Below are 288,358 nucleotides of genomic sequence, written 5' to 3' on the forward strand. Positions count from 1 at the left end.
CTGTGCTGCCGCACCGCGCCGGCTGCGTCCCGACGCGCATGTCCAGCCACATCTGTGGCATTGTGCTGTGTGATAAAACTGCACCTTTCAGAGTGGCCTTTTATTGTGGACAGTCTAAGGCACACCTGTGCACTAATCATGGTGTCTAATCAGCATCTTGGTATGGCCACCTGTGAGGTGGGGATGGATTATCTCAGCAAAGGAGAAGTGCTCACTATCACAGATTTCGACTGGTTTGTGAACAATATTTGAGGGAAATAGTGATTGTGTATGTGGAAAAAGTTTTAGATCTTTGAGTTCATCTCATACATAAAGGGAGCGAAACCAAAAGTTGTTGCGTTTATATTTTTGTTGAGTGTATATATATATATATATATATATATATATATATATATATACACTCTACTGGTGGTTGGCTCTCACTGCGGTATTGTATCACTTCCTGTTCCGGAGCACAGCGGTGTTTTTCTGCATCTGTTAGCTGTTTAATCTGCGCAGTTAGATTGATCTAGTTATCTAGATTACGATTTGTTTCCCAGTGTAATCTTTACGTGCCTTAACTAAAGCACTCCTTCTGCTGAATCACCTCTAAATAATTTACACATTATTCACTTTGCGTGTTTTTAGGAATCCGCTAGCTTAGCTACTAGCTCTTAGCCGATTTAGCATGGCGGCTTCTCCTGTCTCTCCCGCATTTTCTGCTCTGGGTGTGAAATGTTTAGTTATTCCTCGGCCTCCTTTAGCAGTAATGGTACTTGTAATAATTGTAGCTTATTCGTAGCTTTGGAGGCCAGGCTGGGAGAATTGGAGACTCGGCTCCGCACCGTGGAAAATTCTACAGCTAGCCAGGCCCCTGTAGTCGGTGCGGACCAAGGTAGCTTAGCCGCCATTAGTTACCCCCTGGCAGATCCCGAGCAGCCGGGAAAGCAGGCCGACTGGGTGACTGTGAGGAGGAAGCATAGCCCTAAACAGAAGCCCCGTGTACACCGCCAACCCGTTCACATCTCTAACCGTTTTTCCCCACTCGACGACACACCCGCCGAGGATCAAACTCTGGTTATTGCGACTCTGTTTTGAGAAATGTGAAGTTAGCGACACCAGCAACCATAGTCAATTGTCTTCCGGGGGCCAGAGCAGGCGGCATTGAAGGAAATTTGAAACTGCTGGCTAGGGCTAAGCGTAAATTTGGTAAGATTGTAATTCACGTCGGCAGTAATGACACCCGGTTACGCCAATCGGAGGTCACTAAAATTAACATTAAATCGGTGTGTAACTTTGCAAAAACAATGTTGGACTCTGTAGTTTTCTCTGGGCCCCTCCCCAATCAGACCGGGAGTGACATGTTTAGCCGCATGTTCTCCTTGAATTGCTGGCTGTCTGAGTGGTGTCCAAAAAATGAGGTGGGCTTCATAGATAATTGGCAAAGCTTCTGGGGAAAACCTGGTCTTGTTAGGAGAGACGGCATCCATCCCACTTTGGATGGAGCAGCTCTCATTTCTAGAAATCTGGCCAATTTTCTTAAATCCTCAAACCGTGACTATCCAGGGTTGGGACCAGGAAGCAGAGTTGTAGTCTTACACACCTCTCTGCAGCTTCTCTCCCCCTGCCATCCCCTCATTACCCCATCCCCGTAGAGACGGTGCCTGCTCCCAGACTACCAATAACCAGCAAAAATCTATTTAAGCATAAAAATTCAAAAAGAAAAAATAATATAGCACCTTCAACTGCACCACAGACTAAAACAGTTAAATGTGGTCTATTAAACATTAGGTCTCTCTCTTCTAAGTCCCTGTTGGTAAATGATATAATAATTGATCAACATATTGATTTATTCTGCCTAACAGAAACCTGGTTACAGCAGGATGAATATGTTAGTTTAAATGAGTCAACACGCCCGAGTCACACTAACTGTCAGAATGCTCGTAGCACGGGCCGGGGCGGAGGATTAGCAGCAATCTTCCATTCCAGCTTATAATTAATCAAAACCCAGGACAGAGCTTTAATTCATTTGAAAGCTTGTCTCTTAGTCTTGTCCATCCAAATTGGAAGTCCCAAAAACCAGTTTTATTTGTTATTATCTATCGGGCGATTTTAACATCCACACAGATGCTGAGAATGACAGCCTCAACACTGCATTTAATCTATTATTAGACTCTATTGGCTTTGCTCAAAAAGTAAATGAGTCCACCCACCACTTTAATCATATCTTAGATCTTGTTCTGACTTATGGTATGGAAATAGAAGACTTAACAGTATTCCCTGAAAACTCCCTTCTGTCTGATCATTTCTTAATAACATTTACATTTACTCTGATGGACTACCCAGCAGTGGGGAATAAGTTTCATTACACTAGAAGTCTTTCAGAAAGCGCTGTAACTAGGTTTAAGGATATGATTCCGTGGTATAACTCACAAACTCGTAGCTTAAAGCAGATAACCCGTAAGTTGGAGAGGAAATGGCATCTCACTCATTTAGAAGATCTTCACTTAGCCTGGAAAAAGAGTCTGTTGCTCTATAAAAAAGCCCTCCGTAAAGCTAGGACATCTTTCTACTCATCACTAATTGAAGAAAATAAGAACAACCCCAGGTTTCTTTTCAGCACTGTAGCCAGGCTGACAAAGAGTCAGAGCTCTAATGAGCTGAGTATTCCATTAACTTTAACTAGTAATGACTTCATGACTTTCTTTGCTAACAAAATTTTAACTATTAGAGAAAAAATTACTCATAACCCATCCCAAAGACGTATCGTTATCTTTGGCTGCTTTCAGTGATGCCGGTATTTGGTTAGACTCTTTCTCTCCGATTGTTCTGTCTGAGTCATTTTCATTAGTTACTTCATCCAAACCATCAACATGTTTATTAGACCCCATTCCTACCAGGCTGCTCAAGGAAGCCCTACCATTATTTAATGCTTCGATCTTAAATATGATCAATCTATCTTTGTTAGTTGGCTATGTACCACAGGCTTTTAAGGTGGCAGTAATTAAACCATTACTTAAAAAGCCATCACTTGACCCAGCTATCTTAGCTAATTATAGGCCAATCTCCAACCTTCCTTTTCTCTCAAAAATTCTTGAAAGGGTAGTTGTAAAACAGCTAACTGATCATCTGCAGAGGAATGGTCTATTGGAAGAGTTTCAGTCAGGTTTTAGAATTCATCATAGTACAGAAACAGCATTAGTGAAGGTTACAATGATCTTCTTATGGCCTCGGACAGTGGACTCATCTCTGTGTTTGTTCTGTTAGACCTCAGTGCTGCTTTTGATACTGTTGACCATAAAATTTTTATTACAGAGATTAGAGCATGCCATAGGTATTAAAGGCACTGCGCTGCGGTGGTTTGAATCATATTTGTCTAATAGATTACAATTTGTTCATGTAAATGGGGAATCTTCTTCACAGACTAAAGTTAATTATGGAGTTCACAGGTTTGTGCTAGGACCAATTTATTCACTTTATACATGCTTCCCTTAGGCAGTATTATTAGACGGTATTGCTTAAATTTTCATTGTTACGCAGATGATACCCAGCTTATCTATCCATGAAGCCAGAGGACACACACCAATTAGCTAAACTGCAGGATTGTCTTACAGACATAAAGACATGGATGACCTCTAATTTCCTGCTTTTAAACTCAGATAAAACTGAAGTTATTGTACTTGGCCCCACAAATCTTAGAAAACATGGTGTCTAACCAGATCCTTACTCTGGATGGCATTACCCTGACCTCTAGTAATACTGTGAGAAATCTTGGAGTCATTTTTGATCAGGATATGTCATTCAAAGCGCATATTAAACAAATATGTAGGACTGCTTTTTTGCATTTACGCAATATCTCTAAAATCAGAAAGGTCTTGTCTCAGAGTGATGCTGAAAAACTAATTCATGCATTTATTTCCTCTAGGCTGGACTATTGTAATTCATTATTATCAGGTTGTCCTAAAAGTTCCCTAAAAAGCCTTCAGTTAATTCAAAATGCTGCAGCTAGAGTACTGACGGGGACTAGAAGGAGAGAGCATATCTCACCCATATTGGCCTCTCTTCATTGGCTTCCTGTTAATTCTAGAATAGAATTTAAAATTCTTCTTCTTACTTATAAGGTTTTGAATAATCAGGTCCCATCTTATCTTAGGGACCTCCTAATACCATATCACCCCAATAGAGCGCTTCGCTCTCAGACTGCAGGCTTACTTGTAGTTCCTAGGGTTTGTAAGAGTAGAATGGGAGGCAGAGCCTTCAGCTTCAGGCTCCTCTCCTGTGGAACCAGCTCCCAATTCAGATCAGGGAGACAGACACCCTCTCTACTTTTAAGATTAGGCTTAAAACTTTCCTTTTTGCTAAAGCTTATAGTTAGGGCTGGATCAGGTGACCCTGAACCATCCCTTAGTTATGCTGCTATAGACGTAGACTGCTGGGGGGTTCCCATGATGCACTGTTTCTTTCTCTTTTTGCTCTGTATGCACCACTCTGCATTTAATCATTAGTGATCGATCTCTGCTCCCCTCCACAGCATGTCTTTTTCCTGGTTCTCTCCCTCAGCCCCAACCAGTCCCAGCAGAAGACTGCCCCTCCCTGAGCCTGGTTCTGCTGGAGGTTTCTTCCTGTTAAAAGGGAGTTTTTCCTTCCCACTGTAGCCAAGTTGGGGTTTTACATAATTATTGTATGGCCTTGCCTTACAATATAAGCGCCTTGGGGCAACTGTTTGTTGTGATTTGGCGCTATATAAAAAAATTGATTGATATATATATATATATATATATATACGAGGTCTGTTAGAAAAGTATCCTACCTTTTTATTTTTTGCAAAAACCATATGGATTTGAATCATGTGTGATTGCATCAGCCAAGCTTGAACCTTCGTGCGCATGCGTGAGTTTTTTCACGCCTGTCGGTTGCGTCATTCACCTGTGAGCAGGCTTTGTGTGAGCAGTGGTCCACCCCTCTCGTTGGATTTTTATTGCGAATAAATGTCTGAACGATTTGGAGCTTTGCTGCATCAAATTTTTCCAGAAACTGTGAGAGACCTCCAGGTGGACACCATTCGGAAAATTCAGATGGCTTTCAGGGATGATTTTATGGGGATTACACAGATTAAGGAGTGCTCCAGCCGGTTTAAAGACCGCCCAAAGCGTCTGAGAGCGCGACGCGCTCCGAGCGCCGATCGACAGGCTGACACCCCACTGAAACAACCAGATCATTTCCAACGTGAAGGCTTTGTTGATCCGGGATGTCGTCTGACTTCCACAAAAATGGCAGAAGACGTGGACATCAAGACTTTTTCGGCACATTCCACTGTTACAGGAGTTTTTTTCATGGAAAGAGAAGTGGAGGGATGCGCTACCGTGCCACTCATGGCGCAGGACAAAAGCACCTCCATGTTGGTCTCACAGGACGGCTTTCAGATGGCTTTCAGACGGCTTTCGGTGGCTTTTCAGTCATGTGACTATCCGAGAAATTGTGCATGAGCTGAACATGCCAGAACATGTCCTGTGAGGCTTCATCACGGCGTTGCTTTGTGCCATGCGGCTCCACCGCAACGCGCAGATGTCTCAATGTGCCGAAAACGTGCCGATGTCCACGTCTTCCACAATTCCTGTGGAAGTCAGACGACGTCCCGGATCAACACAGTGTCCAGTGTGGAAATGAACGGCACATTTCACTGTTACAGGAGTTTTTGTCATGGAAAGAGGAGCGGAGGAATTCCGCGCATCGCAGTGGAGCCGCATGGCGCAAAGCAACGCCGTGATGAAGCCTCACAGGACATGTTCTGGCATGTCCAGCTCATGCACAATTTCTCAGATAGTCACACGACTGAAAAGCCACCGAAAGCCGTCTGAAAGCCATCTGAAAGCCATCCTGTGAGACCAACACGGAGGTGCTTTTGTCCTGCGCCATGAGCGGCACGTTGGCGCATCCCTCCGCTTCTCTTTCCATGACAAAAACTCCTGTAACAGTAGAATATGCCGAAAAAGTCTTGATGTCCACGTCTTCTGCCATTTTTGTGGAAGTCAGACGACGTCCCCGGATCAACAAAGCCTTCACATGGGAAATGATCTGGTTGTTTCAATGGGGTGTCAGCTTGTCGATTGGCGCTCGGAGTGCGCCGCGCTCTCAGACGCTGTGGGCGGTCTTTAAACCGGCTGGAGCACTCCTTAATCTGTGTAATCCCCATAAAATCGTCCCTGAAAGCCATCTGAATTTTCCGAATGGTGTCCACCTGGAGGTCTTTCACAGTTTCTGGAAAAATTTGATGCAGCAAAGCTCCAAATCGTTCAGACATTTATTCGCAATAAAAATCCGATGAGAGGGGTGGACCACTGCTCACACAAAGCCTGCTCACAGGCGAATGAAGCAACCGACAGGCGTGAAAAAACTCACGCATGCGCACGAAGGTTCAAGCTTGGCTGATGCAATCACACGTGATTCAAATCCATATGGTTTTGCAAAAATTAAAAAGGGTCGGATACTTTTCTAACAGACCTCATATATATATATAAAGCAAGGCCAGAAGAGACCAAGACACAACAGGAGTACAATACACAGAGATATGATATATATATATATATATGTATATATATATATATATATATATATATATAATATATATATATATATATATATATATATATATATAAAATTTGGAAAAAAAAAAAACTCCTCACTACATCATTATTGTATGTAGAATTTTCAGGGGGAAAAATGAATTTCATCCATTTTGGAATAAGGCTGCAACATAACAAAATGTTGAAAAAGTGAATAGAGGGTATGTGTGTGATGTAGTCAAACTGACCAACCCCCCCCCGTCAAAAGGTCCATTCTGCCTTTACTGTGCATTCGTCATTTCTGTGCTTCTGCCGTAGTTCACAGATTATCACCTCGTTTCTGCTTAAAACTGCACTCCAGTCATCTTCTGTCTCAGTGACAGATATCTAAAGCTTTTGTACAACAATTATTTCCACATAAATTCAGCATTATTTCACAATAAAAGATGGAGGAAGCGATTGGAGTGCAGCAGCAGCTCCTGCTGTGTTCACCTCCGTCATTTCAAAGTGTCAGTAGTGACTCATCAATTATTGCCTCGTTTCTGCTTAAAACTGACTTTAGAATGATTTAAAAGGTTTTATTTTGTTATCTGATGGTTAATAATCACATTATTCCTTTTGATCGCTTTGGATGTAGCGAGTCCATCTCAGAGGAGCTGTTGTGATCCCAAACGACAAATGCGCAGTGAAAGCAGGGCAGACCAATTTTTAAGGAGGAACCGTTCGCTCTGCGACACCGGAAGCCAGAAGTATACCAGCATGCTGGATGATAAAAACAGCAACAGCAACTGTGTTCACTCATCCACAAACTATGTTGTCAGCTGTCACAAAGTGGACAATGGGGCAGTTCACTTTGTGAGAACAGAAATAAAACCACTTGACACTCAAACAGAAAAAAATGCCATGAAACAAACAACTTTAATATTGTTTTAAGGCTGTTGGAGCTCTGGTTTTATTGTTAATGCTGAACCAGCAGCGTCAGATCTCACAATGTGGACAACGGGACAGTCCACATGTGAGAACAGGAATCAAACACTTTGAGACTCATACCCCTGTCACACATACGCTGATTGAGGCTGAATGGCATCAGAATGACACATCCGGCCACAGTCGGGAAGTGTTGAGGTGTGGTCTGAAGACGGACGGATGACAGCCTCTGAGCAGTCTACATATTTGGTCCCATTCGCTCGGCAATCCCAAGTGTGCTGCACAGTTCAAAACACTCTTGGCACTGTCGAGATGGGATGCACATCTGATGGCGGTCTATGTGCAGGTTGTGCACCATCTGATCGCAATCTACATATTCTGATGGCGTCATAACAGCATTTGAAACAATCTTATCGTGGTTGACTGAGATTTTGAGATGGATCGATCACTGCAAAGTCTGCCGATATGCTATGCCACATATGTCCCCCTCCACTGGACCCAGGCCAGGGAGGGCAAAGGAAATGTTGATATATAATAACATGAATGTATGTGGTACGCATTCATCATGTGCAGTGAATGTGGATAGTGTGCAATCAAACCAAAAGCACCATGTGCCACTGCTTTTGAATGTGTCACACGCTGCTGCAGATCTGAACATGCTGTTATATCCATAATAGACCTTACAGTACAGATATATTTCCAGTCCTTCCCATGAGTGACATAAATAATGTGAAATATTGTGCCCATTATATCTGTGACACCACAGGCAGGTGTGCCTCTCCATGGTCTCGTGCATTAATGCATCACTGCACACGTCAGAGGCTCGGAGCTGAACGGATCTCACCGCTCTAATATTATACAGATTATTATTACTTGATCACAATCTAACTCTGTAGGAGGTATGATGTGGAACTGTTTCGCCAAGCCATGACAACATTATTAAACATGAATCTCACTTCCGGCACAGAACCAGGAGTGTTTCACAGCGCAGGGCAGACAGGAGCCAGGGACCACAGATTGTGATGCAAAGCCTCTCACCCGGCTGTGCTGTGTGCTGCAAACAATTATGGCATGAATAAATCCTATGTGATAATCCAACTGACATCACAGTGTACAGAGTTGCGTTGTGCTGAAGTGAGAAAAAAAAAAAGAAGTTGAAGTTCACTGGAAAGGCGAATGGTGGGAAAGCTTGGCCCACTGCCAGCAAACATTCAGCAAATGTGTCCAGTGACTGAAATGCATGTGTGCGCACACGCAGCAATGTTTAGCAGCAAACACTGCCCCGCGCACATGTGCTCCGTACACTTGCACGCCCATGTGCCTCGCTCGCAAGCTTAGTGGCTCATTCAGCCGTTATGAACACACACAAACACAGACCGATCATTTCAGCACCTGTTCTAAACATGCACACACATGTGAGGTCAGTGAGCGCTGGGGAGGACGAGCATAAATGTGAATGCATGAGTGAGTGAGTGAATGACCACACCGATGCTGGCTTGGACACATGGCGTGAGTCCGGTCCATACATTGGTTGTACTCCAATATCCAGTACTGTCAGGTCCAGTGCAAAGGGAGGACAGAGCGCTGCCTCCCACTCTGGTCCCGTGTTTGCCATCCAGACGTTTGGTCATTGGGGCAGTCTTCAGCACCTTTTATGGCTGTCTGACAGCAGTCTGTGTTATCCAACTGTTGTCTAAATATGCTTTGGATGCGATCGTGCAAGTGTGGACGAGGTAGTCTGGATGGGATCTGCCCATAGTCTACGCGCCTATTTTCCCTCCCAACTGCGTCCGGATTATTAGCATTTTTGCTGTGTCTGCCTGGTTCCTGCACATTTAAAAATAAAAAAACACCATGAATCAAACGGCTTTAATACTGTTTTCAGCCTGTTGGAGCTCTGTGAGGCTTTTTAATTAAGCCGAACCAGGGTTTTGTGAAAACGCAGAAACTCACGCATTTGTGATAAAACATTGACAATCATTAAAGTAAATTACTTTGGTATGACAAGTGTTTAACATTTATTTTACCTGCATGTCTCACTAAGCAGGAGGAACAACATAATCTAACCCCTGCACTGGGGATGTGCTTGATTTTCATTTCTGCCATTTAAAAACAAAACTGTGCACAAAGTAACTCACCTTTGCTGTGATGATCTGAGACGTGTCTTATGATGATCTTGTTCACGGACCCTGCAAGGCAGTATTTGTATCCCTGACAAAACAGTTGTAGAAGTCTGTGTACTGAATATCAGGGACATATTCACATGCCAGCAGCTGTGAAAACATCCACAAAAAATATGAGTCCTGTAGGCCACTACACACAGTATTTGTCATATACTGATCCTTCGCTGATGTCGTCACAAAAAAGGATTTTGCTGTTAGGTTGGGGAATTCTGGAACATTTAGCAGCTGTAAACAATTCATTTCTTTCAGCTATTTTCCATTCAACATAGAGGTATACCTTCTCAGGACGTGGTTTGATGGTCAGTGCATACCCTGTAGTGTCATAACTATGCAGCTGTCTGTCAAAGCATAGTATGACTCTTTCATCTGACTGCTATAACCTCACTAAAACCCTGATCTTCATTTGGATTCTCAGATCAGCTGTATCTTTATTATATTTTTCCCCCAAAAGCGTTCCATGTTTTGTTGTAACATTGTGGCCTACTTCTTTTATCAACTCTAGACATGGACATGATAGATGATGGGATGAAAAGGTTGTTCGATGAATGATGGTATTATCTTTTCTGGTGTAGAAGAACTTTGACTGGAACGATAACAACCATGCACTGCCTTTGTGATTGGTTTTGAGGATCAAGGGTAGGCTTCCAGCTAAGTGTGCTTAGTTTGCAAATCTGATAAGAGCAACCTAGTTATGATGGAAATCCTTTTGGATTCACAGTGAATTTTAATGAAATGCAGGAGTAGCCAAATAAGGTATTTACTATCCTGCAAGTTCAACACTTTTAACATTCTCTGCAGTAACTAGCTATTTAAATGAATTTGTTTCACTGCAGGTTTCATCCCGTGTACCCTCTCTTTCTTAATTCCCCCCTTTCCTTGAGGGCTTTTTAAGTTGTGTCTCTTAAAGTCAGGCCTTACAACACTGATAATTTCTAAAGCACTTTAGATGCAAAGCACTGCCTACACCTTTCAGGAAGAAATGAGAAAGAGAATCCAACAGAGTCTCTCTTTCCCCAAGGACAACGAATCCATGTGGAGCCTACTTGTCTGAATCTCCAATTGAACATAATTTAAGCAGCTTAAAGTGATACCATCAACAGTCCTTTGCCTAAATTAGCAATTGTTGATGTTTTCATATGTTAATTCTTCAAGATATATAAAGGAAAATAGTTTATTCTTGAAATGATAAGCTCTTAAGGTCTGATTTCTCAAACATTTATGTGTGTAAAAACATGCGCAAACACTGTGTCCACCACAGAAAATGTCCATGCTGATTTACTAGCAGTCCACAATGGGAATGGAGTCTTTTAAATGCGCAAAATAGTGTGTATTGTCCATTTAACACGTTTCATGAAATTTGGGGTGGGTCTACCCGAGTGCACTAAATTGTGGGATATAAACATGTGGGCTTGCCCTGTTAGTTCCGGTTTGAATTTTGTCTGTACATTATGTCATCGTCATGCGTGTTGACCTTGTCTGTCCTTGGTGTGGCATTCTGTCCTTGCATGTGAGTGTGTTGTCCTGGTTCCTGTCTGCTTGTGGTCTGAGTTTTTGGCATGCCCCCTCAGGCTGTCAGTGATGTGTGTGTGTGTGTGTGTGCATGTGTGTGCGTGCATGTTGCCTCCACCCATCCTCCGTGTCTGGTGTGTCTGATGTCTGCTTCGTGTCAGAGTCCTGTGTCAGCTGTCATGTATGTTGATCATGTCTGTCCCGCCATGTTCCACTCCTGCATCCTCACTTGTCAGTCTTGTTATGTCCTGTTGCACTTGATTACTCCTGAGTTCGATGTTGGTTTGTGGTTTTATGATTTCTCCCCTTCAACCGTCATGGTCCTGAGTAGGGATGAGTATTGATAAAATTTGATCGATATCGATGCCATTATCGATTTTGCTTATCGATCCGATTCCTTATCGATTCCCTTATCGATACCTCGTGAATTTTGTACTAAAAGTAGGCTTTACAGGTTTTCTATGTATTTCATTGAGTCTTAAAGTAAATAAATATGAAATTGGTCACTGTATCCTTGATCTCTGGACATAAATAAAAATAAACAAAACAGTGTTTCGCTTTGAAGTTATTAATTCAGACTGAAGTCTACTGTTCTAACTTGACTCGGCAGAGAGCCACGCAGCCTTTGGAGCTGTATGAACAGAACGGAGGAAGATTCTCTTTTCTTTCTCGCAACAATACAGGAGTCCCAGCTAGTAACTTTAATCCGCACAAAAGTGACTCACGATTTCACATATTCAGGGATGAAAGTGGTGAAAAACAAAAAAAGCTGAAACCCAAAATTACCCCCCCAACACCACCTGCACGAAAATGAATTCTAGAAGCTGTGAAATGCAATCTGGGACTATTCCAGACAATAAACTGCAGTGAGTGCAGCATCCATTTAATGAGAAAAAAAAAACAACTTTCCTTATTCAAATTCATTCCAGTAGTATTCTGCTCTTACTAGGATGTAGCAGTTTTCTAGCTTGGCAGATAGTTCTGGAGGAAATCACTGAAGAAATTAACAAACTGAAAATATGGTTTGACCGAAACAAATTGTCATTAAACTTAAATAAGACAGGGATGAAATGGAGGTGTAAGAGTCACTAGGTGTTCACAGGAAACACTTATTTCTGTATGTATGTATGTATGTATGTATGTATTTATTTATTTATTTATTTATGTTCATTGTTGGTTTTATATTTTCTGTTGTGTTTTTATTCAGGTCTTTTTGTCTCTTTCTCTAAAATTGTATATAATCATTAGATTAGTTATTATTACTGTTATTGTTGTGCTCGCTGCTATTATTGTTAATATATAAACAAAAATAAATTGAAAAAATATTACAATTTGTAATACATTTGACTCTTTTACGACAACAAACGCTTGACAGCTGCAACTGCTTAATGCTAACATTAACATTGAAAATGCCATAGACATGCTAACATGTTGGCATCGGTCCCGTTTTTAAGTTATAAAATACATCTATTAACTGTTTCAGAAGACCATAACAGGTCGGTTTAACATAAAAAAGGTAAATAATACTCACAGCCATATGCTCTTTAGGGTTTTAGCGGGGGAAAGCGAAAGAAAAATAAATTAATCAAGCAACGAAATTAATCAAGCAACGAAATTAATCAAGCAACGAAGCAATGATCGAAGCACTGCTTCGATCATTGCTTTGTTGCTTCGATTGGTTCAAGGTTCAAAGCAAAGCCACGCTGCAGAAAAGTTGATTACAGACCCGCTGCAGGGTCTGTAATCAATGTAGAGAAATTATAATTTTCCTGACAAACACCCCCAAAAACAACGGCCACTCTGAAGGACTGATAAGGGAATCGATAAGTAAAAAGGTTATTGATGTCGGTGGATCGAATCATTTCTTAACGATACCCAAAAGGAACCGGTTATCGATACCCATCCCGAGTCCTGACGTTCCCCGTGTCATAGTTGTCGCCTCTTGTGTTTCCATTCATGTGATTTCACAATGTGATTTCTTGTGTGCACTTCGTCTCCCTTTTTGAGTCTTTGGGTTATTTCATGTGGTTGTCATTGTTTTGATCACCTTTTGTCCGTGTCTTCTGTTTCTGGTGTTGTGCTTCATGTATTCCCTTGTCCAATTTTCAATTTCAATTTATTTCAATTTATTTTCATTTATATAGCACGAAATCACAACAGAGTTGTCTGAAGGTGCTTCACACGAGTAAGGTCTAACCTTACTAACCCCCAGAGCAACAGTGGTAAGGAAAAACTCCCTCTGAGTAAGAAACCTCAAGCAGACCAGACTCAAAGGGGTGACCCTCTGCTTGGGCCATGCTACAGACATAAATTACAGAACAATTCACAAAAGGAATATATAGGAAATACTGTTGGTGCACAGGTCAGGAGGGTCAAATACCACAACCATCTCTGGATGGAGCTGCACCTTAAACAGAGAGAAAAAACAGAATCAGGCATCAGAAAGACAAGAAATACAGTATAATTTGTCAGCATTAAACAACAAGAAAAACAGGAAATACGAAGGTGATCGCCGGCCATGAGCCCTAAGCTTCACTAAAAGACCCAGAATTTAGGTAAAGTTGAGGCCGCGGGATGCTCTGTTTCCTAATAAAATTAATTAAAAGAGTAAAAATGCTAGCCATACGAAAGGGAAAATAAGTGCGTCTTAAGTCTGGACTTGAAAGTCTCCACAGAATCTGACTGTTTTATTGATGCAGAGAGATCATACCACAGAACAGGGCCACGATAAGAGAAAGCTCTGTGACCTGCAGACTTTTTATTCACCCTAGGGACACAAAGCCCGGGCCATGTAAGGTTTAATTAGGTCAGCTACGTAGGGAGGTGCCAGTCCGTAAACAATTTTATAGACTAGTAGCAAAACCTTAAAATCTGATCTCACTGGGACAGGAGGCCAGTGAAGTGATGCCAAAATGGGTGTAATGTGGTCGAACTTTCTGCTTTGTGTCAAAAGTCTGGCTGCAGACTTTTAAACCAATTGGAGAGCCCTAATGCTGGGCTGCGGTAAACCAGAAAATAGAACATTTCAGTAGTCCAATCGTGAAGAGATGAACGCATGGATCAGGGTCTCAGCATCAGCCATAGACAGGATGGGACGAATCTCACTGTACATAAGGTTGTTGTTCCACTAAACATGGCAGCGAAACTGTAAACTTATTGAGTGAGTTAGTAGTTAGTAAACTAAGTGAGTGATCAGAGACCAATGATGTAAGAGGCATGATGTCAATATTTGTGACAGCAATACCGCGTGCAAGAACCAAATCCAGGGTATTTCCACTAATGTGCGTCGAGTCCTGAATGCATTGCCGAAATCCTAATGCAGCCACAATTTCCATAAATGATTTGCAGAGGGGATCAGAAGGCTTATTTATATGAGCGGTAAAGTCACCAATGCTCAGAATGTTATCTGCACTAGTTGACAAGTTAGAGATCAATGCACCAAATTCATCTAAGAATTCAGAATATGGGCCAGGAGGCCTATATACAGTGACAAAGTAATACGGCTGATTTTTATTCTTCTGACCTTGGCAATAAGTAATATCCTGAGCAAAGCAGAGAATCACATGCTCAAATGAGTTATATTTGTGACCCTCACTTGAGACCTAGACTAAAGACCTCAGTGGGGTTGACAGTTGAACTGTTTGGGTTTAGTGATGGTTCCAGAGTAGCATATATAAGATGCCTAGAAGTAGGTTTAGGTTTGTCCCTTCGGGTTTATGTAAGTATCCTGGTTTTTGGTAAGCACTCCTTTTTGTTATCCACATTTTTTGGAGTTATCTCCTCACAGTCTTCCTCCACCCTATGTCAGGGATGGACACTGAATTTTTGTTTGTGAATTCTCTGCACCTGTTAGTGTTGTTTTTGCTCACCCCTTTGTGTTATTAAAAGTTCTTGGATTTTTTTGGAAACTCGTCTTTTTTGTTCTGGCTGACCTGCTTCTTGGGGTTCTACTTGAACTGATTATAGCAGTAATCCAAACAAAACATGCAACTTAAACATAAAGATAAAGATACACTTTATTGATCTCACAGAGGAGAAATTCACACTTGGTCACATTTTCAGAGACAACGTGATTTATCAAGGTCAAAGGGTTCTGATTGTGTCTATATATTGCATGTTTGAATCCTGGGTGTTACTGCATCACGTCATGTCACACAGAATAAAAAAAATCATTCATTATAAAAGTCAGCATGTTTAAAGAGTTAATGGTTTATGTAGTGTTTGTTTCAGTAAGAACACATCTCCATGAATAACAAGGTCAAGGTCAAGGTTACTTTATTTGTACCAAAAGGTAAATTTGGTTTTGCAGTGAGTCACTCCATTCATAACAATCAAATAACACATAAATACCTATAAAAAAATACCATAAATATAATAAAAATAAAACATAAAAATATAAAAATACAATGAGCAGTGCAAGTACAGGCCAATAGCATGGCACCCAGAAGAAAGTCACAAAGCATGTGCCATCTCAATGCAAAATAGCAGATAAATTAATTAAATATACATTCAAAGTCATCTGTTAAGAGCACTAATAGCAGCAGGAATAAAAGTGCTCTTGTAGCGCTTAGTTCTGCAGAAAGGAGCTTTATACCTCCGTCCTGAAGGGAGCAGTTCAAACTGATCAAAAAGAGGATGTGAGGCGTCCTTTAGAACTGCCTCAACCAATCTCTGGACCTGCCTCATGTACAGAGAGGTTGGATACAGCTGAGACTCTCCTCCAATGATTTTGCTTGCCCATTTTACAATCTGATTCAGACTGTTTTTGTTTTTAACTGACAAATTTCCAAACCATGACACCAAACAAAAAGATAAAACAGATTCGATATAACAACGATAAAACATTGTTAACAGTGATTTGTCAATGTGAAAGGATGCCAGTTTTCTAAGACAGAACAAGCGCTGGTGACCTTTTTTACACACCACTTCACAATTTGACTCAAAAGTGAGTTTGTCATCAATAACAGTACCCAGATATTTATTTGTGTTCACAGTTTCTACAGCCTGACCTTTTAGGAGAGTTGCTCCATGTTTGTGGGAGCCCTTCCTAAAGTCAATGACCATATCTTTAGTCTTCAATACATTCATCTGTAGAAAAGACTTCTCACACCAATCCAAGAAATCATCAACAGGACCGTGGCCAACCTCATTGTCCTGTAGCAGGCTGACAATAACAGTGTCATCTGCATACTTAAGAATAGTCCTCCTATCCCTCCAACTTCTGCAGAGATCAGTGTATAAAATATACAAAAGTGGAGAGATAGCACTAACTTGTGGCGTCCCGGTGGAGGACTGGGTCTGATCAGACAAGACCCCATTTACTCTAACTTTTTGTGTCCTGTTAGTGAGGAAGCTCAGAATCCAGCCCACAAGATTGCAACTTAGATTAAAATGTTCTAAAAGTCTTGAGGCTAAAATGTAGGGCTGAATTGTGTTAAAAGCAGAAGAAAAGTCAATGAATAAAAGTCTGGCATGTGCACCTTTCCCTTCAAAGTGTCTGAAAAGTAAGTTCATTAAAGTGACTGTGGCATCCTCGACCCCTCTATTTGGCCTATAGGCAAATTGCATAGGGTCCAAGTTGGCACCTACTTGATTAATAATTTCAGTTCTCACCAATTTCTCAAAGGTTTTCATGACAATGGATGTCAAAGCTATAGGCCTAAAGTCATTTAGAACCTATGGAGTACAATTTTTGGTGGCAGGGACAACAACAGCATCTTTCCACACATTTGGCACAGTTTGAATTTCCAGAGACATATTAAAAATAAATTGGAAAATAAGACTCAGCTCTTTAGCACAGTTTTTTAAGAGGCGACTGCAAACATTATCAGGGCCCTGACTTTTTGGTTTGAGGGCACAAAAAGATTTTTCTACCTCTTTTTGAGAAATAAAAAAGTGCTGACTGTCTTTCACTTTATGCTTTATTTCCTTAATCTCTGAACTGTGATCTGAGATATCAAACCTTGTGTTATGTGTCAGACGCGGTCGGAGCACCGACCCAGCGTTTGACAGGACCCAGCATAAAATAAGCAGAGCACGGTTCAAAGGATAACACATTTTAATGAAAGTGAGTGAAGTGCTAAACAACTAAAAAGTCCGCAGTCTGATGAGGTGAAAACACGGCACGCTCTCAGCAGCGCAAACGGTCCGGAGCCACAGCAGTTCGGACCCAGGTTCCCCGCCGACACCCCCCAGGTGGCCGCGACAAACCGAGTCTGTGAAGCAAGAAAATATGAGGTGAGTCCAACACTCTCCACGCAGAGAGACACAGCTCAAAGGTGCACACAGTCAGCAAACACTTCCTGGCTTTAATATATATATCAGCTTCTCACCCTGCAGGCACGGAACAACTCAGTTCAAATCTCCACTGCAGCAGAAGCTGATTAGACAATTAGCATAATGTGACAGCTCAATACAACAAGGTGTGAGGGACACCAAATCCACTGTCATTACTTCATAAAAGTCACCAAAACCAAATTACCTCAGGAAGTGTGCTGAAGAGCGTGAGACCTCACCCAATCCTCCTTCACAGACTGTGGCGTCAAACCTGGAGCGGTCTCTGCGTCCGTAATGGTGAGATTGTTCTCCCGATGCCGATCTCACACGTCTGCTCACAAGGTTGAGTCTCTGGCAATCACACACTGTGCATTCAAGGTTTAAGTGCAGCAATCTCTGATCAAGACAGAATAAACCACATCTGTGAGTCCTGATGACCTGCACGTGAAAACAAGCCTCAGGTGTTCAGGGTGAGGTCCTAATACTCAGCCACTCAGTCCTGAATGCATACCACCTGGTGGGAGAAACAGAAAACAAAAACCAAGCCAGCCAAACACCCCAGCACACAACACCTTGTGTAAAAAGTATTCAGAGCATTTGCAAATTCAACATCTGTCTGAAAGTCCTTCAACAAGGTGATGGATCTGGACTTGGGCTCCTGAAGCCCAGCTATCGTTTTCATACACGACCAAGCAGATCCAAGATTTTTATTTGCCATCTTTTCCTCTATTTTCCCTGCATAATTTCTCTTGGCCTTTTCCAGCACCATTTTCATTTCTTTAGTAGCATTGCGTAATTCCATGACTGACCCAGATCTATGAGCCTCTCTCTTAGATTGTAAACTGATTCTCACAGACTTTGTGACCCAGGGTTTGTTGTTAGGATATATTTTCACTTTTTTAGAAGGAATCAACATATCCCTACAATACACCACATAAGAACAGATCACATCAGCCAGTTCATCCAGGTTATCACCACATGCTTCTTTAAATATGTCCCAATCAGTACATTCATAGCACTCCTGAAGACAAAGCACTGCATCACTGTTCCAGTCCTTAATTTCTCTAGTGGAGACCTTCTCCCTCTTAAGCAGAGACTTATAGTAGGGCAGCAGGAGCACAAAATAGTGATCCCCAGATCCAAGAGGAGGCAAGGACACAGACTTATAAGCCTCCTTAACAGACCCGTAACAAAGATTGATAGTTTTATCCTGCCTGGTAGGGCAGGTAACGTACTGATACATATTGGGGAGAGTCTTATCCAAGGACACATGACTGAAGTCACCAAGCAAGAAGATTGGAGTGTCAGGTGAGTGAGACATTAGTTTCTGCACCACATCAAAGATGGCAGAGTTGGCATTAGCTCTCGGATGTATGTAAACCACAGTGATGAAGAGCTGTGGAAATTCACGGGGCAGATAATAGGGGCGAAGTGACACTGAAAAAAGTTCTATGTCTAGCGTGCAGACGCGCTCTCTAACAGTTACAGACTTAGGGTTACAGTATCGCTCATTGACGTACAGACACACGCCACCCCCCTGAGATTTCCCCGTCACCTCTGCATCTCGGTCCAACCGGAAAGGAGCTCCAAAGCCGTCAATCCTCAGGTCAGCATTCCTGTCCCGATCCGTAAGCCACATCTCAGTCAGTGCTATGATGCCACAGTTGCTGTAATCCTTTATATAATGAGTACTGCTCTGTAATTTGTTCACTTTGTTCCGTATAGACTGCGAATTACCCAAAATCATAGGAGGCAGCGGAACTCAGCCAAGCCCTCATTTCTTCAGACGCAGACGCACGCCTCCTCTTTTTCCTCGCTTTCGTTTCCCACCTTTGCTTCCCACCGCACCAGGTTTTACAGAGCCAGGTCGTAGTACCATCCTGGAAGTGTGCTCCGCAATCTCAGGTACTCCAAAACGCACTCCAAAGTTAAGCTGGAGCAATTCATTCCGGCTGTACTGCAGTCGGTAGCAACCGACTTTTCCTTGCAGTACGGCAAAAGCCAGACAAAACAAGAGAGTCCAAATACTTAATTGTATAGGGTCCATTTTAGCTGTACTTTGCACTGCGCACTGTATAAGCCCTTAAGCAATAAAATAAGACTTTAAAAACACTAGACTTTAAAAGCGCTGCAAACTTTCACCCACTGCCGAGTCGTAGCGTACGCGTGTGCCACCGGAAGATTTCCTCAACTATTTGTCAACAGGTGGACAAATAGTTCTAGACTTTTCTGCACTGAGCCCAAAGTACATTTTATCATGACTCCTGTATTTTTAAGTCCCCTTCATGTGAAGACAGCAATAAATTTCATGAAAAGTGGGATAAAAATGTGTTTTCTATAATGTGAACCACATAATTTTGTCAATGTTATTCATGAGTTTGAATGTCTGTATCATATCAACCCGTCTCCACCTCACAGCCTGCACAAGACTTGCATTTTTTTTCTTTTATATACAGTGCATCCACAAAGTATTCAAAGCACTTCACTTTTTCCACATTTAGTTATGATACAGCCTTATTCCAAAATGGGTGAAAGTAATTTTATTCCCTTGAAGTTCTGCACACAGTACTTCATAATGACATTCTAACAAAAGATTTTTGAAATTTCTGCAAATTTATTAAAAATAAAAAAGAAATCACATGTACGCAAGTATTCACATCTTTTGCCATGAAGCTCAAAATTGAGCTTAGGTGCATCAGGTTTCCACTGATCATCCTTGAGTAATTGGAGTCCACCTGGGGTAAATTCAGTTGATTAGACATGATTTGGAAAGGCACACACCTGTCTACATATAAGGTCCCTCAGCCAGAGGCGATTTTAGACTTCCATTTTAAGGGGTGCTTAGAACATTTTTAAAATCTAGATGTCCAGAAATACAATTTCCCAGGATTGTCTCGAGGCTCAATTATGGGGAAGGCTACAGAAACATTTCTGCTGCTTTGAAGATCCCAATGAACACAACCGTAAAACGAAGTTTGGTTCCACCAGGACTCTTCCTAAAACTGGTCACTCATCTAAACTGAGCGATCGGAGCAGACGGGCCTTAGTCAGGGAGGTGACCAAGAACAAAATGGTCACTCTGTCATAGCTCCAGCATTCTTTGGGGAGAGAGGAGAACCTTCCAGAAGGACAACCATTTCTGGAGCAATCCACCATTCAGGCCTGTATGGCCAGACAGAAGCCACTCCTTAGTTAAAGGCACATGGCAGCCCACCTGGAGTTTGCCAAAAAAGGCACCTGAAGGACTCTCAGAACATGAGAAACAAAATTCTCTAGTCTGATGAGACAAAGCTTGAAGTCCTTGGCATTAATGCCAGGTGTCATGTTTGGAGGAAACCAGGCACCATCCCTACAGTGAAGCATGGTGGTGGCAGCATCATGCTGTGGAGATGTTTTTCAGCAGCAGGAATGGGAGACTAGTCAGGATTGAGTGAAAGATGAATGCAGAAATGTACAGAGACATCCTGGATGAAAACCTACTGCAGAGTGCTCTGACCTCAGACTGGGGCGACGGTTCATCTTTCAGCAGGACAATGATCCTAAGCACACAGTCAAGGTATCAAAGGAGTGGCTTCAGGACAACTCTGTGAATGTCCTTGAGTGGTCCAACCAGAGCCCAGACCTGACTGAACATCTCTGGAGAGACCTGAAAATGACTGTGCACTGATGCTCCCCAGCCAACCTGATGGAGCTTGAGAGGTGCTGCAAAGAGGAATGGGTAAAACTGCCCAAAGATAGGTGCACCAAGCTGATGGCATCATATTCAAGAAGACGCAAGGCTGTAAATGCTGTCAAAGGTGCATCAACAAAGTATTGAGCAAAGGGTGTGCATCACAATACATGTGTACATCTGATATCTTAGTTTTTTATTTTATTTTTAATAAATTTGAAAAAAAAAATAAAAACAACCTTTTTTATGTTGTCATTATGGAGTGTTGTGAATAGAATTTTGAGGAGAAAAAAAAGAAATTAGAATGAGGCTGCAACATAATAAAATGTGGAAAAAGTGAAGCGTTGTGAAAACTTTCCGGATGCACTCTACTGGAGTGCCGAGTAGGTAGCTCAGTGAGATAGGAACTGGGCTACCAATATGTAGACCTGGGTTCAATTGTCATTTCAAGATAGCAGGGTACCAGTCTTGGCTGGTTGAGTAGTCAACAGTGGGCTGGTATCCCATCCAGGGGGAGTCATAGACTCTCATCTGCTTCACATTGCAGTTTCCAGGGGAAAAACACCAGCATCAATGGACCTCAGGGCCTGTAAAGGGCTTGCATTTCACATTTGTGTGCTTGCAGAGAACAAAACAAATTTATTTCAAGGGTTCTCAAGATTTGAAACTATAACAACAAATCAATTTTCTCACCATTCTTGTAAACTTTCCAGTGGAATAATTAACTACAAAAAAAGAACAAACTCTCTCCATTGTCTAATTATCTAATCAGTTACATTTCTAAAAGCAATTGAGGACTCAATTAGGAAAGTGTCAATATGTGTAGGTTCTTCTGGCCCAGTGCTGTCGATGATGCAGTCAAGTGGACTTTTGGGTTCGCTCCCTGAAGTTTGGACCACCATCTCATCTCTATCACCAAAGAAATGCTTCACTAAATCCAGTGTTGTCTCCTCTGTGGTTTAAGTAAGCCTCATTACGTCACTGGCAATACTGGTGATGCACTGACGGTCCTTTCAATTTCACCTTAGATTTTGTTGTTCAATTTCAGAGGTCCAAAAACTCTTTCTTATTCTACATTGCATTGGGTGTTATATAATGGCTGAGTAGATCCTTGTCATTTGATTGGTGCTTTGTATGTCACATGCAGTGGTGGGCACAGATAACCAAAAAATTAACTTCAATAACAGATAATCAGATAACTGAAAAGTTATCTTTGATAAAGATAAACCGATAAACCACCCAAAAATGTATCGGAAGTTACAGATAACCAATAAATTCCAGTGTTGTCTCTGGTACATTTGCAACTACTAATAAGCTGAATTTGAGTTTTAACACCACAATTGCTTTTGGAAGCGATATAAGACTCAAACAATGAGTCAGCATTTCTATGTTTGAACAGGCTGCTCCCTGCTGGAAGCTACACGGCTACAGCACTGAAGCACCATGAGAGCAGTCACAAAACCAGATGTCTACCAATCACAATGCTCCGGTCAGGCGGAGGTCTTGAAAAATAAAGGCATCCTGACTTATGGTTTTGTGTGAATACTGATAGAATAACTCCATTAATGTCAATTCTGTCATTAGTACAAATTTAAAATATAACATATATCTTTTAATGTTGAATAATGCACTAATGCTGAGGTTTTGTAACACACACAGACAGATTGCAAAAGATTCTGGGTAAAATGTGCCTCTGCTAAACACTGATTGGTTCAATCATTCATGATGTAAACTAATACGTTAATGTGACGTGTGTCATGTGTTGGTGTTTACAGATAATTGAGATAAATGTGCTTTTGCAAAATATTCCATTTTTTATTTGTAAAAACAGGCATTTTTATGGAGCCCTGGAAGTGTCATCGCAAAATGTTTTACATGTGGAGAGAAAGTGCGCACGTTTTATGATGTTGTAAAACGTGCACTCAATATTGACACATAAATGTTGGCTATACACTGTGCGAGAGAAATTTTTGGACCGAGTTTCAGGTTAATCGTGTGTCCTGCATCGTGTAGTGTACATGGAGTAACAAGCTGCGTTTAACATCTGACAACCACCTCCTGATCGCCGATCGTATGGTCGAAGGAAAATAAAACCTGTTTGATATTATTCTGGTCGGCTGTCGTAAGGGTATCCTGCTGCTGCAGAGCTACAAGTGTCCAACCGCTCGCACTATGCCTGTACAAACACCGCAGAGCTGTCTTGTAATGTTTTTTGTTGTTGTTGTTGTTGTTTTGTTTTTAAACTTAATTTGTAAAAAAAAAATTAAATTAAATAAAATACTGCCATGAACACCACTGGCCAGTAGATGGCAGTAGAGGCCTTGAAATCTTTCCCAAACAAAATCCCAGATAATCTGTCTGCTACATTTAAGATGCGTGGAATTTAACAAATGCAAATATAATGTCTATAAACCCAGAGAATATATTCATGAGAGTTTTAGGCACTAGAGTTTAATGCTGCTGTCCGAGGAGCCTGAACAGAGTGTCTGAAATGCATTTGTCCTGTCGTGAACACCCTGTCCTACCCATAATGCACTGCTGGGCTCAGCATGTGCTCACAAAACCTTAAAAATTAAAAACTGAAGGAAATTTGAAACTGCTGGCTAAGGCTAAGCGTAAATTCGGTAAGATTGTAATTCATGTCAGCAGTAATGACACCCGGTTACGCCAATCGGAGGTCACTAAAATTAACATTGAATCAGTGTGTAACTTTGCAAAAACAATGTCGGACTCTGTAGTTTTCTCTGGGCCCCTCCCCAATCGGACCGGGAGTGACATGTTTAGCCGCATGTTCTCCTTGAATTGCTGGCTGTCTGAGTGGTGTCCAAAAAATGAGGTGGGCTTCATAGATAATTGGCAAAGCTTCTGGGGAAAACCTGGTCTTGTTAGGAGAGACGGCATCCATCCCACTTTGGATGGAGCAGCTCTCATTTCTAGAAATCTGGCCAATTTTATTAAACCCTCCAAACCGTGACTACCCAGGGTTGGGACCAGGAAGCAGAGTTGTAGTCTTACACACCTCTCTGCAGCTTCTCTCCCCCTGCCATCCCCCCAATACCCCATCCCCGTAGAGACGGTGCCTGCTCCCAGACCACCAACAACCAGTAAAAATCTATTTAAGCATAAAAATTCAAAAAGAAAAAATAATATAGCAGCTTCAACTGCACCACAGACTAAAACAGTTAAATGTGGTCTATTAAACATTAGGTCTCTCTCTTCAAAGTCCCTGTTAGTAAATGATATAATAATTGATCAACATATTGATTTAGTCTGCCTTACAGAAACCTGGTTACAGCAGGATGAATATGTTAGTTTAAATGAGTCAACACGCCCGAGTCACACTAACTGTCAGAATGCTCGTAGCACAGGCCGAGGGGGAGGATTAGCAGCAATCTTCCACTCCAGCTTACTAATTAATCAGAAACCCAGACAGAGCTTTAATTCATTTGAAAGCTTGACTCTTAGTCTTGTCCATCCAAATTGGAAGTCCCAAAAACCAGTTTTATTTGTTGTTATTTATCGTCCTCCTGGTCGTTACTGTGAGTTTCTCTGTGAATTTTCAGACCTTTTGTCTGACTTAGTGCTTAGTTCAGATAAGATAATTATAGTGAGCGATTTTAACATCCACATAGATGCTGAGAGTGACAGCCTCAACACTGCATTTAATCTATTATTAGACTCAACTGGCTTTGCTCAAAATGTAAATGAGTCCACCCACCACTTTAATCATACTTTAGATCTTGTTTTGACTTATGGTATGGAAATTGAAGACTCAACAGTATTCCCTGAAAACCCCCTACTGTCTGATCATTTCTTAATAACATTTACATTTACTTTAATGGACTATCCAGCAGTGGGGAATAAGTTTCATTACAGTAGAAGTCTTTCGGAAAGTTCTGTAACTAGGTTTAAGGATATGATTCCTTCTTTATGTTCTCCAATGCCATATACCAACACAGTGCAGAGTAGCTACCTAAACTCTGTGAGAGAGATAAATTATCTCGTCAATAGTTTTACATCCTCATTGAGCACGATCTTGCTGTAGCTCCTCTGAAAAAGAGAGCCTTATATCAGAAGTGCCTGACTCCGTGGCATAACTCACAAACTCGTAGCTTAAAGCAGATAACCTATAAGTTGGAGAGAAAATGGCGTCTCACTAATTTAGAAGATCTTCACTTAGCCTGGAAAAAGAGTCTGTTGCTCTATAAAAAAGCCCTCCGTAAAGCTAGGACATCTTACTACTCATCACTAATTGAAGAAAATAAGAACAACCCCAGGTTTCTTTTCAGCACTGTAGCCAGGCTGACAAAGAGTCAGAGCTCTATTGAGCCGAGTATTCCTTTAACTTTATCTAGTAATGACTTCAGGACTTTCTTTGTTAATAATATTTTAACTATTAGAGAAAAAATTACTCATAACCATCCCAAGACATATCGTTATCTTTGGCTGCTTTCAGTAATGCTGGTATTTGGTTAAACTCTTTCTCTCCGATTGTTCTGTCTGAGTTATTTTCATTAGTCACTTCCTCCAAGCCATCAACATGTCTATTAGACCCCATTCCTACCAGGCTGCTCAAGGAAGCCCTACCATTAATTAATGCTTCGATCTTAAATATGATCAATCTATCTTTATTAGTTGGCTATGTACCACAGGCTTTTAAGGTGGCAGTAATTAAACCATTACTTAAAAAGCCATCACTTGACCCAGCTATCTTAGCTAATTATAGGCCAATCTCCAACCTTCCTTTTCTCTCAAAAATTCTTGAAAGGGTAGTTGACCATAAAATTTTATTACAGAGATTAGAGCATGCCATAGGTATTAAAGGCACTGCGCTGCGGTGGTTTGAATCACATTTATCTAATAGATTACAATTTGTTCATGTAAATGGGGAGTCTTCTTCACAGACTAAGGTTAATTATGGAGTTCCACAAGGTTCTGTGCTAGGACCAATTTTATTCACTTTATACATGCTTCCCTTAGGCAGTATTATTAGAAAGCATTGCTTAAATTTTCATTGTTATGCAGATGATACCCATCTTTATCTATCCATGAAGCCAGAGGACACACACCAATTAGTTAAACTGCAGGAATGTCTTACAGACATAAAGACATGGATGACCTCTAATTTCCTGCTTTTAAATTCAGATAAAACTGAAGTTATTGTACTTGGCCCCACAAATCTTAGAAACATGGTGTCTAACCAGATCCTTATTCTGGATGGCATTACCCTGACCTCTAGTAATACTGTGAGAAATCTTGGAGTCATTTTTGAGCAGGATATTTCCTTTAATGCGCATATTAAGCAAATATTGTAGGACTACTTTTTTACATTTGCGCAATATCTCTAAAATTAGAAAGGTCTTGTCTCAGAGTGATACTGAAAAACTAATTCATGCATTTATTTCCTCTAGGCTGGACTACTGTAATTCATTATTATCAGGTTGTCCTAAAAGTTCCATGAAAAGCCTTCAGTTAATTCAAAATGCTGCAGCTAGAGTACTGACGGGGACTAGAAGGAGAGAGCATATTTCACCCATATTGGCCTCTCTTCATTGGCTTCCTGTTAATTCTAGAATAGAATTTACAATTCTTCTTCTTACTTATAAGGTTTTGAATAATGAGGTCCCATCTTATCTTAAGGATCTCTTAGTACCATATCAGCCCAATAGAGCGCTTCGCTCTCAGACTGCAGGCTTACTTGTAGTTCCTAGGGTTTTTAAGCGTAGAATGGGAGGCAGAGCCTTCAGCTTTCAGGCTCCTCTTCTGTGGAACCAGCTCCCAATTTGGATCAGGGAGACAGACACCCTCTCTACTTTTAAGATTAGGCTTAAAACTTTCCTTTTTGATAAAGCTTATAGTTAGGGCTGGTTCAGGTGACCCTGAACCATCCCTTAGTTATGCTGCTATAAATTTAGACTGCTGTGGGGTTCCCATGATGCACTGAGTGTTTCTTTCTCTTTTTGCTCTGTATGAACCACTCTGCATTTAATCATTAATGATTGATCTCTGCTGTCTTCCACAGCATGTCTTTTTCCTGATTCTCTCCCCTCAGCCCCAACCAGTCCCAGCAGAAGACTGCCCTCCCTGAGCCTGGTTCTGCTGGAGGTTTCTTCCTGTTAAAAGGGAGTTTTTCCTTCCCACAGTCACCAAGTGCTTGCTCATAGGGGGTCATTTTGACCGTTGGGGTTTTTCTGTGATTATTGTATGGCTTTTGCCTTGCAATATAAAGCGCCTTGGGGCAACTGTTGTTGTGATTTGGCACTATATAAATAAAATTGATTTGATTTGATTTGATTTAGGTTTCAGCTGATTTTAAATTTTAAAAATGTTTGCTGTTGTTCAGCTGGGTTTGCTGCGTTATCGGTCTAAAAGTTATCAGAGGACAATTCATCGGAAGATAATTAGTCCGATAATGGTTTTTAAAGTTATCTAAAAAGATAATCCGATAACGAAAACATTATCTTCGATAATTATCTGTTATCGGATTATTGGAAGTGTGCCCACCACTGGTCACATGACATGGATTAATTCATCCCATTTGTGTTGCATTGCATTTAGAGTGCAGCTTGGTTCCATTTAGAGTGCAAGTTTGGTTCTATACATTTGGTACCATTGCACTCTGCACGTGCACGCACACACACACACACACACACACACAGACATGCACACACATGCACGTGCGCACATGTGCTTGCGCAGGGACACGTGCACACGTGTTCATGCACACGCATGTATGCGTGTCCACAAATGCTCGTGCACACATATGCACATGCGCGCACACACACACAACGTGTGCACACACGCAAACACAAAACAAATCCACTGTGCTATCTGGAGGCTGTTTGCAGGAAGTTAGAATGAAAAAATGGACTAATTTCTGATGTCATTTTTTTTCACTGCACTGAGGATGTACACAGTCTTTTTTTGGTAGTACAACCCCTGGCAAAAATTATGGAATCACCGGCCTCAGAGGATGTTCATTCAGTTGTTTAATTTTGTAGAAAAAAAGCAGATCACAGACATGACACAAAACTAAAGTCATTTCAAATGGCAACTTTCTGGCTTTAAGAAACACTATAAGAAATCAAGAAAAAAAGATTGTGGCAGTCAGTAACGGTTACTTTTTTAGACCAAGCAGAGGAAAAAAAATATGGAATCACTCAATTCTGAGGAAAAAATTATGGAATCACCCTGTAAATTTTCATCCCCCAAATTAACACCTGCATCAAATCAGATCTGCTCATTGACATTGACCCTATGCCATGACACTGACCCTATGTGTCTTTTTGCAAGGAATGTTTTTGCAGTTTTTGCTCTATGGCAAGATGCATTATCTTGAAAAATGATTTCATCATCCCCAAACATCCTTTCAATTGTCCAAAATATCAACATAAACTTGTGCATTTATTGATGATGTAATGACAGCCATCTCCCCAGTGCCTTTACCTGACATGCAGCCCCATATCATCAATGACTGTGGAAATTTACATGTTCTCTTCTGGCAGTCATCTTTATAAATCTCATTGGAAAGGCACCAAACAAAAGTTCCAGCATCATCACCTTGCCCAATGCAGATTCGAGATTCATCACTGAATATGACTTTCATCCAGTCATCCACAGTCCACAATTGCTTTTCCTTAGCCCATTGTAACCTTGTTTTTTTCTGTTTAGGTGTTAATGATGCCTTTCATTTAGCTTTTCTGTATGTAAATCCCATTTCCTTTAGGCGGTTTCTTACAGTTCGGTCACAGACGTTGACTCCAGTTTCCTCCCATTCGTTCCTCATTTGTTTTGTTGTGCATTTTCGATTTTTGAGACATATTGCTTTAAGTTTTCTGTCTTGACGCTTTGATGTCTTCCTTGGTCTACCAGTATGTTTGCCTTTAACAACCTTCCCATGTTGTTTGTATTTGGTCCAGAGTTTAGACACAGCTGACTGTGAACAACCAACATCTTTTGCAACATTGTGTGATGATTTACTCTCTTTTAAGAGTTTGATATTCCTCTCCTTTGTTTCAACTGACATCTCTCGTGTTGGAGCCATGATTCATGTCAGTCCACTTGGTGCAACAGCTCTCCAAGGTGTGTTCACTCCTTTTTAGATGCAGACTAACGAGCAGATATGGTATGATGCAGGTGTTAGTTTTGGGGATGAAAATTTACAGGGTGATTCCATAATTTTTTCCTCAGAATTGAGTGATTCCATATTTTTTTCCTCTGCTTGGTCTAAAAAAGTAACCGTTACTGACTGCCACAATCTTTTTTTCTTGATTTCTTATAGTGTTTCTTAAAGCCAGAAAGTTGCCATTTGAAATGACTTTAGTTTTGTGTCATGTCTGTGATTTGCTTTTTTTCTACAAAATTAAACAACTGAATGAACATCCTCCGAAGCCGGTGATTCCATAATTTTTGCCAGGGGTTGTACACACACAAGTGCCGACCAGGTTCTGTGTGTGTGCACGTGGGCGAGGGGGACAACGACTCTACCGAGACATGATTTGATTGAGCTAACTGATGCTGCTAATTCTTGTAACACACACATACACACACATACACACACACACACACACACAAAATCCACTCCGCTGTACACCATCTGGATGCATGAAGAGCTGTTGAGATGAAAGGCTGACGTGATTTTTGGCTGGACTGAGGAACTACACAAAGTCTTTTTCTTTTCTTTCTTGGTTTTATGGAAGTCTGAAGTCAGTGCACAGCATCACTGGACTACACGTCACGATTTGGACTTTAGCAGCAGTGGAACACCAAAATGTAAATCCCTTATCTGTTGTTTATAAATTAATAAAATGTAAAATGACAAGGATCTAATTGAGCCTTTATATATATTCATTTTTTTTTTCAATTCAAACTTTATTCCAGACTCATAGTCCATTTTAAAAGACAGACAAAACAGAGAAGAAACAATAATTATTCACAGTTTCAAAAGACAGCCATACCAGTATTTCCACATGCTTGACTGGAATCGTATGGAGCTGAACTGCATATTTGTGAGTGCCACTATGATTTCATTGTCCAACTTGTTGAGTCTATAAATAAAACTGTACATCAAAGTCCTTAGTACAGCCTGTAAGGTGTTCACTCATGTAGAGACAAACATCTCTGTAGCACTAGTCCATCGTGGCCTCCTCAAAAGCACACGCAAGGCATCATTGTAGGCCACCTGCAACCTTTGCAGACTGGCTTTTCTATAGTTAGTCCAGAGGTGAGCCGTATACAGGGGTGTACAGTATGATTTAAACAATGTCAGCTTTACCTCATCAGTACAGGAGCCAAACTTACGCATGAGTGTATTTGCCTGAGCATACAACATTCTGCATTGTCTATAGATATCATCATCGTCTGTCATGTCTGCAGTGACGATGTGCCCAAGATACTTGATTTTACATGTCATACTCAATACAATATTTGACAGATAAAAATCAGGATATTTCATATGTCTGTCCTCTTTGGTCCTACAGATCATAATCAAGCTCTTAGCTGCATTGTATTTGATGTCATGCTCCACCCCATAAGCTGAGCAAATGTTTATTAACTCCTGTAAACCAGCAGTGCTTGGACTAAAGACTACTAAATCATCTGCATACATTAGATGATTCAGAACCATGTTTCCAGCAACACAACCAGTTTTACATGCTTTGAGCCTAGTTGACAGTTCATCAAGATACAGATTAAATAGAATATAAAACAAATAATGAATGTTTTTACATTCTTTCAATGGAACAAATATTTAAATCAGTGAAAGCTGGAACATACCATTCAATGAGGCGAAGCCGAGTTGAATGGTGTGTTCCAGCTTTCACCTCATGCTTTCCAGCTTTCACCTCATGAAATATTTGTACCATTGAACTCATAAACATTCATTATTTGTACAACCCCAGTTCCAATGAAGTTGGAATGTTGTGTAAAATGTAAATAAAATACAATACAAATACAGAATACAATGATTTGCAAATCCTCTTCAACCTGTATTCAACTGAATACACCACAAAGACAAGATATTTAATGTTCAAACTTTATTGATTTTGTGCAAATATTTGCTCATTTTGAAATGGATGCCTGCAACACATTTCAAAAAAGCTGGGACAGTGGTCTGTTTACCACTGTGTTACAGTAGTGTTCAGAATAATAGTAGTGCTATGTGACTAAAAAGATTAATCCAGGTTTTGAGTATATTTCTTATTGTTACATGGGAAACAAGGTACCAGTAGATTCAGTAGACTCTCACAAATCCAACAAGACCAAGCATTCATGATATGCACACTCTTAAGGCTATGAAATTGGGCTGTTAGTAAAAAACGTAGAAAGGGGGTGTTCACAATAATAGTAACATCTGCTGTTGATGCTACAAGCTCAAAACTATTATGTTCAAACTGCATTTTTAGCAATCCTATGAAACACTAAACTAGTATTTAGTTGTATAACCACAGTTTTTCATGATTTCTTCACATCTGCGAGGCATTAATTTTGTTGGTTTGGAACCAAGATTTTGCTTGCTTACTAGTGTGCTTGGGGTCACTGTCTTGTTGAAACACACCTTTCAAGGGCATGTCCTCTTCAGCATAAGGCAACATGACCTCTTCAAGTATTTTGACATATCCAAACTGATCCATGAAAGCTGGTATGTGATATATAGGCCCAACACCATAGTAGGAGAAACATGCCCATATCATGATGCTTGCACCACCATGCTTCACTGTCTTCACTGTGAACTGTGGCTTGAATTCATAGTTTGGGGATCGTCTCACAAACTGTCTGCAGCCCTTGGACACAAAAAGAACAATTTTACTGTCATCAGTCCACAAAATATTCCTCCATTTCTCTTTAGGCCAGTTGATGTGTTCTTTGGCAAATTGTAACCTCTTCTGCACGTCTTTTATTTAACAGAGGGATTTTGCGGGGGATTCTTGCAAATAAATTAGCTTCACACAGGTGTCTTCTAACTGTCACAGCACTTACAGGTAACTCCAGACTGTCTTTGATCATCCTGGAGCTGATCAATGGGTGAGCCTTTGTCATTCTGGTTATTCTTCTATCCATTTTGATGGTTGTTTTCAGTTTTCTTCCACGCATCTCTGTTTTTTTTTTTTTTGTCCATTTTAAAGCATTGGAGATCATTGTAGATGAACAGCCTATAATTCTTTGCACCTGCGTATAAGTTTTCCCCTCTCCAATCCACTTTTTAATCAAACTACACTGTTCTTCTGAACAATGTCTTGAACGTCCCATTTTCCTCAGGCTTTCAAAGAGAAAAGCATGTTCAACAGGTGCTGGCTTCATACTTAAATAGGGGACACCTGATTCACATCTGTTTGTTCCACAAAATTGACAAACTCACTGACTGAATGCCACACTACTATTGTTGTGAACACCCCTTTTCTACTTTTTTTTTTTTACTAATAGCCCATTTTCATAGCCTTAAGAGTGTGCATATCACGAATGCTTGGTCTTGTTGGATTTGTGAGAATCTACTGAATCTACTGGTGCCTTGTTTCCCATGTAACAATAAGAAATATACTCAAAACCTGGATTAATCTTTTTAGTCACATAGCACTACTATTATTCTGAACATTACTGTACATCACCTTTCCTTCTAACATTCAATAAGCATTTGGGAACTGAGTACACTAATTGTTGAAGCTTTGTAGGTGGAATTCTTTCCCATTCTTGCTTGATGTATGACTTCAGTTGTTCAACAGTCCGGGGTCTCCGTTATTGTTACGAAGCCACGCTGTTGTAACACGTGCAGAATGTGGCTTGGCATTGTATTGCTGAAATAAGCAGAGACGTCCCTGAAAAAGACGTTGCTTGGATGGCAGCATGTGTTGCTCCAAAACCTGGATGTACCTTTCAGCATTGATGGTGCCATCACAGATGTGTAAGTTGGCCATGCCATGGGCACTAACACACCTGCATACCATCAGAGATGCTGGCTTTTGAACTTTGCGCTGGTAACAATCTGGATGGTCTTTTTCCTCTTTTGTCCAGAGGACACAACATCAATGATTTCCAAAAACAATTTGAAATGTGGACTCATCAGACCACAGCACACTTTTACACTTTGCGTCTGTCCATTTCAAATGAGCGTGGGCCCAGAGAAGGCAGTGGCGTTTCTGGATGTTGTTGATGTATGGCTTTCACTTTGCATGGTAGAGTTTTAACTTGCACTTGTCGATGTAGCGACAAACTGTGTTAATTGACAATGGTTTTCTGAAGTGTTCCTGAGCCCACACGGTAGGATCCTTTACACAATGATGTCGGTTTTTAATGCAGTGCTGCCTGAGGGATCGAAGGTCACGGGCATTCAATGATGGTTTTTGGCCTTGCCACTTACGTGTAGAAAGTTCTCCAGATTCTCTGAATCTTCTGATTATACTATGGACTGTAGATGATGGAATCCCTAAATTCCTTGCAATTGAATGTTGAGAAACATTGTTCTTAAAATGTTGGACTATTTTTTCATGCAGTTGTTCACAAAGTGGTGAGCCTCACCCTATCTTTGCTTGTGAATGGCTGAGCCTTTTTGGGATGCTCCTTTTATACCCAATCATGACACTCACCTGGTGTTCTTTGAGCATTCATCAACTTTCCCAGTCTTTTGTTGACCCATCCCAGCTTTTTTGAAACGTGTTGCAGGGATCCATTTCAAAACAATAAAGTTTAACAGTTTGAACATAAAATATCTTGGTGTATTCAACTGAATATAGGTTGAAGAGGATTTGCAAATCATTGTATTCTGTTTTTATTTACATTTCACTCAATGTCCCAACTTCATTGGAATTGGGGTTGTATACTATCATATGGAGAGATCAATCAAATGTAATTAGCTCACAGAGTGAAGAAAACCTCCTCAGATAAAAATACAATAATTTAAATATTGCATTTTTATGTGCTATACAGCTGAGCAGGTGCACACAAAATATGCTTCCATTTGGGATTCTGAGAACATGCCCATACCACAAATACAAAGTCTTATTTTTAGTTAGTTATTTGCACTTATTTCCACTTACTTGTATGACTAAGATGAGTGGTATAAATTACCCTGTGAGGCAGTGTCAGCTTCAACATTTTGGCCATGTGGCTGGACTCCACCTGGCTACAGCATATACAAGGTCTGTCCGAAAAGTAACAGACCTTTTTATTTTTTTCAAAGACTATATGGATTTGAATCACGTGTGATTGCATCAGCCAAGCTTGAACCTTCGTGCGCATGTGTGAGTTTTTTCACGCCTGTCGGTTGCGTTATTCGCCTGTGGGCAGGCTTTGACTGAGCACTGGTCCACCCCTCTCGTGGGATTTTTATTGTCAGGGAAATGGCAGAGTGACTGCCGCTTTGCTCCATGAAATTTTTTTTCAGAAACTGTTAGAGACAGCCAGTTGGAAACCATTCGAAAGATTCAGATGGCTTTCGATGAAGATTCTGTCGGCGTCACACGGATTAAGGAGTGTTGACAACACAAACTACCCAAATTACCCTGATCAAAAGTTTACATACCCCTTTCTTAATACTGTGTATTGTCCCCTTTAACACCAGTGACAGCTTGGAGTCTTTTGTGATAGTTGTGGACGAGGCTCTCTGGTGGTAAAGTTGCCACAGAATATGTTTCGGACTTTATTTACATTAACTACAAAGAAATACAAACAATATGGCACTCTATGGTAAATCTGAATGTAGACAGTTCTCAAAAACTGAGTGACTGTGCAAGAAGTAGAAGAGTGAGGAAAGCCACCAAGACATCCAGACAACCCAGAAGAAGATATAGGCTTACGTGCCTGTGATTGGAGAAATTATGCACAGTGCAAGCTTTGCATTTTGTATCACCGGTTATCCATCTTCATGATGAAGTGGGATAGAGGAGGATTTTCTTAAAAAGACCTGAAAGTTTAGCTACAAATTGCCAGAAGGTACATCTGAGATGCAATCCTGGATGTGATCTGTTTTGGTGAAAGAAAATCCTTCTCTGGTCTACTCTACTATGAAGCTAAAGCTGCGTTCACACCAGGCGCGACACGAGTGACTGCAGCCACAGGTTGCCATGTAATCCCTATGTAAGGACGCGTTTTGGCGCCAAACCGTGCAGCGCGACGCGATGGACGCGAGTGAAGCAATTTTGAGCATTTTGCACGTTTGTGGCGCGATATTGCGTCGCGTCACGTCGTGTTGCCCTCCTCCCCAAGTTCAAAAATCTGAACTTTTTCGTCTCGTCGCGCCGCGATGACCAATCAGGGACTGAATATGTAGTGACGTGGAGATGTCTGGAGTTTGACTGAAGATGTGAACATGTCCTGCCTGTGAGCAGGACTTATGTCTCTTTTGTCCTTTATTTCACAATCATGACAGAGTTTTTGGAGCGAGCAGCCGACCCACAGCAGCGGGGAGCGGAGTTTCTTTTTATTTTTATTTTACGTGCGCGCGCGAATTGTCCTGGAGATTATTTTACTTATTAACTACACAGCTGTATAATAAAGCAAATGGTGACTGGATTCTAAACACAATTATGACAGAGTTTTTGGAGCGAGCAGCAGCCCTACTTGCAGCAGCGGGAGCGGAGCTTATTCCTTTTCTTTTTTCTTTTTACGTGCGCGCGCGAGCGAATCATCTGTAGAGAATATTTTATTAATTAACTAAACAGATGTATAATAAAACAAATGGTGACTGGTTTCTAAACACAATTTTTTGGGGGGATGTTTTGAAACACAAGGTTCGGTCAGATCGGCACACAGAAATGATCACACAGACTGCATTTTGCTAGAATAAAAGGGGGAAGAGCCAGCTGCAGCAAGCAGCGGAGTTTCTTTTTTTTTTTTTTAATTGTTTACATGTGCGCACGCAAACGGGACAGTTGATCCTCAAACTGGGTCCCGCAGAGGCGGAAGGACCACTGAAAGCGGCCGTCACCCAGACACAGCTCCTGCAGCAAATACTGATACTCTCTGTATTGGGAGCTTTCCACAACAACTCTCTCCGTGTGATCAAGGTCCGTCATGTTAGCTTGACTGACAACCGGAGCCGGCGAGCGGAATGGAAGCTCCTCCTATTTGATGACACACCGGGTTGAATTTTCGCAGCGAAAGTCCACCCAAGCAGAGCGACACACTGGGCGAAGGAGGCGCGTCCGTCGCCTGGTGACCTACGCGAATTTGTAGCGTCTGATCGCGCACGGTGTGAACGCGGCTTACGAGTAGTAATGCAAAAAGAGGTATGTAAACTTTTGTTCACGGTCATTTGGGTAGTTTACAGAGCCCTGGAAGTGTCATCACAAAATGTTTTGCATGTGGAGAGAATGTGTGCACATTTTATTATATTGTGCGCACGTTTTAAGCATCGTTTGAGTAAAACAAGGGCACGATCTACTTAAACGTGGCCACAATTTGTAAAACGTGCGTTCAATATGTCGTGACACATGCATGTTGGCTATTAGTCAACAAACCAGGAGACATTTCCCCATTAGAAATGGATCTGGTCACAGTGTATCATCATGGTTTGGGCGCACAAGGACATACAGAGAACAAGATGCCCAGCATGGCATCATCTGGAGTTTAAGCACATTAAAAAGGATGCTGAGGGCGAAGCGTCTCCCCGTCGTGAGGATGACAATTTTGGTCTAATTATGGAGTTCATTTTGAACGAAAGGAAAACGTGCACTTGTTTTATTAATTCGAGGGCTCAATTAAAAGAAAACGTGAGCATGTTTTATTAATTTTAGGGCTAGATTAAAGGAAAATGTGCACACAAATTATCACGGCCAGGAAAACGTGCGCACGTTTTATTAATTTGAGAGCACGTTTTATTAATTCGTGGGATCAATTAAAGGAAAACATGCGCACAAATTATCAGGGCCAGAAAAAAAAAATCACTTTAAGTGACCTCTCCCAGGTTCCATAGTAGTTTGTGTTGTCATTATGATTTAAAAAGAGTAAACCTGGTTGTTTGACAATAAATGGCTTCACCCAACCACTAACCGTCAGTGAAAAAAAAAAAAAAGTTTTTGTGTTATTCATATTCTCTGAAAAATGGCCAAAAAAATAAATAAATAAAAATTCCACCAGGGTATATATCGTACACTTCTGAGCACAAATGTATATGTGAAACAGATGAGATGCACAGGTGCTTGAAAGTTAATCTGAGATATCAATAAGGGTTTGCCTATCTGGTGTTATACTGAGATGTGCCATAGCTGCACCGGGCATTCATGAGCCAAATGTGGCAAGGCAGAGAGTTAGTGCGAGCTCTGACTGCAAAATCTTGCTGAATGATGTGCCTCAGGTGCAGTCAAGCAAAAGCTGCTTGGAAAACATAAGTTGAGATGCCATTATTCTTCCTGTTGGTTAAATTAATAAAATACTAGTATCTATGTAGCTAACAAAATAAGTAAGTAGTAATTAATTTATTATTTATGAGTAGGCATTTTAAAAAGTATAAGACAGAGGACATACAAAGTGCAATCACACTCCAGTTTCATCACCCATTGTGATATTTTGCTGTAGACATCATGACATGCCAATTAAGACTCAATACATCAAGGCTACTTGCAACACATTCTTTGGGAATTCTGGGTGGACTGGTATGCAACAATCCTACGTACCACATAGGAACAATTCTTGCAAAGAAAATATTGCTCATGGACCGGAGCCATTGAAAACTCAAAGTTAATATTCCTTTTTCAGAGTACATCAGTAAACAAACTAGACTGTCAGTAAACCTGTGCATACTCAAAATGTGACATATTTTCATTTATAAAACCAGGGAATCAAACAGCCCACCCTCCAAACGCAGAGCCAGTTACACAATGTCTTCTGCTGCCCCCACTTCTCTATCCGTGCCTGCGCTTTCATCCCATGTTCTTGGAAAGAGACAGCAGTATCTCTTTCTTCTGCTTGTCGGTGTCTCTGTTTGATCTCTGTAATTCAGCTAATGAGGCTGGGCCTCTGGCAGGCAGCTGGCACACATACTACTGGCAGCAGCTCTGAGATGTGGCCTGAGATCGCGGCGAGCTGCACCGTGCCACCCAGTCTGACTCAGCGGCCAGCTCTGAACCATCCAGGACATAGTTGACAAGGGGGAAGAATCACTCATAATTAGCTGCCTTTGGAAAATCAGCAAGATTTGGAAATAGGGGATTCAAGGTCATTTCAATCACAGCCACCAAACTGCAGAAAGATGTGTTTTGAGCCTATCAGGGCAATGCTGGCAAATTTATTTCCCTTTGAATTCTTTTTGCATGGTTAGAGTGATTAATCTTGTTTTGCAGCAGAAAGATGACTGTGCAATTTCTTACTAATGATGAAGCAGTGGAAAATATTCTGTTGCCGTGGTTTTTATTACATTTGAATTTTCAATGCAGTCAGTTGGTCTGTGTTGTGTGGGCCGCTGAAGAGGAGGTACTGCTGGCCCACCACCACCAGAGGGCGCCCTGTCTGGAGTGCGGGCTCCAGGCACCAGAGGGCGCTGCCGCCTCACAGGAGCAGCCAGGGTGACAGCTGTCACCCATCACCTGAGACGAGACAGCTGATATCAATCAACAGGGAGGTATATCAGCAGGACGGCATCTCCACCTCATTGCCGAGATATCGCTCTACCAAGGAGGTAACGTGTCCAGCCTAACGGATTATCTTTTGACCATTAAATACATTTTGCCTTTACACAGAAAGAGAAAAGACAGCAGGAGACTGTATTTTGGATAAGTACTCACATTCCTGCACTCACCTGTATTTTCCTGACAAGAGGTGGAGGTGGTGTTTCCACCCTGTGTGTTGCTGGGTGCAGCCGCACCCACACCTGACTGTTTCTGTTCCTTGCCAGCAGTACCGGATCCGACGAGCGGAGGCAGTGGCCACCTGGGGTTCGGGACTTGGCGGCTCCAGTATCCCCGGGGTTCGGTGGCAGAGGAAATCGGGTGGTTCTGGTTCGACTCGGACAGACGTCTCCTATCGTCGAGCCTGCCCACACGACACCTTTGGAATTCGGTTACTGCTGTATTTGTAATCTGTTGTGTTTGTTGTGTGAGTTCACAACAGTAAAACTTTGTGATTTGACTTTCTCCATTGTCCGTTCATTTGCGCCCCCTGTTGTGGGTCCGTGTTCCTACACTTTCCCAACAGTCTGTTGGTCATAACCCTGTCAAATATGCTATGCCTCTGTCCATTCAACTTTGACATGTCAACATCAAGCCTACAATCACTAAACAAACAAAAAAAAAAAGTTACTTATTCATATTATGCAACATGGAACGTGCCAGGCACACATAGCCCTGGGGAGAGACGATAAATATCTGAGTCAGCAGGCGTTAGAATTCAAATGTAAACCACTGAAAAAATTCTAATCTGTGATTTCATCCAGGTTTTTAAGACTCAAGATGAAAATGTAGGGGAAGCCGGGGCACAGTGGATCAGAAATGTTGCTTTGTGGCAGCATAAACATATTATGCATAGGTTTAGGTCATTCTGTTGTGGATTTAATACACCAGGTTATTGTTTATAAAGTTGTGTTATTTATTTCTCCCCAAGTATAATCTACAGGTGTTTAAAATCGATTTTAAAATTTTTGATTCACTGTGCCCTGGACACTAATTCACGGGGCACAGTGAATCAACCTAGAATATAATGAAAAAACATGATTATAAAGATTTCTTTGAAATCATTAAATATATGCTGATGCATATACAAACTATATATAATCCAGCGAACCAGCTATGTAATGTGTGAGTGTCTTATATAGTGATATAAGTCCTTTAGAAACTATTATAAATACAGTTGTCATAATTTCTGTTCAGCTGTGAAAACAGTTGTTTGTATGCACAAATTATAGAAATAATTCATAGAAAAATAAATGTGTTAGCTTCAACAAATAATATTTGTGATCTACTTGATACTGGGACGTAGTAAATCACTTTCTAGACTGATTCACTGTGCCCCGAGTGCATGTGACACACAAGTCATGTTATCAAATAGCTGATAGTCTGGAGAAGACATAACACATGCTCATCAGTTGGACGGGATAGTCTTCTAATTAATAACAATTTTTTGGGCCACGTTTCCTCTCTTGTGAGAAATAAATACAACCCCAATTCCAATAAAGTTGGGACGTTGTGTAAATTGTAAATAAAAACAGAATACAATGATTTGCAAATCCTCTTCAACCTAGATTCAATTGAATGCACCACAAAGACAAGATATTTAATGTTAAAACTGATAAACTTGTTTTTATGCAAATATTTGCTCAATTTGAAATGGACGCCTGCAACATGTTTCAAAAAAACTGGGACAGTTGTATGTTTACCACTGTGTTACATCACCTTTCCTTCTAACAACACTCAATAATATGCATTTGGGAACTGAGGACACTAACTGTTGAAGCTTTGTAGGTGTAATTCTTAACCATTCTTGCTTGATGTACGACTTCAGTTGTTCAACAGTCCGGGGTCTCTGTTGTCGTATTTTGTGCTTCATAATGCGCCACACATTTTCAGTAGGTGACAGGGCAGTCTAGTACCCGCACTCTTTTACTACAAAGCCACGCTGTTGTAACACGTGCTGAATGTGGCTTGGCACTGTCTGAAAAAGACATTGCTTGGATGGCAGCATGTGTTGCTCCAAACCCTGAATGTACCTTTCAGCATTGCTGGTGCCATCACAGATGTGTAAGTTGCCCATGCCATGGGCACTAACACACCCCCATACCATCACAGATGCTGGCTTTTGAAATTTGTGCTGGTAACAATCTGGATGGTCTTTTTCCTATTTTGTCTGGAGGACACAGCATCAGTGATTTCCAAAAGCAATTTGAAATGTGGTCTCCTCAGACCACAGCACACTTTCCACTTTGCGTCTGTCCATTTCAAATGAGCTCGGGCCCAGAGAAGGTGGCGGCATTTCTGGACGTTGTTGATGTATGGCTTTCACTTTGCATGGTAGAGTTTTAACTTGCACTTTTCTGAAGTGTTCCTGAGCATGGTAAGATCCTTTACACAATGATGTTGGTTTTTAATGCAGTGCCGCCTGAGGGATTGAAGGTCACAGGTATTCAATGTTGGTTTTTGGCCTTGCCGCTTGCGTGTAGAAAGTTCTCCAGATTCTCTGAATCTTCTGATTATATTATGGACTGTAGATGATGGAATCCCTGAATTCCTTGCAATTGAACATTGAGAAACATTGTTCTTAAACTGTTGGATTGTTTTTTCACACACTTGTTCACAAAGTGGTGATCCTCACCCCATCTTTGTTTGTGAACAGCTGAGCCTTCTGAGGATGCTCCTTTTATACCCAATCATGACACTCACCTGTTTCCAATTAACCTGGTCACCTGTGGAATGCTCCAAACAGGTGTTCTTTGAGCATTGTTGCCCCTGTCCCAGCTTTCTTGAAACATGTTGCAGGCAACTATTTCAAAATGAGCAAATATTTGCACAAAAACAAAAAAGTCTATCAATTGGAACATTAAATATTTGTCTTTGTGGTACATTCAATTGAATATAGGTTGAAGAGGATTTGCAAATCATTGTATTCTGTTTTTATTTATATTTCACACAATGTTCCAACTTCATTGGAATTAGGGTTGTACAAAGACACTGACATCCACAAAATTTACTTCTGATAGGAAAAAAACTGAATTCACCTGCCACTTAGTTTTACCCTTTCCAAAAACAAAACACTAATTTATAAGGAGGATGTCTTTACGCATAAAAATATGGCATAACTGCTGCAAATATATATGTAGTTTTGCAGATAAAGCAACTGATTCACTGTGCCCCTTGATTCACCGTGCCCCAGTTTCCCCTATATATAGCAGCACAAGACCATTGTGCTTCTTTCTCCCAAGCATATGATTGAATAAAAATGTAATTTTTTTTCTAATCTAATCTCTGTTGGTTTAGACAAAAGGTTATTTTTTAATGATGTTTCCAACCATAGATGTTTTTCAGCGTGTTCTACAGCAACATCTACAACCGCTGATGCTTGAATCACTCCAATGACTTAGTGTCAAATGAGAAGTGATGTAAGGAGACTCAGTTGAGAGTATCAATGCACTGTGAAGGAACATCAGCAATGACATTTTGGACATGGAATGTGTTTCTCTTGGTATGATTAAATATGCAGGTGTGTCAGTGTTGAGGACCACAGTACCTGTAACTGGGAAAGGGAATTTTAATGCCCTTGATCTGTGGAACATTGAGACATCCATGTGCTGAATTATGCGCAGAGAAATCTGCCACAAGTCCTAAATATATAACTGACATTCCCTCAGAATGCAAGTCGTACACCTCATGTGACTTACCCAAAGTAACTGTTCATTTGACCACAGTCATTCCAGTTGTACCCAAGAATCCTCAAAAGAGACACAAAGACTTCTTGTTATCAAACTTAGTTCACGCACAAGTCTCACAGTCACACACTATGAAGGATGTTTCTGTGAAGGCTGTCAGTTGTCCAGGTGGTTTCCATAGTAGAGAAGCTTGAATCTTTGACTGGACTGGGTTGCTTATGCGAGGATGTTTCGCTTTAAATCGCAGAAGCTTCCTCAGCTAAAATTCTTGCTCTGGTAGTCTGACTTCTGTCTTGACTCTTGTAGAAGGATGATTAAACATTTTGAGCCAGACCTAGAAGAACCCACAATTAAATTAATGTAATGCTTTATTTTTCATCATAATCCCCATGTGCTAAGTCCACACACTTTTCCCAGTGTCGCTGCAGTGCCTTAATGCCGTTCTCATAGAAAGTCTTATCCTGGAGTTCAAAGAAGTTATCCACTGTAGATATGACATCATTATCAGTATTATAATGAGTTCCAGCAAGATGCCTTTTCATGTTTGGCAACAGGTGGAAGTCCAAAGGAGCCAAATCAGGGGAATAAGTTGGGTGCGGAACACGTCTGAAGCCACATTCATGAATGACAACCATTACGATGACCAATGTGTTAACCAGAGCATTGTCCTGGTGAAACAGACAGCCCAGGCTCATGTTTTGTTTTGTTTTTTTTGTGCGTCCATCACAAAATGAGTCAAATTTTCGTGATTTTTTTTTTAAACTCACTATTAGAATCAGAATCACCTTTAATGTCATTGCACAGGAATCAGCACAACGAAATTTTCTTGTGCATCCTCAAAAACAATGCCCACCCTCACACATAACTTACCTACACACTTACTTCAATAAATATTAAAACATCAGGAGACTTGGGGGGGGGGGGGGGGGGTGTCAAGCTCAGAGACAAACATAACTCATATTGCACTGATCCCACATTGTCATTGTTCCATATTGCACGTCTCCCTCTAAAACATCAATTGAAAATACTAAACTTTAATAAAAACCCTTAAATAGCTAAAAACATTAATAAATATACCTAAAAGTTAAAACTAATTAAAACAAATACTGTACATCCCCCCCTTCTAATTACAACAATGCAATTGTTCTGACTAGAGCTTGGGCATGCCTGTTCAGTTCTGTAACAGCTCTAGGAAAGAAGCTGTTTTTTAGCCTTGTGGTCCGATAACACCTGCTATCTTTGTTAGTTGGCTATGTACCACAGGCTTTTAAGGTGGCAGTAATTAAACCATTACTTAAAAAGCCATCACTTGACCCAGCTATCTTAGCTGATTATAGGCCAATCTCCAACCTTCCTTTTCTCTCAAAAATTCTTGAAAGGGTAGTTGTAAAACAGCTAACTGATCATCTGCAGAGGAATGGTCTATTTGAAGAGTTTCAGTCAGGTTTTAGAATTCATCATAGTACAGAAACAGCATTAGTGAAGGTTACAAATGATCTTCCTTATGGCCTCGGACAGTGGACTCATCTCTGTGCTTGTTCTGTTAGACCTCAGTGCTGCTTTTGATACTGTTGACCATAAAATTTTATTACAGAGATTAGAGCATGCCATAGGTATTAAAGGCACTGCGCCGCGGTGGTTTGAATCATATTTGTCTAATAGATTACAATTTGTTCATGTAAATGGGGAAACGTCTTCACAGACTAAAGTTAATTATGGAGTTCCACAAGGTTCTGTGCTAGGACCAATTTTATTCACTTTATACATGCTTCCCTTAGGCAGTATTATTAGATGGTATTGCTTAAATTCTCATTGTTACGCAGATGATACCCAGCTTTATCTATCCATGAAGCCAGAGGACACACACCAATTAGCTAAACTGCAGGATTGTCTTACAGACATAAAGACATGGATGACCTCTAATTTCCTGCTTTTAAACTCAGATAAAACTGAAGTTATTGTACTTGGCCCCACAAATCTTAGAAACATGGTGTCTAACCAGATCCTTACTCTGGATGGCATTACCCTGACCTCTAGTAATACTGTGAGAAATCTTGGAGTCATTTTTGATCAGGATATGTCATTCAAAGCGCATATTAAACAAATATATAGGACTGCTTTTTTGCATTTACGCAATATCTCTAAAATTAGAAAGGTATTGTCTCAGAGTGATGCTGAAAAACTAATTCATGCATTTATTTCCTCTAGGCTGGACTATTGTAATTCATTATTATCAGGTTGTCCTAAAAGTTCCCTAAAAAGCCTTCAGTTAATTCAAAATGCTGCAGCTAGAGTACTAACGGGGACTAGAAGGAGAGAGCATATCTCACCCATATTGGCCTCTCTTCATTGGCTTCCTGTTAATTCTAGAATAGAATTTAAAATTCTCCTTCTTACTTATAAGGTTTTGAATAATCAGGTCCCATCTTATCTTAGGGACCTCGTAGTACCATATCACCCCAATAGAGCGCTTCGCTCTCAGACTGCAGGCTTACTTGTAGTTCCTAGGGTTTGTAAGAGTAGAATGGGAGGCAGAGCCTTCAGCTTTCAGGCTCCTCTCCTGTGGAACCAGCTCCCAATTCAGATCAGGGAGACAGACACCCTCTCTACTTTTAAGATTAGGCTTAAAACTTTCCTTTTTGCTAAAGCTTATAGTTAGGGCTGGATCAGGTGACCCTGAACCATCCCTTAGTTATGCTGCTATAGACGTAGACTGCTGGGGGGTTCCCATGATGCACTGTTTCTTTCTCTTTTTGCTCTGTATGCACCACTCTGCATTTAATCATTAGTGATCGATCTCTGCTCCCCTCCACAGCATGTCTTTTTCCTGGTTCTCTCCCTCAGCCCCAACCAGTCCCAGCAGAAGACTGCCCCTCCTGAGCCTGGTTCTGCTGGAGGTTTCTTCCTGTTAAAAGGGAGTTTTCCTTCCCACTGTAGCCAAGTGCTTGCTCACAGGGGGTCGTTTTGACCGTTGGGGTTTTACATAATTATTGTATGGCCTTGCCTTACAATATAAAGCGCCTTGGGGCAACTGTTTGTTGTGATTTGGTGCTATATAAAAAAAAAAATTGAATTGAATTGAATTGGATGGAAGCAAGGCAAAAAGGTGGTGTGAGGGGTGTGTTCCATCCTGCAGAATACTGCTTGCTCAGCGGAGGCAGTGAGTCCTAAAAATATCATCCAATGAGGGCAGAGGGAGACCAATGATCTTTTCTGTGGTTCTTATGACTCATCTGATGGATTTCTTGTTTTCAGAGCAGTTTGCAAACCATGCTGTAATGCAATAGGTTAAACACTCTCGATGGAGCAGTGATAAAAGGCCTACTTACTAACCCTACTCCTTCCCCCCACCCCCACCATAACCCCCCCCCCCCCCCGCTTCACTTTTAATTTCATGCAGCCATCACGGAATGTATTATAATGAATTTGTGCTGCCGTGATGAAAATGAGGCACTTTTCATCACTATATCACAAACCAGTAGATTAATGTATATTTTTTGCTGCTTAATCACGACTTGCCATGAGACCAGGTTGGAAACAGAACACCTCCTCGGAGCATTCCATGCCACATCTATTTTCTCCCGCAGTTGTCACAAAAGGGAAGCTATTAGGCCCCACTGATGGTTTGTCCCACTCCAGAGATAGTAAAAAAAAAAATGTTCTCAGCATGCCAGAAGACAGAGGCTATGACCACTCCAGCAGATGAGACAGCTTTGGTTTTCTTCAGTGGGGGAGAACCCATGTTCCCATTCCTTCAACTGTTGTTTGCACTCCGGTGTGAAGTGATGGATGCAGGACTCACCCATGGTCACAAATTGTCACATGAAGATATCTGAATCTGCCTCAAAAAGACGAAAAAACGAGGTCCGTTTCACTAATGTTCTCCAGGCTCATTGGTTTTCAATATAACGTTAAAATGGAGAAGAGAGGGTGAAAAACATACAGTGCTACTGTGGTCTCTAGCTTGTAACAAACTGTACATTCCTCTGTGGAGAGAGGAGAACTTTCCAGAACGACAACCATCGTTTTCGTTTGATTTACGAGCTCTGCAGCCTGAGGACTTCCTCCGTCTGCCCGGCTCTCGCGGCCCGGGGCCTTCTTCGTCTGTCCGGCTTTGCAGCCTGGGGCCTGTTTTCGTCCAGCCCTGGCTCTGCGGACTGGGGCCTGGCTTGGGCGGCGGGCTCTCTCTCGTGGCAGTCGCGCCCGTGATCCGCTGTGCGGCTCTCGTCCTGCTCTCTGCATCTGGTTGTTGTGCGCCCGGTCCTCGTGGCATCTCCGCGTCCGGGTGCTGCTGGGGGCGGTATGTGAACTTTTGTGCCTTGTGCAGTGTTGGATTGCCGCTTCCTGTTGCATCGGCGGGTCACCACATCGCCGCTCAGCTGGCTTCTCATAGTGGAAAAAAACACGGACTGGATTTCATCATGGGGCGGATCCGGAGCCAACGCCCAGCGGGACCAGCGGATCCTTCTCGGACTATGGGGCTGTTTTTTACTGTGCGCCTCGCCCTGCTGTGCTTACTGGCAGTCTGCTTTGAACGTTCCCCCTACTGCAGCGCGTCTGGTGTTGTGCCTATGTTGCCTGGCAGGGGGACGTGTCCAGCTGTCCGGGATCCGGCATCATTGTCACCTACACCACTTCCAATTAGCTATGACCCCCCCAACTCTGCTCCCACATATAAGTATCCTGATTTTGAAGGAGTACATTTTATCACCACTCCACCTCTCTGTTGGACATCAGACCAAGGTGGATGTCACTTACAAACTGTTTAAGCAGAGGTGTCTCATTGCCCTTCTGCTGCTTTTTTCAGGAAATATTCAACCTAATCCAGGTCCTGTTCACAGTTTGCCTACTAATGTCCCTACACTCAGACCCCCCAGTGAACATCAATTAACTTTTGACTCCTTCTGCACTAGAAAGCACCTAGGTGTTTTACATCTAAACATCCGCAGCCTGATCCCAAAAATGGCTGAGTTGACTGCTTATGTCCACACTTCAAACCCTGATGTCCTGGTCATCTCTGAGACCTGGCTCAAGAAATCCACCCCTGATTCTGTAGTCACCATCCCTGGATATAATATATTTCACCAGGACAGAAGTTCCAAGGGGGTGGAGTAGTCATTTATTCCAAGGCAAATTTACAGTGTTCAGTGTTAACATCTAAATCTGTTGCAAAGCAATTTGAGTTGGTCATCATGAAGGTTAACCTGTCTACAAACTTCTCTATCATTGTTGCTGGTTGCTACAGACCACCCTCAGCACCTGCTTGTGCTCTCTTTGCTATTAGTGAGCTTATTGTTCCTCATGTTACTTCAGAATTCATCTTGTTCGGGGACCTGAACTGGGACATGCTTAACCCTTTACCATCAGTGCATTTACAACTAGGTGCACTTGGCTTGTCCCAGATTGTGTCAGGCCCCACCAGGTATAACTTCAGGCCTATGAACACTGGGGCACTGATTGATGTTATACTTACTAACAGACCTGATAAATATGTCTCAAGTGTATTCTGTCAAAGTCTAAGTGATCATTGTATCATAGCCTGTGTCCGCAAGAGCATTACCCCACAAACCCCACCTCTGATTATATTCAAGCGGCTAACAAAAACATTTTGATGAGCAGGCCTTTCTACACGATCTATCCCAAGTTAATTGGCGCAGTATTGATCTTATCACTGATGCTGAAGTTGCCTGGTCACATTTCAAAAGTTTGTTCACCTCAATTTTGAACAAACACGCTCCCCTAAGAAAAATAAGAGTTAAAAATCGATATAGTCCTTGGTTTAGACCAGATCTAGCTGAGCTCATTCTTCAGAAACACCATCTTTGGCAAAAAGCTAAATTCTCTAATAAACAGTCAGATTGGCAGACCTATAGAGCTGTCCGAAACAAATGCACTCAGACAATTAGAAGGGCAAAAGTTACTCATTTTAAAGAGCAATTACTCGCTAGCAGTGCTGACCCTAAAAAATTCTGGAGTTCAATTAAGTCTATGGAAAATAAGAAAACAAGTCCCTGTCTGCCAATCATGATCAAAGTTGATGGCGTGGTTATCACTGATAAGGCAAAACCCATGGACAATTTTAACAAACACTTTGCTCAGGCTGGCCACACAGACCTTTTATCTCAGGCCACAACCCCTGTGAAACTACTCCAATCAGCCCCTGATAGACCTGTCTTCTCTATCCATCCCATCCTGGAATCTGAAGTGCTCAATGAACTGCTGAGACTGGACACTTCTAAATCCGCCGGACTCGATTCACTAGATCCATTCTTTTTGAAAGCAGCAGCCCACATCTTAGCAGCCCCCATCTGTAGACTATTCAATCTCTCCTTACAGACTGGGGTTTTTCCAAAAGATTGGAAATCTGCTGTGGTCACTCCTCTATTTAAAGGAGACAACAGTGACATGAACTGCTTCAGGCCAATTTCCATCTTGCCCTGTCTTTCGAAATTGTTTGAAAAAAATTGTCAACATACAACTGATAGATTTCCTGGAGTCTTATCACATCTATAATCCATTGCAGTCTGGGTTTAGAGCCATGCATCGCTGTCTGACTGCCTCACTGAAGGTCCTCAATGACATCATCAATGCTGTTGACAATGAGTACTGTGTGGCTATGTTTGTTGACTTAGCCAAAGCTTTTGATTCTGTGGACTTAAACATCTTGATGGATCAGCTACGGGAGACAGGTTTTTCAGATAACTCCATTACATTGTTTAAAAGCTACTGCTCTGGGCGTATGCAGTCGATGAGAGTTGAAGGGCTCCTCTCAGAACCCTTACCTCTTCACAAAGGTCTGCCTCAAGGATCCATCCTGGGCCCCACCCTGTTCAATATTTATATAAACAATATCACACATGCTGCAGGTCAGTGTCAAATGCATTTGTACGCAGATGACACTATCCTGTATGCACACAGCCCTTATCTTAACACTAGTCTGTCTCTGCTCCAAGACAGCTTTATCTCGCTTCAACATGCCTTTTCTGAGCTTCGCCTTAATTTAAATACAACAAAAACCAAATGTATGTTCTTTAACAGAAACGTCCCACTGCCTGACAGTCCAGGTAAAATTGTATCCCTGGACGGATCAGAAATTTAGATTGTCTCGCACTATAAGTATCTAGGTGTATGGCTTGATAACTCTCTAGTTTTTGAAACCCACATCATTAACCTGCTCACCAAAGCAAAGGCGAGAATTGGCTTTTTATACCGCCACAAAAATACTTTCACTCGCCCAGTAAGAGAGCTTTTAGTAAAAACTACAGTTCTCCCCATCCTTGATTATGGAGACTTAGTTTACAGAATGGCACCAAAGACTCTGTTCCACAAACTTGATGTTGCATATCATGCTGCCATACACTTTGCACCTTTCACCACCCACCATTGTGATTTGTATTCAGTGGTGAAGTGGCCCTCTCTCCACACACGTAGACAAATCCATTGGCTATTGTGTATTTATAAATGTTTGATCAGTTTGGCTCCGTCCTATTTGAGCTCCTTACTAAACATCCACACTTCCAGTCACGCTCTCCGCTCCAGCACTTACATCAGTCTGGTGGTCCCAAAAGTTCGCACAGTCTTTGGTCGCTTCTCTTTCCAGTTTTCTGCAGAAAGTGACTGGAATAATTTACAACAGTCTCTAAAGCTTAGTTTGTTTTTACCCCTATCTATTTTTAAAAACTCAATTTCTAATATTTTTACAGGACCATTGCATATATTTTTAATAATGTATATCTTAATTCTTAACATTTTCTGTTTTGTTGTTGTTTTTGCTGTTGTTTTACTGTATGTTTTTCACTGTTGTATGTGGGGACTGTGAATCTCTGTTTTTCTCTTCTGTCGTTGTGCTGCCTCTTGACCAGGTCGTCATTGTAAATGAGAAAGTGTTCTCAATTGACTTACCTGGTAAAACATTGAATAAAGAAAAGAAAGAAAAAAGACGATGTAACCTTGTGTGTTTCTGATCGCCGTGAGTAGCCTTGGGACCCATCGTGACCCAAAGTTTCGTCATTCCCAATTCTACCACCAGAACTGAATGAACTCTTTCCAGGGAAATGCCTACAGTACTGACTGTGTGACAATCACTTACTCTTTTACCATCAAGGACTATATCATGGATCTTATGGATCATATTTCTAGGGTCGTGGCAACACTGTCACTATAAGGTGCCAGAACTCATTTCACAAAGCTTGCAAAAGAAGATTGTATGTTGTTGGACTAACTCTGAAGCTACCTTCAATCAGGGTGACGCCTATTAGGAAGGGGATGAGGAAAAGTTGTATGGAGGCACATCTACAAATAAGATGAAACCACTGGAGTGCACCCATGGTCTTGTCTCTAGACCAGAGGTCTCAAATGCTGCATGATATCACTGGATTTGACTACTTATGGGGACAGCCGCTCTGGTGTACTGTTTTATTTTCGGCAACATTCACTGAAGCAGTCAAGAAAAGTGGGGTTTTTTGGTTTCCAGGGGAGAAGGGAAGATGAGGTGAATGTGAGACATTGTGTCGGTAAGTGTTGGCCTACACAGCTAACCAAAATAGCTACATTCTCTCGCCTACACAACCACCTCGACACATTTGACTCTGGGTCATAAAGAAACCACAGCGCATGTCCACTTTACACCGCATCGCCACTTTTCTTTGTATTTTCGCTTTGTTTGTGTGTAATTTGCCCAAAATTCCAGAGAAATTGCTGTGTTTCCCCGGAAGTAGAGAAATTACATCATATGCGTCACATTTTAACCCTTTAGTGCCCGCCCTCAAATGAAACTGTGCTGCCCGAATGTTGAAGCACTGAGAGGTTGTCCACTGCACTCAGGTCATGGAAGAATGAAAATTGTGTCTTTTATGTATCGCTACATTTTTCGTTGTGAGATATCTTTTCCTTTGAGGTTTTCTCCAGCATTCTTCCTTTTGACATCTGAAAGATCTGTAGCCTGGCAAATTATATACACTGCCCCGAACACAAGAACTCTTTTTGGGCTCTTCATTCATTAAATATAAATCAGTGAAAGAATTACAATTTATTATACTAAGTGAAAATATAGAAAATTACTTTATTATTAAAATGCATGAAACCAGGAAAACCAAAAATACTAGCAAAGAGGAAAGAAAATAACTAGCGGTTTCCTTAAGAAAGAGCAAACAACACACAAATAACATTCTAGAACAGGGGTGGGCAATCATGTGCCATGAAAGGTCGAGACACTGCAGGTTTTCCTTGCTACCAATCACCTCAGCAGGTGATTTCATTAATGATCAGTTGTTTATGTTTAAGAGAGAAGCTCATTGGCAAACCACTTGCTGAGGTGATTGGTTGCAAAGAAAACCTGCAGTGTCTCAGCCCTCATTGCCCACCCCTGTTCTACAACATTCATGAGTTCTGCAACAAAACCTTACAAAAGCAAAAGTCAGTACAAACAGAGTAAATGTTCTACCAATAACACAGCTCTCAAATGTGGCCTACATGACAGGCATGAGCGCGCACCCCGTCACTTTCAACGACTTCAGTGTTTCCTCACACCTCCACCACCTATGGTCATCTGAACATGCTGGGAACATCCACACCGACAACCGCTGTGCATCGTAACCTCTCATATAGCCCCAAAATCTCACGTGATCCCAGGGATATCCCCAAATACAGAACGGACCCTCTGGGGGTGTTAATTATAATCAGTATGACATTTTCCACCCGGCTACAGATCTATAGCTACACATATACATCTTATATGGCGCTCACATAAATCTGATCCACGGAATTGTCATGCGCCACATGATGTCTGAATCCAATCTAAAGATTCTTTTATTTGGTTTTTGCAGTAAATCTAAATTGAAACCTCCTCCTATATCAGCTGACATTTATACTAATGTCACTGTGAGTGCATTCCACTGGCAATGAATAACAATGGCCAGAGTAGCTCTTTTAGTTTTCAAATCCAGCCTCAAAGTATCACTACTTTAGCAAGGATATACCAATCGGTAATGTATAAACCATGCATTTTCCTGCATTTGTTTGTGGGTGTGGGTCCAACATTAACAGACTAATTTCTGACTAATGACTAATATCTTGGATGAGTGCAAAAATGGAAGCTAGGTCAATACTGAATCATTGCAACTCCAAAACCAGTGCAGGTGGTTGAGATTCCATCTCCAGATGGCCTCTAGCATTGTGAGCATGGAGTCAAAGGCACAAATCTTGTTGGCACTTAATCTGTGTAGATGGTTTTGGCAATCTGCTCACACAAAAGCCCTCACAAATGGCTCTAGCAGCATTGCTCACACCCGATTAAATAAACAGCATGCTTATGACGTTGTAGAGGATGATGTGCTTTTTGTTTGTGCTATTAATGTGATGCCTATTTACCATGGTAGCCGTCTGAGCCGAAGTTTGTTTGCTAAATGGGACGGCGTTCAGACTCTTTGGAGAAATGGCTTGTCGAAGCCATGCCTGTTCTGTGCCCTGCTTGAATGCCATGTCCTGCAGCCAGGCACAGATGGCATGGAAAAAAAAAGCAAACCCTGAACTGCAAAGAGAATCTCAAGGCATCCACCCAGGGGCTCTGAGAGCAGCATTGCGGTGGAACAAACTCAATGTCCACACCACCATGATCCAGTACTCCAGGGTTTATGTTTTCTAGTACACTCTGGTTTCTGCACGTTGCTGCACCACAGGGAATAACACATGATGGACATGAGTCAGCATGTGACAGACACATTCATTTGATTGCCTATTGCAATTCATTGTTTTATAGAGCTCACACACTCACCGGAATTCATAATTCCACCCAGTGGAACTGGAACACTGTACCATCATTGCAGCTACACACATTCAACCATAATTTTCCACCAACATGAACTTATGATTGGTAATGCAAAAAAAATCTTTGTCTTGGAGCACTTTTGTGTCCCCACCAATATCAAAATCAAAGTTACTCCCTTGGACCCAAACAATCCAGAAGAAGTTTTAGGCTTCTGTGGCTGTGATTGGAGAAATTGTGCATTGTGAAATGTTTGCATTTTGTATCCGCAGTTATACACCTTCATGATGAAGTGGCATAGAGGAGGATTTTCTTAAAAAGAAGACCTGGAACTTCAGCTACAATTTGCCAGAAGGTACATCTGAGATGCAAGCCTAGATATTTGATATTTTGGTGAGAGAAAATCCATTATGTATGCAAGCCATCCTGTTGGCTTTTATATTTTTAATTAATTTATATCAAGTTGTAGAGATTTGCTTTGAGTTTGAGTTTAAGGAAGATCATTTTAGAAAATTTGATATTGAGAAGCTTGCTTTACTTTTTGCATGTGAAATGACATAAACAAATTAAAATGTGTGAAATACCAACAGGATGAATACTTTTATAATAAATGTTCAAATCAACAACAGACAAAAATACACATCAGGAAACTAACCACATTTCAATGCAGTGTCATATTCTGACATTGTTGTAACATCAGGAGATCAATGGGGGACTAACATTGATATGTTGTTTGATGTCAGAACAACCAAAAACAATGTGGATACAGCCTTGCCACGCCCACTGGGGGTCACACCTAAAAGCAGTGGTCAGCACAGTGAAGCTAAAAGTTTGCTTTTGAGAATTGTTAGCCTGCAAACTGGAAAGTTAACTATGATAATGTGAAATTGATAAATCACTAAAACATTTATTTGAAGCAACTGATAACTGCTAACTTTTATTATATTAATTTGGCTTTGACCTGAAAAGCAGACCTAAAGAGATGACATTTTAATATGTTCTGGCGTAAACATGGTGGTTCTTAAAAAGGCACAGCATGCCAAGATCAGAGGATAATCAAGATGCATATAACAAATTAAATTATAAGCATGATTCCGGCTATGTGTGATGGGGGTATAACAAAATCAAAGTGAAAGGAGTTAAGGCACTATAGACTATGTTGGGGACATTTCCAGCTCACCCCTCCTGCTCCTGGCTGACGTGGCTGCATTATATGGCCTGATGGCACAAGGGACAAAAGGGTTCTTCAGTCTCTCAGTGGAGCACCTCACTGAGAGGAATCTGTTGCTCACGGTTCTTCTCTGGTGGGAGAAGACCGAGTTCAGGGGGTGGCTCTGATTGGTCAGAATCACCCTGATTTAAAAGAGCGTCCTCTGTTCCACCACCTTCTCCGCACACTGATAAAACATGTACAGAAGCTTTGAATGGACAGTGTAGGAGAAAGGGAACAGCATCTTCATCACCCACCTTCTCCTGGTAGGTGAACTGAAGTGGGGGTCCTGGAGTATACGTTCTGTGACTTATACTCCATATACCGAAAAACCACGCACTTATTAATTATTAATAATAATTACTATCATAATGGCTATGGCATTTCCTGGAGTCAAAGCACTAAACAAAATAATAGTTTATATAATATATAATGTAATAATAAAAGAGTAAATGTCAGTAATAAAAGGTACACCACAACAATGCACAAACATCTCAAATTAAACAGCTGATAAGCAAAACAGCAAAAACTTTGACTTATACTCCAGTGCGACTTGTATTCCGGAAAATAAAGTCAGTCCCTTTGGCACAGGTTTTACACCAGATGCCCTTCTGGTACTACACATTACACATAAGACAATAGGATATACCGAATTAATGTAAATAGCAAATAAATGTTTACTTATATATATATATATAAAGCTTGCTGATGGTTCCACAACACTTGTATTAACTTTGATTAAAGAATGATCATTTTTAGAATTGAGTATTTGTCCCAGTGAGATATGAGTAAGTGAGAATAGAAAAGAAGAAAATGTCAAAATAATAAACAAAAGAAATAAATTAAATCAAATTGCTAATCATGACAGGCATGGATTAGGAGGGATCAATCTTACATTATCCGAAGAACAAAAATAAGTAAATGAGAGAATCAGCTCAGTTATTACTTGAAATTGTCATTCTAATAATTATATTATCTAATTATCTACTAAATATATCTAACCTGATATATATATTTAAAACCTGCAAAATTGACAGTAGATCAAATATTTATTCCCCCCACTGTGTGTGTATGTGTGTGTGTTATATATATATATATATATATATATATATATATATATATATATATATACGAGGTCTGTGAAAACTAACGTACCTTTTTATTTTTTTCAAAAACTATATGCATTTTGAATCTCTTTGTCTGAGAGACTGACGCTTTGCTTGATCAAAATTTTTTCCAAAACTGTGAGGCACATCGAAGTGGACATCATTCGAGAAATTCAGCTGGTTTTCTGTGAAAATTTTAATGGCTGATGAGAGATTATTGACTGTTGCTGTCACTGCGTCCCGACGCGCGGTGCCTCCGTGTTGATAACGGTGGTTTGAATCATATTTATCTAATAGATTACAATTTGTTCATGTAAATGGGGAATCTTCTTCACAGACTAAGGTTAATTATGGAGTTCCACAAGGTTCTGTGCTAGGACCAATTTTATTCACTTTATACATGCTTCCCTTAGGCAGTATTATTAGATGGTATTGTTTAAATTTTCATTGTTACGCAGATGATACCAAGCTTTATCTATCCATGAAGCCAGAGGACACACACCAATTAGCTAAACTGCAGGATTGCCTTACAGACAAAGACATGGATGACCTCTAATTTCCTGCTTGTAAACTCAGATAAAACTGAGGTTATTGTACTTGGCCCCACAAATCTTAGAAACATGGTGTCTAACCAGATCCTTACTCTGGATGGCATTACCCTGACCTCTAGTAATACTGTGAGAAATCTTGGAGTCATTTTTGATCAGGATATGTCATTCAATGCGCATATTAAACAAATATGTAGGACTGCTTTTTTGCATTTACGCAATATCTCTAAAATTAGAAAGGTCTTGTCTCAGAGTGATGCTGAAAAACTAATTCATGCATTTATTTCCTCTAGGCTGGACTATTGTAATTCATTATTATCAGGTTGTCCTAAAAGTTCCCTGAAAAGCCTTCAGTTAATTCAAAATGCTGCAGCTAGAGTACTAACGGGGACTAGAAGGAGAGAGCATATCTCACCCATATTGGCCTCTCTTCATTGGCTTCCTGTTAATTCTAGAATAGAATTTAAAATTCTTCTTCTTACTTATAAGGTTTTGAATAATCAGATCCCATCTTATCTTAGGGACCTCATAGTACCATATCACCCCAATAGAGTGCTTTACTCTCAGAATTAGGCTTACTTGTAGTTCCTAGGGTTTGTAAGAGTAGAATGGGAGGCAGAGCCTTCAGCTTTCAGGCTCCTCTCCTGTGGAACCAGCTCCCAATTCAGATCAGGGAGACAGACACCCTCTCTACTTTTAAGATTAGGCTTAAAACTTTCCTTTTTGCTAAAGCTTATAGTTAGGGCTGGATCAGGTGACCCTGAACCATCCCTTAGTTATGCTGCTATAGACTTAGACTGCTGGGGATTTCCCATGATGCACTGAGTGTTTCTTTCTCTTTTTGCTCTGTATGCACCACTCTGCATTTAATCATTAGTGATTGATCTCTGCTCCGCTCCACAGCATGTCTTTTTCCTGGTTCTCTCCCTCAGCCCCAACCAGTCCCAGCAGAAGACTGCCCCTCCCTGAGCCTGGTTCTGCTGGAGGTTTCTTCCTGTTAAAAGGGAGTTTTTCCTTCCCACTGTCGCCAAGTGCTTGCTCACAGGGGGTCGTTTTGACCGTTGGGGTTTTTACGTAATTATTGTATGGCCTTGCCTTACAATATAAAGCGCCTTGGGGCAACTGTTTGTTGTGATTTGGCGCTATATAAATAAAATTGATTGATTGATTGATAACCATTTGTAAAAACCAGGCGGCTTTTGATGGCTTTCAGTTGAGTGAGTGTCTGAGAAATTGTTTAACAGCTGGACATGTTCCAACTTGTCCTTAAGGCTTCCAACGGAGGTGTTTTTCCTGTGCCACCGCACCACGCCGGCTGCGTCCCGACGCGCGGACCCGTCCCCACGTCTTTCATTAATAAAATCTCCTTTAACAGTGGAATGTCCGGATAAACTGCTGATCCCGACCTTTTCTGAAAGTTCTCTGTTCTGTCACGACAACCTGGGTCAACAAAGGCTTAAATTTGGAAGCTTTCAGCTCGAAACAGGCACACAGCAGCGGCTCAGGGCGCGTCGCGACGTCCCGCTCCGTGGGCAGTCCTTAAATCGACAGCAACAGTCCATAATCTCTCATCAGCCGTTAAAATTTTCACAGAAAACCAGATGAATTTCTCGAATGGTGTCCACTTTGATGTGCCTCACAGTTTTTGAAAAAGTTTGATCAAGCAAAGCGTCAGTCTCTCAGGAAGTTGTCAGACAAAGAGATTTCGACGGGAGGGGTGGACCACTCCTCACTCAAAGCCAGCCCACAGGCGAATGACGTAACTGACAGGCGTGAAAAAACTCTCGCATGCCCACGAGGGTTCAAGCTTGTCTGATGTAATCGCACGTGATTCAAATCCATATAGTTTTGAAAAAATAAAAAGGTCCGATACTTTTCTAACAGACCTCATATATACATACACAGTGGGGGGAATAAATATTTGATCCACTGTCAATTTTGCAGTTTTACCACCTACAAAGAATGGAGAGGTCCTTAATTTTCATCCTAGGCACACTTCAACTGTGAGAGACAGAATCTAAAAAAAAAAAAAATCCAGAAAATCACATTGTATGGTTTTTAAATAATTAATTGCCATTGTATTGCATGAAATAAGTATTTGATCCCCTAGAAAAACAGACCTTAACAATTGGTACAGAAACATTTATCTGCCATTACAGAGGTCAGACGTTTCCTGTAGTTCTTGACCAAGTTTTCATACACTGCAACAGGGATTTTGGTCCACTCCTCCATACAGATCTTCTCCAGATCTTTCAGGTTTGGAGTTTCAGCTCCCTCAAAAGATTTTCAATTGAGTTCAGGTATGGAGACTGGCCAGGCCACTTCAGGACCTTGAAATGCTTCTTATGGAGCCCCTCCTTAGTTGCCCTGGCTGTGTGTTTGGGGTCATTGTCATGCTGGAAGACCCAGCCATGACCCATCTTCAATACACGCTGGAAAATTCCTGATTGACACCACTGCAGATGTCACACTCATGTCAGCCAGACGGTTTAACACTGTGTCTGAGTATTTTACCATTTAAATGCCATAAATATTCTACCACGACAAATGATTGAGTTTCTGATGGGCTGTAATCACTTGCTTTTACACAATACCAGGACACCAGCACTACAGCTGTCCACACCTGTTGTTAAAAGTAGGTTCACAGATGAGCACTTTCCTACTTGCAATTTGCACAACGTGTTCTGGGCACAAAAACCACTACAGTGTTGGGTGGAAACCAGAGGTGGGGCGAAGTCACCATCAAGTCACTCTCAAGTCATGAATTAGCAAGTCCCAAGTCAAGTCTCAAGTCATAATGACCACCAATTGTTTGCAAGCTGACTTGAGATTTGACTTGGAACTTGCAGATTGATGACTTGAGAATGACTTGACAGTGACTTCGTCCCACCTCTGGTGGAAACTACAAATGAGACTTATATTGCACTGTGCACGCCTTTGCACAAATTAATTTCTTTTAAATCAAATCTATTAAAATATAGCATCATTTTTCATTCAAATTTGTTTTTGCTGTTGCTGTTTGCCTGTCATTGTTTTCCCCCTGCTTAATATTCCCCTGACCCATTCTCTCTTCACATTCACATTCTCTCTCTTCACAGCAAAATCCAGTATTTCCAGATACACTCTCTGAATCAGCCTCTGCAAATATTTTTCCCCCCAAAAAATCCATTGAGGTATTTTTTTCCCTCTCTCCAAATAGAAGGCTTGTAATGAGATTGATTGTTTTAATACATTTACACAGAATTAAACCCTTTTGCAGAAGAAATTTAGAAGTCATGGGTGACAGTAAAAGGGTTCCTATTGCTCTGCCATAGTTGCAGACTTCAGAGGCAATAATTCGATCAAAGATAGACTAAACATTATGCATGCAGCATTGTTGAATGAATAATATGCGTGCCTTTGGTCTCTGTTCCTCTTCTGATCTCAGATGTTAGTGACATAAATCCATCTGTCGCTTGATGGAAGAAAATGTAAATCTTCGACCCCTTTGCATATCATGTGTAATTGGCTTCAGTCTTCAAACAGCTTTGCCTTTCAGATTAACCTTTATCAGATGGATAGCCTGGCTCTCTCCTTTAATAACCCTCTGACGGATCCCAAACGGACACCATGATCTCATCACATCCCTGAAAATTAGCATCTAACTAATAAAATCCTCTACACTGGGCTCACATACACAACCCATATCCACTCACATAAATATTTCATTGAAGTTGGGGGTGTTAAGACTTTTTCAGCACAGAGTTGAGGTCGGGCAGAGTCAGCTTGTCTGCAAAAGTTGCTACGTGTGTGAATAGCTGTGTTTGTGTTTGTGTGTGTTTGTGTGTGTTAGTCCCAACCAGCTTGATTATGATTTGTACAAACGCTTGAATTTATCAAGATGAATCTTTCTGGAGTTGATACAGTGTGTGTGTGTGTGTGTTTGTGGGTGAAAGGCATGCACAGGTTTGTGAGTTTAACAGCTAATGCTAAAGTAAGAAGAATCAGTAAGTAAAAGTCAGCATGTAGCTACAGGCTTTTTGAAGGATGTATGGTTTCACTTCCAAACTGACATCCTTCACAGCTTCTGGATCCTGTCATTTCTGTCTTTGTTTTTCCTTCATTCTATGAAAATTGCTGTTTCAACAATGAACTGAAGTGGCGCTCAGAGAATGCATGATGTTTTCCCTCTTCCCGGGGAAGTATGACTCATGATAATATAATCATTTAATTGATTAACATGCTGTAACCGATCACTGGGCTGTAAGGTTGAAGTTAGTATTCAGTATTCATTGCTGTATCCACAAATGAAATAATGGTTGACATCAGCAAGGTTTATCAGTAATTTGCTTTGCTGACCTGTGACCTTGAAAGGTCAGTCAAGGTCAACCATATACAAACTCATGTGAAGTCATAAAATGACCATTGATATATCAAAGTAGCACGTTGCCTGTGGAGATCCACGCATTGTAGTTTGGGTAGTATTTTTACAATATGTAGCTGACATTTTTCAAGGATGGTAATAAATTGTACAAAGTTTCTAAAATGATTTTAACTGAAAGTGCAAGATATTAAAATGAGAAACGTGAATAATTGTATTTATTATTTGGCACATTTAGTTGATGTCATATTTTACAACTGCCAAGGTTGATAAGTCCTTTTTTTCAGAGCTTCTCTGCTACCAGGGACTGATTAACAATGATGTCACTGTCCATTGTTCACTGTTGTTTTGCAATATCCCTAATTTCTCCAAAAATATTAGTCCTATCAACTTTCCACTTTTGCGGCATTCATCCTTGACCCAAAGTACATAAGCATACCAAACAGCAAATCAATCAATCAATCAATCAATCAATTTTTTTATATAGCGCCAAATCACAACAAACAGTTGCCCCAAGGCACTTTATATTGTAAGGCAAGGCCATACAATAATTATGTAAAACCCCAACGGTCAAAACGACCCCCTGTGAGCAAGCACTTGGCTACAGTGGGAAGGAAAAACTCCCTTTTAACAGGAAGAAACCTCCAGCAGAACCAGGCTCAGGGAGGGGCAGTCTTCTGCTGGGACTGGTTGGGGCTGAGGGAGAGAACCAGGAAAAAGACATGCTGTGGAGGGGAGCAGAGATCGATCACTAATGATTAAATGCAGAGTGGTGCATACAGAGCAAAAAGAGAAAGAAACAGTGCATCATGGGAACCCCCCAGCAGTCTACGTCTATAGCAGCATAACTAAGGGATGGTTCAGGGTCACCTGATCCAGCCCTAACTATAAGCTTTAGCAAAAAGGAAAGTTTTAAGCCTAATCTTAAAAGTAGAGAGGGTGTCTGTGTCCCTGATCTGAATTGGGAGCTGGTTCCACAGGAGAGGAGCCTGAAAGCTGAAGGCTCTGCCTCCCATTCTACTCTTACAAACCCTAGGAACTACAAGTAAGCCTGCAGTCTGAGAGCGAAGCGCTCTATTGGGGTGATATGGTACTACAAGGTCCCTAAGATAAGATGGGACCTGATTATTCAAAACCTTATAAGTAAGAAGAAGAATTTTAAATTCTATTCTAGAATTAACAGGAAGCCAATGAAGAGAGGCCAATATGGGTGAGATATGCTCTCTCCTTCTAGTCCCCGTCAGTACTCTAGCTGCAGCATTTTGAATTAACTGAAGGCTTTTTAGGGAACTTTTAGGACAACCTGATAATAATGAATTACAATAGTCCAGCCTAGAGGAAATAAATGCATGAATTAGTTTTTCAGCATCACTCTGAGACAAGACCTTTCTGATTTTAGAGATATTGCATAATGCAAAAAAGCAGTCCTACATATTTGTTTAATATGCGCTTTGAATGACATATCCTGATCAAAAATGACTCCAAGATTTCTCACAGTATTACTAGAGGTCAGGGTAATGCCATCCAGAGTAAGGATCTGGTTAGACACCATGTTTCTAAGATTTGTGGGGCCAAGTACAATAACTTCAGTTTTATCTGAGTTTAAAAGCAGGAAATTAGAGGTCATCCATGTCTTTATGTCTGTAAGACAATCCAGCAGTTTAGCTAATTGGTGTGTGTCCTCTGGCTTCATGGATAGATAAAGCTGGGTATCATCTGCGTAACAATGAAAATTTAAGCAATACCGTCTAATAATACTGCCTAAGGGAAGCATGTATAAAGTGAATAAAATTGGTCCTAGCACAGAACCTTGTGGAACTCCATAATTAACTTTAGTCTGTGAAGAAGATTCCCCATTTACATGAACAAATTGTAATCTATTAGACAAATATGATTCAAACCACCGCAGCGCAGTGCCTTTAATACCTATGGCATGCTCTAATCTCTGTAATAAAATTTTATGGTCAACAGTATCAAAAGCAGCACTGAGGTCTAACAGAACAAGCACAGAGATGAGTCCACTGTCCGAGGCCATAAGAAGATCATTTGTAACCTTCACTAATGCTGTTTCTGTACTATGATGAATTCTAAACCTGACTGAAACTCTTCAAATAGACCATTCCTCTGCAGATGATCAGTTAGCTGTTTTACAACTACCCTTTCAAGAATTTTTGAGAGAAAAGGAAGGTTGGAGATTGGCCTATAATTAGCTAAGATAGCTGGGTCAAGTGATGGCTTTTTAAGTAATGGTTTAATTACTGCCACCTTAAAAGCCTGTGGTACATAGCCAACTAACAAAGATAGATTGATCATATTTAAGATCGAAGCATTAAATAATGGTAGGGCTTCCTTGAGCAGCCTGGTTTTCTCTCAAAAATTCTTGAAAGGGTAGTTGTAAAACAGCTAACTGATCATCTGCAGAGGAATGGTCTATTTGAAGAGTTTCAGTCAGGTTTTAGAATTCATCATAGTACAGAAACAGCATTAGTGAAGGTTACAAATGATCTTCTTATGGCCTCGGACAGTGGACTCATCTCTGTGCTTGTTCTGTTAGACCTCAGTGCTGCTTTTGATACTGTTGACCATAAAATTTTATTACAGAGATTAGAGCATGCCATAGGTATTAAAGGCACTGCGCTGCGGTGGTTTGAATCATATTTGTCTAATAGATTACAATTTGTTCATGTAAATGGGGAATCTTCTTCACAGACTAAAGTTAATTATGGAGTTCCACAAGGTTCTGTGCTAGGACCAATTTTATTCACTTTATATATGCTTCCCTTAGGCAGTATTATTAGACGGTATTGCTTAAATTTTCATTGTTACGCAGATGATACCCAGCTTTATCTATCCATGAAGCCAGACGACACACACCAATTAGCTAAACTGCAGGATTGTCTTACAGACATAAAGACATGGATGACCTCTAATTTCCTGCTTTTAAACTCAGATAAAACTGAAGTTATTGTACTTGGCCCCACAAATCTTAGAAACATGGTGTCTAACCAGATCCTTACTCTGGATGGCATTACCCTGACCTCTAGTAATACTGTGAGAAATCTTGGAGTCATTTTTGATCAGGATATGTCATTCAAAGCGCATATTAAACAAATATGTAGGACTGCTTTTTTGCATTTACGCAATATCTCTAAAATCAGAAAGGTCTTGTCTCAGAGTGATGCTGAAAAACTAATTCATGCATTTATTTCCTCTAGGCTGGACTATTGTAATTCATTATTATCAGGTTGTCCTAAAAGTTCCCTGAAAAGCCTTCAGTTAATTCAAAATGCTGCAGCTAGAGTACTAACGGGGACTAGAAGGAGAGAGCATATCTCACCCATATTGGCCTCTCTTCATTGGCTTCCTGTTAATTCTAGAATAGAATTTAAAATTCTTCTTCTTACTTATAAGGTTTTGAATAATCAGATCCCATCTTATCTTAGGGACCTCATAGTACCATATCACCCCAATAGAGTGCTTTACTCTCAGAATTAGGCTTACTTGTAGTTCCTAGGGTTTGTAAGAGTAGAATGGGAGGCAGAGCCTTCAGCTTTCAGGCTCCTCTCCTGTGGAACCAGCTCCCAATTCAGATCAGGGAGACAGACACCCTCTCTACTTTTAAGATTAGGCTTAAAACTTTCCTTTTTGCTAAAGCTTATAGTTAGGGCTGGATCAGGTGACCCTGAACCATCCCTTAGTTATGCTGCTATAGACGTAGACTGCTGGGGGGTTCCCATGATGCACTGTTTCTTTCTCTTTTTGCTCTGTATGCACCACTCTGCATTTAATCATTAGTGATCGATCTCTGCTCCCCTCCACAGCATGTCTTTTTCCTGGTTCTCTCCCTCAGCCCCAACCAGTCCCAGCAGAAGACTGCCCCTCCCTGAGCCTGGTTCTGCTGGAGGTTTCTTCCTGTTAAAAGGGAGTTTTTCCTTCCCACTGTAGCCAAGTGCTTGCTCACAGGGGGTCGTTTTGACCGTTGGGGTTTTACATCATTATTGTATGGCCTTGCCTTACAATATAAAGCGCCTTGGGGCAACTGTTTGTTGTGATTTGGCGCTATATAAAAAAAAAATTGATTGATTGATTGGTAGGAATGGGGTCTAATAAACATGTTGATGGTTTGGATGAAGTAACTAATGAAAATAACTCAGACAGAACAATCGGAGAGAAAGAGTCTAACCAAATACCGGCATCACTGAAAGCAGCCAAAGATAACGATACGTCTTTGGGATGGTTATGAGTAATTTTTTCTCTAATAGTTAAAATTTTGTTAGCAAAGAAAGTCATGAAGTCATTACTAGTTAAAGTTAATGGAATACTCAGCTCAATAGAGCTCTGACTCTTTGTCAGCCTGGCTACAGTGCTGAAAAGAAACCTGGGGTTGTTCTCATTTTCTTCAATTAGTGATGAGTAGAAAGATGTCCTAGCTTTACGGAGGGCTTTTTTATAGAGCAACAGACTCTTTTTCCAGGCTAAGTGAAGATCTTCTAAATTAGTGAGACGCCATTTCCTCTCCAACTTACGGGTTATCTGCTTTAAGCTACGAGTTTGTGAGTTATACCACGGAGTCAGGCACTTCTGATTTAAAGCTCTCTTTTTTAGAGGAGCTACAGCATCCAAAGTTGTCTTCAATGAGGATGTAAAACTATTGACGAGATACTCTATCTCACTTACAGAGTTTGGGTAGCTACTCTGCACTGTGTTGGTATATGGCATTAGAGAACATAAAGAAGGAATCATATCCTTAAACCTAGTTACAGCGCTTTCTGAAAGACTTCTAGTGTAATGAAACTTATTCCCCACTGCTGGGTAGTCCATCAGAGTAAATGTAAATGTTATTAAGAAATGATCAGACAGAAGGGAGTTTTCAGGGAATACTGTTAAGCTATTCCCAGTTTCTCCATGATAGAAGGTACACACACGCACGCACGCATACATGTACACAGAAGCCACTTCACTTTTATTATACAGATATGGTCAACCTGCTATTATTTGTTCTCCAGTTAAAAAAAACAGTGACAACAGTGCTTCATCCTAAAAGACAGGGATCAGTGCAAGTAAGGGAAATACGAAGAAAAAAAAACACCCCAGCAGATAAAAACAGGATAAGAATGAATAAATAAATAAAAGCTATACAAAGAGCTGTACTCAAAGAGCAAATTCAATAAAACACTTGCTAGGTTCCGTTGATCACTCTGATGGCTGCAGGAACAAATATATTGGTTTTACAGACGGCCAATTTATATGTGCAGTCTGATGCAAGAAAGTGAAATTCACCATGTTGTGGCTGGGAGACATCTTTCAAAACAAGACCTTTCAAAATCACGGTCAGGGCATCCCATATGTGAACTCATCCGAGGTCCTCAAAAGAGGCACCTGCACACCAGGTTTATTGGGCCTGCTTTCATTTGTTCTCAAGTTATCACCCTCACAAGCCCTGTGACGGCTGGACTGACACAAGGACAAAGAGATGGATGGAAAACTAATTATGCCCTCCCCCATCCCTAGAGAAGGGCATAATTAGCAGGCTTTCCTTAAAAACTCTTTAATGATAATCAGCACCTAGTGTTTGGGGTGGTGTTATAATTGGTACAAGGTCTTTTTACCAAAACCAACCATATCACGACTCAAAACCAGCCCAAAACAATTTCAATAGCATAAACAATCAACAACAAAAAAGGTGGCTAAAACCAGCCCTGTATCAGAATACAAAATATATCCATACAAAACCATATACGCTGCTTTTAAAGTGTAACACCATTGCTATCACTGCAAAATGGTTTATAAAACGTACAAAATAACACATAAATCAGCCACTGCCAAACTTTATACACAGATAAAGCATGGATCTTAGTTTTAATCCAAGACCATCACAAACCCAGACACTTGGAGACCAGAGGATCCTCGGTTCAGACCCCCATCTGGCTGGAAACACAAAGGGCACTTGACAAGTTCCTTAATCCCCACATTGCTCTCCTGGTCTGTAGTGTGCGCCTTGCATAGCAGCACCCTGACATCGGTGCGTGGATGGGTGAATGCAATGCATTATTGTAAAGCGCTTAGAGCTTCTGATATAGATGGAAAAGCGCTCTATAAATGCAGTCAATTTACTCCGATTCCCCTCTCAGCTTCCCAAGTGCTGCCATCAGTGTATCTATTGATTCTGCAAAGATCTCAGCATCGTGTGCAAAGTGAACATCAGTCAACCTTTGCTCAGCAACAACGGCAGTAGTTTGTCAGTAGTTAAATCCACAAAAATGGCAAATAAAAGGAAGAAATTGACAGTAAGAAAAGCTTGAAAGCACCAGTATGGAGTTTGATTTGGCACATACATACTATATTATTTCAGCACATTTCATTAACTAATTGACAAACAGCATACAGCTATGTTAAAAAAAAGATTATGCAATGAAAAGGTGAATTAAATGTACACAAGTGCATGCTGAAATAGTGTGGCCCTGAAAAGGCTACAGGCATGGATGTCAATTTATGCATGAAACCTAATAACATCTCTGAACTTATTTACAAACTATTTCACAGATGTTAGCGTGGTGATATCACAGGCTGGTAGCTAGCTGCAATTGTTTGTGTGTAAATATTATAACCTCTGTGTCATATATTATGTAAAAGCTAGTGAGAAATAAACACTTCTAAAACTGAAAATACTGTTTATGTAACCTGATAACACCTCTGGAGTCATTTACAAAACATTTTGCGGTGTCAGCATGCATGCTAACTCCAGGTTAAGTTGCTATGGAGTTAAATTTGTCTCATTAGTACCTGCAAATGCCCAGAGGGTGAGCTACAAATATTCCTTGATTTGCAAAACATCCGCTCTTAAAATGTAAATATTGTTTTTGATTGACTGATTAATTGATGGACTGATTTTTTGAAAATGTACAAATTGTATGTAAGACAATAGGAGCTTAATAATTCATTATCAACTGCAAATTATAAAGAACACAATGCTCATACGGCCAAGGGTATTTTAGCATTGCGCTATATTTAAATGTTGCATTAAGTGTCTCTCGGCTAAATAAAGAGACCAACATTCAATTCCAGATGCATGCTTCTGGCTACCTCTTTGTGTCCTTGGACAAGACAGTTAATCTGCCTTGTCTCAGTCCAACTAGCTGTAAAAGGGTACTGGCCTTGGCTAGGGAAATAACCTGTGATGGACTCGCATCCCATCCACTGGGACTCATTGACTCTCTTCAACTTCACGCTACCGTATCCAGGACTGGATTATAATTAATCCTGCACAGATACATGTCCAACATGCTGCCGGTACTATGACTGTTAATTAATTTATGAGGCTAAATATTGCTGATATGCTTTTGGTTAGAAGAAGATATTGGTTGTTCTGAGCAGCTTCCAGGTATAGTTTGGTTGAAGGTATAAATGTGAGGGAAGGCCATGCTTAAAAATAGAAAGCATATTCAGCAAGACCTGACTGAACAATTTATCTTAAATCATTGTGTTCAAAGTTATTCACTGTGCACTGGTTCTATTGTTTGAGCATGAATGAATGTGTAGGTCAGATTTTTCAATAGAACAATGTCAACGTGTGACTGAAGATGGTTGTTTCATGTGTATTGATCAAGTGTGACAAGGTACAACATTGTAACACCTGCAGTGTGTCGCTACTGATTCAAACAGCTACTGCAAACCTACTATATACACAGCAAAATCACCAGTGTAAAATTAACACTGACAGTATTAAATTAACACTGCCAGTGTCTATATATTCCTCACTGATCCATATAGACACCGTCAATGTTAATATAACACTGGTGATTTTGCTGTGTAGGGAAATAAAAAAAAGGCAATGCCCCCTAAATAAAAACCTAATTTTGCCCACAAGCAGTTACAAAAATTTATGGTTTAATCTTGATAAGAAAGCATAGCTACCTTTGTTGACAATGACAGGTTAAATGACCATGACTTTGTGGACAGTGCTGTAATCTTTGCAGAATCAATTAATAAAATGATTGCAGTAGTTCGGAAGCTGAGTAAGGAATTGGAATGTTTGGGTTTGTGATTGTCCTGCATTAATTGAGATTCATGTCTGTTGGTCCCCTGGTTTGAGACTGGGAGATGCCTGTGAAAAGCTTATGGATCCAAGAGGTCCCTGAACAGAGGTTTACAGGAGAATGAAGGTACAAGTCTGTTGGGCCCTGGTGCTTCCTCTCTTACAGTATGATTGTGAGACATGGCCACTAGCTAGTGACTCAAGGGTCCAACTTTATGTCTATTTAGAATACCGTTTGATACCACTGAAGTGACTCACTGAAGCATGTAAAAAGAACAGTTATTTACAAGACTAAGAAGAATATCACTTACATTGTGAGGGACACCAACTCTGACATTTCGGCCTTGTGGCGTGTTTCTCTGGGGATGATCCAGCACATAGGTGCCTCAGTGTACATGATCACAGCAGATGGAGAAAGCCAATGGGACACCCAGTTTTCACCTGACTGTGGAAAACACATGATAACGTTCAAGAGGTGGGGATGGACCAGTTGTCTGCATGGATGGTGGCCATCCAAGAGCCAAAATGGTTTAGTGGTGTGATGGATGCAGTGATGCGTAACACCATCTCATGCTGCTTGATCTAACCTTACCTTTCAGAAGAATCAAAGCACTGTGTTCATCCAAACCTATACCTCATCAGTGTTTGTCACAATGCAGTAAGTCTAGAGCAAGTAGCTCAACTGGATATGAGTTGAGCTACTAATATGAAGACCTGGGTTTGATTCCCGATCATGTACTTGTCTGTGTCTTTTGACAAGGCACTTCATTTGCATTGTCTCAGTCCACCCAGCTTGGTACCAGCCTTGGCTGGGGAAGTAATCTGTAATGGATCTGTGCATCCTCCAGGGCAGGGGTAGGCAACCTGTTCCAGAAAGAGCCATGAGGGTGCAGGTTTTCTTTGCAGCCACTGACTCCACCAGGTGATTTTACTGATTAATATCACTTTGAGCAGATGGAATCAGTTAATCAGTGAAATCACCTGGTGGAGTCAGTGGCTGCAAAGAAAACCTGCACCCTCATGGCTCTTTCTGGAACAGGTTGCCTACCCCTGCTCCAGGGCAAGTCATATATACTAATCTGCTTCACACTATGGAATCCCAAGATAATCACCAGTACCAATGGGCATCAGGGTCTATGTATTACTGTATTTCTGTTTATTACTGTATTTCTTCAACTGTAAGTGCAGGTAAGCATGCATGCACCCCTTACTGTATGTCTCACAGAAGACTCAAAATGAGGATATGTCTGATATTATGCAGGCCAGAGAAGTTAATGTTTCACTGTATCACATGGCCTACATTCACTAGTAAAGGCAAATGAGGAGATGGAAAGAGCTTTTCACTGCAGCTCGCGGGATGCTTCTGTAAGTGAAGGAATCGGGTCCTACTTGGGTCTTTAAGCAGTTTGGAAACTCTGTGTGTTTCGATGGACTCCTTACCAGCACTGTACAATCCTATTACGAAAACACTGCGTGCTGTTAGTGTGACGCAAATTGGCTACAAGCAGTCTGGCTGCTCTCCAGGCATGACTCAAGGTGACGGCAGCGGCACAAAGGCACAATGTTACTGTCCAGATCAATACGGGCGTATTGAAGGCACAGGTCGCACAGTCATTTGTTTAATGTGCTACCCTGTAATGAAACAAATGAAATAAATACAAAAAAGGAAGGAAAGGTGATGCTAGACCAAAAGTGCATTGGTGCTGTTTGGATGCTGAACTATGCTCGATGGAGGTCGCACTATCCTTTAGCTACAAAATCCTCCACTGCACATCATCATGTCCCAAGTAATTCACCAAACACGAAGCTCAGTGTGTGACAGTGTTTTTTGAAGCACAGCAGAATAAACACATGCATGTGTTGTGTTAAAAGGTCAGAATTATTAAAAAGAATTACGGTACTTTGAATTAAATTGAGGGTTTTTATTTATTTGTTTATGTATTTGTTTTTTGAAAGAATCTGCCATGCTGCGTGACAATCTGGGAGCCTGCTGAGAACAAAAAATAAAACACACCATAATAAATGGTGTGCTGGGCGATGAATGGTATCATAGGTCAGCGTTTGCGTCATGAAAAGAATTATAGTTTATAATAGTATCTCTGGAGCTATGCTTGTGATTCTCTTTGTATTCAGTTCATGTTCGTGTTCTTTTATCTTTTAATGCAACCATTCATCTCATTGTCGACCACTGTGGGAGAAAAATATAAGGTAGCGTCCTATTTCCTCACAAGGCTGCATAAATCATAGGTTTGTTTCAGAAACCTTCGCAATGCCTTCATCTAATCCATTCAAAAGCCACGAGCATGAAATCAGTGGTTCAACTGTGTCTTTGCTGGAGATCAGCAAAAAAATACATCATTTTTCATTTTTCTAATTAAGCTTGTTATTTTGTTTGTTTCTTATTTGTTTTGTTGTTGTTGTTGTTGTGCCACTGTGTTTGAAACTTAAGTAGGAGTATGATTTTTGGACATTTATGTGTAAAGAAAATAACTTTAAGAGGCTGTATCAGATTTGTGCCAAATTTGATTTAATAACTCAAGATCAGCGAAGGAAAGAGTCATTTTATTTTGAGAAACATCAGTTAAAAGTTAAGGTCACATGCCAAGGTCGTTTCTGACACAATGCTAATAGAAAATATTCAGAATGGCTATTTCAAGTAATTGGTTAAAAATACGTCGATGGTTATTATTAAACACTAATAAGAAGTGACATATCACCTTCGTATTGGTCACATGACCTTAGATTTTACATCACTCTGAAACATTACGCTCAAGGTCAGAAGTCACTCAGAGCAGTTACTGGCTAAACATGGTAGCGGGATTGTAGCTTAGCCAAGGATAAAATGGTTCAGTTTTAGACAGAATCAATTTATCAAAATTATTTCAGACATTTAATTATTGTTACGTCCACATTATTTAAGCAAACTGGTGAATACTTGTGCTGTATTCTTCAGTTACTGGTTTGACACAGACAAGTGTACACACAGTTGTCTGTTTGCACGCTTGTGCAGATTATAAGTTACACTGGAGTATAAATCAAACATGTCAAAACATGCATCTTGAAAAGGAATAATATCCATCCATTTTCTATACCCACTTATTCCAATTAAGAGACACTGGGGGGCAGCAGTCATAGGGCATGAGGCGTGGTACACTCTGGACAGGATGCCAGACTGTCGCAGGGCCACATATAGACATACAGACACAGTCAAATCTGCACACACACACATAAGTAAAACAATCATGCAAATGGTGATAAAATCATCAAATTCGGCAGAAATACTCCTTAGACACTCCTCTTTTGACTTTTGACCCCTGTACAAAATCAATCTGACCTTTGTCACCATTCTTGGTGTTTTTATCCCATAACTTCATAGAATTCAGTCATACATAGTCCAAACTGTACCTTTTTGCAATCTTTGTGATCAGGCAAATAATGTGGAATATTTTTCAATATGATTGGAGCCTCTTTTAATTTTGACCTCTGTGTAATTCTTCAATTGACCCCTACCTGAACACCGATTGAAAATTCAAGTGGCCAATTGTTTTTTTTCAAAAGAGGATTGTCTGAGGAGTATTTCTGCCGAATTTGATGCTTTTATCACCATTTGCAGGATTCCGCTCTAAATATTCTCTTATCCGCTGCACTATCCACCTAACCTGCATGAAAATTCAGTAAGGTATATCTTATATATTATATTCCAATTCTAAGGTGGAACTATGCCAGTATACAAAGGTATATCTAAATATCTAAAAAGGAAGAGTAGAAAAGAGTAGAGTTGAGCCACTTAGGTGCCTGGTCTTGAGAACCAGGGATGGTAGGTTAAAAAGCGTTTTTATCCCATGGGAACTCTCCCTACACACCCAAGCAGCTCAAGAAAAAGGTATATATAATATAATAAGTAATAAGACATAAGAAGGATAAGACATCACAGGAGAAGATTGTTATCAAACACAAAGGAACCAACTATTTTGTAAGCTACGATGAACGTTGCTAAGGCCGGCTAAATAAGCTAACGTTAGCTGTTCGGTCTAACTAATTGTACCCCACTCCTCCAATATTTACTTAAATATAATAATATTAAAAAGGGGGGAACAAGAAAAAGTAAAGCGTGTTGAAATGTATATGGAGACATAAGTACATATTTGCAGAAAAGAAAAAATGGCGGCCGTTTTAATCACCAAACCTGCAGCTGCCACCGTTACACATCTTGCCGTTTCTTTCTTCTTCTGCTTATATTTGTAACACAGTATTCAGCAAGGGCACAATTTAGAACTAGAAATTGGGGGGCCAAAGTGCGAGGCCTGCAGGGCCAAAGCCCATAGGCCGGGGGTCTGGGGGCCGCTGCAGGCCCCCAGAAACCAACGGTTTCTAGATAAGCTCAGATGCATTCTGAGCATCCAGAACATATCAGGCTAGATTGTGTTCTGCACACTATAAAATTTGTCCTTTTTTAAGATTACTAAATTGGTGTTACAGTTGCCTTAAAATTTTGAACTTGAAAAGTGGTGGTGGGCATCCATCCACCTTAACAGATGATGATACAGTGCACTCTTGAATGGCTACCATTTTTTGGAGTGGCTCAGAAGGCCAATTTGTGATTGAATGAATGAATTAGATTAGTTACAAACTAATGGTTTGTTGCTGTAGGATATTTCTGTATGCTTCAGCTACATTGCTTTTACGATACAATAAGCAACCACGACAGTTAAAATATTAAATATATATTTTTTAGAATTCTACTATAAAAGTGATTCGTCACTTTATTTCTGCTGTTCTATAATAAGTTGTACTTTTATATAATTTAGAATGTTTAAATGTATACATTCCAGTGGAGTTTGGAAGCAAAAGATGTGTACATGTGTTTCAGAGTGGGTGGGGCTAAGAAATATTCTTATGTACAAAAGGGGGTCCTGTAGAAAAAGTTTGAATAAGCTGCTAAAAAAAACTGAGCTGAAGACCTGGTCTGAGTAGACTCAGCTGTTAATCAGCCATGTTAGCTGACATTAATCAAGGCAAAAGATTGTTTTTAGCAATTCGTTAATCAGGAATTCTATAGTTATGTTAATGTTATGTTATTTTTTAGTTTGATACGATTCAACTATCACAACACAGTGTCACTGTAATGAGATGTGTCCTGTTTCTCTGTCTGTTTCTCCAAATAACTGTTGATTGTACAAAGTGTGCATGCACAAAAATGTGGCGTACGTCCATCTGTACGCCAATGTTCAAATGCACCAAAAGTTAAATGACTGTGGAACTGTGCGGCGCGTCACACAAACATCCTGACTGGCGTACGCACATTTCTAAAGCTATTGTTTCACTGCCGACACGTAAAGGTGATGCTGGGAACCGTTAATAGTGTGAAAACAAGAAGTCATCAGAGTGACGTGCTCATCAGACACAAATTTTGATGTAAACACTTTGATGCAGGTAAGTCTCAAGTTAGACTATCTGTGTTTCCAAAAATAAAATATTTCTAAAAAACATGTTGCATTAGGAAAAGCCCTGTATAAATTTTGTATAAACTAATTAAAGGTCTTTGTAATCTCGTAATATTTTTTTGAGTTAGATGACTAGATGGCATCATCTTGTACTTTATCATTATGCAGTTTCTGAACCAGTTTATTCAAATTAAGGGTTACAGAGAGGGTGGAGCCTATACCAGTAGCTACTGGGTGAGACTAAACCCCAGACAGAGTATGGGAGTTCCAGGCAAAACCATTTGAAGTGTGGGGGTTTAGGTGACACGGAAAATCAGGTTCCCCAACCCTAACCCTAACCCTAATTCTGCTGAAACCCCCACACTCCGAATGGTTTCGCCTGAAACTCCCATAGTCTGCATGGGAAATATACTTGTGTGTAGCTGTTGGGCGAGGGGCGGGGTACACCTTCAAATGTTTTTGATGTGGAATATATGCAATTGGGAGATCTGTTTAAATAAGGGATACCGGATGGATCAAAGTTATTTGTAGTCCTTGAACATTCTCATCTCAATTTACATGTGAATTTAGTTTTATAAAGCTTGAGCTTTATAAAGTCACTAAAGGTGAACTGACACGTGCATGACTTTGAACAATGCACTTGCACACACGTCGTCATGATGATCCCACCTGCTGTGTTCCCAGATGGATACCGTGCTTTGTACCACTGGCTGCAACGTGCTCTACGCTGGATGCTGCGCATATAAAATAATTATTTTGTAGCACATTAATCATTTTCTCTGCAAGTTGTCTGTTGAAAGTGGCTCTAATCACTTCCTGAATCATAGAGGACCAGTCCAGCAGCGCCGTTAGTGATTGGGGTGTGCTGAATGAGCTGGAGAAAGCATTTGGAGCCATCTAAAAACGTAATTATTTGTCATGTTTACATTGTCATGGCTAGTAAAACAGTTTTGGATTTTTTTTCCTTCTTGTCTGCAGCTGTTAAAGTATGTTTATGATAGAATTAACATCTCGTTATAATCGTTCCGACAAGTTGCGCCCTAAACAATCTGCTGATGCAAACACTCGCACTGTTCACTTCTTCTTTACTCCACTTGACAAGCTACACATCGTGTTGGCGAGCAGATCGTGCCATGTAGTACGACATTTATGCATGAAGGATTTTTTGAACATTTCAAAATTCTCTTTGCGCAATTGCACGTGCTGGCGCCACTCTCACGTTCAGTCTGCAGTCTACAAAGATGAGTTTACTCTCCTGCACGACACAGGTAATGCAAGTGCGTGAATCAACATCATGCACGTGTCAGTGCACCTTCAGCTTCAATGAAATTTATAACATAAACAGTTGTTTCTGTATTTGGAATGAAGCTGCAGCTTCTTTTAAACCTGCTCTGATGAGTGGGACATCGTCATTTGAGATATCACTTTAGTTGCCACTTTCATTATTGACCCGGACAATGGAAAACGGGGGCATGTTTGCATAATCTGGAATGAATAGGCTGGATGTACTGTCATCACTCGTAATCATCTGTCATACTTCCAAACACAAACATGAACAGAAATGAATCCATTCAAGTTGTGGAGAAACAAATGAGGCACTTGTTCAGCCAAGAGCAGCGGAGGAACTGAGGTTAAAGGCTAACTCAGTGAAATGTGCAGTCGTCAGAGGTTTACATACATATTTAAAAGAAAGCAAAACCCTAAGAATTTTGTGCACAAGATTATTTTTGGTTTTTCTGCAGTCAACACAGGGTCAACATTTAAGATTAAGATGCCTTTTATTGTCACTGATTAAAATTCAACAAAATTTAAGTTGCAGCTTCACCTTGTCTAGCATAAAACCTCATACAATAATTTAAGACAAAGGACCAAAATACACATTCAACTATATACACAGAGAATACAGTAGGCAGAGAAATGCAGCAGGGGATATCAAAAAGTGCTGTATGCATAGCATTTATAGACACACACACACACACACACATTATATATATATATATATATATATATATATATATATATATATATATATATATATATATATATATATATATATACAGTGAAGAAAATAAGTATTTGAACACCCTGCGATTTTGCAAGTTCTCCCACTTAGAAATCATGGAGGGGTTTGAAATTTTCATCTTAGGTGCATGTCCACTGTGAGAGACATAATCGAAAAAAAAAAATCCGGAAATCACAATGTATGATTTTTTAATAATTTATTTGTATGTTACTGCTGCAAATAAGTATTTCAACACCTGTGTAAATCAATGTTAATATTTGGTACAGTAGCCTTTCTTTGCAATTACAGAGGTCAAACATTTCCTCTAAACATGGTAAGTGGAGTTGATTCCAAAAAGCTCTATTCTGGTCTCATCTGACCACATGACCTTCTCCCATGCCTCCTCTGGATTATCCAGATGGTCACTGGTGAACTTCAAATGGGCCTGGACATGTGCTGGCTTGAGCAGGGGGACCTTGCTGCCCTGCAGGATTTTAAACCATGACAGCATCATGTGTTACTAATGTAATCTTTGTGACTGTGGTCCCAGCTCTCTCCAGGTCCTCCTGTGTAGTTCTGAGCTTTCTCAGAATTATCCTTACCCCACAAAGTGAGATCTTGCATGGAATCCCAGAGCGAGGGAGATTGACAGTCATCTTGTGTTTCTTCCACTTTCTAATAAATAATCATAACAGTTGTTGTAAATTAACAGGTCTGTGTGAGCCAGAATTCTTGCTGGTTGGTAGGGGTTCAAATACTTATTTGCAGCAGTAACATACAAATAAATTATTAAAAAATCATACATTGTGATTTCTGGATTTTTTTTTTTTTTTAGATTATGTCTCTCACAGTGGACATACACCTTAGATGAAAATTTCAGACCCCTCCATGATTTCTAAGTGAGAGAACTTGCAAAATCGCAGGGTGTTCAAATACTTATTTTCCTCACTGTATATATATATACAAGGTCTGTCCAAAAAGTATCAGACCTTTTTATTTTTTTTTCAAAAACCTTATGGATTTGAATCACGTGTGCTTGCATGAGCCCAACCTTGAACCTTCGTGTGCATGCGTGAGTTTTTCACGCCTGTCAGTTGGCGTCATTCGCCTGTGAGTAGCTTTGAGTGAGCACTGGTCCACCCCCCTCGTTGGATTTTCATTGCGAGGAAAATGTCTGAATGATTGGAGCAGCGCTGAATCAAATTTTTCCAGAAACTGTAAGAGACAGCCAGGTGTAAACCATTCGGAAGATTCAAACGGCTTTCGGTGGCTTTTCAGTCGAGTGAGTATCCAAGGAATTGTGTAAGAGCTGAACATGTCACAACATGTCCTGTGAGACTTCCAACGTCCACACGTCTTTCATTACAAAATCTCCTGTAACAGTGGAATGTGCCGAAAAAGTGCTGATGTCCACCTCTTCTGCAATTTCTCTGGTAGTCAGACAACGTCCCGGATCAACACAGCGTTCACTTTGGAAATGATCTGGTTGTTTCAGCCTGTTGATGGCCGCTCGGAGCGCGGCGCACCCTCCGCCATTGTGCGCCGTCTTTAAACCGGTTGTAACACTCCTTAATCTGTGTGATGCCCATAGGATCATCACCGAAAGCCGTCTGAATCTTCCGAATGGTTTCCACCTGGCTGTCTCTCACAGTTTCTGGAAAAATTTGATGCAGCAAAGCTCCAAATCGTTCCACCTCGCAATGAAAATCCAACGAGAGGGGAGGACCAGTGCTCACTCAAAGCCTGCTCACAGGCGAATGACGAAACTGACAGGCGTGAAAAAACTCACGCATGCACACAAAGGTTCAAGGTTGGCTCATGCAAGCACACATGATTCAAATCCATATGGTTTTTGAAAAAATAAAAAGGTCTGATACTTTTTGGACAGACCGTATATATATATATATTCACAGATTGCTAGCTGGTTTGTCTCAGCTGCTTCACTGGCATTTTATACATCAGCTGCTTTAATTGCTTCAGTTTATGCTCTGTTCACTCATAAATTAGTGACACGTTAACATTTTGACTGCAATCGCAGATGATTTTTTTTTTCAATTGTGTCATTCATCGAGCCATTCAAAGTTACTATCCACTTCAAGTGTCACTGCAGCACTGGTACAAACTCCCTATATCAGTGATCCTTCCTTTCCCAGGTGAAATATATCCACGAGCTGGCCTATCTCCAGCTAGTGGGGTGTTGTCACTGCGGCACTTGCATGCTGGATCAAGCCCAGTAAAACAAACCACTTGGCCAAAATGGTGTCAAACAAAAGGTTACTTTGGGACTTAGATGAGGAGTATCACTTGCACTAAGTCACTGCAGTGGTATTAAGGATTCTCCAAAGGTCCCCAGTACCAAAGACATCCAGTCATTACCTTAGATCACTAGTTCCCATCCAATTCTCACAATACAGTAAGACAGGTCGCACCAAGTACTTAAAACTTGAACCTTTTACTCTGCTGCAAAGATATCAGCATTTCCAAACACTTTAGTCCAGCAACCACAAAACTCCATTTGCTAGTCCGAGGCTTGTCTCAGTCTAAAAGGTTGAGGGCCCAGAGACACGAATGTCACTGCCAAGATGAGTGAATGTCTCTACGAGTTTACTTTCACCGAGGGTTGCACAACATGACCTAAAATTCATATCGCGGTATAAATGGAATCCCTTAACGATAATGGTATATAACGCAATATAAACCTAAGTGTAAAAATTATAATGTGTTTCTGAATGGGTCCCTTAGCTAAATAAAAATGACAAAAATAAATAAAAACAGATATAATGTAATTTTGAAAACATTTATTGTGCAGATCTCTAAACTACTGGTACAATTTGCCAGATGGTACATCTAAGATGCACCCTAGATTTGATGCTTTGGTGAAAGAATTAAATAAATTTATGGTCAGCAGCTGAAGGTTTCATCTCTTGAACACTAGATGACACACCCGCTCTGAATACATGAAGTGCTTTCAGGACAGTCACTTCCTCATTTACAAAAGTCAACATGAAACCACCAAAACATTAAAAAAAAAAATACTTAATTTACTCATATTTGAAATACGTCTGGGTAAACTGATGTTACCTGGTTGATTTTGTCTTTCTACTCTGGTTAAAAAATCATTGCGTTATTAAATGTGTTACTTCTCAAATGTTGATTCAGAATGTGACAGAGCTTCCGCCTTCCCCCAGTGCGCCAGCTGAAATAAGTCAACAAATATCAGCGACAGAACTTACAGAACTCATGAGCAGCAGTAAAAGTCAGTCACCTCAACTCAGAACACCCTTCTCTGCCGCAGCAAACTGGTTCACACACACACAGCCGCTTCACAGAGGAGTTTTCCTGGATCAAAAAACTCCGCGACCATTATCGCGATTCGTCAGTGGAGTCCAGATCTCTACCGTCGGCCAAAAATTATACTGTGTACCGGATAAACTGGCTAAAACACGCAGGCCTACTTTCACAGATACACTTCTGATGGCCAAGTCCAGGAAGTTATTCAAAACCCAGACTCTTGGTCCTGATCTGGGATGACTATAAACTCAGGCCCCATCCACATGGAGAAGGGTTCAGGCATGTCTGCAAAAGTTTTGTATTGTATTGGCCTTTCGTCCATGTGTTCCAAATTTTGTCTAATTTAAAAGGACTGAGAAATTCATGGAACTGAGACCAATCCTACGTATATGGAACACAAATTCATCCAAACATCATAATTACAATCATTCTGGTGTGGTAACTGGGCTCATAACCATGACTGGTTGTCGGAGAGTGACTGTTTTAGCTGCCACTTAAAGGACATGTTATTTAACATCCTGGTTAGCAACAGAACGTCAAAGTATTCATGATTGTACAACCCCAATTTCAATGAAGTTGGGATGTTGTGTAAAATGTAAATAAAAACAGAATACAATGATTTGCAAATCCTCTTCAACCTATATTCAATTGAATACACCACAAAGACAAGATATTTAATGTATCAAACTGATAAACTTTATTGTTTTGTGCAAATATTTGCTCATTTTGAAATGGATGCCTGCAACACGTTTCAAAAAAGCTGGGACAGTGGTATGTTTACCACTGTGTTACATCACCTTTCCTTCTAACAACACTCAATAAGCATTTGGGAACTGAGGACACTAATTGTTGAAGCTTTGTAGGTGGAATTCTTTCCCATTCTTGCTTGATGTATGACTTCAGTTGTTCAACAGTGTGGGGTCTCCGTTGTCGCATTTTGTGCTTCATAATGTGCCACACATTTTCAATGGGCGACAGGTCTGGACTGCAGGCAGGCCAGTCTAGTACCTGCACTCTTTTACTATGAAGCCACGCTGTTGTAATACGTGCAGAATGTGGCGTGGCATTGTCTTACTGAAATAAGTAGGGACGTCCCTGAAAAAAACGTTGCTTGGATGGCAGCATGTGTTGCTCCAAAACCTGGATGTACCTTTCAGCATTGATGGTGCCATCACAGATGTGTAAGTTGCCCATGCCATAGGCACTAACACACTCCCATACCATCACAGATGCTGGCTTTTGAACTTTGCGCTGGTAACAATATGGATGGTCTTTTACCTCTTTTGTCCAGAGGACACGGCATCCATGATTTCCAATAACAATTTGAAATGTGGACTCATCAGACCACAGCACACTTTTACACTTTGCATCTGTCCATTTCAAATGAACTTGGGCCCAGAGAAGGCGGCAGTGTTTCTGGATGTTGTTGATGTGTGGCTTTCACTTTGCATGGTAGAGTTTTAACTTGTACTTGTAGATGTAGTGACAAACTGTGTTAACTGACAATGGTTTTCTGAAGTGTTCCTGAGCCCACGCAGTAAGATCCTTTACACAATGATGTCAGATTTTAATGCAGTGCCGCCTGATGAATCAAAGGTCACGGGCATTCAGTGTTGGTTTTCAGCCTTGCTGCTTACGTGTAAAAAGTCCTCCAGATTCTCTGAATCTTCTTTTTTATTATGGACTGTAGATGATGGAAACCCTAAATCCCTTGCAACTGAACATTGAGAAACATTGTTCTTAAACTGTTGGACTATTTTTTCACGGTTGTTCACAAAGTGACGATCCTCGCCCCATCTTTGCTTGTGAACAGCTGAGCCTTTTGGGGATGCTTCTTTTATACCCAATTATGACATTCACCTGGTTCCAATCAACCTTTTCACCTGTGGAATGTTCCAAACAGGTATTCTTTGAGCATTTATCAGCTTTCCCAGTCTTTTGTTGCTCTGTCCCAGCTTTTTTGAAGTGTGCTGCAGGCATCCATTTCAAAATGAGCAAATATTTGCACAAAAACAATAAAGTTTATCAGTTTGAACATTGAAAATCTTGCCTTTGTGGTATATTCAATTGAATATCGTTGAAGAGGATTTGCAAAACATTGTATTCTGTTTTTATTTACATTTTACACAATGTCCCAAGTTCTTTGGAATTGGGGTTGTACATTATTTTCAGGAGATAATGGACTTTCAATCTAACGTGCCAGAATCATGAGAGAACTTTGTAAGGAGCTGACGGCAGAGTTGTCATGGAACATTATTCTCTGACAGCTTTTGTGGCCATTTAAATTTAACATTGACAACCCCATTTAATGTATGTTTTACATTATATCTTAATCAAACATGCCCCAGTCACTCTCATATTTGAAAGTGAGGTGCAGGCTGACACTCACTATCACATGATAAAGTCTGATCTGATTAGGATTGTGAATTTTGTGGACATTTGAATTTAATATTGAAAAGCCATTTGGTGTACATTTGCATTATATCTCAGTCAAAAGTGCCTCATTCACCCTCATTTTTCTGTTGTGGATTTACCTACACCAACAAAATTGGATGGAGGTTCCAATTTTATGGCCCCTTCACGCATAGTACGAATTTGGTTGAACTGCGCATGAAGTTGGAATCATGTGCAAACCGTGTAATGTCGTTCCTGCCTCAAACACATCGGACACCTGTTGTTACAACTATCTGCGCACACCAGAGGCTGAAAGACAGAGTGTGTCCTGTGAGAGCCCATTCGATCCCTCTCGCGGCAAGTGTCGGCCAAATTCCAGGTGACACACAAAACATCTAACACCACTCGCTTGGCACTTAGAAAATGTGTGGCCATTCGCGCTGTTAGCATGAAAACAGTCAGCAGACGATCACTTTCAAGCTGGATATGAAATTTGTCTAAGTGCCCCCATGAGTGTCAAGTTGGCAAGTACAGATGTGGCGTGCCAGAGTGTTGGATCCCCCCACAACATGTGTGCATGTGTTTCATGCGCACCCCCCACCCCCCAGTGTGTGCAGTTTGTGCACCCCCCGCAGGCAAGGCCCCTATCATCTGGTCACAGAGTGACAAGTTGGTCTGTTCACTGAACAAACAGGAGCAGCTGCTGACATCTCTGGTCCTGGACGTCACAGCTGCAGAACATGTACTGTGTTCTGAAGGACATGCGTGTGTGTGCTTGTTGTCCTCATGTGAAAATATATAAAAACATATATTGCTTTTGCAATGGGCTGGAGAGCGCGCACATTGACAGACTGCCCCAGATGATACGGACCTTCAGCTCATAACATGCAGCGGGTGATCTGAAGGTCACATCACCATGTGAGCTCTGCTCCACATGACGCGGTGTCTGTCCTGCGACGTGCCATCCACAAGAGACGCGTTTCGGGCCGGACATGTGCGCAGGGCTAGCTGGACATGCCAGGTTCAGCAGATGTGGGTATGATAAGAGCTCCCTGCTTCTCATTCATGTCATTTCATGACTGTACATCTGTGACCATGGGTCATCTACAGAGGAACAGACGGCTCATACTTGTATTGTTCGCTTGATAAGAAGGATTCAACAAAAAGCAGTGTTTTTTTATGGTTTGTGGTTTTAGTTTTTTTTACAGGCCAGTGATGGTTGCTCACTGGTAAAGTTTCTGGCTGGCAATCAGAGTTTTTGGAAATTGCAGGTTCGAATCCCGTGGGTGGCATGTATTTTTTTTTTTCACAGCAGCTGTGCGATGTGGTTACACATGCTCCAGCAACTGTGTTCCTGTTGCAATGGTTTTGTGCATGCTCATGCACGACACTGTTGTGTGCACAACACCGTTGCATCGTTCACATCTGCCCGTTGGCTCGATTTTTTTGTGGTTCACTCATACGAGCTGTTCCGCCATGATTTCCCTGATTTGTACATATTTTTACTACAGTATGTGTGAAGGGGCCCTTATAAGCGTGCACAAACCTGATCCTCTAGCAGAGACTGTTTTTAACAGGCTGTGTTTATGATGAATGTGCACGTGCACTAAATCTTCTCACAGTGGAGAGTGGTTGGTGATTTTACCGTGACTGCATCAAAATTCACTTAAAAACAAGTCAGCATAACACAACATCTCACTAGCTGTTTGATGCGAATGCTGTATACTTTGAGACTGGTCACGGAAGTGCACAAAGTAATCCCAGTGTATCATCAGATGGTCACTAATAGCCTAAATCTAAGTTGTTATAATTTCGGTGCGACATATCCTTTAATCAAGCACATTCTGTCTTGTCAGACCTCAAATTTGTTGGTGTCATGGGCACATCAATTTATCTTTGACTGAAATATCTTCTGACGAGAACATTTTCATTAAGGCATGCAATAATGAGCCTGTTTGTCAAGTCCAAATGTCATGGCGTGCGGCCGGTCACTCATAAATACAAGATGTTCTCTTCATTCAATAAATTTACTTTGGAATATTACCTCAACAAAAGGTTGTCTATCTGTCTCACAGCGTCTGTCTGTCTGTCTCACAGCATTATTTTTGCAGTTGCATTTTATGTTGAAAAGAACAAAACTCTTGCCTGCTTTTTACATAAACAGTGTGCAATATGTTTTTTGTTGGGGGGGGGTTGTAAGAATTTCACAGCTTTTATTATTTATTGTGTGTGCGTGCGCGTGCATGTGTGTCTGCATGCTAGTTACACACTAAACATTTTTAATGATCCCACGGGTCTCCTAATATGTAAACAGTCAATTCACACGGAGACCGGATTTCCTCTGATCAATACAACAGTCCCAGCAGGGTCTCTGACAGCTTCTGTCTTTCTGGAGCAGTGATAATCTATCTCTCTCTCTCTCTCTCTCTCTCTCTCTCTCTCTAACTAACCATTTTCAGACAGCAGGTAGGATTAAGTTGCATTGCAGTCAAGCACCAACCTCCAGCCATCTGAACTAATGCAAACCCAGAAGTGGAAAACCGTACTGAATGGCCGCTTCAGGCTGGGTTCAAAAAGGAGATGCTTCCAGTGGAAGCTCATGTTATTCTGTCAATCTTTACTGAAGAATTTAACATGTTCACAGTGTGGTACAAAAAGGTTTTGGTCTCAGTTGCTCATTTCCACCTGATAACTGCGCAGGAGGGATTCATTTTGTTTTTATTTATTTATTTATTTTTAATAACTCATCAGTTTAACTTATTTATACCATAAAATCATGAATAATTAGGTGCAGGGTCACTGTGAATCATAGTGTGTGTGTGTGTGTGTGTGTGTGTGTGTGTGTGTGTGTGTGTGTGTGTGTGTGTGTGTGTGTGTGTGTGTGTGTGTGTCATGAGCAGAGCCCAGAGCCCTGCAACGAGAAATCATTAGCAGTGGTTGCTAGCTGTTGTGGACTGACCATGTCTGTCCTATCTGCGCATTTTATTACAAATACGAGGGCTGTCCGTAAAGTATAGGTCCTTTTTATTTTTTTCAAAAACTATATGGATTTCATTCATATGTTTTTACGTCAGACATGCTTGAACCCTTGTGCGCATGCGTGAGTTTTTCCACGCCTGTCGGTGACGTCATTCGCCTGTGAGCACTCCTTGTGGGAGGAGTCGTCCAGCCCCTCGTCGGAATTCCTTTGTCTGAGAAGTTGCTGAGAGACTGGCGCTTTGTTTGATCAAAATTTTTTCTAAACCTGTGAGACACATCGAAGTGGACATGGTTCGAAAAATTAAGCTGGTTTTCAGTGAAATTTTAACAGCTGATGAGAGATTTTGAGGTGATTCTGTCGCTTTAAGGACTTTTCACGGTGCGAGACGTCGCTCAGCGCTCTCAGGCAGCGTCGTCAGCCTGTTTCAAGCTTAAAACCTCCACATTTCAGGCTCTATTGATCCAGGACGTCGTGAGAGAACAGAGACATTTCAGAAGAAGTCGGTTTCAGCATTTTATCCGGATATTCCACTGTTAAAGGAGATTTTTTTAATGAAAGACATGCGGACGGGTCCGCGCGTCGGGACGCAGCCGACGCGGCGCGGCGGCACAGGAAAAACACCTCCGTGTTGATAACCATTTGTTAAAATCCAGTTGGCTTTTGATGGCTTTCAGTGGAGTGAGTATATGAGAAATTGTTTATCAGCTGGAGATGTTCCAACTTGTCCTCAAGGCTTCCAACAGAGGTGTTTTTCCTGTGGCGGAGCGTCGCGGCGGCTGCGAGCCGACGCTGCAATCCGCCCGCACGTCTTTCATTAAAAAAATCTCCTTTAACAGTGGAATATCCGGATATCCGGATGTCTTTCCTTCACCCAACCACTAACCATGAGTTAGAAAAAAGTTTTGTCTTATCATTCATATTCTAAGAAAAATGGTCAAAAAAAGAAAAAATCTACCATTGTATGTAAACTTTTGAGCATAACTGTCAACCCAGTCTCATGGCAAGTCGTGATTCAGCAGCACGAAATATACATCAGTCTATTAGTTCTTGATATTGTGACAAAAAGCGGCTCATTTTCATCATAGCAGCACAAATTCATTCTAATATATTCGGTGATGGCTGCACAAAATTAAAAGTGAAGTGGGGGGGGGGGTCGGGTGGTTATGGTTAGGGTTGGGGAAAGGTGTAGGGTTAGGTTATGGTTAAGGTTACGGTTGGGGGAAGGAGTAGGGTTAGGAATATTGAGTTGAAAAAAAAAAAAACCGTCACGAAAATTTGACTCATTTCGTGATGGGAGCGCGAATAAAAAAAAAAAAAAAACGTGAGACTGGGCTGTAACTGTATGTGCATTGACTGCATCATGGACCAACAGCAGAGAAATGGCAAGCACAGATTTGATGTGAATGCAGCACCAGTCTTGCAACAGGGAATGTGCTGAATTATTAAATACCAAACACGGCCTGGGCACGGGGTGAGGATAACAGTTCATTTAGGTAATGCATGCTGAAAGCACTGTCAAACTTTCCCCTGAATAAATTCTTAACACCAGCCAAAATAATAGAAATATCAAATCACACTGTCTGTTCTTGCAAAACGTTGTTGAAATTGTTAATTGTGAAGAGTCGCTATGGGCCTGGAAACCTATAACAATAGTCCACTTTAATAAAAAATAAGGTTTTCAAAATCATCTTTATCTCTACCAACTGTCAAGAGAGACCATAATTTTTGTGTGTGTGTGTGTGTTGTTTTTCTGTGGATAACATACACTCACTCACTCATCTTCAACCACTTACTCCAATTAAGGGTCATGGGGCGGGGGGGCTGGAGCCTATCACAGCAGTTACAGGGTGTGACGACAGGATGCCAGTCATCCTGGTCTCATGGCAATTCGTGATTCAGCAGCATGAAATATACATTAATCTCTTGGTTTGTGATATTGTGATGGAAAGCGCCTCATTTTCGTCACGGCAGCACAAATTCATTCTAATTCATTCCGTGGTGGGTGCACGAAATTAAAAGTGAAGCAGGGGGGTCGGGGTGGTTATGGTTAGGATGGGGGGAAGAGTAAGATTAGGCTATGGTTAAGGTTAGGGTCGGGAGTAGGAGTAGGGATAGGAATAGTGACTTAAAATAAACCCCATCACGAAAATTTGACTCATTTTGTCACGGGAGCATGAAAAAAAAAAAAAAAAACGTGAGACTGGGCTGTGCCAGTCTATCACAGAGCCACATATAGACAGACAAACACATTCACACACGGTCAATCTAAAGTTTCCTTTATCAATATTTGACACAACTGTACATCTTTGGCGGGATTTTATATATGTATATATCATGGAGGGGGGCAGTGTGAGTGGCCCGCTGCGGCGCTTACTGAGCCCCCAGACACGGTAAGCGCATCGGAGACAAAATATCTTGAGACTGGTATAAAACAGTCCCAAATACTCACACATTTTTATCAAGTTCTGTTAAATAAATATTTGTGTGTTAGCTCACTGTGTGGGACCTGGTATAAGTGGATTAAACAATGAGAAGCTGTGCATTATACGGTTTGAATGCATTTCGCGGAGTAACACCACTCTGCTTCGTGTCATGGTGTTTTAGACTCCGCGTCGGGCAGTCAAACCATATAATGCACGGCTTCTCGTTGTTTAATCCTTACATATAAAATATGATATGAAGGAAAGTGGGTGAGCAATGAGGAGAGTTTTAAAACTTTTTTGTTTTTAACCGGGAAAGTATTCACAGCACTGCACTTTTGCCCAATTTTTTTTTTTTTTTATGTTACGGCCTTATTCCAACGTGGATTCAATTAAGTCAAAGTTAAAGTCGGCTTTATTGTCAATTCTTCACATGTACTAGACATACAAGGAATCGAAATTTCGTTTCTCACCTTCCCTCGGTGATGACAGGACAAGACGTTTCGACAATAAGGACAGGTATTTAGTATTTACAGTGTAGTGTCTGAGGTAATAGTAAAAGTGGAAAGTGCAGCAGTGCAAACCATTGAGTATTTGTAGCAGCAGCAGATATTTGTTAAGACACTGCAAATGGTGTGGTGGTGATAAAGTGAATCAGTGCAGGACGATGGTCATGGGCAACAGATATTATATATATATATATATATATACACACACACAGTGGTGGACACACTTCCGATAATCCGATAACAGATAATTATCGAAGATAATGTTTTCATTATCAGATTATCTTTTTAGATAAATTTAAAAACCATCATCGGCCTAATTATCTTCCAATGAATTACCGTCCGATAACTTTTAGACCGATAGTGTACTAAACTAAGCTGAACAGTGAAAAACATTTTTAAAACTGTTAAAGCTGTTGAAATCTACCTGTTAAAAGTTTCCTAATGGACATGTTGTTCTGCCCTCTGCAAACAGAAACCACTCTATCATCTGTAAGCAAAGGAGAACTGGTGACCAAAAAAAAGTCATTTCCTTTAACACCATACTAATATAATCGCAATGTCACCAAGTCATCCAGAGGCATACATGTTTAACTTATGGTTCAAATTTTAACCACTCATTTTAGACAAGTTATTTAAAATTATTGTCATGTCTGAAGTTTATAAAGTGAAAATATCAGATATATGTTTTCATTTTAAAGTAATGTGCTAATTGTTAAGGTTTTGTGAGCACATGCTGTGCCAGGCAGCAATGCATTATGGGTAGCATAAGGTAATCTCAGACGTTCACGACAGGACAAATGCATTTCAGACACTCTTTTCAGGGTCCACAGTTAACAGCATTAAACTCTAGTGCCTAAAACTCTCGTGAATATATTCTCTGGGTTTATAGACGTTAGTGTATTTGCGTTTGTTAAATTCCACGCATCTTAAATGTAGCAGACACGGATTATCTGGAATTTTGTTTGACATTTTTTCAAGGCCGATACTGCCATCTACTGGCCAGGAGTGTTCATGGCAGTATTAAATATCTGGGTACCTGGCTGCTCTCAAAGTGTTGGTATTGTCCATTTTCCAAGACCTCCGCCTGACCGGAGTGTTGTGATTGGTAGAGACCTGGGCCTTATGGCTGCTCTCAGCTTGCGTCTGTGTGGGAAGCCATGTAGCAAACAAGCGCTTCCAGCAGGAGGCAAGATGTTCAAAGACAGAAGTGTGGGCTCATTGTTTGGGTTTGCTGTTGCTTTTGATGCTACCAGAAGCGATTGTGGTGTTAAAACTCAAATTCAGTTTATTAGTAGTTGCAAGTGTACAATACTGGAATTTATCAGTTACCTGTAATTTCTGATACATTTTTGGATGGTTTATCATTTTATCTTTATCAAAGATAACTTTTCAGTTATCTGATTATCTGTTATCGAAATTAATTTTTTGGTTATCTGTGCCCACCACTGGGGGAGAGAGTTCAATAATCTCACAGCCTGGTGGATGAAGGTCTTTGTGAGTCTGGTGTTTTGGGGGATTTCTTTAGATTTTTGCAAATTATAAAAAAAAAAAAAAGAAAAGAAATCACATGTGCATAAGTATTCACAGCCTTTCCCTGAAGGCTGAGCTCAGGTGCATCCTGTTTCCACGGATCATCCTTGAGATGTTTCTACAGCTTAATTGGAGTCCACCTGAGATAAATTCAGTTGATTGGACATGATTTGGAAAAGCGCACACCTGTCTGGCAGTGTATATCAGAGCACAAACCAAGCATGAAGTCTTAGGAATTGTCTGCAGACCCCAGACACAGGATTGTCTCGAGGCACAAATCTGGGGAAGGGTACAGAAACATTTCTGCTGCTTTGAAGGTCCCAATGAGCACAGTGGCCTCCATCAGCCCTAAATGGAAGAAGTTCAGATCCACCATGACTCTTCCTAGAGCTGGCTGTCGATCTAAACTCAGTGATCGGGGCATAAGGGCCTCAGTCAAGGAGATGACCAAGGACCCAATGGTCACTCTGTCAGAGCTCCAGCATTCCTCTGTGGAGAGAGGAGAACCTTCCAAAAGGACAACCATCTCTGCACCAATCCACCAATCAGACCTGTATGGTATAGTGGCCAGACGGAAGCTACTCCTTAGTAAAATGCACATGGCAGCCCACCTGGAGTTTGCAAATGGCACCTGAAGGACTCTCAGACCATGAGAAACAAAATTCTTTGGTCTGATGTGACAAAGATTGAACTCTTTGGCATGAATGCCAGGCATCATGTTTGGATAAAACGAGGCACCATCCCTACAGTGAAGCATGGTGGTGACAGCATCATGCTGTGGGGATGTTTTTTCAGCAGCAGGAACTGGGAGACTAGTCAGGATTGAGGGAAAGATGAATGCCGCAATGTACAGAGACATCCTCCTCCTCCTCCTCCTCCTCCTTCAGAGCGCTCTTGACCTCAGACTGGGGTAACGGTTCATCTTTCAGCAGGACAATGACTCCAAGCACACAGCCAAGATATCAAAGGAGTGGCTTCAGGCAACTCTGTGAATGTCCTTGAGTGACCCAGTCAGAGCCCAGACCTGAATCTGATTGAACATCTCTGGAGAGATCAGAAAATGACTGTGCACTGACGCTCCCCATCCAACCTGATGGAGCTTGAGAGGTGCTGTAAAGAGGAATGGACAAAACTGTCCAAAAATAGGTGCATCAAGCTTGTGGCATCATATTCAAGAAGACTTGAGGCTGTAATTGCTGCCAAAGGTGCATCAACAAAGTATTGAGCAAAGATTGTGAATACTTATGTACATGTGATTTCTTAGTTTTTTAGTTTTTAATAAATTTACAAAAAAATTCAAAAACATTTTTAATGTTGTCATAATTGTGTTTTGAGTAAAATTTTGAGGGGAAAAAAAGAATTTTCTCCATTTTGGAATAAGGTTGTAACATAAAAACGTGGACAAACTGAAGCGCGGTGAATACTTTCTGGATGCACGCTACTTTCAAGCAGAAATTATTCATTTCAAGACAAACTAATACTCAGATTACTTGTTATTTTGATGCAAGGCTACAATTTTTGCTAAAATTAAAATACAATGGAGATTGTGTTCTGTTTTGGAGCAGACAGTGAGTGATTTGATTGGAGTGGGGTGGAAATTGACTGGGGTGAGGAGCGATCATGAGTGCAGTGGCTGTGCGCAGGGGGAGAGGATGGAGGTATACAGCTCCATGAATGATTTGTGGCCCTCAGCTCAACACTCTTGCAAAACCATAGATGTCATACAACCATATGTCAAAAGTTTTTGACAGTGGATATTCCAGTGCAGTGACAGGGAAATGCTATTCTCTGAGAGGAAGACTCATGATTCTCATCTTCAACATGAGTCCATGCTCTTCAGCATGAGTCCATGTACTTCAACAGAAGTACCAAGTGAAGGCGTTCAAGTACCTCGGAGTTTTGTTCACGAGTGAGGGGACGATGGGGTGGAGAATGGCTGGAGAATCGGTGCAGCAGGGGTGGTATTGTATTTGCTTTACCGTACCATTGTGATGAAAAGGGAGCTGAGCCAAAATGTTAAGCTGTTGATCTACTGGTCAATCTTTGTTCCTACTCTCACCTGTGGTCATGAGGGTTGGGTCTCCCTTAGAGATAGGGTGAGAAGTTCGGTCATCTGTGGGGAGCTTGGAGTAGAGTCGCTGCTCCTTTGCATTGAAAGGAGCCAGCTGAGGTGGTTTGGGCATCTGGTAAGGATGCCTGCTGGGTGCCTCCCAAGGGAGGTGTTCCAGGCACCTCCATCTGGGAGAAGACCCCGGGGGAGACACAGGACTAGGTGTAGAGATTATATCTCCACACTGACCTGGGAACACCTTGGGATTCCCCAGTCAGAGGTGGTCAATGTGCCACGGGAAAGGGAAGTCTGGGGTCCCCTGCTGGAGCTGTTGCCCTGCGACCTGAACCCGGAAAAGCGGTTAAAGATGAGATGAGAAATCTTCATCAAACATTCCCCAATCACGCTCATATTTGAAAGTGAGGTGCAGAATGGCACTCACTATCAGCTGACAAAGTTTGATCTGGATCTGATGCAGATTGTGGATTTTGTGGACATTTTAATTTAATATAGAAAAGCCCATTTGTTGTACATTTTGCATTATATCTCAATCAAAAGTGCCTAAATCACTCTCATTTTGCTGTTATGGATTTATGTACACAACCAAAATTTTATGGAGGTTCCAATTTTATGCCTCTTTCTCTATCTTCCAGTTATGACAAATTGTGCATAGCAGAGTTAACCAATGATCTGTGAAAATTATCAGGAAAAAAAAAATTCAAGTGCACGAACTAAATACATACTCCTGACATTTAATCACATCTAATTTATCTTATGAAAAGCCACTTCTAACAGGACTCTCACCTTGAAAATTTTTTCCAAGGTAAAATTTTGTGGAATTGGAAACTGGTATTGGCGGAGGTTTGCGCTCTATGCTTGTGGTGTTCTAATTCTTCATCTTTTGATTTGGAACAGAATGTGCAGTGTTTCTAATGCATTCCAGCCCCCACAGTGGAGTGTTTTAAGTCTCATCTGAAGACCCACTTTTATTCTCTGGTTTTTAACACTGAGTGAGTTGTGTGGTCCTCTGTTTTATTGGTTTTGTTTTTATTTTGGTAGATTTTATTGGTTTTATCTTTTGTATGTTGTATGTATTTATTTATTTATCTTGCATGTTTTAGTTAATTTTATTGTTAATTTTCTCATTTTTAATTTTTGACTACTGGGGTTTTATCTATTGTGATTCTATTGTATGTGCAGCACTGTTGGGAAAGTGTCGTGACATGGACCCACAACAGGGGGCGGTAATGAACAGACAATGGATAAGCCAAAAAGTAACAATTTAATGTTGTGAATCGCACAACGAAGTACAGACAATAACAATACGGTGGAATGTCAATTATACACAAGGTGACGTGTGGGCAGGCTCGAAGATAGAAGACGTCTGGCGAGAGAAGAGCCGGATCCCACACAGCTTCCACCACCAACGGATCTGAAGAACACCGGAGCTGCCAAGCCCTGTGCCCCAGGTGGCCACTGTCTTCAGCAGTCAGACCCGGTACTGCTGGCAGAGAACAGAAACAGTATTGATGAGTGCGAGTTCGCACACTCAGTAATCCCACAGTCTGTGTTCTTTAAGGAGGGAGCACCTCCACCTCCAATCACACACTCGTGCAGCTTCTGTTTAACCACTTATCTGGTTTGGGGTGTGAGACGAAGCCGTCGCAGTCCACACCAAACGCCAATACCGCAGATAAGAACACCGTCACAGGAAAAACGGCTGCAAAGAAGTTCAGACTATTACTCAATGTTTTACTTCAGCAGAGAAAATTACCTGAATGGTAGCTGATTTCTCTGCGAGGAGGTGGAGTTGCAGTCCGGCCTTTATGGAGATGGTAATGAGTTGACTGAGTGACAGCTGGTGCTGATGAAGAGTGACAGCTGTCACTCCCAGTGGCTCCGGCGCCCTCTCGTGCTTGAAGCCCGCACTCCAAGCAGGGTGCCATCTGGTGGTGGTGGGCCAGCAGTACCTCCTCTTCAGCGGCCCACACAACAGGACCCCCCCCCCCCCCCTCAACAGGCGCCTCCTGGCGCCCGACAAGGCTTGTCCGGGTGCCGCTGGTAGAAGTCGGCCAGGAGGGCCGGGTCCAGGATGAAGCTCCTCTTCACCGAGGAGCGTTCTTCGGGTCCATACCCCTCCCAGTCCACCAAATACTGGAACCCCCGGCCCTTTCGACGGACATCCAGGAGCCTGCGCACGGTCCAGGCAGGCTCTCCATCTATGATCCGGGCAGGAGGTCCGGGGGTGCAGAGAGTTGACGTGTGGTAGGGTTTGATCCGTGAAATATGGAACACTGGATGAATCCGCAGTGAAGCTGGCAGCTTCAGCTTCACTGCGGCCGGACTGAGGACTTTAAGTATGGCAAAAGGTCCTATGTACCTGTCCTTGAGCTTCTGGGATTCCACCTGCAGGGGGATGTCCTTTGTGGATAGCCAAACCTCCTGCCTGGGCTGGTATGCAGGGGCCGGGGAACGCAGGCGGTCTGCATGGGCCTTAGCCCTCGTCCGGGCTCTGAGCAGGGCAGAGCGGGCGGTACGCCACACCCGATGGCACTTCCTCAGATGGGCCTGGACCGAGGGCACCCCGACCTCTCCCTCCACTAGCGGAAACAATGGGGGCTGGTACCCCAAACACACCTCAAACGGGGAGAGGCCGGTGGCAGATGAAACTTGGCTATTATGAGCGTACTTGATCCAGGCCAGATGGTCACTCCAGGCCGTCGGGTGCGCGGAGGTCACGCAGCGGAGGGCCTGCTCCAGTTCCTGGTTCGTCCACTCTGCCTACCGGTTCGTCTGGGGGTGGTACCCAGACGAGAGACTGACGGTGGCCCCCAGTTCCCTGCAGAAACTCCTCCAGACCTGGGAGGAGAACTGAGGACCATGATCCGAGACGCACGACATGGTGGACCAGGAGGTCTGCAGTCTCCTGGGCCGTCGGGAGCTTCGGGAGGGCCACGAAGTGGGCCGCCTTGGAGAACCGGTCCACTACCACGAGGATGGTAGTCATGCCCTGGGACGGCGGGAGGCCCGTGACAAAGTCCAGGCCGATGTGAGACCAGGGGCGATGAGGCACGGGCAGAGGCTGGAGGAGGTCTTGGGCCTTGTGGTGGTCGGCTTTGCCCCTGGCACAGGTGGTGCAGGCCTGGATGTACTCCCGGACGTCGGCTTCCATAGACGCCCACCAGAAGCGCTGCTGGACCACTGCCACGGTCCTTCGCACCCCTGGATGACAGGAGAGCTTGGAACTGTGACAAAAGACAAGGACCGCAGCCCTGGCCTCTGGTGGGACGTACAATTTGTCCTTCGGACCTGTCCCCGGGTCCGGGCTCCGTGTCAGGGCCTCCGTGTCAGGGCCTCCCGGACGGTCTTCTCCACGTCCCAGGTGAGGGTGGCCACGACAGTGGACTCGGGTCTGACAGCTCGGTCTTGACCTCCTCTTCATGCACCCAGGACAGGGCGTCAGATCGTTGGTTTTTCGTCCCTGGGCGGTAGGTGATCCGGAAGTCAAAACGCCCAAAGAACAGCGACCAGCGGGCTTGCCTGGGGTTCAGACGCCTGGCGGTCCGAATGTACTCCAGGTTCCCATGGTCTGTGAAAACCGTAAATGGTACCGATGCTCCCTCCAACAGGTGTCTCCACTCCTCAAGAGCCTCCTTCACCGCAAGAAGTTCCCTATTGCCGACGTCATAGTTCCTTTCAGCCGGGGTCAACCTGCGGGAAAAGTAGGCACATGGATGGAGAACCTTGTCGGACTCCCCGCTCTGGGATAGCACGGCTCCTATCCCTGAGTCAGAGGCGTCCACTTCAACTACAAATTGGCGATTGGGATCGGGCTGCACCAGAACCGGTGCAGTCGAGAACCGGCGTTTCAACTCCCTAAACACGGCTTTGCACCGATCCGACCAGGTGAAGGGGACTTTTGTGGAGGTCAGGGCTGTCAGGGGGCTAACTACCTGACTGTAGCCCTTGATGAACCTCCGGTAGAAATTTGCAAAACCGAGGAACTGTTGCAGTTTCCTACGGTATGTTGGTTGGTGCCAATCTCTCACCGCCGCAACCTTGGCCGGATCAGGGGCGACGGAGTTGGAGGAGATTATGAACCCCAGGAAGGACAAAGAAGTGCGGTGGAACTCGCACTTCTCGCCCTTCACAAACAGCCGGTTCTCCAACAACCGCTGTAGGACCTGACGTACATGCTTGACATGGGTCTCAGGATCCAGAGAAAAGATGAGTATATCATCTAGATATACGAAGACAAACCAATGCAGGATGTCCCGCAAGACGTCATTAACCAACGTCGCGGGCGCATTGGTGAGGCCGAACGGCATGACCAGGTACTCAAAGTGACCTAATGGGGTGTTAAATGCCGTCTTCCACTCGTCTCCCTCCCAGATCCGAACCAGGTGATAAGCATTCCTAAGATCCAATTTTGTGAAAATTTGGGCTGTGAACACTGAATCCAACAGAGGTAGCGGGTATCGGTTGCGAACCGTGATCTCGTTCAGCCCTCTGTAATCAATGCATGGACGGAGTCCGCCGTCCTTCTTGCCCACAAAAAAGAAACCAGCACCCATCGGGGAGGTGGAGTTCTGGATCAACCCAGCAGCTAACGAGTCCCGGATGTATACTCAACAAAAATATAAACGCAACACTTTTGGTTTTGCTCCCATTTTGTATGAGATGAACTCAAAGATCTAAAACCTTTTCCACATACACAATATCACCATTTCCCTCAAATATTGTTCACAAACCAGTCGAAATCTGTGATAGTGAGCACTTCTCCTTTGCTGAGATAATCCATCCCACCTCACAGGTGTGCCATATCAAGATGCTGATTAGACACCATGATTAGTGCACAGGTGTGCCTTAGACTGCCCACAATAAAAGGCCACTCTGAAAGGTGCAGTTTTGTTTTATTGGGGGGGGATACCAGTCAGTATCTGGTGTGACCACCATTTGCCTCATGCAGTGCAACACATCTCCTTCGCATCATCCGTGAAGAGAACACCTCTCCAACGTGCCAAACGCCAGCGAATGTGAGCATTTGCCCACTCAAGTCGGTTACGACGACGAACTGGAGTCAGGTCGAGACCCCGATGAGGACAACGAGCATGCAGATGAGCTTCCCTGAGACGGTTTCTGACAATTTGTGCAGAAATTCTTTGGTTATGCAAACCGATTGTTTCAGCAGCTGTCCGAGTGGCTGGTCTCAGACGATCTTGGAGGTGAACATGCTGGATGTGGAGGTCCTGGGCTGGTGTGGTTACACATGGTCTGCGGTTGTGAGGCTGGTTGGATGTACTGCCAAATTCTCTGAAACGCCTTTGGAGACGGCTTATGGTAGAGAAATGAACATTCAATACACGAGCAACAGCTCTGGTTGACATTCCTGCTGTCAGCATGTCAATTGCACGCTCCCTCAAATCTTGCGACATCTGTGGCATTGTGCTGTGTGATAAAACTGCACCTTTCAGAGTGGCCTTTTATTGTGGGCAGTCTAAGGCACACCTGTGCACTAATCATGGTGTCTAATCAGCATCTTGATATGGCACACCTGTGAGGTGGGATGGATTATCTCAGCAAAGGAGAAGTGCTCACTATCGACAGCAGCACGCTTGAAGCGGTCTTGCCTCTATGAGGGTGGTCGAACACCTGTCGGAACTCCCTCACAAACTCAGTGTAAATTGTTAGGAGCCGTGAATTCTGCTCCCAGAGCGCCGTAGCCCAGGCGCGTGCCTTTCCTCGAAGCAGATTTATAACGTAAGCCACCCGGCTATCGTCTGACGCGTACATGATGGGACGCTGTGAAAAGATGAGCAAGCACTGCATCAAGAAGTCCGCGCACGTCTCCACACAGCCTCCGTACGGCTCCGGAGGGCTTACGTATGCTTCAGGGGAAGGTGGGGGGGTTTGCTGAACGACCAGTGGAATGTCTGTCTCTGGCATTCGGTCAGCAGGAGGAGGTGCTGCAGCAGCGCCCTGAGCATGCGCTTCCACCTGGGCGGTGAGAGCCTCCATCCTCCGATTGAGAATCACACTCTGCTCGGTGACTAAGTCCAACCGAGCAGTAAAAGCGGTTAAGATGTGCTGCAGCTCACCTAACACGCCTCCTGCTGTATGCTTTCTTGCCTCTACTGGTGGTTGGCTCTCACTGCGGTATTGTATCACTTCCTGTTCCGGAGCACAGCGGTGTTTTGCTGTATCTGTTAGCTGTTTAATCTGCGCAGTTAGATTGATCTAGATAACTAGACAACGATTTGTTTCACAGTGTAATCTTCACGTGCCTTAACTAAAGCACTCCCTCTGCTGAATCACCTCTAAATTATTTACACGTTATTCACTTTGCGTGTTTTTAGGAATCCGCTAGCTTAGCGCAGCTACTAGCTCTTAGCCGGTTTAGCATGGCGGCTTCTCCTGTCTCTCCTGCACTTTTCTGCTCTGGGTGTGAAATGTTTAGTTATTCCTCGGCCTCCTTTAGCAGTAATGGTACTTGTAATAAGTGTAGCTTATTCATAGCTTTGGAGGCCAGGCTGGGCGAATTGGAGACTCGGCTCCGCACCGTGGAAAATTCTACAGCTAGCCAGGCCCCTGTAGTCGGTGCGGACCAAGGTAGCTTAGCCGCCGTTAGTTTCCCTCTGGCAGATCCCGAGCAGCCGGGAAAGCAGGCTGACTGGGTGACTGTGAGGAGGAAGCGTAGCCCTAAACAGAAGCCCCGTGTACACCGCCAACCCGTTCACATTTCTAACCATTTTTCCCCACTCAGCAACACACCCGCCGAGGATCAAACTCTGGTTATTGGCGACTCTGTTTTGAGAAATGTGAAGTTAGCGACACCAGCAACCATAGTCAATTGTCTTCCGGGGGCCAGAGCAGGCGACATTGAAGGAAATTTGAAACTGCTGGCTAAGGCTAAGCATAAATTTGGTAAGATCGTAATTCACGTCGGCAGTAATGACACCCGGTTACGCCAATCGGAGGTCACTAAAATTAACATTGAATCGGTGTGTAACTTTGCAAAAACAATGTCGGACTCTGTAGTTTTCTCTGGGCCCCTCCCCAATCGGGAGTGACATGTTTAGCCGCATGTTCTCCTTGAATTGCTGGCTGTCTGAGTGGTGTCCAAAAAATGAGGTGGGCTTCATAGATAATTGGCAAAGCTTCTGGGGAAAACCTGGTCTTGTTAGAAGAGACGGCATCCATCCCACTTTGGATGGAGCAGCTCTCATTTCTAGAAATCTGGCCAATTTTCTTAAATCCTCCAAACCGTGACTATCCAGGGTTGGGACCAGGAAGCAGAGTTGTAGTCTTACACACCTCTCTGCAGCTTCTCTCCCCCTGCCATCCCCTCATTACCCCATCCCCGTGGAGACGGTGCCTGCTCCCAGACTATCAATAACCAGCAAAAATCTATTTAAGCATAAAAATTCAAAAAGAAAAAATAATATAGCACCTTCAACTGCACCACAGACTAAAACAGTTAAATGTGGTCTATTAAACATTAGGTTTCTCTCTTCTAAGTCCCTGTTAGTAAATGATATAATAATTGATCAACATATTGATTTATTCTGCCTTACAGAAACGTGGTTACAGCAGGATGATTATATTAGTTTAAATGAGTCAACACCCCCGAGTCACACTAACTGCCAGAACGCTCGTAGCACGGGCCGAGGCGGAGGATTAGCAGCAATCTTCCATTCCAGCTTATTAATTAATCAAAAACCCAGACAGAGCTTTAATTCATTTGAAAGCTTGACTCTTAGTCTTGTCCATCCAAATTGGAAGTCCCAAAAACCAGTTTTATTTGTTGTTATCTATCGTCCTCCTGGTCGTTACTGTGAGTTTCTCTGTGAATTTTCAGAACTTTTGTCTGACTTAGTGCTTAGCTCAGATAAGATAATTATAGTGGGCGATTTTAACATCCACACAGATGCTGAGAATGACAGCCTCAACACTGCATTTAATCTATTATTAGACTCAATTGGCTTTGCTCAAAATGTAAATGAGTCCACCCACCACTTTAATCATATCTTAGATCTTGTTCTGACTTGTGGTATGGAAATAGAAGACTTAACAGTATTCCCTGAAAACTCCCTTCTGTCTGATCATTTCTTAATAACATTTACATTTACTCTGATGGACTACCCAGCAGTGGGGAATAAGTTTCATTACACTAGAAGTCTTTCAGAAAGCGCTGTAACTAGGTTTAAGGATATGTTTCCTTCTTTATGTTCCCTAATGCCATATACCAACACAGTGCAGAGTAGCTACCTAAACTCTGTAAGTGAGATAGAGTATCTCGTCAATAGTTTTACATCCTCATTGAAGACAACTTTGGATGCTGTAGCTCCTCTGAAAAAGAGAGCTTTAAATCAGAAGTGCCTGACTCCGTGGTATAACTCACAAACTCGCAGCTTAAAGCAGATAACCCGTAAGTTGGAGAGGAAATGGCATCTCACTAATTTAGAAGATCTTCACTTAGCCTGGAAAAAGTCTGTTGCTCTATAAAAAAAAGCCCTCCGTAAAGCTAGGACATCTTACTACTCATCACTAATTGAAGAAAATAAGAACAACCCCAGGTTTCTTTTCAGCACTGTAGCCAGGCTGACAAAGAGTCAGAGCTCTATTGAGCCGAGTATTCCTTTAACTTTAACTAGTAATGACATTATGACTTTCTTTGCTAATAAAATTTTAACTATTAGAGAAAAAATTACTCATAACCATCCCAAAGACATATCGTTATCTTTGGCTGCTATCAGTAATGCTGGTATTTGGTTAGACTTTTTCTCTCTGATTGTTCTGTCTGAGTTATTTTCATTAGTTACTTTATCCAAACCATCAACATGTTTATTAGACCCCATTCCTACCAGGCTGCTCAAGGAAGCCCTACCATCTCCAACCTTCCTTTTCTCTCAAAAATTCTTGAAAGGGTAGTTGTTAAACAGCTAACTGATCATCTGCAGAGGAATGGTCTATTTGAAGAGTTTCAGTCAGGTTTTAGAATTCATCATAGTACAGAAACAGCATTAGTGAAGGTTACAAATGATCTTCTTATGGCCTCAGACAGTGGACTCATCTCTGTGCTTGTTCTGTTAGACCTCAGTGCTGCTTTTGATACTGTTGACCATAAAATTTTATTACAGAGATTAGAGCATGCCATAGGTATTAAAGGCACTGCGCTGCGGTGGTTTGAATCATATTTATCTAATAGATTACAATTTGTTCATGTAAATGGGGAATCTTCTTCACAGACTAAGGTTAATTATGGAGTTCCACAAGGTTCTGTGCTAGGACCAATTTTATTCACTTTATACATGCTTCCCTTAGGCAGTATTATTAGACGGCATTGCTTAAATTTTCATTGTTACGCAGATGATACCCAGCTTTATCTATCCATGAAGCCAGAGGACACACACCAATTAGCTAAACTGCAGGATTGTCTTACAGACATAAGGACATGGATGACTTCTAATTTCCTGCTTTTAAACTCAGATAAAACTGAAGTTATTGTACTTGGCCCCACAAATCTTAGAAACATGGTGTCTAACCAGATCCTTACTCTGGATGGCATTACCCTGACCTCTAGTAATACTGTGAGAAATCTTGGAGTCATTTTTGATCAGGATATGTCATTCAAAGCGCATATTAAACAAATATGTAAGACTGCTTTTTTGCATTTACGCAATATCTCTAAAATTAGAAAGGTCTTGTCTCAGAGTGATGCTGAAAAACTAATTCATGCATTTATTTCCTCTAGGCTGGACTATTGTAATTCATTATTATCAGGTTGTCCAAAAAGTTCCCTGAAAAGCCTTCAGTTAATTCAAAATGCTGCAGCTAGAGTACTGACGGGGACTAGAAGGGGAGAGCATATCTCACCCATATTGGCCTCTCTTCATTGGCTTCCTGTTAATTCTAGAATAGAATTTAAAATTCTTCTTCTTACTTATAAGGTTTTGAATAGTCAGGTCCCTTCTTATCTTAGGGACCTCATAGTACCATATCACCCCAATAGAGCGCTTCGCTCTCAGACTGCAGGCTTACTTGTAGTTCCTAGGGTTTGTAAGAGTAGAATGGGAGGCAGAGCCTTCAGCTTTCAGGCTCCTCTCCTGTGGAACCAGCTCCCAATTTGGATCAGGGAGACAGACACCCTCTCTACTTTTAAGATTAGGCTTAAAACTTTCCTTTTTGCTAAAGCTTATAGTTAGGGCTGGATCGGGTGATCCTGAACCATCCCTTAGTTATGCTGCTATAGACTTAGACTGCTGGGGGGTTCCCATAATGCATTGAGTGTTTCTTTCTCTTTTTGCTCTGTATGCACCACTCTGCATTTAATCATTAGTGATTGATCTCTGCTCCCCTCCACAGCATGTCCTTTTCCCGGTTCTCTCCCTCAGCCCCAACCAGTCCCAGCACAAGACTGCCCCTCCCTGAGCCTGGTTCTGCTGGAGGTTTCTTCCTGTTAAAAGGGAGTTTTTCCTTCCCACTGTTGCCAAGTGCTTGCTCACAGGGGGTCGTTTTGACCGTTGGGGTTTTTCCGTAATTATTGTATGGCTTTGCCTTACAATATAAAGCGCCTTGGGGCAACTGTTTGTTGTGATTTGGCGCTATATAAATAAAATTGATTTGATTTGATCCTGCTGGCGCCTGTGCACCTCGCTCTTCAATTGGCTGTTCAAGCAATGGTTGACGCCCCTCGGGATCCATGACGATTGCCCGAGAAATCCTGTTGGGAAAGTGTCGTGACACGGACCCACAACAGGGGGCGGTAATGAACGGACAATGGATAAGCCAAAAAGTAACAATTTAATGTTGTGAATCGCACAACGAAGTACAGACAATAACAATATGGTGGAATGTCAATTATACACAAGGTGACGTGTGGGCAGGCTCGAAGATAGAAGACGTCTGGCGAGAGACGAGCCGGATCCCACACAGCTTCCACCACCAACGGATCTGAAGAACACCGGAGCCGCCAAGCCCTGCGCCCTAGGTGGCCACTGACTTCAGCAGTCAGACCTGGTACTGCTGGCAGAGAACAGAAACAGTATTGATGAGTGCGAGTTCGCACACTCAGTAATCCCACAGTCTGTGTTCTTTAAGGAGGGAGCACCTCCACCTCCAATCACACACTCGTGCAGCTCCTGTTTAACCACTTATCTGGTTTGGGGTGTGAGGCGAAGCCGTCGCAGTCCACATCAAATGCCAATACCGCAGATAAGAACACCGTCACAGGAAAAACGGCTGCAAAGAAGTTCAGACTATTACTCAATGTTTTACTTCAGCAGAGAAAATTACCTGAATGGTAGCTGATTTCTCGGCGAGGAGGTGGAGTTGCAGTCCGGCCTTTATGGAGATGGTGATGAGTTGACTGAGTGACAGCTGGTGCTGATGAAGAGTGACAGCTGTCACTCCCAGTGGCTCCGGCGCCCTCTCGTGCTTGAAGCCCGCACTCCAAGCAGGGCGCCATCTGGTGGTGGTGGGCCAGCAGTACCTCCTCTTCAGCGGCCCACACAACAAGCACTTTGGAACATTTTTGTTCTTACATGTGCTATATAAATAAAGTGGATTGGATTTGATTTGCCTGTATGGAAATAAAAGCTATTTTAAGGATTTTGAGCTTTAATTCACTTTTTTAAACACACTGCTGTTATTTTGAGCACATCTGTCTGTCCAGTTGGACATAGGTAACCATAATAATGATGTTTTACATCTGCGGTCGCACTTGCTCAGCTTGTTGTGGTTTGCACCATGCACAGTCCATGAGGTGCCATAAATCCTAGGTTAAGATCCGAACACACAATCGCATGTGGTTCATCACAGTGTAGCCTGTGGGGGCAGTAAAGCAGAAAAAAATGTAGGTTTTTGAGTGACAGTTAGCTTTAAGTTTGTTTGTTTTTTGTACATCAGACTTTCATGTGGAAGTTCAGAGCTTGCCGGTATTTACACAGTGTGACTCTGCTTAACGTTTGCTCCCTGTGTAACCGCATCGTTGGGATTCTCAGTCATTTTGCGTCACTTTTGGTGAAAATTTGCAGGCGTGTGTACATAGTCTTACTTCCCAAGATGCCAGTCAACCTGCATTTTCAGAGTGTCAGTACAATATTTCAGCTCATTAGGCTTGCGAGTCTTATCTGTTGTTTATGGGATCGGAAAAACAGAACTTTATTGCTGGGTGATTCCCTCGGGTTTGCCGTGTGTTTTATCAGTGTTTGTATCTCTATATCTTGTCTTAAGCTTACTGTCATCGCAGCCTTTTCTCATCTCCATCCTCAGTAGGTATCACTGTCTCTATTAACACAGTGCACCAGCTGAGGGAAAAACAGCCACCGCAGCTTTCACTTGATCTTGATCTTGTCACCCCTGGATCGTGCTGAAGAAAATAAAACGGAGATAACACATCTTCCATAACTTAATTAGCTTTTTTAATCACACAATGCAATTACAAAATTGTCAAGTTTTTGGCATAGGAGGCCCAAAATGCTTTGAAGGAGAAAAAAGCAGCACCAAGACATAGCACCTTTCCCTTCTTGGGGTAAGAGCTATAACTCAGTCCTGAGGGGAAATCAGAAGGAGCAGTGCAGTTTAATTAGCACTCGTTTAGTGATGGTTGTCCGATGCACAGCCCACTATTCTGGTGGCGAGAGCACCCGCTGAGAAGCTGATAAGAGAGATTAATGGTGTTGTCTGAGTGGCTGGCGTATGATCAGTGTGCGAGCAACCCAAATGTGTCTGCTATCGAAAGCATCTGTATCCCGGCAAAGCAGCGAGCTGGATGAGGCAAAAGAACAAGATGTCACATGAATAAATAAAGTGATGAGAACTGGAGGGCGAAGGAGACCTGTGCCCAAACAGGCCAGTGTGTCCACCACGTGAGATCAAGAATGAGAAATGCAGCCAAAGAGAAGGAAATTGGTATATGCTTATAAATAAATCAAAAGGTCAAGCAGTGAAAACAGAGTTTGGGTCATGATCACGCTGGATGTGAGAATCTTTTCTTCACTGTGCTCAGAATTTGCATGGAAATTGTATTTTGCTCTTGTTTTCTGGTGCGTGGTGGGTCCATGGGTTTATTATCGTCAGGGAAATCACAGCAGAGAGTCTCTTTGCTCTACACTAGGTGATCTGCTTTAAGCCTGCCATGAACCACTCAAGTCTGACAAAACATGCAACTTTGTTTTTGAAAACTGTGACACACACGATGACTAACTGAAGCAACCAAGATCATAATAGCAGTATGCATGTTACTAAAAATGTTAACTCTGAATCTGCATTGTATTCATCTTAAAGGCTCCATAAATGATTTTTCTGCCACTAAATGCTGCACCAGCTCCCATTTTGAGGAGAAGAACAGTGCTGCCCTCCTCGGCCACTCCTCCCCAACCCTCCATCCTCTCCCCTCTGCATGAAACAGCTCTCGTGATAGAAACCAGACAGATGTTGGTTCTACTCCAAACACATTCTTGGTCAGAGGCATTTTTCGCTTCTGAATCTGAATTTTGGAGAGTTGCTATGGTCCAGAAAGAGCCAGCGGTGGCCAGTGTTGTAAATTTGTCTATGGGAATGAATATTTTCAATGAATGACAAAGATTTGCTCATGACCATCTTGCACTACAGTCCTTTTTATTTTTTATTTTTTTTATTTTTTTTTTATGAGACAGGTTTGTGTTTCATGTATGCTTATTTTCACCTTCAGCGTCACCTTTTATCAGAGCCTGATATCTGGTTTCAGTGAAGGAATGGTCAGGCTACACACAGCGCAAAAACCTTCCACATTCACCTGTTCATGGTTTTACAGAGCGGGACTCTCGTGCATTAAATGTGCACATGCAGGAATCTCATGCACTAAATATGCACACATTGATGCCCTGGTTATGTAAGCAAGTGACATAAAAGCTAACAACACATGCAGAGAGAGTGTTGTTTCATTCTGTGTACAGCACATCATTATGACACAAAATCTTGACAAAGTAAATACTTGTTGGCTGCTATATCAATGTATTAAATGACATTTAGATCACCTTCATTTTTCATAAATGGGTCATTTCATGAAAAGGGGTTACCATTACACGTCAGCTTTATTGGTCATAAAAACAGAACACCCCTCTGTGCAGGGGAAAAATATAAAATATTGTCTCTATATATTGGTTAAATAACTCTGATAACATAGAAGACATAATTATCTTGGAATTTTTCTTTTTTGAGTTTTTATCTGAAAAGGAGGACACCAAACCCCACCAAATTTGTGACACAGAGCACCTAAGTATTATTTTGGTAAAAAAAAAATAAAAATAAACAGAAATCACTTCAGCTAATTTATCTGAATTTACTTCGGATTTGATGGGTACATGGCAAAATTAATTTCTCATCTATGGTGCGAATTTCCCACCATAGTTTCCCATCTTATTTTCCCATCTTAATCACAGAGAGCATGCAAAAAATGTGCTGTTGAATGTAGTGTCCGGGCTGTTGCATTTAAAACTCATGTTCCTAAACTGCTAATTTATTCAATAAATAATAAACCACTCTTGAGAGCCTTAAACCCACAGGGAGATCGAATTTAGTTGAACAATAAAGTAACAGTCATCAGTTATTTGCTTTATGTTTGTTTCGCGCTCGAGTCCTAATATAGCTGCCAAACATAGCACTCTGGGGCTTTCCCGCGAACCCATCCAAAAAAAGTATAACATGATTTATCACAAAAGTAGATTTTACAACCCCTGGCAAAAATTATGGAATCACCGGCCTCGAAGGATGTTCATTCAGTTGTTTAATTTTGTAGAAAAAAAGCAGATCACAGACATGACACAAAACTAAAGTCATTTCAAATGGCAACTTTCTGGCTTTAAGAAACACTATAAGAAATCAAGAAAAAAAGATTGTGGCAGTCAGTAACGGTTACTTTTTTAGACCAAGCAGAGGAAAAAAATATGGAATCACTCAATTCTGAGGAAAAAATTATGGAATCACCCTGTAAATTTTCATCCCCAAAACTAACACCTGCATCATATCAGATCTGCTCGTTAATCTGCATCTAAAAAGGAGTGAACACACCTTGGAGAGCTGTTGCACCAAGTGGACTAACATGAATCATGGCTCCAACACGAGAGATGTCAATTGAAACAAAGGAGAGGATTATCAAACTCTTAAAAGAGAGTAAATCATCACGCAATGTTGCAAAAGATGTTGGTTGTTCACAGTCAGCTGTGTCTAAACTCTGGACCAAATACAAACAACATGGGAAGGTTGTTAAAGGCAAACATACTGGTAGACCAAGGAAGACATCAAAGCGTCAAGACAGAAAACTTAAAGCAATATGTCTCAAAAATCGAAAAATGTACAACAAAACAAATGAGGAACGAATGGGAGGAAACTGGAGTCAACGTCTGTGACCGAACTGTAAGAAACCGTCTAAAGGAAATGGGATTTACATACAGAAAAGCTAAACGAAAGGCATCATTAACACCTAAACAGAAAAAAACAAGGTTACAATGGGCTAAGGAAAAGCAATTGTGGACTGTGGATGACTGGATGAAAGTCATATTCAGTGATGAATCTCGAATCTGCATTGGGCAAGGTGATGATGCAGGAACTTTTGTTTGGTGCCTTTCCAATGAGATGTATAAAGATGACTGCCTGAAGAGAACATGTAAATTTCCACAGTCATTGATGATATGGGGCTGCATGTCAGGTAAAGGCACTGGGGAGATGGCTGTCATTACATCATCAATAAATGCACAAGTTTATGTTGATATTTTGGACAATTGAAAGAATGTTTGGGGATGATGAAATCATTTTTCAAGATGATAATGCATCTTGCCATAGAGCAAAAACTGCAAAAACATTCCTTGCAAAAAGACACATAGGGTCAATGTCATGGCATAGGGTCAATGTCAATGAGCAGATCTGATTTGATGCAGGTGTTAATTTGGGGGATGAAAATTTACAGGGTGATTCCATAATTTTTTCCTCAGAATTGAGTGATTCCATATTTTTTTCCTCTGCTTGGTCTAAAAAAGTAACTGTTACTGACTGCCACAATCTTTTTTTCTTGATTTCTTATAGTGTTTCTTAAAGCCAGAAAGTTGCCATTTGAAATGACTTTAGTTTTGTGTCATGTCTGTGATCTGCTTTTTTTCTACAAAATTAAACAACTGAATGAACATCCTCTGAGGCCGGTGATTCCATAATGTTTGCCAGGGGTTGTATATATTCCCCATGGTCCATATATTCATATCTTACAGTCGGTAGCACCTTGCTAGGAAATTTAAAAATTAGCTCTCATGTCACATATTGGTGACCCCCTTTTCATGAAATAACCCAAAAAGAAGTTTTTAATAAAACTTGATGCTATACTAGCTTTGTAACAGTTGTCTGAGAAGAAATAAAGTTTTCTAGGCATCTTACGGTAAAGCTAGAAGGGGCGTTCTGAGAGCGCAACACCTGCGCCTTTCATGTTTGACACCAAGTAATGCAAACTGTGTCTTTGTGATTCAAGGTGACAAAGCTCCTCCCAGTTTTCTCCCAGAGCCACTGCTGGTGTCTTGTGACCTGAATGCAGTCGCTGGGACACCTAATGTGATAGATTGGTGAGAGACCTGGGGTGGGTCACATGTATAAGCTTCTGGAGAGTACATCAAAATAGCGGAGATGATTGGAAAGGAACAGCCACTTTTGGAAGAGCTACTGCCAGCCTGGCTGCAGTTGCAGTGGATGTAATGTATATAAAAGGGCCTTTACTCCACCACACCGGTGTGTGGTGCTGTATGCATATCTCTGGCTGTCCAGGTGTGTCAACCATTAAACCAGTTGCAATGTATCTCTGCTCATCCGTCTGGGTTCTTCAACTGTTTGCAAGAATAATGAGTCACAACAGTGGACATCAGGACTCCCATTTATGCTTTCTGGACTTATGCATTTAATACTCTTTTTTCTTTTTTATTATAGAGAACCACAAGTCTGCAGGAGTGCTGTGTTGTTTTTAATCTTTTTTTTTTCTCGAGCATTTTCTCTCTCTCTCTCTCTGAGGGCATGCACCAGACTTGTTTGATGCACTTGCTGTCAGTGAGGAAATATGATGACATGCTTTCATTCTATGGTAAACTCTGCTCAAATCCAGCTATCCCACACCATGTATACGTGTCTTACACCAGGAAAATCTTTCTGCTAAATGCTGTCCTTTGGAAATGTGACGTTATCTGTCCATCAAAGCCAAAACACAAGACAACAGAAGAGGTTGACATCATGCGTGATCCATGCTAAATCAACATGCAGATCCACCTAGCATCTGCTGTGGAGACCCCGAGGTCACTTCAGTGAAATACCTACTTTGAAATTGTTGCTTCTTCAGTTGCTAATTTGCATCTTCAACTGCTCTGGAACAGTTGTATCCCAGTGAGATACAACTCTAACTGTGCAAGAGGGAGACAATTGGGGGAAAGCCACCAAGACACCCATGACAACTCTGAAGGAGTAATAGACTTCTGTAGCTGTGACTGGAGAAATTGTGCATTGTGCAAGTTTCGCAATGCAGAGAAGAATTGTCATACAAAATACTAGATCAGATCCAGAATTGAGTTCCCATCTGTCTTTGGTCAAACTGTAGCTGAAATTTCCTGTCTTTTTTTTAATGAAACTCCTTCTCTGTGCCATTCTGCCATGAAGCTGTAAGCTCACATAAGTTGTTGTGGTAGCGTTTGTTCGATATGGCTAGAGTGCATGCACTGCTACTCACAACGTCACAACATCCACCACCCCACAGAGCCTGGTTTTACAAGCAACTAGGGAGACAACCCATCCATCTCCACCTCATGAATGTAACTACATGCTATATATGCCACAGACACTTTGGTCTTCCCTTGGCCTTTCCATTTAGTGGATGAGCCAAAAGCCAATTTTGATGTCATCTGTACCACTTCAGGGGATTAAACAACACTTACAATCCATCTTCAGTGTACCATGACCTACACAAAAACATATGCTAGCCAACGTAAAGTGGCTGCTACAGCCAGGTAGGGAACAATGATGATGGATTACAAAGGGGTCAATATTTAAAAATGCTCCAATGATATTAAAGAGTACACCACGTTATTTGCCTGAACATACAGATTCCAAAAAAGGTATAATTTGGACTATCTATGACTGAATGTTATGGGGTAAAACAGCAAAAAATGGTGACAAAGGTCAATTTCAATTTGGAAGGGGATTAGAAGTGGTCGTAATTTTGGTGGTGTGGTCATGCGGATAGACAGTACCGTCATGCTCTGAGAAGTCAATGTGACATGGATAGTGTCTTTGATAAGTTGAACTGTATCTGTTGAAAAAACCCAATAGCAACATGGTGCAGCGATCTTAAAGCATTTTCTCCTTTAATTTCACAGAATGCAAACGTCTGACGTGGCTGCTTCTTATTGCACCATAACTAGAAGATGTTTCTTGCACATTGAAAAAGCTCATACTGTAGGGTAGCTAATTGGGCTGTCAGTCCCATTGAAGTTCTCATCTCCAGTGGAGATCTGGGCTGCATTTCAGATGCTCTTATCATCATGTTTCCCTGACTTGAAACATTCTTGTTGCACCTTGCTAGATGTATAAATGCTAATGGGGTTTATTATTTCTCTGTACCATATTTGTCTATGTTCTGAGCTTCAGTTGAAAGGCTCTGATCACCCAGATGCATTATTCATAGTCAGTGGTTGCAGGTTCACTGTGTGCGCAAACAGGGGTATAATTTAAAGGGCGGGGAGTGGAGGCTTGGCCTGTCTTGGAGTGCAGCCTAAGGAGGCTGGTGAAATGAAACCACCCTTTTTGTAATCTGCTTGGCATTTATCAGAGCTATTACTCTAATGGGGATGTCACTGGAGGAGGAGGAGAAGAACTGTCTCACTGGGCTTCAGAAGAAGTACGATGATGGAGATGGAGAGCCATGTAAAGTTGAGCCATTGTGCCAAATGAGATTTTCAGTCATATTACAAAAGAAAAATTGTCCTCTTTAAATGTGTTCTGTTTACCACATTGACTAATGTTGGGTGGTGCAGCTGAATCAGAATCAGTCAGAGTCAGTCAGTGAGTCACTGTAGGCTCACAGTCGTGCAGCTGGTAGGTTGAAGGGTGATTATGACAAATGTGTGTTCCATGTTTTCTGCCTGCTGGAGGGTTATCACTGCATTAACCCCCCCCCCCCCCCCCCCAAAGTAGATCCCTGTTTCAAATCATCATGCACACATTGTGTATTGTGTAGATGATTTTGAGTTACCATTTCAGTGGCGGATATAGAGGGGGGTTGCAGGTGTGATAAAATATGGGAAAGGTTTTGCATAAGCAAAGGCTGCCTAATGCTGCTGCATGCAGAATTAGAAGCTTTCCAGTGATGAAAATTAAAATTGTGTTAAGAATGACGAGAGCATCATATTGAGCTTCCCATATTGTCTTAAAATGATGGGGAAAGGGTACATGGTTCTTGAGGGAACCATAATGCAATATGCACCTGAAATACAACCCCTGTCAAAAATTATGGAATCACCGGCCTCAGAGGATGTTCATTCAGTTGTTTAATTTTGTAGAAAAAAAGCAGATCACAGACATGACACAAAACTAAAGTCATTTCAAATGGCAACTTTCTGGCTTTAAGAAACACTATAAGAAATCAGGAAAAAAAAATTGTGGCAGTCAGTAACGGTTACTTTTTTAGACCAAGCAGAGGGAAAAAATATGGACTCACTCAATTCTGAGGAAAAAATTATGGAATCATAAAAAACAAAAGAACGCTCCAACACATCATTAGTATTTTGTTGCACCACCTCTGGCTTTTATAACAGCTTGCAGTCTCTGAGGCATGGACTTAATGAGTGACAAACAGTACTTTCTATCAATCTGGCTCCAACTTTCTCTGATTGCTGTTGTCAGATCAGCTTTGCAGGTTGGAGCCTTGTCATGGACCATTTTCTTCAACTTCCACCAAAGAATTTCAATTGGATTAAGATCCGGACTATTTGCAGGCCATGACATTGACCCTATGTGTCTTTTTGCAAGGAATGTTTTCACAGTTTTTGCTCTATGGCAAGATACATTATCATCTTGAAAAATGATTTCATCATCCCCAAACATCCTTTCAATTGATGGGATAAGAAAAGTGTCCAAAATATCAACGTAAACTTGTGCATTTATTGATGATGTAATGACAGCCATCTCCCCAGTGCCTTTACCTGACATGCAGCCCCATATGATCAATGACTGTGGAAATTTACATGTTCTCTTCAGGCAGTTATCTTTATAAATCTCATTGGAACGGCACCAAACAAAAGTTCCAGCATCATCACCTTGCCAAATGCAGATTCGAGATTCATCACTGAATATGACTTTCATCCAGTCATCCACAGTCCACGATTGCTTTTCCTTAGCCCATTGTAACCTTGTTTTTTCTGTTTAGGTGTTAATGATGGCTTTCGTTTAGCTTTTCTGTTTGTAAATACCATTTCCTTTAGACGGTTTCTTACAGTTCGATCACAGACGTTGACTCCAGTTTCCTCCCATTCGTTCCTCATTTGTTTTCTTGTGCATTTTCGATTTTTGAGACATATTGCTTTAAGTTTTCTGTCTTGACGCTTTGATGTCTTCCTTGGTCTACCAGTATGTTTGCCTTTAACAACCTTCCCATGTTGTTTGTATTTGGTCCAGAGTTTAGACACTGCTGACTGTGAACAACCAACATCTTTTGCAACATTGCGTGATGATTTACCCTCTTTTAAGAGTTTGATAATCTTCTCCTTTGTTTCAATTGACATCTCTCATGTTGGAGCCATGATTCATGTCAGTCCACTTGGTGCAACAGCTCTCCAAGGTGTGATCACTCCTTTTTAGATGCAGACTAACGAGCAGATCTGATTTGATGCAGGTGTTAGTTTTGGGGATGAAAATTTACAGGGTGATTCCATAATTTATTCCTCAGAATTGAGTGAGTCCATATTTTTCCCTCTGCTTAGTCTAAAAAAGTAACCGTTACTGACTGCCACAATTATTTTTCCTGATTTCTTATAGTGTTTCTTAAAGCCAGAAAGTTGCCATTTGAAATGACTTTAGTTTTGTGTCATGTCTGTGATCTGCTTTTTTTCTACAAAATTAAACAACTGAATGAACATCCTCCGAGGCCGGTGATTCCATAATTATTGCCAGGGGTTGTAGTTGAATTCATTGTGGTCTTGTTGACGGCTGTGTTAATTGGAGTTAATATTAAAATTGTTTTAATATAAAATTTAACTGTTGAAAGACCATTACTTGAATTTTTGGACGTCAACGAACTTTATGAATGAACAGTATGAATTTGAGTCCAGTGTAACTCCTGGCGCACTTACTGTGCATAGTAAAGATTTCAAACACAAACAAAGCTTTAAGAGACCAATTTCCACTAGGGATGTGGAGATTAATCAATACAAATCGGTATCTACATACAAATGTGCGCGATGGGAGTGTATCGATTCATTCAGTATGCATCGATTCAACTGACGGATGAAATGGCGATGGATCAGTCCCTGCGTGCTTGCATCAATTTTTTTCCGACACACACTGAATGCACCACAGATGGAAGCCTGAAAGCAAAGCACATTTCTACCACAACAAATCTATTTCAACATGGAGGCCCAGGACAACGGCAGAAGCAGTTGTAGGAGATTTTTGACGCACCTAAAACATTTAAATTGGGTGTTTGGAATTATTTTGGCTTTTTTTTAAAAAGATGGGAAACTTGACAAGACGCAGGTTGTTTGGAAAGAATACTGTGGGCGCCACTGTGCCCCCTAACTTGGCAAAACTGGTGGGAAAAGGCGGAACTATGTCAAGAGTGACTCACTTTAAGTCACTCATTGAGAGTGACGTTGTCTTACTGTTTACTGTACTCTTTAAGTTCTGACAGTGCGATCAAACATGAGGGAACCAATTCCTGTTCCTTAATGTTGAATCTGGTAAATTTGCTGCTTATAAGGAGTAAAACAAATTATGTGCCTCTAGTAGAATCAAAAGAATACCATAGTACCATACTAAATTGCAGCTTCTTATTTTCTGTTTAAATTTTTGGTATAATTTCTTTTCATCACATCGTATCACATTGTGAGGAATTGAACTGCCATCAAGTACATATCAAATCGCATAGAATCGGGAAGACGGGTGAATCGTATCACATCGTATCATCAGTATCATCATGTATCGCTATATATATATATATATATATATATATATATATATATATATATATCGTATCTCTGGTAGTGTATCGAATGCGTATTGAATCATAAGTGATGAGATTCACATGCCTAATTTCCACACATCTGTTCACAGCTAAGGGCCGTGTCCCAGTGGGGAGAGGATTAATTGTGCATGAACTGAGTATACAAAGTACGGGCGTTCATTGTCATCTGCAACAAAAATGGCCAAAATTGACAAGTGTCCCAGTATGAATTATGGATATATTAATAATATATAGCGAATATATGATGAACAATCACGGTTGTATAACACATGTAGTGAGGAAACAGATCTGACACATTGCGATTATCACGGCAGTATTACGGGTGTATTATGATGCATCGCGCACGTGTTGCGGCATCTGCATTGTGGTCATAAATGAAGCACACTCGGGCCATCGGCATCACTATTCACACCAACAATACAGTCTCTGGAGCATTTGCTGGACTTGGACAAGTTAATTGGAGTAAAGAAGCAGTGAACAGGGCGAGTGGTGACATCAGCGGATCGCATCATAGCGCAGCTCATCTGAACAATTATAACAAGAAGGTAAATCTGTTATAAACATAGGAATAAATACTGTAACAGCTGCAGACAAGAAGGAAAAAAACACACAACTGTTTTATCAAGCCTTGACGATGTAAACAAGTCAAATAGTTACCTTTTTAGACGGCTCAAAATGCTTTCTGCAGCTGGAGCCGTTTGCGCGCATGCGGCCCAGCTGCAGCTTCCTCTGTGATTCAGGAGGTGATTAGAGCCGTTTTCAACAGGCAATTAGCAGATTAAAATGATTAATCCGCCACGAAATAATTATTTTATATACACAGCGTCCAGCGCAGAGCGCGTGGCAGCCAGTAGAATAAAGAACGGCATCCAGCTGTGAACACAGCGCATCTGATTTGCATCCGCCGCAAATCAGATGCAAAGCAGACGTAATAAAAATGCTTTATTCATGGCCAATCTGTATGCAGTCGCTACAACTTATTTTAGTTCATGATGTGGACATGATGGGCACGCAAAATATCCATTTTACACACAGTCCCAGTCCGCTGCCAAGCCACAAATCCCTGTGAGCTGCGGATATCAGCAGATGACGGCGAATATACAGCACATAGACTGAGTATGTTTGTGTATGTATTGAGTATGTATGGAGTATGTAAGGCAGATGTCATCCACAGCCAAAATTTTGTGCAGCTCAAAAATCCTGGAAATGGAAAAACGTGCCTCTGCGGATAATTGCGGATGTGTGCGGGTGTCGGCCGACTCATACAAGCATGTTTCACGGATATTGCAGATGTTAAGCTAATATGAGCCAATTTTGTGCGCAATCCATACGCAAATCATCCTAAATACCAGTGGGACCAGGCTCTAAGTGAATGCAGGCTAAGACAGGAACTATTCCCTGTGCTCAAGGAATTGTGGTTCCCTGCAAGAGTCAATAGATACAGTATTTAAATTTTTCCAGGAGTGCATGCCCCTCAAACCAAATCAAATCAAATCAATTTTATTTATATAGCGCCAAATCACAACAAACAGTTGCCCCAAGGCGCTTTATATTGTAAGGCAAGGCCATACAATAATTATGTAAAACCCCAACGGTCAAAACGACCCCCTGTGAGCAAGCACTTGGCTACAGTGGGAAGGAAAAACTCCCTTTTAACAGGAAGAAACCTCCAGCAGAACCAGGCTCAGGGAGGGGCAGTCTTCTGCTGGGACTGGTTGGGGCTGAGGGGAGAGAATCAGGAAAAAGACATGCTGTGGAAGAGAGCAGAGAACAATCACTAATGATTAAATGCAGAGTGGTGCATACAGAGCAAAAAGAGAAAGAAACACTCAGTGCATCATGGGAAATCCCCAGCAGTCTACGTCTATAGCAGCATAACTAAGGGATGGTTCAGGGTCACCTGATCCAGCCCTAACTATAAGCTTTAGCAAAAAGGAAAGTTTTAAGTCTAATCTTAAAAGTAGAGAGGGTGTCTGTCTCCCTGATCCGAATTGGGAGCTGGTTCCACAGGAGAGGAGCCTGAAAGCTGAAGGCTCTGCCTCCCATTCTACTCTTACAAACCCTAGGAACTACAAGTAAGCCTGCAGTCTGAGAGCGAAGCGCTCTATTGGGGTGATATGGTACTATGAGGTCCCTAAGATAAGATGGGATCTGATTATTCAAAACCTTATAAGTAAGAAGAAGAATTTTAAATTCTATTCTAGAATTAACAGGAAGCCAATGAAGAGAGGCCAATACGGGTGAAATATGCTCTCTCCTTCTAGTCCCCGTCAGTACTCTAGCTGCAGCATTTTGAATTAACTGAAGGCTTTTCAGGGAACTTTTAGGACAACCTGATAATAATGAATTACAATAGTCCAGCCTAGAGGAAATAAATGCATGAATTAGTTTTTCAGCATCACTCTGAGACAAGACCTTTCTAATTTTAGAGATATTGCGTAAATGCAAAAAAGCCGACCTACATATTTGCTTAATATGCGCATTGAAGGACATATCCTGATCAAAAATGACTCCAAGATTTCTCACAGTATTACTGGAGGTCATCCAGAGTAAGGATCTGGTTAGACACCATGTTTATAAGATTTGTGGGTCCAAGTACAATAACTTCAGTTTTATCTGAATTTAAAAGCAGGAAATTAGAGGTCATCCATGTCTTTATGTCTGTGAGACATTCCTGCAGTTTAATTAATTGGTGTGTGTCCTCTGGTTTCATGGATAGATAAAGCTGGGTATCATCTGCGTAACAATGAAAATTTAAGCAATGCTTTCTAATAATACTGCCTAAAGGAAGCATGTATAAAGTGATTAAAATTGGTCCTAGCACAGAACCTTGTGGAACTCCATAATTAACCTTAGTCTGTGAAGAAGACTCCCCATTTACATGAACAAACTGTAATCTATTAGTTAAATATGATTCAAACCACTGCAGTGCAGTGCCTTTAATACCTATGGCATGCTCTAATCGCTGTAATAAAATTTTATGGTCAACAGTATCAAAAGCATCACTGAGGTCTAACAGGACAAGCACAGAGATGAGTCCACTGTCCGAGGCCATAAGAAGATCATTTGTAACCTTCACTAATGCTGTTTCTGTACTATGATGAATTCTAAAACCTGACTGAAACTCTTCAAATAGACCATTCTTCTGCAGATGATCAGTTAGCTGTTTTACAACTACCCTTTCAAGAATTTTTGAGAGAAAAGGAAGGTTGGAGATTGGCCTATAATTAGCTAAGATAGCTGGGTCAAGTGATGGCTTTTTAAGTAATGGTTTAATTACTGCCACCTTAAAAGCCTGTGGCACATAGCCAACTAATAAAGATAGATTGATCATATTTAAGATCGAAGCATTAATTAATGGTAGGGCTTCCTTGAGCAGCCTAGTAGGAATGGGGTCTAATAGACATGTTGATGGTTTGGAGGAAGTAACTAATGAAAATAACTCAGACAGAACAATCAGAGAGAAAAAGTCTAACCAAATACCAGCATTACTGATAGCAGCCAAAGATAACGATATGTCTTTGGGATGGTTATGAGTAATTTTTTCTCTAATAGTTAAAATTTTATTAGCAAAGAAAGTCATAATGTCATTACTAGTTAAAGTTAAAGGAATACTCGGCTCAATAGAGCTCTGACTCTTTGTCAGCCTGGCTACAGTGCTGAAAAGAAACCTGGGGTTGTTCTTATTTTCTTCAATTAGTGATGAGTAGTAAGATGTCCTAGCTTTACGGAGGGCTTTTTTTTATAGAGCAACAGACTTTTTCCAGGCTAAGTGAAGATCTTCTAAATTAGTGAGATGCCATTTCCTCTCCAACTTACGGGTTATCTGCTTTAAGCTGCGAGTTTGTGAGTTATACCACGGAGTCAGGCACTTCTGATTTAAGGCTCTCTTTTTCAGAGGAGCTACAGCAGCCAAAGTTGTGCTCAATGAGGATGTAAAACTATTGACGAGATAATCTATCTCACTCACAGAGTTTAGGTAGCCACTCTGCACTGTGTTGGTATATGGCATTGGAGAACATAACAAAGAAGAAATCATATCCTTAAACCTAGTTACAGCACTTTCCGAAAGACTTCTACTGTAATGAAACTTATTCCCCACTGCTGGGTACTCCATTAAAGTAAATGTAAATGTTATTAAGAAATGATCAGACAGAAGGGGGTTTTCAGGGAATACTGTTAAGTCTTCAATTTCCATACCATAAGTCAGAACAAGATCTAAAGTATGGTTAAAGTGGTGAGTGGACTCATTTACATTTTGAGCAAAGCCAACTGAGTCTAATAATAGATTAAATGCAGTGTTGAGGCTGTCATTCTCAGCATCTATGTGGATGTTAAAATCACCCACTATAATTATCTTATCTGAGCTAAGCACTAAGTCAGACAAAAGGTCTGAAAATTCACAAAGAAACTCACAGTAATGACCAGGTGGACGATAGATAACAACAAATAAAACTGGTTTTTGGGACTTCCAATTTGGATGGACAAGACTAAGAGTCAAGCTTTCAAATGAATTAAAGCTCTGTCTGGGTTTTTGATTAATTAATAAGCTGGAGTGGAAGATTGCTGCTCATCCTCCCCCTCGGCCAATGCTACGAGCATTCTGACAGTTAGTGTGACTCGGGGGTGTTGACTCATTTAAACTAACATATTCATCCTGCTGTAACCAGGTTTCTTTAAGGCAGAATAAATCAATATGTTGATCAATTATTATATCATTTACTAACAGGGACTTAGAAGAGAGAGACCTAATGTTTAATAAACCACATTTAACTGTTTTAGTCTGTGGTGCAGTTGAAGGTGCTATATTATTTTTTCTTTTTTAATTTTTATGCTTAAATAGATTTTTACTGGTTGAGCAGGCACCGTCTCTACGGGGATGGGGTATTGGGGGGATGGCAGGGGGAGAGAAGCTGCAGAGAGGTGTGTGAGACTACAACTCTGCTTCCTGGTCCCAACCCTGGATAGTCACGGTTTGGAGGGTTTAATAAAATTGGCCAGATTTGTAGAAATGAGAGCTGCTCCATCCAAAGTGGGATGGATGCTGTCTCTCCTAACAAGACCAGGTTTTCCCCAGAAGCTTTGCCAATTATCTATGAAGCCCACCTCATTTTTTGGACACCACTCAGACAGCCAGCAATTCAGGGAGAACACGCAGCTAAACATGTCACTTCCGGTCCGACTGGGGAGGGGCCCAGAGAAAACTACAGAGTCCGACATTGTTTTTGCAAAGTTACACACCGATTCAATGTTAATTTTAGTGACCTTCGATTGGTGTAACCGGGTGTCATTACTGCCAACGTGAATTACAATCTTACCAAATTTACGCTTAGCCTTAGCCAGCAGTTTCAAATTTCCTTCAATGTCGCCTGCTCTGGCCCCCGGAAGACATTTAACTATGGTTGCTGGTGTCGCTAACTTCACATTTCTCAAAACAGAGTCGCCAATAACCAGAGTTTGTTCCTCGGCGGGTGTGTTGCCGAGTGGGGAAAAATGGTTAGAAATATGAACGGGTTGGTGGTGTACAGGGGGCTTCTGTTTAGGACTACGCTTCCTCCTCACAGTCACCCAGCCGGCCTGCTTTCCCAGCTGCTCGGGATCTGCTGCGGGACAGCTAACGGCGGCTAAGCTACCTTGGTCCGCACCAACTACAGGGGCCTGGCTACCTGTAGGATTTTCCAAGGTGTGGAGCCGAGTCTCCAATTCGCCCAGCCTGGCCTCCAAAGCTACGAATAAGCTACACTTATTACAAGTACCATTACTGCTAAAGGAGGCCGAGGAATAACTAAACATTTCACACCCAGAGCAGAAAAGTGCGGGAGAGACAGTAAAGCCGCCATGCTAAACCGGCTAAGAGCTAGTAGCTGCGCTAAGCTAGCAGATTCCTAAAAACACACAAACTGAATAATGTGTAAATAATTTAGAGCTGATTCAGCAGAGGGAGTGCTTTAGTTAAGGCACGTGAAGATTACACTGTGAAACAAATCGTTATCTAGTTACCTAGATCAATCTAACTACACAGATTAAACAGCTAACAGATACAGCAAAACACCGCTGTGCTCCGGAAAAGGAAGTGATACAATACCGCAGTGAGAGCCAACCACCAGTAGAGGCAAGCAAGAGCAATTGCCACCACCAAAAACCACCTAGCACAGGAGTGCCTTCGGCACACGCAACTAAATCACATCTCCAACCCTGAAGCGAGATCCGCCCCTGAATTTTACACAAGATGCTGGACTTACTTTTCATTGTTGAGTGCAGCAGACTTTAAATTAAATGTGTCATCCTTTTCAGTGAGATGATGACCAAAAGCTTCACCATTGCTGGCTGTAGCAGAGAAATTCTGTACACACCCTGACACTGTGTTTGTGCTATTGAAATTTAAGTGTTAAAAGTTTTCCACCTAGATGCAACAGCTGCAAAGACAAAAACAATGTTGATTTATCCTCAGCAATGTTCAAAGACAGACAACAAGAGTGATTATGTTAGTGCAGGAACCACTGGAATGGCTTTTTGTCAAATGAGTGGTTACTTCAGGACACCCAGACGAGGCACACTGCATGCATTATGAGAGAGTATGAAGTGCAGCACTTTGGCTATGTAATGTATTTTCCTGAGCACACTATTGCATCATTGTTGAGGATCCCATCTACCGGACAAGGCCAAGAGAACGTCCACATAAGTGATGTGGGCGTCCATTCATGAATGACCTGAACTCACCTAATGCTTTAATTCAATCTAACTGTGACGTGAATATTAATAAAGACAAAATGATGCCGCAGTGCAGCTTGGGCAGCAGGTCAGCAGAGGTGTCAAGTAACGAAGTACAAATACTTCGTTACTGTACTTAAGTACACTTTTTAGGTATTTATACTTTACTCCATTACTTATTTTTCTGCCTACTTCTGACTTCTACTGATTACATTTTCACACAAGTATCTGTACTTTCTATTCCTTACATTTTTAAAACAAACAGCCTCGTTACTTTTGGCTTCAGTTTAATATTTATATATATATATATATATATATATATATATATATATATATATATATATATATATATATATATATATATATATATATATATATATTTCACGTCATGTGCGCCTGTAATCAACTTTTCTGCAGCGCGACTTTGCTTTGAACCGTGAACCAATCGAAGCAGTGGTTCGCAGATTGAAGCAATGCTTCGACCATTGCTTCGTTTATTCTTTCTTTCTTTCGCTTAATTTTCCCCCGCTAAAACCCTAAAGAGCATACTTCTGTGAGTATTATTTACCTTTTCTATGTTAAACTGACCTGTTATGGTCTTCTGAAACCGTTGATGGATGTATTTTATAACTTAAAAACGGGAGCGATGCTAATGCGTTAGCATGTCTATGGCATTTTCAATGTTAAAACTTAGCATTAAGCAGGTGCAGCCGTCATCACGTTTGAGTACATTTGTTTTCAAATTGTAATATTTTGTAATTGGCCTCTACTGGTGGTTGGCTCTCACTGCGGTATTGTATCACTTCCTGTTCCGGAGCACAGCGGTGTTTTGCTGTATCTGTTAGCTGTTTAATCTGCGCAGTTAGATTGATCTAGTTATCTAGATTACGATTTGTTTCCCAGTGTAATCTTCACGTGCCTTAACTAAAGCACTCCTTCTGCTGAATCACCTCTAAATTATTTACACATTATTCACATTGCGTGTTTTTAGGAATCCGCTAGCTTAGCGCAGCTACTAGCTCTTAGCCGATTTAGCATGGCGGCTTCTCCTGTCTCTTCCGCACTTTTCTGCACTGGGTGTGAAATGTTTAGTTATTCCTCGGCCTCCTTTAGCAGTAACGGTACTTGTAATAAGTGTAGCTTATTCGTAGCTTTGGAGGCCAGGCTGGGCGAATTGGAGACTCGGCTCCGCACCGTGGAAAATTCTACAGCTAGCCAGGCCCCTGTAGTCGGTGTGGACCAAGGTAGCTTAGCCGCCGTTAGTTACCCCCTGGCAGATCCCGAGCAGCCGGGAAAGCAGGCCGACTGGGTGACTGTGAGGAGGAAGCGTAGTCCTAAACAGAAGCCCCGTGTACACCACCAACCCGTTCACATCTCTAACTGTTTTTCCCCACTCGACGACACACCCGCCGAGGAACAAACTCTGGTTATTGGCGACTCTGTTTTGCGAAATGTGAAGTTAGCGACACCAGCAACCATAGTCAATTGTCTTCCGGGGGCCAGAGCAGGCGACATTGAAGGAAATTTGAAACTGCTGGCTAAGGCTAAGCGTAAATTTGGTAAGATTGTAATTCACGTCGGCAGTAATGACACCCGGTTACGCCAATCGGAGGTCACTAAAATTAACATTAAATCGGTGTGTAACTTTGCAAAAACAATGTCGGACTCTGTAGTTTTCTCTGGGCCCCTCCCCAATCTGACCGGGAGTGACATGTTTAGCCGCATGTTCTCCTTGAATTGATGGCTGTCTGAGTGGTGTCCAAAAAATGAGGTGGGCTTCATAGATAATTGGCAAAGCTTCTGGGGAAAACCTGGTCTTGTTAGGAGAGACGGCATCCATCCCACTTTGGATGGAGCAGCTCTCATTTCTAGAAATCTGGCCAATTTTCTTAAATCCTCCAAACCGTGACTATCCAGGGTTGGGACCAGGAAGCAGAGTTGTAGTCTTACACACCTCTCTGCAGCTTCTCTCCCCCTGCCATCCCCTCATTACCCCATCCCCATAGAGACGGTGCCTGCTCCCAGACTACCAATAACCAGCAAAAATCTATTTAAGCATAAAAATTCAAAAAGAAAAATAATATAGCACCTTCAACTGCACCACAGACTAAAACAGTTAAATGTGGTCTATTAAACATTAGGTCTCTCTCTTCTAAGTCCCTGTTGGTAAATGATATAATAATTGATCAACATATTGATTTATTCTGCCTTACAGAAACCTGGTTACAGCAGGATGAATATGTTAGTTTAAATGAGTCAACACCCCCAAGTCACACTAACTGTCAGAATGCTCGTAGCACGGGCCGGGGTGGAGGATTAGCAGCAATCTTCCATTCCAGCTTATTAATTAATCAAAAACCCAGACAGAGCTTTAATTCATTTGAAAGCTTGACTCTTAGTCTTGTCCATCCAAATTGGAAGTCCCAAAAACCAGTTTTATTTGTTATTATCTATCGTCCACCTAGTCATTACTGTGAGTTTCTCTGTGAATTTTCAGACCTTTTGTCTCACTTAGTGCTTAGCTCAGATAAGATAATTATAGTGGGCGATTTTAACATCCACACAGATGCTGAGAATGACAGCCTCAACACTGCATTTAATCTATTATTAGACTCTATTGGCTTTGCTCAAAAAGTAAATGAGTCCACCCACCACTTTAATCATATCTTAGATCTTGTTCTGACTTGTGGTATGGAAATAGAAGACTTAACAGTATTCCCTGAAAACTCCCTTCTGTCTGATCATTTCTTAATAACATTTACATTTACTCTGATGGACTACCCAGCAGTGGGGAATAAGTTTCATTACACTAGAAGTCTTTCAGAAAGCGCTGTAACTAGGTTTAAGGATATGATTCCTTCTTTATGTTCTCTAATGCCATATACCAACACAGTGCAGAGTAGCTACCTAAACTCTGTAAGTGAGATAGAGTATCTCGTCAATAGTTTTACATCCTCACTGAAGACAACTTTGGATGCTGTAGCTCCTCTAAAAAAGAGAGCTTTAAATCAGAAGTGCCTGACTCCGTGGTATAACTCACAAACTCGTAGCTTAAAGCAGATAACCCGTAAGTTGGAGAGGAAATGGCGTCTCACTAATTTAGAAGATCTTCACTTAGCCTGGAAAAAGAGTCTGTTGCTCTATAAAAAAGCCCTCCGTAAAGCTAGGACATCTTTCTACTCATCACTAATTGAAGAAAATAAGAACAACCCCAGGTTTCTTTTCAGCACTGTAGCCAGGCTGACAAAGAGTCAGAGCTCTATTGAGCTGAGTATTCCATTAACTTTAACTAGTAATGACTTCATGACTTTCTTTGCTAACAAAATTTTAACTATTAGAGAAAAAATTACTCATAACCATCCCAAAGACGTATCGTTATCTTTGGCTGCTTTCAGTGATGCCGGTATTTGGTTAGACTCTTTCTCTCCGATTGTTCTGTCTGAGTTATTTTCATTAGTTACTTCATCCAAACCATCAACATGTTTATTAGACCCCATTCCTACCAGGCTGCTCAAGGAAGCCCTACCATTATTTAATGCTTCGATCTTAAATATGATCAATCTATCTTTGTTAGTTGGCTATGTACCACAGGCTTTTAAGGTGGCAGTAATTAAACCATTACTTAAAAAGCCATCACTTGACCCAGCTATCTTAGCTAATTATAGGCCAATCTCCAACCTTCCTTTTCTCTCAAAAATTCTTGAAAGGGTAGTTGTAAAACAGCTAACTGATCATCTGCATGGTCTATTTGAAGAGTTTCAGTCAGGTTTTAGAATTCATCATAGTACAGAAACAGCATTAGTGAAGGTTATAAATGATCTTCTTATGGCCTTGGACAGTGGACTCATCTCTGTGCTTGTTCTGTTAGACCTCAGTGCTGCTTTTGATACTGTTGACCATAAAATTTTATTACAGAGATTAGAGCTGGCCATAGGTATTAAAGGCACTGCGCTGCGGTGGTTTGAATCATATTTGTCTAATAGATTACAATTTGTTCATGTAAATGGGGAATCTTCTTCACAGACTAAAGTTAATTATGGAGTTCCACAAGGTTCTGTGCTAGGACCAATTTTATTCACTTTATACATGCTTCCCTTAGGCAGTATTATTAGACGGTATTGCTTAAATTTTCATTGTTACGCAGATGATACCCAGCTTTATCTATCCATGAAGCCAGAGGACACACACCAATTAGCTAAACTGCAGGATTGTCTTACAGACATAAAGACATGGATGACCTCTAATTTCCTGCTTTTAAACTCAGATAAAACTGAAGTTATTGTACTTGGCCCCACAAATCTTAGAAACATGGTGTCTAACCAGATCCTTACACTGGATGGCATTACCCTGACCTCTAGTAATACTGTGAGAAATCTTGGAGTCATTTTTGATCAGGATATGTCATTCAAAGCGCATATTAAACAAATATGTAGGACTGCTTTTTTGCATTTACGCAATATCTCTAAAATCAGAAAGGTCTTGTCTCAGAGTGATGCTGAAAAACTAATTCATGCATTTATTTCCTCTAGGCTGGACTATTGTAATTCATTATTATCAGGTTGTCCTAAAAGTTCCCTAAAAAGCCTTCAGTTAATTCAAAATGCTGCAGCTAGAGTACTGACGGGGACTAGAAGGAGAGAGCATATCTCACCCATATTGGCCTCTCTTCATTGGCTTCCTGTTAATTCTAGAATAGAATTTAAAATTCTTCTTCTTACTTATAAGGTTTTGAATAATCAGGTCCCATCTTGTCTTAGGAACCTCGTAGTACCATATCACCCCAATAGAGCGCTTCACTCTCAGACTGCAGGCTTACTTGTAGTTCCTAGGGTTTGTAAGAGTAGAATGGGAGGCAGAGCCTTCAGCTTTCAGGCTCCTCTCCTGTGGAACCAGCTCCCAATTCAGATCAGGGAGACAGACACCCTCTCTACTTTTAAGATTAGGCTTAAAACTTTCCTTTTTGCTAAAGCTTATAGTTAGGGCTGGATCAGGTGACCCTGAACCATCCCTTAGTTATGCTGCTATAGACGTAGACTGCTGGGGGGTTCCCATGATGCACTGTTTCTTTCTCTTTTTGCTCTGTATGCACCACTCTGCATTTAATCATTAGTGATTGATCTCTGCTCCCCTCCACAGCATGTCTTTTTCTTGGTTCTCTCCCTCAGCCCCAACCAGTCCCAGCAGAAGACTGCCCCTCCCTGAGCCTGGTTCTGCTGGAGGTTTCTTCCTGTTAAAAGGGAGTTTTTTCCTTCCCACTGTAGCCAAGTGCTTGCTCACAGGGGGTCGTTTTGACCGTTGGGGTTTACATAATTATTGTATGGCCTTGCCTTACAATATAAAGCGCCTTGGGGCAACTGTTTGTTGTGATTTGGCGCTATATAAAAAAATTGATTGATTAATTGATTGATATTTCTTAAATTTATTTTTGTTTATATATTAATAATCTAATGATTATTATATACAATTCTAGAGAAACAGGCAAAAAGAACCTGAATAGAAACACAACAGAAAATATAAAAGCAACTAACAATGAACATACGTAAATAAATACATACATAAATAAATAAGTGTTTCCTGTGAACACCTAGTGACTCTTACACCTCCACTTCCTCCCTGTCTTATTTAATGAGTTTGTTTCGGTCAAACCATATTTTCATTGTGTTAATTTATTCAGTGATTTTCTCCAGAACTATCTGCCAAACTAGAAAACTGCTACATCCTAGTAAGAGCAGAATACTACTGGAATGAATCTGAATAAGGAAAGTTGTGTTTTTTGGGGGGGTTTTTCCCCTTCACTAAATGGATGCTGCACTCACTGCAGTTTATTGTCTGGAATAGTCCCAGATTGCATTTCAGAGCTTCTAGAATTGAAACATTTTCGTGCAGGTGGTGTTGGGGGGTAATTTTGGGTTTTGGGTCTTGGGCCACATGTAGAATGAATCAGTTTTTAAATTAAGCTTTCAATTCATATAGTGGCATCTACCTTTTTTTTTTTAAAGGTTACTTTATACTTTTATACTTTAAGTAGGTTTTGGAGCACATACTTTTTCACTTTTACTTGAGTAAAGAGGTCAAGTTGATACTTCAACTTTTACCAGAGTGTTTTTAAACTGCAGTATCTATACTTCTACTTAAGTAACAAATGTGTGTACTTTTGACACCACTGCAGGTCAGATAGCGATGGTAATGCAATAAGTGCACAAAATGTAACCAGAACTGCTGTCGTCTACATAAACTCCATGGTTCTTTGGTAATATTTGACTCGTATGCGTAAAATGTATTTTCACTGACACGCACACCACTGACCTGAATATCATTACAATTTTAGTTTGGCTTGTGACTGCTTATGTCCACAAATTTTCAATCAGCCCATGCATCACTGGTGCACGCACCTATAGGTGGCTACATTCAGGAAATGGTGACACATCACTGCTCTTCCTGGGTGGTTACCTATCTGTAACCAGAGATGTTCCATGAGGTAGTGAATGTGGCAGCTCTTTTACCTTCACATGGTGCCAATCCTCACCTGACCCAGTTTATAGTAGGAATGACATTCATGGCGTCAATTAAGGTTTTCAGTCATCTAGGTGGGCGATCTCAACAAGGATACTTTCAATTCTAATCCAGTTACATTTATTCCGCAAATCTGATTGGTTAATCGTGTGAGATTTCAGAGCATAAAATATCACGTGGGCGGTGGCAAAATAAAAACCGTTTAACATTTGATGTGTTACTCCGCTCCCTGACCGTGCAGATGTCACTAATGGCGCTGTCAACTGAGAGCGACAGAAACTAGTGCAGGGAAGACGATGCCGAAATGCGTGGATTTAATGGATTTAAGTGGATTGATTGATGGCTTTACCGTGGATTTAACTCAATGCAGCTGATGAGATGGAGAAATCTGTGGGTTTGCTCATACAATTTCCTGTTTGGCATTAAGACGCTGTTGCGACAGTAAGCTTTGACGAGCTGACCACACCCTTTCACAACAATTCGCAGACTGAATTACTTACAGAAAAGTAAACTGTGTAAACAATGGGAATAACCCTGTTGTGTCTGATGATTTGCAGATGTTCATGGCGGATTACGGTTGCAAATATCTGTCGACTCAATTTGCGACCATAAAATCCAGCATGAACATCCATAAATCATCAGACACAACAGGGTTATTCCCTAAGTATATTTGGGCCCATATTCACAAAGCATCCTAAGGCTAAAAGTAGCTCTTACTCACATCATTCTAAGAAAAAATCTTAGAATTCCCCAAATTCTAAGACGTTCTGGAATGAGTTTGTGTCAAACACATGGTACCTGGTACCAAAGACCATCCAGCCACTGGTTTGAGGATAAACACACACACAAACTAAAACCCTATCAACATTGTAAACGGTGAATCAGTCGGGGTCAGAGTTTTACTGTTTTTTTTTTTTTTATAGCATTGAGATAAATGACAAAATGTTGCATCTTTCAAATCAGTAATCATTCCCACATTTCATATCATCTGGTAGGACTTTTTTTCTGCAATAAATAAGCAAATGCAGCATGAATGACTGTTTTCTGATACAGAAAGTCCAGTTTTGTTCACAGACTAGTGATGCAGAGACAAGCAAATGCCACTGCCAGCTGCAAAAGAATGTCAGCTATTGGTCGGGTTTGCACCCAAAATCCAGACTGAATGAAACATGAAATTTAGTGAGAAAGTGAAGAAAGGTTTAATAAACAATGCAAATGAGCACAAAGTGCGAAAGCTTCACTTTGTGCAGCATGAACTAAGGGGATGATGATAAGACAAGCAGTACCTCTGAGAAAAACAGTTCTGTGGCAAAAATATTACAATAAATTTACAGATTAATTATTTAAAATACCCTTTCTTAACCCTCTGGGCTCCAGAAAATGAAAACATTGACGTGAACTCACTGGTGACTCCATGGTACACTCCAAAGTACACCTTTACCTTGCTCTCAGAGTCCTGGTCCACCTTTCCATTATTTGTGTAGCACCTGCTTGAGGGCAGGTAGGTCAATTGAATAGGAGATGGACTACCAAAATGTAGATTTGGGTTTGTTTGCTGGGCAAACTACCTATCTGTGTCCTTGGACAACACACATGGGGCCAATCCCATTTCTCATTCTTACCCAGTCACCTACCCCTACCACATTGCCTACCGTTACCCCTTGCCACTTGAAACACAACAGCAATGGGTAGGGGTAGACGGAGAAATGAGATCCCACTACAATTACATTACACGTCATCATATGTGATAAGTGTTGACATACTTCCAAGATGCAGTCTGCAGGTGTGGTTATGTCAATAGCATGGGTAATTTGCCTGCATGGTGTCTGCATGCTGTCTTAATAATTTTAAGCATTGCCCACAATTTTGTACACTGCGTAAACAGTGCCCTCTTACACAATAATATGTGCCCATGGCTTTTCGTCCGTCCATCTGTCTGTGCTCTGCATAGGTTCAGTCCTATTACTAACAGAGGCTTCAAATTTCCATGGAACATTCTTTGGACACAGACCTTGGACAAGTTCAAAGATGGCTAACCTTGACCTATTTTAAGAGGTATGTTAACAGGTTAAAATGTAACATTCTATTTTAATCTGATGCGGGTGACAGCCAATCAGAGAAGAGCTGCACCACGACAGTCGCTGGTCTCTTCAAAACCATTTTGTTTTGTGTGTTTACATACATGTTTCTCATATATTATGTAAAAGCTAGTGAGAAATAAACACTTCCCTGGTATAGCTACTTGCTAACAGCTTAGTTTCAGAATCAGAATCAGAATCAGAAGAAGTTTATTGCCATTGCCAGTGAACAGGATTCACAGACTAGGAATTTGCTTCGGTACAATGGTGCAACATTAAGAAGAGATAAAATGCTAAGATAAAATATAACATATGTGTCAAAATAAGATAAAATATAAGATAAAAAAAAAGAAATATGAAATATGAAAGGCTGTGTGCAACAGAAAAACAGAGAAACAGAAAAAACAGTGCAGTGGGAGGAGTGCAATTAGAAACCAAAGTACACTGTCTAAAGTGACCCGTGATAAAATGATAAAGTGACAGAGTTAAGCTTAAGGTGACTGAGTTATGAGGAGTTCATGAGTCTAACGGCAGAGGGGAAGAAACTGTTCTTATGGCGGGAGGTTCTGGTCCGGATGGACCGTAGCCTCCTGCCCGAGGGGAGTGGTTTGAACAGACCGTGTGCAGGGTGAGAAGGGTCAGCTGTGATCCGACCTGCTCGGCCCAGAGTCCTGGAGACGTGCAGGTTGTGGAGAGATGGAAGGCTACAGCCGATCACCTTCTCAGCAGAGGCCACAATGCGCTGCAGTCTGTGTCTGTCCCTGGCTGTGGCCCTGGTGTACCACACCATGATGGAGGAGCAGAGGATGGACTCGATGATGGTCGTGTAGAACTGCACCATCAGCTGGACAGGCAGCTTGGCCTTCTTCAGCTGCCGCAGGAAGTACATCCTCTGCTGGGCCTTCTTGATGAGGGAGCTGATGGTTGACTCCCACTTGAGGTCCTGGGTGATGGTGGTGCCGAGGAAGCGGTGACAGACCACAGTGGTGAGGGGGCTGTTGGTGAGGGCAAGGGAGGGCGGGGGGGCTGTGGCTTTCCTGAAGTCCACGATCATCTCCACTGTTTTCTGGGCGTTGAGCTCCAAGTTGTTGCTGCTGCACCAGGTCACCAGCCGGTCCACCTCCCTCCTGTAGGCAGACTCATCCCCATCCGAAATGAGTCCGATGAGGGTGGTGTCGTCCGCAAACTTGATGAGCTTTACAGAGTCGTGGCTGGAGGTGCAGCAGTTAGTGTAGAGGGAGAAGAGCAGAGGGGAAAGGACACAGCCCTGTGGAGATCCTGTGCTGAGAACCCAAGTGTTCGAGACATTTTTTCCCAGCCTCACATGCTGACTCCAGTCCGTCAGGAAGTCTGTGATCCACCTGCAGGTGGAGTTGGGCACGTGGAGCAGAGAAAGCTTGTCCTGGAGCAAAGCTGGAAGGATGGTGTTGAATGCAGAGCTGAAGTCCACAAACAGGATCCTAGCGCAGGTTCCTGTGGAGTCCAGGTGCTGCAGGATGGAGTGCAGGGCCAGGTTTATGGCGTCATCTACAGACCTGTTGGCTCTGTAGGCAAACTGCAGGGGGTCCAGGAGGGGGTTGGTGATGGACTTCAGGTGGGATAAACCCAGGCGTTTGAAGGTCTTCATGACTACAGACGTGAGAGCCACAGGCCTGTAGTCATTAAGTCCAGTGATGTGTGGTTTCTTGGGGACTGGAACTATGATTGAGGACTTGAAACAGACTGGAACATGGCATGACTCCAGGGAGGTGTTGAAGATCCCTGTGAAGACTGGGGCCAGCTCATCAGCGCAGTGTCTCAGGGTGGCAGGAGAGACACAGTCTGGGCCCAGGGCCTTACGTGGATTCAGCCTTTTGAAATGTCTCCTCACGTCCTCCTCTTGGACTGAGAGGGCAACAGGGGGAGTGGGGAGGGTAGCAGTGAGAGGGGGGAGGTCCAGAGTGTTTGAATATCCAGTTGTGTGGGTGGTGGGGAGGTGTGAGTCCTTGTCTTCAAACCGTGAATAGAAGACGTTCAGGTCGTTGGCCAGCTTGAGGTCGTCAATAGAACGAGGTGCTTTGGGCTTGTAGTTGGTGATCTCTTTCAACCCCCTCCACACAGAGGCCGAGTCGTTGGCAGAGAACCTTTGCTGCAGACGTGAACTGTACATGGATTTAGCCTTTGCCACCTCCTTGCTAAATCTGTACTTTGCACCTCTATAGCTGTCTCTGTCTCCTTCTCTGAAAGCCACCTCTTTCTGCTGACGGAGCTGCTGGAGTTTAGGTGTGAACCAGGGCTTGTCGTTATTGTATCTCACCCTGGTACGCTGTGGGATGATGCTGTCTTCACAGAAATGAATATATGACGTCACAGTGTCCGTGTAGTTATCTAGACTGTCTGTTGAAGCCTCAAACATATCCCAATCCGTGGTGGCCAAGCACGCGCGTAGCTCCTCTACAGCTTCATTGCTCCACACTTTAGATGTCCTCACAACAGGTTTAAAGAGTTTAAGTCTCTGTCTGTACGTGGGGATCAAGTGGACCATCATGTGATCTGAGAGTCCCAAAGCTGCACGGGCCACCGCGCGGTAGGCGCCGCTCACTGTCGTGTAACAATGATCTAACGTGCTCCCTTCTCTGGTCGGGCATTTAACAAACTGTTTGTATTTTGGTAATTCCTGACTGAGATTCCCTTTGTTAAAATCGCCGAGAATTATAACAAGAGAGTCTGGAAAGTCTCTCTCCACGCTCATAATCTGATCCGCGAGCGCGCGCTCGGCCTCATGCACGTCCGCTCTCGGTGGAATATACACAGAGCAAAGTATGAAAGAGTTAAACTCACGTGGAGAGTAGAACGGTCTGCAGTTTATGAGGAGATATTCCAGAGAGGGACAGCAGTGTTGGGAGATCACAGTCACATCGGAGCACCAGGCGTTGTTGATATAGAAGCAGAGTCCACCCCCTCTAGTTTTTCCACCAGAGAGTGCTCGGTCTCTGTCTGCGTGGAGGAGTTGCAATCCCTCTAGTTGGAGTGCGCAGTCCGGTGTCTGTGCATTTAACCAGGTCTCCGTGAAGCACAGTACACAAGATGAGGAGAAATCTCTATTCTTCTTCATCAGCAGTGCCAGCTCATCCATCTTGTTGTGGAGTGAGTGGATGTTGGAGAGAAATATCCCAGGTAGGGGTGTGCGCGTGCCCCTTCGTCTGAGGCTCACGAGAGCTCCAGCGCGTTTCCCTCTCCGCTGTCGTCTCACTTTTTTGGCCAAAAAGTGAACCAGTTCAGCTGCAGACACTAAAAAAACTGGCGTAATGTCCGTGGGTGTTGATGATTTGATGTTTAGAAGCTCGTCGTGGGTGTAGGGACATGATGACACATGATTCACGCACAAAAACAGACAAAACAGGGAGCACCAGAATATCAGGGCGCCTTCACGTGGTGCCATCTTGGAAGGCTAATGGAAGGCTTTCTGGTATATTATGTAAAAGCTAGTGAGAAATAAACACTTCTAAAACTGAAAATGCTGTTTTAGGAACCTAATAATACATCTAAACTTATTTACAAGACATTTTGCTGAGGTTAGCATGGTGACATCATTTCCTGGTGTAGCTACTTGCTAACAGCTTTGTTTCTGGTATATTTCAGTCTGACTACTGTCATGAATGAGAAAAATGGATGGGGTAAGATGTAGAAATGTGATTCACCCTTAATCTGCATTGTCCTAGTCCACATAACTGAAAAAGGGTAACTGCCTTGGTTGGGGAAGTAACCTGCAATGGACTGGTGTCTCACCAGGGGAAATCGTGGACTCTCCATCCACTTCAATCTACACTGGGGATCAGTGCACATGATCAGAATGTATCCAAATAACTTAATTGTCTTAGTTTTCTCATTGAGATACAAAACAAATTAGGTTATCTGGACATATTCTGATCACGTGCAACCGATATACACCAGAGCGTACATTCAGGAATGTGTGCAGCTCCTGGTGTTCCAAAGCACTCTCTCAGCTCAGTAATAATCAGGATCGAACAGAGTAAAAATGAGAGAACAGAGTAAAATGAAAATGAAATAATCCTACCTCATTGCCAAGACATCTCATCAAGTCTGTTCAGGTTTCCATGTTGCTTAAGCCCCTGTCACATTGGCGTATTCGTAGAGCTGCTTATTGCGGCGTTGTGTTTCATTTAAATACGCCCGAAATACGCTCATACTCAGCCTTTTTCAGTGTTCGTTCATACTTGCAGCTGCGTGTGTTCACATTTTAATGTGTGCACACAGTCGCGTGTGCCATGCTGCACCAGTTCAGTGCTATTTTCTGCCTCTGTGGAAGTGCGCTCTGTTCTCTACTGCATGGTGTGGTGCGGCTCAAAAACAGAGTGATTTAACATTATTATTATTATTATTATTATTTTGTCTTGGTGGATCACTTTCTTTGTGTCCAGATGCTGCTGAGTCTGTAAAGGCTGCCCTTAGACCATGGGGCATTCCACAGAAATATGAAATTTCATTTGACCCATTACTGAACAAAGATGTGACTTTTGTATCCTCTGATTAATGGTACAAATGTGCCAGAATGCCATTTTTCTGGAAATATTACCTGCACATTAATTAGTAACAGCTGTTTCAAAAGTGCACCAGGTGCCAATCTACAGTCTTTGTTTTAATATGACTGTAGTTCTTAACAGGTCTCCCAGAGGGCTCTGGTGACAGTAATTTACCAATCAGCTTCTTTGTTTTATCAGCAAGAAAGCAACATGGCAGCCCCCATGGAATGCTGCTTACATCTTTTGGAGAACAACTTTGGGCCAATTTCAAATATCTCTGTGGCTAATTACAAGAAGATTTGTGATTGTATGAAAGAGTGGAATTGTCTGGACAGGAAGGAATTGGGAGTGGCTAGTCTTCTTTCTGAAAAAAGTGCTGATTGTCCTGAACATGAGTTCCTATACTCTGGTGATGTGTCATGCATGTCATGTACTGTGTCTTCATCTCTCCTTTCTAAACTTGGCCATCACAAACGGTGTTATGCCCTATTCACTGACAAAAATAGGATAGAGGCTGCCAAGAAAAGGATTGACAAACTGCATTTGAAAGGTGTTGCACCATCTTCAGCTAAAGTTGGGGCAGCATGTGCTAGCACTAGTCATAGTGGGGAACAAAGTTGCAAAAAGCCCAGGCTCAGATCACAGATTTCTCATAGTGAACCATTAGAGGAATGTAGGAAGCGCCTTGACCTATTTCCTCTGGAATGCTGTATATGTCACAAGGCTAAATACATGAGAGATGCTGCCAGTAGGAAGCGAAAGGTAGTACCTCTAAGTCAGTGCCTTACAGAAAATGCCTCAGATGCATTGAAGACAACAGCAAAACTGCACAATGATGAAGAGCTCTTGATAAGAATAATAGATGTAAATCTTGTCTCAAAGGAAGCCCATTATCATAGGTGCTGTTACAGAGAGTACACACGTATTCTGAAACCAGCTTGTACCAAGGAACCAAAGAATAAAGGTGATAAAGCATTTGACATGTTGTGCTCAGAAATTATTGAAGGCAAAATCATCCAGGGTGGGGAAATAATTCGCATGGACAAGCTGACTACACAGTATTTGCAGTATAAGATGAGTGTGGATGATGATCACGAGTCGCCACCTGATTACCAAAACTGCCTGCTAAAGCGCCACCTGAAACGGAAGTTTCCAGACCTTGTCTTCTTAAAGAACAGAACACGCAACCTTTGTGAATTAGTTCTATATGATCAAGTTCAAAACCTTAAAGTACCACGTGATGAAAGTAGTTCCACAGAGTTCAGTGATAGTTCAGAATCTGAAACCGATCTAGTAGAGGGGTTAGACAATGAACAGAAACGACATTATTCGCAAGAGTCTATCAGAAATCTGTACAAATCAGCAATGTTTTTGCATGGTGTTATGTCTCAAATCCCTAAACAATGTGGACCATGGCCACCAAGTTATAAATTCCTGGATGATGAAGCAATAAAAAAATTTGTCCCTGCTGAACTACACAATTTCTTGGCATGGTTGGTTGGAGAAAAACATGATGTTTAGTTCGAAGGATACATTTCCATTCAGGACTCAAATGTGCAACGCAAGATTTTCTCAGTAGGACAAGACATTGTGTATATTGCATCCAAAGGAAAAAAAGACATCCCTAAACGCCTGGCATTAGGATTGACCTTGCGTCATATGACAGGTTCATCTGAGCTTATAGGATACATGAATGGTCTGGGACATTCAATTTCACACACCAAATCCCTAGAATATGATACAGCCTTGGCTAAAAGGCAAGCTTTGCTCAATGATGGTCTTCCAGAGGGGCTCATCATGGGTATACCCACAACACTAGCATGGGGCAACAATGATTTTGGAGAGGAAACACTCAGTGGGGAAGGAACAACACATAATACCAATGGTATTGTTATCCAATGCCATCAGGAAGCACCACCATGCACTATTACTGAAATTTCCCTGCCAAAATCACGTGACAGAAAAATAGGTACCCCAGAAAAGAATCTAGTGGAGTACTATGGGGGCAAGAAGGTGGGACCAAAACAGTTCCAGGAAGACATGACTGCAGCTACATGCACTGAGGAAAAGAGAGCTCATCAACTTGATGCAGCTTATGCCATTGTGAAGTCGACAGAGACGGAGACAACTCTGCCTGGTTGGACAGGTTTTAACACCTTACTGTGGCATAATATTCCACCCATGAGTCACGTTGCCTTTCTACCAGTAATTGACGCAAGTCCCACAGAAATGACAACAGTAAATACAATATTACACAGGAGTATCAGCATTGCAGACCAGCTCAACCTTCATGCCATCACTCTCGTATTTGATCAAGTCATCTACTGCAAAGCGCAGCAAATACGCTGGAAAAACCAAATCTTTGAGGAACATCTAGTCATCCGCTTAGGCCAATTTCACACCATAAAGGCATACCTAGCAGTCATTGGCAAGAGATTTAAAGACTCTGGGATTCAAGATATACTGGTTGAATCAGGTGTCATAGCTCAGGGGTCAGTCAATGGAGTATTGACAGCAAACCACTACAATCGTAGTGTACGATCACATAAACTTTTTTTATGAAGCATTACATAGGCTGCTGTGGGAGGAATATCTTGATTCATTGCCAGAGATCAAGGCTACTGAAGTAGGGAATGCGGTGCTTGAGCTACAGGCCGTGTTTCCACACGAGGAGTTCCAGGACATAAGCCTCTCAGATGATTTTTCTGGATTGTTGAATGACTTTGATCAATTCGTAGACCGCTGATGTCAGGAAAGTCCTACATTTGAGTATTGGTCCTCTTACCTCACTATGGTCGGGAATCTCCTCATGTTCATCAGGGCCTCTAGAGAAGGCAATTGGGAGCTATACCTTTCATCATTACGCAGAATGATACCCAGTTTCTTCGCTTATGACCATACCAACTATGCACGTTATGCTCCCGTGTACCTACTAGAGATGACCAACCTCAAGACATCACATGCAGCCATCCATGAAGACATGTCAAGTGGAGGATTTGTAGTCCAACGGCAGAATCGATATGGCTTTTCCCAGGTTCCTGTAGACCAGACAATTGAACAAACAGTGAATAGATCTTCAAAAACAAAGGGAGGCATGACAGAAATCACAACCAACAAGGGTGCTGTCCATAGATGGATTCTTTCCTACCCTGCAAGAGCAGAAATCAGCAACAGACTAGCGGAAATGGCTGGGAAAACAAACAGCAGTAGACCAAAAAAGGACCTCGACAAATCCAGAATCTCCACTGATGAAAAATCTGTGCAGAACCTCATTTCAACAGTTACAGCCATGTGTAACTCATTTTCTGTCTCTGACAAAGGAATTGTCAACTTGGCTACGGGTGGTGTTGCTCCTCCACATGTTGAAAATGATTTGAAGAAGGCTGAAGAAGTAGGACAGTTGGCATTCCGTTGCTACGTTGATGAAAGACTAGTGGGTCAGGAAAAAAATTCTCCATTAAAGCTACAGAAACTGAAGACATATGGTGATGTTACGAATAAAATACTCGACAAAGACAGAACTAAAACAACAGAGCTGAAGACAAACTTAGGGAGAATGGTAGTAGTTGGGAAGGCTCGGAATGTGGACTGGAAAGAAGCCCTAAAATACAGTTTACACCCATTACCACCAGCCTTGATGAGCAGAGGAACGATGGCAAAGACAGACAAAGCAGCTCTCCGCAGGCATGTTCTTGATATTCACCCACCTGATGACATGGAAGAACCAGACCGACCAAGAAATGGATCTTCTGCATGGATCCTGGACGGCATGGCACTGCTACAGGAGATGGCCAAAGATATTCCATCAAACTTTGGAAAACTGGCAGACAAGGTGCTGGACAGGCTTATCTCCATTGCAAATAAACATGGAGCACAAAGAATTGACTTTGTGCCTGATCGTTATCCAAATCAGAGCATCAAAGGAAATGAAAGAGAGAGAAGAGCTTCGGCTGGATTTTAAAGGATCAAGATCATAGGTCCAGACCAAAAAACATCACGGCAATTCAAGAAATTCCTCAGGTGTGGAGAAAACAAAGAAGACTTGATCAAGTTCTTCTATCAGCAATGGAAAGATGTCTCCCCTGAAAAGCTTGAAGGTGTAGAAGTGTTCATTGGGCACCAAGATCTATGTCACAGGCTGAAAGATGATGGTCATGGAGTGATGGATGTGCTTGAAATAGATGAGCTAGACAGTGATCATGAAAAAGCAGACATGGGAATGTTGCTACATGCCAAACACGCATCAGATGCACACATCTCAAATGTCATAATTCACTCTCAGGACACTGATGTCTTTGTGATAGCTGTTGCATTCTCAAATGTAATCCCAGGACTATTTTTGCATACTGGTCCATGGAGTAATTGCCGTCTTATCAACCTGAACAAAATGCAAGAAAGTCTTGGTGAAATAGTTTCTGAAGCCCTCATTGGAGTTCACTCTTTTACTGGTTGTGATAGCACCAGTGCCTTTCGGGGCCAGGGAAAAGTCAAAGCCTTCTACTTGATGACAAAGCATGAGGAATATCAGCAAATATTCTAGGGATTAGGTCGAAACTGGGATGTAGATGAAACCATCTTACCAGCTGTTGAAAAGTTTGTATGCTCGCTTTATGGAAAGACTGGTGAGGAGTCAGTGGACACTGCCCGGGAGAAGATCTTTGGTTACAAGTTTAAGATCGATAGTACCCTACCTCCCAAGAGAGACAGTCTAGTCAATCATCTGAAGAGAGCAAATTATCAATCAGCCATCCATAGACGGTGTCTTCAGAAAAACATGGAGTGTCCTAGCCCATGCGACTTTGGTTGGACCATTGATGACAATGTCCTTGTCCCAGTATGGATAAGTATGCCCTATGCGCCAGACTCCCTTCTGAGGTACATTGCCTGTGCCTGTAAAAAGACAAGTTGCATCAAGGGGAAATGCTCATGTCTTGAACATGGCCTACCTTGCACAGAACTGTGTAGGTGCTTAGACTGTTCAAATTCTGGGGAAAAGCCACAAGAGGACGAAGATGAGTTGGACTCAGACTCGGACCTGGATTCAGGGGAAAGTGATGCCGAATAGACATGAAAATTTTTAATATTTCTGATTTATAGACAGTAACTCTTACAGAGACAGTTGATAAATATAGTTAGAATTTTAGCCACAGGATATTTGAAGTAATTTGTGCTACATTATGGATTTACTGAGTCAAAGTGAAGGTGTTTAATGTCTAATAGAGGAAGTTCACAGATCAGGAGGAAATGAAAGGGGTAAGCTATTTAAAAACACTTTGGTTACCCTGCATGACTAATGGCATGGCATGGCATGGCATGCACTAATTAATAGATGAATTAGTTGATGGCATGATGCATATCAGTATTGTGTGATTCACTTAATAGACATAATACTTAGAAGTGTTAATACATGTACCAAATTTATTTTAGAAAATTAAACATGTTTAATTTCTTCCATCCTACGCGCGTTGCCCTCAACATACTGCTGCGTATTGAGAAAAAACGCTTCGTCAAGTGGGTGGAGAGCTGCTCATTACAGCGTAGACGATATGCTGTTATGAGCAGCTCTACGAATACGCCACTGTGACAGGGGCTTTATGCAGCAGCAGTGCCTGGTATTTCAGACTCTTCCCTGTCACGTGAATGCCTGACAATCTCCTTTCCTGGAAGCATTTTATCAGCTCTTCTTCATTGTCCTGATAATGCACGTTCTTTCCCCCAACAAGCAGCCATTTTGCTCTTTTGGCCAGGTTTGCAAGCTTATCCTTGTTCCTACACCACTCCTGTGTTTCGTATCAACCAGGAAAATCCAAGCAGCATGGTGCGTCCCCATCTCTCCTGCTGCAGAGTACCAACATTTGTGCAGAGCCATTTTATATAATTATGTAGTAGCTACTGCATGCAGAAAACAATAGTTTAGAGTCTGCAGTGCTTTCTTGCATGCAGTACGCGTGTCCGTATGTACCATAAGGCCGTACTGTGTACAGCATGCATGCATGTTCACACAAAGGAACATCAATAAATGTCGTCCTTTAGGAAAACTGTAGGTCCCAGGGGCATTTAATGGAGTAAATACAGTAAAATAATTTCTAAAATTAGAGATCTGGTTAAGGCAGTGCAGTGGCTTAGTGGTTAGTACTGTTGCCTCACAGCAAGAAGGTCATTGGATTGATTTACAACAGTGGCTTTTCTGTGTGGAGTTTGCATGTTCTCCCCGTGTTTGCGTGGGTTCCCTCCAGGTGCTCCAGCTTCCTCCCACATCCACAGACATGCAGGTTAGGTGGATTGGAAAATTTAAATTGTCCGTAGGTGTGCGTGCAGGTATGAAAGTGTTTCTTTGTATATATGTGGCCCTGCAACAGACTGGTGTCCTGTCCAGGGTGTACCCCACCTCATGCCCTATGATGGCTGGGATAGGTGTCACAGGTGGGAGGACGGTTGAAGACACCAATGCAGAGGTGGGAGGACGGTTGAAGACACCAATGCAGAGATAAAGAATGATTGGCGTCTCTATTATCAGAATGAGGCAGAGGTCCATACATAGAAAACTACTGGAACAAGCAACAGTGTCCTTGCAGGCATTGGCTGGTGGATGGTCCAAAAAAAATCGGAGCATGAGGTAAAAGCCAAGCGGCAACCTGAGCTGGCTATCAATGAGGTCAACGTGGAAGTGCAGTACTTTGACTGGCCACTTGGGGCTGGCTCCAAAACAGATCACTTTCCAAATAGGTCTCAGTTTTACAAATAAACATGTGTTCAGCCTTGTACAACAGTTTTGGTCTATTTCAGCAGTTTTTGCCTGACAACTGCAATAGGAATTAATTTGTTTCTAACATTCATTCATTCATTCATCTTCTACCACTTAGTCCAATTAAGGGTCACAGGGGGCTGGAGCCTATCCCAGCAGCCATAGAGCGCGAGGCGGGGTACACCCAGGACAGGACGCCAGTCTCTCGCAGGGCCACAAACAGACAAACAAACACAGACACACCCACACACACCGACGGACAATTTTTAAAGATTCCAATCCACCTAACCTGCATGTCTTTGGATGTGGGAGGAAACCGGAGCACCCGGAGGAAACCCACGCAAACACGGGGAGAACATGCAAACTCCACACAGAAAGGCCACGGGAATTGAACCCACGATCTTCTCGCTGTGAGGCAACAGTGCTGCCCTTGTTTCTAACATTTTAGTTTAAATTGTTTTAAGCCATAAAGTTCTGTGTAACTGGGGGTGTGATTGCTTTGATTGACAGCTGGCACTTGCTGAGCGGAGATTCTCCATGTCTCATCTTTAGCTCATAAAATAAAATAAGCTACCACCACTCTGTAACACCGATACTTCAGAATGGGAGGGTGCAACTTTGTTGCCAACATTGCCAACTCATTTTGTTGAACCCTCTGGGGCCGACGCCGTCGTATACAATGGCTAAGACCAACCTTTACTAAATTATAAATAACGTTTGAATGATATAAGATAGAAACTTACTTTTTTTTGCTGAAAAGTTAACTCTGCGGACTTTCAAGCCAGCCATAGGCCATCTTTGTACTCCTCATAGAAGCTGTGTGATGACGTGTGCAATGTGAGTGTCCAATCAGAATTGGTTCACCGTCACATGGTTTTCCAAAATCCAATCGTAGGGCAGATTTCCCTCACGTGAAAAGTCAAAAATTGTTTTCAGGAGTGATATGTTACTAGTTGGCCCATTTGAATAGCCCCCTGGGTGCTCCAATGAGTACATACTATTAGTACATACTCAGTGCGCCCTGCGCCATTATGCACAGCGATCAGTGAAAGCAGGAGCACACGGAGAGCCTCTGATGACAATCTCACGTGCTCAAACAAAGAGTATGTAACTATCAGGATTACTCCACTAGTTTGCATGTGAATGTTACTGGATAACTCTGTTGCTTTCTCTGCGTAAAGCACTGTTTACTGTATCAATGGACAACAAAACGCAAAGACCATTTTGTATACATTGTTCAAAATGTGCATTTGTGTTTATTGTTTGAACCTTTTTGTTGTACAGACTTTCACACAAGACCTCAAATGACCTTTATAAAGTTTCAAAACAGTTGTTTATTATAGTTTGCTGTGTGTTTTGAACAAATGTGTGTGGAAAATTATTTTTCACTTTATTTTTTCCTTGCCTATTTTTGATTGTAAACCTTTTTTACACTTATGAAACACAACAAAAACATATATATTCTGAAAGCACAGGTTGTCCTGAAAAAAGAGACATAAAGCTTGATTGTGGGATGCAGGGAGAGCTGTTAACAGCAATAATAAAAATTTATGCCAGGTGAGTGAACTGTACAAAAAATGCCCTCAGGCCCCAGAGGGTTAATTTCATAACACAAAGATAAACACAATTCCCCAAACCCACAAATAATCCCACGGTTTGCTAAAGCACAAACAAATCAGAACAATAAAATCAACCTCCACTTTCACACTTTTAATTAATTGTTCCCAATTCTTAAAATCAAACCCACCAACATTTCTGACACCCCTTGAACACAACACACCCGGGGCCACACACACACACACACACACACACATACATTCACCCAGTCCGGTGTCGCTGACCGAACAGTCCCCCTAAAAATCGGTTCTCACTGATGACGCAGTTCATGGATTATCGCTTCATTTCTGCTTCAAACTGCATACCAGTCATCATCTGTCTCAGCAACAGATATCTGAAGCTTTTATACACCAATCATTTCCACATAAATTCAGCTTTATTTCACCATAAAAGTCGACGGATGTGATCTCCCTGATTGACGGCTAGGAATCAGCCATATCTCTCGTCCTCCCATCGCCGTCTCGTCTCTCCAGCTCCAAGTCCACCTGCACCTCCAACCGCTCTGGATGCGCCCTTATCCCAAACAACATCATCGGTCTCTCACGTCTCACTGTCTGTCGTTCATACCGCTCTCAGCTGCAGTAGCTCAGCGTCTCCTCCATCTGCAACATGCATCTCAAGTCCTGTGCATTTTCCAGCCAGGTGCATGCGTGCCCACCTATACTGTGTGTCTCCCACCTCGTCACCCACCAAACATGTGCTGCCAGCATCGAGTTTGTGTACTCTTGTACTCTTGCACAAATGTACTCTTTACATCAAGAGGACAAGATTCAGACGTGTCCTAACCTTCCTCCCTAACCCTGATTTCCCACCGGGCTACATATGTAAACTCAGCACAGAACAAACTTCTATTTTATTTATTTATTTATTTGCGCATGCGCAAATAGCAAATATACAGATCTAGTACAAGGGTAATCTTAGTTCGTGACACCGGGTCTCTATAGAAAGATTTGTTTTCAGTTTGAGTCTAAGGAAGATAATTTTAGAAATTTTTATATTGAGAAGCTTGATTTATCTTTTGCATTTGAAACACCATAAACAAATTAAAATGTGTGAAATACCAAGAGGTTGAATACTTTTGCAAGCCACTGCATACAGGGATAAACAGGTGACTGACATTTTGAAAATATAAAAAGTGATTCATAGTTTTATTATGGAGACAGTCTGTTAATCATAAGATGTTTGAAGATAAAGCAGTGAAAGAACAACGTTTAAGTGAATAAATCTGATTGGAATTTAATGATAAATTTAGATTCACCAATTGTTGTTGCTATTATTATTAGTAAAATTACCAAACAAATATGTGTATAGGCACTTTGCATCAATTGACAACAAAGCACTGAGGAACACGTGGTGGGGTCACTTAGCTGGGATCTGGTCTGGTCCAGTTTCTTGATGGGCCTGTGCAGTCTTTGTTGTCTGCATCCCAAGTAACATCAGACTTCAGGTTCAGCTTGACCAAACTTAGCAATAACAATATCTATCTATCTATCTATCTATCTATCTATCTATCTATCTATCTATCTATCTATCTATCTATCTATCTATCTATCTATCTATCTATCTATCTATCTATCTATCTATCTATCTATCTATCTATCTATCTATCTATCTATCCATCCATCCATCCATCCATCCATCCATCCATCCATCCATCCATCCATCCATCCATCCATCCATCCATCCATCCATCCAGCCAGCCAGCCAGCCAGCCAGCCAGCCAGCCAGCCAGCCAGCCAGCCAGCAGGCACTCCTCCGCGCCGCAAATTGTTCCTTCATCTGCGAGACTATGAATTTTTACATGGGAAATGTTACCACTTTAAATACACTTATATTTGGTGTAACGTTGAGAAAGTAACTCAAACCCTTACCCCCAGACCCTTACCTTACTTTAATTCTTTGTGATTCAGTGTTAATATATATTGTTCTGTGTGGTACTTTATTTGATCAATTTTGTCCAACTTTGAACGACTTTATTCATGACTAACACACAACCCTTCTTCCATGTTTAACACATTGCTTCCAAACTGTTTGAGTTTAAAAGTTATGACCTTGCGATGGACCTTTCAAGCTTGCAGATTTTTGACTTGTAATTTCTCAGTGGACAGCAGCAACAGCCAGTCACTAAGAAGCTAAGGTAAGTGGCTAACTGTGTAACGCTCATCTTCACCTTTTTTTTAATTATGTGAAGTAACATGCACATGTACTTCTGTAGGAATCCTGTCCATGCCACAAGACACTGCTAACATTTTTACCTGTTCAGTGGTCACAAGAAGCTGTTTCCTCAGAGTGTCTGATTGACCCAGCCAATAAAATTAATTAGCTTGTTAGCCTGCAGTGGTGTTTGTGCTGTGCTAGTACGCGCCTGCGGCCGACATCCTTGATGAATTCCTGTGCAAAAAGTAGTTCCCAGATAATTGTGATATATTCCCGTGAGATAGTAGGTATATCTCATCTAAATGAATTCTAAAATTTACCAGTAATAAAATTATAAAGATAACTACGAGGTCTGTCCAAAAAGTATCGGACCTTTTTATTTTTTGCAAAAACCATATGGATTTGAATCACGTGTGATTGCATCAGCCAAGCTTGAACCTTCGTGCGCATGCGTGAGTTTTTTCATGCCTGTCGGTTGCGTCATTCGCCTGTGAGCAGGCTTTGTGTGAGCAGTGGCAGTAGCAATTCCTGTGCTAGTCATACGACATACCGGATCAAGACAGCGTCCAGTTTAGAAATGAACGGCACATTCCACTGTTACAGGAGTTTTTGTCATGGAAAGAGGAGCGGAGGAATTCCGCGCGTCGCAGCAGAGCCGCATGGCGCAAAGCAACGCCGTGATGAAGCCTCACAGGACATGTTGGGGCATGTCCAGCTCATGCACAATTTCTCGGATACTCACACGACTGAAAAGCAACCGGAAGCCATCTGAAAGCCACCTGAAAGCCGTCCTGTGAGACCAACACGGAGGTGGTTTTGTCCCGCGCCATGAGCGGCATGGTGGTGCAATCCTCCGCTTCTCTTTCCATGAAAAAAACTCCTGTAACAGTAGAATGTGCCGAAAAAGTGCTGATGTCCACGCCTTCAGCCTTTTTTGTGAAAGTCAGACAACGTCCCGGATCAACAAAGCCTTCACATTGGAAATGATCTGGTTGTTTCAGCGGGGTTTGAGCCTGTCGATCGGCGCTTGGAGCGCTGCGCGCTCTCAGCAGCTGTGGGCGGTCTTTAAACCGGCTGGAGCACTCCTTAATCTGTGTAATCCCCATAAAATCATCGCTGAAAGCCATCTAAATTTTCCGAATGGTGTCCAGCTGGAGGTCTCTCACAGTTTCTGGAAAAATTTGATGCAGCAAAGCTCCAAATCATTCAGACATTTATTCGCAATAAAAATCCGACAAGGGGGGTGGACCACTGCTCACACAAAGCCTGCTCACAGGCGAATGATGCAACCGACAGGCGTGAAAAAACTCACGCATGTGCATGAAGTTTTCAATCCATATGGTTTTTGCAAAAAATAAAAAGGTCCGATACTTTTTGGACAGACCTCGTAAAGTTTTAAGAGTGGCCGTAATAAATATTTAAGAAACTTAAAGTTTATGAGCAACTTCACCTGTTATCACTCAACCACATTGTAAACATTGACACGATGGAGTTTGATGTGTAAGAGTTCAGAACGATACGATTGGAATGTTTTTATTACCATTTAGAGTTGGCATTAAAAGACTTGGGTGGTTACTCCATGTTAACGTCAGAACAAGAAGCTGCACTGAAAGAGATCTATCTGGGAAGAGACACATTCTGCATGTTGTCACTCCAACGAGAGCAGCACGCTGAGCAGGGTGGTGAAAGTAGTCCAGCGAGCTCAATCTGTGGGCGCGAGCTATCCCACAATGCCAAAATAGCAGAGATGTCGGTCCAACAAGAGCGGCACTCTGAGCAGGGCGGTGTTTGTGTTCTAACCCAAAAATGTCCTGGGTAAAAGATGACACCCAACACATCTAAAAATAGAGCCTAGGTTGAAAAATGTCATAATTCTTCTTTAATAACTCATGATTCATGTAAACTGAAGGGAGCAGATTGACCACAAGTGAACTAAAATGTGTAATTTCTTCAGAAAATAGCAATGAACAGGTGGGTTGATTGAGAGTGTACGAGTGTATAAATAATTCAGAAACCTGAAAGGAGCGACTTTATGGTGATTTGAAGTTTACAATAATGTAAATTTGTAGACTGTATATTTAGATTGCAGAGCAGAACCCAATGATTTTTTTTAGGTCAGTGGAAACTGACTTCAGAATCATCCAAGCTTGTGGTTAATAAAAATAAATCAGCAGGCCACAAAGCAGTGGCTTTACTACACTGAATTACTTCCCGGGCGAGACCCCCTCTGAGCACTCCCCCCCCCCCAAAAAAAACAAAACAAAACAAAATGTTGCACAAACAGACATTTTTTATTAATATTTTAGAAGTGTCCCAGAAATTGCAATTGACATCAAAAGACCGCAGGCTACAATATAACTCAACACAAAACATCCATGAACTGCAAATTTGAATAAACAGGTCTTTACATGTTAAATGTCTGTCATTAGACGCTTTATTACTGTCTTTCAGGGAGGAACAATTAACTCTTTTATTAAGGTGCTTATTCGTCTCAACATTTAGCTAAATATTTAGCTTGGTATTTGTATATATTAGGCTAAATGTGGAAACACTTTGCATTAACTAATCTACAAAAGTTTTAGGTATGACAGAAATATGATAATGTACTGTAGCCTTTTTTCTCCCTAATTTTTGGCCTTCATCTGTGGATCAAAAGAAAATCTAAACTGAAATGTTTCTACGATTTCCATACCAATGATATCAAATGTGATTCTTTTTCTCCATCAAATAGTAAGTCCCTTCGGCTGCTCCCTTGTTTGCACTCGGGGTCGCCACAGCAAATCCAAGGTGGATCTGCATGTTGAATTGGCACAAGTTTTACGCCGGATGCCCTTCCTGACGCAGCTCCACATTACATGGAGAAATGTGGCAGGGGTGGGATTTGAACCCGGAACCTTCTGCCACCACCCCTTTTTCTCCATCAAATAAACCACTTTATTATGAAAATAAGCCTCATTTTTTAATTTCATTATCTAATATACACTCAACAAAAATATAAATGCAACACTTTTGGTTTTGCTCCCATTTTGTATGAGATGAACTCAAAGATCTAAAACTTTTTCCACATACACAATATCACCATTTCCCTCAAATATTGTTCACAAACCAGTCTAAATCTGTAATAGTGAGCACTTCTCCTTTGCTGAGATAATCCATCCCACCTCACAGGTGTGCCATATCAAGATGCTGATTAGACACCATGATTAGTGCACAGGTGTGCCTTAGACTGCCCACAATAAAAGGCCACTCTGAAAGGTGCAGTTTTATCACACAGCACAATGCCACAGATGTCGCAAGATTTGAGGGAGCGTGCAATTGGCATGCTGACAGCAGGAATGTCAACCAGAGCTGTTGCTCGTGTATTGAATGTTCATTTCTCTACCATAAGCCGTCTCCAAAGGCGTTTCAGAGAATTTGGCAGTACATCCAACCAGCCTCACAACCGCAGACCACGTGTAACTACACCAGCCCAGGACCTCCACATCCAGCATGTTCACCTCCAAGATCGTCTGAGACCAGCCACTCGGACAGCTGCTGAAACAATCGGTTTGCATAACCAAAGAATTTCTGCACAAACTGTTAGAAACCGTCTCAGGGAAGCTCATCTGCATGCTCCTCATCCTCATCGGGGTCTCGACCTGACTCCAGTTCGTCGTCGTATCCGACTTGAGTGGGCAAATGCTCACATTCGGTGGCATTTGGCACATTGGAGAGGTGTTCTCTTCACGGATGAATCCCGGTTCACACTGTCCAGGGCAGATGGCAGACAGCGTGTGTGGCGTCGTGTGGGTGAGCGGTTTTCTGATGTCAGTGTTGTGGATCGAGTGGCCCATGGTGGCGGTGGGGTTATGGTATGGGCAGGCGTCTGTTATGGACAAAGAACACAGGTGCATTTTATTGATGGCATTTTGAATGCACAGAGATACCGTGACGAGATCCTGAGGCCCATTGTTGTGCCATACATCCAAGAACATCACCTCATGTTGCAGCAGGATAATGCACGGCCCCATGTTGCAAGGATCTGTACACAATTCTTGGAAGCTGAAAATGTCCCAGTTCTTGCATGGCTGGCATACTCACCGGACATGTCACCCATTGAGCATGTTTGGGATGCTCTGGACCGGCGTGTCCAAAACTGCACCTTTCAGAGTGGCCTTTTATTGTGGGCAGTCTAAGGCACACTTGTGCATTAATCATGGTGTCTAATCAGCATCTTGATATGGCACACCTGTGAGGTGGGATGGATTATCTCAGCAAAGGAGAAGTGTTCACTATCACAGATTTAGACTGGTTTGTGACCAATATTTGAGGGAAATGGTGATATTGTGTATGTGGAAAAAGTTTTAGATCTTTGAGTTCATCTCATACAAAATGGGAGCAAAACCAAAAGTGTTGCGTTTATATTTTTGTTGAGTATATAAAGCTGTGTGTGTCTGTGTGTGTGTGTGTGTGTGTGTGTGTGTGTGTGTGTGTGTGTGTGTGTGTGTGTGTGTGTGTTCGCTATGCACATCCATAGTAATTTAGCAATCAATACCAAACTTGCAATGGTAACTGGGGGCACCAAAGGGGACGTCACTGGGGCCCTTAGGTTGAAGGCAAACACACACACACATGCTCAGCTTTATATATTAGATCACAACCTGCTCCGCTAGGCACAGCCGCAGTAATTAAGCAATAAGCGAAGTGCGCAACGCATCTGCGCATGCGTGGGTCAAACAGGGGCAAAAATTCCAGCTCCCAAACTCACACCGCTCCCATTGAATTTCGTATACAGTAGCATTAGCGGACTATAAAAGTTAAGGCTTTTACAGGGATTGTTTCAAAGGCTTTAAGCCTTAAGCGACGCATACAATAATGACAGGTGCGCATTGTGCTGTTTTCAAATGCTCGAACGGAATTTATAGGCTTGAAAGTTGGCTGAAAACACACGATTGCAAAGCTCCGCCATGTCCACACAAAGACAGAAAGAAGAAGAAATGTGGTCGTAAACCTCCGTTCATTCTACAAAATTTCGCCACAGAAAAGAAAGATCCAGACGGATGTAAAAGATGGACTAAACCTGTACGTTTCTTGCACACATTTATTTTGTCAATATCCTGAAACCCCGCCGCCGTTTTCGTGCATTGGCTTATGACTGTAATTTCGCACCATGAATGACGTGGCGCGTAATATTGTAAAATTGACATGTTCTATGAACAAACTGCATGCATGCATATATCATTGTATGTCTGTCAACTTATCAAAACAAACGTGACACCAAAGAAGTTATATGTGAGACTCACCGTCATTGTCGTCATTATGAAGCTGGCGGAGTAGTGATTTCTCATCCCTGCTTATTAAATATTCTGCAATATCCACAGTTTCAGTCTCTGGACTTCGTCTAACCATCCGTCAGTTGTCTTCAAGGGGTCAGAAATTTGTTTGTCTCCAACTATCAGCAAGGACTGGTCATTTTCGACAGCAGCGCGGTCTTCCTCCTTTGTCGACACTAACGGTAGTTTCTGTACAGATGCAGCACATGCAAGCACAGCCAGCTCTTCTTTACATTTCTGTCCACTGCCATACGTAGTCCTGGTTGTAACAGGCAATCCGCGGAGCTTACATAAACGCTTTAAATCGTGAACTGATGAAATGATCCAAATCACAGCACTCCTCACTGCTTTCTGCCGCCATAGCTTGTGGGTTGGTAGTCGAAGAATTTAGCCTACCCATAATGCACCGTGCGGCCTGAGATGCACACTTTGCTTATTAACACCAAACTTCCTATGGTGACTGGGGGCACCAGGGGGGAGATCACTGGGGCCCTTAGGTTGAAAGCATACATGCACAAAGACACACACAAAAACACACATGGTCAGCCTTATATATTAGATCATGACCCATTCAGTGGAGCCCTTATTTTCACAGTTCACGTGGTACTCAGGACAGGTAGCAAGCATCACACTTTAACGACTATGTAGTGGCGTGTCACATGTCAGTTAAAGCGTGCATTTTTTCAATTAAAATGTATCTCCTGTGAACAGCATGCCAGAGCATTGCAGTGATATAACATGCTATCACCTTTTGTCATCATTTACTTGAGTCTCATGAATGTCACAAATTGCTCTATGAAAATTAATGACGACAATATACACACAGTGCAATGCAACTTACTATACCTTCACTAACCCGTCCGTAGAACAGGTAACTCAGCTAGTTATTATTGTGTCAATGCACATGAAAACAAAAAGTTGCCAGCTGCTGGAAAATTATTGCAAAAATTGGATAACACACTTTCATTTCTTTGTAAATCGCAGATGATCACCACAAAAAAAATAATTTTGTTGTTTTTTTGCCACCTAAAACAGTTATGCATTTTTAAAGGTGAAAAGTGGTCACAAATTTTCTTACTTATTTATATCTATTGTCAACAGTCAGTCAGTCGATTATGGTGCAGCACCAAAAGGACCATCTTGTTTGACTGTGTGTACCAATCTTAGGGCCCCTTCACACATAACACGAAAGATGCAGAAACCAGAAGAAAATCCGCGAACCAAAAATGAAATGGGGAACCACGAAACATTGCACCTAGTGTTGGGAGACACAGAGTCAGACAGGCGTTTTGTGCATGCTCGTGTACGCGCACACGAACACAGTACGAGCATGTGAAAAGGCGCACACACAGCAGTAGAGCAAAAAATTAATAAACCACAATTTATTATACTTAATTCCCGTTATAAAGAGCAGAGTTGGCCTCCACCCAGGCGTACACCAGAAATTAATGAAATGATGTGGATTACTGTTCTCCCTTTTATGTTTTACATGAATTACCTGATGCGCTCCTCTCATGAAGACATTGGCCAGGCTTCCGTCTGTTGAAGACCCAGCTCTCATGTCAGGAATGCATCAGCCGGCATGGCCTGTCCAGCGCACAGTGTTTCGCTGGTGGCCGCTTTGCAAATGTGATGTGTTTTAATTATTACAGTGTGGGGAAATCCTGCAGTGACATGGGCCTCACGGCTCCAGGTTGCAGGGGGACACACACCCTTTTGTCCGCGGATGTCGTTGCTGTCGGTAAAAAAATAAAAAGGACACACCATAAAAAACACCATGATTTATTGAATTTCTCTTATCAAGCGGACAATACAAGTATGATCCTTCTGTTCCTCTGTAGATGACCCATGGTCATAGACGTACAGTCATGAAATGACATAAATGACACAGTGCACACTTATGTCCACATCTGCTGGCCTGGCATGTCTTGGCAGCCCCGCACGTGTGTCCAGTGAGTGGCGCAACATGACGGACACCGCATCATGTGGAACATAGCTCACATGCGTGATGTGACATTCAGATCACCTGCTGCGCATGATCTGATGGTCCGTTTTACCTGGGACAGCCTGTCAATGTGCGCACTGTGCACTCGCTCCAGCCTGTCTCAAAAGTGATTTTTTTGTTTTTGTTTTTAAGTATTTCCACATGAGGACAGCAAACACACACGCGTGTGTCACGGTGGACAGTTGTAAGGTCATGTTCTTCAAAACACGATACGGGTAGACACCCCCCCCCCCCCCCCGTCAATTCAGCACACAGACCAAAGTGTCACTCTCTGTTTCTGTGTTATGTGACGATTCATTTTAGTTATTTGGCATGTAACTGTATGTAGTTATTGTAACAGCACAAAGGTCCTGGGTGTACGAGGTCTGTTAGAAAACTATCCGACCTTTTTATTTTTTTAAAAACTACGAGGGCTGTCCATAAAGTATAGGTCCTTTTTATTTTTTTCAAAAACTATATGGATTTCATTCATATGTTTTTACGTCAGTCATGCTTGAACCCTTGTGCGCATGCGTGAGTTTTTCCATGCCTGTCGGTGACGTCATTCGCCTGTGAGCACTCCTTGTGGGAGGAGTCGTCCAGCCCCTCGTCGGAAATCCTTTGCCTGAGAAGTTGCTGAGAGACTGGTGCTTTGTTTGATCAAATTTTTTTCTAAACCTGTGAGACACATCGAAGTGGACATGGTTCGAAAAATTAAGCTGGTTTTTAGTGAAAATTTTAACGGCTGATGAGAGAGTTTGAGGTGATACTGTCGCTTTAAGGACTTCCCACGGTGCGAGACGTCGCTCAGCGCTCTCAGGCGGCGTCATCAGCCTGTTTCAAGCTGAAAACCTCCACATTTCAGGCTCTATTGATCCAGGACATCGTGAGAGAACAGAGAAGTTTCAGAAGAAGTCGGTTTCAGCATTTTATCCGGATATTCCACTGTTAAAGGAGATTTTTTTTAATGAAAGACGTGCGGACGGGTCCGCGCGTCGGGACGCAGCCGACGTGGTGCGGCGGCACAGGAAAAACACCTCCGTGTTGATAACCATTTGTAAAATCCAGGCGGCTTTTGATGGCTTTCAGTGGAGTGAGTATATGAGAAATTGTTTAACAGCTGGACATGTTCCAACTTGTCCTTAAGGCTTCCAACAGAGGTGTTTTTCCTGTGGCGGAGCGTCACGGCGGCTGCGAGCCAATGCGCGGACCCGTCCGCACGTCTTTCATTAAAAAAATCTCCTTTAACAGTGGAATATCCGGATAAAATGCTGAAACCGACTTCTTCTGAAACTTCTCTGTTCTCCCACGACGTCCTGGATCAATAGAGCCTGAAATGTGGAGGTTTTCAGCTTGAAACAGGCTGATGACGCTGCCTGAGAGCGCTGCACGATGTCTTGCACCGTGGGAAGTCCTTAAAGCGACAGTATCACCTCAAAATCAGCCGTTAAAATTTTCACTGAAAACCAGCTTAATTTTTCGAACCATGTCCACTTCGATGTGTCTCACAGGTTTAGAAAAAATTTTGATCAAACAAAGCGCCAGTCTCTCAGCAACTTTTCAGACAAAGGACGACGAGGGGCTGGACGACTCCTCCCACAAGGAGTGCTCACAGGCGAATGACGTCACCGACAGGCGTGGAAAAACTCACGCATGCGCACGAGGGTTCAAGCATGTCTGACGTAAAAACATATGAATGAAATCCATATAGTTTTTGAAAAAAATAAAAAGGACCTATACTTTATGGACAGACCTCGTATATGGATTTGAATCATGTGCGTTTGCATCAGCCAAGCTTGAACCTTCATGCGCATGCGTGAGTTTTTTCACGTCTGTCAGTTGCATCATTCGCCTGTGGGCAGGCTTTGAGTGAGCACTGGTCCACCCCCCTCATCGGATTTTCATTGTCAGGGAAATGGCTGATCAAATTTTTCCAGAAACTGTGAAAGACATCATAGTTTTTACATCAGCACTTTTGCGGCACATTCCACTGTTACAGGAGATTTTGTAATGAAAGACGTGTGGAGGAATTTGCGCGTCCGGACGGAGCCGCAATGGCGCACAACAAAAAGCCTGTCCGTGTTGGAAGTCTCACAGGACAAGTTATGACATACCCAGCTGTTACACAATTTCTCGGATACTCACTCGACTGAAAAGCCACTGAAAGCCACCTGAATCTTCCGAATGGTTTCCAACATGGACGTGCTTTTTGTTGTGCGCCATTGCGGCTCCGTCCCGACGCGCAAATTCCTCTACACGTCTTTCATTACAAAATCTCCTGTAACAGTTGAATGTGCTGCAAAAGTGCTTGGGTACCATCGAGAGCGTCCTGACCAGCAGCATCACTGTGTGGTATGGAGCCTGCACCGTATCCTGCCGCAAGACCCTGCAGCACACTGTGAAAGCAGCTGGGAAGATCTTTGGTGTCCCTCTCCCCTCTCTGCTGGACATCTACCACACCCACCTCACCTGAAAAGCCACCAGGACCGCAGGTGACCCCACCCACCCAGCTCACAGTCTTTTCAGCCTGCTGCCATCGGGGAGGAGACTGCAGAGTCTCCGGGCCAAAACCAGCAGGCTCAAAGACAGTTTCTTCCACCAGGCAGTCATGATGCTCAACTACCTCCCTGCTCTGCCCCCACCCCATCCCACCCCCTCCCCCGCCCATGATCCCCACCACTGATTCTGCCCGTCCACGCACTCACCAACCCAGGTCTGCACACCTCACTTTATCCTCCCACACTGCACTATTGTGTCCCACATCAGGACTGCGTATACTGATACTGGTACATTAGTATATAGCCACTGCACTATTGTATTTAATGCTATAAATGTTATACTGTCTACATCAGCATACTGCCACTTGCACCACTGGATTATACTGTTATACTGTATTATACTGTTATCCATTGCACGATCGTATTTAATATCATACTGTCTACATTAGTACACTGCCATTTGCACTACAGCATCACACTGTTATACTTACACTGCCTGCACTGTTTATACTGTTTTATATTGTTATTTTATTTTGTAAATCAGAAGTATTTCAGGTAAAAAATTTTTACTTAGCTTAATAGCAGTTTTTATTCTTACTCTGCACCGTCGGTCTGTTAGGACTGAAATTTTCATCTGTGCTGTATGTCGAGCAGTATAGCATATTTGACAATAAAGCTGACTTTGACTAGTACTTATTTATATAACTGTCCTGGCTCTGGTCTCTATGTTTTTAATGTGACACGTCGTGTGCATTTCCAGTTGTCAGTGAGTCTCTGGCCATTGAGCTGCAAAAAGGCACTTTGCCATGCTGTGTGCACTCAGACATGGTTGGCCAGTCCGCATCTGTACATACATATCAACATGTCATGCAGGTGTGCCCCCCCGCACACCACATGTGTTAGGGGGTTGGTAGGGAGCGTGAAACACACACCACATGTGTTAGGGGGTTGGTGGGGAGCGCGAAACACACACACACACCACATGTGTTGCGGGGGTGCCAGGGGAGCAGAAACACACGCACGCCACATGTGTTGCAGGGGGAGAGTAGGGGAGCACAACACATGCGCGATACACACACACGCCACATGAGTTGAGGGGGAAGCTGACACTCTGGCATGAAAAGTGTGTTGCTTGGCAATGCCACACTCAGCCAGCTTGAAAGTGGTTGTGTGCTCTCTATTTTCATGCTGGCTGTGCAAATGCTCCGGGAATGGTATTGGATGTTAGTGTCTGGCACCTGGAATTTGACCAACACCTGCCGAAAGAGGTTTCAAATGGGCACTCACAGGGCACACTCTGTCTTTCAGCCGCTGGTGTGCGCGAATGGTTGTGATGACAGGTGTATGAGGTGTTAGAGGCAGTTCCCATTTTTCATGAATAGCATGCAATTCCTCCTTTGTGCGCCATTCGGCTTCATTCGTGCTATGTGTGAAGGGGCCCTTAGATTTACATCCTATATGACATTTCTGAGGGCCCCTTCACACATAACACGACTAAGACAGAATGGCACATGAAGGAGGATTCAAATGGCACTTGTGGGAAATTGGAGCCCCACTTGAATGCCTTGCACAGCAGTCACCACATCCATTCAGGCACCTCACATGCACTCTATATTTGCGTGCCGCTCGCGCCAGAAACTCTTTTGAATAGCGGGCAAGATAAGGTCGCACTGCTACTTGATCATGTTCGCAGCATTTGCCACAGCATGTCATATGCAGGTTAGACATATCGTGCCACGAACGAGGAGGTGCCACGAACTCATAGGCCATGTCGAACTGTGGCCGAAAGGTGCCAATCAAGGTACCATTCACACCAGTGGCCGAATGTCGTTGAATGCGGTACGAATGGCCATTCAACTCACTCTTGCTGGACGTGGGCTGGAGTCCAGGTGCCACCCACAACCATCCAACACCACTCGTGAGGTACTTAGAAAAGGCAGGGCCATTCGCACTGCCAGCACAAAACTAGAGAGCAGGCGCAAGACTTTTGAGCTGGCTGTGTGAATGGCCCCACATTTTGTAAGTGCCCTATGAGTGCGCTACTGAGCAACACAAATGGCGTGTGAGTGTGCTGCCCCCCCACAACATAAATGGCATATGAGTGTGTGGTGTGCCCCCCAACACAAATGGCATTCAAGTGTACGTTTATCCTCCCCCCCCACACACAGAAATGGTATATGAGTGTGTTGTTCCCCCACCCCCACACCACAAATCTATAGTCAAGGTGTGGCTGAGGTTGCGGACAGTGGCTGCAGTGCAGTGTGATCACGGTCAGCAAAGCGCGCACAGGTGGATGGCTGTCATGTCCATAATGCCACAGCTGACAGCTGTGGAACACCATGGTATATCGCAAACCCACACCACCACAACAGAGATGCAAAGAAGAACCCAGCCTGGCTGTGTGTCACATCACCAGCCAAACAGTCAGGCACGTCACGTGACACGTCATTGCAACATCCATGGTCTGTCCGTCATGTCACAACCTGACTGACAGCCTCACAGAAACATGGGGTGGCCAGCTCAGTTGACCCACAGGCTGGAGCCGTGAACCCATCTATGTGAGCACATTGCTGGAATGGGAAGGTGGGGCGTGTCGTGTGTTAATCATGTATTGATTGACATGGTTACAGGCGCAAACATGCACTACAATTATGCGTTTCTCAGGGGACCGTGATTGACATGTAATCATGTCATGGGTTGGATGACATTCGAAATCACGCAGGGAGGAGCCTGACCACTGCCGCCGACCAGATGCAGTCACGCAGCTTGCCCCGCTCCACATTGCAGCTGACTGCCATGTCAGCGAAGCAGAAAGCTGGGGAACACATGTTGTCACATGTGCAAGACATGGTGCTGCACGCATGTCAAATGATGACAATAAAAATAAAAACAAACTGCATCACCCCAACCACGTCTCAGTGCGCACGGCGATGAGCTGCTGTCAAAGCAGCACCCGACCACCGCGTCATTGCTATGCACAGCTGAGGAACACATATCGAGCCATGCAGAATATCACCTAGCGAGATGCCACCACGAGACGCGTGCATCGGTGGGCTCTCCTCCCATGGTAATAATTAAAAACACATATCACCTTTGCAACTCGGTCAGCAGCGCTACATTGTGCGCTGGTCAGAGGGACACGCAGAGCCTGCTGATGTGATCATGATATGAGAGCATCATGTCATTCATGTAAAAATAAAAGGAAGAAAAAGTCATCCATGTCAGTTTATTACTTCCTGGTGTATGTCCAGGAGGAGGATAATTATTGCATTGTCTGCACTTTATAACAGAAATCAAATATTAAAAAGTGTGGTTGTGTTTTTTGTGTGTGTGTGTGTGTGTGTGTGTGTGTTTGGTTTTTTTGTTTTTTGTTGTTGTTTTTACACTGAGAACAGAATCATGGCCAGTAACATGATTGTCTTACATTTAAACAGTACATTCATTGTTCTTATGATCTTCTGTGCACTCACATTATTTTGTGCTTTATACATTTCTGTTGATTTCTGCACAGCAGTAATATCACCAGCAATGACATAGAAAACAGAATGAAATCAGAACTGAATCTGATCTCCGAGCACATACACAAAGGAAGGAAAAATAAATTAATTAACCTTGACATGTTCAGATGGCTCATAAACACCAAGGAGCCCAAATCTCACATCAAATAATTTGCTTTGGCACATTCTGCTATATATTCACATCATCTAGTTTTGTCAACCGGTCCCCAATACCTGTTGTTGTTTAAATATTAAACAGAATATTCTGTAAAATACAATACAATTAATTGTATATTACAACCACACTGCGTGGTGAGGGTTAACAAAACTAGATTAAGTACATATATGTTGTAATTTGTTAAGTGTACACTGCATCACATGCATGCACACAAAAAAGAATGGCAGATTCAAGTCACTTCAGCTAATAATGTGAATGCAGCTCAAGTTCTAATCCTTCCTTACAAATAGGCTGCAGACTGCAAACCTTTTTCCACGAGTGGGACGTTTGTCCTCTCCAGTGAGAATCAAACCCATTGTTACACCCTGTCTGTCTGTTTTCAAGTGCCTTTTATTTCATAAACTGGTTGCCTCATTCTTCCTTTGTGTTGGCGCTGGATGATCTGCAGAGAAATGTTTTGGTCCTGTGCTGGTTCTCTGCCCTGCCAGAGGAGATGCTGTGGATCCAGACAGCAGGATCTTGCTGAGCAGAGCAGAGCGCGATGCTCCATCCGGAGCAAGGAGGACTGCCTGCAGCCACAGGGAGTGTCAATTTGCCAAATCCCCACACAGTGATTATGATAACTGGTTTGTGGCACAGATAATTTTTTTAAGTGCTGGTGCCGTCCCCCCATGTGTTATGAAAAATGTCGCCCCGGACGGCTACTCGGTTCACCCGTACCAAAAACCGCTACTGCCACAGAGTATGTCATGTTTTATGGAACGACCTGTCTGCTGAGATAAAACAGTCAGATTCTTTGGAGTTATTCAAGTCCAGATTAAAGATTCACTTGTTTTCCCTTTCATATGGCAAACATACGTATATAGTGTTGAATCATGTTTCCTCTCCTCTTACACTGTGTTGTTAAAAATGGAACAGAGCTCAATCTCATTTTATCACAAATTTTGTGGTTTTTATTTAAGCAGAGGGCTAGCTGCCGACGACCACAGTACTCGCTCTGCTTCTCTTGATTTATTGCTAGTGAAACTAATACCCTAGCTGCTGTCACTCGAAGCACATCTAAGCACTTTTTGTCTGTGTCTGAGGTACAGTTGCCAAGACTGGTGAACCTGAGTGCTTTGTGGCTGCATGAGTGGTTGAGGTGTGACCAATGCCACATAATACATGGCTGATCTGACCCACCGCATTCCACAAGTGGCAGGGATATGGGGTTAATTCTCGGACTGTGTCTGAGTTCATCTTCAGTTGGATTTTGCACTATCATGCAGTTTAACTGCTGTAACTCCTTGGAACTCTGTAACTTTTAGAATGGCCTAAGTAGTGAGCCTTGTCTGCTTGACATTCTTGATCAAGAATGCCAGAGGGAGTTTTTTATGTGCCACTGTCACCTATAAGTTTGCTCAGGGGATTCTAAGGTTAGACCTTACCCATGTGAAGCGCCTTGGGGCAGCTTTGTTGGGATATGGCGCTATTTAAATAAATAAAAAGAAAGGAAAAATGAATGACCTGAAGCTTTAAAGTCAGCATCTTAAAGTGATGCTCCATAGTACTGGAAAGTCTTCCTTATTTCTCAGAAACCAACAGCTGTTTGCTAAATCACAGAGCCAAAATTCTGTTTAAATACCACATGTGTATGCGCTCTCATATTTAATCACTCACAGAACAGATGTTGGCTTCTTTTTTATTTATTTTTTCTTTTAATTCAGCGACCCCTGTGTTACTTTCACAGTGAGTGCTAATGCAATCTGCTTCACAAACCTGTAACTAGAAATGCTGAACATTCCATTTTCCACATTGCTGAACTGATTCTAATGATCAGCTGATAATGGCCTGGAACTGCTGAGAGTCTTGGGGTGTTAAAGTCTGCAAGTCAACAGGTCTTGCTCCCAAACTTGATGGTTTTACTTGAAAAAACTGCTGTTATAAATACCACAATCAATAAAGCATTCAGATACATCTTGGTGCCACAGCAAAGAGTCAAGAGTTTGCGCCATAGCATGACTTTTTCACAAGTTCAGGAGAACGCATGAACACAATGTGCCTCATTAGTGGCCAATAAATAGTGATAATTCTCTGAAACTTCATAGCCAGCAGCAATGTGAGTGTCTCTGAACAAATTCTGTTCTGTTTGGAAGGCAGCTTATCGTCACGACATTTCTCTCACATCCTGAATTCTAGCAAGGCAGTGCTGCAGGCGTGACACTGTTTGCAAGGTTTAATTAAGTCACAGCGACTTCTGATAGGTAGTTAAAATCATGAGCCCCTGTTGACTTTACGATGGCTGAGTGAACACATTGGCATTGTTGATTTGAGTGTTTGCATCATTAAGAGATCACAACCCCAGAGACAGAGTAAAGGCTGCACCCAAATCCAAACATGGGAACAGTTATGCATGAGTTTTCTGGCCTAGTAAAACATCTAAAAAGTAGTAGCAGCACTGAGGCAAAACACCTTCCCAATCAGTCACAGTGTTGTAGCAATTGTACTGGGCAGGAATAATGACCGCCTTTCTTGACGTTATATGTTACATAGTCTGGAAAACAATGATCCATTTTAGACTAGGCCCATTTTCACCAAAAGTGAACTCTGGAGGCATTTTTGAGGAAAAGCAGACAGACACTTTTTTTCCAAAGGATTTTGGGATGCTGAATCTGAATATTATTATTATTATTATTATTATTATTTGTCTCTCACGCTCAATTTTGCCATTTAAAGTCTCAAATCGGTAAAAAAGTGAAATCTCCACTAATAACCACAGAATCGCCTACATCTCTGCACTAAAAAGTGATAGGTGCTTTTGGGGTCTAAACATACATTTTGAAGGCCAAGGAATACAATTCTTATATTTTCAGAAGCCCTCCTAGTGTCTTTGGTTTCTTAATAGGTGTATTTTCATTCTTCACTGCATTATTACAACTATTTAAAGGTGTCAGCTTGTAGGTTAGGGCCCCTTCACACATAACACATTTGAAGCCGACTGGCGCACAAAAGAGGAATTGCATGCCATTCGTGAAAAATCGGAGCCGCCTCAAATGCCACATACACCTGTCGCCACAACCATTTGCACACATAAGCGGCCAAAAGACAGCGAATGCCCTGCAAGTGCCCATTCGATCCTCTCTCAGCAAGTGTTGGCCAAATTCCAGGCGGCGCAACACTTGTGTTGTGTGGGGAGAGCACACACTTGCATGAAATGCTGATGTATGTACAGACATGATCACATGGGGACCAGCCATCCACGTCTGAGCGCACACAGCAGGGCAAGGTGCCTCTCAGCTGATGTCCAGAGAAATACAGCACTGCAGAGTTCAGTGAACTGTTGGACATACTAGAGTCTATGCACTTCAGGAAGCAGATGACTGAGTTTGCTCAAGCAAGAGAAAGAGTTCCCATCTTCAAATACAGTGGTGGGCACAGTTCAGCTAATCTCATAGCAGATAATTATCAAAGCTAATGTTTTCCTCGCAGATTTGCTTTTCAGACAAGTTTTATAACCATCATCGGACCAATTATCTTCTGATAAATTTAGTTCCGATAACTCACAGTCCAATCATTTTTTTTTTTTGCTTGTAAAGTGAGCAAAGTTTAATGGTCAAAAACATTTGTAAACCCTAAAATCAAACATTTTAGTCCATCTGTTGTCTGTTTATTTATGGCAGACTGGCTGTCGCTTGCTGATGACATCATCGTTAAGCGCAAAACATGATTGGCCGGTCATCGCAGGGAGCATTGTGGGTAGTATAGTTCAGGTTCACTTTGGACATTACAGTGTTTTCCGTCCCTGGATTTCCCTGGAAATCTGCTGCAAAATCACACATTGTGCAAAAAGAATTATTTAAATATCTAAGGGACACTGGATTACTTCATTGCATCTAAACCAGGGGTGGCCAAGTTTGGTCCTCGAGAGCCACCTTCCTGACACTCTTAGTTGTCTCCCTGCTCCAGCACACCTGAATCCAATGAAAGACTCGTTAGCAGACTTTTAATAAGCCTTTCATTGGATTCAGGTGTGTTGGAGCAGGGATCCACTATGAATCAACAACAGGGAGAATGAAGCAAGATGAGAAAGATGAAGACAAAATTGTTGCAATCCTGAAAAAATTTGAGGTCTTTCAAGCAGACGACTCAGAATGTATACTTCAGAATATTTCTACAAAAGATTTAGCCACAAGCAACATTGAGGAATCCCGCTTGAATGCTGAGACATATGGCCAAGCACACCTGACTGCATTTGTGAAGAATCGCCTCATGACTGAGACTGAAGACAACATCAGGTTGAGACCCTTTACACAAGACAAGAGCACCCACGTTCTCCAATTTGTAACAGTGAGCAGGTAACAGAAGGGGAGAGAAAAAAAAAATCACAAAGGCAGACAGACATATTACAGTGCCTCATCACAGCCTAGCAGCAGCAGCAGAAAGTGGACCTTCACAAATTGAAGAGATGCGAAAAAGTGATTTTTGTCAGGATTTTTGTTCTTTTTGTATGATGTTTGTTTTATTCTGTTTAGTCAGGATTGTTTGATTTTGTCGACTGTGATTTCTCACAGATCGTTGTGCTTTGTGCCATCGCTTCCAGCTCTGTTCCTTGTGTTTTCCTCGCCTTGCCTCCTTCCTAGTGTTTTTCGACCTACTGCCTGTTTTTCGACCATGCCTTATTGCCTGATGTTCCTGATTTGTTTGCTGGATTCCCTTTTGATTTTTGTGTACGGACCCTGGTTATTCCACCAGTAAACGATCTTAACATTCAGAGCAGCTACTTGCTAAATTGAACATTCGGCTCCCATGATGACCAGCAATCCATTTCTGGGACCAAGTGCAGCCCCGCCGACATCCACAGCTGAACCAATTTTTTTGCAACCAGCTGTCACGACCAGATCATTTCTCCATCAAAGCATTCATCATCCACTGTGAACTGCATTTTGAAATTACGTCATCAAAGTTTCAGTCCGAAAGGACGATGATAGCATTCATGATCACTCACCTTACCGGCCGGGCTGTGGCGTGGTCTACAGCAGAGCGGAGCAGGCAATTTTCCTCATTGTACTCTCTTTAAGCATTCAAGACAGCTCTGCAGCAAGTATTCCAGCACACATCGCTGGGGCATGAAGCACCACGTTCACTTATGAAGCTTAAGCAGGGAAACAGACAAGTCGCTGACTATGCAATCGACTTCCGCATCTTGGCCTCCAAGAACGAGTGGAATCCTGCCACCCTTCAAGATATGTTTTTCCAGCGACTGGCTAACCACATCCAGGACCAGCTCATCACCTTTGACCTCCCAGAAGATCTGGACAAGCTCATCGCCCTAGTTATCCGCACCGATCGTCGGATGTCGGACCAACCCCAATGAGAGCCCGCCTCTCAATTCAGTATTCAGCCACTCCGCCTGCACGAACGGTCATCCCAAATCACCACAGCTTCAGCCCTCTTCCTAGTACCACCAACGAACCCATGCAGTTGGGTTGAACCCATCTGTCCACAGAGGAATGCCAGCACTGTAGGGATGAGGGTCTTTGTTTTTTGTGGGCAAGCAGGACATGTGATCTCCAATTGTCTGGACAGGGGTGCCCCCGCACGGTCAAAACCAATACTACAGGTGAGTCAAAACTCCACCGGCTGGTGAACTCCTGCTACATATTCCTACATGCCCATGGTCTCATATAACCATTGATTTTGTGGCTGGCCTTCTGCCCTCAAAGGGAAATACAGTCATTCTTATGCTCATTGAAAGATTGTCCAAGATGGCACATTTTGTGTCCTTACTTAAGTTGCTTTCCACCAAAGAGACTGCAGAGACTATGTTGACAAATGTGTTTAAACTGCATGGTTTTCCTCAGGACATCGTTTCTGATCACAGAACTCAATTCATACCACAATTTTAGAAGGAATTCTGCCGCCTGCTTGGGGTTTCCTCCAGCCTCACCTCCGGCTACCACCCACATGCTAATGGACAGACAGGTAAATCAGGAGTTGGAGAAAGGACTCCGAATTCTTGCCTCCCAGCACCCGGTCACATGGGTGTCGCAATTAAGTTGGATCAAATTAGCTCATAATTGTTCGCCTTCGTCTTCTACTGGTTACTCCACATTTCATGTCGTACATGGCTTTCAGCCCTCTTTGTTTCCACCCACAGACCTGAACTCTCGTGTGCCCTCAGCTTTAGCCCTCATTCTCCACTGCCGACGAACCTGGGAGTGAGATCCACAGCACCTGTCTACACCCGGGGCCAGAAGGTCTGGCTTTCCATGCATCACCTGCTTATTTAGGGATTGTCCAGGAAACTCACTCCCAAGTTCATTGGCCCATTCCCCATTTCCAAGGTTATCAACCCTGTCTCTGTTCGTCTGCGTCTTCCAAGGTCCACGAGAATCCACCCTACTTTCCATGTCAGCTATGTTAAGCCTGTCCATTCCAGCTCTCTTTGATAAGAACAGCAAAGCCAGAGATGTGATTCCAGTATAAAAAATAAATAAGATTTTTTAATAACAATTCAGTTAAAAACTGATAAACAACCAAATGAACAAAACAACCAAATAAAGCAAAAGCTATAATTAATTAGTTCATAACCAGCAAACTTTGACTCCGCCAGGAACCCTTAGCACCTATTAACACAAACTTATATGAGCACATTGTTATGCCAGAGCTTAGCTAAAATACAGCCTATCTCATATGTTTGGATCATGGGATAAGGACAGAATTAGCTCATGTAATACACAAACAGATTAAAGTTATAGGGCCACCCAAATTTCACTGGCAAAATTTAGTTTCTACTGAAATTCAATCATGATAATGTTATTTTTGTTTATTTCAGTTTATTTTAGAAATGTCTTGCAACACTACAGCTCATTTTAATAAAGAGAACATATTTATCTGCGGGGAATTCCATAAGGAATATTTTTTCTTTTCTTTTTAATGCCATCTGCCGGAGGGCATGCAGGAGGGCATGCATGTGCACATGCATGAGCTTTTGAAAATACTGCAAGTTACATTTAACCACGGGTGATGCGTGCACACATACCATGCATGCTGACATCCATGTGATGTCTTGTAAATTACTTCAGAGGTATTATCTGGTTACAAGAAGTGTTTTTCCTTTGTCAAGTGTTACTTTCTTGCTAGCTTTTATGAAATATATAAGAAACATGTTAGATTTATACAGAAAACTGCAGTTTCAGAGCATTTTCTGCCATGTTGGATTCACAGTCGGAGATCAGCCAGTGATGTCACAGTGCCAAGTCCTTCCCATAATGCCTTGCACAAGTCCGGAGAAGCCCCCACATAAACTATAATGTCACTGTCATTGACTGTGTGGGTCTCAACCGTCGCTGCCGTAAAGTAGTTTGAGGTCATCTGTTCTTTTAATATTTTACCTTTCAGGGGATCTTTTTATTATATTTTTCTAGATAATGTGAATTTTGATCAGATTAATATTATTAATTATTAATCTCCTGTTTTAAAGGCTAATAAATAAAATTACAGTGGTGCCAATGAAATTTCTTTTTAGGCCTTAAATCTTAAAAAGTTTAGTGGCCCTATACCTTTAACCTTCGTATGTCTTTTAATGAGCACAGCAGTGCAGTGTGCGTCATTCTGCGTCTTTCACCCAAAATACCTAAATCTGAAACATGGCTGTTAAAACAATGATACAGTGTGCACATTCCTTCGGGAGCCAACCAACATGCTATCCAGGAACGTCTAGCAGATGAAACAACACCTGTTGCCCATTAGTTTCATATTAGATCCAGAAAGGAACAAACATTCAATACCAGTAAAAACAAGACAGTTTTCAAGACCGATTAACCCAGAGAACATGCAGAATACCCAGGGTACCAGGATGCTCAATGAGCCAATCAGCTATGCCCACTTTGAGAGGGCGTGACCCAGAAGTCAAAGAAAGGGAGCTGCTACAGTGGCTGCAGAGGAACAAACCTGCAGCACAACCGCAACTCCACCAGGTACACTGTCATCAAAAATGCCTGAGGGTATTTTTCCTTGCAACTGTTGCCAATGTGCTCAGTCAGGTGGTCAATAAAGTTAGGCCGGGTTCACACGGCAGGATAATTAGGCCGATATCAGAGCCGATCTTCCCGTTCTGACAATCTTAAGGATGCCCCGACAATCGTGATGACTCTAAAGATAATCTTATCAGATATTCTTGCCTTGTGTGGTGTGTTAAGAGCACTCTGATCTGCTCGGAAGGGCGTCAGGAGCGCTCTGATCGCAAATCGGGGATATTCAACATGTTTTTTTTGGCCCGATATCGCAGTGTGTGTTGTGTCCTCCGACCACAAATGAGCATGCAGCCTGCTGAATGTGACGTGTAGCCAATCAGAAAGCGAGGTGACGACTGTACAGAGCGGAAAATAAAATCAAAACAGCTGTTCTGACTTACCAGAAAGTCCGGTGGTCGCGCTGTCTCCACTCCTTTAAAGAGCACCTTTTCTTTTTCTTTTTGTATCGTTTTTTCCCTCTGTTGTAAATAGTCCACAAAGTACCTCCGTTTGTTTACTCTGAAGTCACGTTTAATCTCGAGAGATTTTGCGAGATTTCCTGTCTGAACTGTAAATGTTGGTGTGTGAAATCTGTTCGTGTGTGGTGTTGTTGTCCTTAGTGTGGCTGCACACCACACACTGTACGACCAAACCTGTTAGATCCATGATTTTTATCTTCACGTGTGTGGTCTCTCAGGTTTTGGAAACCTGCAGATAATTATAAAATCCTGTCGTGTGAACCAGGCTTTAGACCTTAGTAGTGTATAGCACCTTGGGCTGACTTATGTTGTGACTTGGCACTGTGTAAATAAATTGAAATGAATTTTTTACACACGGTTTAAAAACCAACCTTGACCCAAGATGAGCACTCTTAATAAACATCCTAAACAACATCTCAACATTGCTAGATCAAATTGCTAGATCGGATCAAATTGCTAGATCGGATCAAATTAGTTTTACAGAGATGGAAAGACCTGCCATTATCTTTAAATGGATGAGTGAACTTATCAAAATGATGATCCTTCTGAAATGTTATTATTTATTCCAAAGTGTCGCAATTAAAATCTTCAAATTCCTCTTCTTTTGGCTGCTCCTGTTAGTGGTCACCACAGCAAATCAATCATCTCAATCTCATTCTGTCCTCTGTATCTTCCTCTGTCACACCAACCACCTGCATGTCCTCCCTCAGCACATCCATAAACCTCTTTGGCCTCCCTCTTCTCATCCTGCTTGGTGGCTCCATCCTCAGCATCCTTCTCCCTATATACCAGGGATGGGCAGCGAGGGCCGAGACACTGCAGGTTTCCTTGCAACCAATCACCTCAGCAGGTGGATTGCTGATGAGCTTCTCCCCTGAACATAAACACCTGATCGTCAATGAAATCACCTACTGAGACAAGTGATCATTAATGAAATCACCTGCTGAGGTGATTGGTTGTAAGGAAAATCTGCAGTGTCTCGGCCCTTCATGGCACATGATTGCCCACCCCTGCTATACCCTGGGTCCCTCCTCTGAGATCATTTCAATCTGGCCTCTCTGACTTTGTCTCCAAGTGTCCGACCTGTACTGTTCCACTGACATGTTCATTCCTAATCCTGTTCATGCTAATCACTCCCCAAAAAAATTGTAGCATTTTCAGCTCTGCCACCTCCAACTCTGCCTCCTGTCTTTTTGTTAGAGCCATACTCTCTAAGCCGTACAACATAGCTGGGGTCGTTACTGTCTTGTAAACTTTCCCATTCACTGCAGATATTGTTCTGTCACAAATCACTCCTGCCACCTTTCTCCACCCACTCCACCCTGCCTGCACTCTCTTCTTCACCTCTCTACCACACTCTCCATTACTTTGAACAGTTGACGCCAAGTTTTTTTAAGTCTTACTCACCACCTCTATTCCTTGTAACCACACTATTCCACTAGGCTCCGTCTCATTCACACACATCTACCCGGTTTGCTCCTACTGACTTTCATTCCCTTTCTCTCCAAAGCGTATCTTCAACTCTCCAGGCTAGACTCAACCTGCTCTCTACTCTAACTACAGATCACAATGTCATCTGCAAACATCATAGTCCATAGAGACTCCTGTCTGATCTCATCCTTCAACCTGTCCATCACTATTGTGAAGGACTCAGAGCTGATCCTTGGTGTAATCTCACCTTCAGCTTGAACGAATCTGTCATTCATACTGTGCATCTCACTGCTGTCAGTCTATCCTTGTACATGTCCTGCACTACCCTCACATACTTCTCTGCCACTCCAGATTTCCTCATACAATAACATAATAAATACAATAACATTTCATTCGTCATAAAACCATATACCATATAACCATATTTCTGCTCACAGATCTTATGATTTTGTTCATATACTGCTCCATCAGCACTCTCAGAGCAACCATTGCATCTTTGGTGCTCTTTCTCTGCATGAAACCATACTGCTGCTCACACATGTTCTGATTTTCTAAGCCTAGATTTCACTACTCTTTCCCATAATTTCATGCTGAGGCTGATCAACTTACTGCCTCTGTAGATACTGCAGCTCTGCACCTCACCCTTGTTCTTAAAAATAGAACTCAGCACAATTTCTCTCCACTCCTCAGGCATGCTCTCCAGGTGTTATTAAACCCTTCTAAGCCTGTATCCCATTGATGGGAAATTTCACTTTTTATTTGTGAGATACTGACAAGCCAAAATGAGGCGGGGGGTAGGGGGTTAAACAGTCTGAACAGAAGCTCCACTGCCATCTCTCCTCAACATTTACATGCCTCCATTGGAATGTCATTTGGACTAACTGCCTTTCCACCCTTCATCCTCTTTGAGATTACTAAGGGTGACATGAGGACCCTACAAACACTTCCTGATTTACTCTTTCCACATCAATTTCCATCCTTTTCTCTCATTTTCTCCATTCATCACCTCCTCAAATTATTCCCTCTTCCTTGTCAACACATTCTCCTCGCTGTTCAGCACACTACCATCTGTATTTTTTATCACCCTAACCTGCTGCATATGCTTTCCAGCTCGGTCCTTGTGCACATCCTTGTATCGCTAATGAATCATCCATTTTTTAACAGCTACTTCAACTACGCACATTTCAACCATTTGTGGCTGGCCTGCGTGTGTGCACACGTTGTTGTCAAGACAAACAAAATCCCGCACCTGCACGTACTGCAGACATGAGGACAAGGCTGGCTGAACTCGGTTTTATACCACTTTCGGTTACATCATTGTGAATGTTTCGTTTTGATTTCGTTTAAAGCATCAAGCTCGACGTTTACTTCATTTTTCTTTTGCTCGTTTCAGTTTTGTTTTGTTCCTTTTGTCACTCTTGATTCACAGGCTTTTCTGTGATGTGAAAGGGGCAGGATCTTTTGTCCACCTTTTCTCGAAGTCTTGTGACTTTTTTCCTTCGTCCAGCTACCACCGTATGCCCTGTGACCGGACCCTTAGGCGCCATATTATGACCCTATGCTTCTGCACTTTCTTGGTGTCATGAAAGTAGACAATGTAAGCAGGTGTTTTTGTCATACCCAATAAAAACACACTTCTCACTCCTTGGATCTAGTTTTCTTTGATCTTGTTTGTATGTGAAAGATTCTGACCCAAACTGTTGTGTGGGCCGCTGAAGAGGAGGTACTGCTGGCCCACCACCAGAGGGCGCCCTGCCTGAAGTGCGGGCTTCAGGCACGAGAGGGCGCAGCCGCCTCACGGGAGCAGCCGGGAATGACAGCTGTCTCTCATCACCACCTGACAGCTGTCACTCATCACCACCTCATCGCCATCTCCAAAAGCCGGGCAGCAACTCCACCTCCCTGCCGAGATATCGTTCTACCTCTCAGGTAAACTGCTCAGCCGTATTCCCGAATTATTATGTGACAGTTTTTTTGCATCTGTACTTTTGCAGTTTGGTGAGTGCTTGCAGCTGGAGGCTGGGTTTGTGGTACGTGGAGGGCTGACGGCTTCTCTCCCCACGCCAAACTTTGATAAGTACTCACAGATTTCTGCACGTGCCTAGTTTCTGGGTTTGAGGTGGAGGTGTTTGTCCCACCAGAAGAGGAACTGTGTTTGCTGACTGTTTGCTGGGTGTGCACACACCCACCATTAAACTGTTTCTGCTTCCTGCCAGCAGTACCAGATCTGACAGATGGAGACGGTGGCCACCTGGGGACTCAGGACTTGGCGGCTCCAGTGTGCTCCGGATCCGTGGGCAGTGGAAATCGTGTGGGACCCGGCTCTTCTCTGGACAGATGTTCTATCCTCGAGCCTGCCCACACGTCACCTTTGTATATTTGACTTGATTCTAAATCCGCTATTGTCTGTATTCCGTTGTGCACACCTTGTGTGTTACTACACCTTCACAACAGGATATCTCGGCCAACGTCATGGACTCCGAGGGGCGTCAACCAACGTTTGAACAACCAATGGAAGAGCAGGGTGCACAAGAGCCAGCAGGAGGCGTGTTAGGTGAGTGGCAGCAAATCTTAACCGCCTTCACTTCTCGGTTGGACTTAGTCACCGAGCAGAGCGCAATACTCGATCGCAGGATGTAGGCTGTCACCGCACAGGTGGAGGCGCCCACAGGGGCATGGCTGCAGCTCCTCCTCCTGCTGTCCTGGTGCCGAATACAGAGATTCCAGTGGTCGTTCAACGAACCCCCCCACCATCCCTGAAGCATACATAAGTCCCCGGAACCGTACGGAGGTTGTGTAGAGACGTGCACAGACTTCTTAATGCAGTGTTCGCTCGTCTTTGCACAGCGTCCCATCATGTACGCGTTGGACTTTAGCCGGGTGGCTTATGTTATTAATTTGCTTCGAGGTGAGGCACGCTCCTGGGCTACGGCGCTCTGGGAGCAGAATTCACGGCTTCTATCGATATATACTGAGTTTGTGAGGGAGTTCAGACTGGTGTTCGATCACCCAAATAGAGGCGAAACCGCTTCAACAGTGCTACTGTCGATGAGACAGGGGCATCGGAGTGCAGCGAGTATGCAGTCGACTTCCGCATTGCGGCTGCGAGGTCCGGCTGGAATGCTGCTGCACTCCGCGCGCCTTTGTAAACGGACTGTCTTTGGTCTTAAAGGAGCATCTGGTGGCTAAGGATGAGCCGCGGGATTTAGACGGGCTTATCGACCTGGTCATACGATTAGACAATCGATTGCAAGAACGTCATCGGGAGCGAGACGAAGGACGTGGCCGGGCATGAGCCATCCCTCTCCCTTCCGGGTCCGAAAAAAGGCGCCGCTGTCCCCACGCTCCACAGCCTCAGCGCTCCATGTGGTAACAGCTCCCCCTGCTGACATTGCTAGGGAAACGCAGGGCCAAAATAAGATCAGATGACAGATTGAGGAGGCTGGCCCATGGGGAGTGTTTTCCCTGCAGCTCAAAAGAGCACATACAGAAAAACTGCCCCAAACGGCCAAAACGACACACTCGCCTTTGGAGACTGGGCTAAGGGTGGGTCATAACATTCACGTGGGACACGCATGCATATCTGTACGCCTCCCAGTTAAGATCCTGAGTGGGGATCTAACCCTTCAAGCCCCAGCACTGGTGGACACGGAGTCAGAAGGGAATCTGCTGGACAGGTGTCTAGGGTGTCTAGTGGCGCTCCCTCACCATTGAAGGTGCGGGCGCTAGATGGCACCCTTCTTCCGGATAAAATGCTGAAACCGACTTCTTCTGAAACTTCTCTGTTCTCCCACGACGTCCTGGATCAATAGAGCCTGAAATGTGGAGGTTTTCAGCTTGAAACAGGCTGATGACGCTGCCTGAGAGCGCTGCACGATGTCTTGCACCGTGGGAAGTCCTTAAAGCGACAGTATCACCTCAAAATCAGCCGTTAAAATTTTCACTGAAAACCAGCTTAATTTTTCGAACCATGTCCACTTCGATGTGTCTCACAGGTTTAGAAAAAATTTTGATCAAACAAAGCGCCAGTCTCTCAGCAACTTTTCAGACAAAGGACGACGAGGGGCTGGACGACTCCTCCCACAAGGAGTGCTCACAGGCGAATGACGTCACCGACAGGCGTGGAAAAACTCACGCATGCGCACGAGGGTTCAAGCATGTCTGACGTAAAAACATATGAATGAAATCCATATAGTTTTTGAAAAAAATAAAAAGGACCTATACTTTATGGACAGACCTCGTATATGGATTTGAATCATGTGCGTTTGCATCAGCCAAGCTTGAACCTTCATGCGCATGCGTGAGTTTTTTCACGTCTGTCAGTTGCATCATTCGCCTGTGGGCAGGCTTTGAGTGAGCACTGGTCCACCCCCTCACCGGATTTTCATTGTCAGGGAAATGGCTGATCAAATTTTTCCAGAAACTGTGAAAGACATCATAGTTTTTACATCAGCACTTTTGCGGCACATTCCACTGTTACAGGAGATTTTGTAATGAAAGACGTGTGGAGGAATTTGCGCGTCCGGACGGAGCCGCAATGGCGCACAACAAAAAGCCTGTCCGTGTTGGAAGTCTCACAGGACAAGTTATGACATGCCCAGCTGTTACACAATTTCTCGGATACTCACTCGACTGAAAAGCCACTGAAAGCCACCTGAATCTTCCGAATGGTTTCCAACATGGACGTGCTTTTTATTGTGCGCCATTGCGGCTCCGTCCCGACGCGCAAATTCCTCTACACGTCTTTCATTACAAAATCTCCTGTAACAGTTGAATGTGCTGCAAAAGTGCTTGGGTACCATCGAGAGCGTCCTGACCAGCAGCATCACTGTGTGGTATGGAGCCTGCACCGTATCCTGCCGCAAGACCCTGCAGCACACTGTGAAAGCAGCTGGGAAGATCTTTGGTGTCCCTCTCCCCTCTCTGCTGGACATCTACCACACCCACCTCACCTGAAAAGCCACCAGGACCGCAGGTGACCCCACCCACCCAGCTCACAGTCTTTTCAGCCTGCTGCCATCGGGGAGGAGACTGCAGAGTCTCCGGGCCAAAACCAGCAGGCTCAAAGACAGTTTCTTCCACCAGGCAGTCATGATGCTCAACTACCTCCCTGCTCTGCCCCCACATCCCACCCCCTCCCCCGCCCATGATCCCCACCACTGATTCTGCCCGTCCACGCACTCACCAACCCCAGGTCTGCACACCTCACTTTATCCTCCCACACTGCACTATTGTGTCCACATCAGGACTGCGTATACTGATACTGGTACATTAGTATATAGCCACTGCACTATTGTATTTAATGCTATAATGTTATACTGTCTACATCAGCATACTGCCACTTGCACCACTGGATTATACTGTTATACTGTATTATACTGTTATCCATTGCACGATCGTATTTAATATCATACTGTCTACATTAGTACACTGCCATTTGCACTACAGCATCACACTGTTATACTTACACTGCCTGCACTGTTTATACTGTTTTATATTGTTATTTTTATTTTGTAAATCAGAAGTATTTCAGGTAAAAAATTTTTACTTAGCTTAATAGCAGTTTTTATTCTTACTCTGCACCGTCGGTCTGTTAGGACTGAAATTTCATCTGTGCTGTATGTCGAGCATGTATAGCATATTTGACAATAAAGCTGACTTTGACTAGTACTTATTTATATAACTGTCCTGGCTCTGGTCTCTATGTTTTTAATGTGACACGTCGTGTGCATTTCCAGTTGTCAGTGAGTCTCTGGCCATTGAGCTGCAAAAAGGCACTTTGCCATGCTGTGTGCACTCAGACATGGTTGGCCAGTCCGCATCTGTACATACATATCAACATGTCATGCAGGTGTGCCCCCCCGCACACCACATGTGTTAGGGGGTTGGTAGGGAGCGTGAAACACACACCACATGTGTTAGGGGGGTGGGGAGCGCGAAACAACACACACCACACCACATGTGTTGCGGGGGTGCCAGGGGAGCAGAAAACACGCACGCCACATGTGTTGCAGGGGGAGAGTAGGGGAGCACAACACATGCGCGATACACACACACGCCACATGAGGGGGGAAGCCGACACTCTGGCATGAAAAGTGTGTTGCTTGGCAATGCCACACTCAGCCAGCTTGAAAGTGGTTGTGTGCTCTCTATTTTCATGCTGGCTGTGCAAATGCTCCGGGAATGGTATTGGATGTTAGTGTCTGGCACCTGGAATTTGACCAACACCTGCCGAAAGAGGTTTCAAATGGGCACTCACAGGGCACACTCTGTCTTTCAGCCGCTGGTGTGCGCGAATGGTTGTGATGACAGGTGTATGAGGTGTTAGAGGCAGTTCCCATTTTTCATGAATAGCATGCAATTCCTCCTTTGTGCGCCATTCGGCTTCATTCGTGCTATGTGTGAAGGGGCCCTTAGATTTACATCCTATATGACATTTCTGAGGGCCCCTTCACACATAACACGACTAAGACAGAATGGCACATGAAGGAGGATTCAAATGGCACTTGTGGGAAATTGGAGCCCCACTTGAATGCCTTGCACAGCAGTCACCACATCCATTCAGGCACCTCACATGCACTCTATATTTGCGTGCCGCTCGCGCCAGAAACTCTTTTGAATAGCGGGCAAGATAAGGTCGCACTGCTACTTGATCATGTTCGCAGCATTTGCACAGCATGTCATATGCAGGTTAGACATATCGTGCCACGAACGAGGAGGTGCACGAACTCATAGGCCATGTCGAACTGTGGCCGAAAGGTGCAATCAAGGTACCATTCACACCAGTGGCCGAATGTCGTTGAATGCCGGACGAATGGCCATTCAACTCACTCTTGGCTGGAGTGGGCTGGAGTCCAGGTGCCACCCACAACCATCCAACACCACTCGTGAGGTACTTAGAAAAGGCAGGGCCATTCGCACTGCCAGCACAAAACTAGAGAGCAGGCGCAAGACTTTTGAGCTGGCTGTGTGAATGGCCCCACATTTTGTAAGTGCCCTATGAGTGCGCTACTGAGCAACACAAATGGCGTGTGAGTGTGCTGCCCCCCCACAACATAAATGGCATATGAGTGTGTGGTGTGCCCCCCAACACAAATGGCATTCAAGTGTACTTTATCCTCCCCCCCACACACAGAAATGGTATATGAGTGTGTTGTTCCCCCACCCCCACACCACAAATCTATAGTCAAGGTGTGGCTGAGGTTGCGGACAGTGGCTGCAGTGCAGTGTGATCACGGTCAGCAAAGCGCGCACAGGTGGATGGCTGTCATGTCCATAATGCCACAGCTGACAGCTGTGGAACACCATGGTATATCGCAAACCCACACCACCACAACAGAGATGCAAAGAAGAACCCAGCCTGGCTGTGTGTCACATCACCAGCCAAACAGTCAGGCACGTCACGTGACACGTCATTGCAACATCCATGGTCTGTCCGTCATGTCACAACCTGACTGACAGCCTCACAGAAACATGGGGTGGCCAGCTCAGTTGACCCACAGGCTGGAGCCGTGAACCCATCTATGTGAGCACATTGCTGGAATGGGAAGGTGGGCGTGTCGTGTGTTAATCATGTATTGATTGACATGGTTACAGGCGCAAACATGCACTACAATTATGCGTTTCTCAGGGGACCGTGATTGACATGTAATCATGTCATGGGTTGGATGACATTCGAAATCACGCAGGGAGGAGCCTGACCACTGCCGCCGACCAGATGCAGTCACGCAGCTTGCCCCGCTCCACATTGCAGCTGACTGCCATGTCAGCGAAGCAGAAAGCTGGGGAACACATGTTGTCACATGTGCAAGACATGGTGCTGCACGCATGTCAAATGATGACAATAAAATAAAAACAAACTGCATCACCCCAACCACGTCTCAGTGCGCACGGCGATGAGCTGCTGTCAAAGCAGCACCCGACCACCGCGTCATTGCTATGCACAGCTGAGGAAACATATCGAGCCATGCAGAATATCACCTAGCGAGATGCCACCACGAGACGCGTGCATCGGTGGGCTCTCCTCCCATGGTAATAATTAAAAACACATATCACCTTTGCAACTCGGTCAGCAGCGCTACATTGTGCGCTGGTCAGAGGGACACGCAGAGCCTGCTGATGTGATCATGATATGAGAGCATCATGTCATTCATGTAAAAATAAAAGGAAGAAAAAGTCATCCATGTCAGTTTATTACTTCCTGGTGTATGTCCAGGAGGAGGATAATTATTGCATTGTCTGCACTTTATAACAGAAATCAAATATTAAAAAGTGTGGTTGTGTTTTTTGTGTGTGTGTGTGTGTGTGTGTGTTTTTTTTTTTTTTTTGTTTTTTTTTACACTGAGAACAGAATCATGGCCAGTAACATGATTGTCTTACATTTAAACAGTACATTCATTGTTCTTATGATCTTCTGTGCACTCACATTATTTTGTGCTTTATACATTTCTGTTGATTTCTGCACAGCAGTAATATCACCAGCAATGACATAGAAAACAGAATGAAATCAGAACTGAATCTGATCTCCGAGCACATACACAAAGGAAGGAAAAATAAATTAATTAACCTTGACATGTTCAGATGGCTCATAAAACACCAAGGAGCCCAAATCTCACATCAAATAATTTGCTTTGGCACATTCTGCTATATATTCACATCATCTAGTTTTGTCAACCGGTCCCCAATACCTGTTGTTGTTTAAATATTAAACAGAATATTCTGTAAATACAATACAATTAATTGTATATTACAACCACACTGCGTGGTGAGGGTTAACAAAACTAGATTAAGTACATATATGTTGTAATTTGTTAAGTGTACACTGCATCACATGCATGCACACAAAAAAGAATGGCAGATTCAAGTCACTTCAGCTAATAATGTGAATGCAGCTCAAGTTCTAATCCTTCCTTACAAATAGGCTGCAGACTGCAAACCTTTTTCCACGAGTGGGACGTTTGTCCTCTCCAGTGAGAATCAAACCCATTGTTACACCCTGTCTGTCTGTTTTCAAGTGCCTTTTATTTCATAAACTGGTTGCCTCATTCCTTTGTGTTGGCGCTGGATGATCTGCAGAGAAATGTTTTGGTCCTGTGCTGGTTCTCTGCCCTGCCAGAGGAGATGCTGTGGATCCAGACAGCAGGATCTTGCTGAGCAGAGCAGAGCGCGATGCTCCATCCGGAGCAAGGAGGACTGCCTGCAGCCACAGGGAGTGTCAATTTGCCAAATCCCCACACAGTGATTATGATAACTGGTTTGTGGCACAGATAATTTTTTTAAGTGCTGGTGCCGTCCCCCCATGTGTTATGAAAAATGTCGCCGGACGGCTACTCGGTTCACCCGTAAAAACCGCTACTGCCACAGAGTATGTCATGTTTTATGGAACGACCTGTCTGCTGAGATAAAACAGTCAGATCTTTGGAGTTATTCAGTCCAGATTAAAGATTCGACTTGTTTTCCCTTTCTATGGCAAACATACGTATATGTGTTGAATCATGTTTCCTCTCCTCTTACACTGTGTTGTTAAAAAATGAACAGAGCTCAATCTCATTTTATCACAAATTTGTGGTTTTATTTAAGCAGAGGGCTAGCTGCCGACGACCACAGTACTCGCTCTGCTTCTCTTGATTTATTGCTAGTGAAACTAATACCCTAGCTGCTGTCACTCGAAGCACATCTAAGCACTTTTTGTCTGTGTCCTGAGGTACAGTTGCCAAGACTGGTGAACCTGAGTGCTTTGTGGCTGCATGCAGTGGTTGAGGTGTGACCAATGCCACATAATACATGGCTGATCTGACCCACCGCATTCCACAAGTGGCAGGGATATGGGGTTAATTCTCGGACTGTGTCTGAGGTTCATCTTCAGTTGGATTTTGCACTATCATGCAGTTTAACTGCTGTAACTCCTGGAAACTCTGTAACTTTTAGAAATGCCTAAGTAGTGAGCCTTGTCTGCTTGACATTTCTTGATCAAGAATGCCAGAGGGAGTTTTATGTGCCACTGTCACCTATAAGTTGCTCAGGGTATTCTAAGGTTAGACCTTACCCATGTGAAGCGCTCTTGGGGCAGCTTTGTTGGGATATGGCGCTATTTAAATAAATAAAAAGAAAGGAAAAGGAAATGACCTGAAGCTTTAAAGTCAGCATCTTAAAGTGATGCTCCATAGTACTGGAAAGTCTTCCTTATTTCTCAGAAACCAACAGCTGTTTGCTAAATCACAGAGCCAAAATTCTGTTTAAATACCACATGTGTATGCGCTCTCATATTTAATCACTCACAGAACAGATGTTGGCTTCTTTTTTATTTATTTTTTCTTTTAATTCAGCGACCCCTGTGTTACTTTCACAGTGAGTGCTAATGCAATCTGCTTCACAAACCTGTAACTAGAAATGCTGAACATTCCATTTTCCACATTGCTGAACTGATTCTAATGATCAGCTGATATGGCCTGGAACTGCTGAGAGTCTTGGGGGTGTTAAAGTCTGCAAGTCAACAGGTCTTGCTCCCAAACTTGATGGTTTACTTGAAAAAACTGCTGTTATAAATACCACAATCAATAAAGCATTCAGATACATCTTGGTGCCACAGCAAAGAGTCAAGAGTTTGCGCCATAGCATGACTTTTTCACAAGTTCAGGAGAACGCATGAACACAATGTGCCTCATTAGTGGCCAATAAATAGTGATAATTCTCTGAAACTTCATAGCCAGCAGCAATGTGAGTGTCTCTGAACAAATTCTGTTCTGTTTGGAAGGCAGCTTATCGTCACGACATTTCTCTCACATCCTGAATTCTAGCAAGGCAGTGCTGCAGGCGTGACACTGTTTGCAAGGTTTAATTAAGTCACAGCGACTTCTGATAGGTAGTTAAAATCATGAGCCCCTGTTGACTTTACGATGGCTGAGTGAACACATTGGCATTGTTGATTTGAGTGTTTGCATCATTAAGAGATCACAACCCCAGAGAACAGAGTAAAGGCTGCACCCAAATCCAAACATGGGAACAGTTATGCATGAGTTTTCTGGCCTAGTAAAACATCTAAAAAGTAGTAGCAGCACTGAGGCAAACACCTTCCCAATCAGTCACAGTGTTGTAGCATGGTACTGGGCAGGAATAATGACCGCCTTTCTTGACGTTATATGTTACATAGTCTGGAAAACAATGATCCAATTTTTAGACTTAGGCCCATTTCACCAAAAGTGAACTCTGGAGGCATTTTTGAGGAAAAGCAGACAGACACTTTTTTTCCAAAGGATTTTGGGATGCTGAATCTGAATTATTATTATTATTATTATTATTATTATTATTATTTGTCTCTCACGCTCAATTTTGCCATTTAAAGTCTCAAATCGGTAAAAAAGTGAAATCTCCACTAATAACCACAGAATCGCCTACATCTCTGCACTAAAAAGTGATAGGTGCTTTTGGGGTCTAACATACATTTTGAAGCCAGGAATACAATTCTTATATTTTCAGAAGCCCTCCTAGTGTCTTTGGTTTCTTAATAGGTGTATTTTCATTCTTCACTGCATTATTACAACTATTTAAAGGTGTCAGCTTGTAGGTTAGGGCCCCTTCACACATAACACATTTGAAGCCGACTGGCGCACAAAGAGGAATTTGCATGCCATTGCGTGAAAAATCGGAGCCGCCTCAAATGCCACATACACCTGTCGCCACAACCATTTGCACACATAAGCGGCCAAAAGACAGCGAATGCCCTGCAAGTGCCCATTCGATCCTCTCTCAGCAAGTGTTGGCCAAATTCCAGGCGGCGCAACACTTGTGTTGTGTGGGGAGAGCACACACTTGCATGAAATGCTGATGTATGTACAGACATGATCACATGGGGACCAGCCATCCACGTCTGAGCGCACACAGCAGGGCAAGGTGCCTCTCAGCTGATGTCCAGAGAAATACAGCACTGCAGAGTTCAGTGAACTGTTGGACATACTAGAGTCTATGCACTTCAGGAAGCAGATGACTGAGGTTTGCTCAAGCAAGAGAAAGAGTTCCCATCTTCAAATACAGTGGTGGGCACAGTTCAGCTAATCTCATAGCAGATATTATCAAAGCTAATGTTTTCCTCGCAGATTTGCTTTTCAGACAAGTTTTATAACCATCATCGGACCAATTATCTTCTGATAAATTTAGTTCCGATAAACTCACAGTCCAATCATTTTTTTTTTTTGCTGTAAAGTGAGCAAAGTTTAATGGTCAAAAACATTTGTAAACCCTAAAATCAAACATTTTAGTCCATCTGTTGTCTGTTTATTTATGGCAGACTGGCTGTCGCTTGCTGATGACATCATCGGTAAGCGCAAAAAATGATTGGCCGGTCATCGCAGGGAGCATTGTGGGTAGTATAGTTCAGGTTCACTTTGGACATTACAGTGTTTTTCCGTCCCTGGATTTCCCTGGAAATCTGCTGCAAAATCACACATTGTGCAAAAAGATTATTTAAATATCTAAGGGACACTGATTACTTCATTGCATCTAAACCAGGGTGGCCAAGTTTGGTCCTCGAGAGCCACCTTCCTGACACTCTTAGTTGCTCTCCCTGCTCCAGCACAACTGAATCCAATGAAAGACTCGTTAGCAGACTTTTAATAAGCCTTTCATTGGATTCAGGTGTGTTGGAGCAGGGATCCACTATGAATCAACAACAGGGAGGAATGAAGCAAGATGAGAAAGATGAAGACAAAATTGTTGCAATCCTGAAAAAATTTGAGGTCTTTCAAGCAGACGAACTCAGAATGTATACTTCAGAATATTTCTACAAAAGATTTAGCCACAAGCAACATTGAGGAATCCCGCTTGAATGCTGAGACATATGGCCAAGCACACCTGACTGCATTTGTGAAGAATCGCCTCATGACTGAGACTGAAGACAACATCAGGTTGAGACCCTTTACACAAGACAAGAGCACCCACGTTCTCCAATTTGTAACAGTGAGCAGGTAACAGAAGGGGAGAGAAAAAAAAATCACAAAGGCAGACAGACATATTACAGTGCCTCATCACAGCCTAGCAAGCAGGCAGAAAGTGGACCTTCACAAATTGAAGAGATGCGAAAAAGTGATTTTGGTCAGGATTGTTGGTCTTTTTGTATGATGTTGTTTTTATTCTGTTTAGTCGGATTGTTTGATTTTGTCGACTGTGATTTCTCACAGATCGTTGTGCTTTTGCCATCGCTTCCAGCTCTGTTCCTTGTGTTTTCCTCGCCTTGACTCCTTCCTAGTGTTTTTCGACCTACTGCCTGTTTTTCGACCATGCCTTATTGCCTGATGTCCTGATTTGTTTGCTGATTTGGATTCCCTTTTTGTGTACCGGACCCTGGTTATTCCACCAGTAACGATCTTAACATTCAGAGCAGCTACTTGCATAAATTGAACATTCGGCTCCCATGATGACCAGCAATCCATTTCTGGGACCAAGTGCAGCCCCGCCGACATCCACAGCTGAACCAAATTTTTTTGCAACCAGCTGTCACGACCAGATCATTTCTCCATCAAAGCATTCATCATCCACTGTGAACTGCATTTTGAAATTACGTCATCAAAGTTTCAGTCCGAAAGGACGATGATAGCATTCATGATCACTCACCTTACCGGCCGGGCTGTGGCGTGGTCTACAGCAGAGCGGAGCAGGCAATTTTCCTCATTGTACTCTCTTTAAGCATTCAAGACAGCTCTGCAGCAAGTATTCCAGCACACATCGCTGGGCATGAAGCACCACGTTCACTTATGAAGCTTAAGCAGGGAAACAGACAAGTCGCTGACTATGCAATCGACTTCCGCATCTTGGCCTCCAAGAACGAGTGGAATCCTGCCACCCTTCAAGATATGTTTTTCCAGCGACTGGCTAACCACATCCAGGACCAGCTCATCACCTTTGACCTCCCAGAAGATCTGGACAAGCTCATCGCCCTAGTTATCCGCACCGATCGTCGGATGTCGGACCAACCCCAATGAGAGCCCGCCTCTCAATTCAGTATTCAGCCACTACCGCCTGCACGAACGTCATCCCAAATCACCACAGCTTCAGCCCTCTTCCTAGTACCACCAACGAACCCATGCAGTTGGGTTGAACCCATCTGTCCACAGAGGAATGCCAGCACTGTAGGGATGAGGGTCTTTGTTTTTGTGGGCAAGCAGGACATGTGATCTCCAATTGTCTGGACAGGGGTGCCCCGCACGGTCAAAACCAATACTACAGGGTGAGTCAAAACTCCACCGGCTGGTGAACTCCTGCTACATATTCCTACATGCCCATGGTCTCATATAACCATTGATTTTGTGGCTGGCCTTCTGCCCTCAAAGGGAAATACAGTCATTCTTATGCTCATTGAAAGATTGTCCAAGATGGCACATTTGTGTCCTTACTTAAGTTGCTTTCCACCAAAGAGACTGCAGAGACTATGTTGACAAATGTGTTTAAACTGCATGGTTTTCCTCAGGACATCGTTTCTGATCACAGAACTCAATTCATACCACAATTTTAGAAGGAATTTCTGCCGCCTGCTTGGGGTTTCCTCCAGCCTCACCTCCGGCTACCACCCACATGCTAATGGACAGACAGGTAAATCAGGAGTTGGAGAAAGGACTTCCGAATTCTTGCCTCCCAGCACCCGGTCACATGGGTGTCGCAATTAAGTTGGATCAAATTAGCTCATAATTGTTCGCCTTCGTCTTCTACTGGTTACTCCACATTTCATGTCGTACATGGCTTTCAGCCCTCTTTGTTTCCACCCACAGACCTGAACTCTCGTGTGCCCTCAGCTTTAGCCCTCATTCTCCACTGCCGACGAACCTGGGAGTGAGATCCACAGCACCTGTCTACACCCGGGCCAGAAGGTCTGGCTTTCCATGCATCACCTGCTTATTTAGGGATTGTCCAGGAAACTCACTCCCAAGTTCATTGGCCCATTCCCCATTTCCAAGGTTATCAACCCTGTCTCTGTTCGTCTGCGTCTTCCAAGGTCCACGAGAATCCACCCTACTTTCCATGTCAGCTATGTTAAGCCTGTCCATTCCAGCTCTCTTGATAAGAACAGCAAAGCCAGAGATGTGATTCCAGTATAAAAAATAAATAAGATTTTTAATAACAATTCAGTTAAAAACTGATAAACAACCAAATGAACAAAACAACCAAATAAAGCAAAAGCTATAATTAATTAGTTCATAACCAGCAAACTTTGACTCCGCCAGGAACCCTTAGCACCTATTAACACAAACTTATATGAGCACATTGTTATGCCAGAGCTTAGCTAAAATACAGCCTATCTCATATGTTTGGATCATGGGATAAGGACAGAATTAGCTCATGTATACACAAACAGATTAAGTTATAGGGCCACCCAAATTTCACTGGCAAAATTTAGTTTCTACTGAAATTCATCATGATAATGTTATTTTTGTTTATTTCAGTTATTTTAGAAATGTCTTGCAACACTACAGCTCATTTTAATAAGAGAACATATTTATCTGCGGGGAATTCCATAAGGAATATTTTTTCTTTCTTTTTAATGCCATCTGCCGGAGGGCATGCAGGAGGGCATGCATGTGCACATGCATGAGCTTTGAAAATACTGCAAGTTACATTTAACCACGGGTGATGCGTGCACACATACCATGCATGCTGACATCCATGTGATGTCTTGTAAATTACTTCAGAGGTATTATCTGGTTACAAGAAGTGTTTTTCCTTTGTCAAGTGTTACTTTCTTGCTAGCTTTTATGAAATATATAAGAAACATGTTAGATTTATACAGAAAACTGCAGTTTCAGAGCATTTTCTGCCATGTTGGATTCACAGTCGGAGATCAGCCAGTGATGTCACAGTGCCAAGTCCTTCCCATAATGCCTTGCACAAGTCCGGAGAAGCCCCACATAAACTATAATGTCACTGTCATTGACTGTGTGGGTCTCAACCGTCGCTGCCGTAAAGTAGTTTGAGGTCATCTGTTCTTTTAATATTTTACCTTTCAGGGGATCTTTTTATTATATTTTTCTAGATAATGTGAATTTTGATCAGATTAATATTATTAATTATTAATCTCCTGTTTTAAAGGCTAATAAATAAAATTACAGTGGTGCCAATGAAATTTCTTTTTAGGCCTTAAATCTTAAAAAGTTTAGTGGCCCTATACCTTTAACCTTCGTATGTCTTTTAATGAGCACAGCAGTGCAGTGTGCGTCATTCTGCGTCTTTCACCCAAAATACCTAAATCTGAAACATGGCTGTTAAAACAATGATACAGTGTGCACATTCCTTCGGGAGCCAACCAACATGCTATCCAGGAACGTCTAGCAGATGAAACAACACCTGTTGCCCATTAGTTTTCATATTAGATCCAGAAAGGAACAAACATTCAATACCAGTAAAAACAAGACAGTTTTCAAGACCGATTAACCCAGAGAACATGCAGAATACCCAGGGTACCAGGATGCTCAATGAGCCAATCAGCTATGCCCACTTTGAGAGGGCGTGACCCAGAAGTCAAAAGAAAGGGAGCTGCTACAGTGGCTGCAGAGGAACAAACCTGCAGCACAACCGCAACTCCACCAGGTACACTGTCATCAAAAATGCCTGAGGGTATTTTTCCTTGCAACTGTTGCCAATGTGCTCAGTCAGGTGGTCAATAAAGTTAGGCCGGGTTCACACGGCAGGATAATTAGGCCGATATCAGAGCCGATCTTCCCGTTCTGACAATCTTAAGGATGCCCCGACAATCGTGATGACTCTAAAGATAATCTTATCAGATATTCTTGCCTTGTGTGGTGTGTTAAGAGCACTCTGATCTGCTCGGAAGGGCGTCAGGAGCGCTCTGATCGCAAATCGGGGATATTCAACATGTTGGATTTTTTTGGCCCGATATCGCAGTGTGTGTTGTGTCCTCCAACCACAAATGAGCATGCAGCCTGCTGAATGTGACGTGCAGCCAATCAGAAAGCGAGGTGACGACTGTACAGAGCGGAAAATAAAATCAAAACAGCTGTTCTGACTTACCAGAAAGTCCGGTGGTCGCGCTGTCTCCACTCCTTTAAAGAGCACCTTTTCTTTTTCTTTTTGTATCGTTTTTTTCCCTCTGTTGTAAATAGTCCACAAAGTACCTCCGTTTGTTTACTCTGAAGTCACGTTTAATCTCGAGAGATTTTGCGAGATTTCCTGTCTGAACTGTAAATGTTGGTGTGTGAAATCTGTTCGTGTGTGGTGTTGTTGTCCTTACCGTGTGGCTGCACACCACACACTGTACGACCAAACCTGTTAGATCCATGATTTTTTATCTTCACGTGTGTGGTCTCTCAGGTTTTGGAAACCTGCAGATAATTATAAAATCCTGTCGTGTGAACCAGGCTTTAGACCTTAGTAGTGTATAGCACCTTGGGCTGACTTATGTTGTGACTTGGCACTGTGTAAATAAATTGAAATGAATTTTTTACACACGGTTTAAAAACCAACCTTGACCCAAGAAGAGCACTCTTAATAAACATCCTAAACAACATCTCAACATTGCTAGATCAATTGCTAGATCGGATCAAATTGCTAGATCGGATCAAATTAGTTTTACAGAGATGGAAAGACCTGCCATTATCTTTAAATGGATGAGTGAACTTAGTCAAAATGATGATCCTTCTGAAATTTTATTATTTATTCCAAAGTGTCGCAATTAAAATCTTCAAATTCCTCTTCTTTTGGCTGCTCCTGTTAGTGGTCACCACAGCAAATCAATCATCTCAATCTCATTCTGTCCTCTGTATCTTCCTCTGTCACACCAACCACCTGCATGTCCTCCCTCAGCACATCCATAAACCTCTTTGGCCTCCCTCTTCTCATCCTGCTTGGTGGCTCCATCCTCAGCATCCTTCTCCCTATATACCAGGGATGGGCAGCGAGGGCCGAGACACTGCAGGTTTTCCTTGCAACCAATCACCTCAGCAGGTGGATTGCTGATGAGCTTCTCCCCTGAACATAAACACCTGATCGTCAATGAAATCACCTACTGAGACAAGTGATCATTAATGAAATCACCTGCTGAGGTGATTGGTTGTAAGGAAAATCTGCAGTGTCTCGGCCCTTCATGGCACATGATTGCCCACCCCTGCTATATACCCTGGGTCCCTCCTCTGAGATCATTTCAATCTGGCCTCTCTGACTTTGTCTCCAAGTGTCCGACCTGTACTGTTCCACTGACATGTTCATTCCTAATCCTGTTCATGCTAATCACTCCCAAAAAAAATTGTAGCATTTTCAGCTCTGCCACCTCCAACTCTGCCTCCTGTCTTTTTGTTAGAGCCATACTCTCTAAGCCGTACAACATAGCTGGGGTCGTTACTGTCTTGTAAACTTTCCCATTCACTGCAGATATTGTTCTGTCACAAATCACTCCTGCCACCTTTCTCCACCCACTCCACCCTGCCTGCACTCTCTTCTTCACCTCTCTACCACACTCTCCATTACTTTGAACAGTTGACGCCAAGTTTTTTTAAGTCATCTTACTTCACCACCTCTATTCCTTGTAACCACACTATTCCACTAGGCTCCGTCTCATTCACACACATCTACCCGGTTTTGCTCCTACTGACTTTCATTCCCTTTCTCTCCAAAGCGTATCTTCAACTCTCCAGGCTAGACTCAACCTGCTCTCTACTCTAACTACAGATCACAATGTCATCTGCAAACATCATAGTCCATAGAGACTCCTGTCTGATCTCATCCTTCAACCTGTCCATCACTATTGTGAAGGACTCAGAGCTGATCCTTGGTGTAATCTCACCTTCAGCTTGAACGAATCTGTCATTCATACTGTGCATCTCACTGCTGTCAGTCTATCCTTGTACATGTCCTGCACTACCCTCACATACTTCTCTGCCACTCCAGATTTCCTCATACAATAACATAATAAATACAATAACATTTCATTCGTCATAAAACCATATACCATATAACCATATTTCTGCTCACAGATCTTATGATTTTGTTCACTATACTGCTCCATCAGCACTCTCAGAGCAACCATTGCATCTTTGGTGCTCTTTCTCTGCATGAAACCATACTGCTGCTCACACATGTTCTGATTTTCTAAGCCTAGATTTCACTACTCTTTCCCATAATTTCATGCTGAGGCTGATCAACTTACTGCCTCTGTAGATACTGCAGCTCTGCACCTCACCCTTGTTCTTAAAAATAGAACTCAGCACAATTTCTCTCCACTCCTCAGGCATGCTCTCCAGGTGTTATTAAACCCTTCTAAGCCTGTATATCCCATTGATGGGAAATTTCACTTTTTATTTGTGAGATACTGACAAGCCAAAATGAGGCGGGGGGTAGGGGGTTAAACAGTCTGAACAGAAGCTCCACTGCCATCTCTCCTCAACATTTACATGCCTCCATTGGAATGTCATTTGGACTAACTGCCTTTCCACCCTTCATCCTCTTTGAGATTACTAAGGGTGACATGAGGACCCTACAAACACTTCCTGATTTACTCTTTCCACATCAATTTCCATCCTTTTCTCTCATTTTCTCCATTCATCACCTCCTCAAATTATTCCCTCTTCCTTGTCAACACATTCTCCTCGCTGTTCAGCACACTACCATCTGTATTTTTTATCACCCTAACCTGCTGCATATGCTTTCCAGCTCGGTCCTTGTGCACATCCTTGTATCGCTAATGAATCATCCATTTTTTTAACAGCTACTTCAACTACGCACATTTCAACCATTTGTGGCTGGCCTGCGTGTGTGCACACGTTGTTGTCAAGACAAACAAAATCCCGCACCTGCACGTACTGCAGACATGAGGACAAGGCTGGCTGAACTCAGTTTTATACCACTTTCGGTTACATCATTGTGAATGTTTCGTTTTGATTTCGTTTAAAGCATCAAGCTCGACGTTTACTTCATTTTTCTTTTGCTCGTTTCAGTTTTGTTTTGTTCCTTTTGTCACTCTTGATTCACAGGCTTTTCTGTGATGTGAAAGGGGCAGGATCTTTTGTCCACCTTTTCTCGAAGTTTTGTGACTTTTTTCCTTCGTCCAGCTACCACCGTATGCCCTGTGACCGGACCCTTAGGCGCACATATTATGACCCTATGCTTCTGCACTTTCTTGGTGTCAGGAAAGTAGACAATGTAAGCAGGTCTGTTTTTGTCATACCCAATAAAAACACACTTCTCACTCCTTGGATCTAGTTTTCTTTGATCTTGTTTGTATGTGAAAGATTCTGACCCAAACTGTTGTGTGGGCCGCTGAAGAGGAGGTACTGCTGGCCCACCACCAGAGGGCGCCCTGCCTGAAGTGCGGGCTTCAGGCACGAGAGGGCGCAGCCGCCTCACGGGAGCAGCCGGGAATGACAGCTGTCTCTCATCACCACCTGACAGCTGTCACTCATCACCACCTCATCGCCATCTCCATAAAAGCCGGGCAGCAACTCCACCTCCCTGCCGAGATATCGTTCTACCTCTCAGGTAAACTGCTCAGCCGTATTCCCGAATTATTATGTGACAGTTTTTTTGCATCTGTACTTTTGCAGTTTGGTGAGTGCTTGCAGCTGGAGGCTGGGTTTGTGGTACGTGGAGGGCTGACGGCTTCTCTCCCCACGCCAAACTTTGATAAGTACTCACAGATTTCTGCACGTGCCTAGTTTCTGGGTTTGAGGTGGAGGTGTTTGTCCCACCAGAAGAGGAACTGTGTTTGCTGACTGTTTGCTGGGTGTGCACACACCCACCATTAAACTGTTTCTGCTTCCTGCCAGCAGTACCAGATCTGACAGATGGAGACGGTGGCCACCTGGGGACTCAGGACTTGGCGGCTCCAGTGTGCTCCGGATCCGTGGGCAGTGGAAATCGTGTGGGACCCGGCTCTTCTCTGGACAGATGTCTTCTATCCTCGAGCCTGCCCACACGTCACCTTTGTATATTTGACTTGATTCTAAATCCGCTATTGTCTGTATTCCGTTGTGCACACCTTGTGTGTTACTACACCTTCACAACAGGATATCTCGGCCAACGTCATGGACTCCGAGGGGCGTCAACCAACGTTTGAACAACCAATGGAAGAGCAGGGTGCACAAGAGCCAGCAGGAGGCGTGTTAGGTGAGTGGCAGCAAATCTTAACCGCCCTCACTTCTCGGTTGGACTTAGTCACCGAGCAGAGCGCAATACTCGATCGCAGGATGTAGGCTGTCACCGCACAGGTGGAGGCGCCCACACGGGGCATGGCTGCAGCTCCTCCTCCTGCTGTCCTGGTGCCGAATACAGAGATTCCAGTGGTCGTTCAACGAACCCCCCCACCATCCCCTGAAGCATACATAAGTCCCCCGGAACCGTACGGAGGTTGTGTAGAGACGTGCACAGACTTCTTAATGCAGTGTTCGCTCGTCTTTGCACAGCGTCCCATCATGTACGCGTTGGACTTTAGCCGGGTGGCTTATGTTATTAATTTGCTTCAAGGTGAGGCACGCTCCTGGGCTACGGCGCTCTGGGAGCAGAATTCACGGCTTCTATCGATATATACTGAGTTTGTGAGGGAGTTCAGACTGGTGTTCGATCACCCAAATAGAGGCGAAACCGCTTCAACAGTGCTACTGTCGATGAGACAGGGGCATCGGAGTGCAGCCGAGTATGCAGTCGACTTCCGCATTGCGGCTGCGAGGTCCGGCTGGAATGCTGCTGCACTCCGCGCCGCCTTTGTAAACGGACTGTCTTTGGTCTTAAAGGAGCATCTGGTGGCTAAGGATGAGCCGCGGGATTTAGACGGGCTTATCGACCTGGTCATACGATTAGACAATCGATTGCAAGAACGTCATCGGGAGCGAGACGAAGGACGTGGCCGGGCATGAGCCATCCCTCTCCCTTCCGGGTCCGAAAAAAGGCGCCGCTGTCCCCACGCTCCACAGCCTCAGCGCTCCATGTGGTAACAGCTCCCCCTGCTGACATTGCTAGGGAAACGAGCAGGGCCAAAATAAGATCAGATGACAGATTGAGGAGGCTGGCCCATGGGGAGTGTTTTCCCTGCAGCTCAAAAGAGCACGTACAGAAAAACTGCCCCAAACGGCCAAAACGACAATACTCGCCTTTGGAGACTGGGCTAAGGGTGGGTCATAACATTCACGTGGGACACGCATGCATATCTGTACGCCTCCCAGTTAAGATCCTGAGTGGGGATCTAACCCTTCAAGCCCCAGCACTGGTGGACACGGAGTCAGAAGGGAATCTGCTGGACAGGTGTCTAGGGTGTCTAGTGGCGCTCCCTTCACCATTGAAGGTGCGGGCGCTAGATGGCACCCTTCTTCCTTTAATCACACACAAGACACAACCAGTAACTCTGGTGGTGTCTGGGAATCATCGGGAGGAGATTGAGTTTTATGTAACTCCTTCTACCTCCCACGTAATTTTGGGCTTCCCATGGATGATTAAACACAATCCCCGGATTGATTGGCCGTCTGGGATTGTGGCTCAGTGGAGCGAAACCTGCCACCGGGAGTGTTTAGGATCCTTGGTTCCCCCTGGTTTGACAGCTAACGAGGAAGTAAAAGTCCCCCCCAATCTGACGGCGATACCTGAGGAGTACCACGATCTCGCTGACATCTTCAGCAAAGATCTGGCACTCACTCTTCCCCAGCACCGGCCGTCCGATTGCGCCATTGATCTGATCCCGGGCGTTGAGTACCAGTCCAGTAGACTGTACAACCTCTCACATCCAGAGCACGAATCAATGGAGACCTACATCCGGGACTCGTTAGCTGCCGGGTTGATCCGGAACTCCACCTCCCCGATGGGTGCTGGTTCCTTTTTTGTGGGCAAGAAAGATGGCGGACTCCGTCCATGCATTGATTACAGAGGGCTGTACGAGATTACGGTGCCCCTGTTAGATTCAGTGTTCACGCCCCTACATGGAACCAAAATTTTCACTAAACTGGATCTTAGGAATGCGTACCACCTGGTTCGGATCCGGAAGGGAGACGAGTGGAAGACGGCATTTAATACCCCATTAGGTCACTTTGAGTACCTGGTCATGCCGTTCGGCCTCACCAATGCCCCCGCGACATTCCAACTCTTGGTAAATGACGTTTTGCTGGACTTCCTGCACCGTTTCGTCTTCGTATACCTGGACGATATACTCATCTTTTCCCCGGATCCTGAGACTCATGTTAAGCATGTACGTCAGGTCCTGCAGCGGTTATTGGAGAACCGGCTGTTTGTGAAGGGCGAGAAGTGCGAGTTCCACTGCACTTCTTTGTCCTTCCCAGGGTTCATAATCTCCTCCAACTCCGTCGCCCCTGATCCGGCTAAGGTTGCGGCGGTGAGAGATTGGCCCCAACCGACAAGCCGTAGGAAGCTGCAACAGTTCCTCGGCTTTGCAAATTTCTACAGGAGGTTCATTAAGGGCTACAGTCAGGTGGTTAGTCCCCTGACAGCCCTGACCTCCCCAAACGTCCCCTTCACCTGGTCGGATCGGTGCGAAGCCGCGTTTAGGGAGTTGAAACGCCGGTTCTCGACTGCACCAGTTCTGGTGCAGCCCGATCCTAGCCGCCAGTTTGTCGTTGAAGTGGATGCCTCTGACTCAGGGATAGGAGCCGTGCTGTCCCAGAGCAGGGAGTCCGATAAGGTCCTCCACCCTTGTGCCTATTTTTCCCGCATGTTGACCCCGGCAGAACGGAACTATGACATGGGCAATCGGGAACTCCTTGCGGTGAAGGAGGCTGTTGAGGAGTGGAGACACCTGTTGGAGGGAGCACGGACCATCGGAACCTGAAGTACATCCGGACCGCCAAGCGTCTGAACCCCAGGCAAGCCCGCTGGTCACTGTTCTTCGGGCGTTTTGACTTCCAGATCACCTACCGCCCCGGCACCAAGAACCAGAGATCCGACACCTTGTCCCGGGTACATGAAGAGGAGGTCAAAATGGAGCTGTCAGATCCTCCGGAACCAATCATCCCAGAGTCCACTATCGTGGCCACCCTAACCTGGGACGTGGAGAAGACCGTCCGGGAGGCCCTGGCACGGAGCCCGGACCCGGGAACTGGCCCGAACAACCGACTGTACGTCCCACCAGAGGCCAGAGCTGCAGTCCTGGACTTCTGTCACGGTTCCAAGCTCTCCTGTCACCCAGGGGTGCGAAGAACTGTGGCAGTGGTCCGGCAGCGCTTCTGGTGGACGTCCATGGAGGTGGACGTCTGGGAATACATCCAGGCCTGTACCACCTGTGCCAGGGGCAAGGCGGATCACAAGAAGACTCAAGGACTCCTCCAGCCTCTTCCGGTGCCTCATCGCCCCTGGTCACACATCGGCCTGGACGTGAGGGCATGACGACCATCCTCACGGTAGTGGACCGATTCTCCAAGGCGGCCCACTTCGTGGCCCTCCCGAAGCTCCCAACAGCCCAGGAGACCACAGACCTCCTGATCCACCACGTTGTATGTCTGCATGGGATACTAACTGACATTGTCTCGGATCATGGTCCTCAGTTGTCCTCTCAAATCTGGAGGAGTTTCTGCAGGGAACTGGGGGCCACCGTGAGCCTCTCGTCCGGGTATCATCCACAGACGAACGGACAGGCAGAGCGGGCGAACCAGGAACTTGAACAGGCCCTCCGCTGCATGACCTCCGTGCACCCGGCGGCCTGGAGTGACCATCTGGCCTGGATCAAGTACGCTCATAACAGCCAAGTGTCTTCTGCCACTGGCCTCTCCCCATTTGAGGTGTGTGTGGGGTACCAGCCTCCATTGTTTCCAATGGTGGAGGGAGAGGTCGGTGCCCCCTCGGTCCAGGCCCACCTACGAACATGCCGTCAGGTGTGGCACACCGCCCGCTCTGCCCTGTTGAAGGCCCGGACGAGGGCCAAGGCCCATGCAGACCGCCGGCGTTCCCCGGCCCCTGCATACCAGCCTGGGCAGGAGGTGTGGCTTTCAACAAAGGACATCCCCCTCCCAATGGACTCCCCTAAGTTGAAGGACCGATATATTGGACCATTCAAGATCCTCAGCCCTCCCGCAGTGAAGCTACAGCTCCCAGCTTCACTGCAGATCCACTTGGTTTTTCATGTTTCACGTATCAAGCCACGCCACACATCACCCCTCTGCACCCCCGGACCGGCGCCGCCTCCTGCCCGGATCATCGATGGGGAGCCTGCTTGGACGGTTCACAGGCTCCTGGACGTCCGTCGAAAGGGCCGGGGGTTCCAGTATTTGGTGGACTAGGAGGGGTATGGACCCGAAGAACGCTCCTGGGTGAAGAGGAGCTTCATCCTGGACCCAGCCCTCCTGGCTGACTTCTACACCCGTCACCCGGACAAGCCTGGTCGGGTACCAGGAGGCGCCCGTTGAGGGGGGGGCCTGTTGTGTGGGCCGCTGAAGAGGAGGTACTGCTGGCCCACCACCAGAGGGCGCCCTGCCTGAAGTGCGGGCTTCAGGCACGAGAGGGCACAGCCGGGAGCAGCTGTCTCTCATCACCACCTGACAGCTGTCACTCATCACCACCTCATCACCATCTCCATAAAAGCCGGGCAGCAACTCCACCTCCCTGCTGAGATATCGTTCTACCTCTCAGGTAAACTGCTCAGCCATATTCCTGAATTATTCAGTGACAGTTTTTTTGCATCTGTACTTTTACAGTTTGGTGAGTGCTTGCAGCTGGAGGCTGGGTTTGTGGTATGTGGAGGGCTGATGGCTTCGCTCCCCACGCCAAACTTTGATAAGTACTCACAGATTTCTGCACGTGCCTAGTTTCTGGGTTTGAGGTGGAGGTGTTTGTCCCACCAGAAGAGGAACTGTGTTTGCTGACTGTTTGCTGGGTGTGCACACACCCACCATTAAACTGTTTCTGCTTCCTGCCAGCAGTACCAGATCTGACAGCTGGAGATGGTGGCCACCTGGGGACACAGGACTTGGCGGCTCCAGTGTGCTCCGGATCCGTGGGCAGTGGAAATCGTGTGGGACCCGGCTCTTCTCTGGACAGACGTCTTCTATCCTCGAGCCTGCATACACGTCACCTTTGTATATTTGACTTGATTCTAAATCCGCTATTGTCTGTATTCCGTTGTGCACATTCACAACATTAAATTGTTGTCTTTTGGCTCATCTATTGTCCGTTCATTTATGCCCCCTGTTGTGGGTCCGTGTTACTACACCTTCACAACACAAACCTCTGCATGCTAGACAGGTTAGGCCTTCTACATGTCAGTGCTTGGATAGCTGTTTTCCTTGTGTGCTTATTAAAACATCTGTTCCTCACTATAGCGACAGTCTGTACTGCATAAGTCCACACTTTCCATCAACATGCATCATGCCAGGATGGAGGGGGTCACGTGACCAAGATGGTCGCTTAGCAGAGACGCTCCGAAACTATGCTTCATTTTTCTTGAAAACCCTTACAAACTACAAATGCCTTCTCGAGATTTTACGTGGTGTGGACATGCCAAAACCTCCAGCTGGGGAGCAGTGTGATCTATTCACTCATACACGCAGCAAAAGCACCAAATTAACAACTTCACAAACTTCAAGCACCTCGAGCACAACGGCTCATGCTAACATGGTTAGCATGGAAGAAGTCATGGAGGAGCTCAAACTACTGCGGTCAGACTTCAGTACAAGATTTGATGGCATCGACCAAAAGCTTACGGGTGTGACTGATACCCTTACAACACTAGAAGGTAAAGTTGCGGAGATGAAACAAGAAGTAGTGGATAATATGGCCCGCATTGAACAAGTAGAGGAACACATTGAGCAGGCAGAGGACCGCATCAATTAGACTGAAACAGTGCAAGGGGAAACAACAGCAGCACTACAATCTGCTCTCAAACAAATCGTTGCTTTAGTGGTCAAAACAGATGACTTGGAGAATCGAGGAAGAAGAAAGAACTTAAGAATATTTGGAATACATGAGAAAACGGGAGGCACGCGGCCACTCATCGACTTCATACAAGAAATGCTACCTGCGTGGCTGGGCTTACCACTGCAACGCACATTTACACTGGAACGAGTTCATCGTACGCTGGGGTCTGCCAAACCAAACCAACAGAGAGCTGTCCTGGTACGGTTTTTAAAGTTCCAAGAAAAGGAGTTTGTCTACCGGGAAGTGAGGAAGAGGGAGATTAAACATGACGGGCTGAAAATCACGTTTGTTCAAGATCTCTCTGTGGAAACTCTTCGCGTGCGGAAGGGGTTTCAACCTGTGATACAGCGATTTGTGGACATTAACGCTTTTCGTGAATTCCAGTACAATCTTTGTAAACTCCGGATTCTGCATAATGGCAAGATTCATCTGTTTACATTGCCCCAGCAGGCAGAAGATTTCTATAAAGGCCTCCCAAAAGGACTTCCTGACTAAGGACAAGTGTAAACTGAGAAGATGGTAATATTAAAGAGAAGTTTTTGGACGTTATTAAGGTATGTTGGGCTGTAAATTTTGGCAAGAATTCATACCAATATTTTGTTTTTCGTTTTTGACAATCATTTCCAGTTCAAAAAATTTAGAGTGTAAATTAAAACACTCATATATTTAAAAGGAGGTGTGGATAGTAATTGAAAATATTATTTTAATCGGAAAAGAAGGGTAGATAATAATAATTCTTGATAGCATGGTTCAGAAATGTTGTTGGGGGGTCATGTTGACTAATTGCTCCTCAGTTTTGTGGATCAATGTCCTTGCGACTCTTCATGTTCTAAGGGGAGGTGAAAGCACCTAACTGGTTTTGGTGCAAGTGTTCAGGGAGGGAACGGGTACTAGGTTGAATGAGAGTGTGTGTGTGTATGTAAAACCTGAGCCATTTTGTTTTGTTTTTCTTAATGTTCGAGTTAAATTAAACTTATGGAAAGGAATAATCAAAGTGAATTTGAGGTTATAATCACAAGTTGGAATGTCAGGGGAATGAGGAAACTGATAAAACTAAAACAAGTACTAAATAGGATAAAATATTTTAAATCTAAAATAGTATTTCTACAAGAGTCACATCTAACCACAACTGATACGAGGTCTGTGAGATAAGTATCGTACCTTTTTATTTTTTTCAAAAACCATATGGATTTGAATCACGTGTGATTGCATCAGACAAGCTTGAACCTTCGTGCGCATGCGTGAGTTTTTTCACGCCTGTCGGTTATGTCATTCGCCTGTGAGCACGCCTTGTGGGAGGAGTGCTCCACCCCCCTCGTCGGAGTTCTGTTTGTGCGGAAAATGACGGAACGCTTGGAGCAGCGCTATTGCATTAAATTCTGCCAGAAACTTGGCGACAGCCAAGTGGAAACGGTTCGAAAAATCCAGACAGCTTTCGGAGATGAAGCCATGAGCACCACACGGATTAAGGAGTGGTACAACCGGTTTAAAGACGGACGCATAACGGTGAAGAGCGAGCCGCGCTCTGGCCGACCATCGACGTCCCGAAATGATGAGATCGTTTCCAAAGTGAACGATGTGGTGATGCGGGACCGTCGAGTGACCATCCAAGAAATTGCGGAGGAAGTGAACATTAGTACTTTTTCAGCACATTCCATTGTTAGAGAAGATTTGGGCATGAAGCGAGTGGCTGCGTAGTTCGTGCCGAGGTTGCTGACGGTGGACCAAAAGCACCTCACCAAGTCTCACAAGACATGCTGGACTCCATTCACACTGATCCCAGCTTTATGGACACCATTATAACCGGTGATGAGTCCTGGGTGTACGGGTACGACCCCGAAACCAAATTCCAGTCGTCACAGTGGAACCATTCCACGTCGCCACAACTGAAGAAGCCGCGCCAAGTGCGCAGCAATGTTAAGGTAATGCTGACTGGTTGTTTTTGACTCCCGTGGTGTGGTACACCACGAGTATGCACCACAGGGTCAAACAGTAACGAAGGAGTATTACAGAGATGTCCTCCGTCGCCTCCGTGATGCTGTACGGCGCAAGAGACGGGAGTTGTGGGCCACAGGAAATTGGCGCCTCCACCATGACAATGCTCCAGCTCATTCCTCCCACTTAATTCGGACTTTTTTGTCTCAAAACCAAACTCCTGTGGTTCCACAGGCTCCATACTCTCCTGACATGGCCCCTTGCGACTTCTGGCTGTTCCCAAAAATCAAAACACATTTTGAGACAAGGGAGGACATCATGGCTGCAACGGTGGCGGCGCTGCACTCCATCCCGAAAGAGGCTTTTTTAGAATGCTTCCAACAGTGGCGACACCGCTGGGAGAAGTGTGTGGAGTCCCAAGGAGACTACTTCGAGGGTGATTAGGTTTCCAACGCTCCAGGTAAGCCAGTTTTTTCACAGACCTCGTATGCACATGTTGACTAAAAGATGGCAAGGCCAGGTGTTTCACGCTCCTGTTACAAGTCATGCTAGAGGGGTTGTTATTCTAATACACAAATCAATACCATTCCAGAAATCAAACTTATCACAGACCCAGGGGGGAGATTAATTATTGTCCAGGGGAATATTTTATCACAAAAAATAATTTTTATAAATGTGTATGGGCCTAATGAGGATTCACCATCTTTCTTCGAAAAATTATTTTTGAATATTTCTAACTTAGAAGGTCTGTATGTTATGGGAGGAGATTTTAACTGTACCTTGGATCCAGTAAAGGATAGATCATCTCAAAAGGATACTACACATGGCAAAACTAGAAAGCTATTTAATCAATATATTCAGGAATTTAGGATATGTGACATATGGAGGAGCCTTAATCCAGAAAGCAGACAATATTCTTGTTTCTCAAGTATACATAAAACCCACTCTCGTATTGATTACTTTTTAACCTCAATAGAACTACAGTCAAAGTTAAAAGAATGATGGTACAGCAGCATTGTGTTAAGTGATCATGCACCAATCTCAATGAAGATTCAATTTGGTAAAATGGAAAGATGTCCAAAGAGATGGAGACTCCAAATTTATTTGTTAAGAGACTCAGATTTTGTTAAGTTTGTTGAAACATGTATAGAAAATTACTTTTGAGTGCAACAAGGAAGAAACTTCAGCTAGTATAAGATGGGAAGCTTTTAAGGCTTATATAAGAGGAGAGGTTATTGGTTACACAAGTAACCAAGGCAAAAAACACAATCAAGAACTCATATTGATGGAGTGCCAAATTAAGGAATTAGAAAATGAATATTCTGAAAGCAACAACCCAGAAAAATTACAGACACTACAGGTTATGAGAGCTAAATATGACAAATTAACAACCGACAAAATTGCTAAAACTTTGATGTGGACGAAACAGGCATTTTATGACCAAGGAGAAAAGGTAGGCAAATTATTGGCCAGATAGGCCTGACAGATCCATTATAAGCATAAAAGCATAAAATCAACTACAGGGAAATTAACCACTGATCCTAAAGAGATAAATGAAAGCTTTAGGTCATTTTATAAATTATTGTATCAATCAGAATGTAATTCAACTGAGGAAGCCCAAAATAAATTTTGCAACAAATTACAGTTTCAAACATTATCAGAAGAAGACAGGGCAATACTTAACAGCCCACTCACAGTTCACGATATAGGAGAAGCCATAGGGGAATTGAATAGTGGCAAAACACCCGGACCGGATGGGTTACCTGTTGAATTTTATAAAATATTTAAGAATAAGTTGACACAGCCTCTCCTTAATATGTATAGCGAATCTCTTGATTTAGGTGTCCTTCCGGACACACTGAGATTAGCTACAATTACATGAATTCTGAAACCAAACAAACCATCCACAGAATGCTCGTCATATAGAGGAATTAGTCTCATGAGCTGTGATACGAAAATATTATCTAAGGCTTTATCCAAAAGATTAGAAAAGTATTTGCCAAAATTAATTGTTGACGATCAACAAGGTTTAATTAAAAAGAGACAAGGATACCATAACATTAGGTGGGTTTTAAATATTTTATATGAAAAACAGGATACAAGAGACACTGCAATGCTAGCTGTGGATGCAAGTCAAGCATTTGACAGAATAGAATGGCGGTATCTTATGGAACTGCTTCCAAGGTACGGTCTAGGAGAAACATTTATACAATGGATTCAGTTGTTGTATACAAATCCCACTGCACAAATTTTAACCAATAATAATATATCTAAAATATTTAATCTAGAACGCTCAACCAGACAAGGGTGCCCTTTGTCCCCTTTGCTTTTCACATTAGCCTTGGAAACACTGGCCATGGCAGTGAGAAGCCATGAGGCGATAACGGGAATCAATATTGGAAAAATAAATCACTTGATTTCATTATTGGCTGGTGATATTATATTCTTCTTGACGGACCTTAAAAAAACAATTCCTAACTTGGTAAATATAATAAAGGATTTTGGTGAGTTTTCAGGCTATAAAATTAACAATACAAAATCTGTACTTATGCTACTAAATGCAGAGGAAAGGAAAAACCCTCCTGTAAGCACCGAATTTACCATCGCTACAGATGGTTTCAAATATTTGGGTATTAAAATCACACCCGATCTAAACCAAATTGTCAATGCAAATTACAGCCCCCTACTTAAGGAAGTGATGGAGACATTGAACCGTTGGTCAACTTTGCCAGTGTCAATGATTGGCCGAATACATATAATAAAAATGTCCATCCTGCCAAAATTTCTGTATTATTTTCAGACACTCCCCTTGCCATTACCATCATAATTTTTTAAAGATTTAAATGAATCAATTAATAAGTTTATATGGAATAATAGGGAAGCAAGACTTCGTTTAAAATTAATTTATTTGCCATATGAAAGAGGGGGGTCTGCAACTTCCAAATATGGAATGGTATTATATGGCTGCTCGGTTAACGTCAGCTTCATATTATTTTTGTACTAATTCCCCCCCAGCTTGGGTAAATATTGAGCAGCAATCAATTCCGGACTTGCCAATATACAGCTATTTTTACTATGCAAATTTATGTATATTAAAAAAGCGAACAAAGAATCCTTTTTTGAGAAACACTGTTATGGTGTGGCATGCTGCCCATAAACTTGTGAACGAATACGTGGGTTTATCACAGTTTACTCCACTGTGGGGTAATGAACAGTTTACACCTGGCAAAAAAGATGGAGGATTCAAAATATGGAATACTAAGGGCATTCACACAGTCAAAGATTTATACATTGAAGGAACTTTGTATACATTTCAAGAATTGTGTGGTAAATACGAAATTCCTTTGGAACATTTTTTCACATATTTACAAATAAAAAGTTTTATGTCATCTAAATCTAAAAATATTACAAATATTCCCAAATTATCGATAACTGAAGAAATAGTTATTAAAACAGGACAAAAAGGACTATTGTCCAAATACTATAATTTAATCATGTCTCATTGTAAACACTCCACAATGGATAAATTAAATGCATGGAGAAATGACATAAAAGAAGAAATAAATGAAGCGGAATGGAATGAGGCATGCTTAAAAGCAGTGGTGGGCACACTTCCGATAATCTGATAACAGATAATTATCGAAGATAATGTTTTCATTATGTGGCAAAATGTTGAAAGAAAAATGATTATGATAAGTAAAGAGTTGATTTCGTGGGTGTTCTCAGGATTTGTCTGTGCTGCTTCCTGCAGGAGGCAGCATGGTCAAACATTCTTGCTTATTCTTTAGGTCTTTTACCGCTTTTGATGCTTTCAAAAGCGATCGTGTTAAAAATCAATTTCAGCTCTTTAGTAACTGAAAATGTCCCATAGACAACACCGGAGTTTATCGGTTATTGGTTATCTGTAACTTCCGATACATTTTTGGGTGGTTTATCGGTTTATCTTTATCAAAGATAACTTTTCAGTTATCTTATAATCTGTTATCAAAGTTAATTTTTTGGTTATCTGTGCCCACCACTGCTTAAAAGCACTAAAACAAACTATAAATACTCGATTAAAATTCTTGCAGTATAAATGGTTAACAAAGACTCCACCATATGTCAAGAGATATTCCTGACACATGTATCAAATGTAGAAATTTTAAAGGAACACTTATTCATTGTATGTGGGAATGCCCTGAAATTCAGAGGTTTTGGAAGAATGTTTTAAAATTTTTGTCAGAATTCTTTTGTGTAAAAATGCCACTGTGTACAAAACTCTGTATCCTAGGAATACACCCTGCAGATTTTTTACAATCCAAAAAAACAAGCTAAATTACTGGACTTTGGACTATTACATGCCAGAAGAGTGATTGGAGTGATTAAACTGGAAGAACATGGATGCCCCCTGTTTGAAACAATGGAAAAAAGAGCTTTCAGAATGTATCGGACTGGAAAGACTGACTTATATTGCCAAAGGTAAAAAGGAAGAATTTTTGGAGTTATGGAAGCCATATATGAACATCATAAATCTTGGAAAATGACTTTTTTTCTTTATTTTTCTTTATTATTATAATTATTAATATTATTTTCATTTTTATTTTTTATTTTATTTTTTATTCTTCCCTCTTAGTTTTAAAAATGGTAATGTTACTATCTATATGGCGAATGAAGGTTTTATGTGTGTGTGTGTGTGTGTGTGTGTGTGTGTGTGTGTGTGTGTGTGTGTGTGTGTGTGTGTGTGTGTGTGTGTGTGTGTGTGTGTGTGTGTGTGTGTGTGTGTGTGTGTGTGTGTGTGTGAATGTGTGTGTGTTCAAGTGGGGTTATTTTGTTGTGTTATGTTCTGTCAAATAATTTGAAAATTTAATAAAAATATTTTGAAAAAAAAACATGCATCATGCCATATCAAAAAGTGTACGCCAATTGCACTCAGCAGTGCCATTCTCGTGAGGAGGATAAGGTGCTGATGTTTTCTAATATGTTTAATGAGTAGAGCCTGGAAACCTTTTTCTGTAAATTCAGTACCATTGTCAGACCTAAAACACTTGACCTTCCTGTATGGGGCTGTATCAGCGAAAAAATTTTCAGTAGCTTCTACCGTGTCACATTTGTTCTTTAAAAAAATACACAAAAACTTCAGCAAAATAATCATCAGTGAATGAGAAAGCATATCTGTGCCCGTCTCCAGATTCTGGATGAATTGGTCGAGCCAAATCTGTATGTATGAGCTCAACAGGTGTTTTAGCTCTCACATCAGGGTTTCTGTTTCCATTTTGAAAAAGTTTCCCCTGAGTGCATTGTTAGGTTCTTTTATCATGGTGAGACCTCCAAAAAGAATTGGACAGGAAACGGACTTCAAAGTTTAGATGTTGTATTGAAAAGAGTTGTTACACCGATACAGAGTTATATCAGCGCTGGGATCTTGAACTGGTTGCATGCAAACACCAGAAACAAAGAACCCCGACTTCCTTTGTTCTCTAACTTTTATTACTTTAGCCTAAGCCACCCCCATATGGGCAGTCCTTAACCTGGGTGCAGGGTGGTGAAAGTGGCCGGTGTCTGTTCGCAGTGCATTCATGGTTGTTATGTAAAATGTTATAGTGTGTGTTTATGTATGTAGTGTAGTTTCATGCAATAAAAACAGTGTTCCACCATGCTGATTCTTTTTCCAAATAGACATGAATATTTTGGTTTTATCAATTAAACATATATAAAAAGATCAGATGGTTTTATCAATTAGACAGCTGTAAAAGGATCTGATAGTTTTACCAAATACAAGGACATTTTGTGCGTCAGCCATTTTGTGTTATGCATCATAGAACACTTACAGCATACTTCACTGTGGATATTTGTTTGTTGGATCTTTAATTTTCATACCATCAACAACACCTTGTAACCTCTGAATGTCATCATAATTGCAATGTCCAAGGATCTCATGCTATGTTTACATATCAAAGCATTCCTTGCATTTGTCATCACTGTCATCACATTCATCATCATTGTCTTTACCAACTGTGTGCAAATAATATAGTCTGTCATGCAAATGAATGTGAAATTTCATACCGTCTCTGTGAATTAGAACACCTTCCCCTTTCTTGAAAGTCACGGTGGCTCCACTGGACATGGTTGCTTTCACCGAAAAAATGTCTTGTGGAAAGGAGGGGACGTAGAGGGCTTTCCTCAATGTAGTGTTCAGATGTCTACCTCTGCCGTCAATCAGACTGACTTCTGCATCTCCACGTCATCACGTTGTCAGCCGTAGCCACAGCCCACATTTTCTCTGTGGCTTCGTAGTTGCGTAACTTTGTATTAAAGTCGGCAAAGGATATGGTTTCATCAAGCTGCGTGACCTGGATTGCAAATGGTTTGAAGAATTTGGGCAGCCTTTTCAGAACCATCACTGCCAATAGTCCGCCACTTAATATCTCACCAGCATTTCCCAATGCTGTGATGGCAGTCTTCAGCATCTTCTCGCATTACCAGCGATAGACTTTTATCATCTAAGCATTGAATGAGTTCTTCATATACTTCGGCATTCTTGGCTTCTGCAACTCTCAGCTCAGCTGCGTCTTCCGTGTCGGGCACTTTAAAATAATGTCTTTCAGGCCTTGCAAATGAAGATGGCCCAATAATTTTGTCTCCCATTGTTCGTAATCTTCTCATCTCCATCAAACAGAAGCCGGAACCAGTGGCTTGTATCTGCCATCCATCAACTCATGGTGCCTTCGTCTGACACACAGCGTGTTGGCCATCACACACAGTGGAAACAAGCTAAACTGTCTCTGGGCTACTCTGGGTCCATAACCTGTTAGCAGATTATGCTTACGCAGTGGCACTGCATTGTGGAACCCAGAAAACAGGCAAAAATATTGACACAGAATAAAGGAGAAAAGCTCACTGACACACGCCATGTTTCTCATTCTAGACTGCAGCTGCCGCCATCAGTGGTGGTGATGGGGAGAAGGTGCAGTTGCAGGTGGCAGCTCTTTATTATAAGACAATGCCCATATTACATCAGCAGCAAACAATTAGTCCATCAGCCATCAAACAATTAAACAATCATCAAATAAAACACAAACCAACAATTGGGAGCATCTCGCAGCAGAATGTAGTCCACCTGTACGCACCCTCCTCCACTGTTATGTGTAGTATTAGTAAACATCCATCCTTTTTGAAAACTCTACCAACATCTGCCCTTCCACAGTCCTCTTTTTGACACCATATCTACCCATTACTTCCTCGTTAATTCTGTTCCCTTCACAAACATTCCCACTGAAGTCTGTTCCATTCACCACAATTTCATGCTTCGGTACACTAATAGAAATATTTCCAATAGAAATATTAAAATGTATGGTTAATAATGCCATAAAAAAGGTCAAGAGCTTTACATCCAAGATAAATTTCCAGATTCCAAAAGCTAGCTGCAATATTTAAACTATCAAGTTCTTGACTAAAATGAAGTGGACTGGAATACAATGAGGCAGCAGGTAAAGACAAAAGGTTTATCTTAATAATGGTAGGTGGTAAATGACAGGAGCGGTCAAAAAGGCACAGGTGGAGGAGACACTGGTTGTTTGGAGGCAAGCCAGGACCAGGTTGAACCAGTGGAGGTAATGGTGGTAGGGGATTGAGGACAAAAAAAGAGACAAAATTACTAAGGTTCAAGAATGTAACTAAAGTGGGAACAAACTGCAGAGTGCACAGTTGCCACACTGAGGCCAGGTACTATGTGAGGAACTGTAGACTTTGGAGATGGGGGAGTGAAGAGTCACGGTTTAAATGTAGCAAGAGTGATTACCTGGATTTTTTTTTTTTTTTTGGAAATACAGAGTTAGAGGAACTTCAATCATTACAAAAGATGACTGAGTGACTTTGGTTCATGCCACCAGTAAGGTCCATGATATTGGTTTCCAGACCATGTTGCAGATCATTTTGCACGTGCAACACCTGGCATTGCACACTATGCAATTCTCAGTGGGGTTGTCATCCCTTTCTGTCATACCATTCATAATGTAGCTCAAAGAACAAAAAATGAATGCAACAGCAGGCTTGAAGTCACTGTATATATACACTAATCTACAATTTAACACATCTGGTGTTGGTATCAGGTTGCCTCATCAATCAGGAGGATTGACGACAACCAGGTACACAAAGGGTGACAACCTCAACAGGATTGTTTTGCACCATGTTCAAATTAGTTTCAGGCAGTTTAAGCAATTGTTTGTGACACACAGTATGACAGTGTGTAGACATTTTACAGCTGTAGGCATTTGATTAACAAGGCCATATCAGGAGCACATTTTTACACAACACAGATCTTCAAGGTTGCCGTGCATTGATGCCAGAGGTCACAGTCAGTGGACGATGGGCATTCTTTACAGTTATTCAAAATGTGTGACTTTGAGTTTGCTGACATTGAGGTTACCATTATGTTCAGGGAGCATTACGCAATTAGATTACAAAACAAATATAACTAGCATGTTGCCTGTGGGGATCCACGTGCTCCAGATTGGGTAGTGTTTATAAAAAAGGTAGCTGACATTTTTCAGGGGTGGTAATTGTTGTGGTTTGGGGAATTGGTCTGGGCTATTTGTTGTCTCCCCCTCTCTTCTGTGTTCCTCGGTGGGTGGAGTTGATTACCTACACCTGTGGCTGCAGTACACCTGCATCAATCAGCGGCATCCTACTTAAGCCAGGGCTGAACAGGAGGACACTGCCAGAGCTTTCCACTTATGGAAGTGGTAACGTGGCCTCTCAGTGTTCCCAGTATTCTAATTTTGTTTTCTTCTCGTCCATTTTTTTTCAGATTGTACTCTTCTTTGCTTATCATTGTCTTTTTCCTCTCTTACACTCCACAGCCTCCACCTGCTCCACTGGCTCACCTGGTTTCCTGCACCTCTGACCCGTCCTCCAGTGTCCTCTCCTCCTGGCTTCACCTCATCCACACTATTTGTTCAATATATCTGTTATCTTTTTTCCATCAATTGCCTGCCTCGTTGCATTTAGGTCTCTTTGCAGTTCCTGGTATTATACAACAGGCAATGTTGTTGTTCATTCGGCTGCTCCCGGTATTTGTTCAAGACCACAGCTGATACAGCCAGATCCGCATTGGTAATTGGCACAAGTTTTACGCCGTATGCCCTTCCTGACGCAACTCCAGTTTCACCTGGAGAAACACACACAGCTGCTGGTGTTCCAGAGAGGTCTCCCATCCAAGTACGAACCAGATTCTGCCCTGCTTAGCTTCTGAGACCTGATGGGATCAGGCTGACACAGAGCAGGCCGGCTGCATTATACAACAGGCAGTAAATTATGCAAAGTTTCTATAATGAGTTGGAACAGTGTGTGAGTCCAGAATGTTTTTAGAACCTTAGACCTTAACAGTTTTTCACAGGAAGAACTCAACCCCTTTATTCCTGTTAATTATGTAATTTTTAAAATGTTAATGTGCTGTCTTAAGGGCCTCTTCACACACGGTGCGAAGTTTGGTTGAATACTGTGAAACAGCACGAAACAGTTCAAATTAGTGCACCATGAAACATCACGCCGACGGGCAGGCGTGCATGATCCTGGCACGAGAGTTCGTGCGAAAGTTCAACGGTGTCTTTTGAGCAGGAACACAGTGTGAAGTGCACCACTTCTCACTGCTTTTGTGGAATAAATAAAAAATAAAAACCAACTGGTGCCTGTGGAATCACATTACGCTGCTTATGAGGAAACATTAAAAAAAAAGAAAGAAAAAACATCCCACCCATGGGACTCAAACACGTGCCTTCCAAAAGCTCTGACTGCCAGTCAGAAACTTTACCACTGAGCTAGACAGCTGTCCTCTGAAAGCTGTGGGAATCTGCCTCATATCAGGAAGGACATGGACGCATTACAAAAAAAAAAAAAAAAATCCCACACCATATAAAAACACCACATTTATCAAGTGGGTAATACAAATATGATATGTTTATTCCTCTGGTGATGACCCATGGTCACTGACATACAGTCATGAAATGACATGAATGAGACGCAGTGTGCTCTGATCATGTCCACATCTACTGGTCCGGTCCGTCCAGTCGCCCCGTGCGTGTGTTCTGCCCAACACGCGTGTCTTGTGGATGGTGCGCTGCAGCACTGACACCGTGTCATGTGGAAGAGAGCTCACGTGGTTGATGTGATGGTCAGATCACCCGCTGCATGTTCTGATGTGACGGTCCATTTAAACCTGGCAGGCTGTCAATGTCCACTCTGTGTGCGCTCGCTCGCTGCAGCTTGTCACCTCAGTGATATATGTTTTTATTTATGTCCACATAAGTACAGCAATCAGACACACGCACCTCACAGTGGACAGTTGTTAGTCCAGGTCTGTCCAAACACAGTAGGTGTTGTCCAGATCCACAGATCCCCACAGCTGCTTCTGTCGGCAGCCACACTTCCTGTCAGTGGAGCGCACACACCCATGTGTTTGCAAAGCCACACTCGTGGGGAACTTAGACAAATTTCACTGCAAGTATGCAGTGGTATGCACAGATAACCAAAAAATTAACTTCAATAACAGATAATCAGATAACTGAAAAGTTATCTTTGATAAAGATAAAACGATAAACCACCCAAAAATTTATCGGAAGTTACAGATAATGGATAAATTCCAGTACTGTCTCTGGTACATTTGCAACTACTAACAAACTGAATTTGAGTTTTAACACCACAATTGCTTCTGGTAGCATCAAAAGCAACAACAAGACACAATGAGCCTGCACTTCTGTCTTTGAACATCTTGCACCCTGCTGGAAGCTCTTGTATACTACATGGTTTCCAGCACAGACACGAGCTGCGCAAAGCTCAGCTCTCTACCCAATCACAACACTCCGGTCAGGCGGAGGTCTTGGAAAATAAAGCATTGCTGAGTTATGGTTTGGTGTATAAATAAAATGAATACTGATAGAATAACTCCATTAATGTCAATTCTGTCATTTGTACAAAGTTAAAATATAACATATATCTTTTAATGTTGAATAATGCACTAATTCTGAAGTTTTGTATCAAACACAGACAGATCGCAAAGGATTCTGGGTAAAATGTGCCTCTGCTAAACACTGATTGGTTCATTCATTCATTCATTCATCTTCTACCGCTTATTATAATTAAGGGTTGCGGGGGGCTGGAGCCTATCCCAGCAGTCATAGAGCGCGAGGCGGGGTACACCCAGGACAGGACGCCAGTCTGTTGCAGGGCCTGATTGGTTCAGTCATTCATTATGTAAACCAACATGTTAATGTGACATGTGTCGTGTGTTGGTGTTTACAGATAAATGTGCTTTTGTAAAATATTCTATTTTTTTTATTTGCAAAAACAAATGCGGCATGTTTCATTATATTGTGCGCTCATTTTATTATATTGTGCGCACATTTTATTATATTGTGCGCACGTTTTATGATGTGTGCACATTTTATTATATTGTGCACTCATTTTAGGCATCGCTTGAGTAAAACAAGAACACGATCTACTTAAACATGGCCACAATTTGTAAAACGTGCACTCAATATTGTCTTGACACATAAATGTTGGCTATTAGCCAACAAACCAGGAGACAGTGTAATACATTTCCCCATTAGAAATGGATGTGGTCAGAGTGTATCATCATGGTTTGGGCGCACAAGGATTGACGTTTTAAATCTCGCAAAACCTCGGAGAGGTCGCCGCGCTGCGAGATCTCAGTAACATTGAGAACTGCAATGAGACGCTATGATCGGGCTGCACTTTAGCCGCTGCACACGGACAACACCATTAGCATCGCAACATAAACTATTTTATATTGTGCCTAAAACTCTTATGAATATAGTCTCTGGGTTTATAGACGTTGTTATTGTGTTTGTTTTATGTAAACATGCAAGAATCACAGGCTGTCTCTCTGTTATTTTCAATGGGAGCTGCTGTGAGCTACGCTCGCTTCCTGATCATGTTGTTCTGGGGGAAAGTGAAGTTTGCTCTTTAACGTCTTGATTATTGTTCTTTACCACACTGTTTGTCCTCTTTGTTCCAGACTAATATATATAATATGTCTGAAATTCGGTTTGCATTTATTAAATTCCACGCAGATTAAACGTAATAGATGTCTATTACGTTTACGTACGGATTATTTGTTATAATTGTTTTAGCAAGTTTTCAGGGTATCATGCACGCAGTCTCTTATTAAAGTGATGAAAAGCATAAAAAATACATTTTTGTAGTATAATATTCATTTACAATTGTCATCATGTGGATTCTCTATGTTGTTTTGACCATGCAAATAGAGACCTGGAATGGACATCACGTGACTAGCGGTGTGCCGCACGGCTGCCATTACAATATTTCCATGGTTTTCCTTTGCCTGCAGAGGATAGAGCGGTTTCTTTTTGAACCAGCTCTCCTCTGTTTTGCAGAGGGTAGAACTACACATCTGCTACGAAACATTTAACAGGTAGGTGCTCAACTGATTTTAAGTTTTATAAGTGTTTGTAGCTGTTCAGCTTTATTTACTACGTTATCGGTCTAAAAATGATCAGACACAAATTTATCACAATTAGTCCGATAATGATTTTTAAAGTTATCTAAAAAGATAATCCGATAATGAAAACATTATCTTCGATAATTATCGGTTATCGGATTATCGGAACTGTCCCCACCACTGCAAGTATGACAGTGATTGTCTGTAGTCTGTTGTCGTGCCAAGAGTGCGAATGGCCACACATTTTCTAAGTGCCAAACAAGCGGTGTTAGATGTTCATGCGTGTCAGTTGGAATTTGTCTGACACCTGCCGCCGGTTCGATGAGTTTGCACAGCGCACACTCTGTCTTTCAGCCACTGGTGTACGCAAGTAGTTGTAGCAACAGGTGTACATTGGAAGCAACTACGAAATTACATGGTTTGTATATGATTCCTGCTTCATACGCATTTAATGCGCAATTCGACCAAATTCGCACTGTGTGAAGAGGCCCTAATGTATTTAGAAATAACCAGATAATACCTCTGAGGTGATTCCAAGATCATCTTACAGAAATATTAGCATGCTAAATGGCAATACCAGGCCATCACCGTGAAATACAGAGTCCTGAAACAAATCAATCAAACTTTGGTTCTGTGAAGCAGTCAAGCATGGAGAAAAAGCTAATAGTGACAGTGTCTGGGTTTCGCCATCTTTTATAATCTATCACAAAACATTGTCCACAGTAACACCAAGTAATCATGAGCTGGCCATGCCCCTGGAATGCCTATCAAGCAACAAACACCAACTTCTTAGTGTCCTCATAGGCAGTTAATGTCACCATAGAGTTAATTTTGATTCCGGATAATAACAAATCCAGACTCTTGAATTCGTCACTCAGCTTCTCAAGTGCTGCAAGTGGGGATCAATTAATTCCGGAAAGATCACAGCATCATATGCAAACTCAAGGCCAGTCAGTCTTTCCCACATTATAGCTCTGAAAATACTCATAGAATGCAAGCCAGCATATCAGCAGTGCTTCTTTGCAGCCTGTGTTGATTTTCACTAAGCGCTCAATTCAATTGATCAGACTGTTGTCTGGGACATCCTGAATTTATGCTTCTACACCATTCAATGCTTGCATGGACTGGATGGTGGGTACGGTTGTGGAAAACAGTGGCTTAGGTGCTTTTGTTGGCAAGAAGATCAGTTTTCAAGATTGTTGAGAATTAGTGGAATTAATTCAATTTTTAGAACCACAAATTTCATCTTCATTTTGGCATATGGCACATTTCACCGTGAAACTAGGGATTAATGTGGTGTCACCAACAGCAACTTGAATTTTTCAGGCTTTGCAATTCTGTTTCAATTCAACAACATCTTGGTCATACTTTATCTACCAACAACTGAGCAATGCAAACCAAGCTAATGTCAAAATCAGGGGACTGGAAGAGTTGCTATTTTGCAGTGAATGCAAGTCTTTCACACACATCGAATACAGCGGGGCATTTTGACCTTCGGAGGCTGATAAGCCTGCCATGTTTAGGGTTAAGCAGAGAAACACCATTTCCAGCAACTCTGACTGACCAAATCTAATTTATGAGTATTCCCTGGTCTCCGACATCTTCTTTTGCAAGGCATATATCTGCTCCGAGTTCAAGGGTTAACGTAGTCTGAGACTGTACCACCTTGCCCAACTCATTAATCATGATGGACAGGTGAGGGGTCGAGGTTCTGGTAGCAGTCATCTTGGTAATTCTCTGGTAGGTTAGGGCAGCACATAAACCAATAAACACCAGCCTCCCACTATAAAACCAATATAAATAAGTCTCTGACATCCTCCACAGAGAGTGGTACCAGCAAGCAATGGGCCACTTCTCCGAGGCGTCGAGAACATAGCCCGCAGGATAGGTTCCATCCGGGAATGCAGGGTACCCTAGCCCTGATTTCCTTGTTGAAAAATTTTGTCAGTAGCATTCAGAGACCAGCTGATCAATTCCATGGTTAATCCAAATACAGTCTGAAGAATTCACAATCAAGTGAAGTAGGTACTTTGAAGGTTGGAGCAGAGATTGAGAAGACAGAGGAGAGAAGAGGAGGTGTGACCACCCTCGCCGGAGTCCCAAGCTCTCTTACCTTTCTGTGGTATGCTTTTAGTCACCTCATATTTTTTTACTACCTGCATTGACAAATACATTTAAAAGTCACTCTGACTTTTGTACTGACTCTGTTGTACTGTCGCTTTGGTATGGTTACTTGGAGCATGTAAATGAAACTCATTCTCCTCCTAGGATATTATACGCAGATACTGTGTATGCTGTGTGGAGTGGAGACAAGGTCTGATTTTCCTAGTGATTTATGGTGTTCATGAGGGAAAAAATGTAGCAGAGGTTACCGCTAAACGTATAACTTTTAGTATTGACTCCGGTACACTGGCAGCTACTGATACTTCTGAGTAAACTCAAAGGCAATCACAAACAACAACGAACCAGCACTTCTATCTACGATCAGTCTTCTCTCAGCAAAAGAGACCTCGTGACCAGAAAGAAAGGAAGGGGAGAGAGAGAAAAAAACAAAACGATAATTTATTTTCACAGTCATACAGTTTGCAGATGTATCACAGGATGATTCATTGATGAACTCATCCCATCTGCTCAAAGTGATGTTCAGTGAAATCACCTGCTGGAGTCAGTGGCTGCAAAGAAAACCTGTACCCTCTTGGCCCTTTCAGGAATGCCTTTGGACACCAATAGGATTAGGGTTAGAAATAGTAAAATAAAAATCTATGTCATGAAATGTGGCTCATTTTGTGAAAAAAAGAGACTGGACTGCATTTTTCGTGCATGCACACATAGCGATTATACAAATTTGGTATGGGGTAATCTCTGTACGTGACACCATACTATAAATCACAGGACCTCTCAATCTTGTAAAAAAACCTGACTTACACTCTGGAAAACACTAACTAATTTTTAAACTGGTGTTTAATAAGCCATATTTTTTAGGGCTGGATTTACTCTTCTGAATTAAAGTCTGCTCCTGTTTTAGACCTCCATCACACATAGTAAGAATGTGCAGGAACCAGGCCGACAGTTTGAATGCAATCGCATGTAGAATGTGGGCTTATCCCATCCAGACTATCTCGTCCACACCTGCACGATTGCATCCAAAGCGTATTTAGACAACAGTTAGATGACACATACTGCTGTCAGATGGCCATAAAAGGTGCTGAAGACTGACCCAATGACCAAATGTGTGGATGGCAAGCATGGGACCGGAGTGGGAGGCAGCACTCTCTCGTCCCTTTGCTTAGGCCCTGGTTTTCACTACAGGCTGTGGTCCCTGGCTCCTGTCTGCCCTGCACTGTGAAACACTCCTGGGCCCATGCAGGAGGTGAGATTCATGTTTCATAATGTTGTCATGGTCTGGCAAAACAGTTCGACGTCATACCGCCTACAGAGTTAGATGGTGATCAAGTAATAATATGTATAATATTACAGTGGTGAGATCCCTTCAGCTCCGAGCCTCTGACGTGTGTAGTGATGCATTACTGCGCAAGAGACCACGGAGGTGTGCACCTGCTCTTGGTGTCAGATATGATGGGCACAATATTTCACATTATTTATGTCGCCCATGGGAAGGACTGGAAATATATCTATCCTGTAAGGTCTATTATGGATATAACAGCCTGTTCAGCTCTGCGGCGGTGTGCACTGTGCGACGCATTGATCTGCAGTGGCACACAGTGCTTTCAATTTGATTGCACGCTGTTCACATCCACTGCACATGGTGTATGTGTGCCACATACATGTCATTACATAGCAACATTTCCTTTGCCCTCCCTGGCCGGGTCCAGTGGAGGTGACATATGTGACACAAGCAGGACATGCTGGCAGGTTTTGCCATGACCGTTCCACCTCAGAGCTCAATCAAGCTACGATCAGATTGTTTCAAATGCGGTTATGATGCCCTCAGAATATGTAGACTGCCATCAAACTGCCACAGACCGCTGTCGAGATGGGACACCCATCTGATGGTGGCCAAGAGTATTTGAACTGTGCAACACACTCGGGACAGCCAAGCGAATGGGACAACTATGTAGACTGCTCTGAGACTGTTGTCCATCCATCTTCAGGCTGCACATCAGCACTGCCCGACTGTGGCCAGATGTGTCATTCCGATGCCATTCGGCCTCAGTCGGCCTATGTGTGACGGGGGTCTTTATTTAAACCTTGGTTACAAAATTAGCCCATTGTGTTTTAATAATTACCATTTAGACAATATAAGTTCCACAATTTTGGTTCATAATAAAACATTATTATTGTTTCTTTCATTGCCCATTAGGTTATAAGAGAAACTCATTCCAGTATTCTAAATGTGTCTGTCTCACATAACGGCTGATAATTGACAAAGGAAGGTATGCAGTGGCCATAAATCCATGCAGTCACGCAAAAAGTGAAAGTACATTGGCAAGCATGAGCGTCATTCTGCCTTGTTATAGTCTGTGACTGTGTGCTCCCTCCCAACATGTCCTGCTCATACTGAGGCCAGTTTGGCTTCATTTGCAGCACAAGCCTCTTAATCCCTGGAGTCTTCAGTGTAGAAAGAGACATGAGGAGCATATGGAGGGCCTCTGATCCTATTACTACATGGCACTGACAGCTGGGAAAAAATCAGGTAATTTTAGAAAGCTGGGCCTTTTAAGCCTTTACGGGTTTTTAATCATTATTTTACCTCACATCGTGACCCATCAGCACAACTGTGACATTTCCTTCCTTCACTGAATAATTTGTTCAGACGGAGCAAGGGTTAACAACAGGAGGGAAAAACTTTTTACCTTACATTTTCCCATAATTAAAATCACAGTTAAGCTTTAACAGTTTAACCCTCATTTGGTTAGGGAAGCTAGCAGCACATGTGCAGAAATGTCCAGCCCAGACTTGTTTTTTGTTTTTTTGTGCTCCCGTGATGAAATGAGTCAAATTTTCATGATGGGGTGCTTTTTAACTCACAATTACTAACCCTACTCCTACTGCCAACCCTAACCTTAACCATAACCTAATCTTACTCTTTCCCCCCACCGTAACCATAACCCCCCCCCCCAATTCACTTTTAATTTCGTGCAGCCGTCACGGAATGTATTAGAATGAATTGAGGCAAAATGAGGCACTTTAGTCACAATATCACGAACCAATAGATGTAACCAATAGATGTAATTAATGTATATTTCGTGCTGCTGAATCACGACTTTCAGTGAGACCAGGTTGAAATGTCCCACTTTAGATAGTGCTCACTCATGTGTAAGACCAACCCACTAAATCCACAGTCTTCTAAGGACACTAATAGCTCATCATAACTGTTGGAGGTTAACAAAATGGGATTATTCACTCATTTTCACAGCCCAGATTTTCCTTCCCGGTGCTTATGCTTGACCCTGCAGTGTTCCAGCATTTAGTTTTGGCTATAGCCTGTTTCTGAGCAATGTATCTTTCCACAGATAGGAAAGAAGTAAAGCACAGTGCATCCAGAAAGTATTCATTGTACTGCACTTTTTCCACATTTTTGTTATGTACTTATTCCACAATGGATTAAATATTTTTCTCAAAATTCTACACACAACACCCCATAATGACAATGTGACAATTCTTTGCACATTATTAAAAAAAAAAAAGAAATCACATGTACCTAAGTATTCACAGCCTTTGCCATGAAGCTCATAATTGAGGTCAGGTGCATCCTGTTTCCACTGATCATCCTTGATTGAGATGTGTCAACAGCTTAATTGGAGTCCACCTGGGGTAAATTCAGTTGATTGGACATGATTTGATCTGTCAACATATAAGGTCCCACAGCTGACAGTGCAGGTCAGAGCAGAAACCAAGCATGAAGTCAAAGGAATTGTCTTTAGACCTCAGAGACAAGATTGTCTCAAGGCACAAATCTGGAGAAGGGTACAGAAAACATTTCTGCTGCCTTTAAGGTCCCAATGAGCACAGTGGCCTCCATCATCCATAAATGGGAGAAGTTCAGAACCACCAGGACTCTTCCTAGAGCTGGCCGCCTATCTAAACTGAGCTATTGGGGGAGAAGGGCCTTAGTCAGGGAGGTGACCAAGGACCCGTGGTGACTCTGTCAGAGCTCAAGCGTTCCTCTGTGGAGAGAGGAGAACCATCCAGAAGGACAACCATCTCTGCAGCCAATCAGACCTATATGGTAGAGTGGCCAGACAGAAGCCACTCCTTAGTAAAAGGCACATGACAGCCCACCTAGAGTTTGTCAAATGGCACCTAAAGGACTCTCAGACCATGAGACAAAATTCTCTGGTCTGATGAGACAAAGATTGAACTCTTTGCCATGAATGTCAAGCGTCATGTTTGGAGGAAACCAGGCACCATCCCTACAGTGAAGCATGATGGTGGCAGCATCATGCTGTGGGGATGTTTTTCAGCAGCAGGAACTGGGAGACTAGTCACGACTGAGGGAAAGATGAATGCAGCAATGTACAGAGAGATCCTGGATGAAAACCTGCTCCAGAGCGCTCTTGACCTCAGACTGAGGCGATGGTTCATCTTTTAGCAGGACAATGACCCTAAGCACACAGCCAAGGAGTGACTGAAGTCAGTGACTTCAGGACAACTCTGTGAATGTCCCTGAGTGACCCAGCCAGAGTCCAGACCTGAATCTGATTGAGCATCTCTGGTGAGATCTGAAAATGTCTGTGCACCGACGCTCCCCATCCAACCTGAAGACTTGAGGCTGTAATTGCTGCCAAGGGGGTATCAATAAAGTATTAAGGGTGTGAATACTTATGTACACGTGATTTATTCATTTTTTATTTTTAACAAATTTGCAAAAATAAAAAAAAAAGAAGCTGTTTTCATGTTGTCATTATGGGTTGTTGTGAGTAGAATATTCAAGAAAAAATGAATTCACTCCATTTTGGAATAAGTGTAGTGAGTAATGTGTAATATAGTACTATTTTTAAGCCATCAACAACTAAATTGTTGTTTATGCACCAGTGACACCAGATCAAATTCCTTGTATGTGAGAATTTACTTGGCAATAAATATGATTCTGATTTATGATTTTGTTAAATCAGAGAATATTTGCATAGCATTAATTTTCATTGAGGCTTTCTTTGTTAAAGAAAAAAGGTGCTACACAATAATTCATGCTTTTTGTATACCTGCTTACTCCAGTTAAGGGTCACTGGAGAGCTGGAGTCTATCCCAGGGGTCACTGGGTGAGAGGTGAGGTACAACCCTGGACAGGTCGCCAGTCTATTGCAGTTACACATATGTAGACAGGTGAACACATTCATGGTCAATTTAAAATTTCCAGTTCACCTAACCTGCATGTCAGTTGAAGTAGGAGTAAGACAGGGCACCTGGAGGGAGCCGATGTAATCACAGGCAGAACATGCAAACTCTACACAGAAAAGACCAGGTCGGAAGTGATCCCAGGTCCTTCTTGCCATGAGGCAACAGTGCTACGTGCGACTTACAAAAGCTGATCAAAAATCAGGTCAGGTCTCAGACCATGTGCTGGTACCGCACCTCACCATACCTTGGAACCACCTTGGGTCCGAGAGAGCAACCACCCAGGCAGACATCAGGCCCATCTGTACCTCCCAAAAGTAGACAGCTATCTGTCACAGCCATGTACGTACATGTACGTAGGCCTCCCCTTGTCTTTTTTCAGTTGCTGGGGTCCTCAACACTGAACTCCCTCTGTGCTGGAAAATGCAGAGAGATGCATGCCACAGGGCCAAAATGTCACAGCTGACATTCCCTTATAATGCGGATCTCTCAAAATCATCATGTACATGTCACAAAGTCACTCCAACAGTATACAAAAATTGTCCAAAGAGGCCAAATATCAAAGATCCAATCATCAACTTAGGTCACTGGCTAGCATCTCCATCTGACAGTTATGCAACAAGTTCTTCAAGACTTGGACCTTAATTTTTGTGCAAAGATATTAGCAAGGAGACCTCTGTCCAGGGAACTACCACACACCTGGCGCAAAACTGCGCAAAGTTAAGCTCAAGTGCCTTCGCTAGTTTCCACCCAACACAGTTGTCATGTTTTCGCCCAGTGCCCATGTCGTCCAAATAAATTCTACTTGCATAACATTCTGCATAACAAGCTGTGGGAGCTTTGGTCTAAAAATGAGGTGTGTGGTTTGGTGCAGATCTGACACACTGATAATGTTAGAGGTGCGTAATCCCGGCTTCAATAAGTAAAAGTCCTGGCGTGTATTGTTTCTGATTAGTTCATCTACCGTCTTCAAGATTTGAATTAATTAGAATCAGCTGGTTAAACAGGTGGATGAAACAAATAAGTGGCAGGACTTTTACTCATTAAGCAGCCGGTCTGCTCTGTATCAGCCTAATCCTGTCAGATCTCAGAAGCTAAGCAGTGTGGGACCTGGTTGTACTTTGGAGACTTTGGATTGGAGACATCTTCGAAACATCAGTGACTGTGTGTGCTTCTCCAGGTAAAACTGGAGTTGCATCAGGAAGGGTATCCAGCATAAAACATGCCAAATACCAATACAGATCTGGTTATATCTGCTGTGGGGACCCCGAAGAAATGGGAGCAGCCGAAAGGACAACAACTTTTACTCACTGAAGTCAGAATTATCCACTTCTGGATATTGTCAGTCACAAAAATGTGTGACTGTTGCACTCTTCAGACTTTAGAACTATGGATTTGTTGGGCTATGGTACAGACATGCCAAACATAAGCAGTCTCACAACACACGACTGTCTACACAAATCCTCATAGTGCAGCGGATAACTGAAAAAAAATGCTTCAAATGGGAAGGCAAGCACCAAATTTGGCACACATACTCCTTAGACATTACTCTTTTAAAAATGTCGGGTAACCACGTGAACTTTCAATAGGCGGCCAAGAAGGGGTCAATTGAAGTATTACACAGGGGTCAAAATTTAAAAATGATCCAATCATATTGAAAAGTATTCCATATTATTTGTCTGATCATAAAGATTCCAAAAAGGTATAGTTTGGACTATCTGTGAATGAATGGGGTCTGTGGGGTGAGGATGTGGAACAAATTGGGAGTGGGGCTCAAGCAATGTCCAAGCATGAACCAGTTCAAACAGCGGTACAAAAATATGTTTTTTTCTGGGTATAGGGAGGAGGAAGGGTAATGAGGGTTAGGGTGTTTTTGTTTTTTGCTTCGGCTTGTAAATATATAGTATTTTGTATGTAAGTAGGTATGTGTAGGTGTATATTTATGTTTGTGTATATATATGTGTATATATGTATATGTGTATATATGTGTATGTATATGTGTATGTATGTTGATGTGTGTATGTATATATGTATGTGTATATGTATATATATTGATATCGGTTTAGGTGTGTAGGAATCTATGTGTATATGTGGCAAAGGGTATTACTGGTTGTGGGGAAGAAGGGGTAGGGATAAATAAGCTGATGCTTCACCCTACCCCTTTTCGTACATGTTGGGTACACAGTAGGAACTTTTTTGTTGTTGTCTTTACTGATCTATCTTGTAATTGTTGTTGTATCAAATGTTCGAAATAAACAGTTTTCATTCATTCATTCAATGTTATGGCATTATGAGGTAAAAACAGCAAGAACACTGAGAAAGGTCAATTTCAGTTTGTACAGGGGTCAAAAGTTAAAGTTGCTCCAATTTTGGTAAAAAGTGGTGCAAATTACTGGTTGAGCTAACAGGATTAATAAATGGAATAGTTTTGACTGTGTTGCTTGGTTGGTTTGCAAAGTAAAGGTTAAACAATATCAGCATCCATTGGATTCTATGACATGTGACATATGCTACCCTGTAACATGATAACTAAGCATGATTGTACTGGCCTCGTAGAACCCAGCTCTACTATCCAGGAGTTAAACACCTCCACACAATAAGTCACTGACGCCAGGATGGGTTTAGACTGTTCTTTATATGGCAGGTGTGAAACTGTAATGACACAATACAGTATACATGAGTGGAAATGCACAGAAAAACAGCAACCACGTTTGTATATGCTAATGCTAACCAAATGCACTTAAAAGAACCACATGTTAGCATAGCTTGTAAGTTGTAAATAACTTGTAAATAGTTTGTTTTTAACCTCATGAAATTACCTTTAAATACATCTTATTTATGTAAAACCTTAAGACTTATTTATTGTATACTCACAGGGAATGCCTTTCATGAATTCAAACACCCTGATTAACACATGCAAGCCATCGGAGAATTTTCTGCCTTTCTGCGTGCGCTGCTACAAAGGACCAACAGGGGCAACATCACATCCTGTTCAAACTTAAGAGGCTAACCGCCAAAATAAAGCAAATGACATACGTCAGAACAATGATACATGATGCAAACTATTCCTTTTTAAACTGTATTCACCCAACTAATAATTTGCATCACTTTTACCAAAACTGGAGCAACTTTAACTTTTGACCCCTGTACAATTGAAATTGACACTGTTCTTGCTGTTTTTACCCATAACTCCGGAACATTCATTCACAGATAGTCCAAACTATACCTTTTGGAATCTTTATGATCAGACAAATTAATATGGAATACCTTTCAATATGATTGGAGCATTTTTAAATTTTGACCCCTGTGTAATACTTCAATTGACCCCTCCTTGGCCGCCTATTGAAAGTTCATCGTGGGTACCTGGCATTTTTAAAAAGTAATGTCTAAGGAGTATGTGTGCCAAATTTGGTGCTGCATCACCATTGAAGGATCCCTCAGTAAATATTCACTTATCTGCTGCACTACCCACCAGTCACCTGCAACGGTGTAATTTTAATATGATGAAAAAAGATGGATAGAAAAAGAAATGACAATTTATGAGACCCCCCTCAAAAAAAAAAAAAATAAATAAAAATAGGATGCGCCTTCCTTCATTCAGAATTTTACATCTTTTTGACAAAATCTTGAGATCTGATATTGGATGTGTGGAACTTGGACAAATCCAGTGTGTCATCCAATTGCCAGGATGCTGTTAAATTCCCTCAGTCAGCCCATATTGATTGGAATGAAGAGAGCAGCCTGCATGATGTCACAGCTAAACAGAGAAGCTACGTTCTCTCACCTGCACAATTACCTAGACACATTTGTGGTCCGGGTCATAAACAAACCAAGTCCACTTTCCACCGCATCATCACTTTTTCTTTGCATGTTCACTTTGTTTGCATGTAATTTGTCCAAAAACTCAGAGAAAGTGCCATGTTTCCATTAGATCATACGCATCACATTTTACCCCTTTAGCGCCCGCCTTCAAACGAGACTGCGGTGCCCAATGACCACCACAGTGAAATAAGCAAGTTGTGCTCTGAAGGAGTTCTTGTGGCTGTAACTGGAGAAACTGCAGAGTGCAACTTTTGTCTACGTCACTGCCAGTCACAGCTTCATGGTGGAGTGGAGAATTTTTATACAAGACAATAGATCAGATCTAGGCTTGAGTCTTCCATTCTGGCAAATTCAAGTTGAACTTTCAGTCTTAAAGCAGGTAGAGCAATGAGATAGAAGTTGGCGGCCAATATGTAGCCCTGGGTTCCTATTCAGGCTACCTATTTATGTCCTTGGAAAAGTTACTTTAGCTCCACTGCTGCCTATCTCAGCTATGAATGGGTATGAGCCTTGGCTTGGGAATCGACCGTGTCGCTGACCGAACGGTCCCCCCTAAAAATCGGTCCACCCTGCCTTCACTGGCAGGCGTCATTCTGTGCGTCAGCCGCAGTTCACCGATTATCACCTTGTTTCTGCTTAAAACTTCACTCCAATAATCATCTATCTCAGCGACAGATATCTCCTTCTTTTGTAGAACACTCATTTCCACATAAATTCAGCATTATTTCATAATAAAAGACTGAAGGAAGTGGTCAGAACGCTGCAGCCAGACGAGCTGCTGTGTTCACTGCGCCTCCACCCATTTCAAAGCGTCAGTGTAGCGACTCACCGATTATCACCTTGTTTCTGCTTAAACCTGACCTTTAAAATGATTTAAGAGGTTTTACTTGTCATCTGATAGTTATAATCACATTATTCCCTGTGATCGCTTTGGGTGTAGAGAGTCAGTCTCAGAATGAGCTGCTGCGGTCCCAAATGACGCATGCACAGTGTAGGCAGGGTGGACAATTTATTTTATTTTTTGGGGGTGGGGGGGGGGGGCGTTTGGTCTGCAACACCCGGCATCCTGTCTGGGGGGATCATAGACTCCCCAGCTTCACCCTACGGAATCTTACTCTGTGGCACTCAGCCATGAAGCTGTAATATTTGGGATGCAACAGACAAAAAAGTATGCACTATGCACAGTTTTCTAATCATAGCCAGAGGAGGTTATAGATCCACAACCTGGTCTCACGGCAGTCGTGATTCAGCAGCACGAAATACTACATTAATCCAGGGGTGGCCAAGTTCGGTCCTCGAGAGCCACCTTCCTGACACTCTTAGTTGTCTCCCTGCTCCAACACACCTGAATCCAATGAAAGACTCATTAAAAGTCTGCTAATGAGTCTTTCATTGGATTCAGATGTGTTGGAGCAAGGAGACAACCTAAGAGTGTCAGGAAGGTGGCTCGAGGACCGAACTTGGCCACCCCTGCATTAATCTATTGGTTCGTGATACTGTGACGAAAAGGGCCTCATTTTCGTCACGGCAGCACAAATTCATTGTAATTCATTTCGTGATGGCTGCATGAAATTAAAAGTGAAGTGGGGGAGTCGGGTGGTTATGGTTAGGGTGGGGGGAAAGAGTAAGATTAGGTTATGGTTAAGGTAGGGTGGGGGTAGGAGTAGGGATAGGAATAGTGAGTTAAAAAACCCTGTCTCGAAAATTGACTCATTTTGTCACGGGAGAACGAAAAAAAAAATGTGAGACTGGGCTTAGATCATCAGAGTTGTCATGGGTGTCTTGGTGGCTTCCCTCATTAGCGTCCTGCTTGTATGTAACTCAGTTTTTGACAGCTGCCTACTCCAGACAGATTCACCACACTGTACCATACTGTTTGTACTTCTGCAACCCCAATTCCATGAAGTTGGGACATTGTGTAAAATATAAATAAAAACAGATACTATGATTTGCCAATCCTCTTCACACCTATATTCAATTGAATACACCACAAAGACAAGATATTAATGTTTCAAATGATAGTCTTTTTTGTTTTTGTGCAAATATGTGCTCATTTTGAAATGGATGCCTGCAACACATTTCAAAAAAGGTACAGGAGCAACACAAAAACTGGGAAAGTTGGTGAATACTCAAAGAACACCTGTTTGGAACATTTCACAGGTGAACAGGTTAATTAGAAACATGTGAGTGTCATGACTGAGTATAAAAGGAGCATCCCCAAAGGCTCAGCCGTTCATAAGCAAAACATAGGGCGAGGATCACCACTTTGTGAACAACTGCGTGAAATAATTGTTTAAGAACAATGTTTTCTCAATGTTCAATTGGAAGGAATTTAGGGATTCCATCATCTACAGTCCATAATATAATCAGAAGATTCAGAGGACTCTGGAGAACTTTCTACATGTCAGCGGCAAGGCCGAAAACCAACATTGAATGCCCGTCCATGTCCTTCGATCCCTAAGGCAGGACTGCATTAAAACTGAAATCATTGTGTAAAGGATCTTACTGCATGGGCTCAGGAACACTTCAGAAAACCATTGTCAGTTAACACAGTTATCACTACATCTACAAGTGCAAGTTAAGCCTCTGCTATACAAAGCAAAAAGCTATACATCAACAACATCCAGAAACGCCGCCGCCTTCTCTGGGGCTGAGCTTATTGAAATAGATAGACGCAAAGTGGAAAAGTGTGCTGTGGTCTGATGAGTCTACATTTCAAATTGTTTTTGGAAATCATGGACATTGTGTCCTCCAGACAAAAGAGGATAAAGACCATCCAGACTGTTACCAGCGCAAAGTTCAAAAGCCAGCATCTGTGATGGTATGGGGGTGTGTTAGTGCCCATGGCATGGGAAACTTATACATCTGTGATGGCACCATCAATGCTGAAAGGTACATCCAGGTTTGGAGCAACACATGCTGCATCCAACCACCGTCTTTTCAGGGACGTCCCTGCTTATTTCAACAAGACAATGTCAAGCCCGCATTCTGCACGTGTTACAACAGCGTGGCTTGTAGTAAAAGAGTGCAGGTACTAGACTGGCCTGCCTGCAGTCCGACCTGTAACCCATTGAAAATGTGTGGTCATTATGAAGCACAAAATACGACAACAGAGACCCCCGACCTGTTGAACAACTGAGTTGTACAGTCAAACAAGCATGGAAAAGAATTCCACCTACAAAGCTTCAACGTTAGTGTCCTCAGTTCCCAAACGCTTATGAGTGTGTTAGAAGGGAAAGGTGATGTAACACAGTGGAAAACATACCACTGGGAACCATACAGACTGGAACCAATTGCAACCAACTTGCACTAACCACTTGGCCTCTACCCTGTGCTTTAAGTAAATAAAACTCCAAGACATATTCAGTGACTGTATTTATGTATCCACCTGTAAATTGTAAAATGGACTGCATTATATAGCGCTTTTCCATCTGCATCAGACGCTCAAAGCGCTTTACAATTATGCCTCACATTCACCCCAATGTCAGGGTGCTGCCATACAAGGCGCTCACTACACACCGGGAGCAATTAAAGGCCTTGCCCAAGGGGCCCCTTAGTGATTACCAGTCAGGTGGGAATTTGAACCCATGATCTTCTGGACTCAAGCCCAACACCTTAACCACTAGACCATCACCTCCCCTATAGTACTACTGTAGTTTTGGCAAAAACAAAAAACGGGCTGTAAAAGTGATTATATATATATGAAAATTAGTCCTGATATTTAGTTTGCCCAATTATTTAAGGCCTCTAGAAATGGAGGTACTGTGTGTACAAATGGCTGTATTTTTTTTTTTAAAACAGTTAATAAAAATATTTGTGTTCAAACATTTGAATTAAAGCTGATCACAAACAGCTCATCTTAACATCATTGTGGTGATGTACAGAGGGGGAAAAAAGCTGTGTCTCTGTCCAAATACTTATGCTCCTTACTGTATATTGAAATTGTAAATGGACTGAAGTGTTGATGGTATAATATAAACCTGTATGTAAGTTTATTAACAAAATTAGCTTTTTTTTTTTAAATCTCTTGTGGAAAAGCGATAGCTTTTCCCTAAATTCATTACCAGCTAAAACCCTCATTGAGCTCTTTCCCTCTGGCACATTTTTTCACGCACAGATTTTTATTTTATTGTTATTATTTTTTATGTATCACAGAGAAGATCATCTCTCAGGCATCCATAATTTCTGTACCCTCAGAAGTTCCAAACCAGGACAACTTGATTTTTTTTTTTGTTTGTTTGTTTGTTCGCATCGTGCAGTCATTTGCATAACTAATCTGGTATTTACATTCATCAATTGCTTCATTAATTAGGTCAGTGATGAAAGCGAGGTTTGACTCCGGAGGTGCAGGGGGGAAAAATGCCTTTCTGCTGGAGCTCGGTGCAGTAACAAAAAGAAAGGAAGAAAAAATAAAAACAAGAGGCTTGAGCTGAGATGGAGCACATAATTTCTTATGGATCACCTGCTGTGAGATGCTGCACTCTTATGTAACAGAAACATCATTATGGAGACAGTCAGAAAAGGCAGAAAACCTCCATTTTTATCCAGAACCACAATAGTCTGAACGCCATCTACTGGCCAAAAGGAGCACTGCCTTTCTAAGCACCCCTAATGACTACCCAAGGGAGAGGACCAGGGGTGAGGAAAACTTACAGTGCTTTCAGGTACTGGGGTTTGCAGATTTTGAACCCTGATGACACACACACATCCACCATTGGTTGCAATCATTATTTCCGTGAGACAAATCGAGTCTCCGGGACTCCTGCTCTCATGCTGCTTTTTCACTGCTGCTGTGTAATTTGTCTACTTTCTGCATCCATCTGACCTTTGTCTTGACAAGTCTTCTTCGAAAAGACAGCCTTGTGTTTGTTGTGCATATGCAGTATATTGCTGACACACTGAGTGGTTGCGTTGCCGCTAGGGTTGCCAACCGTCCCTTGAAAAACGGAATCGTCCCTTATTTGAAATAAAAGTGTGCGTTCCATATTTACCTGAAACGGGACGCAGTTTGTCCCGTATTTCTGTGAGAATCAAAAAGTCTGTAAAATGTCAATGGAACTGGACTGGCGCTTTATATGGAAACTTACGGTAAATTTGATCCCAGCCTCTCTCCTGCTTTTCACCAATGAGCTGACAGACACGAGTTGACATTACAGAATCACTCTTATCTCATTGGTCGAGGGACATCTGCTCGCAAGAAGATACCGACATCATGAGCCGACGACGGTCGCTGGACGACAATAACAAAGCGCAGCATGACTGATATCGAATCGATACAGACACCGACACTGGTGCTGCAGATATGCCTATGGACAGCAATGTCTGTAACGTCGTCACTCCTCCTAAAAAAAAAACAAACAAAAAAGAATGCAAAAATACAGGGGCGAATGAGAAAAGGAAAATGGCTGGGTGGAAAAGGTGCGCGACAACAGCTAAATATTGTAAGTATTGTTTACTTTTCAGACTTTATTTTTTGCACTTTTTATTACACTAAATATGTAAATGTGCATTGTTACATTGTTTTGCACTGTTACATTGTTTTGGATGATGCAAATTTTCTATTGTTTTTTTGTTATTCATACAATTTTAAGTTAAGCACTACAGAGAAAGATTTATTTTTAAAGATTTTTTTTATTATTTTATGCTTTGAAGCAGGACAGAATGCTCATATTGAAATTGTCAGTGAAAATTTATTTTGCACTAAAAATAAATTGCTAAAAAATAATTCCACGTGTTCATATCAGAACAAATGCATGTATGCATCTACTTAAATTCAGCGTCAAGTCAACAGTCAAAGGTTAAAATCATTTCACACAGACGCTGGGAAGGGTGAAGGCAATGGTCGGTCGGCCCTGGCGGTGAGGTGTCCCTTATTATGTTTCAGAGAGTTGGCAACCCTAGTTGGCCGCTTTGCTCTTGTTTGCTGGCAGCATTGCATCATCTTCTGGAGACCAAGATACACACAAAATGTACAACTACAAACCCTTGACATCTGGTGTTCTATGTATGCTTAAAAAGGTGTATTTCATTGCACATATCATTCAGTAAAGAGCCTAATTGTGCAATTATGCTATTCACGTGGCTCACTTTGGAAGAGGAATAAGGCCACAGAAGCTAACTGCTAGCACTTAGACATAATGTAGCTTCTCTTAATGTTTATCATTGTGGAATTTGGTTACACTAAAGCTACAATTTGCTAAAATGGATCAGTTTTAATCTGAAAAACAAACTAGTAATAATAACACCCACTGGTGGGCACAGCTAACCAAAACATTAGCTTCATTAACAGATATCAGCTAACTGAAAAGTTATCTTTTAAAAAGCTAAACCTATAAACCACCTAAAAATTTATCAGAAGCTACAGCTAATGATAACTTCCAGTATTGTCTTGGGTACACTTATAAACTACTAACAAGCTGATTTTTGAGTTTTACAGTTTTTCTCAAATGCTAAAACACAAAGCCAATCCTCTAAACCAAATGACCAGTTGTCTAAACACATGTACTAAATCTAGCCATCATTTGCCAATATCATAAACACATTTCACATGAAGACACAATTCACAAAACACAATCCCCCATTCTCATAAATCTAAACACATTTTTCCTTGCTAAAACACAAGTTGCAAAAGAACTCTGCTCATATTCTCAAATGAAAACTCGTGATGCAAATGCTTGCCACAGTCAGCAATATTGAACACAATGAACACACCTGGCGTCATTCATTACACACAACGACTCAAAATTGAAGACACATGTTGCCAATGCTGTGACCACATGTATAAAAGCAAGTTCAGAGTGCACAGTTTGCTGAAGATTCCAAACAAACACAATGGATGAAGGCAGAGTCAGGGGAAGAGGAATTCGAGTCAGAGGAGGGAGAGGAGCTGGCCAACGAGGAAGAGAAGTTCAAATCAGAGGAGGAAGAGGAGCAGGCCAACGAGGAAGAGGAGTTCAAATCAGAAGAGGAGCAGGCCAACGAGGAAGAGGAGTTCAAATCAGAGGAGGAAGAGGAGCAGGCCAACAAGGGAGAGGAGAAGGTCCAGGAGGAAGAGCAAGACAACCTCGCGCCATCATTACGGATGAGATGCGAGCAACAGTCATTGACCATGTCATTGTCCATGGCATGACAATGGCTGAAGCAGGACTAAGAGTCTGTCCAAACCTGAGTAGGTTCACCGTGGCCACCATTATCAGGGCATTCAGACAACACAACAGGTATTGTACTCTATTGCTTTCTTCATCACAATACAGTTTTACAAGCCTGTGAAAGTAGTCTATTGGTTCCAAATCAGTTGTTATTGTAAACATGTCAATTGACAACACATGTTCCTTTCTTTAGAGTTGAAAGAATGCCACATAGAGGTGGGAGGGTTTGCCATATTTACAGCAGCACAAGAAACCCTCATTGTGGATACGGTTCATGAGAACAACCTCATCAGACTCCAGGAGATCAGAGACAAAGTCACTGCCGATAATGTCAAATTCGAGAGCATTGATGATGTCAGCTTGGCCACAATAGACCGAGTTCTCCGGCGCCAAAAGATGCGGATGAAACAGGTCTATAGGGTTCCCTTTGAGTGCAACTCTGCGCGACACAAAGACCTATGTTACGAGTATGTGCAAGTAAGTATACATCCATGTTCACAGTACAGTTAGTGTACATACTGTGTTGCTCAGTGGCCTACAGTACTTCTGGACAATACTGCGCTACCTGACTGACTGTTGTTCTGAACACCTGTGCACTTTCACATTTTCACAGAGGATATTACAGTTGGACGCGATGGCCAGACCTCATGAGTACCTCTTCCTGGATGAGGCTGGCTTCAACCTGCAGAAACGAAGGCAAAGAGGCCGTAACATCATTGGCCAAAGAGCCATCACTGAGGTTCCTGGCCAACGGGGGTGGGGTAATATTACTCTTAGTGCGGCCGTGAGTTCGGAGGGGCTTGCCCACCGGCGTGCTGTCCTTGGGTCTTACAACACCCAATGTCTCCTCACCTTCCTAGAGGAGCTAAGAGACATACTCCTGGACCGCCACCAACACCATCCTGTGCCCGCACATCCCATTTATGTGATCATTTGGGACAATGTCAGCTTCCACAGAACAAACCAAATCAGAGAGTGGTTCACCACCCACAGTAACCAGTTTTTAAACGTCTGTCTGCCACCCTACTCCCCTTTCCTGAACCCTATAGAGGAGTTCTTCTCATCGTGGAGATGGAAGGTTTATGACAGACAACCATACACTAGAGAGAACCTCCTAAGGGCAATGGAGCTGGCCTGTGTTGACATCCCAGTGGAGGCCTTCCAAGGATGGATTCGCCATTCCAGGGCGTTTTTCCCACGGTGCCTGGCAAGAGAGAATATAGCCTGCGATGTGGATGAGGTGATGTGGCCCGATGCAGCTCAGCGACATGATGCCGCACAGTGATTGTGGTGTGTGTGTGGTGTGAATAAAGTAAATAAAACAACTTCACACCCTGAACATGTTTTCAAGGGTACTGTTGTGTGCGATAGATTCTGTTTTTGCATTGAGTTGTGTTACAGTAGTGTACATGCAGTATTTTCTATAGATTTATACTCTTCATATGAAACTCAATCAATCAATCAATTTTATTTATATAGCGCCAAATCACAACAAACAGTTGCCCCAAGGCGCTTTATATTGTAAGGCAAGGCCATACAATAATTACGTAAAAACCCCAACGGTCAAAACGACCCCCTGTGAGCAAGCACTTGGCGACAGTGGGAAGGAAAAACTCCCTTTTAACAGGAAGAAACCTCCAGCAGAACCAGGCTCAGGGAGGGGCAGTCTTCTGCTGGGACTGGTTGGGGCTGAGGGAGAGAACCAGGAAAAGACATGCTGTGGAGGGGAGCAGAGATCAATCACTAATGATTAAATGCAGAGTGGTGCATACAGAGCAAAAAGAGAAAGAAACACTCAGTGCATCATGGGAACCCCCCAGCAGTCTAAGTCTGTAGCAGCATAACTAAGGGATGGTTCAGGGTCACCTGATCCAGCCCTAACTATAAGCTTTAGCAAAAAGGAAAGTCACAAATCTAAATGCCTAATCCTCTACAGAGATTTAAGAAGATCCGTTACTGTAAAGTTTCTAGAAATATGCATTTGCAGTTATGAAACAAAGAACCTTCTCACAAACTGAGCATTGTGTTTTCAATTGTTTTGCTGTAGTGTGTAATGATGTGTATAGTGTTTATATTTTTGAAAGCTTCGAGCTGCTCTTTTGGTATGAAAGTTTGAGTTTTGAAGTGCGAAGGTGTGGTTGTGTTTGTGTAGCTTTAGAAAAGGGTGTTATGTTTAGACATTGAGGGACATGGAGGAAACGTTTGTGAAATGTGTTTTAGCATTTAAGAAAAAGTGTAACACCACAATTGCTTCTGGTAGCGTCAAAGGCGACTACAGACCCAAACAATGAGTCAGCACTTCTGTCTCTAAGCACCCTGCCCCCTGCTGGAAGCTCCTGTTTACTAGATAGCTTGCAGCAGAGAACCAGTTGCAAGGAACAGCAAAGCTCAACTCCTTACTCAAGAGCAGTGTCGCTGTGAGGCGGAGGTCTTGGAAAATAAAACAGTGCTGACTTATGGTTTTGATTTATAAATAAAATTAATACCGATAGAATAACTCCATTAATGTCAATTCTGTCATTTGTACAAAGTTAAAATATAAAATATATCTTTTAATTTTATATAATGCACTAATTCAGAAGTTTTGTAACAAACACAGACAGATGCCAAAGGGATTATGTGTAAAATGTGCCTCCGCTAACATTGATTGGTTGACTCATTCATTCTATGTAAAAACCAACACGTTAATGTGAGGTGTGTGTTGGTGTTTACATATACATGTGCTTTTGTAAAATATGCCTTTTTTATTGGTTAAAAAAAAAGCCATTTGCAAAAAGTCAAGTTGTGAACTGATTTGACAGCCGTCTGATATAACCAGGGTCAAATTAAATAGTACACTACCATCTACTGGCGTCCAGATGCTTATACTGCCAGGAACACTACTGGCCAGTAGATGGCAGTAGAGACCGTGAAAAACTGGCAAAACAAAATATCAGATAATCCGTGTTTGCTACATTTAAGATGTGTGGAATTTAATAAACGCGAACTGAATTTCAGACATTATATATATTACTCTGGAACAAAGATGACAGACAGTGTCATCTTTGTCGTCGTCTGGCATTTTTACATAAAACAAACACAATAACAACATCTATAAATCCAGAGAATAAATTCACAAGTGTTTTGGGCACAATGTACAGTACAAAGAGTTTAATGCTGTTGTCTGTGTGGAGCCTGATCAGAGCGTCTCAAATGCATTTCTTCTGTCATTAATGTACTGAGATTACCCATAATGCACCTGGATACAGCATGTCCACACTAAAACCTTCAAAATTAGTGAATTACTTTAAAACTAAAACATATATCTGATATTTTCACTTCGTAAAATTTCAGACGTGACATTAATTTAAATAACTTGTCTGAATAGTTTGGTTAAAATTTTAACCATAAGTTAAAACTATATGCCTCTGGATGACTTGGGTGATATTGCCAGCGCATCAGTATGGGTTTAAAAGAAATTATCTTTTTTTCTTTTCAGTGACCAGTTCTCCTTTGCTTGCAGAGGATAGAGTAGTTTCTTCTACAACCAGCTGAATATACAGTGGAAATCCTCTGAGATGTTATCATAGATTCTCTGAATAGACCCAGAAGAGTGGTTCTGAAACTCAAAAAGTGCTGCTCTGCCTACATCCAGGCCAATGCATTAATGGGTAAAAAGATTAATTGTGGGCTAATCACCCCCATTTCAGCGTTATAGCGGAATAGTGGTTTTCATGATTGCCAATTTATTTTCTCAGTAACCATGGATTAACTGGATTTAATGTCATTAAGATAGAGATAGCTGCTAAAAGTCCTGACATTGCTAACAAACAAAAATAACATGAAAATATCACTTGACAGAAATAGTGGAGAACAGACTTCTTAGATAATCCTCTCAAACAATTAACTGCACAACAAGCCATATATTATTACATTCATTTTCTATGCTCGTTTACCAGTGATGCTGGTAACACGTTACTGAGTAATGAGTAATCTAACACGTTAATCTTTCCAAATCAGTAATCTGATTAAAGTTACTTCTCCAAGTCACTGTGCATTACTATTATTTTTGTATTGTGGGTCGATCGCAGCAGCCCGTAGGCAGGCGGAGATCACGGTTCAACTGAACTGCCCGCTTCGCCCATGAAGCGGGCGATGCTGCAAGCTTTTCATTTGTTTTCTGCAGCGCAGGGAGGTGTTGTCAGCAGCTGCTGAAAGTAACTAATAAAGTAACTAGTAATCTAACTTATTTATTTATTTATACTTTTTCAAAGTAACTGTGGCAACACTGTTGTTTACTCCAATCAAGGGTCCCAGGAGTCTATCCCAGCATTCATAGGGCATGGATCAGGGTGCATTTGGGATAGGACGCCAGTCTATGGTGGGGTCACATATAGACAAACACACATTCTCACCTACAGTCAATTTTGAGTAATCAATCCACCTAATTGGTCTTTGGAAGAGGGAGGAAGCCGGAGCACCCAGACAGAACTCATGCAAACACAGGGAGAACATGCAGACTCCACACAGAAAGGAACAGATGGGAAGTGATTCCACAACCTTCTTTCCTGTGAGACAACAGTGCTAACCATTAATCCACCATGCCACCCGATGTTGTTTCAAATGTTTGTCATAAAATTCTCAGGTTGTCCACAACAGCTAAGCAGCCAATGGTACTGGAACTATGAACTCAGCTCAGTGGCACACACTACCTGTCAGTCAAATTGGCCATGCCTCTGATAATTCATAACTTTGTGACTTAAAATATGTACATCTTATGAGTTAAAAAAACACCTCCATGCAGTTGTCACAGAGGGGGAAAGTCACCGTAGAGATCACCCCCACTTAAACAGGCTATAAACCTGCACCATAAACAGTGCTGGTGGTAGCTGCTTCCGTCTCCTGAGGCGTCGGACGGTTTGCCAGAATCTCTTCGAGGCCGACCGATAGTCCTCCTCCATGGCCTCCCCGAACTCCTCCCAGACCCGAGTTTTTGCCTCTGCGACCGCACGGGCTGCGGCACGCTTGGCCTGCCGGTACCTGTCAGCTGCCTCTGGGGTCCCACCTACCAACAAAGATAAGTAGGACTCCTTCTTCAGCTTGACGGCATCCCTTACTTCCGGTGTCCACCACCGGGTTCGGCGATTGCCGCCGCGACAGGCACCAGAGACCTTGTGACCACAGCTACGAGCGGCCGCATCGACAATGGAGGTGGAGAACATGGTCCACTCGGACTCCATGTCTCCAACCTCCCCCGGGATCTGGGAGAAGCTCTCCCGGAGGTGGGAGTTGAAGACCTCGCTGACAGAGGGTTCCACCAGTCATTCCCAGCAGACCCTCACGATACGTTTGGGCCTGCCAGGTCTGACCGGCAGGCCCAAACGTGCTTTACAAAAGCACATTTTTTTGTAAACACCAACACATGTTACATTGATTCACTTGTGTTGGTTTTTACATAGAATGAATGAATCAACCAATCAATATGAGCAGAGGCTTAGTTTACCCATAATTCCTTTGGTGTGTTAATGTTCAAATCTTCAGAATTAGTGCATTATTTTAAAATTAACAGATATGTGTAATATATCACTTTGTACATTTTAAGAGTTTACATTAATGTAGTTATTCTATCCGGAATAATTTTATTTATAAAGCAAAACCATGATTCAAACCTGCTTTCCATTTCAAGACCTCTGCCTCATTGCTGGACCACTGTATCCTGTAAAGGTAAATGATGTTTTTCTGCAGCAGGGAGTAGAGCGCACAAAGACAGAAACGTTGGCTCATTGGCTGTTTGGGTTTGTGATGGCTGTTGGTTCTATTAGAAGCTTTGGCAGTGTTTAAGCTCAAAATCAGCTTCTTGGTAGCTGAGAGTGTATGGGAGGTAAAATTTTAAGTTATCGGCTATCTGTTATCTGTAGCTTCTGGTAAGTTTTGGACAGTTTATCAGTTTAGCTTTAAAAAATAACTTTTCAGTTAGCTGATTACCAGTTATTAAATTGAACTTTTTGGTTAGCTGTGCCCACCACTGACAGCAGCTAGCAACAATCTGTAGACAGAGACTGCAGCTATTACCTGGCGGCCATATTCCTAATTATTCATTATTTTATGTCTCAAAAAACCTTAAACTGATTAGATATATAGAAGCCACCTCTGTACTATTGTCATGAACAAGAGAGGTTCATATAGTGACTAAACCTCTTTTTATATTAAACTGTAAAGATGTTAATTTATGCTGAAAGTTGAAATTTTTTACATGAAGTGTCTAAAAGCCCGGTCCCACTGGCGTTTAGGAAGATTTGCGTATGGTTTGCGCACAAAGTTGGCTAAACATCTGCAATATCCATGAAACATGCTTGTATGTCCACACACGTCCGCAATTATCCGCAGAGGCACGTTTTTCCGTTGCCAGGATTTTTGAGCTGCACAAAATTTTGGTTGCGGATGACATCCGCCTTACATAATACATACTGAAGCTATGTGCTGTATATCCACCGTTATCCACTGATATCTGCAACTGACAGGGATTTGCGGCTTGACAGCGGACTGGGACAGTGTCTAAAATGGATATATAGCGTGCCTATCATGTCCACATCATGGACTAAAATAAGTTGTAGCGAATGCATACAAATTGGCCACGGATAAAGCATTTGTATTACGTCAGCTTTACATCTGATTTGTGGACAATCTGCGAATGCATAGCAAACACATTACATAAAGTACTATATGTGGCAGCAATCGACATACCTACCAGTCAGTGCCAGTCCAGCTGTGGAGCCGTACAGATGTAGTTATGGATCCCCAAAGACATAATAGCTGCTGCCATCCAACAACTAACTGTAAATCCCCAGCTGCAGAGAAGTCAGCCGTGGACCTCGGTTCTCTTTCAGGACTTATATTTAACACCAACAAAAGGAAGAGTTGCTGTTACAGCCGCAACTCACGCTGAACTCTCTCTTTTCATGACACTCTCAAAAAAACACTGCCCCCCACCCCTGAACAGCTTCCCCCCTCCCTCGCCCCAAACTCATGAACAGTTAACCCTTGCATGACAACATGAACATCAACTCTATGATCATTACAACACCAATCAACTTGTCCGAGTCCAGCGATTGCTCCAGAGGCTGTGGTGTTCGTGTGAATAGTGATGCCAATGCGCTTTTTTATGACCGCAATGCAGATGCCGCGCATGCACAACACGTGCGCGATGCATCCACAATACATCTGTGATAATCGCAATGTGTCCGATCTGTTTCCTCAATACATGCGTTATACACCTGTGATTGTTCGTCATATATTCGCTATACATTAATAAAATATCCGTAATTCATACTGGGACATTTGTCATTTTTGGCCAATTTTGTTGCAGATGACAACAAATGCCCGTAATATGTATGCTCAATTCATGCGCAATTAATCCTCTCCCCAGTGGGACCGGGCCTTAAGGGGATTGACTCACTTTTGGAGCCAGCCTTTTTGGCTTTTCCACATTGGCTTCTTTTATCAGTACAGGATGTTGGTACTTTGGGAAAAACACATACACATGCACATGCAATTTTATACAGTAGTGTTCACAATAATAGTAGTGCTATGTGACTAAAAAGATTAATCCAGGTTTTGAGTATATTTCTTATTGTTACATGGGAAACAAGGTACCAGTAGATTCAGTAGATTCTCACAAATCCAACAAGACCAAGCATTCATGATATGCACATTCTTAAGGCTATGAAATTGGGCTATTAGTAACAAAAAAAAAAAAAGTAGAAAAGGGGGTGTTCACAAGAATAGTAGTGTGGCATTCAGTCAGTGAGTTTGTCAGTTTTGTGGAACAAACAGGTGTGAATCAGGTGTCCCCTATTTAAGGATGAAGCCAGCACCTGTTGAACATGCTTTTCTCTTTGAAAGCCTGAGGAAAATGGGACGTTCAAGACATTGTTCAGAAGAACAGCGTAGTTTGATTAAAAAGTTGATTGGAGAGGGAAAACGTATACGCAGGTGCAAAAAATTATAGGCTGCTCATCTACAGTGATCGCCAATGCTTTAAAATGGACAAAAAAAAAAAAAAAAAAAACAGACGCGTGGAAGAAAATGGAAAACAACCATCAAAATGGATAGAAGAATAACCAGACTGGCAAAGGCTCACCCATTGATCAGCTCCAGGATGATCAAAGACAATCTGGAGTTACCTGTAAGTGCTGTGACAGTTAGAAGACGCCTGTGTGAAGCTAATTTATTTGCAAGAATCCCCCACAAAGTCCCTCTCTTAAATAAAAGACGTGCAGAAGAGGTTACAATTTGCCAAAGAACACATCAACTGGCCTAAAGAGAAATGGAGGAATATTTTGTGGACTGATGAGAGTAAAATTGTTCTGTTTGGGTCCAAGGGCCGCAGACAGTTTGTGAGACGACCCGCAAACTCTGATTTCAAGCCACAGTTCACAGTGAAGACAGTGAAGCATGGTGGTGCAAGCATCATGATATGGGCATGTTTCTCCTCCTATGGTGTTGGGCCTATATATCGCATACCAGGTATCATGGATCAGTTTGGATATGTCAAAATACTTGAAGAGGTCATGTTGCCTTAAGCTGATGAGGACATGCCCTTGAAATGGGTGTTTCAACAAGACAATGACCCCAAGCACACTAGTAAATGAGCAAAATCTTGGTTCCAAACCAACTAAATTAATGCCTCGCAAATGTGAAGAAATCATGAAAAACTGTGGTTATACAACTAAATACTAGTTTAGTGATTCACAGGATTGCTAAAAAAGCAGTTTGAACATAATAGTTTTGCGTTTGTAGCATCAACAGCAGATGCTACTATTGTGAACACCTCCTTTTCTACTTTACTAATAGCCCAATTTCATAGCCTTAATATGCATATGTGCATATCATGAATGCTTGGTCTTGTTGGATTTGTGAGAATCTACTGAATCTACTGGTACCTTGTTTCACATGTAACAATAAGAAATATACTCAAAACCTGTATTAATCTTTTTAGTCACATAGCACTACTATTATTCTGAACACTACTGTACATAACGTCTCAGGTCTAGAGACACTGCATTTGGCAGCTGCATGATTATTTTTATGACTATTATTAAGATTGTTTTGCTGAGGGAGTGGGGGGTGTTAATATGCATGTTTTTGTGGTGTGTGGAAACCCAAGCAGACAAGGGGAGAACATGCAAACTCCACATAAAAAGGAATTGGCATTAGTGGACCTGAACCCCTTGCCTTCTTGTGAGACACGTGCACTTGCTTGTTTGAGTTTCTGTGCTCACAACAATACATTAATGAGATCCTGGGGAAAGTATCAGTTAAAAGCAGAAGAAATGGTACATCACAGACATGGCAACGCTGCCCATCTCCACAGATTTAGTGGTGGCTCTGGCCCAACAACAGGTTGTAGCCTTCAATTCTCTTGTGAGCAAGTGAACTGTAATTGCCTGCTGTTGTGGTTATCAAAATCCTGCCACTTTTATGTTGTGCTGGGAGAGAGCAGACGTTCCTTCTGCTGCCCTACTGTAACCCATGGGAGTCCCTTCAGAGTGTAGTTTTTGTCTTTCATTTTCACAGGAAGGCTTTTCTAAAGCATCATGTGCTATTTCTTGCATTCAGACAATTGCTGTATGTTTTAAAATTGTTCAATGGAAACACAGCTTATTGACCTCCACCTTCTGAAGATCTCTGAACTCCTCCGGTGATATAAGTAGAGGTTTATGCACTGTGGTATAATTTGTATATTCTAACCTATTGTTTTGATGGTCTTTTGCAGTGCAGATTCTGTTTCTCTGTATGGGCTGATTACTGGTTTCATGGTATACTGCAGGTTGAAAATGCTACAGTTCCATAACACAGTTTCAATCTGTGAGCTTTTCATAGTTAAAAGCGATGTGTCATGTCTAAATTAGCTATGGAATATTTTGGTTGTTACAATAAAACATGGGAGGAAGAAAGCCACCTGATATGCAAAGTATATATTTGAAGAGTGCCTGAAAGAGTAGGAAAAACTTTGCACAACTTGAAGATCTCTATTAAATTCAAGGCAAAATTACTGTGAAATTAACATCAATATCAGCAAGACCGTTTGCTGTACAAACTGGCACAGGAGTAAAGGATTTCAATGTCTGTGCACAGACCTGTGTATCATAAATTCAGAACGCAAAGTGTCATGTTCACAAAGTTTGCCTCACTGTGGCTAACAGCAAACTTGCCTCTTTTCCTCCTGAAATAAGTGCGTGTTGTATTCTCACACACACACACTCATCTTCAACCGCTTAGTCCAATTAAGGGTCACAGGGGGCTGAAGCCTGTCCCAGCAGTCATAAAGCGCGAGGCCGGGTACACCCTGGACAGAACGACAGTCTGACGCAAGGCCACAAAAACACGCACACCTACGGACAATTTAAAGTTTCCAATTCACCTGTGGGAGGAAGCCGGACCACCCAGAGGGAGCCCACACAGGGAGAACATGCAAACTCCACACAGAAAGGCCACAGGTGGGAATCGAACCCATGACCTTCTCACTGTGAAGCAACAGCGCTAACCACTAATCCACCATGCTGCTCTGTGTTGTACTCTGCAATGACAATTATTCTGCAGAGCTGAAAATGTTTTATTGATTTATTTATTTTTATTTTTTGAGGAATTTCAATGCCCTACGAAGAATATTTCATGCAACAATAGCAACGATGTATGTAGAAATGCAGTATGCAGACATGAGACAAGCATCACTCCGAGGTAATTGGTGTCGACACCCTCACCAAGATAAGTTCAACTCATGTTCAGTCACTGTGGATTAAACCTGCATCTACTGTATGAAAGGGTTATAAAATTTAGACTTCTTTTGCTGACCGAACACAAATACCAAGAGGACTAATGCAGGTTAAATGACAAATTTTACAGTAAAGGTTTGAGGGGAAATGTGTTTGGGACTGATGACATGACAGTAATCTTTGATATCATATATTACGGCACCTCTAACTCACATTGTCCAGTGATTCGCAAAGTTTAATGGATGGGTCTCATCGCAGTTAGCATACCACTCAGATTTGGGCTGGTGCCTGTTTTTCATGTGTAATGCAAGTAGCACGCAGCTAAAACAGAAACATTAACTGTAGGCAGCCATTTTTTTCTATCGAGTGTATCCAGAAAAATATTCACAGCACTTAACTTTTTTCACATTTATTTATCTTACAGCCTTATTCCAAAATGGATGAAATTATTATTTTTTTTCCTCAAAATTCTACACACAATACCCCACAATCACAATGTGGAAAAAGTGAAGCACTGTGAATACTTTCCAGATGCACTGTATGTCTGTGTCTACAGAAAAGGTCACAGACATGAAAATATATGTAGATGTTTTATTAAAACCATTTTAGAGACTAAAAAAAATCACATTGTTATCCATGACTGCTACAAGTCAATTTCTGGTTTTGACTTTTCAGAGCCCTCCTCAGGGCCGTTTCACACATAGTGCGAATTTGGTCAAACTGCGCACTAAGTGCGCATGAAGCAGGTATCGTATGCAAACCGTGTAAAATCGTAGCTGCCTTGAATGCCTCGTACACCTGTTGCTACAACCATTTGCACACACCAGCGCACTTGCATAAAATGCTTATATGTACGTACAGATCTGATCACATGGGGGCCAGACAGGCACGTCTGATCACACACAGCACAGGGAGGGGCCTGTCAGCTGAAACAGCACACTGACAGCTGGATGGCAGCTCAGTACACACATTACAAACACAGAAACCACCGCCAGGACAATTATTTAAATAATTACGACAATACCTACATACGCAATTACATAACAAATAATGAAAATGAATGATCACATAACACAGAGAGACATGTTGGTCTGGGCACTGAATGGAGGGGGAGCATGTCCGCTCACAGCCGCGGGTGTAAAGATTTCTGCTCCTGGACGTCCCAGCTTGAGAACACATTCCGTGTTTGGAAGGACATGAACTTAGGACATTGTTCCGTGAGATGCGTGTCTCTGCCTGCTGTCCTCACGTGTAAATATATAAAACATCTTTCATCTTTTGCTGGGCTGCAGCGGCCGCACACAATGCACCTCTTCCTTGACGTTGTTGAGTTCAGGCATTTTTCAGCACTGATTACAGGCCAGTGATGGTAGTGTAGTGGTAAAGTGTCTGTCTAGTAATCGGAGCTTATGGGTTTGAATCCCAGGAGTGTTTTTTTAACCAGGGTTATTTCACCGCTGGGTTCTGTATTGCATCCCCTTTTATGTATTATTTATATCAACCCAGTGATATTCACTAATTATACAGCTGGTTTTTATTTTATTGTTCTCCACATCAGCAATGTGATGTGGTGCAGCAGCTCGCACTGTCTTCCTGCTCGAAAGACACCATCGTGTGCACCAACCATCGCACCAAGATTGTACATGCGTGCCTGTCAGCACGATGTTTTCATGGTTGGCTCATATGAGCTGTTTTGCTGTGAGTCGCCCCGAGTTGTACTTATTTGTACTATGTGTGAAGGGGCCCTCAACAAAACTCAGAAACAGCTCTATGAACCACAGGATACACTGACCCTGTCACTGACTCCTTTATATGTATTAAACAAATGTTTGGGATTCGAGAGCCTTAACATAAGTGGAGCAAAGTTTGAAAAGGACAGAGTGCAAAGATGAAGAAGTGGAGGGAGAGAGCTGTATTCCAGAAAGAAAAGTGTGTTAGGGGTCATGCAGACGCCCAGGGGAGTAAATAAGAGTACAGCGATGACAGCGAAGCACCTCACTGTAATAAGTAAACACATCACAGCCCCATGTGATTTACTGCAGGGCCACGATGACATTTTCAGCCGTGGGACGAGGGCCGCAGCTTTTCTTTGTTTTCAAACAGAGGACAAATGTGGCATTCTCATTCTTGCATTTCCCCAGTGCAGAAAGGGCAGCCTGCTTATCTTTGAAGAAGAGGCCAATCCCGACGGCCCGACTGAAAGGGTGAGAGGTACGGGATTGTAAAATAGGGGTGGGAGGTTGTGTCTTGATAAAGACTCTGCACCACAACAAGAATAATAAGTGGCTGCTGTCACTGATTCCTTTATATGTAAGTATATTTTTTGTTTACTGAAGAACGTCTTCGACATGCAACACTGAGGAGGAAAAAACATAATCATCACTATGCACTTTTTACAACAGCAGATTGCCCTACATGAAGTTTTAAATCTTAGTGTCTTCAGAATGATAAATGAGATTATTAATTGCCCCTTCACACATAAGACGAAGTTGGGTGAATGATGCAGAAACAGGCTGAAAAAGGCAGAAGAAAAACAAATTGGCGAACCTCGAAAAATTCCAGCCGGGAGGGACAGGTGGTCGGACAGCCATATACGATCCTGCGGCAACGGTTACATGCATACTCATGCACACGCACAAAGACAGTCCAACCACGTGAGAGGTGTGATACCACATCGTGCTCACACAGCAGCGGAAGTAATTAAATGTACAAATGTACATAAATTGACGAAAATGTGTAAGGACCAAATAATGAGGGAACACAGAACAGTATACATATATACTCAACAAAAATATAAACGCAACACTTTTGGTTTTGCTCCCATTTTGTATGAGATGAACTCAAAGATCTAAAACTTTTTCCACATATACAATATCACCATTTCTCTCAAATATTGTTCACAAACCAGTCTAAATCTGTGATAGTGAGCACATCTCCTTTGCTGAGATAATCCATCCCACCTCACAGGTGTGCCATATCAAGATGCTGATTAGACACCATGATTAGTGCACAGGTGTGCCTTAGACTGCCCACAATAAAAGGCCACTCTGAAAGGTGCAGTTTTGTTTTACTGGGGGGGGGAAACCAGTCAGTATCTGGTGTGACCACCATTTGCCTCATGCAGTGCAACACATCTCCTTCGCATCATCCGTGAAGAGGACACCTCTCCAACGTGCCAAACGGCAGCGAATGTGAGCATTTGCCCACTCAAATCGGTTACAAGGACGAACTGGAGTCAGGTCGAGACCCAGATGAGGACGACGAGCATGCAGATGAGCTTCCCTGAGACAGTTTCTGACAGTTTGTGCAGAAATTCTTTGGTTATGCAAACCGATTGTTCCAGCAGCTGTCCGAGTGGCTGGTCTCAGACGATCTTGGAGGTGAACATGCTGGATGTGGAGGTCCTGGGCTGGTGTGGTTACACGTGGTCTGCGGTTGTGAGGCTGGTTGGATGTACTGCCAAATTCTCTGAAACGCCTTTGGAGACGGCTTATGGTAGAGAAATGAACATTCAATACACGAGCAACAGCTCTGGTTGACATTCCTGCTGTCAGCATGCCAATTGCACGCTCCCTCAAATCTTGCGACATCTGTGGCATTGTGCTGCGTGATAAAACTGCACCTTTCAGAGTGGCCTTTTATTGTGGGCAGTCTAAGGCACACCTGTGCACTAATCATGGTGTCTAATCAGCATCTTGATATGGCACACCTGTGAGGTGGGATGGATTATCTCAGCAAAGGAGATGTGCTCACTATCACAGATTTAGACTGGTTTGTGAACAATATTTGAGAGAAATGGTGATATTGTATATGTGGAAAAAGTTTTAGATCTTTGAGTTCATCTCATACAAAATGGGAGCAAAACCAAAAGTGTTGCGTTTATATTTTTGTTGAGTATATATATATACGAGGTCTGTTAGAAAAGTATCTGACCTTTTTATTTTTTGCAAAAACCATATGGATTTGAATCACGTGTGATTGCATCAGCCAAGCTTGAACCTTCGTGCGCATGCGTGAGTTTTTTCACGCCTGTCGGTTGCGTCATTCGCCTGTGAGCATGCTTTGAGTGAGCACTGGTCCTCCCCCCTCGTCGGATTTTCATTGTTCAGGAAAATGTCTGAACGGCTGGAGCAGCGCTGCATCAAATTTTTCCAGAAACTGTGAGAGACAGCCAGGTGGACACCATTCAGAAAATTCAGATGGCTTTCAGGGACGATTTTATGGGCATCACACAGATTAAGGAGTGTTACAGCCGGTTTAAAGATGGCGCACAATGGCGGAGGGCGCGCCGCGCTCCGAGCGGCGATTGGCAGGCTGAAACGACCAGATCATTTCCAAACTGAATGCTGTGTTGATTCGGGACGTCGTCTGACTACCAGAGAAATGGCAGAAAAGGTGGACATCAGCACTTTTCCGGCACATTCCACTGTTAAACGAGATTTTGTCATGAAAACAGGAGCGGAGGAATTCACCACGGGGCTGCTAATGGTGCGGAACGAAAGCACCTCCGTGTTGGTCTCAGAGGACATGTGACATGCCCAGATCTTCGACAATTTCTCGGATACTCACTCGACTGAAAAGCCACTCAAAGCCGTCTGAATCTTCCGAATGGTCCTGACACGCGAATTCCGACACACGTCTTTCATTACAAAATCTCCTGTAATAGTGTAATGTGCCGAAAAAGTGCTATGTCCACCTCTCTTGCCATTTCTATGGTAGTCAGACGACGTCCCGGATCAACACAGCCTTCACTTTGGAAATGATCTGGTCATTTCAGCCTGTCGATGTCCGCTCGAAGCGCGGCGCGCCCTCAGCCGCTGTGGGCCGTCTTTAGTCTGGTTGTAATGCTCCTTAATGTGTGTGATGCCCATAGGATCTTCACCGAACGCCATCTGAATTTTCCGAATGGTTTCCACCTGGCTGTCTCTCACAGTTTCTGAAAAAATTTTGATGCAGCAAAGTGGAAGTTGCTCGGCCATTTTCCTGACAATGAAAATCCGCCAAGGGGGCTGGACCACTCCTCCCACAAAGCATGCTCACAGGCGAATGACGCCACCGACAGGCGTGAAAAAACTCATGCATGCGCACGAAGGTTCAAGCTTGGCTGATGCAATCACACGTGATTCAAATCCATATGGTTTTTGCAAAAAATAAAAAGGTCGGATAGTTTTCTAACAGACCTCGTATATGTTCTCCACTCAGATTGCAACAGCCAATCACTGATTAGCCTTTCTGTCCATCATTTACCTGTATTTTGACATGCTTGGCGTCAGAAAGTTATGTTGGATCCAAAAGGATCCAAAAAGGCTAGGACCAAAAGTTATATTGAATTGGTTCCCACTGACCAATAGTGTTAGAGCTTACTGCCAACAGCTAGCCAATCAGAGCGGCATACGAAGGTCAGGAACTAGCTGACAGATGCTGGTTGAAAAAATGGCAACAAACATGGCAACAACAGCAGAAAATCATCTGCCAGCGAGGTTTGCTGAGTTCACAGAGGAGGAACTCATGGAAATACTGAACTCCAAGGACGCCGAAAACACTAAGAATGTAGACAAGCACGCTACTGATGTTTTAGATGCATTCATTGCATCAGAATCAATCATATGCTGTTCACAACAAAATAAACTGATCTAATTTACTTGACTCTTTGTTGTTTGCTTAATTTGGGAGGGGGGTGGAGAACATAACAATTGATAACAATGTTTTCTCATCCAATATTTCTCTATGTTGGACTCCCTACCATCCATTATTTGTATTATATATATATATATATATATATATATATATATATGAGGTCTGTCCAAAAAGTTTCGGACCTTTTTATTTTTTGCAAAAACCATTGTCCTGTGAGGCTTCATCACAGCGGTGCTTTGTGCCATGTGGCTCTGCCGCGACGCGCGGAGTTCCTCCGCACGTCTGTCTCAATGTGCCAAAATGTGGATCAAGACAGCATCCAGTTTAGAAATGAACGGCACATTCCACTGTTACAGGAGTTTTTGTCATGGAAAGAGGAGCGGAGGAACTCTGCGCATCACGACGGAGCCGCATGGCGCAAAGCAATGCCGTGATGAAGCCTCACAGGACATGTTGGAGCATGTCCAGCTCATGCACAATTTTTCGGATACTCACATGACTGAAAAGCAACCAGAAACCGTCTGAGCCATCTGAAAGCCATCCTGTGAGACCAACACGGAGGTGGTTTTGTCCCGCGCCATGAGCGGCATGGTGGCGCAACCCTCCGCTTCTCTTTCCATGAAAAAAACTCCTGTAACAGTAGAATGGGCCGAAAAAGTGCTGATGTCCACGCCTTCTGCCTTTTTTGTGAAAGTTAGACGACGTCCCGGATCAACAAAGCCTTCACGTTGGAAATGATCTGGTTGTTTGAGTGGGGTTTGAGCCTGTTGATCGGCGCTCGGAGCACGTCGCGCTCTCAGACGCTGTGGGTGGTCTTTAAACCAGCTGGAGCACTCCTTAATCTGTGTAATCCCCATAAAATCGTCGCTGAAAGCCATCTAAATTTTCCGAATGGTGTCCACCTGGAGGTCTCTCACAGTTTCTGGAAAAATTTGATGCAGCAAAGCTCCAAATCATTCAGACATTTATTCTCAATAAAAATCCGATGAGACGAGTGGAACACTGCTCACTCAAAGCCTCCTCACAGGCGAATGATGCAACTGACAGGCGTGAAAAAACTCACGCATGCGCACAAAGGTTCAAGCTTGGCTGATGCAATCACACGTGATTCAAATCCATATGGTTTTTGCAAAAAATAAAAAGGCAAGATACTTTTTGGACAGACCTCGTATATACACACACACACACTTATTGTTATTTACATTAAAATCCTATTGTCTTACATGCAATTTGTACATGTTCAATAAAGCCCCTCTATCAATTGTCACCGAGTGAGGGAGACTGGGGCAGGGTGTATTACCCCACAGTTTCTGTTGAGGAGCAAGAACACCAGACAACAAACACCAAGAGAGGAAGTTGGATATAAAAAATATTTCTTTATCACAAAAAAAAAGTTTAAAATGGATAAAAGATACTCCGGAGGATCTGTCCAAAATAGTCCAACCGCTTGTCCACAGCTTCCAATGTGGATCCTCCTCAGTAGGTCCCAATACCACGGCCAATAACTTTAAACAGAAGCACAACAAATCCTTTGTCAGGGTGACCAACAACCTATCAGCGCCCAGTTGTTCAATTTATGCACAAACAGCAATTATGGGTGGGAAAACTGAATAAAATAAACACAGCAAATAAATCCAACACAAGAAAAACTAAGTAAAACAAATCACTCCACTAGAACTAAATCCACTGCAATTTAACGCAAAATAACACCAGTCACAAATTACTGTGTTTGTGCATAAAATGACTGACAGTGGGGAAACCCAAGTTGTTACTCCTTTTCTTTGATGAAATAAAACAATAAAAAAAAAACAATAAAATAATATAGCCGCAGCAGGTTAGCTGTGGTCTAATAGATGTTATAATGTAAGTCGAGGGGGTACTCAACTGGAGGAAGGGTGGAACGTGTCCCCACCCTTCCACTTTTGCTTGAAGCTTCCCCCACTCGCACCGCACGTCGTCGCTGCCCTCTGGCGTGTGGTGACTCGTTTCCCTGGAGACGACAGCGGCTCCCTCAGTCCAAATAGCAGCTTCACACGTCTTCCGTCCCAATCTCTCTAACGCTGTCCCCAGCAGCTGGGATGAGAGCCTCAAGCTGTTGCAGCCGTCCGTCCAGCACTTCTTCCACAGCGTTCCTTCAGTGCGTCTGCCACCATCAGGTTAACCATCCTCCAGCCTCCCTTCTGCCCGTCTGCTCTCACCTAAAACAGTGTGCAGAGAGAGCCGTGCCCCAACTACCCACACCTGTGTCCCAATTACACACCTGCTGCACATCAAGAGAAGTATGTTAATTACAATCAGGCACACGCACACCCACACTCTACCTGCCACCCTGTGACATCCCCCCAAACCAAAAGGTTCTAGTCCCTAGAACACTCATCCATTACCTATATCTAAGAGGAGGATTACCCATGTTGGACCTGTGGGAACGTCTTGGTACTGGCCCAGCAGCTGCCTCCTCCAATGCCCCGCCCTGGGCCGGCTGAAACATCATCCCCAAATTGGCAAAGGGGGCCCAGGGGCCTTTCAGCTGGCCAGTTGGGATGTCTCCGGCAGGGGGTACAATAGGCAGGGGCGAAGGTGGTTACGATGGAGAGTGCGCTCGGGCCCATTTTTTCCCTCCTGTCTAATCTTGTAGACAGGGAGGCTTGCATCAAGATGCCCCACTACCACATAGGTTTGATGTTCCCACCGGTCACTCAGCTTCCCCTTGCCTTTCCTTCTGTGGTCCAGCACAAGGACCCATTCATCTGGAAGCAGTGGGGCATCTCGAGTAGTCTTATTATACAGCCTCTTGTTTTTCTCTGCTGCCTGTCTGAGGTTTTCAGATGTCTTGCTGTAAGCATACGACAGATGTTCTGCATGCCTCTGAACCCACTCGTCAGCAGTGATCGCTGCTTGTACCCCTATTGTGCCGGTCACCATCTCAATTGGCAGCCTTGTGTGGCGGCCGAACATTAAGTACGTTGGTGCATACCCTGTGGAACTATGAATGCTGTTATTGTAAGCATGGACCAATCCAGGTAAATATTCGGCCCATCTGTTCTGCTTCTCTGCTTCTAAAGTGCCAAGCAAATTTAACAGGGTCTGATTGAATCGTTCACACACCCCATTCCCCTGAGGATGTTAGGGAGTAGTATGACTTTTATGACAAATTCTGACATCAATTGTGACTCAAAATTCGTGCCTTGATCAGAATGGAAGGTCTCTGGGCAGTCGAAAGACTGTATCACATGTTTCCATAAGGCGTGAGCAGTGGTAATAGCCGTTCGGTCTACAGTTGGAACCGCCCAAGCATACTTAGTAAATCGGTCTGTTATAACTAAAATGTTCTGATAACGATCAGTGGGGCGGCTCAGGGTCAGGAAATCCATGGCGACCATAGTTAATGGTGCTTTGGGTATAATGGTAACTAATGGGGCCCTTGTCTCTGGCTTAGCTTTTCGCAATACGCACTGAGGGCAAGTTTGAGTCCAAGCACTAACAGTCTCTTCCATACCCGACCAGTAGAACCCTCTTCGAAAGAGCGACATCATCCTTTCCACACCTTGGTGGCCCGCTTCAAAGTGGTAGGCCTCCCACAAGGCCTTTGTCTGGTCTACAGGCACAGCCACCTGCTGGAGAGTCAAATGTTTCTTTACCGCTTCCGGGAGTTTGACACGCTCAGGGCCTCGAGGCAACCAACCTCTATGAAGATAGTCTCGCACTAGTCGGAGTGTGTCATCCTTCCTACCCTGCAGCTGTTTCCAGCGACTCGGGTCCCACCCCCAGCCTGTGGGTACAGTCTCTGCTGAAGTCCCAGGAGCCACCACTACTCCGACAAGCAATTCTTCAGTTATTGGTTCTGCCGAGTCCTGTTCTGGGTGTGAAATAGGCAGCCTGGACAGTACATCTGCATTAGTGTGGTCCCTCCCTGGCCGATATTTTATAGTGTAATCAAAATTAGCCAACTGGGCAACCCACCTTTGTTCAACTGCTGCCAGCTTTGCAGTCTGCAATGTACTAATGGATCATTATCAGTTACCACAGTCACTTTTGCACCCCACAGATAGTCCTTAAATTTCTCCACAATAGCCCATTTCATTGCCAGCAATTCAAGCTTAAATGAACTATAATTAGAGTCATTACATTCTGCAGGATGAAGGCTGCGGCTGGCATAGGCTATGACTTTTTCTCGGCCATCCTGTTCCTGTGCAAGAACTGCCCCCAAATCTAGATTGCTAGCATCAGTATAAAGGGTAAAGGGGCGTGTAAAGTCAGCATAGGCCAATATGGGTGCTTTAAGCAGTTCTTGTTTTAGCAATTGGAAGGCTATCTCACACTCATTAGTCCAGTTGATGGGTGGTGACCCACCCCTTTTCTTGCGACTGCTGCCCACCAAAAGTTCATGAAGGGGCTTAGCGATCTTAGAAAAATCCTTAATAAAGTGTCGGTAGTACCCCACAAACCCCAAGAAGGAGTGTACCTGCTTTGCTGTGGTTGGTGGGCCCCATTTTTGAACTGCTGCCACTTTCTCGGGGTCAGGTGAAACACCTTGTCCACTCACTACATGACCCAGGAACTTCACTTCCCTCCAAAGGAATTGGAACTTTTCTGGTCTAAGCTTCAAGCCATAATGTGCCAAAGACTGGAACACTGTTTCTAGATGATGCAGATGTGTTGTAAAATCAGGAGAAAAAAATCACCACATCATCAAACCAAGGCAGATTCCGTTAATTGATTACCAAGACACCTTTGCATCAGCCTCTGATGCAAAGGTCTTCCTTCCTTTAACTTTAACTAGTAATGACTTCATGACTTTCTTTGCTAATAAAATTTTAACTATTAGAGAAAAAAATACTCATAACCATCCCAAAGACATATTGTTCTCTTTGGCTGCTTTCAGTGATGCCGGTATTTGGTTAGACTCTTTCTCTCCGATTGTTCTGTCTGAGTTATTTTCATTAGTTACTTCCTCCAAACCATCAACATGTCTATTAGACCCCATTCCTACTAGGCTGCTCAAGGAAGCTCTACCATTAATTAATGCTTCGATCTTAAATATGATCAGTCTATCTTTATTAGTTGGCTATGTACCACAGGCTTTTAAGGTGGAAATAATTAAACCATTACTTAAAAAGCCATCACTTGACCCAGCTATCTTAGCTAATTATAGGCCAATCTCTAACCTTCCTTTTCTCTCAAAAATTCTTGAAAGGGTAGTTGTAAAACAGCTAACTGAACATCTGCAGAGGAATGGTCTATTTGAAGAGTTTCAGTCAGGGTTTAGAATTCATCATAGTACAGAAACAGCATTAGTGAAGGTTACAAATGATCTTCTTATGGCCTCAGACAGTGGACTCATCTCTGTGCTTGTTCTGTTAGACCTCAGTGCTGCTTTTGATACTGTTGACCATAAAATTTTATTACAGAGATTAGAGCATGCCATAGGTATTAAAGGCACTGCGCTGCGGTGGTTTGAATCATATTTATCTAATAGATTACAATTTGTTCATGTAAATGGGGAATCTTCTTCACAGACTAAGAGTTCCACAAGGTTCTGTGCTAGGACCAATTTTATTCACTTTATACATGCTTCCCTTAGGCAGTATTATTAGACAGCATTGCTTAAATTTTCATTGTTACGCAGATGATACCCAGCTTTATCTATCCATGAAGCCAGAGGACACACACCAATTAGCTAAACTGCAGGATTGTCTTACAGACATAAAGACATGGATGACCTCTAATTTCCTGCTTTTAAACTCAGATAAAACTGAAGTTATTGTACTTGGCCCCACAAATCTTAGAAACATGGTGTCTAACCAGATCCTTACTCTGGATGGCATTACCCTGACCTCTAGTAATACTGTGAGAAATCTTGGAGTCATTTTTGATCAGGATATGTCATTCAATGCGCATATTAAACAAATATGTAGGACTGCTTTTTTGCATTTGCGCAATATCTCTAAAATTAGAAAGGTCTTGTCTCAGAGTGATGCTGAAAAACTTTCCTCTAGGCTGGACGATTGTAATTCATTATTATCAGGTTGTCCTAAAAGTTCCCTGAAAAGCCTTCAGTTAATTCAAAATGCTGCAGCTAGAGTACTGACAGGGACTAGAAGGGGAGAGCATATCTCACCCATATTGGCCTCTCTTCATTGGCTTCCTGTTAATTCTAGAATATAATTTAAAATTCTTCTTCTTACTTATAAGGTTTTGAATAATCAGGTCCCATCTTATCTTAGGGACCTCATAGTACCATATCAGCCCAATAGAGAGCTTTGCTCTCAGACTGCAGGCTTACTTGTAGTTCCTAGGGTTTGTAAGAGTAGAATGGGAGGCAGAGCCTTCAGCTTTCAGGCTCATCTCTTCTGGAACCAGCTCCCAATTCGGATCAGGGAGACAGACACCCTCTCTACTTTTAAGATTAGGCTTAAAACTTTCCATTTTGCTAAAGCTTATAGTTAGGGCTGGATCAGGTGACCCTGAACCATCCCTTAGTTATGCTGCTATAGACTTAGACTGCTGGGGGGTTCCCATGATGCACTGAGTGTTTCCTTCCCTTTTTGCTCTGTATGCACCACTCTGCATTTAATCATTAGTGACTGATCTCTGCTCCCCTCCACAGCATGTCTTTTTCCTGGTTCTCTCCCTCAGCCCCAACCAGTCCCAGCAGAAGACTGCCCCTCCCTGAGCCTGGTTCTGCTGGAGGTTTCTTCCTGTTAAAAGGGAGTTTTTCCTTCCCACCGTCGCCAAGTGCTTGCTCACAGGGGGTCGTTTTGACCGCTGGGGTTTTTCCGTAATTATTGTATGGCTTTGCCTTACAATATAAAGCGCCTTGGGGCAACTGTTTGTTGTGATTTGGCACTATATAAATAAAATTGATTTGATTTGATTTTGATTTGAAATGTTGCTGGTGCATTACACAGCCCAAACGGCATCCGTTCAAACTGGAAGAGACCAAGTGGGGTTGTAAACGCTGTCTTCTCCTTATCCCTTTCCTCCAGTTCCACCTGCCAGTAGCCACTGGCAAGATCCAACGTTGTATACCATTCACTTCTGGTCAGGCTGGTGAGAGAGTCTTCGATACGTGGAAGGGGGAAAGCATCTTTATGTGTCACACTATTTAGCTTGCGGTAATCCACACAGAACCGCCAGGCACCACATTCCTTCTGCACCAGGACAATGGGTGAGGCCCAGGGGCTGCAACTCTCTTTAATCACACCTTTATCCAACATTCCTTGTAACAAGGTGCTCATCTCCTTGTAAAGGCTAGGGGGCAGTGGTCTAAACCTCTCACGAATTGGGGCAGCGTCACCGGTAGGAATGTGGTGTTTTGCAACATTTAGTGCAGACATAATCTTCTTCATGAGCAGAAAAGACATGTTGCCACCCAGCCAAAAGTTGCTTGAACTGATGTTGTTGCTCCTCAGTCAAGTGGTCACCGTGGGGTAAAATACTGATCAACTCATCTGCTTCTACTGAGTTCCACCCCTGGCCAGCCTGGAAGACCCCCACCTCTACTATCCTCGGGCTCACTTCCACGAGGGAGACATCACTGCCCTCCCTCACACTTAATGGATCTACAGCAGAGACCGTTGCTAGCTTCTGGAGTCGATGCAGGGAGACGGGGTAGGGGTTAACATTACGCACCGTCACAGAGACCCTCCCCCTTTTTACCATTACTAGGGTCCTGGACACCTCCACTCCCATGACTCCCCCATAGGGCTCCACTAGGGCACAGTGGTTCTCGAGGGCTGGTTGGTGCCGACACTCTGGCCCACAGCAGGGCCTCACTCTGGGCTGGAACAGTCACTGCATAGCGGCAGGCAACCTGAGCGGTACCCTCCCACTGTTCTTTTGCTTCGGCAGCTTGAATCCTTTTGCAGTCCGCAAACACATTGTCCCACCCTTCTCCAAAATTCTGTACCTGAGGATTGGGGCAGAGTCTGTCTCTATCGTTAAACATTTGATTCCAACAGCCCCAGATCACATTCATCCCCAGAAGGGCTTTATGTTCCCCCAAACAGTCATCCTTCACTATAACAATTCCACGTGATGGCACCACCATCCCCCCATCAATAAAATCTGCGACCATATATCCAACATAGGGGATCTTAAGTCCATTGGCAGCCCATAAGGTCAGCCATGGGAGGTCTCCGGTGTTCATCTGTTTATCTTTAAAAAGTTCTCTACATAGATTTTCACTAAATAAGGTGACCTGGGAACCAGTGTCTACCAAGCATTTAACATCTACATTGTCTACTTTAACCTCCGCTACAGGGCACATTCTAGCAATGGTGGCTTCTGCTAGTTTATGGGTAGGGTCGTGTTTGGAGGGTGCAGTCACTTGACCCACAGTGGCCGGCGGACCTAAAAACCCTGCGATGACTCTCCATGGGGACAGTGACGCGTAATATGGCCTGGCTCCCCACACTGGTTGCAAATGGGGCGGCCATAGGAATCCCACTTAAACTCTTGGTTGTTTAATGGGGCCCTGAACCTCTGCCGTGTCCTACCAGAATTATCTGCATAGGCTCTAGGCTGAGATATGGCTACAGGAGGACATGGAGCTCTATTCGTTTCTGCTCTGAACTCATTTACAAGCAGTTATGCTGTTTCTGTCAGTTGTTCTCTCACCTCTTTACGAATCTCCTTACGAAATTCGTTTCCAATCATTAATAACCATTGGTAGAGAGGGAGTATGCTCATGTACAGCTAAGCATGAAGGTTCTGCTGACCATTTATCATCCTGTTCCTCTTCTAACGCAAGAGCTTCTAATTTTACCTCATCAAACGACAAGGTTGGCCGTTTCCTTACTTGGCACCTCAGCTCTTGTCTGATGGGCCCCTCTCGAAGTCCCATAATGAACTGATCACGCAGAAGGTTGTCACTGGGTTCCAGGCCTGCAGAATCTCTGCGCTTCAACCGCAAAAACAGTTCTCTGAGGCGAAGGGAGAAGGACCTAAGGGACTGATTCGCTTCCTGTCTATAATTAAAAAAACTGCACTCTGAGGACAGATACATGTGTGGTGTCACCATACAGCATAGACAATACAGCAAATATTTTCTGTGGGGTGTTTCGAGCAGCTTTCTCTAGAGTCAATATCTCTTTTTGCCTCCCCATCCAAAAACCCCATTACCAAGTCTGCTTTGGGCATCATTGAGTGACTGGAGGCTTAGCATGGTCTCCATTTGTGCTTACCATTCTCCCAATTTGACCTCTAACCCAGACCCACCAAACCTCTGTACCCATGGCATTCCCATAACAAAGGGCATCATCACAGCTTGTTGACCTGCAGTCTGTCCTGTAGCTACCTGTTCCTCCCCAGGCATGTTGAAAGGAGAAGTTGCTCAAACTCACAGAAATCCTGCCGACAACGCCAAAAATGTCACCGAGTGAGGGAGACTGGGGCAGGGTATATAACCCCACGGTTTCTGTTGAGGAGCAAGAACACCAGACAACAAACACCAAGAGAGGAAGTTGGATATAAAAAATATTTCTTTATCACAAAAAAAAGTCTAAAATGGATAAAAGATACTCCGGAGGATCTGTCCAAAATAGTCCAACCGCTTGTCCACAGCTTCCAATGTGGATCCTCCTCAGTAGGTCCCAATACCGCGGCCAATAACTTTAAACAGAAGCACAACAAATCCTTTGTCAGGGTGACCAACAACCTATCAGCGCCCAGTTGTTCAGTTTATGCACAAACAGCAAATATGGGTGGGAAAACTGAATAAAATAAACACAGCAAATAAATCCAACACAAGAAAAACTAAGTAAAAGAAATCACTCCACTAGAACTAAATCCACTGCAATTTAATGCAAAATAAGCCCAGTCACAAATTACTGTGTTTGTGCATAAAATGACTGACAGTGGGGAAACCCAAGTCGTTACTCCTTTTCTCTGATGAAATAAAACAATACAAAAACCAATAAAATAATATAGCCGCAGCAGGTTAGCTGATAATATGTGGTCTAATAGATGTTATAATGTAAGTCGAGGGGGTACTTAACTGGAGGAAGGGTGGAACGTGTCCCCACCCTTCCACTTTTGCTTGAAGCTTCCCCCATTCGCACCGCACGTCGTCACTGCCCTCTGGCGTGTGGTGACTCGTTTCCCTGGAGACGACAGCGGCTCCCTCAGTCCAAATAGCAGCTTCATACGTCTTTCGTCCGAATCTCTCTAACACTGTCCCCAGCGGCTGGGATGAGAGCCTCAAGCTGTTGCAGCCGTCCGTCCAGCGCTTCTTCCGCAGTGTTCCTTCAGTGCCTCACCGTCAGCATAACCGTCCTCCAGCCTCCCTTCTGCCCATCTGCTCTCACCTAAAACAGTGTGCAGAGAGAGCCGTGCCCCAACTACCCACACCTGTGTCCCAATTACACACGTGATGCACATCAAAAGAAGTATGTTAATTACGATCAGGCACACACACACCCACACTCTACCTGCCACCCTGTGACACAATCAATAAATTAATCAATCATAAACAATATTTATGTTTGAACGGCATCTGCAGGAGAGTCTGCATGTGCACATACAGTATATGAGCTTAGAGTTAGCGGAAGTTAGTGCACGCTGACGTCCGCAAAATGTCTTGTAAATGACTCCAGAGGTGATATCAGGTTCCAAAAACAGCATTTTCAATTTTTGAAGTGTTTATTTCTTGCTAGCTTTTACATAATATATGACAAAGAGGTTATATTTACACACAAATGAAACAGAGTTTGCAGCTAGCTGGACCAGCCACTGGCATCACGGTGCTGCTCTACTCTGACTGGCTATCACCCCTGCTCCTCAAAAAATTAAACAGAATTTGACATTTTAACGTCTTAAAATAGCTATTAAAATATGTCAAGGTTAGCCATCTTGTCCAAGGTCTGTGTCCCAAGAATGTTCCCTGTGAATCTGAACACTCTGGCAGTAGTAATAGGACTGGTTATGCTGAGCACTGACAGACGGACACAAAGTCTTCACAATACCCAGTGGCCATATTTGATGGCCTTGGGTAAAAATGCATAATAAAAATAAATAAAACTGGCCAGATGTGAATCCTTGGACTTGATTTTTGGTATTTAAAACAAGCACTAATTACACTCCTCCAAAGAGGTTGTGTTGTCATTACCATGTGTCGGTCACTGCAGGATGAAAATTTTTATTTGGATTGTAATATTCTCTCTGTCGAGACTCGAGAGTGACCATGAAAATGGATCTGTTCAATCACAGAGCAAAGAACACAGAGATGAAAAAATGCCTGTTTGTTTTATTTTTGAGGGGTGAAAGCAATGTCAGTCCTTTTTTATGAGTAGCCACTCCCATTTGTCATTTATACCAAGATATTTTTTTATGCCAAGCGAATTGGCCATGAATTTATAGACATTCTGTTTTAGATAACAGAACTCCTCCTTGCCATATTAAACAAATTTCATTCAAATAGGGCTTAAGATGTTGGAAGAGCTGCAGTTATATTTCCATGAAGTGTTTTGGTGGAGTTGAAAACTATGTCCGACTTCTCTGCATCACAAAAATAAAGATGCACCGACACCAAAAGATTCACTTTGTCGTGTTAACCTCCCATCTAGAGGATCCACATTGCATAACATTCCATCACCTTATCAAAGCTCGGTGCTTATCTTCAACAACTAAACTAGAATGTGAGCTTTTTGTCCTCAAATGTACAATGCAGGGTGCCATCCAGCAGATAAGACCTTTTCATCATTGGGATTTTATGGTGAGAAAAATGTATGTTCTATCGCTGCTTATCTTCATGATGTCAAAAAGGATTTTCTTGTCTGTGACTGCAGCTGACATGAAGGAGATAAATGTGCATGAACTGGGGAAGGGATATGTGCTGACATGATAAAGGTTTTGCTGGAGGTACCAGTCAAATCTGATGTTCATTTTTCCATGACAAACACCAGGGGGCAGTAATTTATTGATGATGGCTTAAAAGAAAAAAAAAAAAAGCATGATTGGTCTGTTCAAAAAGCTTTTGTCTAAAACTCTGCATGTCCAACAGGAGGAATGAGGATTACAATTAATTCAAATGTTTTCTTTTCCAAAGTTTTGCAAAGTAATTAAGATTAGTTTGCAAAGTCGTGCACAACACCATACACCTCATTTAATAGTATTTGTGTCCTGAGATGACACCTAATGTGATGCTGTGAGGAGGATAAACTAATCCCAAATGGTCATCTGTGTCTTGTGTGATGCTTTCTGCTATAAAAAAAACAGCAGTACATTAATGGAATTTTGCAAAGCAAAAACACAAACTATAGGACTCACACATGTAGAGCGAGACAGCCAAAAAATGTCCGCAGAGCGTGTCATCAGCAGGAAATGCCTGAGATGTGTTTTAAACAGCAGTCTTAATCCAGAAAGCCAGAAAAGTAAATCAGGCAGCCCTGAGCAAATATTCAAGTCATTTTTGGCTGTGTGTCTGCAGGTGGTTTATACTCACTCTTTTTGTTCATGTGAATCCCTTCGTTTTTAACCCTGCACATAATATGTACTCCAAAAGTCATTTTCAGGAGCAAAGGTATGCACTGGACGAAAAATGGAAACATGCAACTCTTGTAACTAATCTTATTCAGTATTCTTTTAAAACAATTTTTTTTCAACTATATCTCCAAGTGATTTTGGACATTTGGAAAAGGAGTGCAGATGTGGTGAGGGAGACAGGTAGGAAGGTCCTGGGTGTGACATATCGACAGTAGAAGGAATAAAGGGAGACTTGATGATGGAACAAAGATGTTCAGAAAAGCAAGAAAGTAGGTAGGAGTTCAAAGAGATGCAGCGTAACATCAATCAATCAAACTTTATTTGTATAGCCCTTTACAACAGTGACTACTGAACCAAAGTGCTTCACATCAATGCATAAAATCAACAACAAATGAACAACCACAATAAAACTATGTACTAAAAGCAACTCTGAACAAATAGGTTTTTAGTTTAGCTTTGAACAGAGATAGAGTACTTATCAAGCACAACTCAATGGGCAAAGAGTTCCAAAGTCTAGGCCCAGCCACCGCAAATGATCAGTTTCCCCACTGTTTGCTCTTGGTCCTGGGGACCTCCAGCTAGTGTTGACTGGAGGACCGCAAAGTTCTTGTTGGTGTGTGTGCAGCTAACAGCTCACACAGGTAAGAAGGTGCAAGTCCATGTATAGCTTTAAAAACAAACAAAAGTTTAAAATCAATTCTGAAGCGGACTGGGAGCCAGTGAAGACTAAACAGCACAGGAGTAATGTGACTGTGTTTGCGAGTGTTTGTCAGAAGGCGGGCTGCAGCATTTTGAACCATCTGCAGATGTTGGAGACAGCTCTGGTTGACACCCACATACAGTGCATTACACTAGTCTATCCTGGAGCTGATGAATGCATGCATAGCCTTTTCTAGGTCCGTCCGTGAAAGGAAAGGTTTGACTTTGGCCAGAAGACGAAGCTGAAAAAAGCTGGCTTTCACCACATTGTCAATTTGTTTGTCAAATTTTAAATATTCATCAAATTTGACCCCCAGATTTCTTACAACTGACTGACGGTAAGGAGCAAGATCATTTAAGTCAGGTAGAGCATCACCAGGTTTCAAGCCAAACAAAATGCACTCAGTTTTGCTCTCATTGAGGTGCAAAAAGTTCTACGAAAGCCAGTGTTTAATGTCTGACAATGCATTTTGCATGGACAGCAGTGCACAGGACCTGTTGTGTGTGACTGGCAGATACATTTGTAAATCATCGGCATAGAAATGAAAGGACATATTGTGTTTGGATAAGACAGAACTCAGTGGCAACATGTATAGGGAGAACAGCAAAGGACCAAGAATGGAACCTTGGGGCACGCCTGTAGCTAGGGGAACAGTAGAGGAGGAGAGATCATTCATCATGACCCTAATGCTCCTATCAGTCAGATAAGACTGAGACCACTTTAACACAGTGCCCCGGAGTCCAACCTGTTCTTGCAAATGTCTGCAGAGGAGAGAGTGATCCACAGTGTCAAATGCTGCAGTTAGATCCAACATGACCAGCAGCATGGGTCTTTTCGAGTCCAGACACATGAGGATGTCATTCTGCACCTTCAACAGAGCAGACTCAGTGCTGTGACGAGACCTGAAACCAGACTGAAATTTTTCAAGAATCTGATTTTGTTCTAAAAACTCTTGCAACTGTATAAAAACAACTTTTTCTAAAACCTTGGACAAAAAAGATAAATTTGAGACCGGCCTAAAATTTGCAAGGACAGAGGGATCCAGATTGGGTTTCTTAAGTAGTGGTCTGACAACAGCATGTTTAAACACTTGTGGAACTGTTCCAGAGCTAAGACAACTGTTGATAAATGAGATGAGGCATGGCCCAACAGAAGTAAATACCTCTTTAATAACTTAGCGGGAATTATGTCCAATGGACAATAACCAGGTGAAATACTCTGCACGACCTCAGAGAGGAGCGAGAGAGACACCTTGTCAAAGTGCTCCAGAGTCGCTGCTGGGATTGTGGGAGAGACCACTTCCACACAGACACCAGAGTTATTTACAATGTTGTCTCTTACTGCTGCTACCTTATCAGTGAAAAATTTGAGAAATTTTTCACAGGTCAAGACAGAGACATCTGCCAACACTAGGATTACTAGAACTGTTAGTAATGACCCGGGAAAGATACTGAGATTTAGCCAAAGTGACTGCTCATTGATACTCCACCAGCCTGGCACGCAGAATTTCTAAAGAGACCTGCAGACGATCCCTTTTCCATCTGTGTTCAGCCTATCTGCAGCTCCTGTGCAGGGCTCTCGTGATATCATTTAGCCAGGGGTCCAGTTTGGGCTTTGTGGATTTGCATCTTAACGGTGCAATGATGTCCAATATCCTGGAGCAGGTGGAGGTGAAGGAGATGATGAAGTCATCTGGAGGTAGTGAGATGCTATCCACAGAATGCAAATAAATATCCATGAAGGCAGATGCAAACTCTGCAGCTGTGGAGGAGGTGATGGTCCGGTGAGCTCACGCAGAAATTGAGGACTTGGTTATTGGACTTGGAGCAACAAAATCAAACAGCACAGGTGTATGGTCTGAAATATGGGTGGCTGCTGTCCCTTTACAAGTCAGTGACAGTCCATGTGAAATGACCAAATCTAACGTATGTCCAAGCCCGTGTGTGGGGCAGTCAACATGCTGGGTCAGATTAAAAGAGTCAATTAGACATTTAAATTCCTTGGCCAATTGGTTATGAGGGCAGCAAACATGAATGTTGAAGTCCCCACAGATCAGTATGTTGTCATATTTAGGCAGAATGTCTGATAAAAAGTCAGAGAACTCAGAAATAAAATCCTTATTGTACTTTGGGGGGGGGGGGGGGGCGATAGATGGCAGCACTACCTTGGATAAGATGGCATTTCCAGTCCTGTTTGTAAACTGTGGCCAATCCACCACCATGGCCCAAAGCTCGAGGGGCGCTAAAAAAGGAGTATCCGGAGGGAAGGATCTCCATAAAAGCGCCGTTATCACCTTGTTTCAGCCACGTCTCAGTCACCAAAAGCAGATCCAAATCATTTGTGCAAATGAAATCATTAAGTATAAATGTCTTATTAATGAGGGATCTGGCATTTACAAGAGCAGAATGCAGTGTACTGAGGGATGCAGTTTGCCGGTCAGCGCGGAGGATTGGACGGAGATTCCCCAGTATGCGGCCCCGGCTCTGGATCTTGGCAGGCTGTCAACGCAGAAGTGAGTGACAGGCTTCAGAGAAAGTTTGACGGAGCGATCTGTAGCTGCAGCGCAGGTGAAACAACCCACACTGGATTGGAAATGCAGCAGGAGAGCAGCGGTGATGATATCCATCAAAAGAAGCCAGGTACTTCCTCATTTTCACGCGGATTCCCCCTCTCTTTCCCCGCCGCCTGTTGCGCTTGTTGCGTGGCAACGCGCTGACAGGACACTGTAGACAAGCTGGGACAGAGCCGAGAAAAGGCAGCGGTAGCTTTGATTGCTCGTAGTTGTCATAAAAAGCAGTGCAGATTATCGAGTCACGGATTTTTAGCAGTGTTAGGCGATCGTACACCTGCACAAGTGACACTGGGGGCACGACGTGCAAAAACCAACAAAAATATGAAGATGATGGAAGAAGTGCCAAAGGCTAAGGAAAAGGCATATAACGAGCTGTGCAAGAAGCTAAACAGTAAGGAAGGACAAAAGGACTTGTACCGATCGGCCAGACAAAGGGACAGTAGGTTGGGATGATAAAGGATGCAGATGGTAATATGCTGACAAGAGAGGAGAATGTTGAGAAGGTGGAGGGAATATTTTGAGGATCTGGTGAATGAAGAAAATGAGAGAGAGGCTTGATGATGGGGAGAGAGTAAATCAGTAAGTGCAAGGGATTAGTAAGGATTAAGTGAGGGCAGCTATTTTAATTTTGATTTATCCAGGTTGGTCTTATTGAGATCAAGATATCTTTTGCAAGGGGGACCTGGGCAAATATAAAGTTTACAATTCACTTAATCTGCATGTCTTTAAATGTGGGAGGAAACCAGAGGACCCGGAGGAATCCCATGCAAATGTGGGGAGAACATCCAAACTCCACATAATGGGAACTGATCCCATGGCCTTCTTGCTGTGAGGCAACAGTGCTAACCACAAAGCCACCATGCTTCCCTGTTATGGATAAGGTGCGGAGTGAGGAGCGGTCCAGTATCTGACTGAACCCAGCATGAAATAATCAGAAGCAGTTCCAAAAAGAAAACACATTTATTTTTCTCCCCTTTGTGCTATACATAAAATACTAATTAATTAAAGTTCTGGTGAGGTGAAAAGGCGGCGCGCTCTCTCAGCGTCTCAACAGTCGGAGTCCGAACGTTCAGGACTCAGGAGTTCCGCCGACAACCCCCCCCAGGTGACTTTTTCCCAGAACTGTACTCTGCGAAGGAGGAACAGAGATGAGATTATTCAACACTATTACTACGAAATATTGTTTGGAGGCAAACTTATTAGCTCCACGTTTAGGTCTGAATTCCAACTTAATTCAAGGAGGCTGCTGCTCACAGCTAGTGGAGGATCATTAATCAGCACGCCACTGCCGTGAGGAGCACGCCAAACACTTTCCACCAGTAATTACTTATAGCTGCGTATAAGACGCCAATTTTCATTCACAGATAAACTTTTCAGAATATTCACCTCTGCCGTGTGCTGACAACATTTGTCTCTCACCCTCGTCCTCCTTCACAGGCGCGATGTCAGACTCTGAAACGGCCCTCAGCGTCCCCACACCGTCGTCACAAGGTCGTATTCTCCGGCCATCTTATCCAACTCACTGCTGGTTTAAATGTAGTTCTTCATCACTACATTGGTACCAGCTGGAAGTCCTCAGATCTGCACGTGAACATCACAGGTGTCGTGGATTGTCCTGATAGAGAGCCGCACGAGAATGCAACAGGTGCAGCCAATCATCGTAACAGAGGAGAGAGACTCTTCTGCAGCACATTTTCCTCAGAGAACAGCCCCAAATCACCTGGGAAGGAAAATAAACACAAAACAACCCAACCTTGTCCAGCCAAACCCCCCCGAACACACAACACTTCCCGCTATGAAGAGGATGAGGCAGTTGGTCCAGATGACATTCCAGTGGAGGTGATAGAGTCCAGTCAGGTTGTTTTGGGGTTCTCTGTGTGTAGGGTCTATCTTTGTCTCAGGCGCTACTCCATGCCTTTTACCTGTGTGTGTGTCTCCCTCTGGTCCAAGTCCGGGGTCCCGGTCCCCATTTCTGTATATCTTCACTGCTGTCTCCCTATGTCCATTTCCTCCGCACGCTCGTTGGCAGGGCTGCAGCTCACTGCGGGCGTGCTGTGTTCTGTCCATCATGGTTAGGTCCTGCCCTTTGGCTCATGTTATATTTCCTGGTCATGTCTGTCTTGTCTTTCTCTCTGTACCCTTGAGTCATCTGCCTTTCACGTGTCCCCTCAGTCTTGGCACCACTCTTCGTCTTTGCACCATGGGACTCTGCCCCTTTTCATAAGTCTGATTAGTTTCTGCATCACTGTCTTATGTTCCATTCTCTGCTGCCCTCTTGTGTCTGAGTTGTGTCACTTGGTCTGCCCTCCATGTCCATGTCATGTTTGGTTCTCGGCTGCCCTCCTGAGGTCATCTTTGTCCATCACATCCCCTCTGCTCACTTCCCAGCTGCAATCCATTGTCTTGTTAGTGAATCAGTATTTATTTCTCACCTGTGTTCATGTCCCTTGTGGGTCCATTGTAGCTGTTTCCTTTGTAATGGTTTGTCTTTGTTTGTGCAGTACTGGCCTAAAATTCTGTTGTTAAAAGTGACTGCTCACTTTATCTGATGCCCTGTGTCCTCCACTGTACTCAGTTCTGGTTTGTGCACTCCCTGGAAGATTGACTTTCTTAGTTTTTCCTTGCCTCTTCACGCCCTGGATTCCCTTCACCCGAAGGCATTGTATTTGGCATTATATTTTTGTTGTGCCTACTCCTTCACCAGTTTTTGTCTCCACCACTCACCTACTATAATAATTTTAATTTAATTGAATTTGCTTATAATGTGCCAAATCACAGCAAAAGCCATCTCAAGGCGCCTTACATAAAACAAGTCAACATAAAATTGAATAAATAATTAAAAATGAATAAAAAAATTCAAATACATAAATAAAAACAGAAGTAAAAGAATAAAACAAATAAAAAATAAAAACTATCCATAAGAAAGAGAATAAAAATAGGTTTTGAGTCTTGACTTAAAAATGTCCACAGACTCAGACTGCCTCACGGTCGCTGGAAGACTGTACCACAGGGTGGGTGCACGATACGAAAAGGCTCTTTGACCTGCTGACTTCTTCTTCACCCTGGGAAGTTAAATTAAACCTTGGCATCTTTTGAAATCCACCTGTGTGTTAATTGACCTGTATCTTGGGAAATATCAGACTCTGTTTAAATACTGGCCTCAAAGCATAACAAAATGGACCCGCCAAGCTGTTTCGAAGCAGGCAGTTATCCCAGCCAAACAGTTTTTGTAACATTTGGAGACCAAATCAAGATATGTTTCAATTATTTTCTCGGCTCTTGTAGAAAGAGCGATAAAGACTGGCTGGACAGAGCCAGGAGGGTGGTTTTAGCCCATCCATGGGCTTTGAAACTGTTCCCAGCACTGTCTTCTGTTGAAAAAACTTTTTGCACCTGCCTGGGCACGCGACCCGGTAGGTTTTCTAGAAACTCTCGGATTTTCCAGCCAGGGTACGGACAATGGCAGATATGACAGCCCGGTACCTGCCAGTAACCAGCAAAGTCGCTCGTCACCTGCACAGCTACTTCAGTCACATCCACTCATTGAGTGGATGGATGAGCCGTCCTTGATTCAGCGAGGATGCAAATAGCAATCTCCACCGCTCAGAACCTGCTCAGTCCGGTTGACCTGGCTCGAGGCTCCCTCCACAGCACCATGCAGTCACTGTTGATGCTCCTCCAGACCCCTTTTGTGATTGTGGATCCAGTCGCTTGGATGGATGCAGTATACACCCTTAAGACTGCTTTGCAGATCACCACCCTGGACTCTTCCACCTCTCACTTGACCCACACTCTTACACAGGACTCCATTCCTGAAATGGTGGTTCCGTTTCCACCGCCGGCAAGTGGGGCTGCAAAGAGTAAGAGGCCGTGCTAAGAGAACCCAGCTACTGGATTTCACTGCCACAGTCCCTCCTGCTCCATTCTTGGGGCCAGCCCAGGAGGAGACTGACAGCTTCCTGGTGGAGTCTCCTCTCGGCTCCAGGGTGGGAAGGGGTTCGTCTAACAGCTGTGATTCTCATTACAGGTCAGCCCATGAGTCCTGCAGTTCGGGCTGGGAGGCGGGGTGCCTCCATGTCAGCCCAACTGACGTCACCGAGGGGAATCCCGTGCCTGCCCCTGATGATGTCACAGAGGAACAAGACACCTCCTCTTTATGGGGTGCCTCTGATCACTCCCCCAGTGTGATCTGCATCACCACAGAGAGGCTAGCTTTCATATCTGAGAAGATTGAATTAGAGAAAACTGACATTGAATCCTCGGAACAAGAATGCAGTGACTGTGTTGCGACTTGTGACCATAAGCTAATTAGTGCTAATGACAATAATGACGACAGTTGTGTGTCTGTTCTGAACTTTGTTTCTTGCAGAATACTAACCGGGATCCATGCTTAGACAAACAGGCTCAAATGAATAAGTCTGATGCATTTCTAGGTCCTGCGGCTACCAGTTCCCCTTGCAGTCCACACTTTTCTACTCACCATGATAGAGACCTAAGTGTTCCAATCCACTTAGAGTCCAGTATGAAGCAAAGTAGCTCAGACACATGCTTAAGCTTTTCAGTCAGAGAGGAACAGTCAAATTCCGTTTTGACCCCTCGAAATCAAGATTGTAACAGTGCAGTTTTGATAGTAGAGAAGCTTGAATCTTCGACTGGACTGGGTTGGTAGACGCGAGGACATTTCGCTTCAAATCGCAGAAGCTTCCTCAACTAAAATTCTTGCTCTGGTAGTCTGACTTCTGTCTTGACTCTTGTAGAGAAGAAGTGCAGTTTTGATGTGTGATGGTGTCTGCATGGGTACTGGTGACAGTAGCCTTATCAAAGCAAATGACATTCATGACGAAAGTCATGGTAGTCTTTCAGAATCCAGATCCTTGCCGTATAATGACCTAAATCCATGCGTAGACAAACAGGTTCATACTGACTGGTCTACTGATCGGGTTGTTGTCAAAACGCTATTTATCTACTCCTGTTCATGACTGAGAACCAAGTGGTATGATTCACCCCGATTCCAGCATGCAGCAAGTTAGCATAGACACAAGCTCAAATTGTTATGTTGAAAGAGAAAGGCCAAATCCGGTTTTGGTCCCTAGCATAAACCTTCTGAATCAAGCTTGCAACAGTACTATTTTGATGCCTGTTGGTCTTGGTCTGAATACTAGTGATGATGATAATGACCTAAGCCTCCGTAGTTGTGATGACACCTCCTTATCCCCCCAAATACAAAATCATCCATGTTCGGAAGATGAAAGTATTTTATCTACACAAGGGTTTAACGTGGTGCCTGTCCTTGAAACAGAGTGTGTGGAGAACAATAACCGTGGAGTCTGTTTATGTGCAAAGGACAATTATGACAGTGAATCCAGTGTATGTGCTCTCTCCAATGGCTGCTTATCTCCAAAAGGTTCAGACATAGACAATAGCTCACCAGCTTTGCCTTCAGTCTCCACCGTGGATCCAGGAGGATTGCACGGTTGATCTTCAGTTTCCACCGTGGATCCAGGAGGATCACACGGTTCATCTTCAGTTTCCACCACGGTTCCAGGAGGATCGCACGGTTCATATTCGACCTCCACCGGGACTTTCAGCCGGCCAACGAGTCGGTCTCCATTCACTCTGTCGGACTCTTGCCAGCAGAAACCCAGGCCTCTCTTCTGCTCTCCTCTGAACTTCAGCCATCCTTTCATCTCAGCTCAGCACTCCGGCCGGCCCTTCTGCTCTCCTCTGAACTTTGGCCGGCCTCCAGGTTCACCTCTCAATTTCCCCAGCACGGCTTCTCTCCGCCAAACTCCAGTCCTCCATCAACCGCCAGTCTGCCTCCCTTCTCCTCAGGCAGCTTCAGTGGGCTTTCCTGTTCTTGGAGGGACTTTCATCAGCCACTGACCCCCGCCTTCCATGGAGGTTGGGCGATTAACTCTTTATTTCCTAACATATCTTTGTTTCCAGGTCTCTGGGCTGGTGCCCCCTTGTTTGTGGGTATTTCCCCAATAGTGTCGAATCCCGCTTTCTGCGGAGGTCTGTTTATTTTTCCCAATGTGTTCCTGTTGTGGGTCTCCAGGCTGGTATGCCCTGGTTTGGGATGGGGTTATTTTTATGTTCCCAGGGTCCCGGTCCCCATTTCCGTATGTCTTCATTGCTGTCTCCCTGTGTCCATTTCCTCCACGCACTCATTGGCATGGCTGCACTCCCTGCAGGCGTCCTGTGTTCTGTCCGTCATGGTTAGGTCCTGCCCTTTGGCTCATATTTCCTGGTCGAGTCTGTCTTGTCTTTCTCTGTGTACCCTCCAGTCATCTGCCTTTCATGTGTCCCCTCAGTCTTGGCACCATTTTTCATCTTTGGACCGTGGGGCTCTGCCCCGGCTCTTCCGCTTTTCATAAGTCTGATTAGTTTCTGCATCACTGTGTCTTATGTTCAGTTCTCAGCTGCCCTCCTGTGTTCATCTTTGTCCATCACATCCCCTCTGCTCAGTTCCCAGCTGCAATACATTGTCTCGTTCATGAATCAGTATTTATTTCTCACCTGTGTTCATGTCCCTTGTGGGTCCATTGTAGCTGTTTCCTTTGTAGCTGTTTGTCTTTGTCTGTGCAGTACTGGCTTAACATTCTGTTGTTAAGACTGACTGCTCACTTTATCTGATGTCCTGTGTCCTCCACTGCTCCATTTTTGTAAGTACTCAGTTCTGGTTTGTGCACTCCCTGGAAGATTGTCTTAGTTTTTCCTTGCCTCTTCACACCCTGGATTCCCTTCACCCGAAGTGGGTTGACATATTTTTGTTGTGCCTACTCCTTCACCAGTTTTTGTCCTCCCACTCACCTGCAATAATTAAACCTTGGCATCTTTTGAAATCCACCTGTGTGTTTGCTGACCTCCATCTTGGGAAATATCAGACTGTGTTTAAATGCTAGCCTCAAATCATAGCAGGGGGTATGGAAATGTCTAGGAGAAATGGCAGTGAAGTTTCTAACCAGATTGTTTAATACAATCTTGGAAACTGAGAGGATGTCTGAGGAGTGGAGACAAAGTCTGCTGATTCCTATTTTTAAGAACAAGGGTGATGTGCAGCGCAGCAGTTACTACAGAGGCATAAAGCTGATCAGCCACAGCATGACGTTATGGGAAAGAGTACTAGAATCTAGGCTTAGAAAACAGGCGAATATCTGTAAGAAGCAATTTGGTTTCATGCTGAGTAAGAGAACTACAGATGCAATGTTTGCTCTGAGAGTGCTGATGGAGAAGTATAGAGAATGCCAGAAGGATATACATTCTGTGTTTGTGAATTTAGAGAAAACTTATGGCAGTGTGCCAAGAGAAGAGTTGTGGTATTGTATGAGGAAGTCTGGAGTGACAGAGAAGTAGGTGAGGGTAAAATTCTGACTATTTGAAATTTTGTGTGATCAGGTGTTGCCTGTTAAAACAGTAAAGTGCTTTGCCAACAATAAACCATGGAGTATCTCTGAAGTGAAGGAAGTCTTGAATAAAAAGAAGAGGGAATTTGGGAGCAGAGACTTTGAGATGAGGAGGAAGATGAAAAATGAAGAGAAAATCGGATGCAAAATGAAGTGAAAATCTGTCTGAAGGAAGCTAATGAGGCATAGAGCAAGAAGCAGGAGAGGAAGCTGAGAGATAATAACATGCGGGAGGTCTGGAATGGTATGAAAACCATTACTGGCTGTAGCAGCAATGTTGGCTGCATGGACCTCTAGAGAGATGAGGAGCTGAACACGGTGCAGTCCCCCCACCCTAATCACATGCTCGTTCCCACAGCCCTCCTCTGGCACCTCTGACTATCACCATCCTGCTTCTCCTCCATCTCTCTTGCTGTCACAAGCGCCCGCCACTCCCACCTCAAGTCCTCCCTCCATCAGAGTGGACCAGGTGACAAAGGAGCTGCGACGTCTCCATCCTAGGAAGCCCGCAGGTCCAGACCAGGTCTGTCCAAGGGTCCTGACGGCCTGTGCAGCTGAGCTGGGACACCCTCTACAGTAGGCTTTCAACCTCACTCTGTGGCTGGGGAGTGTTCCTTCACTGTGGAAAACATCCTGCATCATTCCAGTTCCAAAGAAGGGTCGCCCTCGGGAGCTGAATGACTATAGGCCAGTCATGCCCACATCGCAGGTGATGAAAACACTGGAGCGACTGGTCCTGCAGCTCACGCAACCTCAAGTGCAGATGGTGAGGGACCTCCTCCAATTTGCCTACCAGGAGAAGATGGGTGTTGAAGATGTACTTTATCTCTACACTGCACACTCACATACCCGGATGTGGGGAGTGGGGGTGCATTATGAGGATGTTATTCTTTGACTTCTCTAGTGCATTTAGCACCAATTATCCCAGCCTTCTCCAAGAGAAACTTAACATCATGGTTGTGGACCCCCATCTCATGTGCTGGATTTTGCACTGTTTGACCAACCAGCCACAGTTTGCAGCAATGGAGCACCCTCTACACTACTGACTTCCACTACAACTCAGGTACATGCCACACGCAGAAGTTCTCTGATGACACTGGAATTATGGCATGTATTAGGGAGGGGGAGGAAGTGAGAACAGGGGCCTGGTGAAGGACTTTGCGAGGTGGTGTCAGTAGAACAAGCTCCTGCTGAACATCACCAAAATGAAGGAGGTGGTGCTTGATTTCCAATGGAGGCCAACCTCTCTGCAGCCCATCATTATTGATGGATCAGAGGTGGAGGTGGTTTCCACCTATAAGTACCCTGGCCTGAAGCTGGACAACAGGCTGAGCTGGGGAGCAAACATGGACACTGTGTACAAGAAGGGGCAGAGCAGGATGTATTTTCTTAGAAGGCTAGCTTCTGTTGGGGTCCATTCAAAGCTTCTGTACATGTTTTATCAGTCCATTGAGTCCAGTGTCCTTTTTATGGTGTTGTGTTGGGGGAGGAGCACTAAGAAAAAGGACATTCTGAGGCTGAAGCGGCTCATGAAGAAGGCGGTCTCTGTGGTTGGACTGTGTCTGGACTCTGTGGAGAAGGTGGTGGAACAGAGGAAGTTCTCTAAGATCAGGGTGATCCTGTCCAATCAGAGCCACCCCCTGAACTTGGTCTTCTCCCACCAGAGAAGCACCGTGAGCAACAGATTCCTCTCAGTAAGGTGCTCCACTGAGAGACTGAAGAACGCTTTTGTCCCTTGTGCCATCAGGCCGTATAATGCAGCCACATCAGCCAGGAGCAGGAGGGGTGAGCTGGAAATGTCCCCAACATTAGCTCCTTTCACTTTGATTTTGTTAGTGTTGTATTGTTGGCTGCAGTCATTTAACATCTGCAGGAAACTCCTGTGGATGTTCTACCAGTCCATAGTAGCCAGTGTCCTCTTTTACACTGTGGTGTAAAAAAAACAAACAAATCTTTCTTTGACCTTGCCTTTTCAAAGTAAGGGGATGCGAACTTGTGTACTCAACCGTATACTCTAGTTGCTCAGCACCCCTCTATTAAAAATTTAAAAATCTGTAGCTTTTCTCCTGCATTCTATGACTGACACTCTTATCAATGTTTTTAATACATATTTTTTAATTTTAAACAATCAAAAATATGCAGTGTTCATCAATTAGCCTTTGTTTATGCAAGACCTTTTCTGTACTTTATCACACCTTTAGTCAGCGGCTCGGGCATGGGGTTGGGTGGGGAGGGGGTGCTGTTGCAGAAACATCCTGGGTGCTTGAGTCCAGGATGTCCAATCAAGACCTCAGTTGGGTTTGGAGAACCCAGTTCACAGATTCACAGATCCTGGATCACTTTGTTTATCTTGGATATTTTAAGCGATGTACATAAGAATAGGACTCAGAAGGTTCAATTCCCCAGTCAGGCAGAAAAATCACCAAGCTGACCGTGAGTAACTCAAGTGTGCAGTTTCACACCTTGCATGGCAGCACTGTGACATCAGTGTGAGTGAAAGGGTGAATGCGATTCATTCATTCATCTGTATTACTATGAACTATTTTTTAAAGCACTAGAAAGTATTTAGCTTAGTGTATTTTGTTGCTTCGGCCGAGAAATTTTTACTTAGAGATTGGTTTCACTGTGACATCAGATGGCCTAATCGTAGAAATGTTAAAAATTTTAAAATAGAGAACTCTGTTATACTTTAGTGTTTTTAAGTTATATATATATATAAATAAAGTCCAAATGTGCCCAAACGTTTCTTGCTACTGTATTCTTTTATCCAAAAAAGGGTTTATTTCATCCCAAAGTGTTTGACTTTAAAGGACATTTTCAGAAGGAAGCTGCACATTCAACACCTGTCTGAAATCATTAAGACTGCTCAGATTTCCAAGCAAATTCTCTCCCTTTGTAACATGGTTTCACGGGGGATTTTGAGCACTATAACCTTCAGGAAAAAGAAGGACCCAGTTTGAGTACTGACCAATAATGTCCATTTTATGAGCTTATAAAATGTAATCAGCACTGAAGGTCTTGAATCAGAATGAATAATGATACGGAGCCACGGAGGCCAGTTCTCCTTTTAGAAACACAGCATCTTGGAGCAGATAAGGAGAAAGAAAATAGTTGTTTCACTCTTCTCTTATCAGTGAGAACTGCATAATGTAATCTGACTCAATGGCATATCAGATCAATCACCCTGTCTCAGCCAGCAAAGATGGTGGGAGGAGGAGGAGGGAATAATCTCAGAAATTTCCATATAAAAATAAACACTTCCTGAATCCCTATTGATTGATTCAAACATATATACCTACTGGATGACTGCCTTTATATTTCCAAATATTAGAATCTGGACCTGAATCTGTCTACAACTAGCACCATATTTTATGCAAAATGTTCACTTTAAATGGATGCTTAGGATTGATCATATCAAAGAACAAGTTCCTTTTTTAATGTTTGTCAAATTAAAGCATTGTTGTCAATAAAGACTATCAAAAAAAAAAAAACACTGAATGTTCAAAATTGAACAGTTGGACATTTTAACATGGGTTTCAGTGAGAACCTGTTCACTTTTAGAACCAGCCTCAAGTGGCCAGTCAAGGAACTACAACTTTTTCTTATTCCGGTAGGCAGGGATCATCAGAGGCCATCGAAGCTTACTGCTTGCTAGCAACCACTGCTAGTGGCCTTTGTTTGCAACTGGACCTGACACAATCGCTGACATTCAAAAGCATATACCTTATTATTCATAAGTTAAGTTTGCATAACTCAAAGTTCGCTCTGCTTTTACAGCACAAGATCTCCTGGATTACTTTGAGAAGAAAATAGAAGACATTAGGTTAAACATATCTCAGCATGCCTTAACCCAGCCACTACACCCTACTATTGAGGTGGCCACCATTACTGAGGTATTACCTAGATTTACAGAATTTGAGAGTATCTCTTGGCATGCTGACGAAACTCGTAACAAAAACACAACTTGTTTATTTAATCCTATAACAACAAAACTGTTTAAGGACCTATGGCCCACTCTTGGGCCAACTGTGCTGGAAATTATTAATCTTTCTTTAACTTCTGGATCTGTTCCTAAAGGTTTCAAATCTGTAATGATTAAACCATTACTAAAGAAATCTAATCTTGACCCTAGTACATTGAAAAACTATAGGCCGATATCAAATCTATCATTTTGCTCTATAATTCTGGAAAAAGTGGTGTCACGGCAGATCGTGGACTTGTCTTACTGAGAATAATCTCTTTGAGCCATTGCAGTCTGCTTTTAGAAAATATCATTAACCAGAGATGGCTCTCACTAAAGTGGTGAATGATCTTCTGCTTATAATGGATTCGGACACCACTACGGTTCTGTTGCTATTAGATCTCAATGCTGCATTTGATACAGTGGATCATCATATTCTACTTGATAGGCTGGAAAATCACTCTGGAATTACTGGGAGTGCCCCTGCATGGTTGACGTCATACTTGACCAGTCATTCTCACTGTGTTTTGTACAATAACACTACCTCTAACCTTAGTGACATGAAGTTTGGGGTTCCACAGGGGTCTGTCTTAGGCCCCCTGCTTTTCTCCCTTTATATAGAGTGATGCTGAAAAACTAATTCATGCATTTATTTCCTCTAGGCTGGACTATTGTAATTCATTATTATCAGGTTGTCCTAAAAGTTCCCTAAAAAGCCTTCAGTTAATTCAAAATGCTGCAGCTAGAGTACTGACGGGGACTAGAAGGAGAGAGCATATCTCACCCATATTGGCCTCTCTTCATTGGCTTCCTGTTAATTCTAGAATAGAATTTAAAATTCTTCTTCTTACTTATAAGGTTTTGAATAATCAGGTCCCATCTTATCTTAGGGACCTCGTAGTACCATATCACCCCAATAGAGCGCTTCGCTCTCAGACTGCAGGCTTACTTGTAGTTCCTAGGGTTTGTAAGAGTAGAATGGGAGGCAGAGCCTTCAGCTTTCAGGCTCCTCTACTGTGGAACCAGCTCCCAATTCAGATCAGGGAGACAGACACCCTCTCTACTTTTAAGATTAGGCTTAAAACTTTCCTTTTTGCTAAAGCTTATAGTTAGGGCTGGATCAGGTGACCCTGAACCATCCCTTAGTTATGCTGCTATAGACGTAGACTGCTGGGGGGTTCCCATGATGCACTGTTTCTTTCTCTTTTTGCTCTGTATGCACCACTCTGCATTTAATCATTAGTGATCGATCTCTGCTCCCCTCCACAGCATGTCTTTTTCCTGGTTCTCTCCCTCAGCCCCAACCAGTCCCAGCAGAAGACTGCCCCTCCCTGAGCCTGGTTCTGCTGGAGGTTTCTTCCTGTTAAAAGGGAGTTTTTCCTTCCCACTGTAGCCAAGTGCTTGCTCACAGGGGGTCGTTTTGACCGTTGGGGTTTTACATAATTATTGTATGGCCTTGCCTTACAATATAAAGCGCCTTGGGGCAACTGTTTGTTGTGATTTGGCGCTATATAAAAAAATTGATTGATTGATTGATATAGCACCCCTTGGGCACATATTGGGACGCTTTGGGATTACCTATAATTGATATGCTGATTATACTTATACATGCTGATAACTGCTGGTAATCTCATTCACATAAAATTCTTAGAAGATTGCCTTGCATCAGCAAGAAGATGGATGTCTGGAAACTTCGTACTTTTAAACACTGATAAGATTGAAATGATGGTTCTTGGTCCTGTGAGACATCGGCATCAATTTGGCCAGTTAACGCTTTGCCTAGGCTCATGTGTCATATATCACACGGACAAAGTGAGGAACCTTGGGGTAATTTTTGATCCTACATTGTCCTTTGACCTCCACATTAGAAATATTACAAGGACTGCTTTCTTCCACCTGCAAAATATAGCGCAGATTCATGCTATCCTGTCTATGGCTGATGCCCTGATTCATGCGACTGTCTCTTCCAGATTGGACAACTGCAATGTTCTATTTTCTGGTTTACCACAGTCTAGCATTAGGGCTCTCCAATTGGTTCAAAATGCTGCAGCCAGACTTTTGACACAGAGCAGAAAGTTCAACCACATTACACCCATTTTGGCATCCCTTCACTGGCTTCCTGTCCCAGTGAGATCAGATTTTAAGGTTCTGCTACTAGTCTATAAAATTGTTCACGGACTGGCACCTCCCTACCTAGCTGACCTAATTAAAACCTTGGGGGGGGGGGGGGGGGGGGTTAAGAATAGTGAACTCAATTTGACCGTGTCAAGAAAATGTGATGCATTTTGTGATGGTATCATGAAAAAAAAAAAAAAAGATTGTACTGCTTTTGGACACAACCTCAAAGGAACTTTCAAGTTTTGGCACTTCTGCACTGGTTTCATTTTTCAGGTTGTTGCTTTCGAAAAACACACTTTGAGTTCATTTGAAGCTTTACTCCAGATAATAATTGCAGTTTCTATAACAACCAAATAGATCCTTGTCATTTTGACCGGTGGTTTGTATGTCACGTGATATTGATCTTTCAATTTTGGTTCCATATTGTTGTGTGGCTGGGGTGCCTGGCTGGCTTTTGTTTCTGTTTTCTGTCTTTCCTTCCAGGTGGCATGCGTTCAGGACTGAGTGGCTGATGTGTGGCTGAGTTATCAGGACCTCACCCTGATCACCTGAGGCTTGTCATGTGCAGCTCGTCAGGACTCACAGCTGTGGTGCATCTGTATGGATTGGGGCATGGTGGCATTTAAGTCTGGAGTACACAGTGTGTATTTGCCAGAGACTCGACCTTGTGACCAGACGGGTGAGATCGACGTTTGGAGAACCATCTCATCATTATGGACGCAGAGACCGTACCAGGTTTGATGCCATGGTCTGTGAAAGAGGAGGGGGTGAGGTCTCACGCCCGTCAGCACACTTCCTGAGGTACTTTAGGTTTTGTGACTAACATGAGTACAGTCAGTAGATGTGGTGTCCCTCACACCTTATTATATTGAGCTGTTGTGTTAGTCGTTTAATCAGCTTCCACTGCAGTGGAGAATTGAACTGGGTGTTCCATGCCTGCAGGGTGGGAAGCTGATTGGTGATTAAGCCAGGAAGTGTTTGCTGATTATGTACACCTTTGAGTGGTCTCTCTGTGTGTGGAGTGGTGGACTCACATTATGGTTTCTTCTTTCACAGACTCGGTTGGTTGCGGCCACCTGGGGGGTGTTGGCGGGGTCCTTGGGTCCGAACTGTTCTGGCTCTGGACCGTTTGTGCTGCTGGGAGCGCGCCGTTTTTCCACCTCGCCAGACTTATTGGTTATTAATTGAGCACTCACTGTTATGTCATTAAATTCTGTTATCCTTTGAACCGTGCTCTGTTTCCTTTATGCTGGGTCCTGTCATACGCTGGTCGGTGCTCCGACTGCGTCCGAAACATAACAGTAGTCTCTGGCCAATACATCACGGACCCAGCGGTAGCAGAGGCGGTACTGTGCCGGGAAGGCGGCAGCAGATGTCAGAAGTTATCCGGATCAGGTGCGGGTGCTCTCCGCCCGGATGGTGCGTGTCGGAGAACCGATTATTGAATAGTGATTTGAGCTCTCTTGCAGCCGTGTTCCTGTGGTGTTGCCTTATCTGTGGGTTTGTTGTGGAGTGTGAATAGCGACGGTTTCGCGTCACACTTCGTCCGGATAAGAGGTAAAACGGGAGCTGCATGAGTGTGTGTTTAATGGGTGAACGCGCACGGCGGAGTTCTGTGGCACGGGTCGCTGTGCATCCTGTTGTTACGGTTGTAGCCCTGTCTCCCCGGGTGAAGATAGCTACTGCGTCTGTTGTGTCAGCTTCTGCGTAATTTAGTTGAAGCACATTTTGGTTGTGTGTTACACGTAGCTGCGCACAGGGAAAGCAGCGTGAGTTGTTTTCTCGGTTACCAAAGGGGTTTTTTATTTTTAGCACTTTGGCTCCCCCTGTTGGTGACTGAGTCACATTACCGTCATAGCTCTTAAGGTGGAACAGGTGTGTTCCATTTGTTTGAGCTTAACGGTATAAGTCACTTATTAGTTTTGTGTTGGTTCATTTTTTGTGGGGGTTTTTTGAGTTGGTTTTTGTGTGGGATGTTCAGCACTATTAGTGTTCTGGGGTCGTGAACATGCAGGCTGTCTGGAGCATAGAAAGGACCCAGGTGGCTTTATGTTAGTCTGTTAGTCTTTCTTTTTTATTTCTTTTGGTTTCACCTCCCAGGGTTTGATGGGACAGTCCTCTGGGGGGTGATGGGGGGGGGGGGTAATTGGGTTGTTTTTTCTTTTTTTTTGTTTTTGTTGTGCCCTCTCTTCTCCTCTGGCTCCAGCCGTGTGAGCCGTAGGTTGTCAGCGTTGCTGGGGTGGTGCAGTTTGGTTGTGCTGGGTGTTTCCCAGGTGACCTCTGCATCCGGGAGGGGGGGGTTCGGGGTGTTGTTTTTTTTTGTTGATTCCCTGTTCCACCTCCGGCTTCAGCGCGCCTTTGAGCCGTATGCCATCGGCGTAGCTGAGGTTTGGGGCAGTGGAATATACCCGCAGCTGGTGGCTGGTTTAAAAGTCGGAGGGGTGGCGCCGTTTTGTGCCGTGTGCCATTACCGCTGTTCCACTCCTCCCGGTTGACCTTTGGGGTATAGTCGTGGTTGGTGACACTGGATGTACTTCCAGTTTCCACTGCGCTGAGGGGGTGGGGTTGGGGTTGTTTTGTTTGTATGTTTTTTTTTGTTTTTTTTCCCCCCAGTTTCCGCCCTCAGGGTGTGACTGTGGTGTCCTCTGGGGGGGAAAGGGCTGTGGGTCCATCTAGCCATAGACGGCCGGGGCTGGGTCTGTTAGTCATGAGGGGGGGGCGTCTCCTGCGGTTTGATGGAACGGTCCTCTGGGAGGCGCTGGGAGTCCCCGTGGGTGACTTTGGATCCCAGAGGGACCTCGGCTGTGGTTATTACTCCTGGAGCTGGCGGGATGTCCTCTAGGGGGTGTTGGTCCCTACATGTCGTCCGGCGGGTGTTAGCATTTTTTTTTGTTTGCAAGCTTAAGTTTGGGTTGTGTTTTTCTTTTCTCCCCTTCCCGGGGTTTGATGGGATGGTCCTCTGGGGAGGGGGGGGGGGGGGGTTTGGTTGTTTGTGTTTGTCTTTTTTGTTTTATGACTAAACAGACTCTAAACATGGTCGGACAAAGGCTGACCGCACAGGTTCAAGAACTCCTGGCCACACCTGTGCAAATTGAATGACAGAAACAAAGGCAAAGATGCAGTCAGAGGAGAAGACGTCAACAGTTCTGTTAGATGAAGATTCAGTTGGAAGATGAATGCAGATACGGTTTCCAGCCATGGTCCCTGGAGGGGGGTGTTTTTCCTGGGCCAGGTTTGTGTGGTCGCCGGGAGGCTTCCCGTGAGGGTGGGGTGCTGTTGTGTGGCTGGGGTGCCTGGCTGGCTTTTGTTTCTGTTTTCTGTCTTTCCTTCCAGGTGGCATGCGTTCAGGACTGAGTGGCTGATGTGTGGCTGAGTTATCAGGACCTCACCCTGATCACCTGAGGCTTGTCATGTGCAGCTCGTCAGAACTCACAGCTGTGGTGCATCTGTATGGATTGGGGCATGGTGGCATTTAAGTCTGGAGTACACAGTGTGTATTTGCCAGAGACTTGACCTTGTGACCAGACGGGTGAGATCGATGTTTGGAGAACCATCTCATCATTATGGACGCAGAGACCGTACCAGGTTTGATGCCATGGTCTGTGAAAGAGGAGGGGGTGAGGTCTCACGCTCGTCAGCACACTTCCTGAGGTACTTTAGGTTTTGTGACTAACATGAGTACAGTCAGTAGATGTGGTGTCTCTCACACCTTATTATATTGAGCTGTTATGTTAGTCGTTTAATCAGCTTCCACTGCAGTGGAGAATTGAACTGGGTGTTCCATGCCTGCAGGGTGGGAAGCTGATTGGTGATTAAGCCAGGAAGTGTTTGCTGATTATGTACACCTTTGAGTGGTCTCTCTGTGTGTGGAGTGGTGGACTCACATTATGGTTTCTTCTTTCACAGACTCGGTTGGTCGCGGCCACCTGGGGGGTGTCGGCGGGGTCCTTGGGTCTGAACTGTTTTGGCTCCGGACCGTTTGTGCTGCTGGGAGCGCGCCGTTTTTCCACCTCGCCAGACCGCACACTTATTGGTTATTAATTGAGCACTCACTGTTATGTCATTAAATTCTGTTATCCTTTGAACCGTGCTCTGTTTCCTTTATGCTGGGTCCTGTCATACGCTGGTCGGTGCTCCGACTGCGTCCGAAACATAACACCATACGATTTGTACCATTGCACGCTGCAACCACCGCGTACCCACAATGCGTGCATACATAAGCGGCAATGGCACTTAGCAGCTTATTGATGTTGCTCATTCTTCTAACACCAAAGAAAAATCAAATCTAGTACGTCGTAAGCCACTGGAAGCATTTGCAATATTTGCTAGGAGATAAGAACCACTGTCAGATGAAGAGCTCGACAAATTTCTGTTGCAAATTTTTGCTGGACTGAGAAAAGCAGAAGTATACAAAGAAGTCAATGCATGGCATCAGATATCTGACTGTTTTTGCAAGTTGACTGAGAACAACTTTGGACTGAATAGGACTGCTATTTAAAATTCATGTTGGAGTGTTTGGAACCTCTTCACGTCAAAAGACCAGTGACGCACACCAAAATGTAAGTCCCTTTTCTCTTGTTTATAAATTAATAAAATATCACATTTTTAGGCGTTATATAAAACAAATAATGAATGTTTTTTACATTTGTTCAATGGTACAAATATTTCATTTGGTCAAAGATGGAATGTTCCATCTTTCACTTCATGAAATATTTGCACCATTTCACTCATAAACATTCGCCGTTTGTACACGATATTACTAAGACTTTAATCTTTACCTCATGGTTGTCTTTTCTATCACGTGTCATTCTGAATGGTGGACTGTATATGACTGTTTGTCAGTGACACTTCTGTCATGTCATGTTCTGTAAACCTTATGTTTTTGTTTTAACTTGTTAGTATGGCTATAGCAGATGGTCACCCCACTGAGTCTGGTCTGCTTGAGGTTTATTCCTATTATCAAAAACCACAGAGGGAGTTTTTTCCCCTACCACTCTCACCAATGTGCTTGCTCATGGGGTCAGTAAGGTCAAGAATTTGCTCATGTGTTAAACTTTGAGATGATTTCTTTTGGGATGTGGCGCTGCATAAATAAACTGAACATCTTATTGCCACTCATATAATTCCTTTCAGCATATGACATATGACACAGTTATAAAAAGTGAATAGAACAATCAGAGACTGATTGTTAACAGTTGTTTTGTTTTTTTTTCACTACGGTTGCAAACATAAATAAATAAAGTGAACTTTGTTACCTTTGTTATCCTCCCAAAGCTGGGTACACCTTCATGAATCCAGTGAAATACTGCTTTATTTGTCATGTTTTTGTGCGTTATTTTGAATGTGGGTGTGTTTGCTTTTGTGTGCATAGACAAGAGGGCTTTGGATGACTTTTTCTCCTTGAACAATATCAAGCCGAGGTGTGATATGATTTTAGATTGAGTCTGTTGTCTGCCTCCGTGCTCCATATCCCGCCTCAGACAGCATCTGATTGTCAGGACTGTATTGTGTTGTCTTGACAATGTTAAGGAAAAAAGGGAAGGAGAGAACTGTGAAGGGGAACAAAGGAAGGGTAGCTCTCTGGGGCGTGGAATCAACACCACACCACACATCTGTGGAGATGACTCTCTGGGGACCAGCTGTGGATTTCTGGAGTTAATTGAATAGGCTGCTCCAACAAATTTGCAGGCTGTTCTTTCTTTGAGAAACACATGACAAAGGAATTCTCTTTCTTGCATCACTCGCCCCCACCCACACCACCTTGCCCGGCTTGACTTTGTTTTCCATCTTTTCTTTTTGCTTGATATCTTACAGAAGTCGCCGCACTGCATAATGTGCTGGAGGTGCCCACGGATAAAGGCGGGAGGCGTTTACTATGCCAGTCACTTCTTTCTATTTCCATGTCCCTGAGAGACCTAATTGATATTCCAATCCAGACTTAGAGCTGCATCTCAGGCTCACCTTAGTCATTAGTGAGCCCCACAGGGCTGTTTGCATTATAATCTCTGATTTAGATTGTGTGTTGCCTCTGTGTCCTTCCCTCGAGGTAGAGCCGTGCGTGCAAAAAGTGAACCCTGTAGGGGATCCAAGATCAAAATTAGCACCTTCCTGCGAAGTTTGTGTCTGAGAAGAGGGCTCCCAATCACGACCTCACTTAAACGGATGATCCGATGAGCAGATTATCCTGCAAATTCTCTAACAATGTGTGAATTCTGAGCTTAACCGCCTAGAGGTCTATGTGGAAAAACTGTAAGTGTGAATATTGTGAGGGTGTGCAGGAGGAGAACAACAGTCCAAATCTTTCAGGTCTTCATGCTTCCTGCATTACTCTGTGGTCGTGAGACTTGGACACTAACTAGTGACCTAAGAAGATGGATGTCTTTGGTACTTGATCTCTTTGGAGGATCCTTGGATACAACTGGAATGATTTTGTGTAAAATGAATAGTTATTTGCTGTAACATTTTGGCCATGTTACACTTTTCTTTAGACATGATCCAGCATGGGTATGCCTCAGTGTTGAGGTCCCCAGCGGCTAGAGAAGACCAAGAGAATGCCCATGTTTCACCTGGCTTTGGCGCATAAATGGTTACTTTGACTTTTTCTGTTTTAAATCAAAGATAAGCAGACAAACGTGATGTGGGTGATGGGTTGTTTTGGTTTACAAGAAATAAAATTCAGCTTTTACATTGTAAAAACAATCCGGTTGTTTTTACAGAAAAAAATCTGGCAGTTGTGGTTGTCAGGGGAATTCTTTCAAAATTACAATGAATATATAAATGGTTTGCACATACATATTTATGTAAATTTTATAGTTTAAACCTATAATTGAAAAATATTCATCAGTAATTTTGATGGTCTTTTTCATGTTGAACTGGCATGGCCATGCTGATGGGGTGAAGTTCAAACCAGGAACCTTTGTTACTGAAATCAAGTGTACTAAATACTTGGTCACCACCCCTGATATCTGTCTGTATCTTATAGGTTAATAAGCACGGTAGCCTTGTGGTTAGCGCATCTTGCCTCAGAGCAAAAAGGTCACTGCTTCGATTCCCACCTGTGGCCTTTCAGTATGGAGTTTGCATGTTCTCCCCATGTTTGTGTGGGTTTCCTCCAGGTGCTCAGATTTCCTCTCACATTTAAAGACTGTAATAAAACTGATTTTGGTGCGATTTGGAGGTTATAAGGATTTTGTATTGATTTTATGGATTTTCACACTTGGTTATACAGGTGGACCCTCAAAGGGGTTGACATGTATGGTCCACTTGACACAAAAACAAAATGGGCTAATTTTAACATTATTTTATTTTATTTCTTTGTGGCTGTAATTTAATCACCAAGACTGGGTGGGAGAGGAGCTCTCACAGCGCAGCTGTGTACAAAGGGACTTTTCTTCATGTTTAGACACTGTTTTGGATTTTTTTTTTTTTTTAAAAGGACGCTTTATGTGGATTATTTATTGAGATGAATCCCACTGAAACTAACAGGTAAGAATTTAAATTTACTACGTGTCTTTTACTCTGCGAATCAATGCATTAATGGACATATTTCGGTTGTTTAAGCTGCAGGGTTGAAAGCATGTGAAAAAAGAAGCAGCTTTTTAGTTCGTAAATGATGGTGTATCCAGGCCCGGATCCAGACCGGTTTGGACTGATGCAGTTGCATCGGTCAGAATGTGTCCCCGCGGTGAACACAGCTTTTGATTTGATCCCACAGTGCACCACGTAGGTGTACACAAGAAATTCAAACCGGATCAAACAAACATAGCATCAGTCCAGTCGAGTCGATGATTGTGGCATCCAGGAAAAAAGTTGTGCAAGGAAAATTGGGCGCTTATTTCAGCAAGAAATGGTGAGTGGTTTTTAAACAGTTTTCAGACAATGGTGTGTTTGAAAGGCATTCTACGTATGATGACTGAAATTACATTTTCAGTGTTTTTCTGACCATACATGTTGTCAACCTATACGGATTGTCCGTAAATTATACAGATTTTTCCAGGTTTCAGAGTCATACGGACATACAAATAAAGTCGGATATTCAGGGTTTGGTCTGCAGCAGGTCTGTAAACAACCGTTTCTGCAGCGTGACTCCACTTTGAAGCGTGAACCACTGAAGCAATGCTTCGATCCACTATGTCAACCTATACAGATTGTCCGTAAATTAGATGGATTTTTCCAAGTTTCAGAGTCATACGGACGTACAAATAAAGTCGGATATTCAGGGTTTGGTCTGCAGCGGGTCTGTAATCAACTGTTTCTGCAGCGCGACTTCACTTTGAAGCATAAACCATTGAAGCAATTCTTTGATCCACTAGCTCATTGGTTCTTTGATTCGCTGCTCTTCAGAAATGGCAAGTCCACTTCTTAAGCCCTCTCAAAGCCATTAAAATACCGTGAGTCACTTTTGTGTGGATTAAAGTCACTAACCGGGACTCTTGTCATGTTGCAGTCAAGAAACGAGAATCGTCCTCCGTTCCGTTGGCACAGCTCCAAACGCTATACGGCTCTCTGGCGAGACAGAGTCCAGTGACTGTAAATTTGTAGATCTATTTTTTCTTCTGGAGCGAATAAATAAATTCTGCAAAATTCTAAAAACTTGATTATTTTTAATTTATAGGGAAGTTCCACAGCCATGTGATACACAGCATGATGCAGCTGTAGTAGACCTGATGTCAACCGCTTCATCGAGCTCGAAAGATGCCACGATTGATGAGGTTCAAACCGCCACAACAGTCAGTTCAAAACGGAAACAAAGTTTTGACATAGATCAACCTCCAAAACGAAAACGTGAGTTCTGAATTGAAGAAATACCGTATAACTTGCTGCCAGCTTTACTTTAATAACATTGTGGGTAAGATTATGTGCTGCCTGAACATTATCATGATATGGTTTGTATATACTAGTATTAATATACTGGTATGTTATGATATTCTTACTAGTACATGTATTCACAGATTACTAGTACCATAGATTCACAGTAGTACATACCTTTCAGGGGCAAATAATACATTTTTTCCTCCCAAGATGTATTGCTAAAATGTAATTCCATATGTGGTGTCCCATAATATGTATTCTGACCAGTTATAACTACATGTATTGTGCTTTATTGCAGGTGATCAACTGGATCATGTTGATAGTGCAGACAACAAGAATAATATAGGCCTCGACATCGGCTTGTATGTTGATGCAGCGTCCAGCCTGTCTGCCTCCAAAAAATATGATCTTCTCACCCGTCACTGGACTCCACCAAAAGGCTACCAGTTCCCACTGTCCAGCGTTTACCGCCACAACAGGAAGTTCAACACTGAATGGCTGAGGAGATTCCCCTGGCTCGTGTATTCTCCATCACTGCCTTCTGTTTGCCTTGTGTGCTGTTTGGAGTGGAGCACAGCCACAACAGCAGCAAACTGGACAAACTCTACCGTTCACCTATGACTAACTGGGTGTCTGCAACTACCAAACTAATCAAACATAACACCAAATCGGACTTCCATCGCCAATCCCTCAGTTTCTCTGAAGGCTTCAGAGCAGTACAGGAGGAAAAGATTCAGTCGTGTCACCGTCAAGTCATTTCCGTGTTGAGTGCCAGGGTTGCCGAAAACAAGAAAAAGCTGATGTCTCTGGTAAAGACTGTGATTCTCTGTGGGAAACAGAACATTGCACTGCGAGGTGATAACGACGACACCACTTCCGACCCAAGTTCCAATCGTGGGAACTATCTTGCTCTGCTCAAGTTCCGAGTTGATGCTGGTGATGAGAATCTAAATAAACATCTGGAAACAGCTCCACGGAATGCTACGTACACATCAAAAACCATACAGAACCAAATCATTGATGTTGTCCGGGAACATATCCAGCACCGACTTGTCCAGGACATCGCAGCAAACCGTGTCTTTTCTGTTTTGGCAGATGAAGCTACAGACAGCAGCAACAAAGAACAGCTCCCTCTCATCCTGCGCTTCCTTGATGCTGAAAAGTCTGTCCGTGAAGTCTTTGTTGGATTTTACGAGTGTGAGAGTGGTGTCACTGGACAGGCAGTTGCTGATGTAATTCTTCAGGCTGTACGGAATCTTGGACGGGACATGCACAACTGCCATGGACAGTGTTATGACAGTGCTGGTAACATGTCAGGACAGTGCAAAGGAGCTTCCACTGTAATCCAGAGACAGTACAAGAAGGCCATCTATGTCCACTGCCAGTCACACCACTTAAACCTCTGTGTTGTGAAGGTTTATGCTATACAGGAGGTTAGGAACATGATGGGCTCCCTGGAACAGTTGAACTTGTTCTTCAACAAATCACCAAAACAACATTTGCTGGAAGAAAAAAATTAAGGTAAGTTGAACTGAAATTTGAACATCTCCAATGCTAAGCATATCAAATTATTTCCTCTAAATACATGCATCTTGTTTTTGCATCCAGCCTGAGTGTCCAGATTTCACACACACAAAACTCATTGAGATCTGTAAGACAAGATGGGTTGCACGACTAGATGCGCTGGACGTCTTTGCCGAGTTGCTGATGGCAATCCTTGCTACACTTGAGGAGATCAAGTTGAATGCCACCAGGAGTTGGAGCAGTGACACGTGCACAAATGCTAGCAGTCTGTACCACCAGTTCAGTAATTTCCAATTTCTGATGACCCTGACTGTCACCCGTCAAGCACTGGCATTCACTCGTGGGATCACCGTGAAACTGCAAGGCCGTGCTATGGACTGTCAGGCAGCCTACGACAGCGTCAGCGATGTCGTCACAGTTCTGCAGGCCCTCAGAGATGATGCAGACAGTAGACACAGCCACTGGTTCAAGATTGCAGAGCAGTTAGTGGGAGATGTTGGTGTTCCTGTCAGTACCCCACGTACCACTGGAAGTCAGAGGAACAGGAACAACGTCCCTGTTGATACGCCTGAAGTGTACTTTAAGAGAACACTGACTGTGCCATTCCTGGATCACATGCTGACAGAGATGTCATCCAGGTTCTCTCAGGGTCAGGCAGTCACCATATTGGGATTTTCAGGTAAATCACAATGTGTTCATCAATCAGGTCATATGAATGAGCAAAATAACATTGTTTTTGTTCCCTTTTGTAGCTATTCCTGCCAAGGTACTGGAACATCCTGATAACTGGCAGATAGACTTTCAGGCCTTCTGTGAGGAGTACAGGGATGACCTGCCCAGTTTCAGCTCCCTGTCTTTTTGGCAGTATCACTGGCAGAAAAAACACCAGGCTGGCAGTGACATTCCAGAGTCTATCAGTGCTACCCTAAAGGTAATGGACGCAGTACTGTTCCCAAACATCATGGCTGCGATTACAGTTTTGGCCGTCATTCCAATTACCACTTGTGAGTGTGAATGGTCTGTGTCGACTCTGAGGAGACTGACAACTTATCTCTGTTCCACCATGGGCCAGAACCGACTCAATGGACTTGCACTTATGCATGTTCATTACTCAATGAAATTAGATGTGGACACAATAGTAGATAGATTTGCTCAAATGCATCCACATCACATGGAGCTGGTGGTCATTATGAAAGACTGATGTGTGTGTGTGTGTGTTTGTGTGTGATGTACTGTTCTTTTTTCAAATCTATAGTGTCTGACTGTTTTGGTTAAGTATTGGCTGTATCTTGAAATATATGTGGTTTTAAGCATTACTATGTGTATATTTATGTTGTTGTACTTGTCAGAATGTGAAGTCTTTACAAATTTAATATAACTGATACAGCGGGTACTCCATAGCAGTACAATACATGTGTTCCTTGAATTTATTTGGTGGATATGTTGTAGGTCTGTTTGTGTGATTTGTTCTTTACAAATGTAATATACTAGTAACTGTTACAGCTGGTACTCCATAGCAATACGATACATGTGTTCCTTGAATTTATTTGGTGGATATGTTGTAGGTCTATTTGTGTGATTTGTTCTTTACAAATGTAATATACTAGTAACTGATACAGCTGGTACTCTATAGCAATACGATACATGTGTTCCTTGAATTTATTTGGAGGATATGTTGTAGGTCTATTTGTGTGATTTGTTCTTTACAAATGTAATATACTAGTAACTGATACAGCTGGTACTCCATAGCAGTACAATACATGTGTTCCTTGAATTTATTTGGTGGATATGTTGTAGGTCTATTTGTGTGATTTGTTCTTTACAAATGTAATATACTAGTAACTGATACAGTGGGTACTCCATAGCAGTACAATACATGTGTTCCTTGAATTTATTTGGTGGATATGTTGTAGGTCTGTTTGTGTGATTTGTTCGTTCCAAATGTAATATACTAGTAACTGATACAGCTGGTACTCCATAGCAGTACAATACATGTGTTCCTTGAATTTATTTGCTGGATATGTTGTAGGTCTGTTTGTGTGATTTGTTCGTTCCAAATGTAATATACTAGTAACTGATACAGCTGGTACTCCATAGCAGTACAATACATGTGTTCCTTGAATTTATTTGCTGGATATGTTGTAGGTCTGTTTGTGTGATTTGTTCTTTACAAATTTAATATACTAGTAAATGATACAGCGGGTACTCCATAGCAGTACAATACATGTGTTCCTTGAATTTATTTGGTGGATATGTTGTAGGTCTAATTGTTTGATTTGTTCTTTACAATTTTAATATACTAGTAAATGATACAGTGGGTACTCCATAGCAGTACAATCCATGTGTTCCTTGAATTTATTTGGTGGATATGTTGTAGGTCTAATTGTTTGATTTGTTCTTTACAATTTTAATATACTAGTAACTGATACAGCGGGTACTCCATAGCAATACGATACATGTGTTCCTTGAATTTATTTGGTGGATATGTTGTAGGTCTGTTTGTTTGATTTGTTCTTTACAAATGTAATATACTAGTAACTGATACAGCTGGTACTCCATAGTAGTACAAAACATGTGTTCCTTGAATTTATTTGGTGGATATGTTGTAGGTCTATTTGTGTGATTTGTTCTTTACAAATGTAATATACTAGTAACTGATACAGTGGGTACTCCATAGCAGTACAATACATGTGTTCCTTGAATTTATTTGGTGGATATGTTGTAGGTCTGTTTGTGTGATTTGTTCGTTCCAAATGTAATATACTAGTAACTGATACAGCTGGTACTCCATAGCAGTACAATACATGTGTTCCTTGAATTTATTTGCTGGATATGTTGTAGGTCTGTTTGTGTGATTTGTTCTTTACAAATTTAATATACTAGTAAATGATACAGCGGGTACTCCATAGCAGTACAATACATGTGTTCCTTGAATTTATTTGGTGGATATGTTGTAGGTCTAATTGTTTGATTTGTTCTTTACAATTTTAATATACTAGTAAATGATACAGTGGGTACTCCATAGCAGTACAATACATGTGTTCCTTGAATTTATTTGGTGGATATGTTGTAGGTCTATTTGTGTGATTTGTTCTTTACAATTTATTATACTAGTAAATGATACTGTGGGTACTCCATAGCAGTACGATACATGTGTTCCTTGAATTTATTTGGTGGATATGTTGTAGGTCTATTTGTGTGATTTGTTCTTTACAAATGTAATATACTAGTAACTGATACAGCGGGTACTCCATAGCAGTACAATACATGTGTTCCTTGAATTTATTTGGTGGATATGTTGTAGGTCTGTTTGTGTGATTTGTTCTTTACAAATGTAATATACTAGTAACTGATACAGCAGGTACTCCATAGTAGTACAATACATGTGTTCCTTGAATTTATTTGGTGGATATGTTGTAGGTCTATTTGTGTGATTTGTTCTTTACAAATGTAATATACTAGTAACTGATACAGTGGGTACTCCATAGCAGTACAATACATGTGTTCCTTGAATTTATTTGGTGGATATGTTGTAGGTCTATTTGTGTGATTTGTTCTTTACGATTTTAATATACTAGTAACTGATACAGCGGGTACTCCATAGCAATACGATACATGTGTTCCTTGAATTTATTTGGTGGATATGTTGTAGGTCTGTTTGTGTGATTTGTTCTTTACAAATGTAATATACTAGTAACTGATACAGCTGGTACTCCATGGTAGTACAAAACATGTGTTCCTTGAATTTATTTGGTGGATATGTTGTAGGTCTATTTGTGTGATTTGTTCTTTACAAATGTAATATACTAGTAACTGATACAGTGGGTACTCCATAGCAGTACAACACATGTGTTCCTTGAATTTATTTGGTGGATATGTTGTAGGTCTGTTTGTGTGATTTGTTCGTTCCAAATGTAATATACTAGTAACTGATACAGCTGGTACTCCATAGCAGTACAATACATGTGTTCCTTGAATTTATTTGCTGGATATGTTGTAGGTCTGTTTGTGTGATTTGTTCGTTCCAAATGTAATATACTAGTAACTGATACAGCTGGTACTCCATAGCAGTACAATACATGTGTTCCTTGAATTTATTTGGTGGATATGTTGTAGGTCTATTTGTGTGATTTGTTCTTTACAAATGTAATATACTAGTAAATGATACAGCGGGTACTCCATAGCAGTACAATACATGTGTTCCTTGAATTTATTTGGTGGATATGTTGTAGGTCTGTTTGTGTGATTTGTTCTTTACAAATGTAATATACTAGTAACTGATACAGCAGGTACTCCATAGTAGTACAATACATGTGTTCCTTGAATTTATTTGGTGGATATGTTGTAGGTCTATTTGTGTGATTTGTTCTTTACAAATGTAATATACTAGTAACTGATACAGTGGGTACTCCATAGCAGTACAATACATGTGTTCCTTGAATTTATTTGGTGGATATGTTGTAGGTCTATTTGTGTGATTTGTTCTTTACAATTTAATATACTAGTAACTGATACAGCGGGTACTCCATAGCAATACGATACATGTGTTCCTTGAATTTATTTGGTGGATATGTTGTAGGTCTGTTTGTGTGATTTGTTCTTTACAAATGTAATATACTAGTAACTGATACAGTGGGTACTCCATAGCAGTACAATACATGTGTTCCTTGAATTTATTTGGTGGATATGTTGTAGGTCTGTTTGTGTGATTTGTTCGTTCCAAATGTAATATACTAGTAACTGATACAGCTGGTACTCCATAGCAGTACAATACATGTGTTCCTTGAATTTATTTGCTGGATATGTTGTAGGTCTGTTTGTGTGATTTGTTCTTTACAAATTTAATATACTAGTAAATGATACAGCGGGTACTCCATAGCAGTACAATACATGTGTTCCTTGAATTTATTTGGTGGATATGTTGTAGGTCTAATTGTTTGATTTGTTCTTTACAATTTTAATATACTAGTAAATGATACAGTGGGTACTCCATAGCAGTACAATCCATGTGTTCCTTGAATTTATTTGGTGGATATGTTGTAGGTCTAATTGTTTGATTTGTTCTTTACAATTTTAATATACTAGTAACTGATACAGCGGGTACTCCATAGCAATACGAAACATGTGTTCCTTGAATTTATTTGGTGGATATGTTGTAGGTCTGTTTGTGTGATTTGTTCTTTACAAATGTAATATACTAGTAACTGATACAGCTGGTACTCCATAGTAGTACAAAACATGTGTTCCTTGAATTTATTTGGTGGATATGTTGTAGGTCTATTTGTGTGATTTGTTCTTTACAAATGTAATATACTAGTAACTGATACAGTGGGTACTCCATAGCAGTACAATACATGTGTTCCTTGAATTTATTTGGTGGATATGTTGTAGGTCTGTTTGTGTGATTTGTTCGTTCCAAATGTAATATACTAGTAACTGATACAGCTGGTACTCCATAGCAGTACAATACATGTGTTCCTTGAATTTATTTGCTGGATATGTTGTAGGTCTGTTTGTGTGATTTGTTCTTTACAAATTTAATATACTAGTAAATGATACAGCGGGTACTCCATAGCAGTACAATACATGTGTTCCTTGAATTTATTTGGTGGATATGTTGTAGGTCTATTTGTGTGATTTGTTCTTTACAATTTGAATATACTAGTAACTAATACAGTGGGTACTCCATAGCAGTACAATACATGTGTTCCTTGAATTTATTTGGTGGATATGTTGTAGGTCTAATTGTTTGATTTGTTCTTTACAAACTTAATATACTATTAACAGATACAGCTGGTACTCTGTAGCAGTACAATACATGTGTTCCTTGAATTTATTTGGTGGATATGTTGTAGGTCTATTTGTGTGATTTGTTCTTTACAATTTATTATACTAGTAAATGATACTGTGGGTACTCCAT

Source organism: Thalassophryne amazonica, chromosome 2 (genome assembly GCF_902500255.1).
Source record: "Thalassophryne amazonica chromosome 2, fThaAma1.1, whole genome shotgun sequence".
In the NCBI taxonomy this organism is placed as follows: Eukaryota; Metazoa; Chordata; class Actinopteri; order Batrachoidiformes; family Batrachoididae; genus Thalassophryne; species Thalassophryne amazonica.